Source organism: Scaptodrosophila lebanonensis, unplaced genomic scaffold, assembly GCF_003285725.1.
Source record: "Scaptodrosophila lebanonensis strain 11010-0011.00,11010-0021.00 unplaced genomic scaffold, SlebRS2 tig00000098-arrow-pilon, whole genome shotgun sequence".
Taxonomy (NCBI): domain Eukaryota; kingdom Metazoa; phylum Arthropoda; class Insecta; order Diptera; family Drosophilidae; genus Scaptodrosophila; species Scaptodrosophila lebanonensis.
Genome location: NW_022060568.1, coordinates 483,171 through 741,888, shown reverse-complemented (window position 1 = coordinate 741,888; position 258,718 = coordinate 483,171). Strand labels below are relative to the sequence as shown.

The window sequence follows — 258,718 nt, the reverse complement described above, 5'->3', positions numbered from 1 at the left end:
AATCACAGCAAAAAGAGAAACACACGAACTGTCGATGCTGGGATGCTCAGTTGAGAGGAACACAACACAAGAGAGGCAGAGAGAGAGTTGCATAAACAAATGAGAGCGAGAACATTCGAAGGCTTTTTTCAAGTTATTAAGTAAATTACAAATTTCAACAATTAACTTGATGATAAATCAAACAATGAATGAATACGTGTGAGCGCACACACACACACACACATGCACAGGCAAAGAGAGCGCACAGCATGTAAACAATAAAAATCACCTGCCTCATGCAATTGCGTCTCACTGTGTGTGTGTGTGTGTGCATGTGTGCTTGCATTGTTGCCTACTTAGCGCATTTTGGTCAGTGTATTGTTGGCCAATGTCAAATGCCACTAACTCTGTGGCATGGTCATGAAAATGGAGATAAAAAGAAACTCAAAGTGGACCTTAACGTGGCAGCTGCGAAAGGTTAGCGTGCACCGTGGTATGAATAAAGAACTAGGATATTTTCAGATAGCTCTAGTTTATTGTTAGAAAGAATAGAAACTGTTTTTTTTATGGTTTTAAAAGAACGTGCCATTTAAATAATACAGCAGTAGAATTAAACATGTTACTTCAGATCGGTTAAGTTTATAAATTCAACCTCAGAATTAAGAAGCACTCATAGCTAAGCTTAAAATTGAACTCCTTTTAAGCTTACATATGTTCAGTTAAGTAATATACATACATTGTTGTGCCCAAAATAATAATAAAAGAATATGATTTAGGATATTGTTTGGTAGTCGGATAAAGAACCTACAACCATAAGTTTTTGTTTTGCTTAACGTTGCTATGAATAAACAAAAATTCCACAGCAACTATAAATAGGTTCGAGTTTTAAATCATTAGTGTTTGAATGAAGGCTTGCGGTTTTAGTGAGTTGGCTTGTTTTGTTGTTTTGTTGCTGCTTGCGCATCTATCTATCTGTAGCTTTTTCACACATAATGCGAGCTCTACAGGTACTACAAATACAAAACACCGTTACAAATGCTTGGGAATTTCAAGCCGCACAACCAGTTGACAGCAGCTGAGGAGCAGAAGCGACCGCGACAGCAAGAACTAATGCTGACAAATCAGAAATCAGAATCACAAAACACAAAAACCAGAACAGAACTTAACTGAATAGAACCGAGGCAGGCACAAACGGCGAATCAAAGCCGCTTGCTAATGCCGTTCAATAAAATCATCTAACAGCATGGCAAAAAGCGGGCCAACAGGCGACGCCGACCGATCCGAGACCTGCATACTATATTGACGACATAAACTCGCATAATTCAAAATGAAGTTGAAGTGAAAAAGGCAGAAGCACAGTGGTGCATTAAATAGGTTTTCGTTGATAACTCCCACAATATGTTAAGCAGAGAATTTACTATAGAATACTTTAAGTTTCTCTCACAATTAATAGTATAAACCATTTCCTTGGTCAGGTTAATTTTTTAACCAATTTTTTCTAAGCTTGATAAAAGTATGTATTGGAGTTCAAAGAAGTTGGCTGAAGTGAAAACAAGGCATTAAAACTAGTACTATATAACTTAAATTCACGCAAACGCTTTTCAAACCCAATAGTTCAATAGTTTTTCGGAATACAAAGCATTTACCAATTTTCGGTTCTGCATAATTTGATCGAACTCGGAACCAAAATATTTTTTGGGGGGATTTTTTAAATAGGGTTCTAAAAATAAAACTCGTTTTTCGACCGATTGTTTTTTTTTATCTCCACGAGGGAGCCGCAACAAAACGTTTCTAACTGGAAAAATGCGCATTAATGCTAATGAGATAATTTTGTTGCTGGTTTGTTACCAACGTTGTTTCTATTGTTGTTGTTGTTTCTAGGGTTGACTTGAAGTTAGAGCTCTGCACTGGTTAGTGAAATATGCGACACATGGGCAGACATTTGATAAAGACGGAAGTGAGCAAGTTGCAACGACAAAGACAAAGGAAAACGCAACAGAAAAACAGTAACACAATACACAAAACCCACAACAACAAAAGTATATGTGTGTGTATATATTTAGGTGTGTGCGAGTGTGTGTGTGTGTGTGTGTGTGTGAGAGAGGGCCACTTGGGAAAAACTTGACTTGCTTTGCCTGCCAAGTGGGCAGTGTCGTTGCCGTCTCTACTGGAAAAACGGTGGTTGTGGCTGCTGCTGCTGTGGCAGCGATTTTCACACGCTTTTTTACCTTCTACAAAAAGGAAAATTAAGAATGACAACAACACAAACCTAGCCGGCGGCCAGAAGCCGCATAGTTGTGATTTATGGCAGCTGCAGACAAAACAAAATATTCCGCACATTAGCAATCAAGCCCGCCTCAACGTGCCCGTCATTTTCTCCCTTCCACAGCCTGTCTCTCGCTCCCGCTCGCTCTTTGTTCACTCTCTGAAAACTTAAAGACAGCGACGACCAAAGCTGCCGCGATTCAAAATTAACTGACTTTTTGGCGTGCGACATGTGCGCTTGCATATATGTATGTATGCGTGAGTGTGGGTTACAGGCTACCCAGTCGAGTAGAGTGTGGTAGAGTGTGTTCGCCAAAAATAAATTCTCAGCCAAATCGCACTCTCCACAGTCATACAAATAAGCGATTAAAGAATACCCACCCAGCGAGAGTGGATTTGTTTAACGCTTTAACGCCGAGCGAATACATTTACCAAAAAGAAAAATATATATATAATAATATTTTAACTGAAATGCAAAAATATTTTTTTAATCATGAGACATTGAATGTTATCTTATTACAAATTTTTTATTTTGTAAAATATACTTTTTTAAAACAACTAAGAATCAACCTCGCAAGAATCTAAAAAAAATAATTTATAATAGGAATTTTTTTTCTAACTATAATTGGTATATTGTTTATTATAATAGTCTTTAAATAAGGAAGGACGCTCATGTGATTGCAAGCGAAGGAACATCTCATCATTTCAGTCTAATTTCAAAATATTGAACAGCAACTTTTGTTGCAGTGCATGAAACTCCGACTGAGTGTGTGCAATTTGATTAAAACGGCAACACTGTGTCAAAATGTGTGTGCGCGCTCACTCACACCAATAAACAAGCATCGTTTCAATTGCAGCTGCTCCTGTTGCTCCTCCTATTGTTGTTGTAGTAGTAAGCGAATTAAATTACTTATGACATGTGTTCAGCAAAAATTGTTTTAAAACTTGAGCATTTGCAACGCTAAAAAATGTCGACGCAGCGTCGTTGAGCAGGCCCGGTTAATGACTCACTCAAACCACTTTAAGTCGCTGACGCTCTTAAGCACACACACACTTGCACACACATAGAGCACACCGGTATTTCAACATTGCGTTACACACTCATTTCGTTTGTTCATTCTTACTTGCTTTCTTTCATCCACTTCGTTTTTATTGCTGCATGATCACTCCAGGCAAGCAAAATAATATAAAAAAAGCAAACTGAAGAGAATTGGGCAGAAAAAAAACTCACCTGCAATTTTCAATTGTTACCGGCGCAAAAATATATTTTGCTTGGAAATTGTTGCACCACAAATAACAACAAAAACAATTTCGCGACGCTGCTTGCTTTTGTTGTTTTAGCCTTCCAACTAGCTACCAACAAAGTTCCACACAAAAGAATTAAAAAAAAATTATTTATGCTGTTCAACGTCGCGGCGAAAGCACAAAAAATTACTTCGTTGTGTCGTCGTCGTTGAGGCACACGAACACGAATAAAAAAATACCACAGCAACGGCCGGCAACAGCGAGAAACGGCTACGCTTGTGTTGGAGCGTGTGCGTGTATGAGTGGCGGCTTGTTGCGCTTTTTTGACTTTGCACTTTATATGCAACGGAATTCAAACTTACAACTTGATGATTGCTCCGATGCTTATTTTATATTTATATATTTTATTTGTTGGTGCCAAAAAACGTTATAGTTCTTTGTTGCTAACAAATGAAAAAACGCATAAAAAATAAACGAAACAAAACTAGAATGGGGATGTAAAAGAGCAACCAACAATGATGGCATCGATAATTTTTGTGGGATGCCGGCCTATATCGATACACAAAGCCAGCTGCTGCCGTGCACCCAGTCCACGTATAGCGGGCGCTGCCACCTATTAGTGTTCGTAAATATGAAAATTGCAAAGGGCTGATAAGCTTTTGCTAATAAGAACCGTTGCGGACTTGTATTTTTAAAAGATGGTGTTGAAGTACTGGAATTAGTTACCAACTTGTTCGTCGTTTTTATTTTAGATTGCTTATGGGGAATTCTATGTATAAATGTAAATATGTACATATCTTATATTTATTACAGCGATTTTTATATTTATGCTGTGACTTATATGGCTAAAAATATAAACTCTTATTAGGCAAAACACCACTTTATTTTTTTGAATAATGTAGCTTAAGTTTTTAAGAGCAATATGTGACTTCGATTTATATGTTTACTTGTATATTTAAGTTGGGCATTAAATAATTCCATAATGAAGGAAAGGTGCATGTGTGGTAGTCATTGGATGATGTTCTGGTCGAAAGTATATTGTAATTTTAAAAAGTGGCATACAAATAAATTCATTCCTTAATACAACAAAAAGTGATAAGATATATCTAAATATACATATGAATGTATACATCAAATTCAAATTACGTGGCAAACCAACAAATGCCTTGTTGCTATTTTGACGAAGGTTTCAATACATACAGCTGTTTCAAATGGTATTTTCTAGAAAGTCTTATCGATAGCGATAATTAAATTTTCGATAAGCGACATCTACCGGCCACTGTCAAATCAACACGTCAACGATTTCTTCTTCTTTCCTTAAACATCTGAACGGCGGCTATTCCCAATTGTAAAGAAATATTTTTTTATATTTCATACAATTATTGAAATAAAACGTTTGAGACTACGCCGCACATTTGACCGCATCATCAAAAAGCAGCGCTTAAACAAAGCGATTAATATTAATCGACACGTAAGTACATAACTAATAATTAACGGCACTTGCTCGCGCTCGCCCACCAGCTGCTTGCGTTGCAAAAAAAACGGCGTTTAATAAAAAAGAAACAGCGAACCTGAACTGTATTTAGCAAAGCGTGGTAATATAATTTTCGTCTCGTAGCGCAGACAACAAACAAAATGTTGGCAAATCAATGCCGCTGGCGGTCCTTCAATGCCGGCTGCCTGGGCCTGAGTCTGACGTTGTATTTCATCTTTGTGGTCGGTTTCATGAACATGCAGAGCGCGAATGCCGCTGCAGTCATGTCCGTGGACTTGGGCACTGAATGGATGAAAGTCGGGGTTGTGTCGCCTGGCGTTCCTATGGAGATTGCCTTAAATCGCGAATCGAAACGCAAGACACCGGCGATTCTCGCCTTTCGAGATGGAATGCGGACTTTTGGAGAGGATGCGCAGACTATTGGCATACGTGAGCCATCGGCGGCCTACGGCTATCTGCTTGATCTGCTGGGCAAGACAATTGATAATCCAATTGTCGACTTATACAGGTGATTGATTTAAACCAATTTGAACATATTTATTGCGCATGTGTGTGTTGTATATTTGTTTGTTGTTGCTGATAATGTTGTTGCTGCTGTGAAAGCTGGTCAAAGCGAAGCGTGTTCTTGGCCACGTCACGCTTAGCCTGGCCAAGTTGTAATTGTTGTTTACATTAAACTGAATTGCTTTATTTGCTAATACACTTTCTAATTTCTATATAGAAAACGTTTTCCGTACTACGACATTGTTGGAGATCTAAAACGAAATACGGTGGTCTTTAAACGTGGCGATGACGAAACGTTTTCGGTGGAGGAGCTCATTGCTCAAATGCTTGTAAAGGCCAAAGAGTTCGCTCAGGAATCCACCCAGCAGCCGATTGCGGAGTGTGTGTTGACCGTTCCCGGCTATTTCGGGCAGGCGGAGCGTGAAGCTCTGTTAGCTGCAGCCCAATTGGCTAATCTGAAGGTGCTCCAGCTGATCAACGACTATGCAGCCGTTGCTCTCAACTATGGTGTATTCCACCGTGGCGAGATCAATGAGACTGCCCAATACTTTTTGTTCTACGATATGGGCGCTTACAAGACCTCGGCGGCTGTGGTCAGCTATCAGTTGGTGAAGGACAAGCAAACGAAAGAAACAAATCCGGTGGTGCAGGTCTTAGGCGTGGGCTTCGATCGCACTTTAGGTGGCTTGGAGATTCAATTGCGTTTGCGCGATTATCTGGCCGATGAGTTCAATGCACTGAAAAAGACAAAGACTGATGTGAAGAGCAGTCCACGAGCGCTTGCCAAATTATTTAAGGAGGCCGGACGTCTGAAGAATGTGCTGTCAGCCAATAACGATCACTATGCCCAAATCGAGAACCTCATTGAGGATAACGACTTCAAGCTGCAGGTGACGCGCGAAAAGCTCGAAGAATTGTGCGCCGATCTGTGGCCACGCGCCACCAAACCACTAGAGCAGGCACTCGCTTCTTCCAATCTCTCACTGGATGTGATCAATCAGGTGATACTGTTTGGCGGTGGCACACGTGTTCCCCGTGTCCAGGAGACTATCAAGGCACTCATCAAGCAGGAGCTGGGCAAGAATCTGAATGCCGATGAGTCGGCCACAATGGGTGCTGTGTATAAGGCAGCTGATTTGTCCGCCGGCTTCAAAGTAAAGAAGTTTGTAGTTAAGGATGCCGTTCTTTATCCCTTGCAAGTGGCCTTCGAGCGTGATCCTGGCGATGGTGCCGCTGTGAAGCATGTAAAGCGCTCGCTCTTCGCCCTAATGAATCCCTATCCTCAGAAGAAAGTCATCACATTCAATAAGCACACTGACGACTTTGAATTCTTTGTCAACTATGGCGACTTGGAGCGTTACACGCCCGAGGAAGTGGCGGCTATTGGCAGTCTGAACATCACACGAGTCGAACTGAAGCAGGTCAAGGAATTGCTGGAGAAATCCAAGAAGGAGTCTGTAGACAACAAGGGCATCAAAGCTTACTTCTATCTCGACGATTCTGGAATCTTCCGCTGCACGGGCGTAGAATATGTCTACGATAAGCAAAAGCTGGTAGAGGAAGGCGACGAGGACAGCACTCTAGCTAAGCTGGGCAGCACCATCAGCAAGCTCTTCACCAAAGATGGAGAGAAGGCTAGCGACAATGCGGATGCATCCAAAAAGGATCAAGATCAGGAACAGGAAGAGCAGGCCACTGGTGACGATGGCAGCAAGTCAGAGAGCAGCAAACGCCAGGCGTCTGATGCTGAGGAGCAAGCACAGAACAAACCTGACGAGTCCAAACCGGAAACTGAAAAGAATAAGGAGAAGGAGAAGAATGAGACCATCAAGCTTGTGACTATAAAAACGCCTGTGGTGCACAGCACTCACCTGCAATTTGCTCCCCCGCTCTCCGGTGCCGCTTACGACAGTTCGCAGGTCAAACTGCAGGCCATCAACAAGGCAGAGGAGCATCGCGTTCGTCTGGAGTCCGCCTTCAATGCCCTTGAGTCGCACATCATTGAAGTGCAGCAGAAATTGGATGAGGAGCAATATGGCAGCTGTGCCACTGACGCTGAGAAGGAGAAACTACTGAGCGAGTGCAGCACCCTATCCGAATGGCTCTACGAGGACCATGAGAATCCCGTGCCCGAACTATATGAGGATAAGTTGACGCAACTAAAGAAATTGTCGAATGTATTTCTCGCTCGTCACTGGGAGCACGAGGAGCGTCCCGAGGCCATTAAGGCGCTCAAGGGTATGATCGATGGAGCTGACAAGTTCCTGCTTACTGCACGCAATCTTACCAAGGACATCAACCCGGACAAGGATGTCTTCACTCAAGTCGAAATCGATACGCTGATCAAAGTCATAAGCGAGACAAATGAGTGGGTCGAGACGGAGAAAGCTGCCCAAAACAAACTGAAGCGTAATGCCGAGGTTCGTCTAACCGTCAAGGATATAACGGAGAAGATGGCGCTGCTTGATCGCGAAGTTAAATATCTGGTCAACAAGATCAAGATCTGGAAACCGAAGGCGAAGCCCGCCGACAAGGAGAAGACCAAAGAGACTGAAAAGGACGGCAGTGGAGACCAGCACGGTTCCGCGGACAAGGAGGAGCCTGCCCAGGCAGAGCCTCCTAGCACCGACCAGGAACATTCCGAAGAGGCCACAGAAACGCCCTCACCAGATGTCGATGACAAGACACCCCATGGTGAACTCTAAACTGATCTGATCATCATGACATAGACATCAGTGCCTGGAAGCTTTCTACCGAGTTTCTAGCAAAGTAACGATGATGGGGAGCTGGAGAAGAAGGTGAAGCAGGAGCAGTTGTTGCGAACGCAGTGCGTGGAAAGCTATATAGGATAGGAAAAAGGAGGTCAGGTTTTTTGTAGTATTTTTTGGGGCGGGGCTGCGACGTCACTGCAATTTATGTTGATGATATTTGATGAGGAACAAGTTTTTGAAGCGTGATAATCAATGGATGATAATACCGGGGGGCGTTCGCTTGTTATGAATAGAGGGGGGAATATGGGGTAGGGGGCTCTGATCTGTATTTCTTGAAGCCCTCCGCGCACACGCATCACGTTAAAACCTTTTCTTCTAATTAGCTAAAAGCGGGGTTAATTATACTATGTTAATTTAAATAAATTACAAACAACATAAAGAAATTTAATGAAGTAAATTCAATTTCCATTCCGTCGGCCCTTTTAATTATTTTTTTATTCATTCGAGATACAGAATGTATGCCTATGATATATTATCTGCATTACACTTAGAACTTACTCTATAAATTAAGACTTGAAACTACCACATACCCCAACCCCGTAATATGAATATCTAACTCTACATGTATACATACTATATTTCTGTAAACATATTTATGTATGTATGTACCCAAAAAACGTACCGCGCATTTACAGGAAAGACAAGCTCAAAAAATAAAAACTATTCACGGAAAATAACTCGTTGTTTATATACATATGAATGTACATACTATATGTATAGTATATTCATATTAAAATGTTTTTTATTATTAAAGTTGTGGGGAATAATATCGGAACCCATATATTGAGTTAAAATAATAACCGAAATTGTTTATCTATAAAAAGGGTAAGACAAAAATCATACTATGTTGTCATCTTAAAGGCAGTTTTTTAAAGTGGCATACAATTTTAAGTGATTCGAAGTCGTTGATATCGATATTACAAAATTGCACTTGCAATATCGAATAGGTGTAACAGTATTTATTAAGCTATGCTCCTCTTGACATAATTTCTATGGAAATCTAAAATACATATAATTGCGTTTATATACATATTAAAAAACGGAAATATATATTTACTGTCACCTGTCAATAAATACACTTGCCCATGCAGTATGCATATCGATACCATCGATATGCAGTGTGACATTTTAATGCTTATAGTTTACGGGCACACTTGTTTTAGAAGAAGCAGAAATCTCGTCCGACTATCTGTAGAATAAAAAAATTATTCGTGCATTAATTAATAATATTATACCGTTACGGCAACGATAATTTATTCGCGCGTGTTTATAAAATATCGAAAAACTATATTAAATTCCCAACAGAGGAACAATAACAAAAAAAACTTAAAAAATAAAACCATAAAAAAGTTACACGGCTGCTGCAACAAGAAAATATGGCGAATTGCTGCATATTTGCATGCGCTTAATATATTTGTCAATCATAGGTAAATGTAAAGGCACTGCACTCATTTTTACTTTTGCATTATTTGTAAGTGTGAGTTTGGTTTGTTCGAGTCGTAATGGGAGAAAAAAAGTAATAGAAAACATTGAGCAATTGATTTTGCTAGACGGTCGGAAAATGAACACCAACAATGCAATGGCAGTGTGTGCGTGTGTGTTTATTTATATGTATGTATATGTGAGCTTCACGCATTAACCAGCCATTGGAAGTTTACAATAACGGCAAACTGTAAAAAAAATTAGTACTCATATCTCTGGCCTGCATGCGAATAATATTTTTTCGTATGTTTTCTGTCGATAGGACCATCACCGATATGCGATAACTCTCATATTTCGATTGCACAATTTTTGTCGATGATATATATATATGTACTTGTCCGAGTTGCTCCGTTTTTTTTTCTTCAGTAAAATTTCGCAGCTTCAAGTCGACGGATGATGACGCGTTTAGTGAAGGTGCCACAAAGCGGGCGTGCGTGTGTTACTCCGTTTCTTTTTTCGTGTGTGAGTGTTTGCTGTTTCTGTTGTTGTTTTTTTCCTTTTTTTTGCACAATTTTCTTCGCACTTTTTTCTGCTTTTTGGCTACATTTAGAACTTTGAAAGTGCCATCAAGTATGCGAACGAGTTCAGGCCTGTGTGTGTTTGTGTTTATATGTACATACATATGTGTGTTCATGTGTGTCTCTGTTTTGTGTGCACGTATATGCCTGTTAAAATGCAAACAAAGGAGTTCTTCATCTCATTGGAATAGGATGGTTGAAAGAATTTAAATAAACTAAAGCCCAATTGAGCGTGTCAGGATAGAATCTCAGCTTTCATCTTCTTTCCAAACACGTAGCCGCTCCAATTCTATGAATCACGGCCATAAGATGAAAAAAATATTTTATCGGACAATAATATTCAGAGTCTGGGTCTGCGACAAAACAGTAGCGCACACTCGCAAAATTGTATAAGCCGAGTGCCATATGTATGAATGTGTGTGTAAGTGAACGCGGCTGTCTACGTGCCAGTGTAACCGTATGTATATATAAATATATATGTGTATGCAATGCTGAAAACGAAAAGAAAAAGGTTATGCCATGATATGGACGTTTTCCGCTGCGTTGCCATCCGATGCCAGACCGTCCAGCAGCTGGTAGACAAAATTTTGGCTCACAGCTGCCATACTCATGAGTCTCCACTCCACTGCCGCTACCACGGCAACTACCCGTGGGCTCCACATTGGAGCTGCACATTGAGTTGAAGCTCTTGTAAACCTTTCATTTGTCCATTGCTTTCTATCTTCAACTTGATGTGAAGATGTGCCATACATAGAAGGACAAGTTCAAATGTATTTATACAAACCATACTATATAGCGCTTTATCTACATATTTATATATGCATACATAGGCAATTCGTTTTAACTTTGTTGCTGGCTGTTGCTTATTAATCAGTTAATTGTCAGCTGTAGCTTTATGGGCACATATAGGAAAGCTATTTGAACAGACCTTTTGATTCTATTTTGTTACATATAATTGTATATGAGTTGTGCGAGATTAGTTTACAAAAAGTGCATTGTTTTCGTTTCCATAGCAAATAAATGCATCTTTTTTTTTTATTAAAGCGAACTTTACTGGCATGGCACAGTGCAAGCGCTCCATTCCTAATCAGAGGCATACAAATTCCAAAGATAACTCGCAAAATATGATCGTACCATTTGTAATCAACCCGATAGTTGATTTACAATTTATTATTTGGCTGGTCACCTTATTCATTTTATTCCATTTAACAATCAAAGTATTCAAGTTTCAACATGTGACCCTTTCGTTTCATTTGTACACATATTTTAAATATTCGTTCCGTCCACTGATTTCGACGATATGTGATAGATTAGACTATTAAATCAAAAATCACCGCATTTTGACCACTGTGTGTTGCTTTTGGGCTTGGGTTGGTCCGCTTGACCAGCAAGCAAGCGAGCAGCACCTCTCCAGGCTTACAGGCTTCTTCTTCTTTGATTTCTTTGTGCAATGCATACACACACATACATACAAAGGTTTGTCTGCGTTTACGTATGTGTGTATTACCGAGCTGTTTCAATTCCTCTTTGGCATTTTCTTCAGCCATAATTTGTCGTTTTTTTTTTTTTAAATTGTCAGCAGCCGCCCGTCAACCTTTGAATTTTCTGTCAACAAAATGCATATATTATATATAGATTGCGCTTCAGTTAAGTACTTTCAATTCTAATAGTATTTCACACGACATTATTCAAATTTATGTTTATTTTTTTTTAAATAAACTTGTGTATTAGTATACAAAACATTAGGCTTTACTTTGTATCAAAACGTGAAAAGTATAATAAAAAATGTAAAGTCTACAAGTTAGAGTTGCAATTATTCGTGGAAATTGATTAGCAAAAAAAATAAATTCGTGAAGTTCGTTCGAGTTGGCTAAACAAAAACAGTTAACGAATTTGTGAAAACGGATACACGACGGAAACAAGAGAGAGTTCCACTTTAATAAAGAGACAGGCGGCCGGCGGAGAGGAGAGGAATTTCAGTTTATTTTCTCAATTTTCGATGAGCTCAAACAAATTTGTTTTCTATTTATTTAATCTTAGCAAGTAATATCAGTATTTTTTTTTCGAATTGATAGCGTGCGTGGGTGAATGAGTGAAAACTGAAACCATTTGTGATTGTGTGACTCAAGCTTAAAAACATATACAAACATACATACATATGTATGTAAATGCGTGTGAGATGCTGTTTGTTGTTGGTTTTCATTATACCCTAAACCCGAAGGCTGAAAGAATGCATACTAGAAAGTCTAGACGTCAAATGAAAAACAGGCAAGAGTCGTAGCAGACAGCTCCATGTTATACGTACATATGTATATGATCAGCTGAGACGAATCGATATATACAGCATGTACATACATATGTAAAAACATAAAAACACCGAGAACTTCTGAACCATAAAACACAGCAAGGACACCAGAATGGTTTTACACTTGTGCAGACTCAGTTTATTACAAACCATACTATTTGTTAATAAAAATTTATATTATATAACTCCCATAGAGCCGATCGGTACAAGCCAAAGGGTGTTAGTGTTTTACGATATCTTAGCCGAAATTGGTTATATTGAGGAGTACAGGGTAGTCGTTTTTGTTTCGGTTTTGTGATTTGCGCATAAAATGTATTTCGATAATTTATTTTGCCATTTACTTCTTTTTCGGATCTAGCATTTTAAGTGATACGTATATGAGGAAAAGGACATCGTTAAAAAACAGACAAAACAACTAAAGTTGCGATATTGTATTAGAAAAACAATCAACAACAAAAAAGGAAAAAAAGAAAAACACCGTTGACACGGAGAGCCAAGAAACCCTTCACGCCGAAGAGAAAGAAGGGAGGCGTAGGCGTGCATGCTGCTGCCTCTGGAGGAGAGTGCGAGAGTGAGTGCATGAGGTGTGTTTGTGTGTGTGGCTCAATAGTGTTGTGTAGTGCAGTGAAGCGACCGAGAACGGTTCGTGCAGAGAGGAGAAAAGAAAAGCCAGAAACAAATAACACAACACACACAACTAAATTCTGGCAGTGCTGCCATTTATAATCTACCTCCATAAACAACAACAATAATAATAATACACACATAAGCAAATCGTATATAAGAGCAATAACTACAACAAAAAACAAAAACAACTCGCCAAGTGAAAAGTGTGGGAAAACGCCATCAATCGTCGATAAACAGACAGCGGACTTGCGCGCACTAAGAGGAAGAAATATAAAAACGAATAAAGACGTCGCAAAAAAAAATCAGAACTGCAATAACAAACAAAGAGGACAGCCGCCACTGAAGTGTGCGTGCGTGAGTACGTGATAGTGCGTGTCTGTCTGGGTCTGGTATCGTCGTCGTAAGCTGCCGTACTCATCGGTAGCTGCGCAAGCCTCACCATTCTGGGTGCGGTGACGTTTGTGCCAACGGCAACGAGATCGAGCTATAGCTCGACATTGTTGCTGCATCAACAACAACAAGGAGAACAGAGGAGACATCACAAACAATAACGACTACAACGACTACATCATCTCTACATACATCGTATATCATCAATATCATTTGATGCATTAATCTTCACCAACACTACAAACAGTAACAATATTAGCAACAGTGACAACGATATATAAAAAACGCCAAAAGCGTTTGATAACCAACCATTGCCTTGCCCGCCAATATGGCGTGCCTTAACACCTTAAAGCTAGAAATCAAAACTCTGGAGAAAATCTTTCCGAAAAATCATGATCGCTTTCAGATACTCAATTCCAGCGTGGATGAGCTACTCTGCAGATTTATCGATAAGAATGGCAAACGTTATGATATTCATGCAAACATAACGGTAAGTCGGAGTAAAATATTTAATTTATATTTTTAAAATTCAACCACCATTATTTACGGAAAAGTACATTTATTCTGCACTCGAAATCCTAGTTAAAGTATTGATATTCACCTTTTTTGTTATGGTGCTCTTCTTCGTAGCTGTAGAGTAAAAGATGTGATCACCCAAAATAAATTGGTTCGTGAAAAAATACATCGTCATACTATCATCAGCCACATTTCAAAACAACCTACCTAACTATACAAGTATATTAGGAACAATCTGCTCGTTTTTCATTTATATACAAAAAATATGTATCATATGCATATGTAAGTAGTCAGGTATGCCGGAGCTCAGCATTTTTTATTTGTTTCCACCCCCCTCTATGCATTTGGCTTTAACAAAAGAATTACTTCTGCGCATTTACTTTTGAACAACCATGTTGCAATAGATGACCTAAAAGTGCTTTGTGTCGGTTTTCAAGCCTCAATAACAGCAGACACAACAGATTTTCTGCTTCTTGTCGCATCCTTTACAGAGCTAATCTGCTCACATGAAATAATTTGAGACCTTTTGGGATCACTTGATATCACTCTTTTCACCCATATTCTTTAAATGGAAAGTGTGCTTTTGTCTTTCGATCTTCATTATTCTTTGATTTGCTAGCTGGTTGGTGCAGTAAATGATGACAGAGTTTTATTATCTTATAAAACAAATTCGCGTCCACGAAAAAGAATAATTCTTCTGTATATGTTGAATATTTGAAACTTTTTGTACTCTGACATTTTTCTGATAATTTTTACCAATCGTTTCAACTTATTTCTGATACTAAACTCTATTTTTTTTAAAGCAACAATTCAATATATTTGCTGGATTGTCTTTTTCAGTTCATCATTCATTTACCTTTCGGCTTGCCTTGAGTTTGTCTCTTTTGTTGTAGTTAAGTTCTCTGTTGAATGCACATGTTCTGATGCTCTTTATATGGATTTTATTGTTGCTTAAATTATATTTATTTACAGCGTGGTTCAATAATTTATAATTCATTGCACTCCGCCAGCTGGCAAGTGGCCGCCAACTTGCTCTGCCACCTTGTGAGCTGTTTCCTCCTCTCTTTCTTTCGCTACCCCCGACTTTATCATTCCCGGGCTATGTACGGTTTGGTTCAATGATCTAATTAAAGGTTACAATTTCGTTGTCATCGTCGTCGCCACTACGTCATACTATATATCCATACGTATGCAAAATGATAATAAGAATAAAAAAAAGAATAGCATTTTGAGTTGAGAATGCGTATAAGAAACCCTTGGGGTACAAATAGAAATCCAGTTTTTGGACCAGACATAACTTCTTTGATTGTATTAATTCTTCAGGGATGGCTATGAATATATATATGAAAATAGGAACAGGTTTAAAAAAAATAACTGAATAATCCACTTGCTTTACTGATTATTGTTTGTTGAATAGATCTAAACCCCATGAAAATGTTAAGATAATATATATCAATGTATTATAACATTAAAAAATATGTGTAGTTCTAACTCCCGTAATCTGCACTATTTTAGGAAACTTATCCATCATCTCCGCCAGTTTGGTTTGCTGAAAGCGAGGAGACGAGCGTTACAAATGCCGTGCAAATACTTAGTAATACAAATGGGCGCGATAATCACGTGATTAATCAGGTAAGCATTCATTTTATCAGCATATGTGTATGTGCATACTTATTGATGAAATATAATTATTCTATTGACGCGCTAGGTTGGCATATTGCTACGCGAACTATGCCGTTTGCACAATGTACCACTGCCACCCGATCTAGATAATTTGACCCTGCCGCTGCATACGCCGCCACCCTCTGCGTCGCCACTGCGTTGCGAACGGACTGGGGGACCGCATGGCAACGAGGAAACCGATTCGGATCAAGAAGAAATCGAAGATCCGATTGGAGAGAGCGAACAGGAGAGCGAAGGCGATGAGGATTTGCCATTGGAAATGGACGATGTTCGGAGTACAAATAAAGTAATTATTGAATACTCGTAAAATTTCTCCTCTCATTATTCCGAAATTTAATTTTTGTTAATTTATAGAAAGATGATATGGAAGTGGAACATTTAGCGACTTTAGAAAGACTGCGTCAAAGTCAAAGACAAGACTATTTAAAAGTAAGCATTGAAATACAATTTTTACAGTATTCCACCATCATGATCATTTATTATTATTTTCCTTGAAATTTTAGGGTTCCGTTTCTGGTTCCGTACAGGCAACCGACCGCCTGATGAAAGAACTACGTGATATTTATCGTTCAGACGCATTCAAAAAGAATATGTATTCGATTGAACTCGTCAATGACTCTATCTATGAATGGAACATACGCCTCAAGTCTGTGGATCCCGACAGTCCACTTCATAGTGATTTGTTAATGCTCAAAGAGAAGGAGGGCAAGGATAGTATATTATTGAACATATTGTTCAAAGAGACTTATCCGTTTGAGCCACCATTTGTGCGTGTCGTGCATCCAATCATCTCAGGTATGCTAAGAAATATATACACCTAATTCTGTTTTTACACGGTAGATTGGTTCCAGAAACAACCGTGTAAAAAAAATACTTGATCATATGCAAAAATAGGTGATTGGTTCCTTATCTCTAAAGAAAAATATATAATATTTTTAATTTTCAAACCGTGTTATATCAAAATCGCGTAAAAACAGAATTAGGTGTATACATATAATATTAAAGATATTAATTAATTTAAAAAAAAGAGCGGAATGCTTTATACTTAACGTGGAAATAGTAGAAACCTTCCTATTTGCGACAATGTGGAATTAAATAACACTCATTGGCTCTCTCCTACACAAAAGTAGATGTAAGCTAGAAATATTACAATTGAGTAAAGGTCGTAATTGCTAAAAATCAAGATCTATTGTATGATGAATGAATCGGCATATTGTTTTCCTTAAAAGTGGGAGCAAAATAAAATAGAAAGAGTAGAAATTCAGAGATCTTTAGAGATTAACGATAGGCAACACATTGTACAATAGAGGGGTTTAGTTGAATGATAAAAAATGATTGAACTGCAGGGGTCTATCGCCACATTTCTCTTTAGTAATTATAACTAATTATATTTTGTTCTTTTTCAGGTGGCTACGTGCTCATTGGTGGCGCCATTTGCATGGAGCTGTTGACCAAGCAGGGCTGGAGTTCCGCCTATACCGTTGAGGCCGTGATTATGCAAATTGCTGCGACACTAGTCAAAGGCAAAGCGCGCATACAGTTTGGTGCTACCAAGGTGGGTGCTGTGCGTATTTCCAAAGCTCGTCTCACTTCCTTAGACTATTTGTTAATCGCTACATTTTTTCTTCATAGGCATTGGCACAGAGTCAGTATAGCTTAGCAAGGGCCCAGCAGAGCTTCAAATCTTTGGTGCAAATTCACGAGAAGAATGGTAAGTACAAATAATCTATTCAGAAAGATCAAAAGATTTAATTTTTTCATATTCATTTGAACAGGCTGGTTTACACCGCCCAAGGAAGACGGTTAAGTTCAGGGTTGGCCATGGATGACAGCAGTAGTAGAAACAACAACAGCAACAGCACTACTAATCCACACACACTATATATACATACACACACACACACACCCATGGAGAAGAGGATCGACGGTGGCATTATTGAGGCGATTATAACTCGATCTTATATCAAATGCAATTTTCCAATGGGCTCTCGCAACTTTTCAACATCAGCAGGAAAAATGTCAACAGGACGCAACGGCAGATCGTTAATGTTCCTCGACACATGCACACATAGAAATATATATATACATATATATATATATATATATATATATATATATATATATATATATATATATATATATATATATATATATATATATATATATATATATATACATATGTTCAGAAGTTTTATGTTTCATTACACACCATGTTTCGGAAAGTGCACGACAAGTGATGAAATTGTAAATTTTTGTGGGGCTCATTTTACGATTGTATGCCGTGTGAAATTATGTAATGAGGTATTACATATGTATGTATAGACATATATATATGTATATCTATACATATATAGAAATCTATAGGTATATGTATGCTCTGCAGTTATTATTTAAAAATGTAAAAAGCAAAAGCCGAATGCTTTCTTGTGCTATTGTGTTGTCTCTCTTATACCCACTTACTTACATATGTATGTTTCAGTTGTACATTAAGCTAAAGAGTAACTGTGTCCGGATGTGTGTTTGTGCGCGTGTGTGCGTGTTTGTCGTGCCAAATGGAGAGAGCGACGGAATGCGGCAGCCCTCTTACATATCTTCTTTCGCTGCTGTCTTTGCACATTACATATGTACATATGTGTTTGTGTATATATTATAGCGTTGCGTGCTTATGTTTGTTTTTAAACGAGTCCTCCCCTCCCCTGCTGTTATTCAATTTAATTTTGTACAGTTCAATTATATGCCGGGGCAACTTTTTTGTGGGACCGCCATTGAGATGACAAGGATTGTGGAGATTGTGCGAAAAATGATGATGATGTTGCCAATGGCAGCGATAATGTCAAGTTACCAGAGTGTAAAGGCAATATATAAATATATATAAAGTGTATGTAAATGTTTGTATGGTAATTGTAAATGTAATGCAGGCGAAATTTTCCTCAAGAAAAAGGCATCTAATCTGCTACACCCACACATACCCATACAACAACGCCCACACCACACACAACCTCCTAAAAAACAATAACAGAATATAAATAAAGAAAACCCCAAGAATACAAAAGCCTAATTGTAATTATTTAAGTCCACCTAATCATAAACATACATATTTTTAAGTTTACATTTGTAATTTTATTTTTCTTTTAAGCCTAAGTATATTATATATATATAAATATATTAATACATGAAAAGAAAGATTTAAAATAAATCAAGAATATAGCGTTAGCCTAAAAGCAACACGATATGAGCGATCGTCAACATATAAGCCGTGAACCGAATACGCGCAAGCGTCAGCAGAGAGAGAAAATCTAATGTAAATTCGTCTTTCCAAATAATCGTAATCATAATAAATAATGATAATAATAGTAAACAGAAAACGAAACGAAAATTAGCAAAACGCATATACAGAAATAAAAACAGCAACAATCTTATTGTTACTATTACATAGTTCAGTTTTTTTTATTATTATTTTTATTGAAGCGAGAAAAATTTATTGTACATTTACATTGGCAAATTCTCATTTTAAGAGTATGTATTTAAGTAATATATACACATATAAATTATGAGAATATATTATTAAAAATTTAATAATAAATATAAACAGCATTGTGGTAACTGAAGATTGCAATTTCATTTAACCAGACATCGCTTTTATAATCTTTAAAGCAACTGTGGACACTTGGTGTGTGGCTTTTTGGTTGTTTTAAGCTATGATTGGTGTTATAGTAATTATTTGAACCATCCTATCTCCTATTCAATCTTGACGTTGCTTGAGGTCGATAATTGAAGTTGATTTCGGAAATTCATCTATTATTTGTCTTCAATCTTTTTTAAAACATTTACTTTGGATATAAGCTGAGATGCCCAAATTGGATCTATCTATGTATATACGTTGTGATTGAAACCGAGAATGCTTGATATTAAATCTTGACGTGATTTTTTCATCGTTTTATTTTGAACTATGTATTTACATTTATTGGGACTAACTTTATACTTAAAGAAATAATTTAAAACCGCAATTATAAGTGACCGTCGTTTGGATTACAGATGAACCAATTATTTGCAGTTGTATACAAAGCTTATATCCTTATCATTCCACCAAGACGACATATTTTTCCGCTGCCTTTGAGGGTTGTATGCGAGGCGGCTTTGCCTCTACAAAGGACGATCGATGAGCCTTTTCGCCACTGTCAAGGGAGGCCCCAATGAACATATCCAAAACGCCTTTCAGCTCAAGCAGTTGTTTCGTCAGTTTTATTTCATTCTCCATAAAACCGGACAAGCGTTCAAAGGCTTTCTTTAGTTTTTTGCTATGCGTCAACACATTGTGTTCATAGACGTCCAGCATAATGGAGGCGGCATTAAGGAGCGTCCGCATAAAGCGTATATCACCGATGTTGTAGCCTACGAATTTAATGAATCGTATTAGTTTCGCTTCCGGCTGATCCGTAAGTGCCTGAGCCAAGCCATCGCGATGAAGAAGCTCATTTATGACCGCCACAACAACCTCCGGATTATATCTGACTTTTAGCGAATCGAAAGCTGAGTCCAGCGCTTTTTTATACGCATATACCCGCAGATGTACATCGAAACTCTTTAATTGGGGTCCCGTTTCTCTTTCCCTGATGAAATGGTCGACGGACAGATCGGAACCCGGTTTAATCCGGGTTTTCTGCTTCTGTTTTCTATGTTCTCTATAGGTTGACCTAATTTTCCTGAGATGGCTGGGATGGCTGTGCACAATCATTCTTTTGATGGATACAAGACCATCTACCATGCCAACTACCACAGCCTGATCCTTTTCGGCCACACCTAAGCTGACTACAGCATTTGAATATGTCAGTGTGTGTACGGTCTTGTAGGTACTGACATCGTAGATCTTCACATGACGATCCAAGCCGCCGGAGAGCAGACGGCGACCATCCGATCCTAGGCGGAGACACGTTACGGTTTTATGATGCTGGGACATTTGTGTCAACAGGCGGCAGCCGTTGAGCATATCCCACACCTTCACCTGTGTGCCACCAGCGGTGATGATGATGGAACCATTTGGTAGAAAGAGCATCGATTCCACCGGACTGCCATGATCCAAAGTTTGTACAACATCCGATTCGGATCGGGTGTCGTAAATATTGATTTTGCCATCATAGCCACCAGAGGCGAACATATTTGCCGCCTGGGGATGCATGACACCGGCGCGGACATAATCATTATGTGCATCCTCATAGGTGCGCACACACTTCTCATTGGCCACATCCCAGAGACGTACAGATCTGTCGTCTGCAAAGCTCGCTATTTGTAGCTTGTCGGCGTTAAATAAAGTTCTATGGACTGGCGCCGTGTGACCCTTGAAGAGACGCAAGATGTTGCGAGTGTTTATGTCGAAGAGCTTCACGTGTCCCTCCTCGTCCCCAGCGACCACTAAACGTCCATCTTGACGAAATGTTGCGCCATAGGCGGTCTTTTGAAATCGGGACAGATTCTTCACCACCAGCTTGGTTACCAGATTATACACCTGTACGCGCACTGAACATGTCAGCACAAAGTTATCCGGATCGGCGGGACTGAAGTCTACATAGTCTATACTGCTGTGCTCCTTAAGCAGCTCCGGTTTCTATATACAAAGTACACAGTATGTTATGAATTGTGTTGGAATACGGCTTAGTAGTTGTACTTACTGCCAAACGATTCCAGTATACTGTGTCGGGTGTGACCGCCTGAGCCTTTCGTTTGTACTTTTGTATATCAATTGGTTCGAAGGCCGTCATCTTGGCTCAGTTTTACCCTCCTTATTATTGCGCACGTGGGAATCTCGCCATAGAGCTGCAAAATGAATCGATGCAGAATCGATTTAATCGATGTTTAGCATTTTTGTTAAGCATCGATTTTATTTGTTGAGAATCGATTAATCGTGTAAATTTAAATGAACACATTTGTTTCAAGGTGACGCTGAGTGGCTAAGCGGTAAAAGTAAGTAAAATTAATAATTGCCAAATAAATCAAAACATTACATTTTCTTTTATATTTTTGATTATATTGGTGTGTTGGTGGCTTGGAGAAGAGGAGGGAAACGGATAAATGGATAAATTTTTGAAATCAGGTAAGAATTTATGCCTCATTTAGTTAAGCAGTGAGGGGCACTCCGACATGTGACATATGTATGTATGTATGCATGATTTTTGTTTTCTGTGCACATAAACGCAGCTTAGTTTTAATTAATTATTGCATTATTGTATGTGTACTATTTACATTGATATATTTTTGTATGTAAACCCTTTAGCGGCACAACTATTTACATTTTTTATTTAATTTTGGTTTTTAGGTAATATCAAGGAAGTTGACGAGTCCGTGGAGCACAGTGGCAAGCGTAAGGGAAGGCAAAAGTCCGACATTTGGAATTTTTTTACAAGGCTGCCAGGGGGAAACTCTGCAAAATGCAAAACTTGTGGTTTGGATTATAGAACAGGTGGAAACACAACAATCTTGTTTAATCATCTATTGCGGGCTCATACGACTTTGTCCCATGAGTCGAAGCCTGTGGTGACCATAAAAACTTTCTTCAGTTCAAACAATTATTATGAAAACAATTCCGCGCATAAAAAGGAGCTTGACAAAGCATTAACCCGCATGATTGCCATCGATATGCAACCATTTCGCATTGTTGAAGATCGTGGATTTCGTGATTTCGTTTATTACCTTAATCCAAGGTATATATTGCCCAGTAGGACAACTTTGAGAAACGTGCATCTACAAAATATGTACAACGAAATGAAAGAAAAACTTGTTCTGATTCTCAATAACGTAGAATACTGTGCCGTGACAACGGATAGTTGGACATCGCGGGCGAATGAATTTTATGTCACAGTTACTTGCCATTTCATAGACAAGAACTTTGTATTAAGAGAAGCTGTTTTATCAACGAACAAACTTGATATTGATACCGATCACACAAGTAATAACATAGCTGACTCTTTGCGTGCAGTACTGTTGGATTGGAATATTTTATATAAAACTTCTACTATTGTTACGGACAATGCAGCAAATATGATAAAAGCTTGTGAAATTCTGAAGAAAAGGCATTTGCCATGCTTAACCCAAACCTTGTAATTCAGGATGTATTGGCAAGCGGATTGTCACCTTTTTTAAAAGCAGTTCTATTGCATATGCAAAATTAAAAGCCGCTCAAAATGATGAAAACCCCCTTAGCCTAATACAGGAAGTACCCACGAGATGGAACAGCTCATTCAAGATGATGGAAAGAATTATAAAATTAAACAGTAACATTTCTTCTGTGCTTCTTAGTACTTTAAAAGCACCTCATCCATTGACTGCGGATGACATAAATATAATGAAGGACTTAGTTTGCTTGTTTATGCCGTTTGACAGTGCAACCACCCGGATCTCTTCGAGCAGCACAGTTACAATTTCCGAAATAATTCCGACTACAGTTGATCTATACCATCGCTTACACAATGCAAAACTGGCACTTAAGACAGCGGAAGGAATAAAAACCTACAACTCTTTGATAGATGGAGTTAATCGTCGCCTTGCACCTTTTGAAAATCGAAGCGTAGCTCAACTTGCAACGATTTTTGAACCAAGATTTAAAAAAGAAGGGTTCGGTTGTTCTTCCACCGCCGACGCAGCAGGTTTTTTGTTGCAAAATGAAATTGCAGCTTGTAGTTCATACGGAAATCCGACTCCCGACATCGAAGAGCCACCAACACATCCTGATTATCCAAGCACTAAAACATCGCAAATTTATGCATTTGTGCAGGACAAAATAGCACAAAAACAATCAAGAACCCCGCAAGCAGATGGTATAATATTAGTGAGACAATACTTAGAAAAACCTCACGAGTTGCAGGGCACACCACCATTGGAATACTGGAAGGTAATACTTGTGGCATCTAAAAAACTTAACTGCTAATTATATTTTTGCAAATTTCAGACACATGTGCATGAAATGCAACACTTTCAAAATTGCATCTTTAAGTATTTGTGCATTCCAGCATGCTCCACTGCGTCTGAACGCATGTTCAGTAAGGCGGGATGCATCCTCTCTGACAGACGCGCCGCTTTAAAACCGTTTATTGTAGACCAGTTGCTGTTTACAAACAAAAACCAATGGCTAAATGAATAAAATTGATCTTATTAAAAATAAAATTTAATTTTTCTTCCTTAACGATTAATCGATTTTATTTTTGAAAAAATCGCGATTAATCGTAAAAGATCGATGCTGCCAACATCGATTATTTTGCAGCTCTATCTCGCCAAGCCAAACGGTGCTATGCCATGTTGTTAGAGATGTAACAATAGTGATAGTGTTAGCTGCAATGGTGGTATCGAATCCACCGATACCGCAGACCCAATGCTCTGGCAACGCCGCTGCTGCTCAGAACACATGTTAGAGCAATAACAAGAGCACAAAAACAACAGAAGCAACGGCAACAACAACAGCAGCTCATATGCTTTAAACAATTTTATAAACCATTTGAATTCGTGCAACTCTTTGCAAATTTGTGCTCCACACGCATTAATAAATTTAGAACAATTGAAGTCGCGTGTGTGCGTGGGTTTGTTGGCTATAGCTACGGCGTCTGCATCCCAACAAAAACAGTTCTAGTTCTGCAGCTTCCATTGTCAACATCAACATCATCATCAACATCTGGGCAATCTACATAGAACATCATCATTATCGTCTGTTTCGCTTTTAATTGAAATTTATTTATTTATTGTCGTTGTGCTTGGCATTTGCTGCTCTCGCATTTCACTGGTAGATCCGCGCCTAGCTTTTCGAATGAGGCTGCGTCCGGCGGCGACTGCTACAACAAAAATAATAACAGCAGCAACAACAACAACAACGCTTCCCTGTACCCCTGTACCGCAAATATTTTAATTAAGCCTATGTAGCTGGTTGGTTGGTTTGGTGTCTGCCTCTGGCTCGATGAAAACGCACAAAACATGGCGCACCGCTTCGAAAAAGAAAATGTTAATTGAAAGCAATAAATGTGCGCTACGAACTATAATTTATTCCTAATATAGCCAAATAAAACGCAAACAATCAATTGGTGGCGCGCAAATTGAATGCCGAGCACTACTGAGCATCTGGTCAGTCCAAAGAAACAGCAAGCAAGCGAACAACAACCCAATATGGAGGCCCTCGATATAAACGTGGACTTCAACAATGAGAAGAATGTGCTATGCGAGAAAATCATACGAGACATAAACGCAGTGTTTCTCAAGGATGCAGACCTGTAAGTTATAACAAATGAGAATCAGCAATTCCCATCTCCTAATTATTTATTGTTCTGCCTGCAGATCTTCTTTCGAGATCATACAGAAAGAGACGAACTGCAATAAGTCGCCGGTGGTGCATGTTGAGCACAATTTGGGGCTGGAGTCGTGGTGTGCCCAACATGTTTACGATCATGCGCATCGCACCCTCATATCGCATCGCCGACAGTCTTTGCAGCAACAAATGCGCACACTCCAACAACAACAACAGAGCGATGCACTCGCCAAGTACCTGAACGTCGCGCTACTGATAAATCCTGATGTGACTACCTTCTGGCACATACGACGTCAGTTGGTCCAAAAGAATCGGCTGAGCATTAACAAAGAGCTGCAATTCTCCGCACTGGTGCTCTCCATAAAGCCAAAGTCCAATGAGGCATTCGCCTATCGTCGTTGGCTCTATTCCTTTCAAAGTAAGTCAAGAATCTTTCGTTAGAGATGGTTACAATTATTTTGTAATTGATATTTCTTTTAATAGGCGCTGATGCCATTGATTGGCCCAACGAGATCAGCATTTGCGAACGTTCCGCCGATCGTTGCGCCTGCAACTATCATGCCTGGTCGCATCGTCAATGGGTGCTGCAGAATGCCCCCTGTCTGCTGCAATCGGAGCTAATGCGCACCGAGAAGTTCATTCGAAAGCACATCAGTGACTATAGCAGCTATCATTATCGTCAGGTGGTGTTGTCGCGCGCTTACGAGCTCTGCTTCTATATGCCCAGCAGCGGTCAGACAGATGATCAAACACAATTGGATGATTTGCGGGAACTCTTCGCCCACTACGATCTGCGCTGGTCGGAGCTGAGCGATGAGGAGGCTATGGTGCAACTCCTGTTGCCCGATTTAAACCGTAGCAGCATAAGCGCCCAGCGTTTGCGCTCCTTTCTCTATTGCTGCAACATTGCCGCCCACGACATGCGGCTGTGCGTCGAGCAGCGAGCCCTTTACGGACCGAGAGATTGCTTTGAACTGCATCGCCGTGCCTCGCTCAAGTTTATTGTGGAGCAGTGTGTGCGTCTAATGACAGGTCTAGCCAATGGCGTCTATCTGCCACAAGCAAGCGCAACGCAATCCCTTGAGTTTCAATCCCAGCTGCGCAAATTTGATTACGCATCTCATCCGTTTCTGTCGGCCGTACGACGAGTCGAATCCGAGCTGGGGGACAAGCATCAGCGCTGGTGTAATCTCCACCTGCACTTTGGCTATGAGGAGCGCCGCGTGTAGATGAACGTCTAATGTATTCATGAAATGAAGACAATGTTTAAAAACGCTTCAATGGGCAATCCTAATTAATCAGTTAATAGGTTTTTCCCAAAGAATGTATTTTTATTCAATCAAATCATCCCTTATCTACCTTGTCTCTTTAGTTGGTTATGTTAACAAGAAATCGGAAACAAACACAAGCCTGTGTCTGGGCTTTAAGTTGAAAGCCAAGTTCAAAGCTCATTCTATAATTTTAAACTGGACAACTAAGTAACTAAATCTATATGTTTAATTTTTCCTTATGCATTTTTTTATGAAAAAACAAATTCCGTGATTTTTATAAAAATATCTTTTGGAAGTTTCCGTATGAACGTATTTTCTACTATCTGCATTTAAAATGCCGCCTCAGGCACTTGTCAAATGACGATTTTGAAATTAATAAATATTTTAGTTATATGCTTACACAGAGCTATGTTTGTATTGTTCTCTACAATGCAATATTGCATACTACTTATATACATACATATATACGCAATCTCTGTACCTACACTCACCAACACACACTCATACATATACATGCATGTAATTACAATTATGTAAGCATATATGTACAAAGATCCTTCGACAGTATAGCTAATACATACTATGACACAGTCAATGCTCTAAAAATTTGGTCTTGCTGAGAGCAAAAATAAACAGAATCGCAGTAAAAGTTGGTTAACCAAAACACAATCACTTTGAATTAAAAGTTTAAAAAACAAAACCTGTACAAATGGCATTGCTTTTGTTTAAGAAACCCCCCAATGAACTCTCATTAAAGTTTGTTACAAATTAGTGGCTTGCATTTTTATTTCCACAGTCTATGGTTCCTTAAATATTTACAGTGAAAACTCCCTTGGCCGGACACTTACGGTCGGCCAATTTTTGTCCGCCCAAGGGGAGTGTTCGCTTAAGGGGATACTTAATGTTTAAGGAAAAATGTTCGCCGAAGAGAGTGTCCGGATAAAAGAGGTGTCCATTAAGGGTGTTTCCACTGTATTAACTTTTTTTGGGACTTTCAATCTCTATGGATAATATTATCGTCTCCCACAAATAGAGAGTTGCGAGTCTCTTCTATTGCTGTTGATTTCAAAAAACAATATTTATAGTACATACTTCAATTATTGTAGGCCTTATTAACTCTTTAATTGTTGATTATTATCTGATTATTATTCGAATTTCAAAATAACATGTTTTTCAATTATCTTGCATTGAAATATTTGTGCCGGCGCGCTACGAAAACTACAAATATGTATAACCTAGGGTTCTAGAAAACTTGAAACGCAACTGGGTTGAAATTCAAGTTGATATGGAAAAAAGGTCAATAGAGTTGATAGAGTTATCGGTACAAGCGATTCTTTGATTTTGAAATAGGGTGATTAGAAAAACTGGAGTATCTAAGGCAATGGTTTGCGGGTCTACAATGTGTTAAAAGAATGCCTTTCGATATAATAATATGAAAATAAAAATTGATATTGTTTGAATTGATCTTAGCCCTTTTTATGGATGAAAACAAAGAAGAGAACTATGTAAGTTATTAAAATAATGAGAGTAATACTAGTATACTGGTTCTGCGTATGAATAAACAAGCCTACAAGTATAATACGTTTGGTGACCTTGGCTGTTACGGTAAAAAGCTCTCGATGTTTATACGGATGGACGAACATACCCCTATATCGATTCGATCATATACATGTACATATATATGTATAAATCTGTCTGTTACATACATACGGCGTTCAGCTTTCTTGTATACCCTTTCACCTTATAGGTAAGGCATAGGGGGTACAAATTGGAGATATACTGTATACAAAATTATAAAATACTATATTTCGCCTTAAATGAATACAAACATATTTATTATAATTTGAAAAATAGTTTGAGTCTTATTGTACATTTTAAAGGTACTCCCTGGATGGTCATTTTGGATGCTCTGCTAGCGGTTTGCTTGTAACTGCTGATTGTTGCTGCTGCCTTTGTTGGAGGTGATGGTGGTGGTTGTGGTGGGCAGGATGTTGGTGGTTGTGATTGTGGTGTGGCTGCTGGCAACAATATCAACCACTGCGCATGTGTCAGCTGACAGCAGCAGCAATAGCAGTAGCAGTGGCAGTGGCAGCGGCAGCAGCCTCAGCTGGGCAAGAGAGTGGGAGGCGGCAGAGACGCGTTGGGCGCAACGAGATGACAACAGGCCGTAAAGTGCGTGAAAAGTGGCAGCGACGGAAGCAGAGGAAGCTGTGCCAGCAGTAGCAACAGCAACAGCAGAAGCAGCAGAAGCGAGCTGAGCAGCCTTTGCTGTTCAGTGTGTTTTTGGAGCAGCTTGTGAGAGGCTGGGCGCGCTTTGACGGAATCAACGAAGACGCAGAAGCAGTAAAAGAAAATAAATGACGACGACGACAACAACGACAACGGCGCTACATGGGAATGAATGGCCATCAAATTAGCTGCACAATTTGACCAACTGTGCAAAGTTTTCTAATAGTCTATTATAAACAATTGCGCTGATTTTCTGCAAAAGTCAACGAAAAGCGTACGTACTTATCTATAAGTGAGTGCGTAAATCTCTTCTTGTGTACATGTTTTGTGTATGTGTGTGTGTGTGTGTGTGTGTTTTTGTGAGTTAATAATGCATATAAAGTGAAGAAAGCAGCTCGAAGCTAAAAAATAACTGCGCATACAGACAACAACAACAACAACAACTCGACAAGGTTGATACAAACATATATACATATATATGTATATATCTGCATATATATATATATATATATATATATATATATTTGTGTGTGTGGGTGTGTTGTGCGTTTCAAGCATTGTTTGGTTTTTAAAATATTCATTTTCCGTTTGTGTTCCCTCATTTCATTTAAGCCATTGTTTGTTGCCTTGGCTCGTTATATACGCACAGTTATGCATAAATGTTTACGTGCATGTGTGTGTGTCTACGCCTTAATGTGCCTCTGTGTGTGTGTGTGTGAATTTTGTCTGTCTACTAAATGCTGGCTGGCTGGCATAAATTGAATATCATAGCATACTTTTCAGCGCTGGGCGTGGAAATCGTGCAATTACGCCTCGAATGCTTTCAGCCTTGCCTTCTTGTTTTTGTTGTTGCTGTTGCTGCTGCTACTGCTGCTGCTTATGATGTTTATGTGATATGTGTATGAGTGTGTATATGTTTGCCTAAGCACGCGGCCCGCTGTTGCAGGCTACGAAGGTCGCAAACATTTTCTTTTTCTATATATATTTGTGTTTGAGATTTGTAAATCCATCGATATATATGTAAATATATGTATATATGTGGGACAGGAAATTGTCGTTCTGCATCTGTGTGAGAATTTAAAACAGACGGGCAAGTCGGACAGTAAAATAAATGGCAACACTTTTTATATAACCTGGCCAGCGAAATTTTTATGACAGGTGAATTGCCATACAAATAAACATGCATAATTCATACATACATACAAGTATGTACATACATACACATATATCATCTGTATATATGTATGCACACACATACATGTATATGCACATAAATGTATTAGCACAAACACAAAAACGCCTTCAACTTTGGGTCACGCGCATCACACACGCATTGGTAAGCATAGAAAATAGGAATGCTTTGCAATGCTTGAGCAGGCGCTCGATGTGTCTGTGTGTGTGTGTGTGTGTGTGTGTGTGTGTAGTTTCAAATGGACACACCTGATGATATTATACACATTACATACACAGTTAATGTATCCACAAGTACATACAGTCGAACCTCCTAAGCTTAAAATCTTAAGAAGAGATTATACAAAGCGCTTTCTTAAAACAAAATGTGTTTAATTGAAAAAATGATTTCAGTTGCTTTTATCAAATTTATATAAATGGAAACGTAAATGTTACTTTATTGAAAGTCTTAAGTTTCTGAAAAATCTGCAACGTCTGCTTCATTGCAATTTTAACAGAACATGCACTATTTTTAGTGGGAAGGTTGATTGCAGATGTAGTCCTGGCTCCAAAGTAATGGCAAAATGAAATCGATTCGAACGTGACAAAATATGACTTTTCTGTGGAAATGCTCGTATATATAGTACTATATACCTTCTTCTTTTCAAAAACAATCTGTTGAATGTTAAAATATATTAAATATATCGGATTTTTTGGAAAGCAACTTCTGACTCTCATAGACGATTTAATCATTTAAATGATTTAATCAAAACTGAACCTAATTTAATCGTATTAATTTGTACGATTAAGTAGAAAACACAGCCCTCCTCCTCAAACTTTATGCAATGCACTAACTCAAAGCTAAAGAATCAATTTTGTTCAATATAAAAATTAGTGTCTAGGTCATCGCTAACGAATTTGTGGTGGAAAATCACAATACGAGTAATATAATATATAATATAATATAAAATATAAGTAGTAATATTATTTCCTCCCCCCACCAATATAGCAGTTCCTCACGCAAATGAAATGTTTGTCCTTTTTCTCTGGGAAAGTTACAATTATGTAATTGGTTTGAATTCGAAGAAGTCTCTTCATTTCATTTATAGCTAACCTAGAGTTAAAACTATGAACTAACATAGTGTATTTACAAATATTTTGCAAGAGTATTTTGTACATTTTTATTTATTATATATTTCGTGCATTTTTTGTGGAGTATATGGTTAGTTTTTAAGTTGTCTATTGTTAGGTTTGAGACGATTTCTATAAGGTTACATTTGGGAAGCTAAGTGAAACAATGGACATATAATGTTGGCTTTAAAATTTTATGCATGCCAGACTAAGGTTTGGTTCAGTCTTGATAGTTATTCCTATATTTTGAATATTGTTTTTATACCAATTAGAACAATGGTTGTAGTTTTGAAAAGCTATATTATTATTATAATTATTATAATGACTGTTGTTTGTAATGATAAGAGGGGACTTGTAGCCTATTCGGCATTTTTATAGGAAAGCTCATTGCCTTTTTATGCGTATGTGGCTTGATATCCATATAGATCAGCCTTAAATAGATTATAGTTGAGATAAATCGGCTTAAACTATTTCAGCATTTCTATAAAAATGTATTCTTTACATAGATTTCAATATTTTTAAAATTAATTGTTCAAATTGCGACTGAGAAACAAATTGACGCCCAATTATAGATGATTGTGAAAATGAAGAAAGTTGCAGCTATTGAGGCTAAGCTGTACTTATATCTACAGCATTTATTTGTGTGACCCATGTGGACAACAAATGGCAAAGTTGCCGTGTGCACGGCTCCATGATTGGGACATGTGAGGTGGGCGTGGTAGGAGGAGGCGGTGGTGGAGGAGAGTCTATTTGGGGTTGGGGCTGGAGCGGTGGCTAGGGATGTGGGGGTTTGGTAATTTGGCATGCGAGCTGACGCGTGACTGTGCAGCCATTTGAGCATGCGAGGCCCACACACACACACACACACAGAGATGTATTTATCTATATATGTATGTGGGAACATGAATGAAATGATGTGAAATATGAGTTTATTGTGGGTGCGTTTGTACGTGTGTGTGCTCATGCATAAACTCGAAGGATCTTGGCTACGCCTCGAGCAGTTTCCATGTAGGTAAATAGCTTGAAAGCAGAAAGAACAAAGGACACACACATACACACGCTTATGTGTATATATGTATAGTATATACATATGTATAAATCTGTATACAAACGTTGATTGCATTTATTCATGACTCAGCGCAAAAATAGCTAAAAGTTTAAATGTGCTGCGTCAGTGATTTTTTGCAGTTCATTACGATAATGCCGTCAAGAAATTAATACTAATAATAAGCATAAAAATGCAATAGTGTGGAAATCAATGCCAGGTAGTTATCCTTCTCTATATCACGCCACATAGATTCTATTTATAATGTTATAAATAGTAAAATGAAATCGGTAAGAATATAAAAAGAATACAATTCCATATTCACACTCGTATTCACTATGCACTTAATTCATGAGATATATATCATATATCATTACGATAATGCTCGCAAGAAATTAATACTAATAATCGAAGGTAGGTAGTTTTCCTTCTCTTAATACATACATCGCATACAATATATTTATAATGTTATAAATAATAAAGCAAAGCCAGAAAGAATATAAAAAGGCAATCGAATCAAGAATACAGTTCCATATTCACGCTCGTATTCACTACGCACTTAACGCTTAAGATATATACATAAATACATACATACGTATGTACATATGTACATTTTTCCAATTAGATTGGGTTAATCCGGTGGCAGCCACGTACAGACGAAAGTTCGTGTTGCCGGGTTTTGGAAATCAGTTTGGAAAGCGCTTTATTGATCCATCAGCATCCTGCTGTGGCTAGAAAACAGCAGCAGTGTCCTGGCAGGCGATTTTGCCACCTCCTTCAGTGAGGCAAGCCTATATGTGTTGAGGTATTTCGCCTTGATGGCTGTGAGTGCTGGACAGTGGCAAAGGAAGTGTTCGCTCCTTGCATTTCCTCCATCTGTGGTCTGTTGTGATGTCAAGCTACTTGGCATGGGCGGCTGTGTGTCCGCATTACTTTCTTTGGAGTTGGTTGTTTAGCGTTATGTAGAGCGCTTCTAAAGAGATTAGTATATATTTTGTGTTTGCATGGACTAGGTCTGCTACTTCTCCTGCCAAAGTCGCTGCCATTTCGTTGCCGTAAATTTCCTGCTGCTGGCTGGTAATCAAATAGATATGCACCGCTTTTCAGCAAATTATGGACGCCGGCAATGAGTTTATACTTGTCACTGTCTGGCTGCCCACAAAAATATGAATACGCTCTTTTGTAGCAGGTAGTTTCAGAGCCACTTCCTGTCTCTTCTTTATGGTGAATACTTACTTCCGCTTGAAAGATATGGCAGTAGTCAGGCAACTTATAAGAGTATATATGATTCAGGATTTGCGCAGTTGCCAATCAAATAAAAGTCTTAAGGGAAATGTTAAATGAAGTATTAATTTTCAAATGAGAAAAGACTAATACATTCAATCATATATTTACGATATTCACGCCCTTTAAGAAACAGGTAGATAGCTTCAACCAACTGATTAAACGACACCCAGATCCAGACAGCTTATTACAAAGTCTCATTATTTTATATATGTATGTAACTGTCATAGGCTTCAAACGGTTTTAATATCTCTGTGAGTATTTCTGCTTAGAAGATATCTTTACAGAAATAAGCATTGTGCCATTTAAAATTCTGAAGTATTTATGAATTCAAAATCGATCATCTTTATGATATACGAGAATGTAGCTGCTATGTACTTGCATATTGCTGGCAAAGAGTTTACATATTTTAGTTGAAAGTGTTATAGCGGGACACTTGATTTATTTCTATATCGTCATCGTTTCCACACTTTACTTAATTGGCAACTGTTGCCCTTATTTTTGAGCTCTAATTGAAAACTATACGGACTCGTAATGGAAAAGGGATTTGGAATCGGGTCATGACCTGCTTATGCATTGAAGCTCACTTGACAATTGTTTTATTCTATTTTCAGATACATTGGCAGCCAGAGAGAAGAACTAAGTGAATCATTAACCAACTGGAAAGTCCCACTTGAAAATGCGTGCATTGACTGGGCTGGCTCTGTCGCTGCCCCAGCCTCAGCCTCAGGCGGTGCTGGCGCTGCCAACAATTGGTGACGGGCATTGAACCCGTTAAGTCGCACATATAAGGATTAGCATGCATATGCAAGGATGCAGACGATGGCGGTAACCATGGCGACGGCAACAGCAACACCAGCAACAACAGCAACAGCAACAACAGCAACAGCAACAACAACAACAACGACCACAATGACTAAAGCATTATCAATATAAATGACGCTGGATTCGCAGAATCGCTGCAGCAAGTTTTATTTTGAGAGAGATGACGGCCGCACTTCCATTTCCGGAGTGCCTTGAACTCTCAACCGTTATTTGTCGCGGCAAAAGCAACAACTACAACAGCAAAAACTGCACTTTAAGTGCACATATGTGTGTGTGTGTGCAGTGGAAACAGCGCCAATAAAAAAAGAGAGCAGCAACATACCAACACACACACAAGCACCATTACTATTCGGGACGAAGGTTTCCAGTGGAGCGTGCAATTGGCTGTGGCAATTGAGATAAGCAGCAAGCAGCTGCTGCTACCAACTAATACAAATAGACAACACTAACACGCCCGCACGCACTCACATACATACATACATACTAAAGCACCAGAGGCGTATATATCAAGTATTTAATATGGGCAGCCTTCCTAATCTGCACGAGCTGGAGGAGGCGGAACGCAAACGCGAGAAGAGGCGGGAGTACGAGCTGCTGTTGGAGCAGCGTGCGCGCGATACAAGTCGGGAGCGGGAACGGCTGTCTATGTTTGCGCAGCAGCGCAAGGTGAGTGCAATTTAAAAAAAAATGATCAATATTGCTATCAGTGAAAGAAATACGGATCGAGTTGTATTTTGGTAGTTTCATAAATATCAGAGCGATACATTTCTTTCTAACACTTGATTGTTTTTGTGTTTAATAAAATTAATAATATGTTAACTGACAAGTATGTATTGATAAAGTCAATAACGACTCTATAGAAGGCAGATCATCAGTTAGCTTTTAAAAACGACTTTTATGCAATAGCATCGATATACAAGCGATATACGATGCTAAGCATATGCCTACATTTGATTGGAGCCGTTAGATATATCGATGCATCTGACAATGTGCATATCGATAGCACAGTTCTGAATAAATGAACAAGAAAAGGAGAATAGTCACGTTATAAATAGGACGCAAGTGAAAATGCTAATATGTATGTATATTCAATGTTGATTTTAGTTGGTCCTTTGAAAAAACATAATTAGCATAATAATCAGTTACGGCAATCCCCCATTACCAACTTATCAATATATTTTTCGGTTACAGACAACGTATTTATCCATCTTACATCGCCGTTCTTTATGTTTGTATAAAGGTCATTTGTCGTTTTATATATGTATTTATGTATGTATGTATGTACATGCATACTTGGCAGATACTGAATTAATTTCGATATATTTGCTTAATGTTCGGCAACTTTATTGGCAAGATTTTAAATTAACGATACAGCCTGTTAAACTACGCCTCTTCTAATCCGATTTCTTAACTACTCTCTTGCAGCAATCCTCCTACAATGCATATATCATGGCGGGCTTGGGCATCGGTGGCGGCTCCTTGAGTCTTACTGCCACAGCTTCGACTGGCACAAATTCCGCAGCAGGAAATGGAAATGGCACTACCGACACTGGCAACAGCAATGGAACTGCCGCTGCTATCAGTGTCTTCTCCAAGGTCGCACCACCAATAGGCAACACGGCTACCACAACGCTCAGCGGGTTCGCAATGTTGGGCCTGGCAGCCAAGAAGCATTCACACACGCATCCATTTCATCAGCATTCGCATCAACACCAACATCATCAGCATCATCGTCACTCGCTGACAACGCGGCACCGTGTATTGCGCACCCGTAGCTCCACTGGTGCCCAGAACGTTTGGGATGAGCAGATGATGGAGGTAAGTTGGGGGAGTGGTTGGGCTGGGGCTGGAGCTAGGGCTGGGAATTGGTGAGTGGGCGGCATTCAGAGCTCATCATTTAAACAGCAGCAGAGAGTGTTGCGCGTCGTTTATTATGCAAGCATAAAAGGGGTCCCCTGATGCCCCAGAAGGACAGGATAGCTGGACCAAGTTAAGTATTTATTTATAGAAATTGTTTTGCTCGCAATGCAAATTGTCATTGCCATTGCGACTGCCGTTGGCCGGCATCCATTCAATGTGTCGACGCTTAACTGGAAATATCTGAGTAACAAGAGGCTTACGAGTTCCTTTTATACTTGAACATAAAGCCAAGATTAATTGGATGGGCGTGTGCGCGCTGCGATAGTTACCTCAAAGAAAACTTGGCCTTCAGCAGGAGGGCAGTTGACATTTATAAATTTCTTATGAACATTGCAAAAGTTGCCAATGAAACCATACCAGTAGCTATATACATACAAATATACATACATATTATATATCATAGCAACGTAAATGAGAATTTCCGTAACTGTGTAATGCGCAGTTTTTATTGATGGCTTTTAAAATATGAATACAAAACGGCTGAGTTAAGACCGCTTCATTGAACTTGAATAAGAGATAAAAGATATGTACATTAAGTTAAAGAGCCAAGATATTTGCTTAAGCCGATACACCACTGTGACACACGCTTAGAATTTCCTTTATCACCATTAGTGGGTATAAATGGAACATATATTCTTTGATTATATCCTAAATTTCGCATTAGCCACCTACATCTAAATTTTCTATAACTAACAAAAACTAAAAGCACCTTAAAGCTGTTGAGCTCTGCAGTATGGTTGAAACATTTGATATAGTGTAAAAGACAAATCTACAAGTGAGCATTCTAGTCAATTTTTTTCTCTATATCAGATTTAAGATTGACTCATACTTGTATAGTACTACTACACAAGGTAGATTTCAGAAAACGGAAGCGCGAACATTATTTAACGAAATTTAACTTTACTATAAAAATCCTGAAAGCAAGCGTAAATGGTCTATAATTGTTCGTTCTATTCTATTCCCTGAATGTATGATTTGATAGCTAATCTTTGAACATAAATTTTTCTATCAATGTATAATATGGTAGCCAAGATACCTAAATCTAGTACTTATTAGCATTCTATAGGTTTTCTAAAGTTTGTCGGATTATCAATGGTTTGGTATTATAAGGGGAACACATAATCTTTTTCTGCTTAACAATTTGTATTATAATTTTGGTTTTATTCCTTTATGATTTCAGCACTTGAGCGCCTATTCTCCTATATCGACGCGTTCGCATCGCATAAATCCTGTCTCCTCGTACCAGGTACAGGCCGCTCTGGCCGCATCACGTCGTCGGGAGTCTATCAATAGTTCGATCGGTGCTACCTCAATACGGCGTCTGATTTCGTTGAACAGCCGAAATTGCCGTCATAAGGTCCCCGCCCATGTGCGGCAGAAGGCCTGGAGGCACTTCAGCTGTCTGACCATTGCCCATGGGCTGATGAGTGCGGTGCTGTTGCCAGTACTGGCCCTACAGGGATCTAATTCTGTGTGGCATCATAGGGAGCAGTGGCTACCCGTTGGCCCGAGCATTGGATCGTTGCTGTTGAGCGTCCTCTTTTTGCTGGCTGCCGGAACCAGTCTTGTGGTGGTGCGACTTATTCGCCGGTATGACTATACATCGCTGCTGGCCGCCAGCTATTTAGCAATAAGCTTCTTCCTGGTCTCGCATTTCTACACCTCAATTTTTACCCTACTGCCCGCATATATGCTGCTGGGCCTCTCGCTGGGCATCGCAACCAGCTGCAAAGTGGCGCTTATTGTACACTTTGGCGGCAAGCTGAGCTGTTCCCAGCACGAGTGCACGATGAGCGCTGCCCAGCCGGTAGATGGAGTGCTGTACGATGAGCACAAGATGTTCTGCAATCGGGATCAGAAGGTGCGACGTTTGGCGCGCTGGTTTCGTGTCTCGCAAGATTTGGGATTAATATTGGGGGCCCTGGTGGCATCCTTAGTTCTCGTTTGTACCGCCCGGGACTGGAACTGCTTCGAGAGTGGTGGCCTAACGGCTTATGCGACGAATAATGAAACTGCGGCACAGATATGGCCGCGCCTGGAGGATTACTATAACCGAAATGAGCATGGGGAGCGCATCTGCGGTGCAGACATGTGCCCACTCCGACGTTCCCAAATGCCCAGCAGCGTTGCTATTGTTAGCAGCTTCAATGGCAGCATTTCCAATAGCAGCTCTAGTGTCATCTATAGTCCATCTAGCAGATCAATTTACGCGTCCTTCATCGAAAGCAGCGGACGCACGGGAGCCAACTCCCTAATCGGCATCTACTTGTTCCTCTCATTGGGCTCCCTAGTGCTCACCTTGGCTATTGGAAAGATTCAGGCTACGTTTCGACAGGAGCGCGTCAAGGATGTGGCGGACACTTTGTTATATGCCGGACCTCTTGCCTACTTTGTGGGAACCGAACAGGCCTATATGCTGGGCGACTTTTTGCGGGTAAGTGTCTCTGGGTTAGTGTTTAGTTAAGAAATTTAACAATTCTATCAATCAATGCGTATTGCCGTTATATTACACGCATTCTAATTATTTACCAAATCAAGTATTACGAAATGGGGAATGAGATTTTTAAAATAGAACCTTTGCGCTTGAATTCCACAAAACTTAAGCCTTTATGATATTTAATTTGAACTCCTGTTCACAAAATACGGCACAGAATTTGTATAAAAGTGAGTGAAAATGTTAATACTGAGATGGTCGGTTTCTTTGCAGAAACCACCCTGGTGAGTTTTTATGTGTTGATTTTTTTGGTCGATACTTTAAAGTTTAAACTGTTCGGCTAGCCAAGGGGTTTTATTCAATATGGATGACATTATTTGTATTCATTTATCAAATGGTCGCAAGGCTACCACAACTATTTAATGTCCTAAGATTAAATTGCATATATCCGTTAAAAAATCGATTAAGGTACACAGCTAAATTCGTGCGAGTAGCCATGCACAACAACCGTTTTTTTTTTAAATACCACATGACTGTGGGGAGCCAGTTTCACGCAAACATTTGACAGCACTAGAACACCGAATCGATTTTGTCGTTAACCAACACTGTAGTTAATCTAATGTTTCTGACGAACAATCACAATATTTAACTAGAAAAGCTGATTTCAATCGCATTTATATAAATCCCTATTATATGGACAACTGTTGTGGCGGTCAGGTGCAAAGTGAAAGCATCTACAACATGCTGCAGGCTCTAGTCGACTCCAAAGTGATCAACGTGCAGTTGTTTACGATTGCTGTGGGAATTTTCTTTATGGTGCTGCTATGGAGGCGCTCAAGGAAATACTCGCCCCTCGTTTAGTGTTTAATTAGCCTATATTTAAATGTAATGTACGCAGTTTAGTTTAGCAATAATAACCCCTTTATGGAAATGTGCTGGCTAATGTTTTATTTGTTCTTAGAGTGTAGCACTGTGACGTCATCGAAAATACTGACCAAATGTGTGAAGGTTGATTTAGGCACGAACTGGTTTCGCCTTTGTTTCGATTCAGTTTAGTAACGGATTTATATAATTTGTACAAAAGCCCAAGAAATTCTTGCTTTATTTTGAACAATTATTATGTTACAAAATTTGAGGTCTATGATTTTATGGGATGTCGATTATGGGTAATGGCAGTGCGCATTTTTATGTATAATCTTGTATGTATGTATGAATTGGAAAATTTGTTCCGATTTCGATTGCTTAGTAATATTTTTACTTTCGCAGGCCTTTGTCTCTTGCTCGCTGGGCATTAGCATGGTTGCTGGCGCTCTTATAGGAATGGGCCTCATGCAACTTATCGTGTCCTGCACCCTTAGCATGCTCCTTCGCCATACCAAACGGATTGTGGTAATATGTGAGTATCTGTATACTAACCCAATGTTTCTTCTTTTTACCAGATACACTGTTACCCTACTCTTTATAGTGGCCGGCTTCTTCTTTCATTCCTGCTTGTTGCTGGCTCTGTCCAGTTGGAAACCCTCAAGCGATGATAGCGCCCTCTTCTATGTTATAGCCGCCTCGTGGGGAGCATGCAATGGCATGTGGGAGACACTGCTACTCGCTCTGGTCACCCTGAACCATGTGAACCAAGTGACCGAGGTGACGGCATCCTTGCAGGCTCTTCGTTTTCTTGGCCTGGGCGTCACGTTTGCCGCCCACGGATTTCTATGCGAGTCGGCCAAGATTATAGCACTGGTCATACTACTTGTCATCAGTGTACCGCCATATGCGATGCTAGAAATACGTCTGGAGGCTCAGCGCAAGGCGACGCTCATCAGTTTATGACGCAACTTCTTCAGTTAGTCACGAAGAAGGGGCACTGTGGCACGCACACACACCATGTGAGTGTTTCGTCACAGGGCTCTCAACTTTGATCTATCAATGGACTAAAGCATTGTTCGGACAAACTGGACATTACGGCATGCAGCCCGTCATTATTCCCGAAGAAGGAGAAAGCTAAAATGCTACTGCTGGATTTCTGGTGTCCAGCTTGGGGGCTCCGGAGCTCGCCCAACTGCAAAACTTTTTAAGCCATGGCCATTTACATATTTTATACTGTCTGGAGACTTTTGTTGAAATGAAATCTAAATTTTTAGAGCTTAAAAATTGGCACAGAAATATGTCGTGGTAAAATCATTACTAGACCTAAGCCTAGAACTGTTCTTAGGATTAAACGATATATGTCTATGTATATATTGTCTAAATAGTCACCTACATACATAAATATATATACACATATATACATATAGATATTTAGCATTTGCCAGTGCCAGTAATGTTGTTCCAAAGAAAGAGACAAAGACATGTGTCTCCCTTTTAGCCTATCCCAAATGCTCTCGGGCCGATACGTGGTCTAAATAGTGTGCATACAGTCTAAAACATATGCGTTTCTATTAAAAAAATCGGACCAAAACACAAAGCCAATAAGGGTCGTAAATAAGAATTTAGCTCTGAAAGATCATATCGTGAAATTTGTGGACAGTAGACGCGCGCCCATTTAGACCATGTAGTAGCCACAGCTATTAATAAATGCGAACAGTTCCCCTCCCAATTAGCATATTTTATAATAATTTAGAAGTGCATAAAAATAATTTGTATTATGTATGTACGATGATATAAATATATGCATACATATTATAATTATATACATACATATATATACATACATGATGGAACGGTCCCATGCTGTGCCACAAGGCCTTAGCTTATACACTTCGATTTTGTGCCAAAATATGTCTGTTTATACGTGTATCGAGAATCACAGCACTACTCTCTGAACTGATGTGAGCATAAGTATTCAGTTACAATATATATATCTTCTAAGTACATACTTAACATCATGTGTTAAGTACCTTAGTGTTAAATGTCTAGGCGCATTTACTATTAGAGGTAAAGAACTAACAACTTGTCTAATTTCTAAAGCAAAATAATCCGATTGGTCAATTTTAACTCGTATACATATGTACTATATATATCGTATACAAGTCATGCAAAATCGTTTAGCCTAATGGGTAGTTAAATGGAATTTAAAACACATGCACATATATGTATATTTAATAACAAATTTCGTTTGCCATCCATTAAGTTTACTGCATAATCTAATATGTATTGTGAAACAAAAACATAAACAAATAGTCTACGTATAGCCATGTACTACGTATTGTCTTTGTAGAAGCTACAGGTTCAGAGATAAAAAAAAATAAAATGAAAATGGTGTCTTAAGCTAACTAAACCTTTGATTGTTTAGCAAATAATCCTAATTGTGCGCTAAAGCCACTTTGTATAGTTGTTTCTGTGAAAGTTCCAGTTCAACTCCAGTTATTGCCAAAGCGATAAATTCACACAAATAATATTTAAATAAAAAGAATTGTTGATGACGAGGTGAAATCCTAAAATCTAAGAACGATGTTAACATTTTATGCAGTTATGAACAACATTTTTAACATTTTGTAACTTTACAATGGACACAACAAGTAAACAAACTAACAATACATTTTCAATCTTCGGCTATGCCGAAGCATTTGATGAACGGAATTTCGAACTCAAGAGTTTTGAAAACCAAAAATTTTTTTTTTTTTTGTGTGGAGATAATGAAACTACTGATGAAAATTAAAGAGAATTTTGTTAAAAACAAAGTGATACAACTAAGAATAAATGTAAAACAGAAGAAATAAATCAAATTATAGAAAGTTAAATATATACATACATATACATACTATAAAAGACCTACAACAATGCGAGGGCGAAGGCGGCATGTAGGCACAAAATAAAATTATGAATGTATTAAGTGTACAAGATCAATAAAGAAACAATAAATATATCGCGGAAGAACGGACGTGAGGATATAAATGATTTGATTGGCTGCCATACTCATTTCAAATATCGAAGGAAACGGGCTCTTGCTATCTCAAAACAGTTGTAATGTCTAAGGAATCAATGTTATTTGAAGAGCAACAGTCGGCCGGAAATCGAACTTTCACATGCTCCTTTATTGATGAGATCGCAATCTTCTGCTTCCGGGCAAATAATTTAATATCGACTTGCAAATTGCGGGTGCTGTTCTATAGTATATAATTATGGTTCAATCGGTGGACTTGTTGCAGCTCATTAAACACATGCCATTAGCTGTGTAGGTGCAAAAATGACAATCTTATCGGACTGATAATAATTTCTTAATAATATGTACAAATATATGTAACAGACGAGGAAGTGTTAGTTAGGAGTTGACAAACAGGATGGGAAAATGGTACCATATCGATTACATAGGAGCATAAAGTTATTAGATATCCATTATACTGAAGCCAAAACGTACCATTTTACATAACTGCCAAAGTATATATGTCGAACTTGTGGGATTTTCTTTTCCTAAATGGTTTAGTGTACCGGCGGCTATTACTTTCTCTAAAGTTATCCTATCATGATAAACATAGCACCAGAACATGGAAAAGTCAGTAAAACACAAACTTAACCTGCCTAGGGCTTAGAAGTATCTGAATACCAAGTTTGGTTATTCTAGCTCTTATAGTTTTCGTGATCCTTGCGTTCATACAGACGGACTTGGCTCGATTAAATAAATGGCTTAGAACGACTCACTATTTCTAGTTTTGAGAAAATATAAGCTGACTAACTAGCTTGCTAGCTGGCAGGGCTAGAGCTTTTTCAAAAGCTCATATTGTAAGCAGACTATGGAACCGCAGTCGTAACCGCAACGCTTCTGGGGCCGAAGTATTTTCAACTCGTATGAGCGCATAGCCCGTGATCAGAGCGTATTGTCGTCTTTCTCTCTAATAACAGTTCTAATCAAGCATGTTCGGCACGCCTCAGCGCCCCCCCAATCTAAAGATAAAAGCGACTGAGCGTTATTTCAATTATCCGTAGCGTTCAAGTGTAAAACTATGCTCTACGTATACCTCTCCGTGTGGCTGAGCGTGGACAAGCTTTGGCATTATCACTTCGTAGGTAGTGAGGTCTAGAACGTGGGACGTGCGTAGCGGACGTTGTAGTGTGGCCTTTTCGGGGTTTCTATTCTGTGGCCACAACAAATATACATAAATAAAGAGAAATCGCAGTCAACCGACACGAGTATACTATAAGCATATAGTTTATTTGCTAAGAAAGCGTCGCAGTTATTTTGCCAATCAACAAATATGGCCAAAACAAATAGTGACGACGCTGATATAAGCCAAAAGTTGCAGGAATTGCAGAGCTGGTTCGAAACAAATCCAAATCTTCCGGAAAATATCGGTAAGGCGACTGTATACTATATAGACTCTATATTTCCGTGCTAATCCGAACAATTGACTGAAGCCCATTATCACGCAATTGGCGCGAAACGCGATAGTTGTTAATTAAGTATTATTAACCGTAATTGGCCTTGTTCTAGGCCAGAAGATAACAATCGTCTTCAAGTGACAGCTTTAATTCATAAAGTTGGATAGATGATCAGCACTATTTATGACATGATTCACGTTCAATGCGAATAAGCCGCCCAACTGATAACCCTATCTATCTATCGCACATGCATTGTACATATGTATTCTTAGCTCATATAAGTATAGAAAATGTACTTAAAATTTTCTATCCTAGATAAATGTATTTAGTGCTACGGGGCACAAACTATCAACTTATCTTTCAAGCTATCAGTTTCGAAACCCTGCTTTGTGTAGGAAAAATAAGCAACAAAAGCAGCATAGATTAGTTTGCTCATCAATCAAATAAGTAGTTTCCACATTGTTGTGCAGAATCGATTATAGGGAGAAACCAGTTAATGTATTTATTTATAATTTTGTACTCTGTACCCGGGAGGGGTAAAAATTGTATATTTGATTTGTGCAAATACGTGCAACAGGCAAACAGAGGCGAGAGGACCGTCTGTCCGACTGTATGAACGCCTGTTTTTCGCAAGCGACTGATTCCACATTGACCAAACTTGGTATATAGACTCTTTTAGTACCCGGACAAAATAAGTTTATTTTACTTTTCTAATTATTCATACACACACAACATTTTTCGAGTTATTTGCCAGATCCAATCAAATCAGATACCATTACTAGATGTACTTCAACCTTCTATGTATTTATGTGTGAATGCATGCGAACTCTTTTCAGAGCCCATAGTTTTAAAGCGGTTTCTAAAGTGCATGTTTTACGATGTTGAACAGACCAAAGGCATTATAGAACTTAACTATAGTATGCGCAACGGGAATCCAAAATTATTTCTAGAGCGCAACATGGAGGACGAAATGACTGCCAAAGCCCTGCGGGCATCGTAAGTTGACAGAGAACTATTTAAGTTCTACCAAACAATACAAATATTCAGCGGCATTATCGTTTCAGAGACCTACTGATTATGCCTGGCGTAACACCGGAACGCCACAAACTAATTCTCTTTCGCATGACCGATCTAGATCCCAGTTCGGTTTGTAATGAAACCTCACAAGCGGATGCCAATAATTATTTAGAGTTATGTCTCATAATTTTAGAGAAACTCTGTGGAGGAAAGCAAAATTTTTTTTATGATGGCTGATGCTCGTTTCACCATGCCCGACACATTGCAAGGGAAAGAGTCCGAATCCAGTGAGGGGAACACCTTCGATGATGCAGAAATTGCCGATGGGGACGTACAAATAGTCGATATTAATGGCTATACGATGAGGCACATGGCACGTGTCTCCGTTTTCATAATGCGGGTATACATGAAGTTCTTACAGGAGGCCTACCCATCTAGACTTCGCGCCATGCATATGATCAATTGCCCTCCGTTCTTAGATCGCATGGTGACCATTATGAAGCCTTTCATTCGGGAAGAAGTCTATGAAATGGTGCAGTGCGAACATAAAGTTCTCTATAGCAATAGCAATAACTTATAGTTGTATATACCCACTAGATTCATTTCCATTACGAAGGTCTGGACAGCCTGTATGAGTGCGTTCCTCGTGAAATGTTACCCGAAGAGTACGGCGGAAATGCTGGTACCATAGCTGAAATCAAAGAGCATTGGCTACAGACTTTAAGGGAGAAGAGGTGAGCTACAACATCTCGTAAATCGTATCAATATTTCAGGCCCATTCTTTGGCTAACTCTATTTGAATGCGGTTTCAAATTTTCACAGCATACGCGTACATCCTAATATTTATTTTGGGAAATCTTTGTTGTGAAAATCTTTTAGAGCTGACTATAATTCGAATTTTGATAGTCCCTCGATGCTATATACTCATAAATTGTCAGCATGAGGAGACGAATAGATAGAGTCATGTCCGTCCGTATGAACAACGGGAACTGTTGAACTATAACATCAAGGGACACCAAACTTTGTATAGAGACTTGTCTTATCAATATGGAGGACAAGTTTGTAATAACAAACCATATATTATTTTATTAGTGTTAACAACGTTTCTATCATAAGCAAAGTTTACAATTATGATTTTTCTATCGCACTTGTTTAAAGTCGGTCAACAAAATATATCATAAAACTGCCATAGTAATGAATTAAAAATGCTTAGCCTTACATTACGTGTAGGTTGGGGATGAGTTCTTGGATAGTATTCGCTTATGATAACTCAAGAATCTTTTAAACTGAAGTTGTATTTGGAAGGACTACAGTCATTGAATAAAATTTATTATTTTTATATACTTACCCCTACATCTCTTGTGTATTATAGTGGATATCTAAGCGATGAGAAATACTGGAAAGTCGTTAGTCAAAACAAAAGTCGTTGGTCGTGGTTTTGAATTCTGAAACAGGAACGAAATGATCTATGGGAGCTCCATGTACAAAAAAGATGCCGGAAATGTAGCTACATACATACCTATATACAAGGATACACTGATAATTCGGGATGTTAAATAAAAGACCCAAAATATATGAATTTATCTAGCAATATTTTACAATTTCTTTGTTAAGCGTATATTCGAGAGTTGTATGTTTTTTTTTTTTAATTATAAAGTACGGTTTACTATTTGTAAGCTTTATATTTATTTGTGTATTTAATACATGCATATGTATGTTTGCACTCGTATGTGTATGTGATGGAAATCGATCTACAATTTACTTTGGCATCCAGCAATAAAAATGTTTATAAATCAAAAAGTTTGCTGTACTTTTTATTTCAACGCCGGACATACTCGAATACACGTGTGTATATTTCATTTAAAAACTTGCATTGCTCAGTAATCTAGAAAAATAAATGAGAAACATTTTTCGAGGTACGAGTACACGTGAAGAGTTGTGTCCAAATTTAGCGTCATAGAAGATTCCAAGATGTGGCACTTACTGGGACAACTCTCGGACTTCTTAGCCCCACACAGCGATCTCTTGAAGCATATTGCCGTTATCCTTACTTGCATACAACTCGCCGCCGGACTTCGTGCTGTCTACGAAGTGAAGATCAATCAGAGCAGCGATATATACGAGCCTGAAGGCTTTCTGGGTGCCCTCATATTGACGGCTCTAGGTCTGCGGATGGCCACACTAAACGGGGATGTGACGATGGTACGGATTAATAGTACAGGACTGGTATTGAATGTGACATTTATGGCGCTCTTCTATTGGTACGCCTCGCCGGCGAAAAAGATGCTCATACGTCGCAAATTATATATAGTGGCCTTCCTGATAGCCGCCTTTGTGGGATACTCCTTGTTTGAGGATCCAGAGGCCATTAGGTTTCGTCTGACCATCATTATGACGACCACACTACTGACTGTTGTTCTGCTGCCGCTGCTGAAAATCGGAGAGGATTGGGAGAGACAGAATGTGCGATTCTCGAATCTTTTGTGCGGCACACTTGTCACTGTGGCCTGGACCCTCTATTCATTGGCTATTAGGAACCTCTCGCTGATTTATCAAAACCTTTTGCTGCTAATACTGGATCTACTCGAAATCCTACTCTTCTTTGTCTATCGTCGCAGGAACATGTTTCCCGCCTCTGCCTCCGCCTCCGTTTCCGCCTCCGCTTCCTCTACCGATGTGGTGGCCGTCCGGAGTGTTTCCACAAATGTCTCCTTGGCCATCTGCGCCCGCTGTCGCTCATCGACCCATTAACCCTAAATGGTTGTTCTTATTTAACATACACTAAGGTTGTTCTTTAAAACTGTCTCTGTTTGATCCCCAAGTACAAAATTCTCAGCTTATACCTTTTTTTTAATCTTGTTTAGTTTGTTTATTATAAAATAAAATTATGTTTCAATTCTTTGGGCTAACATTATACAAATAAATAAAATATAACAACGTAACATATGTTGACGAAGTTTCAAAATAGTCTTCTCTGTAATCACAAAATTTGGTAACTTAAATCTGACTTCAGTCCAATTTTTTGATTTAATGAAAAAAAAAAAACAACACATTAAAAAATGTTCGTCGTCGATTCGACGAAGGACAACCATCTAGGGTTAAATATATAATTAGGCGTCACATCAGAACAATAATGGGCTAATGTTGACCATTTAGTGTAAGATTAGTCTAGTGCCTGCCCATAACAGGTAACTGCGCAGCAAGCAGCGTACAATGGGATACTCAGTGTATATTTTTTGAATAATCAATCAATAGATATTGCTGTCTCCATAAAACTAGTATTTTGACTGCGTCTTTAGAGATATAGCTCAAAGAAATTGAGACTAAAAGTGGAGCCGAAAGCGAATATCTCAATAGTATTTCGAAATTAAAGCAATATTGATATATCCTTTTTGCATCAATGTTCGAATGCGGAAATGGAAATAATAAGCTTAGTTTAATGAGAAAATTGGCTTCTGTTTCCACTCAAGCAAAAGCGTTAGAATTGAAACCGAATAGTTCAATCGCTTTTCGGAAACTAGAAAAGCTAGCAATTTGAATTAGTTACATCGAATTCGGAAACAGAAATATGTATGTATTTGAAATGTAAAGTAATTTTATAATTTAATCAATTGCAAAAAGGAATTTTAAATACCGAAATCTCCAGTTTAAAACACTGTTCAGTTTTTAAGAGCTGTTCTATTAGCACAAATGATAGGCACGCTTTTTGTTTAAAATATGCGAATTCTGCACACGATCGGGCGATTAGGATGTTTGTAGAAACACAGTAATTGTACGAGAATTCCGCCTATATATACGTACATATACAACCTTTGAGCGGACAATACGAAACGTCAACCAAAAATGAAAAAAATAGCAATTATAAAATTATTAATGCCGTGCCCAAAAACTGTTGTTCACAATGGCAATAAATAATTTGAATAAAATAGCCAAAGCGCCAATCAGTTGGCTACCAGGCTTCAAGCACAACAGTTGCGAGAATCAGAAACTGCTGTGCTCCTCAGTCTATCTATCAGTTTAGTGTTTTTATTGGGTTTAAGCTTAAAAATGTCGAGCGAAGCCGAAATTCAAATGAGACTCGATGAACTGAACGCGTGGTTTCGACAGAACGAGAAACTGCCACAGGAAATTGGTAAGGGAATACGGAAAGGCAAGAAACTTACATTTAAATCCTAGCCTAATGATGCACTAGCAATGAAATAACAACTGTTTGCCCGCTCCCGCCGCCTCGTTGCCTGACCTATCACACATGAAAGAGGCGCTTAATGAGGTCGTTAGTAAGCAAGCGCGTCGCTTTGCCAATTTTGTTGGTTATAGCCATGCGGCTATGCCCGTTACGTCATAGACGTCATAGTCAGCTCCCACGTCACGTAAACAAAACGCGCTGGCAACAACGCATTACGAGTAATTCGCATACAAAATTCTAAATCCACAGACCGTCTGCTCTTGCGTCGCTTCTATCAGTGCATGTTCGGGAATGTGGAGGACACCAAGAAGCTCATTGAGGTAAATTATACGCTGCGCAATAAACATCCACATCTGTTCATCAAGCGTGATCCATTGGACGAGGACAGCCGCCGGACATTTGAATATGCGTAAGAAGCTGTGGCGTGCAAAGATATATACAAACATGGAAAGTATAATCCAATTAATGTTTATCTATATGTTTAGAGATATATTGCCGTTGCCGGGTCTGACACCGGATAAGTGCAAGGTGTCGCTTTATCGCTTTAGGGACACTCAGCCCTCTAAGGTACGCAGACAGAGGAATCACCCTGAAATGGAGCTATAAACGCTTGTTAATTGTATTTTCATTTAGATGCATCATACGGAGGATACACGCGCCTTTTTCATGGTTACCGATTGTCGCTTCATTACGGCCGACGATAGCGCCAGGCCCGATGTGCTTTCTGAGGGTGAGATACAGATTTTCGACATGATGGGTACAACAATGGGCCACATAGGACGGCTGACCATTTCTACGCTGCGTGCCTATGTTAAGTTCCTGCAGTTGGCGTTTCCGGTTCGCCTCAAGGCGATTCACATGGTCAACTGTCCCAGTGTTCTGGACACCATAATAAGAATGGTGAAGCCCTTTATCAGCGATGAAGTTTACAGATTGGTACGAAGCAGGGTTATAATTTTAAATATGTATGCATTATGGGCTTACTTTTCCTTATCTTCCAGATACGTTTTCACACTGGCCCTATAGACACGCTCTACGAGTTTGTGCCACGGGAGATGTTGCCCGAGGAGTACGGCGGCAACAATGGAGCCCTAGCAGATCTTCGAACACAGACACATAAAGTTTTGGTTGAGCATCGGTAGGACTGAGTCCTGTTTTGACAAAAATTATAAATAAAATTCTAACGATTTGCATGTATTTCAGCGATTATCTAATGGGTCAACAAAATTGGCATGTCGAGAAGGCTCAAAAGCGCAGTATGCTGTCATGGAAGCCCCTCAGATAGGATTAAGGCAATTGTTGCATTTTGATTTACTCGCTTTTTGTTTTGTTTGTTTATATCGCTTACATACAAACTTAATTTAAATATATGCATTTCAGTGCAAATAAAAATTATGTTAAATTGGCAAAAATCGGGTTGTAGTTTCATATGCTTTTTTATTAAAAGCCACATTTAGCACAATTTAATAAATAACACTAATAATAGCATTTATATAAATGAATTCTATGAATTGGGTCCAAGTCCAGCTTGGTAAACAAATCTTGTTAACGGCTTTTTGATGCTCATGCAGTGCTATCGGATATATTTTTATCGATAAGAGCTTGTGGACCAACAGGCATGTGGCAAAATTGTATCGATTACTCAGTTGTTTGAGTACACTATACCGGTGCTATTTGACGCATCGCTAATTGCGGCTGTTTATTATTAAGTAGTGCTAGGTTTTTGTTTTATTTGTATTAATACGAGTTAAAAGCAGAGCAGACACAAATTAACTCACCATGGACAGACCACAGAAAATGCCCAAGGTGGCGAAGGTATGTGAAAATGCAACCGGTCTACAAGTTTTTAAAACTGTAAACGTTTCATTTCCAGGTGAAGAATAAAGCACCGGCTGAGGTGCAAATTACGGCGGAACAATTGCTGCGTGAAGCTAAGGAGCGCGATCTTGAGATATTGCCACCGCCACCCAAACAAAAAATCTCCGATCCAGCCGAGTTAGCGGACTATCAGCAACGCAAGCGTAAGACGTTTGAGGACAACTTGCGAAAGAATCGCATGGTCGTTAGTCATTGGATAAAGTACGCACAATGGGAGGAGCAGCAGCAGGAGATTCAGCGAGCGCGATCCATATGGGAACGCGCATTGGACAACGAGCATCGCAACATTACCATCTGGCTGAAGTATGCCGAAATGGAGATGAAGAACAAGCAGGTAAATCATGCGCGTAATCTCTGGGATCGGGCTGTCACCATTATGCCGCGTGTCAATCAATTTTGGTACAAATACACCTATATGGAGGAGATGCTAGAGAATGTGGCCGGTGCTAGGCAAGTCTTCGAACGCTGGATGGAGTGGCAGCCCGAGGAGCAAGCCTGGCAAACATACGTTAACTTTGAGCTGCGCTACAAAGAAATCGATCGTGCACGAGAGGTATACGAAAGATTTGTGTACGTACATCCCGATGTCAAGAACTGGATTAAGTTTGCACGCTTCGAGGAGACGCACGGCTTCATACATGGATCACGTCGTGTCTACGAACGTGCCGTTGAGTTTTTTGGTGACGACTATATCGAGGCGCGTCTGTTCATTGCCTTTGCCCGTTTCGAAGAAGGTCAAAAGGAGCACGATCGAGCGCGCACCATATACAAATATGCGCTGGACCATCTGCCCAAGGAGTGCACACAGGAACTCTTTAAAGCATACACCATACACGAGAAGAAATATGGCGATCGTGCTGGTATCGAAGATGTAATTGTGTCCAAGCGGAAGTATCAGTATGAGCAGGAGGTGGCCGCCAATCCGACCAATTATGATGCCTGGTTCGATTACCTGCGTCTTATCGAAGCCGAGGGCGATAAAGATGTAATTCGTGAGACCTACGAACGCGCCATAGCAAATATGCCACCGGCCAACGAAAAGAACTATTGGCGTCGCTACATCTATCTGTGGATCAACTATGCCCTCTATGAAGAACTCGAAGCTGAGGATCTTGAGCGCACCAGACAAGTGTACAAGACCTGCCTGGAACTAATGCCCCACAAACAATTTACGTTCAGCAAGATCTGGTTGCTGTATGCGCAGTTCGAGATACGCTGCAAGGATCTGCAACGTGCACGCAAAACTCTCGGCTTGGCCATCGGTACATGTCCCCGCGACAAGATTTTCCGTGGATACATTGACCTAGAGATCCAACTGCGCGAGTTCGAACGCTGCCGCCTACTCTACGAGAAGTTTCTTGAATTTGGTCCCGAGAATTGCGTCACGTGGATGAAGTTTGCTGAGCTGGAGAACCTACTCGGCGACACAGAGCGTGCCAGAGCTATTTTCGAGCTGGCAGTGCAGCAGCCACGTTTGGACATGCCCGAGCTGCTGTGGAAGGCGTACATAGACTTTGAGGTGTCGCTGGGAGAGATGGAGCTGGCCCGTCAGCTCTATGAGCGTCTGCTCGAGCGTACGCATCATGTAAAGGTGTGGATGTCTTTTGCCAAGTTTGAAATGGGTCTCAATCATGGCGAGGAAGATGCCGAGCTGAGCATGCGCTTGGCTCGTCGCGTCTATGAGCGCGCCAACGACAGGCTGCGTCAGTTGGGCGACAAGGAATCGCGTGTGCTTCTGCTTGAGGCCTGGCGTGACTTTGAGCGTGAGGCGAACGATGCGGAAGCGCTCCAAAAGGTGCTGGACAAGATGCCGCGACGCATTAAGAAACGCCAGAAGATCGTCTCCGATGATGGCGTTGAGGAAGGCTGGGAGGAGGTCTTCGATTACATATTCCCCGAGGATGAGATGGCGCGTCCAAACCTGAAATTGTTGGCTGCGGCCAAGATGTGGAAAAAGCAAAAGGACACCACCGACGAAGAAACGCCAGTGGCAGAAGCTCCAACGGAATGAAACTCCATGATACCCTACCGACCAGTTCTGATTATAACAATTAAATGTGTAAAATAAATTTCAGCTTTGCATTAGTTTTTTTCAAATGGATATTATGGACTATTTTTGGGTTCTCCTCTCCGATTCTCATAGGTAGTGACTAATCAGAGCCATTGTAGAAAATGTGCATTTAATAGTAACATTTTTTAATAAAGAAATTATTGATTATTTGTGAGCTCTCCTCCGCGCTTCTCATAGGTAGCAGCGCATTTAATTGTATATTTTTGTTTAAATTTCGGACACTTTTCCATCGCTTCAACGAAAAATATGATTTCAAATAAATTTTACAATACATAAAAACAAATAGGCCTATTTCTGGGTCATTTATTAATTTAAATTAGGCCTTGTTTTATTTTAGCTAAAATCTGTAGATTAATTTTTGGATTTTTTATTTAGATTCAACGTGTACGTAACAGCAAAGTGAAAGCTGAATAAGTAATCCTTAAGACCTGAGATTGTTAAAGTGCTTTAGCTAGGATTTGCAAATATGAATGGAATTACCTGAACAAAGGTTTCCAGCGTGAGCGATATGTAGTTCCCGGCAAAGATCACAGTTGGCCGTTGGGCGCGAATAAGCGTTATTAATAGATTGCTCTTGAACTGTGGCAATTGCTCCAACCAGTTGCAGCCATAGAAAGAGTCCAGGAGCGCCTCGCTTTGTGTTCGCAAGCGTTCACCAAAGAGGCATATAATGAATACCTCTAGGGTGACGGACAAAAAGAAAACGAGCGAAAGCATCATGGCTGACAGGTCATTAGAGTCGGCGACATATAGAAAATGCATTGCCACGGTGCATTGTACGGTGCCGGAACAAATGAATTGTGCCATGCAAGCAGTGGACAGTATTTTCTGGATGATCTCGTGCAGCTTGAGGACACAATTGAAATCATCGATGCAGTTGCGCAAATCATTGTAGACGGAGATGCGCCAGCTCTCATAGTTAACGGCCGTGGGGCGCACTGCCGGATAGCCAATGCGTCGTACGCGCAGCTCCAAGGCGCGCATGTGACCGGTCAGTATGCCGAGATAGGCCGGTGGATAGGAGTCGTTGGCACAATCCTGCGCAGCCTGGACAATAAGGCCAATCAGCTGGTACACATAGATGGCCACGTAGGCGACATCCGATCGATGCCAGTCAATGCCAAACCAGGCTGGATACAAAAGCTCTCGCTGCTTGGCAAAGGCCACCCGCAAACAGCTCAGAATGGTGCCTATGATGAAGATGCCGGCAAAGATGCGAAAGCCAGTGCGTGAGGTTGCAACGGCCCGCCGAAGCACCTCCAATTCCTTGGGATTGTTTACCTGAATAGCTCGCCTATCTAAACGTTGCAGAAGTCTCTTAATCTGCTTCAACTCTTGGCGTACAAGGAACACATTGATGAACTTCAGATTTGCCGCAATGTCCGTTATGGTGATGGTAAGATTCTCGAATAAGGCCTGCAGATTGTGGGCGAAGAAGAGCTGAATTACCAGCGTGAGGGGAAAGAGCAATGTGACCAGGGTATTAATGACAATCGAATAGATGATAAAGAGTCCACTTGAGAAGCTCTTCGGCCGGAGCAAGCCTGTCAATTGCCACACGCGCCAGTGATAAGCCACCGCACTATGCGTGTCCAGCGATTGGTAATCCAATACCGTCTTGTCCATAATGTCGATTCACATTTTGCGTTACACCCAGAAGGCTGCGCCTTTTATGGCAATTCGCTTGAGAATTGCATTGGAGAGCACTTAACTTCTGACCATTATGCATTATTAGACAATCGTTTGTTATTTTGTATTTACCAAAAGTTTTTAATCGTTTCCCCCGTCCTTGAACACTTACATATGGTGTCGGTGTTGCCTGAAATTGTCCCAATTTGAGGAATAACAAGAAAACAACACAAGTTTCTAATTCGCAATATATATTATATATATATATATATATATGTATATATATTTGTCTTTATTTTGGAAAACATTTAATTTAATTAAGGTTCCAAGCAAGCGAAAAATGTGATGGTAACTAGAATACTAGAATGTGATATTGTGAAGGAACTTGTGTGTGGTATGCGTATGTGATATGAAAGCGATTCATTGTTGCGGGGCCGTAAAAACTGAAAAGTCAGAGTCATCGAGGAAATCAATAGTCCTTTCCATATTTTCCTAATAAAAATTAAAAACAAATAACAAGATCAAGCCTGGCCCAAAACTTGCCCAAAAAAAAAACAGATTTAACTTAAACTTAAGGAAGAGGCATATAACGAAATAAAATCGGCCGGAATTTGAATCGTTTTTTTTTTTTTCAATTGTTATACAAACCTTAAGCACAGGACTCAAAGGCGGTCTAAAACTATCCGCCGCCTCTGCGTAGGCATACGTATTGATCATCTTAGCAGTGACTTTCCGTTGTGATCCTATTTTTTTGTCCCCAAATATTATAATTAAATTTACCAATTTCTTTAAGAAAACACCACAGCCTTAATGGTATTGGCACACACACAATATTATTATTATTATTAGATAGACTGGAAGAGTCGTCCACTTATCTGAAGTTCCTTTTTAAAAAAAGAAGTTGCCCGCGCTTCGGACCATCTGTTTGGTATAAAAGCGACATAGGAACAATCGGTCGAAAATATTAGTGTTTTTAAGACATCCTCTAAGTAGCAAATATAAGATAGTTAACCCATTTGATCATTGTAGGAAACATCTTCGCTACAAAAATCTGATTTGAGACAAATAGTGGCAATTAATAGTATTTGCTTCAAATTGTTTTTGTTTGTTTTTCTAAAAAGTTGATCTGAAAATATAAGCTGAAGGCTCAAAGTTAGCTATGTGTGTAAAATATATGTATGTATATAAAGTACGGTGGTGATAGCTGGGCCGTAGTGCCGTAGTTCAAAATATATGTGTTCAAGCAGATATATTTCGGCATGTTGCACATTAAACGCTCTGAAATTTAATTAATGAACCATTCTGGATTCTTTTTAATAATTGCATATAAGTATTGTATTTGCATTAGTTGATTGATTGATATATATATAAATATAAATAGGTTTATATATATTTATATATATATATATATATACTCGTATTGAATTATGATGCGTATGTATGTACATAGGGTTATTTGATATACCTTTTAAAGCAACTTGTAAAGCTCTGTTTCCACTGACCTGGAAATGTCAGGCTAGATCGGTTAGTGCCTTTTTCTTTAATTTTTAATTCTCGTTTCCAGTGCAGTGGAAATAGAGCTTAGGTAGGTATGGTGTGGGGAAAAACTCAAAATCAAATCGTTGATGCACACAAGTGACAAAGAAATTTAAGGGCTAGACATTACCTTAATTCGTAATTTTTAAGAATTAATTTAAAAATACAATTAAGAAAAGGATCTCCTTTACTTGTTGACTCTTTACAAAGTGTAATTTTAGAATTGGGAAAATATTGTTAAATCATTTACAAAGGATTTCAAATTCACTAAATTAGGTTTGTTTTCTTGTTTGTTGTTTTTTGTTTTTACTTTAAATTAAAACGGTTGGCAAAAAGCACAGAGAAATCAAATATTTCTAGTTACAAGCTATTGTTCTTTTGTAATTGTAGTAGCAAAGCACATGAAATTCAAACAAACAATGGATACAAAAGTAGTACGCACGTAACATTACAATCAATTTACTTTGGCGTTACGTAACGTTCAGTTATTTTACTGTAAATTAGATTGCTGCTTTAACTGAGAATTAACATTAACGTTGCTGAGCCTTCAATTGAACAAAGAGATAAACATTTTATAGTACATTTAACACCAATAGGTTCCAGTTCTGGTCACTCATTGATGAAATTGAAATGTTACAATTGCATTAGCTTTACATTTTAATTAAATTTAAGCTCAGATCTCTCAGTCACAAAAGTTGTAACAAATGTATGATGTTATTTTCATTATTCATTTTCAATAGTTCTGAGAGAGATAAAGAGAGAGAGAGAGAGATAGAGTTGAATATGTTCTGCCTGTGCTCAAAAGTTGTATTTAACTATAGTTCTGTTCATCCTTGTTTTTATTTCTGAGTTGAGATGATTTGATTTGATTACTTCTTGATTAAGCTGCTTATGAATTATACAGCCAGCGATTGTATATAAATTCTATATGGAGTTTGAATGCCCTCCTAATTTTCAGCCTTGTTCTGTTGCTGCTGCTTGGCTTTTGTATTTAAATCGGTTTTAATTGTTTTTGGAATTGTTGCATCTTTTGTATTTCCGACCTTTGCGGCGGCGTTCTGATTTGAATTTGCATTTTTGTCTTTGTCTTTGGCATCCTGGAAAAGAAAAGTTGCCAACGATTTTACAAATACGATTTCATTAGATAGATTCTATTAAATTTCAGATTAAATAATTTGAATTGTTGTTGTTGTTGTTGCTGCTATTGTAACTATTGCTGCTATAGTTTTTGTCGAAATTATGAATCATTTGTTCGTTATATTTATCAATTTATTGCAGCACACAAAATAACATTTCCCATCGCACATTCATAATTATATGTACATACATACATAAATATACATACATATGTATATATTTTTCTATGTATATCGAATGAAATATATGTATATAATATACAGCTGAGCATATGAATAGACTGATTGATAGATAGGGGTGGTGGGGGAAAATGAGATTTTATGTGCAGCATTTAATTGCAAATTCAAAACAATATTCTCGACTTATCTGACTTGGGACAAATATTCTCAATTTGTATGGAGATTGGACACAAATCGAGGGCATACATACATACATACATAATCGTATATGTGCACCTAACCATTATGCGAAAACGGAGAGGCAAACAAAAGTAAAAAAAAAAAAAACAAAAAAAAAAATCATAAATAAGGTAAACAAAAACTAAAAACTATTACTGAAATGGCAGAAGTCAAACGTACTAGCTGAAAATATTGAGTGGGTGGGTGCATATATGTGTGGAATTTGAAGGTCATGAGCGGAGTGTGTGAGGCCCGATTGGTATGATATTTGTTATGAAATTTGTATGGTAATTATAATACAAAGAGGAGCCGTCCACCATATAGCATAAGCAGCGCCCCTCCACTCCCCTTTGATTGATTAGTAGCGAAAGCATGCATGTTAGCTCCATATAAATAAAGAAATGTTGAGAAAATATAACTTACCTTGGCCATAACGGAAGCGGCTTCCTGCTTCAAATACTCCTCACGGGCCGCCTCATACAAGGACACAAACTTGTCGCGCTGCACCTTGAACTGAGCGAAAAGCTCATCATCTTTGTGACCTTGCAAGCGTTTTTCTATATCGGTTTTTATCGCATGCTCGGCACGGATTTCATCAGTTACCCATGGCTTGTCAATGGGATACTGATTGACCAAGTTTTTAAGCGTTTTGATGGTGCTTTTGCCTTTGACGGCCTGCTTTACCAGTTTGGCATTGGGTTTCTTGATTTTTCCGCCATTTGTGTTGCCATTCATGTGCATAACGCCCATATTGCCGGGCCCGCCCATATTGAATGGTGGTGGTCCATTCAGAGGCATGCCGCGCGGCGGCATTCGCGGCCCAATTCCCATCCCAATGTGTGGTCCCATCATCGGTGGCATTGGACCGGGACCAGGACCGGCACCGCGTCCGTTACGCCGCATGAAGTGCGGCATTGGACCGCCACCGCCCATCGGTGGCATGGGTCCTCGCATGGACGGCATCTGTGGTTGAAAGGGCATCGGTGGAAATGGTGGCATTGGGCCACCACCGTGTGGTCCCATCGGACCCATGCCCATAGGAGACATCATGTTGCGTCCGCCGCGATTCGGTGGTCCTCCCATTTGTACTCTATTAAAGCCGCCGCCGCCACCACTTCCGCCTCCATTAAAACGATTGGGTGGCTGGAAACGCTGTTTTGGTTGCCAATTATTACCGACACCGCCATTCATGTTCATGGAGCCGCCTTTGTTGCCTCCATTTCCGCCTCCATACTGAGCATTGAAGTGCTGCTGCAGCTGTTTTCCCTTCGGCGACTTTCCTTTCAGTTGCTTCTTCTTGTTTTGCAAACCATCGCCTGCAGATGTGTTCTGTGTTGACTGTTGTTGCTGTTGCACGTTTGTCGGTGGTGTGGGTTTGTTGAAATCTATGTATAATGGATCACTCGGCATCTGGCTGGAAGAATACATCATTTGATTGCCTCCTCTCATTTGATTGCCTCCGCCAAGTTGATTGCCCACCATTCCCATTCCCATCTGGGGTCGAAATGGTTTTTTGTATGGCGCTATTGCAGCACGCACGCTTTGGGAGCGTTGTTGTTGCATTGCCCGGTTTTGTTGAAAATTGTTTCTCGAGACCATTTTGTTGAAACGGCTTGTCCGCTGTCTTACTTTTAGTATTGAGAGAACTAGCAGTTACTATCACCCTTAACAATTACGTTTGTACACTTGTATAACGAGAAAACATTGAAATTCTATATAATACACATATTTTTGTTACGATATCTAGGCCGTAAGTTAGCAAAGGTGCGAACTAGAAGAGCGGGAAGAAGAAAATAGCAAGCCCACACGTCAGGCTTTAAATGAACACCAAAAATATATTTAAATCTGCACTTACTTTCTATCTTATACGTAGATGATATCCAAGGTACCCAATTTTGGGTTTTACCATAGACACATTAACAAAAATGGATTAAAAAGGAATAAACTGCAAATTTTGACGAACGAAACTACGTTTACTTCTTCTCTCTGGAGTTGCCAGCCTGCAAAAGGGGGGATATCGATGCTCCAGCATCGATATACTGTATGCAGCTTATCGATATTATGATTTCATTCGATTTCCGCATTCACTTTTTGTTGCACGTGCGAAAGCATTTAAACCTTATTCTTGAGAGGTAAACATACAAATTTGTTTACCGAAACATGGGCAAGAAAGTGTACAATGCGAAGGCGCGGCAAAATCCGCAAACTATTGTGGACAATTCAGCCATAAAAAATGTAGGTAACACAAGCTCCTGAATGGGCTTACAATTAATATACGATTCCATGTTTCCAGATCCAGATTGAAGTGGACGTTGTGGCTGGCGGGAGTGGAATTGGTGGGGGCTATGATGAAGCCAACGCCTTGGTTTTACCTTCACAAAAGCGAGCGACCAAAATCAAGGTTGAGAAAAGGCAGAATGTAAAGATCTTGACGAAAAAGCAACGTAAACATCTTCAGGGTATTGTTGATAAGAAAAAGAAGAAAGAGGGTGTAAGTATATTATATCATTGATTTAATTCCATAGAACTATGTATAAGGAACCGTTTAAATTTTTAATAGCGTGCCAAACTATTGGATGACTTGGCTGCCGTGCAAATTCCCGAAGCGGAGCTCCAACAATACACATCAATCAGCACAGTGCAAACAGTTGGTCTGAAGCGACTACAAACGTTGGATGAATACTTGTCCAGGAAAAAGGAGAAGCAGTTGCAAGTGCAGCAGCTGTCGACCAGTGGCAGACGTGTGAATGCCATCAAAGGTGCAGCCAAGCGGAAGCTGCTTACGGAAGAGCAAGACGAATTTGACTCTAAGCGTAAAAATCCGAATGTTGTTGGCATAGATGACGATGAGGACGATGATGATGATGATGACGACACGAGTGAGAGTAGCGATGCTGAAAGCGGAAGCAATAAAGCAGAAACAGAAGCGAAAGCAGACGTTGTTGCACATACCTCGACAGATGCTGGAAAGGAAACAATCGCCCCACAGCCACCCCAAGTGAAAAAATTGAAGCCGAAGACAGCGGCTAAGCAAGGGATTCTGGCACCTGCCCATAAAACAATCTATGTGCCCGTACATCGTACCGACGAGGTGCAAGCAGCACGCCACAAACTTCCCATTCTCGCCGAGGAGCAACAAGTAATGGAGGCCATAAACGAGAATCCTATTGTGATTGTGGCTGGAGAGACGGGCTCAGGCAAGACAACACAAATCCCCCAATTTCTCTATGAAGCTGGCTATGCGAGCAACAAGATGATTGGCATAACAGAGCCACGACGAGTGGCCGCTATTGCCATGTCAAAACGTGTGGCATACGAAATGAATCTCTCCGCCAATGAGGTGTCTTATCTCATTCGCTTCGAGGGGAATGTGACGCCAGCGACACGCATCAAATTCATGACTGATGGTGTCCTGCTCAAGGAGATCGAGAGTGACTTTATGCTGAACAAATATTCGGTCATCATACTGGATGAGGCGCATGAGCGTAGTGTCTACACAGACATATTGGTCGGCCTCTTGTCCCGAATAGTTCCGTTGCGTCACAAGCGCGGCAGTCCGCTAAAGTTGATTGTCATGTCTGCCACCTTGCGTGTCAGTGACTTCACCGAGAATGCACGTCTCTTCAAGGTGCCGCCACCTGTGCTGAAGGTTGAGGCTCGACAATTTCCCGTGACCATACATTTCCAAAAGCACACGCCTGACGATTACCTGGCCGAGGCGTATCGCAAGACTGCCAAGATTCATTCACAACTGCCCGAAGGTGGCATTCTAATATTTGTCACCGGTCAGTTAGAAGTGAACCAGTTGGTGCGTAAGCTGCGACGCTCGTTCCCCTATAATGCGGAGACTGCAAAACAAACGGCAAAAACGCCACTGGCTAAGGAAGTCCCCGAAACATCAACCGCCAGCAATGCGGACAATACGGAGGATGCTTTGGAACAGGAGTTCGACATGAAGCGTGTGATAAGAAACATTCGAAAGACGAAGAAGAAGTTCCTTTCTCAAATCTCCCTGCCCAAAATAAATCTGGACGATTATAAGTTGCCAGGTGATGACACGGAAGCAGACATGTATGAGCAAGCGCTTGGGTCAGAGCGCGACTCGCAGGCTGGATCAGATCTAGACGATGCGAGCGATGCGGATGACGCCGATGGTCTGGGCTCTGCTCTCGATGAAGCAGTTTCTAGCGCATCGAGGCAACCTATGTGGGTGCTTCCACTCTACTCGCTGCTCTCGTCAGAGAAGCAAAATCGCATCTTCCAGCCAGTACCAGAGGGCTGTCGACTGTGTGTGGTCAGCACGAATGTGGCCGAAACGTCGCTTACAATACCGCACATCAAATATGTCGTTGACAGTGGTCGTCAAAAGACACGTCTCTATGACAAGATCACAGGTGTGAGCGCTTTTGTAGTTACCTACACGTCCAAGGCATCGGCCGATCAGCGAGCAGGTCGTGCCGGTCGCGTCAGTGCCGGCCATTGCTATCGTCTCTACTCCAGTGCCGTGTACAATGATCTCTTCGAGGACTTTGCGATGCCCGATATACAGCAGAAGCCAGTGGATGATCTAATGTTGCAAATGCGTTGCATGGGTATTGATAGGGTTGTGCATTTTCCTTTCCCATCACCACCGGATCAAGTACAGCTGCAGGCTGCCGAACATCGTCTTACAGTGCTAGGCGCCCTGGAGGCGAGGAGCGCAACTGAAGAAGCACAAAGCAGCAGTAGTGGCGACGGCAAAGATTTGCCTCCAGCAATCACACAACTTGGTCGCGTAATCTCGCGATTTCCCGTTGCTCCACGCTTTGGCAAAATGCTGGCACTGTCGCATCAGCAGCAACTCCTGCCCTACACCATCTGTCTGGTGGCCGCGCTTTCGGTGCAGGAGGTGCTGATTGAGATTGGTGTGCAGCGCGACGAGGATGTGGCCCCTACAGCCAACAAGTTTCACGAGAAACGCCGGAGCTGGGCGGCCAGTGGAAACTATCAACTATTAGGTGATCCCATGGTGCTGCTCCGAGCGGTGGGCGCTGCCGAATACGCCGGCTCTCAAGGCAAACTGGCCAGCTTTTGTGAGACCAATGGTCTGCGTCAGAAGGCCATCAGTGAGGTGCGTAAGCTGCGAGTGCAGCTCACCAACGAGATCAACTTAAACGTCAGCGGTGCAAACGTGTGTGTGGATCCTGAACTAAAGCCGCCTACGGATGCGCAGGCACGCTTCTTGCGACAGATTCTGCTCGCTGGTATGGGCGATCATGTGGCACGAAAGGTCCCGCTTAACGAAATCGCCGATAAAGACGAGCGTCGACGTCTTAAGTATGCCTATAACTGTGCCGATATGGTGGAGCCGGCCTTTCTGCATGCCTCGTCGGTGCTGAAGCAAAAGGTGCCCGAATGGATTATCTATCAGGACGCCTACGAACTGCAGAACGGGGACTCCAGCAAGATGTTCATACGTGGCATCACAGCCATCGAGCCTGAGTGGCTGCTTCTTTATGTGCCCCTGCTCTGCAATATACGCGATGTGCGTGAGGATCCCGCGCCACGTTACAAACCATCGGAGGGCAAAATCTATTGCTATGTGGACGCCACTTTTGGCAAGGCTGCCTGGGATCTCCCATTATCAGAGGTGGAGATTCCGCCCAGTGAGAAGGCTTGCTGGTAAGTGAACTGATCATCACTCTTCATTTAGTTTCAACTTAAAAAGCTTATTTATTCTCTTCTAGTTACTTTGCCATGTTTCTGCTGGAGGGTAGTGTTTGCCCCAAACTGGCCGAATTCAAGCCCAAGCTGAAGTCCACACCCGGCTCCATGATCAAGAGCTGGTCGAACATGAATGACAAGGTGTTGCGTTTCAAACGGGCACTGATCAGTAAAAAGATTCAAACGCGCCAAGCCCTGCAGGCTGCATGGGAAAGAGACTCCAACTGTACGTGTGAAAATAATCCTAAAAAAAAACGAAAAACCCTATAATGAGACCTTTCTTATTTGCAGTTCTGCTAGAAGAGTACCAAAATTTACTGTACGATGTGGCGCTAAGCGAGTTAACGCCCATTTGGCCACCAGCTGTAGCCGAAGCTGCGACGTGAGTTGATCGAGAAAACTTCTCTTCCACTGGAGACTCAATTTGTGTACATAAAATTATAGTTTTTAAATTGTGTTATATGTTTATTAGCTTGGAATAAATTTGATGATGTAAGAAGATAGAATCAAAGCTCTCCTCTGTAATCACTTACTGCACAAGGCATGTCTTTCAAACTACTATAGCCAGCCATTTATTTGAAAGGGTTATTTTGTATTTGTCGATGGTCGTGTGCAAGAAAATTGTTGGCCATACTCGTTTTTTGTGCCGTCACAAGATTTCTTAGCAAATTCAATGGATGATATCTATTGTGTTGCAGATAGATGTTAAGAATTTTGCATAGCTATGTAAGGTATTTGATTCAAAAAGGGTCCTTGGCTTTTGTCGAGTTCGTATCTGTGTCCGATTCTGTGCCTTTTTGTGAGGTCGTCAATTGCCATCTTGGTACAAATTTCACAATTAAGTTTAAGAAATTTTAGTTTGTCAATTCACTGTCTAGTTTGCACGCACATTTTTAAAAATTAAACGCGCTATATTTAATTTGTATAACAAGTTTCGTTTTATTTTGTTTTATTGTAATTGTTATATTTCATAAATATTACATATTTGTTTAATTAAAATGAAACGAAATACAAAAAATTTGGAGTGGGGAATAAAATTGTTGTTAACAGCTAATTTTCGATAGTTGTTCCGTTTGAAATTTTTCCTTTAAACATATAACTACTCATGTTTTACAATTATTTAAAGTTTCGTTAGTTGTTGCTGCTTGTCTTTGCTATATTATTGTTAATATAATTACTTTTTTACAGGTGTATTTGTGTGTGGGTGTGTGTGTTTGAGATTGGCTAGGTGTGTTTCAAACAGCATACAGCGCAGATCGGATATAATGTACTAGTAGTTAGTTATAGTTATATTACTTATATACACAAAATGCCATGCCCTGCAACAGTGGTGGCAGAAATTGTGAGCTTTGTACACGCAGCAAAAATATGTACCTATATTGTATGCATAACATGAATTATTATATGTACTTATTAATTGTTTGCTATTATCAATTGCGGGCCGGGCCGTTAGCAAACTTTGTTCGTCTGATAAATGTGAATATATATATATATTTGCATATAACTATATGTATATGCCATTTCATTATATGGTAAATATGTATTTATGTGTGTATTTATATATTTGCAGTGTGTTTGTCTTGTAGTATATGGTTTGATTTCTTTCTTTGCTGATTGCTATATACAATTCTTTGTTGGTTTGTTTTTACAATTAGTTTTGAATTTGTTTAAAGTGCATGCCTATGTGTGTATGTATATACTATATTTCATTATTATACACTCTATTATAACATGATGATTTTTGTGTTTTTCGTTTTTGTTTTCAAATTCTCTGATTTGTTGTTGTTTGACACTTGCAGTTAGTTTGTAATTTGCTGTTCATTTGTTTTATTCTCGTTCTATTATGTGTATACTATAGTTAATTTATAGAGTACAATTGTACGCTAGATGGCCATATATGTATTTATGTATGAGCAGTTGTGTGTGACACACACACACACACACACATCTGCACATACATTAGTGTACATATATGTACATTTCGATTTTTACATATAAACGTGTGTAGAAAAAATCAGTCTAATTTATTAAGGCAACGCGAGAGCTTTACATTCCATCATCATCTTTATCATCGATGATCATCGTCTTCGTCAGCATCATCGTCTTTATAATTGTAATTATCATCGTTGATCAGCAACTTTACTTAACTTTCAATTGTTTGTTTGTTTGTCTCTTATCATTTAAATTCATTTAAATTTTATAATGTTAGTTGTACGGTTACATACATAGTTACATAATTTATTGATAGTATTTTTAAACATTAACAATAGTTTTGGTATGCTTTGTGTTTCGTTTTTGTTTGTTTGTTTGTTTGTTTTGCTTTGTTAGTTTAAATTAATTTTTATAAATTCCTTGTTAAATTGTGAATGAATCTATTGGCTAGGGAAGAAGTATAAAGGACAAATATTTTGTTTTCTCTCTTTTCATTTTCCTTTTTTAAATTAATAATTTAAATTACATATTTTGGATGTACATTCCTTGTTTCAGCTTCTTTGTCTGTTACTAGTTTTAATTTTACATTTATTTATACACTACACATATACATACATATAAATATATATTTATATATATAATATGTGTTATATATTTGCGCTCTTTTTCTCCTTTGTTATACATGAGTACAAGCCATAAATTTGTTAAATACTAAAAAAAATTGAATCTGTATTGTATTTTCGATAGCTTTCCATTTCTCCTCTTGTATATTTGTTGTATTTTATGCATATTAGCTAAATATATTTTTCTTGTATATATTTTTTTTATACATATATATCAATCAATAATTTTTATCTACATTTACATACAGATGTCTAATTATATTTTGTTGTTAGTGAAAAAGCTAATCAAACCGTTATACATTATATTCAAGTATGTATGTATGTTCGAATATGTTTGAGTTTTTTTTTTTTAAAGCGCGCCTATATAACAGAATTTATGTATATACAAACATTTATAAAACATGCGCAGTGGGTTTTAACTTTTAACTTATACAGAAAAAAAAAACATATTAATGATTTAATTTAAAAAAAATAGTAAGCTTGTGGGCAAGGTAGGAAGATGTTGTTTGGATTTATATGTCTATATATATGCATCTGTTGGGTTAGTAGAGTGGGGAATTATTAATTGGAATTACGTTATAGACACACACAGCCCGGAAATTGGAAATATTTGTGGGCTATCTTACCTTCAAAAGCGAAAGCATGGAAAAAGTCGTGAATCTTAAATATGATATTCAAGCTTAGATGTGTGTATGTATGTGTGTGTGTTTGTTGGTGTGGCTGGCAAACAAATGCAGTTGCTAGTTTTTTTCTCTTTGCCTAGATATGGGACCAATCATTACTAAACTGTAGTTCCATTTTCATGATCATGCTCTTCAGTTCGGGACTCGTTCGTTGTTTGTTCATCGCTTGGCGGCACGGCAGTGGAAGCTGATGTGGATCCCGAATCCTGTGACTCAGTTGGCTCTGACAATGTTTGCTCGTCAGGTTGTTTCACTTCCTGCTCCTCGACGGGCTCCAACTCGATGGCATCAGAAATGACAACGCCGGGAATGGCCACCGCCACGGACAGCGACTCCGTCTCGGAGGTGCCAGCCAGTTCAACCTCCTTTATGGACATGGCATCTACATCAGATTTTTCTTCCTCCACTTCTGTCTTAACTTCTGACGTGGTCACAGCTTCCAATTCAATCGTCCTAATTTGCTCATCTGGCTGCTGCTGTGTCGCTATCGCCTCCTCGGTCGCTGCGTCCGGGTCTGTCTGTAGCGCAGCTTCAATTTCCGCTTCGAACAGCATGCCATTGGCCTCCTGCAGGCGTCTGCTCTCATCGAGCTGCGACAGCAGTTCCGGCGGTATCTCGCCCGTGAAGTCGAAACCCTCGAAGGCATCCGCTGAAGCTGTACCCGCTGCCTGCTTCTTTTTGTCTGCAATCAATTTCCACATGTTGAGCAGCGTATTGAAGGATGGGCACAATCCACGTGAAGTTGTCGCCACCGTTGCCGCCGCCGCCGCATCCTCCTCCTCATCTTCAGAGCTGCTGCTACTCACTGCCTGTATTTTGGGTTTGTGCAGTTTGCTGGACTTGCTACTGCTGCCAATTATGGGCGTAAGGCCTGCGAGCTTCAGTTGCATGTTGTACTCATGGAAGTCACGCTGGATGGAGCTGCGCCTGGAAATGACCATCTCCTCGCAGCTGCCCATGATTTGATTGTATTCGCGAAGTCCCAGCTCTTCGACAGGCACATAGTGCTCGCCGATCTCGACAAGGTAGACACAACGATTAATGTGCGAGCGAAAACGGGCATCGGTGTGGTTAGGAACCCAGCAGTGCACCACGTGTCCGACCATGCCGGCACTGGGCTCCCAGTCCTTCCAGGAGAGGCGACCGCCATTGGAACGCATGCGTTCGCTCGGCCATACAACGGCGTCAATGATGTCTAGACAATCGTAGATCTGCAGGAAAGGACAAAAACATTAGCTTGAAAGAAACTGTGGTAGGTTTGTGGTTCACTTACGCCTGTGTCATCAACAATAATGACCTTTTTGAAAATTTCAATGCGCGGCTTGCGCGGCACACTCGTGGACAACACCGTGCTGTCGCTGACCAGAGCGGCAGCTGTCAAACAAATGGGTCCCTTAGTCTTGCGCGGATAGTCGCCCGGTGTGGTGATGATATTACCGATGCCTAGGCTGCCGGAGGAGGAAGAGAGTTTCGTGAATCGTGGACTGCTTGTGTAGCTTAGCTCGCCAACGGGCTCGTTCTCAGTGAGCTCCGCTCCGAGTACCTCTTTAGTTAACACTTCTGAGCCGGCACCCGAACTAGCACCACCACCAACAGCAACACCACCACTGGCAATGGGCAATGTGGCGCGTCGTTCATGATCTCGTCCTCGTGTTGTTGTTGCCTGCAGCTGATTGTTTCGACCACGTGGTCCGCTGCTGCTGGCACGCACCGAGCCCGAGGCCACATCTCTCAGAGCTTCGCCGCGTTCCTGATCCCTCTCGCGGTTCAGCAGACCAGCTATTAGGGTGGTGGAGGTGGGCTTGACGGGCATGACGGCTAAGCCTCCGCGCACGACCGCCAAACTGTCACTCACATAGCTACCACCTAAATTTCCGGCTATGCCCGCCACATTCCCGGACCGCACGCCATAATAGCTGTTGACGGTGAGCGTATTGTAGAGTGGCGCCGAAATGAACACAGGAGCCAGATCCCCAGATTCGCCACCAGCACTGCTACCCGTTCCTGCTACTGCAACACAACCACCGCCAGCACCCCCCATACTGCCTGTGCCGGTGCCGACACCACTGCCGCCGCTGCCGAAATTGCAGGCCCCCAGCTGCATGGAGGCCTCCATGGCCGATCCTGAGCTGCAGCCCTGACGACAGCGTTCGCGGATTCGATGCCACCAGTCCAGCACTGTTTGTCTGATCGTCTCCAGCGTTATGGCGCCACCAATCACCTGGCACAGTTGGGTGTTTGTGTCTGCATACGAGGTAGTCAGCGGGGACACATAGATGGGATAGCCAATGGGTTGGTCACAGCTGGAATTGATGATGTTACGCAGCGCCTGCTTGGCATTCTGAATGCTGCCCCTTTCCGGATTTCGGTTTCGCAGATAGATGAGCTCCTGCTGCTGGCCCGCCCACAGACCACGCACGCACTCCCTATTCAGCTTGATGACCCGAAAGCTTAGGAAGCGCTTGGTCAAACGTATGATACGATACTCATCGGAGCCATCCTCCATGACATGGCGCAGCGCCAACAGATTGGGGGCGCCTCGCAACACCGCACTGCGCCACACGGGATCTGCCTCATGCGAGATTACCAGCTCCTTGGAGCTGGAATCAATGGCATCGTACAGTGCATGAGGATCGAGAAACTCATCCGGATTGGTGATGTGATCCTGCTGAAGTTTGAGGGCCATTTTCACGGCAGGTGCAACCACTGCATGCAACAATTCCATGTCAGCAAAAACCCATTCATCCCGTGGCGAGGTGATACGGAAATCCCCCTTAAATAGAGCATGCAGTCCATGCAGAAAGAATTCCACACCCGTCAGCGAACTATGGGATGCGGTGGCCAAAGAGCGGCGGGCCAACAGACCGAGCGCTAGGCAGAGGGAGACCAATGGCGCATCCTTTGCCACACTGGCCGCCTTTACCTTCTGTGCGGGCTTTTCGCGTCCAGCTGGCGGTTGTGCTGTTACCGTCGCCGTCGCTGCTGCCAAGGCGGCTTCGTTCGCAGCCAACGATGCTGCCGCCGCTGCTGCTGCTGCGCAGGAAGATGTCGTCGTTAGCCGCCCATCGGCACGTGGGGAGTCCTCCTTAAGCAGTTGCTTGACCGTCGTCTTGGACAGTTTAACAAACACGTTTTGCTCCATGTAAGTCACATAACCACCGAGTCCGGGCGCACTCTCTGATGTCTGCCGCGAGATGTTGGCAAAGGATTGGGAGCTGCTCATGTGCTCGGCAGAGGAATCATTTGCCACACCATTCACTGTGCTGCTGCCGCTCATGGTGGCGCTTTTTTGTGGCCGTGCCGATCGTAGTTGTTGCTGAGACTGCGACTTGGCGTGGGGTGTGCTGCTGGCCCCGTGGGTGGACAGATTGGGAGTGCTCTTCGAATCGTTATAGGCACCACCAGTGGCTCCTGCGCTGCTAGCCGCTGGCACATTGTTGCTTGCCATGCCGGATGCTGTGAAATTCCCTGCCTGAGCACTCGTTGTTGTCGTCGTCGCAGCGGCTGTTGTTGTTGATGTTGCTGCTGTTGTTGTTGCTGTGGCAGCTGCTGTTGTTGTTGCTGTTGCCCCGGCAACGCCTACTCCTGATCCCGCAGCTGGTGTAGCTGGCGCTGTCTCTTTGGCGTTCTGACTCTCCTTACGCTTGTCCACACAATAATTAATCCACTTGAGGTACACATAACAGAAGCTGGAGCGCGTTATTCCCACAGCCCGAAAGTCAAAATCCTCATCCAGATTGAAATTGAAAATGGGATCCAGATCTACAAATTGACGGCTCAATGTGTGCTGCAAGGCGTCCTGGATGGGACCCGGTGCCAACCATTGCTCCAGCTTCGGGTTCTTCACAACATAATAGATGATGCTCTGCATCGGAAAAGAGAAACGTTCTAAATTAAAATGTTCGGGAAATGATTCTTGCAAGAAAAGTTTCTTTATAAATTGATTGCCTATTTATTATTTAAGAATGTTGTTGATACAAGAAGTTGTAAATTATTGGAACTAATTTGGGTTTCAAGTTCAAGTGAAAAACCGCCATGAGGCTCTATTCATTGATATATGTATTTTGATTTGAACAGACTAGTAAGACACGAAGGATACGGATCTATTTGGATGTTGTATACATTATGCGCGTTAGCTAATGATGTGTAATATTGTGGTAGTATTACACCACTATTGTGAGTGTTTTCCTCACAATACTATATATGTATGTCCAAAACTCACCTTTATGTAGTATGTAATGAGCACCTTTCGATACTCAAATACCTGCAGTGTAGCACTGGCCAGATTATCTGATATGGAGTAGCCCTCGATCACATACTGAGCAGCGACCACCTGCCAGGCGAGCCAGCGTGTGGAGAACATAGCATTGGCACTAAGCATACGCGGCAAATGTCCTGGATCGCAGCAACAACAACCATCATTGTCCTCCACGTCCTCGGTGATGGCTTCGACCTCGCGCTGTTGGCAGTAAGTGCCCCTAAACTCCAGACCGCGCATCTGAAATGTGCAAAGTCCATTGCCCAGCTCTATGATGTGTACCAGACAGTTCAAAGCGTCCGAAGCGAGCACTAAAATAGAGAAATTCATAAAACTAGAGACGGGAAAGAGAAGAATAGTTTTCAATAGTTACCAAAACAATCGCCCTGATTCACGTTGCCCCAACGGCCCATTAGGAGATCGCCGCACAGGGAATGCTGCAATGAGCGCGTGAGGTGCTCATAGAAAATACTATTCAGGTTATTATCATCGGCGCCTAAATCGCGTTCCAATTGAGAGCTTAGACGTGTATTGGAGTGATCGATACGACGTGTGTTGTAGTCACGCTCCCAGAACTTAATGGGACGCACATATGAGGTGAGGAAAATGGCACTCCCCAGAAAGGGATTCAAAGGTGTGGAGAGCACAGCTGAAATGGCTGCCTGCAGAAAAAGCATGGCGGAGTGAGGGACACTGAAGGGCTGCGCAAAGGCATGAAAAGCTGAACCCCAAGTGATCTGCCAGGGCGCAATGTATGTGACGATAAATTGTAGCTACAAATGAAGATGAATTGTATAATTTAAATATATATACATATACAAATAACGGGACTTACTTTCAAGAGAAAATCGCAGCATTTGCGAAAGGCGAGCGATACGAAGAAATAATCTATGATGAATGTTTCCGTCGCCGTCGAAAAGTCGCGACGAAAAAGCAGAACAGTGAATATGACGATCAAGTATTGGTTCGTTGGATCCGAATAGGCATTGCGCACAACTAAAAGCGAGACAGAATGAAAGAGAGAAATGAGAAAGAGAGACAGAGTTATAAACAAGGAAGATGGAAATATTGGGAAGCTCATCAGGCTCTTCACAGTGTTTTCAAATGATAATGATTCAGTTCTTGGATAAATTTACCCAATATAGAATACAATACTGTAGATCACATCTTAGAGGATTGAAGAGCCCAGTGCTTGACTACTTACATTTCAGCGCGCAGACAGCCACGATGAGTGTTCCCCAAGGCACGCCAAATTTGTCCGCAATCGCCTGCGAGTCAGCGGTCAGTGATGATATTGCCAGGAGTGGGAAGAGGACGTTCCGCTCCAGAACACACAGATATATGTACACCTTCTCGAACCACATGATTTGGGGTGCATTCAGTACCTCGAACTGCCCAAACTCCTTTTGACGTAGTAGCGGTCGTGCGAAGCACAGCCAAGGCATGTGTTTTCGCATCTGAGGCACGGCATAGTGCAACAGGACTCCCAGGACGCCAATAAATGCGTACAGCACAACATTCAGATCGGGCTGAAGCACTGTGAAGACCGTGCTACAGTGGAGACCTAGAACGCAGACGGCCAGCAGCGTCATCACCACAAAATCGTTCTTGAGGCGTGTATTAATCGTCGCTTGAAGTTTCCGGGGCAAGGGATCGGGCAGTTCGCTGCTCTCATTGGCATTGGGATCACCATCACCGTCGGCCGTCGTATGCTCGACACTGAGGACGCCTGCAGGCGTGGCATCTGTGGCTGTGCCACCGCCCGCTGTTAGGGTGGACATGTCACCAGGATTGGTGGTGGATGAGCTGGAGATTTTGTCGTCGGTGTCGTGGGAAAGCAGCTCATTGGCAGTTTTCGTTTCTGTGCCGGTAATGATGGCGCCTGCAACGGCAGTCGTTGTAGCTGTAGTCGCAGCCGCATCATTTCCAGCATCGGTAGCGGCAGTGTTCTCATGACTGGGCGTTTCCACTGACTTGGCATCTTGCTCCTGGGCTGCAACTCTGCGTCCCAATGCTCCCGCTTCTGCTTCTTCTTGTTGCTCATCCCCTTGCAGAAAATCGGAGGTTTCGTTGTTCGCTTGGGTTTCGGCCGCTCCAATCGAAGCAAAGGAACTAGAAGCGGTAATAGCGCGCTTGCTGCTCGATATTGTCTTTGCTAGAGTTTGGCTGCTGCCCAATGAGGAGGCCTTCGACTTGCAGTGCTTGTGCTCCAGCTGCGTTTGGGGGTCGTCCTCCTGTATGGCCAGTTTCTCGAGCGAGCTAAGCTCAATGTGCTCATTACTGTTCGCTGTCGAGCTTATCACATGCTCCTGCCTCTCCTTTCCGCTGGCATGTGTCTGCTGCTCCATTGACTCGCTCTGCTGCTGTTGCTTGGAGCCAGCCTTGAGTGTGCTCGTGGCCAGTTGTTGCCCATTTTGACTAGCCGAATTGGCGCTCAGCTCCTCGTCATCGTCCCGATATGTGCTGACAATGCAAGTCTTGATCAGCCGCCATATATGACTGAAATCGCTGGCCGATCTTGACAAATGATAGCCCAATGGTATGAGCATGGCACAGAAGATCGAGAAGAGTATGTATTGTGTTCCACGATGCTCATCTAGCGCTGCATAGAGAGGACCATAGAGCAGCATAACAGCCAACAGCGATCGCAACAGGCATAGAAAGGAGCCTGCAAAGGTAGCAAAAGGATGTTGAACACCCACAACATATCGCATACATTTCATCATTCGATAGGTAAGTATATTACATATGCTTTTCAAATGGTGCACCATCTAGTTCTATATATAAATATGGTATTTCTATAATCAGTTTTGCTTTAGATTCATACTAATTTCATAAAAAATCGGCTTTCTCTCAAGTGTACGCTCTTTCTTTAAAGGTTTATTTTGAAGACCTCTATACGAAGGAATTGTCACCATGAAATATACATAATTAACTGGCTTTAAACAATATAATCCTTTACAATTCTATTTTGTATCTGCCATGTGAATACGACTTGTGGACTTACCCAGAAGACTGCTGGCGGCATTGCCGCCAAAGACATGCATATCCAGCTGCTCCAGCAGGTACATCAGAAACGTATTGATCTGCGGGCACAGGCCCACGGAGAAGATGAGAGGGAAGCAGAGTAATATATGGTAGGTGGCTTGCAGCAGCAGACTGACAACATCAGCGGGCGCGTACCGCAGACCGAAGAAGACAAAGTCCTTGGGCGGATCCTGCGCATATTCGCTGTCGAGACGCTTGAGTAACAGCAGCAGGCCAGCGCACAAACTAAAGTAGATGGCGCGCGAATAAGCGACCGTCTTATTGAAACCATGAACCGGCGAAGCGGCGTCCGGCTGCACGCTCTTCACCAGCGAATATTGCGCGCCCGCGATCACAGCACAGAAGAGGAACGCGCACAGATCCTTGTAGTAATTGTGCTGCAGGATGGCTGAGCCCAGGAACGCGACCAGTGTACAGAGTGCGCAGGCGAGCAGCACATGCAGCCAGTGTAAGTCGCGATCGAAAAGGGCCAGCAGCTCGAGTCGGTCCATAGCAATCTTGAATTCGTGCTCGTGACCGCACCACTTGAAGCGATATTTGTAGAAGCTCTTGGGCACAGCCGGCTTCTCAGCCGACAGCAGGCAAGCGGGTCGCCAGTAGTCGCAGTAGGGTCCGAAATGTCCGTCAACATTCAGCATTGGTACTCCGGCATTGCTGCCCGGCTGACTGGCCTGATTGCTTGCATTAGTGCCAGGCCCATCGCCAGCACCTGTCAGGCTGCTGCTGGCAGCCTCAATGTGTTGCTGTTGTTGTTGCTGATGGTGCTGGTGCAGTGCCTCCAGTGTGCTAGACATGCTGCGCCCGGCATTACGCTCGTTGCATATCACTTTGATCAGGCCCTGCACAGAGAGGTTCCCACCGCCACTACCAGCAGCACTACCGCCCCCGCCGGTGGCACGCGAATTGAGTGCCGAGTTGGAAGACATAAGCATGCCCAGCGTTGGCGCTTGCGAGGCGGCACTGGCGCTGGCGGACACCGTGCTCGTCGTCATCTGCGATGCACTGTGTACGCTGCTGTCCGCTGTTGGCTCCGATAACTGCTTGGCATCTAGTCGGAGTTTGTCCCGCGACAGAGCGCGCTCGATGTGCACCAAATTCTCCACAGCCGGACAGGTGCCTTGGAGCGCCTGTATAGCGTCCTGATAGAACTGGAAGTGCGCATTGGACATATTTGGGGGCACAATGTTCGGATTGGCTGGTATGGGCGTCCCATCTGTGGAAATTCCCGCAATGGGACGACCGCGGTCATCAACCGCCCCTCCATGCATCAGCCACAGCATTTTGTGAATGTCAGCGGTAAGGCTTTCAGTGAGGCTGATGCTGTGCGTCGAATTCGATGAGGAAGAGGTGCGCGACGCACTGGGCATCATCTTGGATGGCTTGGTGCTTACCAACGCAAACTCATTGGACGCATCCTGTTGTTGTACTGTCCAGCGGCTTGTCGCGTAATCCTGAGCTAGTCGTGAAGCACCTCCAGATCCGGAGCCACCGCGTCTACGATGCAGCTGACTGCCTGAACTGCTGCCATTGCCTAGCTCATCCACTTCGCGGTACTTCACCACTTTAGGTATGGCGCCAAGACTCTTGGTGGCCGTTTTTGAGGTGCTGGGCTGCTCCTCGTCGGGACCGACTACCACGACCTGTTGACCCTGAGGCTCGATGCCGGCCAATAGTTGATCTTTGGAGCTGGCACTGACCTGTTCGCAATCGCTGGACGGACAACCAGAGTCCGCTTCGCTGCGTATGAGTTGACTGCGTCCGCCAGCTGCTGCCGGCGTTGGCTGCATACCTTTGCCTACGCCCTGTGTGCCTTGGATCTCCTCTCGCAGCAACTTATCGGCGGCCACTTCACGTGCCGTCTGCTGCTGACGATTGCGTTCGCTCAGCAGCGGTGAACGCGATCCGGTATTGTTGTCCGTCTCTTCGTCATCGTCATCCACCAGAAATGTGGCGTTCCGTTGCTCTGATACGGTGGCGTTACCAACCTTGCTGGATATGTCGCAGCTCTTAAGCACGTCGTGCAACTGATGGTTCGTATGCTGTATCGCGTTGAGCATGTGCTCCAGGTTGCCGTCAAAGTCTTTGAATACATCGTCATCGTCGTCGGCCAGTATGCCACCCACATCCGATTCGGCACTGTGGTGCGTCCGACTGCAGCCGAGGGCTCGGGTGCGTCGCCGCATTGGTACATCGTCCAACTCATCGTCGTCATCGTCGGCGACATGTACTTCGCATGGCGACATTTTGGGGCCTTCACCAATAGTAGCGCTTGGCTTCTCATCACCTGCTGCTCTGTCCAGCTCGTCGTGCGTCATGTCCAGCGATGTTTTCTCATCTGAGTGCTCTACAATAGGATACACGGGTGGCTCGATGAGCGCCGTTGTAGAGCCGCAGGCGCTGGATGTTCCAAAAATCAGACTACTGCATGTACTGCCCGCCTCCGTATAGCTCTGATCTGACAGACGCGGATAAAGATTCAAATGCTGATTCCGCACTAGGCTTTTGCTGGGCGGAGGCAACGGATTGCGTAGCTGCTGCTGCCCGCTAATGGCCTCGACGCTGTTCGGATGTGGACTCAGATTCGAGACACTAGGTTGCGGGCAAAGCACTTCGAGGGCGGCGCTTTTGATGCGACGCACACCACCTGCCTGATGACCACCCGCAAGCAGGGCAGACTTAAAAGCCTGCGAGCTGTGCTTGTGGTAGCTGGTGGCATTGGAATGTCGACGTCTCTTCATGCCGCCGCCACCGCTGCCACCGCCTACACCACTGGCGGCGCTACTTGCATTGTTGTTATTGGAGGTGGTACCAGACTCGGCTTGTGAGTTTCCTGCTTCCAGCCTGCCGCTGCCAGAGCTTGGCGCTGTTACAGACAGCTGCAGAGCCGACATTGTGCTGGTGGGATCCTTGCGTATGATGGTGCCACTGAGATGGTGATGCAGGTGGTGGTGGTGCGGCACACGAAATTGCTGTTGATGTGGATATTGTTGCTTCTGGTTTTCCAGTTGCTCAATGCCCAGATCTGATTTGGTATAGCTATCATCTTCCAGGTACACATCAGAAGATGAATCTAAAGGAGAACATAAATCATTCATCTATCTGGGCTTCGTAGGTGTTTCGTAGGCTTACCCAATATCCAGGATTGAAGCGCTCGAGAACAAGCGTCTTCATCAACGCCTGAGTTGCGACCCAAACCCAGTTCCATATCCTCTACAGTTCCATATGCGCCAATGCTGAACACACCTCTGGGACTTGGGCGCATCTGATCGCGGTAGGTATGATGATGATGCATTGGCTGAAAGAGCCCACGATTCTGGTGCTTTAGGCGCTCATCGTGCGTTTCAGAGCTGCGATGTCGCTGTAGGCGGGACACACGTGAGCCTGAACCGGACCCTGATATGGGCGCCACTACCACAATGGAGGAGGAATTAGAGCCGGGACCGGGCTCGACGGCATTTGCAGATGGTGGTGTATTTGATGTCGTGGCGATGAAATGTTGCGGTGCATTTGACGTGCGATTTTGCGAGCTGCTGTTCGTACCACTCTTTGCTGGCGGCACATTGTGCACTTGGGAGTGCAGAAACGTCTCGTTACGTACCTGAGCTCCTCCACTCAAAGCCATGGCGATCGTATCCGATTGATTTCGCATCAATTTAGACGCATCCGTCGATGCTGCGGCAGCGGCAGCAGCAGAAGCTGCGTCTAGGCTGCTCTGTCGCTCCAGACGTTGGCGGTGACGTCGACTAATTACTTCGGAGTACTTGCGTGACAGGTGTCCGGTTCGTCCATGAGTGGTCGAAGTCGTTGGCACTACAATGTTGCTATCGCCTCCGCTGCTGCCACCATCTGCGCTGCCCGCACTACTTCCACCGCCTTCGACCAGCTCCGGATAGACAGACAAATATCTGCTAAACATGTCGGCGGATATATTGCTGCTGTTTGCTGCTCCGCTGGTTCCTGCGCTGGCCGAGCGAATAGACTTGCTGACACTTGCCGAGCCTGCTAGCGATTGCTGATCCTGCTGGCTTCCACCGGAGAACACGGAGGGCGCATAGAACATAAGCTCTATGGACTCGGAGCTGTTTTTGCGATGCACGTCTACTTTGAGATCTGCAAGGAATTATCTTGAATTGTCTGGTGGAAAGAAAGCTCTAAGGAAGGAAACTTACCAATGATGCTGTTCCCATTGTCAATAGACATGATACTGTTTTCTTCGCTGGCCTCATTGATGGCCTGTTCAACGGACATACGTGAGCCGCCGGCACCCATAACTTTCATCTCAATTCCGCCTTCGTCATCGCTACAATATGGTACAGACATGTTCGTGACTTTTATTGCCTTTATCTTTTTGTTCTTACCGTGGTTCCGTCTCCTTAGTAACCTTAAAGAATTGACTCTTCAGATTCACTTCGGACATGGTCTGTGCGCGATCGTAGAGGCGATGCAGGGCTAGATTGATCAGTTTCACTAGCAATATGGTGCAGCTGGTCAGCACGCAATAAACGCACCATGTTAGCCACGTGCTCGGAAAGTACTTTAAGCGAAAAATGAAAAAATGTTTGTTACATCTTAATATATTATAATAATTAAATGGGAAGTGAAATGCCGATGCCAATGCCTTACCAAGTACGCGACAAATGGTGAGCAGAGCAAGTAGAGCCATAGATAGAGATGCACCACATTGCAGAAGACACCCTGATGCGGATCATAAAAATAGCCGCCGGTCAGTGAGGCCCACACGCCTTGGCGCAGTATCTCCAAGGTCTGTGAACCCATGGTGGCCTATCCAGCATTGCTATTGCACCCCCGTCCAACAACGAGAGGAAGCAGCAGCGATGGCGAACAGCAGTAGCAGTTGTAGGGGTGCAGCTAATGCTGCAACCTAATCCAATGGCTGAGTGATTGAAATGACGGCGCCGAAGTCGATGCTAGCTGTAATGTTGCTGCTGGTCCGACCGTCGCCGTGGACTTTGTTTATTAGCTGTAATTATAACGCTAGCTTCAAATTTACCCTGAGCTACTTGGAATTTCGTTTATTTATGTTTCGGTGAATAAGTTGGAGTGTGGGTGAGCAAAACAAACGACGAGGGCCATATGCGGTGGGCGGACGTTTGTTCGGTCGAGGCGCAGGGCAGGAAAGTGCAATTGTGTGATTGTGTTGTTGCCTTGGAGAAAGCGAATGCGAATCGAAATTTAAAAACGGCGAGTGCGACAGGCGGGCAGGAGGAGCGTAGCGGACGAAAGGCAGACAGCCTGGTAGGCCGAATAGTCAACCACGAAGCGTTGCTAGCGGAATAGGTGCTGGAATTTGCAAGTGTAATGCAAATTTCATGCACTTCGCGTTTGCGTTTTAAATTCACATCGATTGTTGCCCCCGTCGTCGTTGTTGTCGTGGATGCGCCGCAATTTAAACGATTTCTCTGTGTTTTGGCAATTGGTTGCGTTTGCAAAATTAACACCACTATATGCTGCCCGGTTTGTCATTATCATATCAGGACATGATCGGCCAATGAAACTTTTCTTTATTATACTTTTTCTTATTATTAATTCTTTTTGCAAAGTATCGCACACTCACTCCCTTTGCTCGTTCATATGTCTTTTCTTTTATTTTGCCTTCTGCTTCTTCTTCCGCATTGCCAACGAGTAATTCATCGTCGCTATGCGAAGTTATCGCACAGGCTACCTCGACCAATGTTATCGATTGCGCGGAGTCAACAACTAATTAATTTCAAATGGAAATTCAAAATAGACCGTTCAGGTGGGATACTTTGTTAGATATCACTTTAAAGACCTGTTTATACCTATAAAATATATTTTCACCAGTGTAAATTCCAGATATCTTACTTATAACAATAGAATTACAATTATTAAAAAAAAGTAATAAAAAAAATATTACCACCAAGCTACATACTCGTATATCTGAAGAAAAAACCCACTTATAGCTACAAAATCACAAAGTCAAAAGCAGATTTAACCACAGAGCTCTCGGCCAGGTTTTTGGTTTAAGGTAGATCAGTCTAAGTCAGCGTCGTTGGCGCCACACTCAGTGCATGCCTGGCATAGTCAGCGCTCCTCGCTGCCACTCCCATCGCCATGGCCGCCGATGAAGTCATCCTTGTGCTCATAATTGTGATGGTGATGAATGTGCTCCTCCTCCTGCTCGATCTCCTGTACGGGATGGTGGTGCTCGTGCTTGTCGTGATGATGTATGTGCTCCTTTGTGGTCTGAATTTGTATGGGACGATGCTCCTCGTGAATGATTTTCTTCTCCTCCTTCAGGACAATCGGCTTGTGGTGGTGATGTATATGCTTGATCACAGTGTGAATGTGTTTCTCGATCTTTTTGTGTACAGGCACGTGTATGACGATCTTCTTTTTCTTCTGGTGACTACTGCTGTAATTATTGATAGTGAATATATAGTTTTTTATTATAACAATTCAAAACGTACCCGGCATTTGTCTCCTGCACACATACGAAGAGAAACACTAACACGATGGCGATCGAGAGCCTGAGCAACTGCGTGTGGAAAAAAGATATTGTCAGCAACAATTTGTTTTAAGAGAATATCGAAAAAGTTTTTTAATATTTTCACAATTTTCGCAATGATCAAAGCATTATTACACTGAACATACTTATAATATAATAGTCGTACACTAGATATAATTTATTATTTTCTGTCATCTCACCACACTTCGATTGTCCATATTGATAATTGGACGAGGCGATGAAAATTGAAAAAAAAAGACTTGGCTAGTGGGCCTGCTAGGTTGATGGCTCGAGCTGAAATGATTGCTGGCACAGTGCAGCCAAATATTTTTATATGACGAAGCCCATAATCACAACACACTAGGCTGGAATGTACAATTTTCTTTCTTGTTTCGCTTTTTGAGGTATGCGAATGCGACGGCGCGTTTCGCGTTTGCTCGCCCGATTTGCTTCCGTACGAGTCGGGAGCGCACGCGCCGCTCCAAAACCTACAATTTGTAATGCATGTGTATATTGTACATACATCTAAATACTTGTATTTGTATGTGTGGGTATTTTATAATGCCTCCTAAAATAAGGAGTCGCAGCAGAAATCAAATCAATTCGGTATCATCTTTGTCTGCTTGTGGGTGTTTTGTTGCGTTCCCAGGTTTCTTTCGTTAACTGTATTATCACGATCGTGTAGCACCCTACATACTATATAAGCTGTTTTGGTTCATCCATCATGTCAATAAATTTGCCTACTGATGCTAGAATATATAGGCTGTGCCTCGAAAAATGAACGTTTTAATAACGTTTTTCTGTTGCTGATTTTAACTTTAATTTAAATCATATTTTGTAGTTTGCGGGGCCATAGTTTTAAAATGTAATTCTATTTTTTTAAAACCCACATTTTAATCATAAAAGATACATATACATACATATGTATCTATGGGATCGTTGAGTTTGCAGTCTGGATGTGTAGTAGACATTGACGAACAGAAGAAGCGCAGTGCATTCAGTTTTCATGGCGCTTATTAAAAAATATACAAAAATTTTTGTTTTGTTTCCGTTGTATTTTTCTTTTTGTTACATAGTATGAACTTCTTTTTCGCACAGACGGAAGACACGGGAGCTTGCACAACACTCAGTCAATGGAAATAAGCTAAGGTGTGTGAGGTATGTATTTAATATATTGAAATGCCTTCAGTATGAGTTGGTATAGGCATAATATAGTCTTCAATATTGGTATTGTATGTGTATAAGGCACGTAACAGTATGTAACTTGTTAAAACATAGCCAGGCATACAAAACCATGCAATTCACAAATGCACTTTCAGGTTTGTATGTGGAATTGTATTTTATGTTGCTTTCGAGTGTTATGAATGTGCATTTATTTAGTATTATCGCACATAAATTTCATAATGACACACAATGGCCAATTATTTGGTAATGGCTCTTGCTTAACACAACTTACAGCAGCCATTCATTGATGTATGAAAATCGATCAAAATGTATACATACATACATTCTAGAGATACATATGTATGACATACATACATATACTGATCATGAGCTTTGACGAAGGAGCCGTTACGAATTATTTTTGTAAAGGGCATCCATACACAAATAACATTTGAGTGAATAACGCGTCAAAAACACAGCAATGAAAAAACAACAACAAGAACAGAACAATACTCTCATGCTACCCTGTAGTACTAAAAGGGTCAGCTGGCGCTTAGAGTCTGCGGTTTCCTTGGTTACTGGTCGACTCAAAAGTTATAGCAATTTTATAGCAGTTCGATTCCGAAAAGTGGTCTCAAAAAGGTTCCGATTTGCTAATAAAAGCTTTAATTCGAACAGACAAAAAATAAACGTACAAATGCAAAATTAAAACGCAGCCAATGTAATAATAATAATTTCGTTCATATATGTGACACTGGTGATCGGACGACCCTTTGGTATCTACCGTCGACCGGCTAAACCAAAAACAATCCTAAATAAAATAAAATATATTTGATAGGGTTTTTGGACGGTAGCCTACTCCCAAAAAGAGATTGATAAAAGTTCTGACGAGAGACTGACGCCCGTTACTACAGGGGCAGAACAATATACTCACATTTAAGCACACACACACTCATGAACATACATATATGTATTTGCTGATTGGGGGAACAAGAGAACAACAAACGAACGGCTGCCAGCACGTTGGAGTTGAGCGCCACAGAAGTGATGGAGAGCATGTAGAAGAAGAAGAATAAGATAGGCACGTAGCGTACAGTGTTGTCGGTCGGCAAGGTAGATTGTGCCCCCCAATCTTTTATTTGTTAGTATTTAAAGAACAGTCGGGCAAGCAAGTTGGGCGCTTTTGAACGTTAAAAAGCGGACGGCAAGAGGAAAGCGTATTATAAAGTAAATAACGGCAGTATTATTTTATATTCAATTTGTTTTTTTTTTTAATTTTTTCTTCCGTCTACCACATATACATATACTACATATGTATATGCACATACATTTGTATATATTGTTGATTTAAATTGTTTGAACTGCCTAATAACTCATTAATGTTTTACTACAAAAAGCAAGCAACAAATTATGCATTTGTTAGACAGCTGTGTTTGTGTTGCGGCTGATATTCGTATCTGTGAGCCAATTGTTGCTGCTGTTGAACAAATCTGTGTACGTGTGTACGTTTGTGCGTGTGGGTTGGCTGATTGGCTCTGTTGCTGTGGCTGTGATTAATGCGTATGAAGAAATGGCAAAAGCTAAAACCCAATGCCGATAAAAGCAAAGTTCATATACATACATACAAATGTACCTACATATGTATCTATGTATATACATACATATGCCTGTGTAAACAAGAAATATGCAACAATAACAATTATTGAAGCATGTGAACATCACTAAAGAACAAATTTAATACAAAGTAAACTCAAATGAGCATTGTACGAGAGAAGCGCGAAGACGTCTAAAATTTGCTGTGCCGTCTGCCCTAAATGTGTACACACCGACTACATATACATACATACATATGTATACATATGTCTGTAAAGCTATGTTTGTATTTCTGTGCACACAGCAGCTAAGAAATTTGGTACTTTCGAAGTTTTTCTTAATTTTTTTGTGTAATGTATTTTATGATCAGCGGGCTTGAAGCGCGTGCGCCACCGCATGTGAGAAAGAGAGAGTTGTGAATGTGTGTGCATGCATTTGGTTGTGTGTGTATGAGTGATGCGTTGGCGTACAAGTGTGTTTGTGTTTGTGTGTGTGTGTGTATTTTGTTGTGTATTTAGATATGTGCATATATACATACATATGTATTTGCATGAATGAGGGAGCCAGGCAAAGGGTGCTTACGTTCTATATATGTATGTATTGTATGAATATTGTCAGATCTCGCCCATTTGTGCCTCAAATTGCGCCCCATTTGTGGCACTTTGGTGCACGCGGCACCGTTAATTCTGATGCAGAACTTTTAACTAATAAATTTATGCACATATGTATGTATGTCTGTACATACATATGCATGTGTGTGTCAGGCACATGTGCGTGTGGGTTGGCTGCCGTTTTTATTTCATGATTTCATTTTCCTCTTTATACTCTGTACATGAAATGTACAAGAGTATATTAGGTTTGCGGGAGCTGAAAAATGTAACAGGCAGAAGGAGGCGTGGCAGACCCCACAAAGTATATATATTCTTGATCAGCATGACGAGACGAGTCGATCTAGCCCTGTCTGTCTGTCTGTCTGTCCGTCTGTCCGTCTGTCCGTCCGTATGAACACCTGGATCTCAGAGACTATAAGAGATAGAGACACCAAATTTTGCACGAAGATGCGTTATGTGTGTATTCTATACGAGTTTGTTTTATTTTTTTGATTTTCCCCCCCACTTCCCCCCTATGGGGGTTTTCCCGATTTTCCATTCGTATAATCGCCTATATCTCGGAGACTATAAGACCTAGGAACACCAAATTTTAGTCCCAGATGCCTTATGTGAATACGCAGAAAATGTATATTTTGGAATTCCCCTCCCTCCCCCCTCTACCCCGCAAATCGTAACTCCCGTAATTCTTGGAATTTCGAACTAAAATTTTGGAAATACCCCCAGTTAGTTATTATGTGTCCGTATGCCAAATTTCATTATTATAGACCGATTTAACAAGAAGTTATAGCCATAAATATATTTGCTGATGCAGCGCTGCCCGCGGCTGTTGTTGATGTTGCTGTTTGGTTGACTGACGAATTGATGCGCATAGGCATACATACACTCACACAGACGCAATTGCTATGTAAATGTGCAATTATACACCCTTTACGTGAGTTCGAATACCGAGAGAGGTAAAATCGATCAAATTTTTTTTTTATTTTCTTAATTTTTTTTATTTTCTATAATTATTGTAAACATATGTACAGAGTATTTAAAAGTCGGGACACCCGACTTTAGCTTTTTTACTTGTTTATGTTTTTTATTGTTTGTTTGCTATGCATTCAACGCAATCAATTAGCAAATGATTGACTGCTTCACTGATCGATGCTGCTGTAGAATTCATATAACTGGCGCATTCCTTTTTATTTGTGGTGTTGTGGTGGGGAGTCGGACAGTGAAATATAAGGGATTGTTATTATTATTTATTTTATTGGGTGAGACACTCTTTCAAAACCGCAATTTGTAATCTCATTCCTTGTTGAGTCAATTGTGTGTGTTATTTAATTTGCTTTAACCCACCATCGAGTGTGTGTGTGAATGCGTCATCATTGCATTTTTGGAGCTTCGCGCTTTCTTATTATTTATTTACTTCCAAGCAACTGCTTTTACTTAACGACGAAGTTGTTCCACGAACTGCACTATTTAGTACAGAGTTATTCACCAAGTTTAGGTAATTGTTTACTTAATCTGGCTATAAGCTTTAAATATTTGAAGAACTTTAGTGTGAAAAATGATGTTCGTAGTCTTATAAAAGATAAGAATATGAAAGAATTTAGGGCATTATAAGGAATTATAGCTATTGTCTAACAGGTTCTAAAAATACCTCAAGTTTTGTACAATATACATTTACATATTGTTATTTATTCTTTGCAGTAGTTACTAATTATTTAAATTCTGATGGAGAACACTATTTATTTATTTGGTGATAAATGCAACGAATGTTCCTTTCACCGTGCTGTCAAATCCCGAAATTTGGGACAATTTATGGTTTCTATTTATGAAACTGCCATTTTAAATTGTGCGTAGTAGAGCTTGCTTATAGGACAGTCTTTGTATTAGCTAATGTAGCACTATTAAATTGAAATTTGAGCCATTATCGACCCTTTAACCTTAATATTATATTGAAAAATATGAATTAGGCAAAAAAACTTTTAAATTATACATCCTTGATAAAAAGTTGCGACAAATTTGTGTTTAAAGTATCAGCATTGTGTCCAGTCCTTTAATTTCAGCAACAACCCTAAAAATTTCGGAAAATTTTATTTTGTTGATTGTATATTTACTAAATAATAATACATTTTCTAACGCATATCATTTTTTAAATAATACCAAATATCCAATTCTACACAATACAACTTGTTTAGAGGTAACTGCAGGTCTTCTCCAACTCGTATGGAAATGTGGATTGATGTTCTCACATATTCTTCTATCAACAGCATCATCATCATTGTCATCATCAATGTCGTTATCATTATTGTGTTTGTCAACTTTCATGGAAGAATTTCTGTCATTCCAACCTGTTTTTGTGTTTGTTTGTATATCAATTTTTGTGTGTATATGCATGTGTATATTCGTCTATTAGTTGCAACAGCTTTTGTAACCATAAATGGCGCACAAAATAGTCAGCAGTCAATAAACTTCAACCCACACGAAGCCTTGCAGTATATATTTTTATATACTATAGTTATACATATACACATTTTTTTTTGTTAATAATTTTTGTTTCTGTCAGAGAGTATCGGGTATATCATTCCATAGCAAGCTAATACCATAAGTGGCATTCCATTCAAAGCAAACGCATTCACAATTATTTGCACAGACATGCAGGCATTTATTAATTATTTTCTACAGATGTCGATAAAAGTATTTCTGCCATATACCATATATATGTATGTATGTTGGTCTTATAATGCTGAAAGAGTTTTTTTTATTGATCTAAAATGGTTGATGAGCAAAGTATTTAAATGGCACAAAAGAATTTAATTAAATTCAAGTAGAACTTTGAAATTTTGCAGAGAATATAATTTTTAGCTCTAATATATTTTATAGGTAGTTATGATTTATAATTGGTAATGTATCAAGGTTTGGTTACATTTAAGCGTTCGATCGGAAAGACTACTGGTAAAGATTGTGTTGTTGACGGTAATGTTGGAATTTGTTCAAATTGATGATTCAGCTAAGCCAGAAAAGCATGAGTATTGAGTGCTAATGTGCCACATTCAAGGAAATCGGAATGGGAATTTCGTCATTTTAAAGCAGCCCTCGCAACAAGCAATCCAATTACTTACTATATATAGCCTAATGTTAAACGCTTTTACGCTGATTACCACCTTGCTTTATGGTATTGAAAGGTATTGAAAGACTGGTGCATGTGCACGTGTTTTTAGCACATCTTCCGGCATTCGAGTCCCTCCCTACCTATTAACTAACTGACCTCCACCCACAAACACATTTTAAAAATAGTTGCCCCACTAGGGGTGTCCAATGTCTTTTAGTTTGGATTTTGTTTTCCACTTTCAAATGAAAAATCATTGTCCATTATTTAAGCCTTGTTTTTCCTTTCTATTTATTGGTGTCGTTATTGTTTTTGTGTCGCGCCCGGGCCGACACGGAAGGGTGCGGAAATGTCTACCGTTGTCGTATCAATAGTGTGCCAGTTTTGTTGTGTCTGGCCATACCCATTAAGTGAGTAAGATACTGAGCGTGTATGTTTGTCTCTGGGTTTGTGCCCAGCTATGACCTCACAATATGCGTCATCGTTAATAAAGCGAATTGCCAACAAGAGAACATATGAAATTGATTATAAAGGCGACACGAATTGGCGGCAACAATCGAGCGGTTTAGTTGTTGGCGACAGATTCGAACAAATTCGTTGCTCTATCCTCCCAAGAGTTGTTTCTTTCACCTCATACTGTGCGAGATGTCTTACTACCACGAGCCGTCGAGATAGATATACTATAGTCACATCAAGTTTACTGAGATATGATATAAATGCGTTATCTGGCCCATGAACAATCCCTGTTATCACGCAACTCCACCTCTTGAGCACGTAACTGGAACAAAAAGATAACAAGAAACCTTCAACTGAGAGATTTCGAAAATAAAACTTAAGTCAAAGATCTTTGCTCTTTCCCGAAACTGAACACTAAAGTAAAAATTTCTTTCTTCTATCTTACAGATTACCACTTAATTGGCTAAGCAGAAAAGGAAACGGAACTACGTTTGGGAACAGTCGACACCACCAGCTAAAAAAATGCCCGTCTTTCACACAAAAACCATTGAGAGCATATTAGATCCTGTCGCACAGCAGGTAAGATGAGGCCAGGGGTCTAGCATCCTTCTTGCGAGCCTATTCAGTGTATTTACTATACATACATACATCTGTACTATATGTCTCTCATAGCTTTAACCATTAACCAAATTGGCGCCGAAAAAGGTAAAGTGAAGTTGCATCATCTCCATAGTTTAGAGAACTTGTCTGATTGGAAGTTAGATTTGAATATTAGATTAGAGCTATAGAATGATTTTAGCATTGCAATGTATGTATATTTGTATTTGTGTACGGAGATTTAGAAATAAAGAAAAAAGTTGAAAAAGCTAAACTTAAAGCCTATGAAAGTTTTTAGGTACGGGTTTGTTTCGTTTTAGCTTGATTTTCTGGTAGATTTACTTGATTTAAACTTAAGAAATATATATGTATATGTATATCTTATTATTTACGCATATTCTCTTGAGATAATTCAATCTTCAATTCTCGAAACCGTAATGATGCTGTAAATGTGATCGCGCTATTCCCAGTTCTTTATAAGACTTAATATGTATTTAGGCTTCCATTTCAGATATTTCATAACGATATAGTAAGATATTTTTGCACCTGACCGAACTACAGCCAAACTACAAACATATGTATGTATATAGATTTGTGTAACACATGTGTATGTATGTACATATGTATTTGGATATAATATATGTACGACATACATATGTATGTACATACAAGTATATGTATCTATTTAGGTGTATTTCCATCACAGGCAAATATAATTCTAGAGATTTGTTGTAGTTAGTGCTGTTTTTGTTGTTGTTTTTATTTCTGTTGTTTTTGTTGCTCCTGGTGTTACTTAACTTGTCTTCTGGGTCTAAAAATAAATGAGGTAGAATAAATGTTCATCTGCCAACCTGAGGACAAACAAAAAAAATTTAAATTTAATAACGCAACAAATAAAAATGAAAAGAAAATGTGTGTATATACAAAGAAGAAAAACAAACGCAGCCGAAAACAAAACAGAATATATAGTTAAATTGAGAGAGTGACAGAGAGAGCGAGTGAGAGGGTTATTGAGTGAGTGAGAGAGAGAGAGAGAGGTAACAGAAAGGTATGGGAGAGTCAACGCGAGAGAGTGACTTTTGGCAGTGATTCAAAAATAGCAACATAAATTAAAAACAAAAACAACAAAAAACATTTAAAGCATGAAATCATAGAAGAAGCGAAACGGAAAATTGAAGCTGTGAGTATGTGTGTGTGTGTGTGTTTTGGGTGGTTGCATGGCCACATGTGGAACACGTAAAGCTGCGACGATCAACGACCACATGTAGATAGCAGAAACACACACACACACATATATACACGTTTATAGCATAAAATATGTACATACATGTACATATGTATGTATGTATATATACACATATAAGAGGCAGGGAGCCGAGAAAAGTGTAGGTGGTGGTGGTGATGCGGATGAGTGAAGATTTGAAAATTGTGCCAAATTGAAAAGCCAACGTATTAGTCATCCGCCGGCGTGCTCATCAACAGACAAATCTTTGGGGGGACTACGTTGGATGGGTAGGGTAGAAGGGTAGAAGGGGTTGCGAACAAGAGGCAAACAAATGAATTAAAAATGATCATTCAACACATCAATCAACACATTGATACGAACATATATGCACATACTTGTACGTCTATACCTTTGTACATAGTATGTATGTATGTTTGTACGGATGGTTGGGTATAGCTCCATAGGTAAATATAGACTGTGGGTCATTAAATTGGTCTCAAAACGAAATTGCGATGGAAATGGAAATGTCTGTGTCAGCCATAGGGGGCTGTGTCTGTGCCGTTGTGCTGTGCTGATGACGTTGAGCGTCAAATTAATTACATAATTAATCCATTCAGAATAGCAAATAGCAAATAGCCCCCATGAAAAGGCGCACACTTGTCCAAAGCAAATCAAACAAATCCAACACTATTTGTTGTGACCGGCATGACAATAAGCCGTCAATGTCAACAATGAATGAATGAATAAATCAAGTAATAAAGCAATTGATCGCCGGTAGTAGCAATAAAGTGAAAGGCAGTTGCATTTATAGTAGACACAGTAGACATCGTAGTAGAATAAAATGTTGGAATGATGCCATTAATAGTTAAACTATAAATATCTTCCATAGGAAGCTAATGTCTTAATGATCGATTTGACTGGTTTTATAAACATTTCAAAAAATTATTTTTAGAAAATCGTTTGAAAACTTAGCTCGATTTATTCAAATACGATGAATCTTTTTTGTTTAATAGATTTTCAATCCGATTCATTTTTAGATTTGTTTTCTTATTGTACACGAGGAAAAATTCAATATCTCTTGGTCATTTACTTGGCCATTTATATAAAATATGTCAGTACATATGTATGTTTCGAATTTCGAACTATTAGGGTCAACAATATAATAATTTGGTTTGTTATCTAAAAAATGTTTCAGTTCCCCTTCGTAATTCTCACACATTACACTTAAATAATATTCAATATTTATTTATATTTATTCAACAATTGTCCGAATATTGTCATCAATGCAGAAAGAACTGGGTTCGAAATCGTGAGTTTTTTGGCTTGACTTGGACTATTTTCTTGATTGGTTGAGGCTGCACAGACACAGACTCTGTGCTCTTCGCCCTGCTGCCTCTGTTCATGTTTAAAAATAGCGCCAAATACAAGCAACTTGCCAACTAATCCGGCTATGGACCAGATGTGGCCGCCAATGCCGACCATGGTTTGTTTATTCAAGTCCAAGTGCCATGTGGCCGAGCCCACGCTTAGTGAGGTGGTCGACGACGTCAACATCTATACTTATATCAATAGATATGTCCAATTGTGTCTTGATGTGTGGGTGGGTGCGAGTGTTTGTTAGAGAGGTAGAGAAGTGCGAATTTGGTGTATGATGCCAGGTGCCGTTTGAGACGCTTTTGATGATAAATAACGTACTAATGCTCTGGTTTGATTGCCGCAGGTATCTCGCTTGGTTATACTACATGAGGAGGCGGAGGATGGCAACGCCATGCCCGACCTCAGTCGGCCGGTCCAGGTGGTATCGGCCGCGGTGGCCAATTTGATAAAAGTGGGCCGTGAAACTATCAACAGCTCGGACGACAAGATCCTCAAGCAGGATATGCCCTCAGCATTGCATCGCGTCGAGACTGCCTCGCAGTTGCTCGAGGAGGCTTCCGATATGTTGCGAGCCGATCCCTATTCGGGACCTGCGCGCAAGAAGCTGATTGAGGGAAGCCGCGGCATACTGCAAGGCACCTCGTCGCTGTTGCTCTGCTTTGATGAGAGCGAGGTGCGCAAGATCATACAGGAGTGCAAGCGTGTGCTGGACTATCTGGCCGTGGCAGAGGTCATCAATACCATGGAGGAATTGGTGCAATTTCTCAAGGATCTATCACCTTGCCTGAGCAAAGTCTCCCGCGAAGTGAGCGCTCGAGAGAAGGAGTTGACGCATCAGGTGCATAGCGAGATTTTGGTACGCTGTCTGGAGCAGGTGAAGACCCTGGCACCCATACTTATTTGCAGCATGAAGGTCTACATACACATTGTGGAGCAGCAGGGCAAGGGCGCTGAGGAGGCGGCCGAGAATCGTAACTACCTTGCTGCTCGCATGAGCGATGAGATCCAGGAGATCATACGCGTCCTACAGCTGACAACCTACGATGAAGACACTAGCGAGCTGGACAACCTGACGGTGCTGAAGAAGCTCAGCAATGCTATCAACAACAAAATGGAGCTGGCCAATGAATGGCTTAGCAATCCCTATGCCCTGCGTGGTGGAGTTGGTGAGAAGGCTCTGCGGCAGGTCATTGATAATGCCAACGAGATTTCGGAGCGCTGTCTACCCCAGGACTCCTATCCCATACGGAAACTGGCCGACGAGATTACCGCATTGACCAACGGGCTCTGTGAGCTACGCCAGGAAGGTAAGGGCAACTCCCCGCAAGCGGAGTCGCTGGCTCGCGGCATTCGCGAACGTCTTGGCGAGTTGCAGGGACTCGTCCGCAAGGCTGTCGTTGGTGTGGACAAGGCGGGTGTCCAGCAGACCGCGCACACTATCCAAGGACGACTCGAACAAGCAGTCAAGTGGTTGCAGCATCCGGAGATCAACGACGGTGGTCTGGGTGAGCGGGCAATCAATCTGATCGTAGAGGAGGGACGCAAGGTGGCCGAAGGCTGTCCGGGTCATCAGAAGGCTGAGATCATGCAGTTGTGCGATGAGGTGGAGCGTCTAAAGCGTCAGGCAGCAGGCACAGGACCCGCCGCCAAGGAAGCAGCTAAGCAGCTGACGCAGAAGCTTTACGAGCTCAAGGCTGCCATTCAAAATGCTTTGGTCAATCGCATCGTGCAGGACTTCATGGACGTGAGCACACCCCTGAAGCAGTTCACCGAGGCGGTCATGCTGCCTGAGGGCACACCCGGCCGTGAACAGAACTTCAATCAAAAGTCTGCCAACCTACAGGCGTTCAGTGATCGTGCATCCAAGACATCCCGCATGGTGGCCGCTGGTGGTGCATGCGGCAACAAGAAGATTGCCGAGATTCTGCTCTCCTCGGCCGCCCAGGTGGATTCTCTGACGCCACAGCTAATAAATGCGGGTCGCATTCGCATGAACTATCCAGCCAGTAAGGCGGCCGATGAGCATTTGCAGAACCTCAAGCAACAATACGCCGACACAGTGTTGCGCATGCGCACCCTTTGCGATCAGGCCACAGATCCCGCTGACTTCATTAAGACCTCTGAGGAGCACATGCAGGTGTATGCCAAGCTCTGTGAGGATGCAATCCATGCTCGTCAGCCCCAGAAGATGGTGGACAATACCTCGAATATTGCGCGTCTAATTAATCGTGTCTTATTGGTGGCCAAACAGGAGGCAGATAACTCCGAGGATCCTGTATTTACGGAACGTCTGAATGCGGCAGCCAATCGCTTGGAGCGCTCGTTGCCTGCCATGGTAGGCGATGCTAAGCTGGTGGCCACCAATATTGCGGATCCCGCGGCCGCTGCGGCCTGGAAGAGCTCATTCCAGCGTCTGCTGGGTGATGTGCGTGAGGTGCGCGATGCAATTGCACCACCGGCACCACCACCACTGCCCACATCACTGCCACCACCAATACCCGAGCTTAGCGCTCTCCATCTATCCAACCAGAATGGTAAGGCCAATATTTAATCTTTAGTCTTTTTTCGATATTTAACGAAAAAAAGGATTAGTTCTTATTGAAATATTTTCTTAATTTCTTTTTAGCTGAGCGAGCGCCGCCTAGACCGCCACTACCACGTGAGGGTCTTGCACCCGTTCGTCCCCCGCCACCAGAAACAGATGATGAGGATGAGGGCGTTTTCCGAACCATGCCGCATGCCAATCAACCCATCTTGGTAAGCCCTCATATATTAGCTAATTAATAAGTGAGGTATTAAGTGCCACTCTCAATTACCTACAGATCGCTGCCCGAGGTCTACACCAGGAGGTGCGTCAATGGTCCTCCAAGGACAACGAAATCATTGCCGCTGCCAAGCGTATGGCCATTCTGATGGCACGTCTCAGCGAGTTAGTGCTCTCAGACTCTCGCGGCAGCAAGCGTGAGCTGATCGCCACGGCCAAGAAGATCGCAGAGGCCTCTGAGGATGTGACGCGTTTGGCCAAGGAATTGGCACGCCAGTGCACCGATCGTCGCATACGCACCAACCTGCTGCAGGTATGCGAGCGTATACCCACCATTGGAACACAGCTGAAGATCCTGTCCACGGTCAAGGCCACCATGTTGGGTGCACAGGGCTCCGACGAGGATCGCGAGGCCACCGAAATGCTGGTGGGAAATGCCCAGAACCTTATGCAAAGTGTAAGTTGAACGAATACGTAATATAAAAACGTAAAAGAGGGTGTAACATTCTCCTATGAACTATAAGTGTATAAGTGACTTACAAGCTACGGTCAGACATGCAAAAAGTTTGCACACAAATGTGTTTTTATTGAAGATGGGCTTCAAAAAGATAATCCCAAAATATTATTCGTATTGGATTTTAAAAAGGCTAACATTCTCATCATGACATGACGGTGCAATTTAACAAAGCTGTGTGCAAATTATTTGCCAATCTGACCAACCGCTTAGTGTCTTCCATTCAAGTAGAATAAATACAGATTCGGGGTTCTTTATTCTGTTCTTCTGCATCGTAAAAGAGATTTCTAATTGCATTCTACGTTTTATCTTTCGTAGGTGAAGGAAACTGTGCGTGCTGCCGAGGGTGCCAGCATCAAGATTCGATCGGATCAGACAAGCAATCGCCTGCAATGGGTGCGCCGCCAGCCCTGGTACCAGTACTAAGCCGATGCTATGATGTACCACTATTTTCGTGTAACATAAACTATCTAATATTAAACGCGATGGACGTCGAAGGTGCTTGCCGGGGCGTCCATGTTAAAGTTATCTTAATATTAATAATTCTTCGATGTTTTCCACCTAAATAAGTGCCTTGGATTATTTATTATGTGCCTCGAAACAAATCGCCTATTGTCTTCTCGTCTGCTCTTCCTGTCTATGTGTTTCTTCCTTTTTGTAACTACAACGAATTATTTTTTTTACATTTTATTTTATAAAAGTAATGTTAAGCGTGCAATAAATATCTGTACATACAAGTGAATCAAAACAAAACGAAAGCATTGAGGGTAGAGAAATGCGGCAATTAAGTTTTCTGAAATTTAATGATGTTTTTCTTTAAATATTGTAAATAAATCCAGAGAAAATATGTATAAAAATCATTTCTTTGGCAACGACAACGGAAACTGAATGTTCGATTGTTTAAGTAAAGGAAAAAGTTATATAAATACACTTTATGTACACTAACAAAAGCATTTACGATTGTTGCACGCAGCCTTCGCTGCTGCCTGCTCCCCCATACCCCGCACCAAGCACCCGCGCCATGCCTCGAGTGCCCTGCCCACAGCCAACGCTTGACTGGAAATTGTTAATTGATATTTAATGAGATGCGAATATATTTTCTGCCTTTTTACTATTGTACCAATGTACGATTATTATGTAGTAGTATTTACTAACTAAGCATAAAGCAATGTGTGTCATGTTCAAATAACTGAAATAAAATAATAAATTTGAAATGTTATAATTACATGAATCTGATTTAGAGCAATTACTATTTGACATCATTTCTAGACCCATCATTCGACAGGTTAAGGGGTATGCTAGAAAGTTGAAAATATAAGCAACAAACAGATATCTATATAATCAGCATGACAAGACGAATGACATGGTCGTTCATTTGTCCGTTCGTCCATAATAATGCAAAGATTCAAGAGAATCGGCTCATTATAGTAATATTATATGGGTCCCATCAAACGATCAGTTCTGAAATGAATCTTAGTAACTTAGCAGATATTAGTGACTTAGCAGATATTAGTAACTAAATTTGTTAGTAACTAAATTTGGTATTTATGAGCTTACTAGCAGGTCTTCCCCGTCTTTGATGGGCTCAGTATTTTTGCTTATAACTTTATTTACAATATGCCATTTCCCTTCCGACACTCTCTAAAGTTTTTAAAGGAACTGCCAGTAACAAATTACTTTGGTACGTTCCGAAAGCTAGGGCATATAATACAATATGTATGTACATACTATGACCGTACACCTACGATGTACATGCATACATATGTATGTATATTGTACGTACATTTCTGAAAAATAAAAATTCTAATATTTTCAAATTAAATTCTGAAATTTCTGATAAACTAAATAAAAATATTGTGGGCGCCTTCCTCTGCGATTCTCATACCAAGTACCTGGGCGCTGGTAAATCGAGAATTAAATTGTGAAATTTCTAAAATATTAAATAATAAATTTATGTGTATGTATGTACATTATTATATAATGAAAATTTATAAAAACATTACGCAGTTTGTTTTGTATTCTTTCTTAGAGTAAATAACACTGTAACAGGAAACTTGTGTCCAAATTTCAGCTTCTTAACGCTTACCATTTGGGATTTGCTTTGATTGCACATACTAACATACATACATATGTACATATATACATTCCTACATATGTACAAACAATAGTTTTCGTATTCCAAATTTCAACAACAATCCATGCCCCAATGAAAACATAATAAAGTCCCAATGAAAAAGAGGGTTTAAAAATGCAGCTCCATCATACAAACTATTTTATATATATATTTGTAGAGATAATCTGGGGTTTTATTCGGAATAATTGGAACAACGAAGTTTATTTTAGTTGAATGGCTAGAGTGGGGAACTTTTCCCACTTATAGAGGATATTCAATAGCGCGCTGGCACGACTTAAAATTTTACTCGCTTTTCGTGGCTATTGTTGAATTGAGTTCCCCAACGTATAAGGGTTTGGAACGCGTATGTTTAAAAATCCAGCCTGGAAGACACAAAATATGTCAAAAAAATTTCTCCCGGTAAGAAATAATTTAAAATTGATACACTAAATATTTCATAAATCAATTCTCGATAGCTTGTGTAAATGGAGTTTTTTAATGGCTGGGTACATTAAATAAAATAAACTGCTGAGAATATTCGAATCTGTGATAAAAGTACTTTAACCATATAAAAATGTAATATGAATCCATTTATGTAAAGCCAAAAGGGGAATAAAAGTAAGGTACGAATAAAAAGCCTTAGAAGTGTACTTAAACCGCAATGGCATCGAACAAACTTCTCAAGGGCAGTTTTATAAATGTCGGCCCTTTATTAATTCACCGTTCACAGACGAAGGCATGCAATTTAAAATTGATTCACCATATTTGTTTTGTGACGAAAGAATTTGATAAAGTTTCTTACCAAAACTGCCTTTTCAAATAAAATATTCAACAAACAAACAAAAAATAGTACTAAAAGCAAAAAGGTTACATTGAAATGTCAAGAAAACTAGTGTGTGGGAATCGCTTTGGAAAATAAATAAATAAAATAATGTAATTAATATAGGTTAGCATAGTAAATGCTTTGTGTATATACAATAAATAAGACTTAAATTGTGCAAATCTTAAAACAAGCACTCCACTCATGAGGAAACACATTTTAAAGGAAATGATTAAAAAACCGTAGCATGCTTTTGGGCTGCGCTGAAATTCAAACTGGCAGTTGATTCGGAAATCCTAAGCGAAAGTATCTTTGGTATTGTGAATAAATGATTGCCTTTTTCTTCTTTTCTTCTTTATTGTAAGTCGATCAACTTCCATAATCTGTAGAATTAGTGTTCAGTCAAAAGTTACCGAAGAATGAATGTATTTCGTTTCGTTTAATTTCTTGTTCGTTGTAAAATAATAATTTTTAAAACGCCCCCGGCACACATCTGTTTAATTATGCATAATTTATGTGTTTGAAGCAGTAATAGTAGATTGCAACAGTTTAGCAAACAAGACGGAAAGTTCCCGAAATAAACTGAATTGAATGCCGGAATTGACGCGCTGTTCGATTTATCAAGTGAGACTGCATTAAGATAAGTTCTTTGAATAGGCTTCTTTTTATGTTGCGTTGGTTGAAAATAGGGGCTATTAAATGTATAGATATATGTATATTAAAATGTATTTTGATGTTTAATAGTTTGGTTTGCGGCAACGTATCAAAGGCCGATTAAAAGCTGCGGCTCCAGCAGCTGGCACTGCCAAGAAAATAGGCAAACGGCTAAAATTAGATACCCCACACTCCATGCGGTAGATACGAGTATATCAAAACAAACGAAAAAATGATTCGCAGCAGAGCGAGAAAGGTGTAGAAGAGGTGTGTGGATAAAAATTCGTACATATGTAAGAATGTAGAGCGGAGATACAGATGCAGCAGCCATAGATACGATACTGAAAGTGGTCGCATGCCCCACACCCTGCTGGCCAATGAGCAATGGCCGCGCTTCCGTGCCTGATGGTGTGAAAATATCGAATGGTGAGCGCGCCCCAGTTGCGTTTCGATTATCAGCGCCGCCGGCGGCCGAGTAGAGCGAACAGAGTGGCAAAAGAAGAAGCAGAAGAATCAACAGCACCTCCAACACCACCACTACCAACTGAGTTAACGTATCCAACAACCATTACGCAAAGGCCTCACTCCACAGAAAGACAACCACTATCCAAGCGCCATGTCGCAGGGAGTGCAGCAAATGTCCATTTCGGCGTCCACGCAGGAGCTGGCCGAGCTCATCGATGTGCATTTGGGTGAGCTGCGTCCAGAGTCGCCAGCCTGGCGTGTGTCCGATTCGCCCATTTCGGGCCGCGGAATCTTCGCGGTGCGCGACATCGTCAAGGGGGAGGAGTTGTTTCGGGAGCACACATTGCTTGTGGGCCCGACAGCGCATCGGTCCACAAATCTGCGCACCTGCACGCTCTGCTATCGTCTAGTACCAGGCGAAGACGATACGGATGCCATGTGTCCTGCTGGCTGCGGCCTGCCCGTCTGTCCGGAGTGCGCCGTCTCCGAGCGACATGCCAATGAGTGCAAGCTCTTTCGCAAGTGGGAGCCCAAGGAGTTGGGCCATATTGAGCCACGGGCTCTTCGCATCCTCAGTGTCGTTCGCTGCTTTTTCCTCAATGAAGCGCAACGTCGCCTCCTCTATGCCATGCAGGCCAATGCAGACAAGTACTATATGAAGGAGGTGGAGCGCGCCGCTGGCTGTTTCGAGCACTTTCCGCACGAACAAGATATGCTGGACTACTTCTACCGCACGATATGCGCATTCAACACAAACGCTTTCGAGAGTCGCAGTCGGGTTGAAGGACACGAGGTGCTGGTGCGTGCGCTCTTCCCGCTGGCCGGTCTCCTGAATCATCAGTGCACACCCAATGCCAGTCATCACTTCGAGGACGCAGAAACCATTGTGGTAACAGCAGCAGAGCGGATACCGCAAGGCGCCGAGATCACCATGTCCTACACCAAGGTCCTGTGGTCGACGCTGGCTCGCAAAATGTTCCTTGGCATGACCAAGCACTTCATGTGCCACTGTCCGCGCTGCGAGGATCCCACAGTGAGTATCCAACACACCCCACACATCCCTCAGCCCCAACATCCAATCTCTGAATCGGTCCATGCGATCGCTCGGCCATATCGCTTGCATCGATCGATGAGGCCGATGAGGGCGCGTGCCATATAAATAGATCGGCATCGGGCCACTGAGCCAACAACAAAATCAACGCAATGTATATATTTGTGCTTATAAAACGGGCTAAATGCAGTTGCCCGATGTGGCGAGCCCACTGATATACCTAAATATGCTTTAGAGTACAGTCAAGCTTTTGAAATTGTAATCAAAACACCAATTTTTATAAACAGACCGCATGGTGTGTCCTTCCAACATTCTCTAACATCCTACACTAATCATAAATGAGTTGTTTGTACGTCAACAAAAACTTTTAAAAGAATTACAGCTAAAAGAATACTTAGTAGAATTGAAAAGAACGCAAATAATTAAATTGGATTGCTTGAAGTAAATTATTTTTCAACGGTAAGTAATTTAAGAAGAGATTTCAAGACTCTTGTTTAAAACACGTCTATTGTTTTTTTTTTTTTTTGCCTATTCTAGTCCTGAATAAAATATATTCGAAATATTCCCTTAAAATCACTTGATTTACACACAAAAGTTTCAATTGATTACCTTCCCAACTAATTTTTGAGTCTGTTCTGTTCTCAGTAACTATATAAGCATGAGCTACGAAAAGGTTTCTCATCCATCGTAAAAGAACTTATTAGATTTAAGCAACAAATTTGTGTTTATTTTGTTATCATAATTATTGATAGTGAAGAACATTTGGCATATTCTTCCAGTCCTCAGGGACCACTTTCTGTTAGATGATGAATATTTCAATGTAGTCGAAATCATAATAAGTGAATAGCAAGAGGAGCTGCGAACGGCATTACTTATTGTTTGACAGACAAACATACTGAATAATTGCAAAGAGCGTTTAACCTAGGGAGGTTCTATTGTGCTACAATCGACCCACGCGCTTGTTAATATGCGAATATCCACTCAGAAGTTAAGTGAGTGTCTCTGTTCTTTCCGCTGCGAACGTCGAATGCACAATTCATTTCTCGTTCCCTCCATTTCTGAATGAATGTGAGTGTGGGCGATGAATGAGGAAATCTAGACACATATAGTACATACATACTATGTACATATGTATGAGCGAATGCTCTTCGCTGCAGATATTTAATCTGCTTTTTCGAATTGCGCGGGCTAGCTTTAAAGTACATGAAAAGTATTAATGCTTATGAGTAAATATGTTGAATGGAATAAAGCTGTCAAATATAATTTAAAAAATCGCATATTTCCTGAATGTTTTAATAGCATTATTATAAGTAGTATTTAAATATAAACACGTACCGCAGTTACCGTAGTTATTTCTAATGTTTATCTCTATTTAAAGGGCCTTTTGAATTTGTTTTCTTAGCTGCTTTGTTGTCGAAATAATTGGAAATTAAACTCTCGTTAAATTCTAGGCCAAATCGGTCGATTTATTGAAGAGTATGCAACAGAAGAAGGGGCGTATCATGCTATAGGTGTGTACATATACAAGTATAATCAGCTTGACGAAACGAATTGATATGGACTTGTCCATTCGACCATTCACTGTGGTATTTTTGGCAGAAATTCAAAAAAAATGTTTTCAAAGCATCGCTCCATTAACCATCGCTACTTAAACGTTTTAATTGTTTTTTATAAACTCTTCCAATCTATCAGTACTACAGTTTTTAACTCTAAATAGGTGTACCACTACTTTAATAAAGGCAATGCTGATTAAAGGACATTTTTAGTTAAACAGTTTTACTTTTATTAAATTGTTGATTATAATTTGAAAGTGAAAGTAAAACAAACAAGTTAAAAACAAAACGTTTGTAAATAAAGCGGTCGGAATTTGTTTAGCTCTGTTATCTTGTTTGAAAAATAAATATGCACGATGCTCCATAACTGAAGCTTAAATGGGTATATATACGAGAATTCTGTTATTTCATTTGAAAAAAGCAAACAAAAGGCAAATGAAATAAATGAAAACGCTGCGAGTTAATAAACCCAAGGGTTCGTCTGTTTGTTCGGATAAGCACTGTGCCCTTTGCAAATACTTAGTTCTTATTTATAGACGTGGTTAAAAGCGAACACAGCCTTACAACAGTCTCAGCCTCTTGGCAAAGAGTTGGAGCACAAAGGAACAGTCGCTAGCTGCCAATTTTCATTTAATTAATTACCTAGTTAATTAGTGACTATATAAACCACGTCTTCTGTGCAATTATGCATAATAAATATTGTAGGAGAACAGCATAAAGCATTGTCAGCACTTGAACATTCTATTCAACTGGCTTTTATTGGTCTCTTACGTTTTGTGTTTGAATTGAAATGAAACTGCACGCAAATACTTTTCCCAAGAGTGTATACTAATGCATATATAGTATATAGTATATAGTATATAGTATATAGTATATGCATTGAATATTATTCTCCTTTTCCATTTGAAATCGATGCAATCTACACACCTATTATGCCATTCAGAGAACAACAAGCAATGTTCCGCATACTGATTGCGGTTCTGTTTCTGATTGTGCGGCTCATAAATTTTCTACAGTTTCTATAGGATTCATATTTTGGCACTTAGGTGGGTCTGCCTAATGGATCTCAGATCTCTGCAGCAGTGCATTGCACAGTGGGCCAAGAGCTGGTGAAATTTCGCGAAATGCCGGCAATTGCAGCCACAATTATAAATCCGTTTTGGGCAATATGCCAAATAGTGGCTAATGGAGGCCTAAATTGGTTCAAGTACAGCGAAGTCGCACATTTGCAACGCTAGAGGGCGTTTTCCTGAATAATATTGAAACTATTTAGGCAGTCAGAAAATAAATTCCATGTCCAAAGCATACAAATACTTATGCATGTATGTGTTTATTCGCATACATGCGAATATATACATATATAAATACATACATACATATGTATGTATACAAGTTTTGAGAATTAAATCTGAAATAGAAATGCCAGCAACCACAATATCAACATAACAACAACAACAGCAATAAAAACGCAACAACAATAAAAGAAATGAAAATAAAATGAAAAATATGAGCGTTAGCATGAGCGATATAGATTTTGAAAATTTAGACGTGTTTTTAATTCAAAATATATAGTATAGACGCAGCATTTACGAGTATAGTACTTATTTATTTTCAAATATAATTTGATTGGCCATTTGGCCGATGCCGAGGAGTGGCAAAATAGTTTTGGCCAACGGATTTTTAATGCACACATGTCGCGTGGGTTACGGGTTAGCCAATTTATATTGGCATGACAACGGCTGTACACGCGTCGTATACGCAATGTGCGTGCCTAACAAAGGGCGGCAAGGCAACAAACAAAGCCCATGGGCGTGGCCGTGACCGCTTAAGCCTGCGAGTGTGGCTCATGCAATGGGACAAGGCAATGACAATGACATTGTCTCCACAGCCACAGCCATCGTCATCGCCTTCGCCATCGCCATCGCCAACGCTGTCATCGCGTGCCAGTCACGTGGCAGACAGAAAGCAAAGCTGCACATACGAGTATATTGCGCATACGCCCCATGTGCGTTCAACGTTGCTGCAGTAATAGACAATGATTGTTGTTGCTGCCGTTAGCTCCCATTTCTATTCCCACTCCTGATGATGCCATGCCATTTCGTTGACACGCAAGTTGATGGCTTAATTTACGAGAAAGGAACACGCATTTGCGAGTAAAACAAAAAACAGAATAAACAACAAGAAATCGGTAACGAACTCATATGGGATCCCAAACATTATATGCGTTCAAATTAATATTCGGTTATATATATGAGCGTACAGTGAAAGCCACACTTTAAGCGACGCCCATTATCAGGGGTGTTTAATTAAGACTACTTACTGTTCTTAACATATTGAACTTTAAAGAACAATTTAATGAACAGAAAAGATTTTCAGCAACTTTGAAGTTTTAGGAGTTTCCGATTCTCATTTACGACTGGAGCTTCAATAATTGAATATCCGGACAGCCATCTCTTGCAACTACCACGAATGCCTCTCTACAACATTTTTAACGCTGTTTTCTAAAGCAAGCTTCAATGTTTATACACTGTACTCAAAGGGAAAAAGGGTATACTAGCTTTGTGCGAATGTAAAAGCTATTGTAAAAAGCTATTGCCGTCTGTCTGTCCGTATGAACGAAAGGATCTCGGAAAGTATAGAAGCTAGAATTACAAAAGTTGGGGCCTAAATTTTCCTAAGGACCAATTTGTTTTTGCTTTTTCTGATGCAACCCCCAACTCCCCCGCTATTAGTGATTTTTCATAGCTCCCGTAATTCTTGGAATTTCGAACTCAAATTTGGCAATTACATCCAGTTTGTGATTATATATTCGTATGTAATGTTTCATTACGATCGGTCAATTCTGAAACCATTTTTTCTTATTTAATTTAATTGAAATAATTTATTGAATTAATTTAATTTTTCATAATCAATTATTAAACATTTTTATTTTATTGTTTTCTTTTTTTGTGTTGAGCCCGCTCGACTCTAGCATTCCCTCTTGTTTCATTTTTGTGAAATGTCTGTCTTTATGTTGTTGTCTTCAGAGACTTCACTGTACTTGTGCACATGCATGTATGCATGAGTTGAGCTCACATTGCAGCCACAAAAGTCCGACAGACAAGCGCAGGCCTCTGCGGTTGGTTGTCATACGAAACGCTGAAATGCTGTCGAGTGCTCGTTGCCAGGTCTTAGGTTGAGGGGCTTGGATCGGCTCGGAGTGTCGGAGGTGGGGGTCGGTCGGTCCAGCAACCGCATCGTTATGTGAGGGTGGAGCGCGGGGGGTGGGGTGGGAGATGGGGGGCACTGAGGGAGAGGACATCGGTATCGAGTGAAGCCGCACAACGACGGCCTTTGGCTTGGACTGTGATTCTTGGCAGCTAGTATTTATAAGCAGCGCTGCTCATAATTGTAGCTGTTTGGCGTAGAACTGTTGTTGTTGTTGCTGCTGTTGCTGCTGTTGTTACTGTTGTGGCGCTCTTTTGGGTGCGGCGCGCAAATTGAAATGACAAATCGAAAATGAGCAGGAAACGGAAAATAGAGGAGGTGGCGATGTCAAAACATGCCATGCTGGCGCTTGCCTGAGTCGTCAACACGCCATGGCCATGTTTCTCATGCGTAACGGTCGCTATGTTGTTGTTGTTGTAGTGGTTGCCATTGTTGCTGTTGTTGCCGTTGTTGCTGTGTGGCTGTTATGTCTTCAGCGAGACGTATCGAATCCAATTGAATGCAACAGAAAATTGAATAAGTCAAAAGCAAAAGCGGCTTTTGTGATGGCTGAGTGTATATGTGCGTGCTTTTGTGCTTTAGTCTGTGTATGTGGGTGTGTGGTAGAGTGTGGTGTGTGTGTGTGTGTGTGGGCGTTGTTGTCAACCAACCAACTAACCAACCAAGCAACCATGCAATAAACGAACATAACAACAACAATAACAAACAAAAAGCAACAAGGCAGCAAACACAGCAGCTGACTGCCCTCATCGTCTCTGTTGCGGCAGTTCTGTTCTGGCAGTTCTGGCCAGCCCAGTAACACCTACAAGCATTGTCGACACAGTGGAACCACGTCTATTCAATACTGTAGGCGTTTTTTAAATGTTCATTTCTGAGCCAACGGCCTTGTTTATTTAAATATTCGCAGGTACTTTTAATATTATCAGAAGACCAAATTCGTGAATCATTTGCAATCTACGAATATTAATAATGTTCAGTTTATTTTCCAGAGTTGCGTAGATTTTTTTTATTTATGGTAACCTAAAACAATAGCTATTTAATGCCAGATATCAATCAATAAAATATCAATAAATGAACAGAAAATAGAGCCTAGTTTAGTCAATTGAAAGAAATCTAAAATTTGTTGGAACTAACATGAACATTTTTGTTGTAATTTTGGAGCTTCAATGAACAAAAAAAGTTAACAGTAATTTGTAGTCCATAATCTCTTCGAATAGTACAATGATGTAAGTTTCATTTTTTCAAAAATCTAAGCATAATAAGAATAACTTTTCTGATTCATTTGTACAGGTAAGCTTTTCTATAATAAGGATACATTTATAATATATCGACTATAGACGTACAGAAAGGGGTTACTTAATAGGTTTGAAGGAAAATTCGAGTCACCGCAGCTTAAGAGAACTTGAACACATAATATATAATAATATTGATATTTGATAATATTCCAAATGCAGGCGTTAAGTTATTTGATAAGAGACTATACACATCGGATAGAGGATATACATTTCGCTTCAAAATGTCTCGAAACGCAACCGTATGTGGATCGTTATAGTTATTTTTAATTATTGTTAATTTTTAGTATTTTTTATTATTATTCGAACTATTATTACTATCAATATTATAATTATTAATATTATTAGTAATATTACTTGTATTATTATCTTACTAATGCACTCAAATATCAATTGAATATAAACAGTTACCCAATTATTTTGTGAATATTCGAACCTGTTCGCTTCCACTGTGCCTTATCGTCGTGCAAACCGATTTGTAACTGTGTATGAGTGACGCCCGAGGACGACAACGTCGACAACGACGGCGGCAGCGTTGGCAGTGACGGCGGTGATGGCAGCAGCAGAAACGACGGCGCTAGTGGCGGGCGCGTTAAACCTGCTGCCAACGTCAACGCTTCGCGCCCCTTGGAAAATCATATTTCTTGTCTCTAATTTGTGTGTTCTATTCTGTGTACGTGTGTGTGTGTGTGTGTGTTTTTTTTTTTTTTTGCTTTGCTACTCGACGCGCCCGCCGCATACGATTCTCGCCGTATGAGGGCGCCAGCATCGTCGCACGCAGGCCACTCACTTGACTAGCTGGCTGGCTGGTTGGCTGGTTGGCTGGCTGGCTGGTTGGCACTCAGAAAACACAAATGTGCGCCGTGTCGTGTTGGTTGGTCGCCTGTCTCGAGTACCTTAGCCTAGCTCGCCCGTCGTCGGTGCCGTCGCTCGTTTAGAGATCCTGTGGGACTGCACGCTTAATAGCCCTAAATGGCCAGCACGGCCAATATGTTGGCCCACATGGCTCCGAACAATACCACGCCCGAAGAACTGGCGCGCCTCATAGACGTCCATTTAGGCGATCTGCGCGAGCCGTCACCCAATTGGACGCTGGCCGTCTCCCCGGTGTCCGGACGCGGGGTCTTTGCCACACGGCACATTGCTGCCGGCGAGCTGATCTTTAGGGAGCGTGCGCTCGTTGTTGGACCGACGGCCCGCAAAGGTTCCCCGATGAACACCTGCGTCTGCTGCCATCGTCTGCTGCCGGTGCAACAGTTTCTATGCCCCCATCGCTGCACACTGCCAGTGTGTCCGGGCTGCGCGGAGTCTCCGGCTCATCGCGATGAGTGCGCACACTTTCAACGGTGGCAGCCAAAGGATCTGGATGTCACAGAAGAGCAGCCCCAGCCCCAGCCCCAACAGCCTACGGAGTCTGTGAATCCGCTCTCCCTGCGCATTTTGACAGCAGTACGAGTATTCTATTTAAGCCCGGAACAGCGTGCTCTGGTGGACGCCATGCAGGCGAATGCGGAACGTGGCTATCGCCAGGAGATCATTAAGGCCGCACAGTGCTTTCGCAAATTTCCCACCACGGATCGTGCCTTCATGGATCAGCTGTTTCGTATTGTAGGCGTACTCAATACGAACGCCTTCGAGGCACCTTGTCGAGTGGGCGAGCACGAGACTCTGCTCCGTGGTCTCTTCCCCTTGACCGCCATCATGAATCACGAGTGCACACCCAATGCCAGCCACTATTTCGATAACGGGCGACTGGCGGTGGTGCGGGCGGCTCGCGATATTCCCGAGGGTGCCGAGATCACCACCACCTACACAAAAATTCTGTGGAGCAATCTCACCCGTGGCATTTTCCTTAAGATGACCAAGCACTTTATGTGCGACTGTGCGCGCTGCAACGACAATACTGTGAGTAGGAACCCTGGAATGCACCCCCTCTGCCCTGACCCCACCACCCCCTACCTACTACCAGAAGTCGTAGTTGGCCCCGTTCCGGCCTCCGGCAACAAATCGTCTGTTGAACATAATTGTGCCGTTTCTGCCCTCATCGGGCTGCGTGTCTGTGCTGCGCCGGAACGGACCGCAGCGCGCCGGCAATTTGCATAAATTTTTAATAAGCAGGAGTCGCTCCCTATAGTGAACTCAGTTGGAGTATACCAACAGTTGGAGAAAGCGATGATTTAGAAATGTTTAAAACGCAAAAGTGTTGCGAAGCTATTACGATCCATTCTCAAAAAGCTAATGCGTTAGCTTTCACTTGGCGCTAAAAAATCTATCTACCTTGAAAAGATTTTCAAGCTAGGTTTTTCGATTAGATAATCGAATTATGTGTCTCCTAAACCATAATATAATAACCGTATCTTTGCATACTTCTTATAAATTCAAAACAATATTTTAGAACTATGCTCGAAGTTGAATAGAAACTTAGGTTCAGGAGATGAAATGAGATCAGGCCTGAATGTTACCTTTCGCTTTTTCCAAAAATAGTTCAAAATGTTTTAATACTAACGACCCGTTGGTTTTGGAAACATAACTTGAGTGGAATAGGAACCATTCGTGTTTTTTCTAGATAAGACTAAGAAGTATACAAATTTGGAAATGAAACAAAAGAAGATTATAATCAATGACATGCAGTTTTTCAAAAACGATCTGATCCACGATAATATTTCAAAATTAGTTTTGGGCGAGAGAAAAGGTAGCTGCACTTAATTTGGAAGGGGCTTAGATTCCATTTCATAACCTTGCCTATGATTGTTTGTGTTGTTTGTGGTTTATTATTATATTGAATTATCAACGAAAAGTCAAGAAATATAATTTTTTCGTTTTTTGATTGAAGCAGAACTTAAGTTTAAGTGTTTGTTTTTAAAAATTCTGACCATATAAACAGGCAGAAAAAAACTTAACAGATCCCATGCTTAACTATAACATATTCGTATATGATGCCAGGACTGTCCCTCTGTCCGTATGATAACAGCAATAACTTTTGTGAGAAAATATTCCATTTATGAGTTCTAGGGCCTCAACAAAGTCAATATCATATATCATTCATAGGAATGAATTACAGTTATAATGATAATTAAATATCTAATAATTTGTTAAATTAAAGCCGACTGGCATTTGATTTGCTGTTGCTATTTCTAACAGGATTTTGATTTTAAATTTTTTTTGCCAATTTTGATTTTGGATTTGGAACATTCTTGTGATGTTTTTTCACATGAGGATGTCAATTTTAGATTTGCGAGTTACATTTCTGGAATAAATGGAAAATGGTGTATGTTATATCGAGTGCTCGCTGTATTGAATAGTTGTACTGTTCCAAGCCAAACTGTCTTGCTGGTGTTGCTGCTGTATGGGTTTAAAAATATATATTCTGTTCGGACCCACTTTCGGGGTAAAGTTCAGGTCAGCCCTGGCGACCTTCATAGCCTTTGACGGCATTTCAAGTGCAATCCCCAGAACTTTACATGCATCGTGGTGCTTTGGGGTTCGATCGATGCCGGACACATGGCCGGGTCGCGTACTCAATGCTCTGCAGAGATGGAGAGACAACTGGAGGGACATACAGTATAATGTGGTGGAGGGGAGAGAAAGGGGCAGAGAGCGGTAGAGTGTCGCGGTCGTGGTTCTGGTTGTGGCCCTGGTATGCCTAGACATAAAGCAACTATTGGAATTTCTAAAATGTATTTCAAGAATTGTCTTTGACAGGCCGCAAGTGTGTGTAGTGTTGTGTGAGAGTATGTGTGTGTGTGTGTGTGTGTGTGTGTGTGTGTGTGTGTGCGTGTGTGAGTTTGTATCTATAGCTCATATGCTTATAGCTGGCTGGCTGCTCAGTTGCCGTTCTATCTCGAGGATTAGATGAATAATGGGTATTTTTCATGCCAGCGTCAGAAGAGCAACATTGACGCTAACGCCGGCAACCGGCGAGACAGTCGCGTCCAAGTCGACACACGCGTTTGTGGCATTTGGCAGCAGAACAAGGCAGAGAAAGAGCAAGAGAGACAGGGACAGAGACAGAGAAAGAGACAGCGAGAGAGAAAGAAATTCACTTAATTAGATTAGTTGTATGATTTTTGCATGAACTTGCCATGCGAGCTCATTAGGGTGACATCGCGGGCGGAATATTGTGGGCCAAGAGGGCGGCAGCGGCAGCGGCAGTGACGGAGTCGACTGGCCTGAATATGAGATGCCGAGGCAAAAGGTGTTCGACGTCAGGCAAAAGCAAAAGTGAAAGCAAATTACAGAGTAATTACATTGAGAAAATATTTATAAAGCCGCCAGTCTGGTATGTAGTACATCATGAAAATGTTTATTCTAGTTGCCAACTAACCATGCAACAGGTTTTGTGAAATGACTAGAAAATTTAGAAGACGTGCCGTCGTAGACGTCATCGACAATGTGTAGGCTAGGGTCATTATACCTATTCTAGTCTTTGGGATTCTAGTTCCCAATACTGCAGGTTACAATTATTTATCGTAGCAATTGTTTTGGTTTTTCAAATATTTCCCAAGTACATATGAATATTTTAATTTGTGCAGATATTTAAGTGGCTTCGAATTAATAGGTTTGGCTTTTATTTTGTATTTCCTTGTAAATTCCTATTTTTTTTGCAAAAATTGCCCCTAGAACTTGACAAGGATTTGTCGACTTAATGCATAAGTAGCACTGCAATCCGACAAATTGCTTTGCCATATCTCGCTCTCTACTTTACTTTAATTTTTGCTATAATTGCATTCTTGTGAAACTCTCCAATTCTTTCTTTATACAAAACAGTGCTTTTTTGATGGGAAATATTAACACTTTCCCAATTCAAATGGCAATAATAAAAACATCAATTATAATATTCTTATTTACTGTACATACAAATGTGAGAAATATATGCTCCTATATACTACTATATAGAGAAATTAACCAGTAGTACATAGCTTGTGCAGCAACATATTTATTACTTTTAAGACAATCCAAGTAATAAAAAGAACTCTAGTGCATCATAGAAAAATTCGAATGACGTCATAAGATTTAAGGCATCACTTGGCAAGAATTGTCAAGAAATTAACAAACGAAAATTAGAGTCTTGCCTCACTGACGATCAGTGGGATCAGGCAACTGCATTGCCTTCAACTTTATGGTATCTGATATTATAGTCCCCATAATTAAATTCTTTATTCTTACTTTTCGCTTCCCATTTTCACAGGAGAACGGTACATATCTGTCGGCGCTGTTTTGTCGCGAACAGGGCTGCAAGGGTATCGTTATTCCTGTGCAGACGAAGACGCTGCAGCCAGACTGGCGTTGCCTGAGCTGCGAGAATGTGTTTCCGCACGCGAAGATGGCGCGGTATCAGGACTTTGCACTCAACACCATCAACAATCGGATAAACTCGAGTAGCGTCCCGGATATGATCCATTTCATCAACGAGCTCTGTCCGCGCTTCTGTCCACCATCCAACTATGTACTGATCGAGGCCAAGTTGAATGTCATCTGGCGGATGACGAGATTTGGGGCTCCTGAATATACAGAAGAGGAGTTGGTGCACAGGGATCGCTATCGTGAAGATATATTGGCCATATTGCATAAGTTGGGTGCGGGGGAGTGTACGTTAAAGAAGCTCATAACCGAGGAAATACAGTGAGAGATGGCCAGCCTAGTCTATATTTGTCTGCTCGTACTCGTATGTCTAACTACCTGTCTATCTACCTGTTTCTGTGTATGTGATCTACGTCTCTAAGAAGCTAAAAACCTAGGTTTGGACTAACACCTAAAACTTCATAAAGATAAATGGATAATTAAAATTTCTATTCATAGCGACTAATTGAATTTTTTCTAATGTTTCTAATTTATGTTTTTGTATGCTTTATATAGCGATTGTGCGTGAGAGTACATGCGTGTTCTAACTTTTGGGCAGTTTTCCCAGTTCTATTGTTGTAGCTAGGAAAAAGTGCAGATGTATTTGTTTTTTTTTTGTATGTACCTAAGAAATATTATAGAAATAAAAGAACACAAGAACCATGTAACAAATTTGTCGTTGTTTTTTTTTTTTTGGCTTATATTCAGCCCAGGAACTTGCATTGTTGCCCATTAAGCTGACATGTGCCTGGCAGAGCTGTCATGGAAAGCAGCGGAAGCGACGGCTATGCCAAGTCTCATGCCTTGGCAACTAATGGACTATATATGTATGTATGTGGTATACATATATCCATCTGAATGAGTGTCTGCTAACGTGACTGACCAACATACACTTCTCTCGTTTGCAGAAATCATTCATTTGAAACGAGAGAAGATAATTTATAAACTTGTTAAAAACTTGTAAAATTAATAATGCGCCTACTTACAATAGAAGAATAGACGAATGAATTCAATTAAGCAGGCGGCACTTAAATGAGGCAAGCAGTCCATTTTAACGCAAAATTTAACAATGTCTTGTTACAGTGAAATACATTGTAAGAAAAAAAGTAAATAAATAAACTCGTGTTGTGTAGGGACTAGAAGAGTCTACCTTACGAGTTTGGTTTATGTAGCCTCAGCCGTTTCCCAAATCCAGGCGGTCATACAGACGGACGGACGGACGGACGGACGGAGAGACTTGTTCAGATGGCCAGGCTGATTAAAAAAATATATGCTCTATAGAGTCGAAAATGCTTCCTTCACACTTAGTAAATTCGCTAAGCACTGTATTCCATACTTTAAGAGATTCCTTGTGCGAAAGTTCTTCATATCGCAGCATCTACACTGGAGTGTGGGAGTATAGGTTTCGGAAATTTCAAGATTAGAATTTGAATAAATTAAAGATAATGTGAAAAATTGAAAAAAAAAAATTCACATTATCTTTAATTTATTCAAATTCTAATCTCTATCTAAAAAAAAAAACACACACACATTCTATAAAAATGGTTTCAATTCGTTTTATCACAATTGTTCGTTTTATCGCAATTGTCATCATTTACATGATCAGAAAAGACCAGAAAGCTGATCACAATTATTTTCGCTAGTGAAAATGTCAAATATTTTAGGGCTATATTTTTCTAATGCAAGCCACTGTGCGACGCGTCGGTCATCGTCGTGTGTGTCTCATCAACTAAAAGCACAATAATATCTCGGCGTCCAAGTTGATGATGGCCCATTTGCCGATCAACAAGTTGAAAACTGCCGCCTCACTCCAACCCGGTGGCAGAGAGCGGAAGATCTGTCCATCAACTGCGCACGCCAGCCAAAGCTCATCTAGAGCGTATGACGCCATCAACTTACTAAACGGTAGCTACTGGGCAAATTGTTTGGCCCGATAAGCTTGTAAACCATGTTTGCCCGCAGATTATGCGATTAGGAACTGTTCGGCTTGCGTTTCGCGTTTAATGTAGCCGCCGTTAAATGGTCGCGGGTCTTTCTTTCTTTCTTTCCACTTTCCGGCTTACACAGCACACATATGTATGTATGTATGTGTATGTACAGTGTGTACTTGTATAAATATATATGTACGTATATATTTTAATTCATATGGTGATAAAAGCTTGTTGCCTATCGCCGGCATTGAAATTACGAGTATTACGTAGTCGCCGACTGAACTTTGGACACGCACTTAAATTGTTGCTGTTTTCTTTTCTTTTCTGTTTCTATTTTCATTTTCTCACTCACTACCCACTCGGTCAGTGTAATGTCCGGTCGACTTGCCCGCTCCTCGGTCTCGGCAGGGTAAGTGGGGCAGGTGGGGTAAGTGGGACAAAGTTGAAGCTACGCTGAGTGCAACTGAAGCGGAACAGAGCTGTGGGGAGGCATTGGGTTGGGACTGTAGAGAGAAGCTCTAATTAAGCCTGCATTTAAAATTGGGTATTTTCATGTAAAAAGAAATAATAAAATGTAACATTTGTATACACACGTCTAGGCTAGTGACGACAGCACACCTCAGGTCATTTACATACATATGTACTACAAGTATATATACTTACTTATATATGTACGCGTATAGAGCTGTTTGTGAGCATTACTCGGCCGGCTTTGAAAACATTTTCATTGAGTCCATCCACTCTACACTCAACAAATTTTCGTGGGCTGTACTTTACCCTTATATTTAATCTATTAGTTAACCCATCAAATAGTCGACTTTATTAATCAATCACAAATCTAAATAAATGATAATGACGTTATGAGTTTCAAAAATAATTACTAGTGGTTTGAATTAAATCCAAGTCAGGCACATTTTTTCTTAATCACCTAAAAACTGAAACTTATTTGTGAAATTTTATAGCTTAACTTTTTTGTGCAATTTTATAGCCTTTATTAATGTCCCAAGCTTAAAAGTATGTTATTTTGGAGTCTAAAACACTTGATTGTATTTTAAGCCGACTTTCTAATTATATTTTAATATAATATTAAAACAGCACATCTTTCGTCTCGGCACAGTTTGTAGAATGAATTAGACTTGTTGGTGATTGGACAGTCGTGGTTTCCTCATGCAGGCTTCAGTTAAAGATTAAATTGATCAAATGGCTGATTATACATACATATGTATCTATGGTCTCTGCAACCCCATCTAAGAATTGGTTCGAAAATGCAGCCATCCCTTGCGCCTGAAGCAAATGAAAGCCTCTCTTGCTTAATCCCTATTAGACTTTTAAAGATTATCCGGATTTATTTTGAAATTGGTTGGGTTAGATTCGGATTCTCATCTCTACAATTGAAGAAATCATTAGATGAGATGCAAGCCTGGCGGCCTGTAAATAGCCCCACCACCATTAATTCTTAGATAGCTTATAAGAAAAGAACATCTTAATGAGAGTCTGAGTCTTAATGAGTCTGAAATATTAATTAAATAACAAGCAATCCAAGATCTCAGAAAATACAAAGACAAGAGTTTAGAAATATGTATTAAATACATACATATGTGTGTAGTATCTAGGGGGCTGTATATTTTTCAGGTAATTTCTTGAAAATCCCCATTGTCAACATATTATTCATGTACGAACATATCTTGTTTATTTATTGCATATATTGAAGCCTTTTCACTTAAGCCCCTTCATTGCATAACTAACTGTGTGGAGTGATAAGTGTATGTACTATATCTATATATATATACTATATATGTACTATATCTATACATATGTATGTACATATATGTAGAAATTGTGTCATAATCCTCAACTCCCTCCCTAGTTTTATTTATTGTCCTCAGCTCTCTCAGGCACCCTTGATTTCTTGCTCTCTTCTGTTTTTTCCAATAAAGGGCAATTATTGGAACTGGTAGAGCGCGCTTCGAGCAAGTTATTTGAAAGTGCATACATATGCATATAAATGGGTATTACACCTGTACTGGCGTTGGTAAAGACAAAGCGAAGACAACAACAACAATAGGAATAACGACAACGGACTCTGGACACACGAGCTGCGCTGCTGATGACTGGACGGGCGGACGACTCGAAAAACAATTGAAAATTCCGCAAACGCAGCAAACGGCAGCTTTGTGCTTTTTGTTGTTCTTATTTTCGTTGGCTGGCTTATCGCACTAACAGTTGCTAAACGCACTCATACATAGTACATAGATATGTATGTATGTATGCACATTACATATACATACACGTATATTGATAGTGCAGGGAGTACAAGTATATAAATAAATAAGTATTGTCATGTATAGAAAGACCGGCGATAAGATAGAGTGAGCAATGGAATTTCGTATGCTTCGAAATTTAGGCAGTCTTACGGTTTTTCGTTTTATGCCCTAGTGTGGTTCGATGTGTGGAGCTGCAGCTTGGGCCAGCCACCTGGGTGTGCATCATTCACACCTCCACCGCTGACTGGCATTTGACGACGAAACTACTGCAATCTTTGTACTTTGCACGCATCGAGGCTGCAATGCGATACTTACGTCTCAGCCGACCATTAATGATGTCACACCGATTAGGCAGAGGTACGATGGGACCAATTGCTAGAAAAAATAAGTGTTAAAAAGAGACTGTGTGTGTATACATTAAAAAATAAACAATTTATATAAATATTTTTTTTTACAAAAATAATTAATTCACTAAAAACGATATTTGAAAATTAGATGTTTTAATTCTAAGAACTTCGTTTGGCATTTTCAAAACTAATAAACCTAGCATTAATTTCCCCTTATCTGTTAATGTATGGTTTGTTTATGGATTTGTTTTTTAAAAACAGATACCCATTTCGAATGGACAACATTAATTGCTTTCGGAAATTAATTGCTTTCTGAAACTTGCCTATTTTTTAATCAAAATCAAATGTTCTTTCCCTTTCCTTCCCTTACTTTTAGATAGTAATTTTTATCGCCAAGTAACTTTCTTACTATGGCTTTTAATACAAAGCCGTATTATGCTGATATTAATGAATTAAAATATAATTTTTTGGGTTTGTTCATGAGAGCTATTTCCACCGTTCTTGTTTAAAATGGTATGCATTTGTTTAGTCAATTATATATTAATAGTTTTACAGCATTCAAGTTTTTCCAATATTTTTTAAATATTTATTTATTTATTCTTTGACATTCCAGTGCTATAATTTCAGAATTTACAACTATATGCCCCGATAGTTATTTAGGTGGAAATAAATTAATCGAAATAGTGCAAAATAATGCAAAAATGCTTGCGTATTGCAATTTTAAAACATGTTTAGTTCGTTAAATTTTAACATTCAAAATTTTAAAACGAAGTCGACCAGCTTTTATCTAGTCAACTGATTAAGTAGACGTTATGGCCCACTGTGCGCTAAAATTTGCCGCTCAGCTGCTCGCTGCTGTTCGTGGGTTTAACTGAAGCGACCGTTGCCTCTGCTCATTCACTCCTTGTAAGTCGCGTTGGACGGTCACGGGCGGCATAACGGCACATCAGAGAAAGAGCAGCGATTCGCACACTTACACACACACACACACAGACACTCAGAGGCCGCCATGAACAAATATGCATTTTCGATCGTCTGCCTGTTGGCCGCACTCGGAGCGGTATTCTTGGAGACTCAGGCAAGTCCAGCCGGTGGTTCGGTCAACATGAGCCAGTTGGATGGTCTCAAGTCACAGTTCCTGCCTCCGGAATATCGCAACACAAACATCAGTATAGGTGAGTGCCGATGACATAACCAAGTAACCAAGCAACTTTATTCCACACTCCTCACTCCACGAACCTTTCAGAGGACATCAAACGCATCTATAGGGAGAAGTGCAAGAAGGTGAGCGGCGTCGAAAACTCCACACTGTATCGGGAGATCGAGAAGGGTGCTGAAAAGCTGAGCGTGTGTCTCTCATCGCTGGCCAATCTGACGGCGCTGCAGGCTGAGATGGATGCGGCACGTCCCATTGGCGAGCTGGACACCGTGTTCAGCAAGTATTGCAAGAAGGCGCCGGAGGCGGAGGCGTGTGTGCGAGAGTTCAGCGCCCTCCTACAGCCATGCCTTACCAAGGAGGAGCAACAGCAGCAGACGGTGATGATGCGCATTGGTGCCACACTGCTCGGCTTCGCCTGCACCCGTGGTGGGGATCAGTTGGCGTTGTTTGTGGCCGAGCAGGGTCCCGAGTGCCTGGAGGCGAACAAGGAGGCTATTAGCCACTGTCTGAACAGATCGTTCCATCAGTATCTGCCCAAGGATGGCAGCGTGCCCGATCTGCTCAGCCGCCCAGAATTGCTCTTCTCCCCCACCCATTGTGTGGATCTGCAGAGCTTTGAGGGCTGTGTGGTGCACCATCTGGAGCAGTGCACGGAAATAACGCCCGCCAACATTGTGCAGTCGGTGTTCCGGGTCGTGAAGAATGAAACCAATTGCCAGGCCTGGATAAATGCCCGCGCCAACGAGCGTCCAGTCCTGCTGGCAGCCTCTGGGAACAGCACTGGCGGTGGTGCCGCAAGCCTGGCCAGCACGCTGCTCGGCACAGTAGCCCTGGCGCTGGGCGCGATTATATTGCGAGTGTAGACAGTGGTCAACGGTCATAAATGATGAAGCAGCTATCGTAGGTTCGATAAAATGTTTATAGTATTTCGTTCATATATAGTATGTATAGTTGTTTTTTTTTTTTTTGTTTTTTCTTGAGATAAGACCAAGGTCCCTTGCCTTAGTGATATGCATAGAGCGGCGGCATTTCTGTGTGTTTTTTTTTTGTTTGTTTTATTATTGTAGCTAATGAACAAATTGAATATTGTGCTGTACACCTGTAGTTACAACTCGTCAATTTATTACTGCGAATACGAAAATAAAGAAAGATAACCCAACTCAGGAACAGAGCTTTTCCAACCCTGCCTTATCAGCTACAGTCAAATTTAGCAGCACGTCATGCCCCACTTAAAAGTTGAGAGCCACTTTCGATACTCCATTTCGATATTCTATATCACACATTAAAGTAAAAATTCACAAAAAACTTTATAGCTTCTGAAGATACTTATTCTGTTATATGATGGTTAAACATATTGACTTCATTAATCAATCAGTATTGCAAGATACTGAGGGAAACTTTCTGAAGATATAGTATGTATTTTTCAATTACTGATAATTGCTTAAATTGAATTTTCCAAGCTTCATCCAATCCAAACAATCAATCAACCCTTATTCTTTCGGGCATGAGAACCACACTCTGAAGCTAAAGCTCATCAATATACATACATATATATTATATTTACTGTTAGTTTTGGACTCAATTAATCAACTGAATCAATCAATAAATAAAATGATTTTTTGTTTTATTTATAAATAATTTGTGCTTCTAATACTTCGTAGATGTACAGAGAAATTATTCAACAGACGTGCTGGCTTTCCTACTATCTACTATCTACTATCAGGCATTGCGAGTTTTCTATTCTTGGAGCATTGCAAAATGGATTGGCTTCCGATTCTCTTGGATCGTGCACTTTCTTAGAAATTTCTCTGACTATATGTGTACCTATACGAAGTACATGTAAGTATGTTTTGGGGCTGATAGTGCCCGGCCAGTTGCTCATTATCTGAAAGCTGTGACGAAAGCTCTATTGAATGCGTCAGAGACGATGAATGACTCGACAAATAGCGGCGTGCTCAGCATTGAGTCAGTCGAGCCCCATAGATAATTCCGTTCTTGACAGTTGTGGATGTCGACAGGGAATCGCAGATGTGTTCAACGAATATCAAAAGAGCCGTCTGCTAACAACTAGAGTCAATAATCGCACCCACCCAAGCAGCCTTAACTATCACTATATGGATTGAACAATCGTGTTGCATACTTTTGCTCCGATCTGTCGCGGCACAGTGGGGCATGCGCGTAGTTCCGCGTGCAAGAAAGAAAACTAAAGAAACAATACGATTCATTTTTCCTCCAATCCTTCTCTTATATTTCGCAACATATTTTCTGAAATGTGAAAACGTTGTTTTCCTGTTTGTGGGAGAGAGCGATTATGAATTTATTCAATCGCTCAATCAATCGATTTGGTGCGAGATTTATTCGTTACGATATAATTTCGGTACAATATTTTAGTTTTTGGGATCCCATTTCCATTTCCATGAAACATTTCAAAACAAATTTTGAATCTGCATGGATTTTCTCTCTGTGTATATTTAAGTAGAAACAATTGAAACCTTTACTTAGCTGATATGACATTTGAGCGCGATTAAGAATTGATTGCGCGAGCTTGCAGTATTTGGTAATCTGAAATGCTTATAACGTAAGTTCAGTGAAATATTTTAGTATACGAAAATGCAGTATCAGCGGCGTATCCGTCATAAGTGGGCAAAATATGTTCAATTCAATATCGTTTCGTAGTGGATTTGAAATAAACAACCTCAAAACCACAAACTATTTTATAATAAACGTGATATCTAGAAAGAAGGGCAATAATTTAATATTGCTTAACAATTATCTGTTAGTTCCAATTAGTTCGATAAAAACAATATATTTATTTTGAACCGCTAATACTATAGATAAGATAGGTATGTTAAGTGCGTTTAATACATGTACATGTTTAGTAACTTTATAATATAATATTTGTAATGAAGAAGAATATTAAAAACTTTTTGAAGTATTATCATGCCTGCTACAGTTAGATCACACTTTAGCACTTGGAGAGCACAACTCAAATACCCATTAGGTGATTCAACACATTATATTATATCATCATCTCATCATAATGAAATCTACTATGCTTTTTTATGACAAATGCTGTTATAGTTACATCAGATTTTAACATTTGGAGAGCAAAGCTCAAAACACCCATATCATCTCAAATCATCTCAAATCATCTCATATCATCTTATATCATCTCATATCATCTCATGTCAACCTCTTATCACACCTACATGTATTCATGTATTCCCTTTCTAGACTATAGGCAATTGAATTGAATATTAACCGATTTTGTATTTTTGAGAATTACTCATTAATAAAACTGAACAGCAAAAATGGTATCAGTGCTATAATCGTGTATGTAAACAAAAGCATAAAAGCGATTTGAACTAAATGGTAGGCGATAAGATTATACCAGTCGATTTGTTTTTTAGCTTATTTCTCTGAAATCAAGCTAATGGCCATTGGATAGTGGCAGGACAATATATTGTATTGTGGTGCGATGAACAATGCGATTTATAAAATAGTAACAAGTAATTCTTTAAATGATAATTCATCGAGTACCTTAAGCTTAGTTATGCATTAACTTACCGGTTAATTTAAGGAACTGATTAGGAAATGTGTATAAATAATAATATTATTATATAATAAAAAAAAATAATAATAAATAGCTTTGGGACTTTGGACCTTTCTCAGCTCTGCGCGATTTGGGACTCCTCTTCCACTTCCTCCTCCATTTTCTCCTGCTCCGCTTCCTCCTCCACCAGTTCGTGCAAAGCCTTCTGCTCTTCCAGCTCCATTTGCTCGTTCGCATCTTCCATATGCAGCCACACATACTCGACTTGCTGCCGTAGCTTCGTGGCATATTTCCAGACACTGCGATCTTCGACCAGGTTGTCCATCGTGTAATTATTGTCCGGCTCCCGATAATGCTGCATATGTGCCAGCTCTGTTTCCATTAGCCGCGTCCGACACACCGGTGGCAGCCACTTGAGGGTGTAGTGATTGTGCAGCGCCACTGAGTAGCGCGTGTTGTGAAAACACTTCGTGGCCCGGCCCGGCAGCGAGTAGTTGGCCAGTCGCATGGTGTGCTGGAGCACGTACAGCTCATCATCGGCTTCCAGTTGCTCGTGATTGTGCGGTTCGGGTACGACATTCGTGAAGTAGGCGTTGAAGAAGCACATCTCGGCATAGCCGTCGGCGCATTTGGCGCTCGGCGGATTCAGTGCACCCGTGACCACATCGTGCCAGTCTCGCTGCTTACCCAGTGGCACGATCACCTCATCCACATCGACGTTGAGTATGTAATCGTGACGGTACATGTTACGATAGAAGCAGTCGTTGTAGGGTATCAGCTCGTTCAGACGCTTCACCTTAACCCGCTCTTGCAGCAGCATGTGCTGATAGTGGCGCAGTCGGGGCATTCCATTGGCCATCGTGATGGGGCGTAGCTGGAGGTAGCCCGTGCGCTGGTAGTAGTCTAGGACGCGTTGCACCTTCGGATGTACATCGTACATGTAGGCGTAGATGCGTGAGGCGCCGAACAGGCGTTGCAACTCGAACCACTCGATGAGACGCTCGGATAGATCGATGTAGGGAAAGTCGAAGCCCTTGACGCAGACCCCAAATCTGAGCTTGTCGCCAGAAGGGGGAGGAGTGGCCGTTGTACTCGCTGGCTGCTCGTAATGCACTCGCAGGGAGTTCACGGCCTGATCGCAGGGTTGCCTAACCAATGACACCGTTCGAGGTATGGCAGCCGTTTTCTCGGGCAGCGGGCAGCTTATCAGATGCGGATAGTTAAGGTGTGGTGTATGGTCCCAGCTGTAGTGCCACACGCTCACAAACTCACTCACCTCGACAATCGTTGGGCGACGATTATTATCGTACCAGAGTTGGCAATAGGTACGCGGAAAAGCATCGCCGATTTGATCCGCCGTGCCCAGCACACGGACCACAGCTTCTTTGACCGCCACCCGATTGTCGAGGTAGGCGGCGAAGAGCCGAAAGGTGACATTGGCATTGAGAAAGGTCTGCCAGTATATGTTGTGGAGCTGCAGCTCCAGCGGATCGGGATAGCGTGCACAGGTGCCGTTCAGCCTTAAGTGATTTGGCTTGGCCTGTAGATACCAAAAGGAATAGTCCACCTCGGGCAGCTCCTGCTCCAGCTGTTGCACCAGCTCCTTATCCATAGGCTCTTGCGGTGGCGTCGTTGTATGCGGGGGTTGCCGCAACCTTGTCCTTGTGGCATGCGAGACGTCAGTCAGTTGCGTCTGCAAGGACTGTCCATCCCGTTGCACTGTCCCCAGCACGAGCAGCACAACAAACAACGCTCCAAGCACCAACAACGTCAGTCGGACAAAGCCACCTCGCATCGACATGTTTCGGCGTCGTACTGAGCACTCTGCGTGCCAAATTAATTTGATCGGCCACCTTCTCACGTAATCGCACCGTTACCCCAAAGCTCTGAAGGTGGAGACGAGAAGTGATTTTGTTCCTCCGCTTTTCATTCTGGGTGCGTCTGCTTATCGCGCATTAATTGAAGCATAAATCACAGGGATGTTGGATTTTTTTGACTACAGGATATTTCTGACCTGCACTTGCTCCTCTCTAAGTGGCTTCTCTCTTTTTTTTTTTTATATTAATAAAAGCCCAGTCTGGATACTTCTACAAACGAGGGGATGCGGTTTAACCCATAATAGTAAAGAGAAATTATAAGAAATTTCAACCCAATCAGATACATAAAATTAATTGAAAAATTATGAAAAAAATCACCCAAATATGATAAGCTCCACGATGCGATAAAATTAGTTACTAGTAGCTACTGGTTAGTTATATTGGGTAAGCAATTACCCATTCAAGCTGCTGAGCCGGGTGGTTTCCAATAAGTTTGAAGAAGATGCTAGGTTTGTGTAGATTGAGGCTTTTAGATTATAAGCCAAATTGTTATTAAATATATAAATAGAGTTTAAATAGAGTCTTGGGTAAGCAACCAGTAACCACTCCCTAGTTCGGTGCTTGTTCGTCGGAACGTTGGGTGTTTTCTGATAACTAACGACCGTCGTTTTATCTACGTTTGGTGTTTTTATTTTTTATGGAAATGGTCGGCATGGGGCATACCTTATCAGTATGTGTTGCTCATTACCAACTTGAGAGCGAGCAGTGTCAAGTGTCCATTACCAGACTCACTTCTTACATTACTGATTATACAATAACAACAACAACGACTGCCTAACAGCAGCAACAGCTGAACATTCCCATATACAAATACATTTCACTTAATTTAAATGTAATTAATGTATACATAAACTTCGCTCATAAAACTGTCTAGCCTTATCCCAATTTTGTGCGTTTCCAAAATGATAAAAGTAATAATAGAACAGATATAACTTATGCCGTGAAGAGCAGCGCAATAGTATCCAATGATAACATTTATGGCTAACGTCGACGAGGCGGCTTATTGAGGGATTTTAAACTTTATAGCCTGCCAGATAGTTCCTAAAGAGAGCTGATTGTACCTTGCACTTCATTCCATTATATTATAACCAATCCCATGTAAGCTTAGCTGTGCTTTTTGTGGTTACGGGAACGCCTTTAAGTATGCAGCAAAAGCGCTGAACACACGCTGTGTTTGCAGATGTGCAGATGGAAAGCTATGATCGTAACTATGATCGTACATACTATATGTATGCTCTGATCGCTATGGAAGTTGGCTTGTCAGCTAATCCCGTTCGGGATAATTGACGGACAGGCAATCGAGTTGCATTTCGAGCAGTGGACCGATCGAAGAAGGCATGAATAATGACAATAACTGAACAGATTGGCATTTGTGTAACATATCAGACACTACACACAATACGAAACATTTCTCAATTAATATTATTTTCAATAACAACAACACACAAACAAACAGACCCGGCGGTCCTCCCAAAAAAATAAAAAAAAATAAAACATGGCTCGACTCTCAGCGCTCGGCATGGCCATCACTGTGCACTCGGTTTTGGGCATTTCGTACTACTTCTTGCTCGGAAAGTGCTCGCCGGCGCCTCTGCTGGGCAGTTGGCTGTTCGTCGCCTGCATTGTGGCCATCCTGCAGGCCGTTCACATCGTTCCCCAATGGAGCCCCAACTCATCCATCCTGTTCGAGCTGCTCATCGAGACGACGATCTGCTGCCTGACACTGGACTTAATGCTCACCAAGCTCTGGTGCCGCATAGAGAGCTTATGCCATTGCGCCATTGTGGGCGTGCTTCAGGCCTACGTCACCGAGGAGCAGACCTTTGCCGCCTGCGAGTACTGGCTGTTGGGTACGACGACCACCGTCATTGCCAGCTGCCTGCTGTGGTTCACCTTGTGGGCCACCGCACTACCCACCAAAATGCGCGTCACCTACGACGAATGGCGGGAGCGAATCTCGCGCTCCTTCCAGCGAAATCTGACATATCTGGTATTTGGACCGGTTGAGGGCGGCATGCCACGTGTTGAGCAAAACGATGCAAGTGCCATAAGCTTCGCGGAATGAGGTGGACTTCTGGAAACTGAAAATCTAAAATTCAAGTAGCTGAAAGGAAATAAAAATTTATTAATTAACTCATCGATGTGTCTATCAATTGCACAAACACTTGTGGGCAGTTAGTGGGATCGATCTGGCTCAGTAAATCAAAACACAACTGAGACTCGCATGCTGAGAGACAATTTGAATTTAGTCCGCATTCTTTGATCACAGCACTTAATGATCGATCAAATATGACCACTTATATCGGAATATAATCTATATAGTATACATAGAGTTCTCACCAATGCCGTTACAGCTTACGATTACATTCTATACAGCTGGAGTTTTTAATAATAGCCGCTAATAGTCTCAAATTTTATCCATTTACTAGTACCTTGCACCCTTTGGCATCACTATTCAATTATAATTCGTTCGCTTAGAGATATACACATGGGAGTAGCGAAGCATAGGGCAGCTGCCCCTCCCTAAGTTATATGTTTACACCTTAAGCATTCTTGTCTCTCAATAATCTCTTAATTATTAATTACCAATTATTGCTTGAGGCGACTTTTCTGAATACTCCTAGAACTGCTCCTAGATCGGGAAATATTTGAGCAATTAAATTTCTATTCAATATTAAACTATAATCATGGCTAATGAACGGTGGTGTGGGACCATCTGAAACTATCATTAAAACATCTGCTTCTTATTAAGTAGCTACCGTTGCTTGGCGATGACTTATCCAAGTAAACACACATATTTCCAGCACGTTTTAAAATAAATCCTGAGTCTGATCTGCCCGCCTTTAAATAGCCCGTAAAGCCTGCATCACTGCAACATTCCAGAACTCCCTTATCCTTGGGACTGTTGTAAATGGCTCTTTTTATGGTTCCACAGATATATGGAAGAACTTTTTTAAGCTCTATGGTGTTGGACTCTCTAGACTCCTTGAAAAAAATCGTATGGTGTAGATCTTGTCCGTACACCTCCCTTTAAATCAAGCCAATTAGGGTTTCCAAAAACAACATAAGCAATATATTATTTTCTCTTTCACTCTTTCCATCTTAATTTGAAGCATAAAGTTCCAAAAAGGGCGTTATGATAATATTAATAGACCAAGTCATAGCAGCCGGAATCTATACCAAAAAATACTTACTTTAATCGGCGATAGTTCGTGATGTAGCAATAGTATCTCCTTAATATAACTAACCCTGTTTCTGACTATAGCTTCCGTACATAAGGCACTTATATTTGTTTATTTATTTCATTATGGAGCTGTGTACTTTGAAGCTGCTAGTTTTCTTTTTTAACATAAATATAAATAAATGAGAACACTTCCATTTACAACCAAGTTCGTTTCGCGATCCCTATAGAACATTGGTTATCCAAATTGTTCTGTTATTTCTGAAAGTGATGTGGATATATATATATTTCAGATTAATTGACATCAATTAGGAATCAGTGGTGTGCATCTATATCTTAAAACTAAATCACTTGCAGAAAATACAACATAGATTAATTTAACCGAACTTCTAGTCCCTCAAGCGGACTGGAAAGTCTAGAACTCAGGTGGGCAGGCTCGAAGATGTTATAATTTCCGATTTTGACTGGGACTAGGAGCACAGGGAACGAGATTTTCCGAACTCGATTCGGATCTTGACTTTCAAGAGATAATTGTATGCGACTGGGAACTGTGAAGGTCTCAATTTTATTCGAATTGCTGCCATTGTACCAATCGCCGATGATTACAATTAAATGCGAGCTGGAAAAACATTTTGCAAAGCGTTAGCCTGAAACCCGTTCGCTCGCCGTCCGTACCAACGACAATGCGGAAAACTGTGAGGCTGTGGCGGCTAATTATAGACCGCCCCTCGGCGCGCTCGGAAGACGGAACCAAACGAAAATAAAAGCAAACAAACAACAACATGAGCAGCAACAAGAAATGCATTGCAAAAAAGGAGTTCGTTTTAAACTTGAACTTGAAACATGGCCAAAACAGTGCACATGCAACACATTGGTTGTGTACGTGTCTCTCTCTCTGTGTGTGTGTGTGTGTGTGTGTGTGTGTGTATGTGTGTGTGTGTAACAAATGTGTACATATTACTTGCTAAAGAATTGGCTAAATTGTTTTGGTTTCCACGCCAACGCCGACGACACGCAAAGCGGTTTGGCTTTTTTGTTGCATTTGTTGCAAAGCATTTTCTTGCTCTTTATTTTGTACATTTTCTGCATTTTACTTTTAATGGCAATTGAGGAAAATTGCCAGCTGCCTGCCTGTCTGCCTGTCTGCCTCCCCACCTGCCCGCCTAGCTGTTTAGCTGTTTAGCCGCCTGGCTAACTGCCTGGTTGGCCATCTTGTATAAAAGCCACTCTGCAAATGTTTGTGGCGTTAATCACACCGCGTCGCTTGTCAAGCGCAAAAGTGCAAGTGAATTTCAAAATAAAGCGCAACGGGCGCTCACAGTCTTTATAAGCAAATATACAAGTAAAAAATCGACCAGCAACACCAGCAGCGATCACAACAATATTTGCAACAGCAACAACATCACCATCACCAACAATAAGCAATAAGCAAACGTTTGCAAAGGTGTTGTACATCTTTATTATTTTGTTTACATTTTTTTTCCTGTCTTCTGTTATTGTTTTTGCCCCAAAAATTTGCATTTACTTTGACGCCTCAAATGCTTAAAATGCAAACAAAAAGTTAAAGTTTACACAGAAATCAAAACCCAAGAAGTGAAAGTGAACTCCAACTGTCAGCTGCCATTATTTAAATAACACTTACATGTATTAGATGGTAACTCGACTGTGCCGTGTCTGACGCAGGAGGGAGAGATGTTTGCAAAAAATTAATAGATCGACATTTCAATTTCCAATTTGAAACCATTAAATGAACATAAAATGGAGAATTTATGATTATTTCGCAGATCTCTTTTTTTTGGAAATTCCTGCAACGTTCAATTTATAAATGTGTTTGTAGTGATTAAAATTACGGAATTTCCTCCAATGTCCGACCTATGCACGTCTATTATTTGATGCTAGAGTACAACACATTCCAGATATTATTAACATTATTTGTGAGCACTGCTTTGTGATTCTCTAATCAAGAGCTTCATCAGATATTTTCGACTTACGTTTTAGTTTCAATATACATTATAATATTTATGTCGCAGCGTTCAAACCAGAATAAACAAAATGTAGATCCTATTTAGTTCATAATCTTCTAAGCTTTTCTCCAACTTAGATGCTTGAAGCAGCTTTTATTTATTAGAATTTCAATGACTATTTCATATCTGCACTGATTTTGCCATTCAGTTGGCAGTCTTTTTCGGTTTCAACTTAAAAGCTATGCTAATCCTATAGATTAATTTAAGGATTCTTAAGGAAAACAGATTTCTTTCCATAAAGTATTATATCATAAATATGTTTTCAGTTTTCCGTCCATCCAAACTTGGGTTAGATTAGTTTAATAGATGGGCGCTAGATGGCGTCCAATTGGTGAATTGATGAAGTAATGACTAAGAAGACCTCGAAACCACTTTTCTTCTGCTTCTCTAAGCAACCTCTAAAGATATACTTTAAAACGATGCGGCCTCATCGTTTACTTTTGTTACTCTAAATATTTCGCCATAGGAAGCAGCTTTGCTTTAATTTCGGCGTCCATTCGGACAGACCCTCCTCCTACCGCTGCCATTACTAAACACGAATTTTAAACTAGCACCCATTCATTTATATCAATTGCAATGCCAAATAAACATCAATAACCTGTCGCCTGCATCTGCAACACTCTGCTTCGTCCACAGATGCTGTCCGTAAGCCGTCTTGGAGCGAAGACCCACCATCGGCAGCAACGGTTGTTGCAACAACTGCTTGCGGAGCTACTTTTACTGTCGCTGCTCGGCGCCGTAGCGCACGCCACGCCCGTGTCTAGTCCCGAGATCGCCAACAAAGCCGCACAATCGCCCAATAGTTTGCAACAGCAACAGCAGCAGCAACAACAGCAGCAGCAACTACAACAACAACTGCAACAACAACAATTGCAGCAGGCGAAGCAAACTGCGCAGGCACAGGACGCTCATCTGAACTCGCTCAGCGTCTATGCGACCAACTACGAGAGCCTGGCATCGGCTCAGGCCCAGGTGCAGCCAACACCCCAGGAGCCCGGCTTCAAGCCCTCCTACAAGTTACCAGAAATGGAGACAAACTTCACGCCCATGCAGAGCAGCTCGCTAGCAGCGGCAGCTGCGAATGCCGCCAACCTGCCCAGCACTCCGATGCTGATGCAGTATCTGCCCTCGCAGCCCTTGCATGATGGCAGTGGCACTATCCAGTATCTGCAGCTGATTCCCACACGCCCCATCATCGTGCCCATCAGTCCCTATCTGTCCGCGCATACTCAGACGCCGGCACTTAACCCGAACGTGGCTAGCTCCACGGACTTTGCAAGCCGTCCGTCCGCGATGCTGACGGCTCTGCCGGCCAATACTGGGGTTACGGGCTTACACTATGCCACGGCTGGGGGTCTGCACGGCTATGCCGCTGCTATGGCGCCCGCCTATCGAAGCAGCTACCGCATTAATCGGGAGACCAAGGACAAACACTATCCAGCGACCTTCACCCTCAATCTGAACGAGTATTTGCCAATAGCGGGACATCATGATTCGACGATCGCGGCCTCGCATCCACAGCCACAGGTGTATTTGAGGAGCAGGTCGTGAGAACCGAACAGTGAGAGAGAGAGAGAGATGGAGAGAGAGAGAGAGAGGCGTACAGATAGCAGCGCAGCAAACCAAAGCCATGCAAATAAGTCAAGTTCGTTGCCTAAGTCTTCCGTTTTTGCAGGCCTATTTGTTAAGCTCTGTATGTTGTTGTACTCGTAACCATGTTTGTTTATTTCTATTGTTGTTTTTGTCACTTTAATAAATCCATGCCACATATTATTTAACACACACACACGAAACACATACTTATTTTTTGGTATACCCGTATGCCTATGGAAAGAAATTCGCAATGCAACTGTTATGGCCTCCACATAACAAAACTTGACGCTAATTGCTTCAACAAAAACAGGGGACCAAGCAGACAGACAGATAGATAGACTGTCAACAAGGTCGTTCGTACGCAGAATGCATTTCCATTGTCTGAGACACTCCGACAGCACTTTGTGTGAAAGTGAAAATTGTATGCCCAGCCCAGAGCAGACCAGAAACGAAAAACAGAAACGAAATGAAACAAAAAAAAAAAAAAAAAAGATTACACATTGAAGCGGAGGCTCAACCTTGAAGTTGGAGCTTGCTCGCTCCATTCATCAGTCTAATTGTCACATTTTGACAAATATATTAGACACTGGACGCTTTCGTTATTCGGTATTCGTTATTACTCAATCACGAGCAGAGCCAAAGCTCATTTCACTTTGGCCGCAACGCACGCCACATTAAGTAGAGCAAATACGAAAAATTGATCGGCATTACATCCATTGGCAACGGCATTAATATCCACAGCCACATCGCCACATCGCCACATCTCCCCATCGACTACACATTTCTTGCCACAATTTACTTTCAACCTTTTAACGTTGCCGGCATACACGATGACGATGGCGATGGCGATGACGACGACATGTGGTCACTGCCTCGCGAGTCGCGACGCCCTGCGGCGCTCTTTTGAGCAAGTGATGCCGCAGTCCCAGATGCAGACGCAGGCCCTGGGATAGCTGCCAGTAAGTCCCTTGTAATGCTGTCGAAACAGTTTGGATGTTTGTGGCGGGCAGACGATTAGCCGCAATTGGCCTAAGTGCGGCGCACATATCGGTCCACTTTTTTTTACCTCTCGTTTGATTTGTTTGTAGGTTGGTCGGCATGTTGCTCGTATTTATGCTTTTTGGGGCGGAAGTGAGAGGTTATCGATGCGCGTTCAAAACGTTTTCAATTAATTTCAATGCATGGGAGCTCTACAAAGATGATCTTGCTGGTCACCGTAAGGCAGGTGCACTTAAATATACATCTAAAGGAAGCGGGATAACTGAGCATTGCCCAGAATTTTCAAATCCTGTACAAGAATATTTTAGCAGTAATAGTTAATAGCTTTTAAATCAAAACTGACTAATTATTTCACAAATTCAAGAAAAGTACTACTAATTTTACTATCTGCTAAATAATAAATCATTTTTTGAAAACTAAGTATCTTTATGTCTCTGTATCCCATATTTTTTATAAATATTAGACTTTAATAATGATAAAACCTTTTGAATGATGTTATATTTTATTTTTGTCAAGAGTTTCTTCTTTTGAATACTAGTCTTATATTTCAGAAAATTAACTGTTTTTTTTACCAATTATATATAATTGCCAAAGTGGACCTGTTTTTAAATGACGAATAAATAAATGAACAATCTGTAAGTCGTTTATTCAATGGTTTGAATAATTCTTTAGAATAGTTGGTAGCTCCTAATCATATAGTAAGATAAAATTGACAAATCTGCTTCTGCGACCAAGAAAGTAAAATTGTTGCAAATGCTGGATCTTAAATTGTTTAGAGAATGTTGAAGTTAAAGCTGCCAAAGAAATAAGTTTGTAATATAATTCGATTATCGTAAGTACAAGTATAACAAAAAAGTATTCTAAAAAAGATTCCCAAACTAAAAATAAGACATGCATTATGCATTGTTTCTTCATTAAAATGTCGTGAAATTGGCACAGAAGTAGTTCATTTATCGCTTAGTCAGGCCTTTCTAATTCAGCATTTATTCTCCAGTTCTTCTTCTTCTTCTTTTTATCCGCTACCGTAAGTGTAATCGATTAATATATTAGTATTTCGTTACTAGATGTTCATCATTTAGAATATTCCAAAATATTGAGCATTTGTTTTTTGATTTATGAAGAACAAAACGTGTTAGTTTCAATTCAAACATTTGTGAAGATGATTTTTTCAAATAACCTTCAAGTATTTTTAATATAGTATACTATAGAAATATTTAGTATTTAAAGCGCAGTTTCAGAATACCCACGAATTGCATTTCATTCACAAATACTTAAGAAAATCACAATTAAATATAAAATTTAAATTATACCTTTAAATGAAGTATTTTAATATAAAAGTTCATCTTTGCGAATGAAATTTGTTAATGGAAAATAAATTTATGTTTTTAAGTTAAGGCATCATCAGAAGCAATTAAGTTCCTCGTAATATTCATGTAGATATTTGCACGAACGCTTAGAAGTTTCGTGCCGAGTTATTTTACTTTGAATTTCCAACAGTTGCGTTTTTTTTCCGTTTAAGTATACCCTGCAGTCCTTATAGAAGCTATTTCCAATTGCCCAGTTGGTTCTGCCCCGCCAGTCTAATAGGCAGATTGAATTCTACAAAAAAATCCACAATTCTCGCTTGCTTAATGAGATTCCTATCTGCTATCCCCAACATAATGCTTAGCAAGAATAATAAAGTCCATGATTGAATTTGTAGGGCATGCAAATAGTGGACTGTCTGCTTTCCCAAATTTTGCGAATACACTTCACTTGTTACTGTAATTTTATTCGAACAAGACAGAAGAAGAAAGGAGAAGAAGAGACGAGACTTGTTAGTACTTAGGGCGTAAATTAGCTTTTTGGCTCGATTGGATTTGCTGTTAATTCGCAGTTGTCTCACTGAAGTGATTTAAACGGTTGGATCTCTTTCTTGTTTTTGAAAAGGGTGTTGGCATTTACTTTCATTTTCGCTTAATTACACAAAGTCTGGGCTGCTTTTGTTTTGTCTCCACCCTGGCCAAGTGCCCCAGTGAGGCACGCGACACCCCAGCTGGCAACAGCAACATCAACAGCAACATCAGCAACAATAACAACAACTGTGGCGCTCATCTGCAGCAAGCTTAGCTGGCCAGCGAGCATTCCCATTCAATGGATCGTCCACTTTTGTTCACTTTGAGAACTGCTTGGCGGCTTTGGAGCACGCTTGGTAGGTCGCCGGCGCCAGAGTCGACGTCGCGTCGCGTCGCGTTGCGTCGCTGCCCCCATGGAGCCCACTTGGTATAAAATGCTGGTCCATGCTTTGGACTGTCGCAGTCGTTTCGCTCGCTGATCGGCATACGTTCGGGTCTTATTTTTTAAATTTTTAATTTTTTTTCTTTCCGCTTCGACATCATTTTGTTTACTGTGACTTGCGGTGTAGTTGTTGTAGTTGTTTTTAGTGCTTTAAGCGCTCTTCAAGTGCCGGTGAATGTTGTTTGTGCTGAGCCTAAGCTGCGAAAGGAAGTATTTGTGCATACCACTCGTATTTACTCAGCATCCCAAAGACCGAAAGACCGAAAAACGAAGCAATAAAGTGTGCATTTAAAGTTGCAAGTGAAGAGCACCATAAGTGCGTTGCGAAACCCAGATCCCCATAAAAATGGTGCGTATTATCCTGTTGCACAATTAAAACTTAATTGTCATGCAGAAACCCACAAAAAGCGATTGCACTTCCAGCTGCAGCTTGAAGAGCAGAAGCGGAGGCGACAGCGATTGGTGGGCGATAGCTGTTGAATAAATTGCGCATAATAACCATAATCTTATGCTGTGCAAGAAATAAATTATAATGGAACAACGAAAAGTGATTGTCGTACAAAAGGTGGTTAACGAATGGCACCAATTGTTGTCTCTGGAAGTGTTTTGAAGCACTCTATAGTAAATGGCCCTTTCAATGTTCTTAAATGGCCAGTCTACAAATAACTTCATAGCTCCACCTTAAAATGTCTTCTGAGCAATTGTGATTATTTTTCTTAACTGTTCCCCCATCCCAGGTTAAGCTTTTCGCAAGGGATAATTTTTTTTTTTTTTTATTGTCCATTTAAAAACAATTTTGTGGAATGTGTTTCGCGTAAAAATATCATTACAACAAACGATTAAAACAAGCAAGTGTTTCGCTTTAGTTGCATTTCGTAGCCACCTTGTTATATATATTTTTTGGCCTTTTACTTCTGGCTGTTCTCCAAAAATTTCTCAGTATATCAGATATATAAGCAAGACAGTTGCGTTCACTTAACAAATACAAATTTCTTTTAAATTGCTTTGAAAGTAAAATTTTGAAGACACCCGAAATGTATGATGGGAATAGCTGTATTCAGAGTCACGCCCCATTCAGATTTAAATAACGATTAAGGATTACTAAATACCTCAACTAATTCAATAGGCCTACATTCAAGTTATTAATTGTAAAGTTTTAAAGCTGGAATTTAGCTCGAAAATATTGTTAGAATTTTACATCCTGGCTCTAGAAGCTGAAGCTTGCATTTTAAATTTTTAAGCAATAAAGCTTAAAATTAAAAACAAAATCTAATGATACCTATGTTTTTTTGTTAAGATATCATTTCTTCTTTGAGTTACCTTTAAAAAGCCATTGATGTGGAATTCAATTATTAACATTAATTTTGGACATAAATTAAGCTAAATAGATTTATGATATGTCTGATCGGCTTTATTCTGGAATATTTTATGTAATGATATAAAGAGAATACAAAAAATAGGCATCGGTAGTACACAACTGATACATAAAAAATCAGTCCATTTAATTAAATTTTTTTTTTACAAGTAAAGGATTTATAAGTTTTTTATAAAGCTTTAACTTGAGGTGAACACATTTTCGATCAACTCCAAGTTTGATTTATTGTTATGAAGTTATAGGAATTCTTAGAGAATTGGCTGAGCAATATTTCCAGCCTACACGCGAATGGTCAAATCAATTGTTACCTTTTAATGTGAAGCGTTTCCATTCACATTCCTTTTTGTTTGGTAAATAAACAAATTGTTGGACTTTTGCAAAGTCCGTTAATTGTTCAGCTCACTTATTTCCATTGCAATTCCGTTATTTATTTGAAATATTGAACAATCTCTTGTGGCAAAGAGTTCTCTTAGTGGGTATACGCGCTCAATTCTCTAGGCCTTTCAATCGCCACAATGACACTCGAAGCGCACAGAAGCTGCTCGCTGCTCAGCATAATGGTGGTCCGACAATGTCCGATGACAGCTTATGCATATTTATTGATTGATTGACATCGACAAGTGCATGCAACTGTACGTGGGGCTTGTTGAAGAAGTGTTGCTGTCAAGTTCGTGCCTTGAGTCTTTTGTGTGAGCACACAAAAGAGTCGCACAATTTTCGGTCACTCGAGGGCTGAGGGCAGGGTTGACTGAGACTGCAATTTTCCTTGTCGTTGTCATTGGCATCATTAGCTCGACTGACCCAGCTAATCGTTGACGGCATTAATTAGAGGCTAAGGCGCCTACCTAACGATGGCCAATGTTGACGACCGACGGACGACGCACTGCTTCAGTTTGTGCCAAAATTGCAACTCGTTTTTAGTGGTTGTGGCATCATCAGTGGCGCTTGCTAGCGATGTGTGTTTATGTGTGTATGTGTTGCATAAAACGCAGTTTGACCGAAATAAGATGATGAAGAAGAAGAAGCAGAAGCCGAGTAAAAAATGCTGCCGCTGTTGCGTACGAATCTAAACCGACTGCAGTTTTCGTTACGAATTTTTAGTTTTATTTCGTTATTTTTTCACTCATTTTTTATTTTTCTTGCGCTCATGCGAATATTTTTCGGCTGCAATGATGTTGCAATTGCAACTGTGCTGGTGATGTTGGTTTTTGGTGGCGTGACAAATGGCCGTTAGCTTATTGGCTTTTTAGAAAGGCTTATCAGAGTCCAAGTCTAAGTCTGAGCTTGGCCTTGTGCTCTTTGTGGAGAGCCATTCAGCCACCCACTGGCACACACACTCCCACACACAATTGTGCATAACGAAGCCATCTGAATGGGTTTTCTATTAGCATTTCAATGTTGCAAATTTTACGCTCATTTACCGCTTTCCAATCAAATAGCGAACGAAGCATGAAACCAACAACAAATAAGTATTACCTGCTCGCATTAGGCCAGATGAATGACTTCGTTTTGAGCAGTCGCCAGCATTCGACTTGCTCTTTATTTGTTTTTATTTTCCGCAAATTCACTTGCCAGCAATTTCACAGAAAATTTGTCTCGCCAAGCATTTAATTGTGGCGAGCGGCGGCGAACAAATGGCAAACAAATCCAAATCCAAATGCCATGCCGCGGCGTGCCAAGCCATGCCATGAAAATTATACAAATTTTGGTTTAATGAAAACTCAATTAAACGCATCGCTCGTTCCGACCACAGTCAGAGTCAGAGTCACTGTCGCATTCGCATTTGCAGAGTTCCAAGCTTGGCCCAAAGGGGCGTGCCAGGCGAAAGGCAGCTGCGCAAAAATAATAAAATGGCAAAATAAAATTAAACGACAAACCTTTCACCATCAGCATGACCATAGCCGTAACATAACAGTAAACTAGTTTGCATCACTTGTTCGGCCAATGGCGGTATCGGTGTCGGTGGCAGTGGCAGCCGCACCTGTAGCCGGGCACACATTTTTTGGCTGCATCATTCATCGTCCCAGCTAGCTGGCTGATTGCAGGTGTCGTTTCACATTGCGCATACGCCATGTGTTGCGCATTCTTGTTCAATCCCATGAGCCTAGCATAAGACATGTCTGTCTCTGCCTCTTTTAATTACTAATCCAGCTGGTTACTTTTTGGCAAACGATCGAATCGGTCCACAACAGCTTATCGGATAAACAGCATTTATTCAGGGTATCCTTGATTGGTGGGATGGACATATTTGTACTAGTATTACCACGTTCTATTAATATAAGCCACACTATATTTTGTTATTTTACGATTAGAATTGTTTATCGTACTACTTATATTCGCACTGTTCAGGTAAAATAGCTGCCTAGTTGGAAAGAAAATGTAATGGATCGATTTATTGAAATCGTAATATGAGATTAAAGATCCGCAACTGGTCTAGGAAGTAGTGGAAGTTAACGCAACTAAATAAATCAAATCACTGACAAGTATATGTATATTTGTATAATTCAACTTTTATGGTTGCCATAAATTATAGATGGCTGATTAATTGCGGTGCAAGATTTACTTCTTGCCTTACATTTTTTGTATACTTCGTTTTGGGTATACTATATGTATACAATATTTCAGAAATATATAGTACGTATGTATGCGAGATAGTGCCATCTGTTAGCGACACGGGTAATATTAATAAACTGATATTCCTACCAGGTGTCCTATCGTTCAAAAAGTTAAATTTACATCGAACCTTGTATATCAATCGAACTGCTACCCCATTGCTCCTATTAGGGCTATGATATAAAGTATTTCTATTTACACAAAAAATATGCCAAATATCCGCCAGAAACGCTATCTTTGAACCGGATTAATGTTTCACAGGCACTTTCAGGAAGCTGTGTAGCTAGCATAATCATTTTTTGTTCTCTCTTCAGCAGCCATCGCTCTCGCAGCTGCTGCTCTTTGCTCTGCTGTTAATGTTGCCCGCGGCCAGGCCGGCGCTGCGGGTAACGACGCAATACGATGATGACAGCACTCCGAATCAGCTGCGACTGGAGGATCTGGAGCGCGAGCAGGAAGCTCATGCGACGCAACTGGATTTGAACCGCCCGCCCACACTGCCCACACACTACGAATGGCGGCCGAGTGCCGCGCCCAGTGTGCCACCCAGCTATGTGCAGGATGCGGCGCGGCTGGAGCGTGTGCGGCAACTGCAGTTGCAGCACCAACAGCTGAGTGGCGGCTATCAGTTACAGCTGTCGGACGCGTATTTGTTGTTATCGCCGTTTGGCGCTACAAGTGGCATGTAAGTCTTTCAGGTAGCTTTAAGAGCTTAAGAAGCTTGCCAAAGCTTTGGTGAGTTTTTGAAAGCGACGAAAGCTTGGTACGTCAAATAAATCCGTTGGCTTGCGAAGCTGCGCCTTAAGTTGAGCTTTGAAAGCTTACGGCCTCACCAGTGCCTTAAATTGCGATTGCAAAAAAAGCTTCAAGTGTCTTTCTTCTACTGATGTTTCTGGTGAACCCAGAACAGATGTACTACAAGTATACTTGTTTGTATACATACAAAAAGATTGTAACCATGATTTAAAAAGATATAAACATAGGTGACCAAGGATTTTACAAATAAGAAAAGAGTATTCTGTTATATTGGACAATCAGTGTACCGTGTACCGGTTATCAGCCTGTCTTTGATATATGCTTCATCACTGAAATCTATCCTATATGTACGTAGACTGCACACATTCGGATCGTATTTTCTTGGTAAAACATAATTTCCATCTACGATCCCATACTTAAATGGCCCGCCGTTTTATTCTGTTGACACTTTGCGACATGCCGGACCGTCAGGGTCATATTCAGGACGTGGCTGGCCGATTGTCCCAATTCTTGAACGTTGATTTGGACGAGGATATTATCAGCTTTGTGCGCTCTGTCCTAGACGGTTGTGTGCAGGACAACATTGCCATTAACTTAGAGGGAGGAGTCTACAAAGCCAATATAACTCCGAGCGATCTGGAGCGACTGCTCAAAGAACCAAATGAATCAAATGGGTCTGCGAACAATGAGGGCACTGAGCCGACCCAATAGGCGTTCGATCGGGTCCCTCATAAATAGCAATGCGAGTTTTATTAAATTTGTTGTTAAGCGTTCAAATAAAAAAAGTAAAGCCGGCAGAGTATTGATTTCATTTTGCCATTTGCAAACTAGTGGCGAAGCTACATCTCAGTTTTGTGCTAACTCTTCCTATGAATCTTTCCCCACCTAAGTTGTTCATTGTACTTTATTACCATCGCAAATAAGTGTTGTATTGGCTTAATTGATTTTTAAATGGACTGCGGTACAGGTGCGATTATTCCCATTTGATCGGCTCTGCTAGGTGGGTTTCCAGACTTTGGAAGTGTTCGAATAATTATAATTGGACAAAAAAGAGACCGCAGTTAAATTGACAGACGAAATTGCAGCTCGTTCTCCCGCTGGTGCAATGGGAGATCGGTGGGTGGCTAGACGACTAGTTGGTTGGGTGGTTGGGCGGTGCTTAACCCACTGAGAGTTTGGCTCTAATTTGTCAATTGAATTGCCTGAAAATGAGCTCAAATTGCTCATCGCTCTTTGCCCTTAACGGTGTTTACGCTAATTCCGTATAATTTTGGTCGCTTGTGAACCGCCGGGTGCTTGTCTGATTGGGTGCTTGGGTGGGTGTTTTGGGTGGCTGGGTGTTGAAATGCTGCGCTCAACATGCGGGCGGCCTGCTAAAAGCAAAAAAACCTCCCGGGCGAACTCAAATTACACCCAAGAGCCGCCAAGTTGCTCACGATCGTCCGTTGATGCTGATCGCCTGGAGCCGTTGGCTTCCGACAAATGACAACGACGCGTCGGTGCCTGGTAAACGAAATTGCCATAATAAATAACGACAACAACAGCAATAGAAACACAAGAGTTAGCGATTAGATAAGAGCAGTTCGTTAAACGCTATTCTCTCTTACCATCTTTTGCAGCACACGACCCGCGCCCACACCGCCCACCTCCACTACGCTGCTGAAGCCCATTGTGCCCTATGAGGTTACTGGCGCCCATTACCTGGGCAACAATGGACTGGAAGAGCATCCTACAGCACCTTCGGCAGCACCGCCACCGCCACCACCACCACCTTCGCCATCAGCATTGCCGCTGCATCCGCCTCTACATCTGCGCCTGCCCTATTCGACGGCAACGACACTGCTGCGCCGTCCAATACCACCCAGCTCTGTGGCGCCACCGCGCCAACTGTTTGTGCAGTCCAAACAGTTCGCCTATGCGCCACCACACCAACGCAATTATGCGTCCGGTCCGCGCATCCCACTGCCCTACCCGCCATCTTTTATTAGCATCACCACCCGCAGACCCAACGCACATGCGTCTATTTATGCTAAGCCGTTCCGCCCCTCACAGCCGGATCCCACGCCGGATTTGTTTGCTGAACGTGCGTCGAAGTCGCTGCTCGACTCCTACATACCCAGTTGGGAGGTGGTGCGTCTTCTACAGCAGCACAGACTGGCCCGCATCCCAGGTGTTCCAGGAGGCACCCAACAGCACACGCTCGCCTACCCGCTACGTCTCTTCAAACGCGACTCCCTGCAGCCACGACACATCGTAAAGAAATCACTAGCAGGGGCACAGTAAGTGAGATGACGAGCATCTAATGGAAGGACGATGGTAAAGAGGTGATGCGGAGTTAATAGCGAAAGTGACGATTAGCTTTTAGTCTATGGCATTTACTTTTTAATTGTTTTTTTTTGTATTTAAAGTTTTGTTTAAATATATATGTACGTTTTATTTATTGTAACTTAAATTAAAGTAAAATACTCTCTTTCGACCAAATCTACGGGACACCGAAAGTTGGCACTAGTCTACAATATTGGCCAAGAGAACGAGACAGAAAAGGAATTCTGAAAAAATAATACTATCGCCTAGAGACAAGCTCGACATCCCTTTCTCTTAATAATATTAACTGACTAGATGACCCAAAATCGTACTTGTAAAACTACAAAAGAGGTGATAAAACTTTAACTTTACCGAACTTCAAACAACCTGCATGGAAAGTTTGGTAATTATACCTATTATACTTTGCGAGATGTTTCCGATCATACAGACAGACAAAGAGACAAGTGATGCGACAGACATGTGCAGATCGACATAGCTTCAAGATTTTATAGAAGTATTTTCCCAATGGATGTAGCCAGATATTTATATTATTTTAATATACTCGTATATTTAATTTTTAAATTTGTTTTTATTTGATTCGTCAGCAACAGTAATAATTGCTAGTACCCTTCCTTGCTTCCCCACCGTTCATATTTTGTATATCAGCTGAAGCAGTAATCACATTACCGAGCTTAGTATTAGTGTTCATAGCGCCTCCATGTGCTGCAGTTCTTTGTTCCTGGCACATATAATAGTTATGGTATATTCGGTTGTGGATGAACATGCAAATAAACTTACTGTTTCTTTTTCCAGTAATTCAATATATCACAAATTTCGTATTGAATACTTTGGTGTAGTTTGTTTCCAGATGGCTTTTGGCACGTTTTTCTGTGTAAGTCTGTAAGACTATCGCATACATAAGCTTGTTTTTAGTACGAGGATGGACTCTTTCAAAAAACGTACCAAAAATTATTTTGTTGGCATTTGAAGACCTGAGGCCAATTGGTGTAATCGGTGTATTATTTACTTGTTTATGGGCACCAAAAGCTATCATCTGTGTCATTTGATTTCTATTCCTTCGTCGTTTTAAAGATATCATTTTCGCGAAAATGTCGGCGTAATGCCCGCGACTGGCAACGAATAATGCCTACGACCATTTCCCCAAAATCTTTCCGGGGCTTTTTTAAAACGAACGGGGCTGCAGGCGGCTCTGCATCCCAATCTTCACACACAACTTCTGGAAAGTTTGGGGGATGCTCTGGGGCCTTTGCTTCCTTTACTGGCTGTGGTTGTGGCTCTGGCGACTTGCTGGCAGGCGGAATATTTTCTGCTACCACCTCCGATGGGGTTGCAGAATTTAGGGCAACCTGGATATATCCCAGCAACAGTTCGATCTTAAACATGCGACAGTTTATTATTCCATGTATAACTCACCCAGTTCGGGTTTGCAGGACACTTTTGAATGTGATGCCACAGTCGATAGCGGATAACCTGATGTATGTCAATAAAAGGACACGTGACAAATAAGCTTTTCCTTTGAGAATTCTTGTTTTCCATTTTCACCGTTAATATTAAAAATTTTTTTTAACTAATCACAGCCCTATTTTTTAGAGACAATCAGATTCTAGCTGTCAGGCAATAATGATTTTTGACAGTTAGAACAGACCAGCAAAAGAAATCATTAAACTGCCTGGTGCAACCGAGATAGCAATAGCGTTACACAATCAAGCAGAGTTGCAGCCAACTTTGGTTATTCTAGCTTTTATAGTTTCTCAGATCCTTGCGTTCATCCAGACGGACGGACGGACAGACGGACAGACGGACGGACGGACGGACATGTCTAGATCGATTTCTCTCGCCATGCTGATTCAGAATATATATACTTTATGGGGTCGGAGATGCTTCCTTCTGCATGTTACATTCTTTGCACAAACCTAATATACCCTTTTTACCCTGCGGGTACAGGGTATACTTGTAAAAGAGCATCGGCACAAGCCTCATAAGTAATCGTGTTTATTAAATGTGCTTCTGCGAGCTGCCAGCAAATATTTAACAACCAATATCGTTATAAAAAAAATTGCGCTAATATGTAGTACTTGAAATTTCAATAAACCTTGAGAATAAAATCAGTTATTATTACCATGACCAGCACGCCCATCGGCAAACATCAATCACAAATTGAAATTACCAGCTGAATGGGCCAATTTTTAGGAACTTACTATAAGCTTGAAAGTTTGATAACCAACCAAGTGTTTTTAGGTCTAGAAAAAGTATGGATTGATTTCGCCATTGCGTAAAAAAATACTGTGAAGCGCATTATTGATATATTTTTAGTTCGTTTCGAACTTGATTTTTTTTAAATTTACAACTAAAACTATATTAAGACTTTCACTCATATCGTACAAAATAAACTTTAAAATGTTATAAAATGTGCTTAATCTGTTTGTGAGCCGTGCGACCAATTTGTGTGAAATCTCTCACCAATTATGTATGCCAATACCTTTGTTTATTTTGTTATTGTCTTAGATTCGTTTTTTTTACAAAACTGTAGATTGAAGTACGCTATCTGAACGCTACTACATTTCTTTAGCTTTATTTTTCGCTTTTTCTTTTCCAATCGAACAATTTGTCGCCATGATGATTTTAAATACTATACTCGTATCTGTATGTATGTATGTATGTATTTTCGGATATGTACATATTGACTGATAAATAATGCCTCTATGTGCTGAAATACAAAGCACTTTTTCCTGAAGACGAGCCATTTGCTCACATAATCAGCCGCCCCATAGTGGTGGCACATGTGGAAACAAGGCAAAGCCGGCAGCAGAAAAACTGATGCTGTGGATTTTTGTCAATGAGGAGCTACAACGCTGATGTAATCGTGGCCATAAACCAAACAGCCAAACAGCCAAACAGCCAAACAGTCAGCCAGCCGGCAATAACAAACAATTACGTTCAAATGGACGGCGGACTAAACCATAAAACCAAAAACCCACAGAGGCAACAATGCCTGCAAATGCAACAGCGGCGCTTGCAGAAGAAGAGGCTTGCAATCAAAGTTGCATCTTCGTTGCCACTCATGGCGATCGCTTGGCTCCCGACTCTACCTGAAATTATGATTTGTGTTGCATTGGCGTGGCGTGCTCTCCAGTTTGTGTGTGTGTGTGTGTGTGTCAGTTTTGCCCGTCCCCGTGCCACAAAAGCAACACTATCGCGTACATATTTTGCAAAATTTATGCAAGTAGGAAGCGTTTGTGCCTTGAAGATGCTGCTACCCAGTGAAGCCAGTCGTTTGTTTTGGCCCAGACTTGACTCAACGACTTTTTAGCCCGCTCATGTCTGTTAATGAAGTTGCCACCAGCAAGCTGGCAGCAGGCAGCAGGCAGCACTGAAGGCCTAGTTGTTGCATTGTCTAGCGGTTTGTTTGTCATCAATTAAATATACAGCAAGTCGGACCAACAGCCAACAGCATCATCATCTCCATCTTCATCATCATCCTCATCATTGCCATTATCATATGCAGTTGGCACCTAAGAGCGCGTATGTGAAGGTGACTCTGTCTTGCCTTTGGGTTAAAGGGTGTAATTACGTCGTGGTTTCTTGCACGCCGTTCCGGTAAACAGCGAACACATGCCAGACTGACTGAATGAATGCATACAAAGGGATAAGGATAGGTGAAGGGGCTGTGCCTCTACAATTCGCCGCATTATTGTTCCCCAAAAACACACTACCTTCTCTTTACCGTGCGCTAATGATGGGTAGGAAGTCGTTAACTCTGTTTAATTGCTCCCAATACGATTGCCAACAAGGCCATAACAAATGTGAAATACTTAATACTTACTTCCAAAAAAGAAAAGTTCTTTGCAGCTCATTTCGTTTCCCGTAAAATATATTTTTGGACGCTAATAAAGACTTTCTCAGGCGTGTTTTCGATTCCGATTTCGAAAAAATTCAAAATTATAGGTCAGGGCCAAGCTTTTCAAAATTAGGTCCATTTTGTACGTCCATAAGTTTATTTCATGTATGTATATGTCTTTCGCAATTAATCAAATATAAATGGAGTTGGCAAATGTCCGAATTGTTCGGATTTAAGAATTAAGTAACTAGGCCTTAGCACCATAATTCCATTCTAATGGCTTGTATTATTTTCATTCCGATAGATTAGTTTCTCAATTAAGTTACGCCTGTAATGCTTGTTGTTTTAAAGTTTGTGAATAATTTGTGGAGCTTATTCAAGAAATATGTTCTAATGGATGGTAGTTTCTCTATTAGTGAGAAGTTGTAACTTAAATTATTTGCCACCATAAGATGTCTGAATTCCAATAGATGAGTTTCCACTGCGGCTTTCCTAATTAAATTACTTTCATAATGTTCGTTGTCTTCAAGACCTTGAGCATTCGTCAAGCGATTTCAGGTAACCTTAAACCTACTTTAAAACAACAACTGAGCATAATCGTTTTCGTTTTAGTTTCAGCTTTTTTTGTTTCCTTCTGCATCAGAAAGGGAAATTGTAGTTTTTTATGCGCTTTTGCCGCTCAACTCTTTTGTCACTTAATGCCATGCTTTTGTTTTAAGGCTTCTCTGCAACAATTGTTGTTGCGCATTTTCACGCACGATTTGCGCATTTAAACAACTTTTTTGTTATTTTTTTTTTTTTTGTTTTTTGTTGTTTATTTTTGAGACATTATGGGCTTGTACAAATTTCTGACGAAGTGAACCGGACTGGACATTGGTCGCTAATCGTGACACATTATGGAGCAGCAGGCGTCTATTGCTATTGATGGAAGGCATGAGAAATAGAGAAGAGGCATATCAAAACGCTCACAAGAGCTCCTTGTGTTTAGCGAGTCGATTGAGCATTGTGTGAGGGTTTTAATGGCTATTAAAAAGCCATAGTTATTTGTGTTGGAGTTGGACTCGTATTTGAAGTTCCTTGTTTTATAAAAACTGATTAAATCTGAGGCGAAGCCGTAGACTCAGCATTCGGCGAGGGCAGGTGAACGTCTCAGGGTCAGCATCAAGCAGGTTGTGTCGTCAAAGAAGAAGGCCGTTGTGCTGACCAGCACATGAAGTTCCTCTCCAATTGCGACAGATTCGTAAGTCGTTGAGCAACAGTCTCCGAGTCTGACAAACTAAGAGGTTTCCTTTCCTTGATCTGTACTTTCATCGCATTCCCCGACATACGAGTATACGGCCACATCTTCTGGTAGCCACTGTGTGTTTAAAATGAACTTCCAAACTATTTGGTGGATATCAAAATTTTATGACTACCACTTAGCCAAGAGCTAAGCATTGGCAGTTGGTTCGGTGCTATCAATATCTGATCAAATGTGTAGCAATGCTTTCAATTCCATGCAAATGCCGGCCCTGTCGCAAAGCAAAAGTCATTTCAATGCATTGGCTATTCGGCTATTTGGACCCAGAGCTGACCTTCCATAGAACATTGGTCAAAGCATTGTGGGATGGCGGCCACTTGTTGTTGCTTCATCGACATCGACATCGGCAACTGCAACGCCGCGGCCATATGAGTGTTAATCATACATACTCGTATATATTGTACTACTCGTATGCTGCATAATGGCAAAAAGTCACCTTCGAGCCGAAGCTGCGACGGCAAGTCGAATAAATTCAAATATGCGTCAAATCGATTGTTTTCATTGCTGGTCGCGCGATTTGTCTACAATGCAACCGTAGACAAATATTATTATTATTATTATTTTTCTATTATTTTGCGTCTCCGCCGCGGGCTAAAAGGCCCACGTTAACGCTAATGTTAACCTTCTGCCTGTCCATCGACACATTGAATCGTTGCCAATGATTGACAGGCATTATTATTATTAGCAGTATTAATACATATACATACATACATATATTTTCATTATTATTGTTTGTATACCAAAGTGTTGCTGCCGTTTCATTCGGCCCATCGGGCCATCTGCCGATCTTCATTTATGTCTGTCTGCCTACCCTTTTGGCTTTGATATGACACAGCAATCAATGCAATTATTATAATAAATAATAAACATGCAGCCAGACATCCCACAGTGGTCTCAATCTGATCCAATTCAATGAAAGTCGCCTAGAAAAGTTCCAAATCATATTTCTGATCGTGTTGTTAATATACATATATATCTGAGTCAGTCCACACGGCCATTCGACTGCTCTCTTAATTGTAATGCTGTAGCTTATGCAGAATAACTTAAATATACTTCGCCTTTTTCCGCCTTACTCTCTCGTTTTATCCTCTAATTTTTTCTACTTGATGCCGTCTTCGTGCCATACAGGAAGTGTAGTCTAAGCTGAACCACTTGTGTGCACTATTTGGCTGATTAATTCAACCTGTCCTATGTACTATTTATCTAGTTATCGCAGTCTAGTTAAGCAAATTGGACCTTGGCCTATCATTTCCAAATTAAAGGCGGTCCAAGGCACGAGTGCCGGCGCGCTTCCTCAAGATATGCGTTCGTTTGGACCCAATTAAATTAATTTTCTGGTCAATAAACTGTTTACGTAGTTCGTTACTATAAATACAGCAGACGAAGTATTGCGTAGGTACGAGCATTAATGAAAAATCAAAGGCATACATTTAAAAAGCCAAACGAACAACAGATACGTGGATTGCAGATTAGACTTACCACAGGGATTCCAGATAAGTAAATATTTTCATTTGGTTGGTCAGCAAAATAATTAAATTGAAACATGTAACGCATACTCGATCAATAAGAGATATGAATATAGTTGGTAATTAACTTATAATTATGAGTACATATGTAAATATTAACACTATATTACTTGAAGTAACTCTATATAACTATTTATTAAACATGAACAATATCAGTTAATTTGTAATTTATATATGTATATAGTATAATAACTCATAACTGTCTGGCATATCGCGATCGAAAGTTATTGTAAGGAATTATTTTTAATTCAGCTTTAACGTAATTTTAACCTTTTTTGCACAATTTTCAACTTTATTTGATTCTTAGTAACAAAAACACATGAATATTTTTAAGCTTTTAATTCTATTATATTTCCAAAATCATATTTTAAAGTAGGTTTTTTTGGCGAAATATTTGTATACCTTTTTTTAGCTTGATTGAAGTTTCGGACCACTGTAATTTATGCATGTGAGTAATATTGTTTTATTATTGAGGCCTGACCCAGTGTCCGTCTGCTGGATGATCAGCTGCCTGACAAGTGAGCGGGGGCTGCACTATATCGAATTTCGAGCAATACTTGATATTGGTCTGCCTCGTTTTTGTCGTCTTCGTTGCATGCAAACAAAAGGCTTAAGGCACGAACTTGTCTTGCCTTTCGACTGCCGTCCAAACCATTGAATGCAGAGTTGGGTTGATTCCAAGGGCGTAGGCAGCTTTTACCAAAGTAGGGGCGCCAAAAAATTAAAATTTTGATTAAATAATGCACGATGCATTTAAAAAATAATTTATGCATATGATCAATAAAAAAACTTCAACAAATCCTACTCAGTTCCATTCTAAGGCGAAATAGTGCGTTCTAATAATGAACGTGTGGTCGACTTTGTATGGAACAATTTTTATAGGGGGACAATGCCCCCCTTTCCCCCCTGCCTACGCCCTTGATTGATTCGGTTCCAGCTTGTTACAATGATCGGATCTTCAAAAGGAACTATGTATGTAAGTAGGTTTCTCTAATAGATATATCCTTTAAAATATTCTTAATTGTAAATGAATTCATTGGTCGGTGATTAGAAGATGTCGCGAAAACAGAAAATCTATGTATGTACATACATATGTGTGTTTAAGTTTAAATGAAGTTTAAGAATGCAAACTAAAAAGCAATAAAAGAAAGAATGCACCATGGAGCAACTGAAAATTATTAAATGCGATTAGTTCGTTGCACGCAAAAGAAACCAAATTCGCAAAGTGAATTTAATTTCCAAACTATAATTGGCGAACCATCATACATACTTACACACATACATACACACATTACATGCTGACAAGTTTTCAGCAATGCTGCGTGCAGCGATGACGGCGATTGTCGCTTTGCGATTGCGATTGCGTTTGCACATTTATTTTTTTCTATTAACTTTATCGTTATCGCGCCCTATAATGATCGCTGTTGGGGTTGTTGTTGTTGTTGTAACTGGCACTTTATTTTGACAAACTAGATTACACAAACCAAGGCGGCAACAAAAAGCGAATAGCTGTCAGAGCTCGTTGCTGTTGTTGTTGTTATTATTATTTCTGTATCTGCAGCTGCTACTGTCGCTGCTGCTGCCGGCGTTGTGTTATGCCATTTCTCTTCTCTTTTGCTTTTGTGTTGTTTTCCAACCAGCGGCATCAGCAAGTGTGCGGTAGGAAGGAAGGGCGCAGTCATGTGACCTGCCGACGCATCGTCTCAGGCCATAGCGACAACTTAATGCGCCAATTAAAGTTCCACTATTTTGACTAGGTACCGACAAGACTCACGGCTCTCCCCCTCCCCAATCTCTATAGGGCGTTGCCAACTCCATACGGCGAGCCAGCAGCCGCTGACTGCAATTGTTTGTATGTAAATTTTATATTTTGTCTTCGTCGATTGGCTTGTCACATTTGTTTGTGACAGGCGTGCGGCATCTGCGGTCGCCTTTGTGCAAGCGACAAGAAAGACAGTGAAATAATAACAATAATAATCGTAAAATGTATTCACATAAAATGAAAGGGTCGACGAAGTTGGCAAAAGTTGCATCACTTTTATGACTTTGAACTTGAACTGAAAATAGAAACGGTGCGTTTTCAAAAGGAATTCAATAATGGAAATTGTCATTCGATATCACCAATGGAGGGGGTGCATAAATTGGAAAGGCAACCAGTTAAATACATAGACTGATGGATTTTACTTAGATATGCGGAGAATGCCTGCCTGGGAATGAGACTGATGTGAAAATGCTGATGCCATATGATGATTGCCGCCCATTTGCTGAACAACAATACTTCCATAAATTCCGCTTTTATTGATGGTACATATGTATTTGAAGATTATTTGGCCTCTTCTGGAAGAATATAAAAACTAAGCTCCTACACAACATCAGAATTTAAGACCATGAATGATTTTATAATGTTTAAATATGATCCTTTGAAAAACAAACAATGCTATATAAAATACTTTGTATATCATTCTATGCCAAAACATAAATTAAGTCATTTAATTCTCACAATATTATTATTTATTGTTCAATATCTATTGTATTGCTTTCCTCTCTTAGCTTTTAGAGCGCGTAATAAACATTTTAAGCAGCTTATAAATCCAGAAACGACGAAATATCATGTTTGGTTTTTATTATAGTAGAAGACAATTGAAAATCAAAATTCAGACAATTTTTAAGTTCTGTTGTGAGTTGACTTCCCCTGTGCCTCTCAAACTTTATACATCATCTTGACAACTTAGGCATAACTTTTTGAATAGATTTAAGAATTTAACTCATATCGTACCGATTAAAAACATCAGAATTTGTAAAATTATTTATTAAACTACATACTTTTTACCATTCCAATTATTTCTTCAGATTTCAAGTAATTATATTTATTTAGTTCCTTTAATAACGCTTAACTGCATTTAACTTTTTCACTTACCTCCGACAATATGTAAATATATACCCGTGTGTACAGCTATTTAAAACTATCCAGATAAAGACCAAAACTGTTGGAACGACTTGAGGTAAGGAAAAGGGCCCACAAGGAAAATGCGCATGCTAAATTAGTTGTGGTTGTGGTTGTTGCTCTTATCTTAATAAAAAACAAATCTGGCGATTTGTTTATTATTGCAACAATGCTGATGCTGGCAACCTACACCTTCAGCCAGACACAGTCACCAACACACACTCACTGTCTGGCTTTGTCATTGCGAGCTTGGGAGCTCGTCTCCTTCAGCCCTGTGCCCTCCCGTCTCTCGTCTCGTCTCCACTCTCGTCTCAACTCGACTCGACTCGACTTGAAGCTCGTTTCGCACGCTCGTGCGCTTGACTGACTGACTGGCCAAGTAACTTGCTGCAACATGAAGACAGCGAAGACAACGAAGACAGTTCCAGCCATAGCCATAGTGTAAGCGCCCCAACCTCTGTCGCAGCTTCAAATTCAGCTCGACAGAGCTCCGGAGCTGGGCCATAAAAACCAAGCGCGGCGCCAGCGCCATCCACAGTTAAGCGCGCGACTTTTGAACGTTCGCATCGTGGCTTTTCGCATTTAACTTACTCCGATATTTTTTTCCATACTTGTATGCAGGCATACATACATATATAGTATACTTTTTTTTCAATAACTAATAAGTGTAACTGTGCATTCAATCGCTAAGCGATCTACAAGTATATAGTGAGAAAATACAAACCCTCGCCCTCAAGTTCTATTTGCCGCTATATACACGAGTATATCATATATATGTGTGAAAATCGATCTCAATGAGCATTGTCTGAGTGCAAACGGAAATCGGCGAACGGAGACTATAAGCAACGAAAGCAAGAAAATGAGATTAGCATTGATTTTGGTATGTAACAACACTCGTAATATTCTCGGGAATCATTTAAAAGCACTTTATTAATTTCAAAAATGTGCGATAATAACTTCTCGGACTCATTATTAAAACTCAATAACAGTTATCTTTATCATTAAAAAAAATATATTATAAAAACATCTCTTGATCATTATAAATGGATAGACCCTTTCATTTATGTTTGCACCTTTTTTTCACATTTGTGTAATTTTTAATTAAAAATGTATGTGCTTTAAAGATAATGAAATAAATGAGCGACAAGGTTTTTAAGTAGACTTGAAACTTCAGAGGTGATTTCAATCTTTAAAATCTATCAAATGAACACTCTAGGAAGCCTCTGATGCTTATGTTCTGTCTTTTTAATGTTTTTAACTTTAGATGACAGCTTTAGATGATTACCAAGCTGTGTTTGGGTGTTTATTTAAGGTGATCACTTAGAAGTCGAGTTGAGATGATAACGATAGACGACTCTTTTAGATGATGGCATTATACGATAAGACTAGATGATGTCCTTAGTTGAGCATTTCAAATATTACCCCCCTTCTATATCGATGATGATGACGCAAAAGTAGATTTTGAGATACCACCTTACAAAATTTATTTGAATGCAATAGGCGAACTAGCATCAAAAACAGTCAACAACAAACTGTTGACGTTCCACTTTTCCACTTTAAACTCGGTCCTGCCACGCTCGCTGGTGTCGATGCAATCTTAGTCTAGGGCCTTTGCCTCTTTAGCTCAGCTGGGCTCAGTTGAGTTGAGTTGAGTTGAGTTAGGTTGGGTTGATCAGTAGGATCAGTTGTCGGTACGGACCTTGTACGCTCCATTTGGCAACAGTTCGACAAAACCGTCCCGCACACCCATGACCAGAACATCCTCGACAAACTTTAAGTAGCGCTCGTCGCAGGCAATTTGCAAACGGCGTGTCATCTCGTCGGCAATGTCCTTGATGGTCGCCTCCATGCCGGGCATCTCGACCAGCACCAGACGTACAAACCAGGCAACGCGGCTCGACATGTTAGCGGATAGTTTTGATATTTGGAATTTAGGAATATTTGTCTGGGAAATAATCGTTGAAAATTTACTAATCTCAATATCGAAAGCAAAACAATAAATGAAGTTTGTTGCTGGCCGCCTACGCTCTGTACAAATGGCGTCTATTTCAAGCACCCAACTCCCACCACCCACCAACCACACAGCCACCTTGCCGTCCGCCACCCAGCCACGCCTTCAGCCACCGCGCTGCGTTTCCTTTTTCCTCGTCAGACTTCGACTTCGAATCCAAGTCCGCGACCGTCATCGTCAATGGCTGGCAAATTAATTTGCATCTTACTCGCCCAGCCGGCCCGGTGAGATGAATATATTTGAAGATTGTTGTTGCTGTTATTGGTGCTTTTTTCTTTTCTTTCCCCAAGTCGGTTTTCCAAGCGGGCTGGCAGGCAGGCACGTAATAGTTGGAGCTTAGAAAGCGCATACAGTGGGAGTGTTGGCTCTCGGCTGTTGCCATAACATGTTAACCAACAAATGGCAACAACAACAGCAACAAACACTTCGGAGCCGGTCCCAACTTAGTTCAGTGCTCCTTCAGCTGATGGCACCCGCTCGACTTGTGTACTTGTATGTGTGGTGGCTGTGACTGTGGCTATGGCTTTGCCTGTGGTTGTGGTTGCGGCTGCTGCGGTTTCTTTTTTCTTCATCATTTAAAATTTGTTGTGTATTTTCGGGCACATAAAAGCCAACCAGGCATAGTGTGTGTATGTGTTGGCCATTTGCTTGCATTTTCTTTCTGCCAAATAATAAGAAGAAAAAGAAAAAAAAACAGCCGAATGGCAGCTGAGAGAAAAACTTCCTGTAAAAGTCGCTGGCACTTTATTTTATTGCAATGTGCAAGAATTTGTCGAAACTGTCAATTGTTGCGAGATGATGTGATGTAAGTGATAAAATGTTTGTGGCATTAGGCAGCAAAAATAGCATTTATGCCCGACAACTCTTATATGGGACCCACAAGAATTCCCAATTGTGCCGCCAGTACTCGTTTATCGTATAAGTCTCAATCAAAAGAATGAAGAATAATCGCATAAGCTGCATAGTACAAATGTAAAATAATTTAATTCTCTATATCGATTTTAATGTCAATTCGTTGCAGAAGAATTGTTCTCTACTTAAATTAAGGGTAAAGTTTTAATTTCGAAAAGTTTCAAAAAGAAATTTGAACACTTTGCTTAGAATGCTTCCTAATAACAATGCTCTAACCAATTCGAGTTAACACGTTTTGGGCACCACTGACAAAGGGGCGCTAAAATGTCTAAAATATTAGCTGAAGCACCGGGATGAATAGTTTATTTGATAAGCATTCGAAAGTCCAATTATTAAACTTATAGGGGAAGGATAAAAATGTTGATATACACATATTCTGCGTATTCATAAAAGACATCTTCGGCTAAAATGTACGATTTACGAATATTTCAGAAATAGGCGTATTTGGAGCTATTTAAAGTGTCTCTCTGATATCTCTAATTGAATTATTATTATTTATTACTAGTATCCGACTAATTGGTATTAAGTTATGTATTATTATTTCATCTAATTTGATAATTGATAACTGTAAGCTGATATTAGAAATCATCGATAAAACCTGAAAAATCTTGTCTCAGCTTCCTTGATATTTGAGTCCTTATCTTAATTGATGTCTTAAGAGCATTATAAGCGCTCAGCCACAACACACGACAATGCAATGCGCAACGCTAATCGCCTGTCCTGACGGCACTTGCCAGCGTACTAATAACTTTATATAACGATCGAGCTGCACATAAAACCACAAGCAGACAGCTGGTCATACAATCACACAATCAGACAAACAGACAAACAGGCGGACAGACAGTCATTCAGTGGCCAGCCATCCGCATTGCTGCGAAACGAGTTCTCATTGGAAGGATGGTGGGTGGACGGGGTGGCGGGGTGGCGGGGTTAGGCATTTGCGTAAATAAATGTGCAGTGTGCCGGGACTGGTGGGGGATCGGGTGCGTCTTGGCAAGCCATAACTAGCTGTTAACTAGCTAATAACTACGATCTATGCATTTTCTAACTGCCAGCCAATTAGCGAGCGAAGAAAAATGATTTTGGTGCAACGTTTGATGTTGGTCTGCGATATGTTCGGAATTATAATCTTGCATTCAGTTTTGAAGACGTTGAAGAGATCGGGCTTTTGATGGCTTGCGTTGGCGTTGGACATTACTCGTATTATGAGCATGTAGTTGAAACATTTTTATTTGCTTTCTGACTCACTGATTTCCTTCATATTCAAGCTATAACTCAAATTCATGTTCATTTTCAAGCTTAGGCTAGTAAGCTGAACAAAAATGTTTTATATTTTATTTTGGATAAAGTGAGTAACAGTAGGAGCTCCATAGAAACTAGAGAACTACTAGAAAGAAATACTTAGTAAGATATAACATGGAGCATTTGTTTAGTTATTTATAGCATGACATTAGCGACCCAAAGCTTTCGAGGCTCTCCAGTGAAAGTACTTTTTAAATTATCCTGAAAAATCAATACGATTAGTTGAAAAAAAAATCAATAAAAATAAATAATAAAGTGCTTCATAAGACATCTTTTTCAAGCGATTGTTGAAAATCTAAAACAATCCTGAACTTGTGCTCTCTATATTTAACGCAAACAAGACAGAAAGCAGACTATATTGGCGTTCTAATATGATCTTCAAACTTTAACTTAAAAATGCTTCATTGGGCATATTTTTGAAGCGACTATTACAATAAATTATAGAAAGTATATCGACAATCTAAAATAAACTTAGAAGAATACCCTTTCACTGTCTTCAGTCGTCAGCTTTAGCTGAAGACGTTCATATCAAAGGACAGACGGGCAGATTATACTGGTTCGGCTCATTAATAAATTAATTAATAGATAATATTTAATTTTAGTAAGTCTTACAACTTAAGATAAAGCGCACACAATTGCTAAGACATTAGTCAGACTGTAAGTATTCTACACTAAAATAATAGCTATTATGCGAATGTGCTAATCATCTGCATACCTGACCATAAATTTAGTTTTTACAAATTTGAAACGGTTTCAAAAATTAAGTATTCGCCTAACCATCTAGATGGGTTATGCACATTTAATAATTTAAGTCAGATTACGCTTATTTTGTTTATGTTCGGTAATATTTTAAAAATAGCATTTGCAAATGCTATTAAAAATTAACGTTGCAAGAAAAAGAGAAAGAATATTAATGGGAATTTAAAAAAAATGGCAACCTATAAATGCCGCCTATTTATATTAAACTGCCGTTGCTCTTAAGGTAAACATGCAACATTTCAATGTGGGTTAAACATGCTGTTGTTTTTTGTTTTTTTATATATTGTTGTTGTGGTTGTGATTGCTGTTTGTTATTCATAACAATTGGCAACTACAGAAGAGTGTGTATTTAATTTTAATTTTAATTTGATTGTTATGTTTTTTAGTGTTGCATCATTCGATGATTATCTGCGCACAGACAGCGGCAGCAGCAGCAGCAGTAACGGTAAACCTATAGCTACAACTTACAACAACAGCAGCAAAACAAAATGTGCCAGCTGACTCCAATTTTCACGCGTGGCGCGCGATGAGCGCCACCGGCAAATATTTTCTTGTTGTTATTGTTGTTGTTGCTGCTGCTGCTGATATTGTCTCTGACAAAAAAAAAAGCAAACCCATGTCTGCTAATGAACGCGAGAAAGTCAATTAGGGGCTACTGGAGAGTGAATAGTGCTGCCAATTTGGCTTTACTTTTTACCGCCAGATCTGGCTGGCTTTAAACGATGTTACATTTGTACAAGTAATGATTTAACACCAGTCCAAAAAACAGGGAAAATATGATGTCTTTAGTGAAACTAAATTAATTTTAAATATTGCTACATTTAGACATTTTGATTATTCTACATGTTGGTATGTATTCATTCCATTTTTCATTAATTCACAAAATTTAGTTAACAACAAAGACTACAGGTTATAAAACCTTATCAACTGAAATATATATAAAGTGTGTTTTAACAGTTTATGAGTGAATCATGAACATCTTTTTAATAATCCACATTTGTCTAAAGTCTGTAAACATGTTTGTTCACTAGAAAAAGGATTTTATTTTATTATTTTAATTATCAGTCTTTATTTTATTCGCTCGACTGTAACAAGCCCGCTTGTTTTAGCTTGTTTTTGTCCTTTTCCAGCTATTTCGAATACGCTAGAGTTGGAGCAAGTTGAAGGCAATAGGTGGACGGTGTTGAGGGGGACGGGCTCAGTTAATAATGTTCTGCCTGAAGTGCGTGTAATTTTTCTTTGCGAGCACTTGGCTTTCCATAACTTCATATTTCTATATTTGTCGGCTATTCTGCGAAGTGAAAGGCGAAAGCAAGCGCTGAAACAATTTCAGGCAGTTTAATGAAATTATAACATGAAATTGTTGCTGCTTGCCACAGATAAATCAATTTGAACACAGACACACACACACACACACACACACACATGGATATAGTGGCCAACAAAAAGCTAACATCGCAATATAACAAGTGCAGACAATATTATATAATCCAGCAACAACAACCACAACAGCAGCAGCAAAGATCACATTAAAAAAATTCGCATGCAAGCGAAGCCAAGCGCGGCACTATTGAGTCCCCTCCCCTGACTCCCCCTCCCTCCACAATCCTACCAACAACTCCACAACATAGTTACGCACAACAACACATTTGACAGCAAAAATTATTTTCGTAAGTTTTTTTGTTGTTGTTTGGTTTTCTTATTGTCAACGCACGTTGGGTTGAGAGGCCGAATCCAGTCAGATAATATTCTCTTTTAAAATTAATTCCATCCATAAATTGAATCTGACTTCAATTATTAATTTGTACTTTCTAGTTTAATAAGAGGATTTTTATGAATTAATGCATTTATTAATAACTTGACAACAAATCTTTTCGTAGGAAATTTCGACTTAACTTTTTTTCTATTAATACTAAAGCTACACACACTTAGTCTCTGTTGCAATTTCGTTTCATAACAAGAAAGCTTCAAGATAACGGAAGAACCTGTTTCGGAAACTGTGATCATTATAAACTAGATATGGAAATGTTAGCTCATAGTATCCAATTTGTAATTGCACGTCTTTCCTATTTAAATCCTGTTATCTTCTTTCTCTCTCTCTCTCTCTCTCTCTCTTTCTGTGGAAGCACTGATGGCAATAAATATGCTGATAATGAATTAGATATGAATATCCTTTCCTATTTAAACCCTTCTCTCTCTCTTTCCCCACTTGTCACAGCTTCCTTCTTGGCTTACATATATTTCAAATATATTGAAAATATATCCAAAATATTTCGATTTCTTCCATAAACACACACTTCCCATAAAAGTGCTTATGGTATTCAGAAATGTTTCCACTGTGCAGCGGCACAGCTGTGGACAAGATATTGTTTTTATTAATTTAATTTGAAGGAGTCCGTGCAGCACGTTGACGCAAGTTCGCAGCAAACTCTTCCTGCTTGCAACAGCAGCGTGCTGCGCCCGACACGACAGACAAACGGACAGACACAGAGAGACACTAACAACAACGGCGACGACGACAACGCACATTTCTTGCCGCCATTAAAATGTCTTGACACACTGTGCCAGTTTCGTGGCACAGTCCACGATGCGGTAATTGAGTGACAAAATGCAATTAAAAGTTAACTATCTGCTAGATAGTTTGTGGTGTTGGCAGCGGATACTTACTCGTATATATAGTATGTATGTGCACGTACATACAAGCACATACATATGTTCGCGTTGTCATTTATGCAAAATAGGTTGGGAGGTGTTGAAATTGTCTCTCCAGCAAGTTGTGGTCAACCACACGTTGGTCAACAAACAAGGTACGGTTACGGGACATTTCTGAAATTATTTATTTACAGTAAATAGAAACTGAACCATATGTGAAAACTATTCAGTTAGCAGTGCTGATAAGCTATGAATATGTTTGACTGTATGAACGCCTCGATCTTGGATACTATACGAGCTATAGTCAACAAATTTGTGAGCTGCTTTCTGCCAACATTTATGTATGCAAATTGATTTTATTTTATATACAACCTATTATTTTGCTAGTATAGAAGCCTATTACTTTTTTATTACTTACCTCTTAGATAAATTCAATTTTATTTAAATTGTTTGCACACATTCCAATTTATTATTGCAAAATAAGCAAATTGCCTTCAAAGTTATGCCAATTTATAATAATTGTACGTAATTTTTATTTCTAAATAAAGGCACGCAAATAAAAAACTTTAAACTATTTATCTAACAGATAATCAATACAAGTTGTTTTTTAGAAAGAATGGATATAAAATATAAAATGGACATTATGAATACCGCTCATTAAATAATTAACGAATGAAATAGTGTTAATTTGTCATATACATAGTATCGTTATTTAATTAATTTGTTTTATGGTTACGTTTCAACACATCTATCTCTTTTATCGGGCTATTGCGGCAAGAAGTGTCGCACTGTCATTGTATCTGTTTTCAATACCAATACCAACACCAATACTATTACCATTACTATTACCATTACAATAAATCCTCCTTCACACGCGGCTCAAACTTCAAACTCATTCATGCCGCCAACTCGCAGAGACATCGACTTGGACTTCGACATATGCATGATAATGGCAAATGTACATAAAGCCTTTTTTGAATGCCCCCTGCTTCGAAAGTGCATTATTAGTGGGACTGTTAGTGGTTGTTTGCAATTCAAAGCGTTGGCCTTTTTATTGATATTTTATGGTCGTAGTTTATGTGGATCGTCGCCTTTCAGCGCCACAAGCACAACAAAAACCAAAACTAAAACCATAAGCAAAAGCAAAAGCAGCGCGCAAACAAAAAGCTTTGGCGCAACCAATTTTCGATTGTCTAGTCACCTTGAGTTCAAAGCCAACGAGCCAGAGGAAAGAAGGCACAACAAAAGTGCCTGCAACCCAAAATTCACAGATAAGATATGCAAAGGTAAATGCCACAAACCACCTTAACCTCTCCCTCCCAATCTATTCCATTTGCAGTGCACACTGAGCGCAGCGCTTTGCTTAGCCACTGGGCTGTCCGACGGCTCCAATACGAAGACAGCTGGCGGCTATCCGAAGAAGGTGACGACACTGAAGAAACGACCAACGAAGACGCCCAGCACCCCCCCGGCCTTGGCCACCACAGCCAGCGCTAACAAGCCGAGCAAGCCACGCGTCAAGATTGCCACACGTGCCCCCTCCACAGCGACAGCGACAGCGACAAACCCCACAACAACGCCATCGGCAACCACCAAAGGCGGCAAAAAGTTGCCCCCAAAGTTGACAAACGGTCCCCCTCAGCTTGCAGAGACTTTTAAGAATCTACCAGCCGACGATCTGGAGTTCATCAAGGAGCTGGACAAGCAGTTCAAGCTCCACGGCGATAAGATCAAGATCAAGGTCGAGCGCGAGAATGTGACGAGCAGCAAGAACAGCAAACGCACCATCGATGGCGAACTTGGGTGAGTATCTAGTATCTAGGTTCTAGTAAGTATTGCAATGTTGGAAAAGATTTTCTTCAGCATCTGTTACTCTCAAGCAAAATAAAAAAATAAAAAACAATGTCGAAAGAATTATACTTAGAATTTGCTTACCAAAATATCAACTTTAATTCATCATTATCAGGAGTCGCGAACTACATATTATGTTTCTCTAAAATTTATTTTAAATAGACTCCTCTTTTTTCATCCTTTTTTCAACATTTTTATAAACCAATAAGTAGTTCATACAAAAGCTTTTTCCAAACCATATAGGTTTCTATTGATTGACAAGCTTTCAAAATTAATTATCTTTTAATAGCACCAAGTGCATATAACTTTTCATATGCATTAGATACTAAGTATAAAGAACTGTAATTGTGCATAAAGGGGGAGTTACTCCTATCTATTATAAGGTTTATATCTTCCTTATTATATCTTACTATATTATTTGCTTTAAAGCTACGGACAGACATGCAAATAATTTGAACACACATTGTTTTCTAATTTAAAACAAACGCTTTCAAAAGTAAATGCAAGCTAAGTTTGTTGTAGCAGAAAAGTATATATACTATATATCTGGTTTCATTTGAAAAAATTATATGCACGAATTACTTGAGGAATTCGTAAAATTTGCTGGCAAACTATCTGCCTGTCTGAACAGCAAAGATGTGCGTTTTGTACTCGTAGATAGTTTCGTACATTGCCATTAAAATGCATACAAGTATCCAAACAGAATCGAACTAATCATTGCTTTCTTACAGCTATGGCTATGCGCATCCCGGCTATGATTATCCGGCGCCCAAATTTATGTTCTACCCGTACTCTCAACACGATATACCCGCCACAGAAGCACCCGCTCCATATGCCTCCTACGCACCCGCCGGCTTCGAGCACACGCAAGTTACGAGTGTAACGATTGAACCCTCTTACTCCTACGAGCTAAAGCCACAGACCAGCTACGAAACGCAGCCGGCACAACAGCAACAGCACCACCACCAGCACCACCACCAACAGCAGCAGCTGGAAGAGCAGCCGGAGCAGCCACAAATCGATCTGCCGCATACTCATGATGGCAGCGCTGATAGTGCTGGCTACCAGGAGCCTGTCATTGTCCTTCGCATCCCGGGACCGGCAAAATATGCGGCACATTTGCAAACGCTGCTGCAGCAATATCTGGAAATCCGAGCTGCTCAGTATCTGCGTCTGCTTCAGGAAGCCGATCTGCGCAAACAGCAGCTACATCAACAGCATCAACAACATCAGCAACACCAACAACAGCCGGTGGAAACCTATGGTCCACCAGAAACGCACGAGCAGGCTCACTATAATCCGGAAGTTAGCTATGCCCACCAGTTGGCGCCCACACCAGCACCCGTACAATATGCGGCCATCGATGAGGTCTATCAGAGCTACAAGGGACGGCATCACCAGCAACAGCAACAGCAGCAGCAGCAGCAGCAGCAGCAGCAACAAGCACAATACGAGCAGCCGGAGGCCTACTATAGTCCACCTACGGCCTATCAACACCAGACGCAATTCTACTACGCACAGCCGGCGGTGCAGCAATCCGGCTATGAGAATGCCTATCAGCCGCAACTCTATCTGATTGCCATGGCTCCACAGCCACAGACACAGTATGGTGAGCCACAGGAAGCGTCACAGCAGCAACCACCCATCTATGTGCCCGAGGCGGAGCATGCAGAGGCCCCGGCACCGGAACAAGTTGCTGTCGAGAATCCGCATGCCCAACACGAATTGCCCATTACAGAGAACAATCCCCGACCCACCCACACTAAGGTCATCTTTGCGACACAGGGTGGTGGTGGCGCGGGCGTTGGTGGCGCAGACTATGCAGCTAATATGTATACCCTCCCCTCCATTAGACCTTACGAACGACATGCGCCCACCTCAGCGGCTGACCATCAACAGCATTATCCACAACAACAGGGCGCGGAAAGCACAGATGTGGCAGCGACAAGCGCAGCTGGACACGATTACCAGGCACCTAGTGCACCGGCAGCCAATACAGATGAAGCCAGTGGTGAGACCGATGCAGATGCCGTAGCCATCACGCCGCCCCCCTACAACTATCATGCACATAGCTTGAAGATGGCCCGCATGCACCAGGGCCAGCCGGCCAAGCGTGATGCAGTGGGGCCCGCGGAAACGGAGACTGGTGCAGAGCAGCGATTGCAACAGATACGGGAGTTTGTGCGCGAAAAACTTGGCGCCGAAATGGGATCCGCGGTGGAGTACAAGACGACGCAGCTGCTCGAGGGATAACCGATTGCTCGAGCTTATACATTTTAGTTATAAGAGTTGCCTCTCGTTTTGTGTTTTGTGTGCTGTTGTTGTTGTTGTTGTTTTTGGCTGAAATTGTTACTGCCTCCCATTGTTATTTATTTGTTTATAAATTTTCGTTTTGTATTTTTGCGTCTAATCATCATTCCATATCAAATTTCTTCTCCTTATTCATCTCATAATATGCAAATCAAAATGAATGTCTTTCCTCTGTGTGTGCTATTTTTCAATTATTATTATTTTAATAATGCACCAACAGCAACAAAGTGTGTTAAATATGTGCAATAATTAGCTTATAATGATGTGCTTCTGAATTTACATATTTTAATAAAGAAGAAAAAACAAAAATATATACAGAAAACAAAAAATTGAAGAGTAAATTGCGTTTAAAATCGATGCCTAAAAGTATGCAACACCTTTCATCCACCTCATTCGTTCACACATACGACAACTCAACGCGCAAGCAACATAGCCAGACAGTCTGCACCGGCAGGACTAAGCAGCAAGCGAGGCTTCATTTAATGCAGAATAGCAAAGCTTCAGTTTGTCCTTAGTTGAAACTTGAACCGGAATGAGTTAATAAAACAAGCCAAGGCCTTGTCGCGTCTATTCTGCCTCAAGTTTTTAGTTCGAACATTTCACACATTATACATTACACAAATATACATACGTATGTATATATACATATATACTCTTTTGTGTATATGAAAAGTAAAAATTGCAATGCTTACACAATTGCCAACTTGCGTAATCGCCACAAACATTATCATATTTATTCGCCTTGCGGAAATCACGCATTAAAACCAAACCAACAACACTAAAAACAATACGCATGAGATTAGAGAAACACAAAAAATACATATAAATATATATCATTGGCGGCCAGCTATTCACAAGCATATTTAATTTGAATTTTTTAGGTGTTAAACGCCAAAAATCCATAAATATAAGCACATATACACACACATATATAAAATGCAATATATAGTACATATACGAGCTAACAACAAAGTAACACGCGCAGCTAGGCCAGCCACAATAACAAAAACAAATACTTGTACATATAGACGATTGCAGTAAAAGAAATGAAAAGTTAACTAACAAATCGCCGTTGAACATGAGGCGTATCTTTGTTTTGTTGTTGCCTTTGCAACTACTTTTGGAGATTGAAAGTCAATGGCTTTAATGAGTTGCCAATAAATTTAACTTGTATATTTTATGCACCCTCATAAAATACCATTAAACGATCGCCATAAAATGAAGCCACAAATCTGCTAAGTGCAAGCAGATAATTTTATTTAAATTTGAAAGCATTTACCCGCACTTTGGCATGCCCTACAGCCTAAATTGGGGAAAGCATAATAGTCAGTTAAAGCTGATTGCCAACTAGTATGTATATTGACTTTTACAAGTACTCTCCCAGATAAATGCAGAGAAACAATATACAAAACACGTTTTTTACAAGATATAATTTAAAGGAATTCCCCACGATTCTGTTGGGAAGAAGAACACCACACAAGTTTTCCATTAAAAGCAAACAAATAACAAACAGGCGGAAAAAACGAATTAACCAAATGAACACGTACAAGGATCTTGTTTAACGTTTTATCCCGGTATTTTAAAGATCACTTTTCAACGGCAAATTTTATTTCAGAAATAGTTAGAGAAATTTCGATGGAATGGATGAAAACCAGTATCATTTCTAAAAGCTTGCTGGCTTTTTGTAAGCAGCTATAAAAACTGTTCAAGGAACTGAAGACTTTGGAATAATTTTCCATAATTTGACAAACTGAAAAGCGTTTCCCTCTTTTTTTCGTCTACATTTTCTTTTGCGGGTAATGCATTATTTTGCATTATTCAGAAAAATTTACGTAATTCTATGCAAATAATTAACATAATCAGCTGCTGTTCGCAATTTACGGCAAATTGTGCCAATTTTTTGTGTTTTTTTTTGTTTTTTTTGTTTCTATAACTTTGTTGGATATGTGTGGCGAGTGCTGCGTCTGCCGGCAACTTGCAGCCCGGCAATGCAACTTTCAATTGAAATTAAACATAAAGTATGCAACAGCGGCGGCCACAACAACATCAGCAACAGCGTTGACAACTTCCGCACACTCTTTTATAATGAGTTGGATTGCTCGATATGCATCTGTAAGATATATTTGCCGTGCCTCGTTTTCATGTCAAGTTGGGGTTTTTGCAGCTTTTATTTTTTGTACGTTTCCACCAGCGTGTGTTTTGTTTTTATTGCTCGTATTATTGGTCGACAGTCGGGGCTTTGTCTTAGCAGTTCCCTGCGCTTTTGGACAACCGTTTACATACCAACACGCTCGCTCGTCTTTCGGTTTGGCGGCTTGGCGGCTTGGCGGACGAGGCGCTGACATTTCCAAGAGCCGCAGGTTTTTCTGCAACGCTTTCTGGGCCGCTCCCAAAGTCAATTAGACAGCAGCTTAGTGCTCGAAAACGAAAGTCTTTTTATGTGTGTGTGTGTGTGTGTATGTAAATGACAAATTACTGTCAGCCATAGCGTCATCGGTGATGTTGCATTTGTTGCAATCGCCGCACCGGTGGCCACCTGAACGCATAAAACACGAAAATGACGGCCACAAATGACAATTGTTTATTGTTGTCACGCGGCCAGCCAAGGGTTGTGGGCTGCAGAAAAGGGGATTAGGATGGGGGATATGCCAATGGAGTGTGGGTGACAATGGGTGTGACCGCATATGTGGAATCAATGCCAAGTTTTTAATCCGCCAAAGCAACCGAAGCAGAAGCAGAGACAGAAGACAAAGACAAAGTCGAAGCCAACATACTCTGCAAACTTGTTCTAACAATTGGTTTCATTGAGAAAAAAGATACCTTAAATTCTCTCACAATATGAAATATAAATATCATCTATTTATGTAATCTGAATAGGTATTTCAATCCGTATTCTGATTTAATAAAAACAAAGCCCCCCTCCGTTGCCAAAAAAAAAGAAAACTATAGAATACCTCTAATTTGTTTTATTTCAATTTTTGATTACCAATTTTTATTTATTTTTATTTACATATTTAAACAACTTTCCAAATACAGGAAATGCTTTTAATGCAGATGTCAGATTTAATTATAGTACAGACAAGGAATGTTAGCAATCAAATTTCCATGTAACATCTATCTCACTATATAATTTTTGTAAAGCTTTTCAAATGATAGTGCCCTTCTAGTAAACTACCTATATAGCACAGACTAAATCTGATAAATAAATATATATAAATTCAAATGAAAGCTACAGATTAACTTTTCATCTTAGAAATTACATTAGTCGCATACCGTTCTAAAGGCTTAAGTATTTATTTAAAACGAAGCCCGAAAATTGGGAAAATATTTCTTCAAATTGGAAAAAAGGATTTCCGAGTTCGTTTTTTACATATATAGAAGGAGCCTTAATCGTCTGGTTTTGTAAGGATAACTAGTTATGCGGCCAACTACTAGTACAAGCGCTAACTCACAAAAAAGTTCAAGCTTCCCCACAATTAGAAGATAACTTGCCATAAAAAACTACTCAGTATACTTACTTAATTTGATATTATAATAAAGTTAGTTATTTTACAATAATCTGTATCTCGGTTTTAGTTTATCATATTTTTATACGATATTATTAGAGAGCCTATGTCTATGCCTATGTTATCATCACGATAATCAAGCGTCATAACGTCAATAAAACACAATTAATTTCTGAAAATATCGCACTGTCGACTTCTTGGCTATAGAAAAACGATGGAAAACGCTTTAAAATGTTGGCATCGAGTACGATATGTTTGGGGTCTTTGATCACATTGGCCATTAACAATTGCAACAATTACACATGTGATCGTTTGTCGAGTCGCCAACTCGTTTCCCCCAACCCCTCAATACAACAACTGCCATTATAAAGAAGATGAACAACTTTCAACGTCCGAAATGTTGCAACAAGCCAAACAATGAAAAAAGTCAAATGTGCGAGCGGCTGAATCGGGGGAACAGTGGACATTGGATGGGTGAGGAGAGTGAGGAGATATGAGAAAGAGAGTTCAAAGCACTGTCTTTGTAATGTCAACATAAATGGGATTATATATTGTGGCATCATACACGCAGTTCCGGACGCCCTCACATCCTCAGAGATCGGAGCACTTAGGCAGCATCCAAAAGAAAATAATCACCATTATGGACTAAATGTTGCAACAATGCATCCATAAAACACAAAAACACACTCGCAAAAACAAATTAAAATCTTCGGTCGTGAAGGGGAGCGGTAACCAACGTAACAATTTCCAACTAAACGCCTCAATTGGAACGTTGCCGCAGCCGTTGCAGGTTGCAGCTGCACAATGGATGTTTTTGGAGGAGCAAACGATCAGAAATATTATCTATTTAAATAACTTTGTAACCACTTCACGTCTCTGAAAGTATCATTTTAAAATGTATATTTGAATTATGTTATGCCTAATGCCGGAGTTGTAATCATCAGATAAAGATCGCACCGAAATCTGAATTTAAAATCTAGTTCTTATAGAATGCAATCGAACTAAACTAATTTTGTGGGAAAAGGCTTAATTATGGCCCATTTAAAACGATTTTATTTACTGGTCCAATACTCTCTCTCCCTCGAATAAAGGTGAAACAATCGATTCAGAATATTTTATATTTTAAAAAGAATTGATTAACTGACAAGGCTTCTTTACTCTGATCAAAATTTTGGTATAATTTGCTGAGAAAATGACAAGTCGTTTCAGGACATTTTCTGGACTGTGGCATTAAATGCCTTTGATTGCTGTCTGTTGTAGCTGTTTTCCATTAATATGTTTAATTTGTTTTATAATAGGTGGATAAATGTGGAGCGAAGAAAGTGTTGAAAAGCCATTACCTCACATTTATTGTATATACTTTGTATAATAAACAAATTCAACGAAATTCAAATTCGATTACATCTTAATAATCGAATTTCACGAAACAGTTGCATGCAACTATTCCCTCGTGGAAATACAACACAAATTACATAACAACTTCAGGAGGGAACTTGGGAGCCCCTTCGTGCAATCCGGACTTGCTACTTGTATCTCAAATATTTCTGTTCTGCCCACTGTCTGCCGTCCGCATGCTGTTAACCGTTTTTAGCAGCTGCTTGTAGTTGCTATTGTTGTTGTAGTCGCTGCTGGCTGCTTGCTGCTTTTGGCCATATAACGCGAATGCGGCGCAAGGTTGTTGATCTTCACATTGTGTGACGGCTGGCTCAGCCTTGCTAGCTTATTTAGTTTATAATGTTGAGAAATGCCTTGCAGCATGGCTGATTATTTCATAAATACACACATATGTACATAATAGTCCTTAGAATAACAAGTTTGAGAAGCGAACTAACCTGTCAGTCTTCCATTACTAGTGAGATGAGACTAGGATCTGCAAAGGTTGCTGCTGTTCCTGCCTCCACTCTCAGCGAAATGCTTCTTTAGTTGAAACACAATTAATTAGCTAGACAATTTATATAGCCATCATAAGGCTCATTAATCAAAATCAGCAAAAGCAATTTTCAAAGCACGCCTCCTGCGCTAGACTCGTAAAATCGAAATTGAAATCGGGCAGCTGTAACTTTTACTGCGCAATTCCATTTGTTGTGGCCACAACTGTAGCGCACAAAATCGTATCGTAGACATACTTACGAGTATATGCACATTATAGCCAGACTCCAGCACGAGCTTGGCAGAGAGCTGAGAAAGGCTGAAAAAAGCTGCGACGCGTCCACTGCGTCCGATAAAAATCATAATAAATTTTCTGCATTTTTTTGTTGCTACTTGGTTTCGGACTTGCCAGTTGTTAATTAATATGCACTTAATCAGTGACCATGAAGTGACTTAAGGCTTTGTGCGCTTCTCTGGCCAATATGTTTGCCTGCTGATGCGTTAGCCAAGCCATTGTTGCTGTTGCGGTGGCGGTGTCGGTTGGGATTGGGGTTTTGCGGCTGCAACGGTCATACATTAATGCTTGGCTAATTGGCATAAGCACATACACATCGCCACAGTCCTAGCCCAAACGGATGAACTGTGCCGGGCACCAAAGACATATCCAATTTCGATTTCTGGGCCAATCTAAACCTTTTCCTTGTGATATCAGCAAACGAACCATTTAGAATGCTACAACATTAATTTATGTATAATAAGATCTGGCTTATAATTTTCCAAGTAAAATATTTATTGAACCCCTTATGAGACTGAGTATAATAAATTAAAAATAGTTGAAACAAAAATATTTATACATATGAACAAAATAAATATTTTTAATAAAAACAATATGTTTAATACTATAATACAAAAGCCATATGGACAAATTTAATATATGATATGGAGAGATCAGCTGCTATAGTTTGCTTTAAAATAGGACTACTCAAGTGTGCCTGAGGGATATGTACGTTGTGTAATTAATAAAATGGCGTCATTCTTTTCCGTGAAAACTGTAAAAAATTGAGCCAATAATCTATATTCCTTTTTAAGTTTTCATATAAAATACAACACAAAACTGGCACTTAACTTTGATCCTGTTTCTATGCAATTGAAGTCGATTAGTTTAAATAACGATCCTTGCGTATACGCCATACTTTTTCCTATTAATCGCCTTAAAAACCAATCCCAAACAACGTGTGCTCAAATTATAATAATTATATGATAATATGACAATGAAGCCGTTCCAGGCCGACATTCATTGAACTGCATCTTTCTCTCGATTACATTTAGTTTATGGCTTAATTGACCACCCCAAATGGTGGTCGTCAACCGATGCCGAAAAAAAAATGAAATCGAAAACCAAAAAACCCGTTGTCGTTGCCGTTTTCATTTGGCGATTTAATTTGTTTAGATTATTGTCATCTCTTGTAGCGCCTCCAAATGGCTGCAACATGTCGCATCATACATACATACATGAATGTATGTACATATGTAAGAGCATCGTTAAAAAATGAATGACAAATAAAAAGCCATCTTACAATTGCAAAATTAAATGAACAGCTGTTGGCACCAGCTGTAGCTGTCCTTCACTCAGTGTGTCACACATGGCGCATATGTCATCGTTGACCAGCCCACGATGAAAAATGTCAGGCAATGCGTGAAATGGACGACAGTGCACCGATTGTCAAGCACTGCAAATAACTGTCCATCAGCTGGTGTCGCCGACCAAGAAAATCGTCCGGACAATTGCCAACATCTCTCTATCTCTCTCCCTCTCTCTCTCTCTTTCGTTCTCCCACTTTCCTTCTCGCTTTCACAGATGGAGCATTTTTAATATATTTGTATGAGTGTGTGTGGTGTGTGTGTAGATGTGTGATAATTCGCGCGTTTTCTTTGGCCGGCACATTCGCATAAATTTTCCGCTGCTGCCGTAAACAGCGCAGGCGCAAGCGTTTTATTATAAAAGCCACATGCCACACACTCTTCGCACACAATTCAAATCCAGACACAGACGCGAAATGATGTGCATAATACGGCAACAGCCCCCCGGGCTCACCCTGAGCCGTTGCCTCCACCTCTGCCTCTCGGCCTTGCTACTTGTAAGTAATCGAAAGCAGGCAAAGGACATGGAGCATAGTGTTATATTTTTTTTGTTACTTTTTTGTTATGTGAATGTGAAATCAAAAGTGCTATGCAGTTGTGATTTAAAGAACAATGAGTCAGCAAAATGTGTAATTACAGTGAAGAATATAAACGGCTATGATTAGCCGCCAGCCAATGGTGTTGATAAACTTTATTCAAAAGAAACTTTACAATAAATTGAATACATTTTTCAAAAATATGAAATACTACATTCATACAACGTGCAAAAAGAATCAGGCTTATAGCCCCTCTAGTTTGAATCACATTTTTCTGTTCGAAATTTACTTTCACTTTCTTACAATATATTTCAATACGCATCGGTATCATTCAATTTCTATTTAACGTGAAATAGCAAAACTATAGATATAATTGTTTAAAACAAAAAAGAAAGCCAATGTGTCTGTTCAGTCTTGTCGATGGGTAGGATAATCCTGATTAGTGCTTTATCATTCGAATTTTATTTCTGAGTACCTCTTTTGGAATAAGGGGTTTCATATTGAATACTTTATTTGAAACTTTCTCGAAATTTGTGAGCTTCATATAGTATTTGAAGAACTGAATTGATTTTGCAGAGCCGGACCTATATAGTATGTATGTGTATTTTATACAAAACTGCATGACAGCATTTTAAAATATAGTTATCAAGAAAATTAAAACAATGAAAAAAGATATAAGCAAGATAGTCCTTCTTATCCAAACCAAGGCAAAATTCTAAATCGTAAATAAATATTTCTAAAAATTACAATGCTAACTGCATAATTATCATGATCTATATTATTATTATGATCTATAGGTCATATAGTACTTCTTGGCCAATGTGTATCTCACATACTTACTTATATTTCTGATATGATATAGGCACTAATATATGTAGGTTCGGAATATGGGCTCCGCATAAATTTCTTTAATTTGTTAAGTTCTATATTCAATTCTCTGTTCAGCGTGCTCCATACGAGCATCGATAGAAATACTTCATAAAGGTTTTGAAAGTTCAGTGTCGTGGCATTGGCATCCAAAGCGTTAAGCAGATGCAGATGATATGCCAAAAATGGGAATGGGCGACCCTTTAGCTTGTGGGCTTGCATGCAACTGAGTGACAAGTTAATGTTGCAGTTGCAACTTTAAATTCAGCTGCTCAATAATTACGCTGCCAGCTGTCAAGTGATCTGCACATTTGATGCAATGCATCGGCTTTTCAAAGCCAAGTTGCGTGCCACAAACATTTCATGTTTATGTTTTATAACGGGCGAAAATGTTGCAAAGCACATTGTGTGAATGAACTTGCAACGGACGCGCGGCTTGGCGCAAGGGGCGCTGGGGGGCGGTGTGGGGCGTCGCCTGCGCCAACTCAATCATAAGAAATTACACAAAACGCCGGCAGCGACGGAGACCGAGACGGCAATTGTGGCTACAGTGGCGTCTATTGGCAAGTTGCCCGCGCTCTAAAAGCGAAAGTGAATTTGTTAACTTTAATTAGTTTAATTACAACAACAACAACAATCTTAACTAAAGAAAATTGCCAACTAAACGTATGCTTTACAAGTACATTTATTTATGTTGAATGCATAAGCTTCAATTATCGGGCAGTGCGAGAGCCACACTGAGGGAGACATCGAGTAATTGCCTCTTAATTGCATAATATTGCAGGCAGCTCGTCCTGATTGACTAATTAAGTGACTGACTCCCCTTGACCCACCTTTCCTTTCCTTCCAGTGCACGCTACTCTCCGCCAGCTCGGCTCAGTCGCTACCACGTTCTGGCGGCAGTCGCCGAAGACCAGGGCAAGCAGGCACTTCGGCCATCGAGGAGGTCAGCGAGAAGGCCAGTGTGCCGGACCAGTTGGCAATGGCAGCCGGCCGAGCAGAGGGACGCAACTACCAGAGACGGGGACTGGGCTCCAGGCCAAAGGATGTGACCACTGGTAAGTGTGGTAGCGCTGAAATGAATGAGCAATGGTTGCATAAATACTATATAGTAGTTGTATGCTTGAAAGTGCTTAACTTTGTTATGATTTAACGTTATTTAAATTTAAATCAGTTGAACGCGAACGATCATTAATGTTATTCCGCAGCTGATTTTGAGTTTTAATAGAACGACCATTTTAAAAAGCGGACCAATTCATTATAATGCTGATAAAGCATTTCAATATACCGAAGTAAGATCTTAGACCTTATCTTAGTTTGAAATTTAAATCAGCCCCTGTGTTTGTTTGGCTTAAAGGTTTAACAACCTTTTGAATCAACAGCCGCTCGGTTCTACAGCTCTTCGGAATAGCAGAGCCGAATAAAGAAGAATGCGTAAATGTTTTATTAGGTTACCGAAAAAAAGGGAAACAATTGGACCTATCCTATATACGAGTATTTGCTTTAGACCGTGCAATATTTAAGAGCTTGGTACTTCTACAAAATATTTAAATACTTTTGTGTCTATACCAATTGAATTGTTGCAGAATAATGAGTCGACTCTAACAATTGGGGAGTATTATACCGTCCAGTTACTCTACAAACTATTTAAGGCCGCTTATATTGATTTTCTCTATTCCATTTATGCAATGACTTTCTAGTTGTTGTTATTCTATTACTTAAAGATCTGTAACAATGCTCCCTATTGTACAATTTGAAGGAAAGTTAGAGAGTTGTGGGGCTACAGCTGCAGCGCATAGTTAGCTTTATCCGAGAATAAGTCAGTCATATATACATACATATAGTATACATATATTGTAATTTCTCTTCTCGCCCTCTCAAACGCCAAACACCAGACTACAGTTATGGCCAGCTGGAGATGAATCTGATACGGCCCGATAGTGAGACCCCGAGGCAGCATGCAAAAATCAGCGCCCACTACAGCAGTAGTCTGAGCACAAACACCGGCTCAACTACAACCATGAGCGGAGAAACGACGGCACTAGAGGATTCACAGTCGGCGGCTGAGTACGTGGCCAATGCCATGAAGATGGCTTATGGTGCACGACTTAAGGAGCCCATACGAATAGCACCCATAACTGAGCGCGCCTACATCGAGGAACAGCAGCAGCATCAACAACAGCAACAGCAGCAGCAGCAACAGCAGCAGCAGCAGCAGCAGCAAGAACAGCAACAGCAGCAAGAACAGCAACAGCAACAAGAACTTCAGCAACGAGAAGCAGCAGCGGCGGCAGCAATCACGGAGGAGGAGCAAGTCAAACAGCGGGAGGCGCAGCTTGAGGCACAAATTCAGGCTGAATTGCAAGCCCAGCTCGCTCAACAAGCGCTCATGTTGGCCCAAGAACAGCAGCAAACTATGGAGTCAGCCAGTACTCCCTCCCAGCCATCGCCAGCACCCGTATATGAGAAGGACCGTTCCTACGATATCTACGGTGGCTCCCAAAACGCCGCAAGTGGATCGGACGTTGAGCGACTATATCGCACCAAGTATTTCTATCCACAACAGCAGCCGCAACTCTATCGCAATCTCGAGCACGAGGCCGAGGAGAAGGTGCGTGTGTCGGCCTCCACTGAAATACCCAAGTCGGAGATAATGAAACAGATCGAGAAATCGGTCATTAAGTACATGCAGGAGCTGCAGGCAGAGGGCAAGATCATCACGACGCAGCAGGAAACGCAGCCACAAACCAAGACTTACTACAAACTGCTACCTTTACCCCTGGCCAGTGGCGGCAGCGGCAGCAGTGGGAGCAGCAATAATGGTGGTGGTAGTGGCAGCAGTTCGAGCGAGGAGAAGCGCTATTCCAGCACCACGGTACGGCCAAAATACAGCAATGTGGGCGTCAGCTATCATGGAAACTCTGCTGGGACTGTTGGTGGTGGTGGTGGCGGCTCCGGTGGCTTACGATATCAGCCACCACCCGCACACTCACACTCACATCATCTGCAGCAGTCGAAGCAGTCGAACCATCAGTCGGCAAAGCAACAGCGCTATCAGTCGGAGACAGAGACCGCCTACCAGGCACCCGAACTAACGGCCGATGCACTGGCGCCCAATGTGGAGTTCATCTACAAAATCAAGACGCGAGCACCACTGCAAACTGCCACGGTGAAGACCGTCTCCAAGCCATACACACTGCCACTGAAGAGCAGCGCCCATGCGGAGCACTTCGATCACAATGCGGCACTGAAGAACATCGAGGAGTTCGATCTATCGCATGTGGTCACAACACCGGAACAAGATGAACGCCTGCTGGGACCCGCGACGAACAAGCCACACAAACTTTATTTCAATTCAGAGATTTATCACGACATCAACTCGCTGCCCTACAAGCCGGAGAAGCTGCGTGGCGGTGGTGGTGCTGGTGGACCCGAATACAGGCACAAGCTGAAGGCAGCCGCTGAACTGCATCCGGACTACAAGGGCTATACGGGTTACTTTGCTGAGCCAGCACCCAACCCGAGCTCAATGGAATCGGACAAGCAGCTGCCAAGTGCTGTGGGCGGCGAAATGGGCGGCACCGGTGGCCCCGACGATGGCTACCCACTCCACAATCCGTACCAGTATGTGCTTAAAAAGGAACCGCTGCCGAACAAGTACGACGATCCACATGTCGAAAATTGGGGCGAACAGCCGCTGCGTCTAGTGGTGCCCAAGCCAGGCGGTGTCTATAAGAATGGCGGTGGTTCTGTGGGCTCCAGCAGCATGGAGTACGACAGCTATAGCCCAAAGTTTAACCACAATCCGGAGGGATATGGCTACCAGCACACCTACAAGACGCAGCTTATACGTGGTGTCGGTACTCCATCCAATAAACGTGGCAAGCGGGGCGGTGGCGCCCATCCTGCTGCTACAACAGGCGGGAACGTGACTGGCAAAAAGACCGTACGTGGCGGCAAAGGCAAGCTAGCCAAGGATCTGGAGGCCAGTCTTTCGTTGCGACCGCCCCCAAAGAAATAGTCTCTCATAGTTTATTATATGCAAAATTTTGTTGTTGTTTTTTTTCGTTCACCTACCTTTAGAGTGTGTATTATGTGTAATTATTTATTTTATGGCCAGTTGCTACCCGGGGGCAGTCGTTAGGTTAGTCAATTGGCAACTGCGGTGCGCGAGCTATTTGTTACCCAATGCTAGCAAAGTTGTATGTAAGTCTACAAAGTAATCAACCGATGTAAATGAGTTAACAAATTAATAAAGTCAAGATATCAATGAGCCCGTCTCGTATTCCTTATCTGGTACCCATTGGCACCCCCCTGAGCCCGAGCAGTAACTAGTGTGGGCTAAGTTTGGTTTCTCTAGGCTTGATCCAATCCGAGCTAACTAGAAATGCACGGATAACTTGAAATGTGTCTCACATCATTAACAATTCTAGCCGCTTCAATATTTAAGTGAACAATTGATATGTAAGCAATTCGTTCTAAGCAACAAAAATGAATATGTAACAAAACTATTATGTCAAGCATTTAAAACCGTAAGGTGTATTTGCGCTCTCTAAACGAATTTAAATTCAAAAGAACTGTTCAGGAATTGTGAATAGCAAGGGCGTAGGCAGCTTTTACCAAAGGGGGGCCCAAACAATTAAAATTTTGATTAAATAATGCACGATGCATTTAAAAAATAACTTATGCATATGATCAATGAAAAAACCTCAACAAATCCACTCAAACTCCATTTTAAGGCGAAATAGTGCGCCATAATAATGAACGTGTGGTCGACTTTATATGGCAAAAATTTTTGTAGGGGGGCAAAGGCCTCCCTGCCCCCCTGGCTACACCCTTGGTGAATAGGTAGCTCTGATACTGAAAGAGTTATCATTCAGAGGCTTAGGCGATTCAAAACGATGTCAGAGTTAACCTTTAATAGTTAGGTTCATATTAAATACTTCCTCTAAAGTTCATCCATAAATGTTTGTTGGAAATACATGTATGTAGCTCACTTAACATCCGTCGAGGGATATCGATTCCACTGAATATTACCTAAAGTCTTTCAATTTGAATAATGTGGAAAATTGCCATTCAAGCCGAGACATTTAAAATGAATTTGTAATGAATTTGTATATAATAAGTAGTTAAACTGAAAATTCCAGCATGGAAATCAACCAACACATCTTTCAAATGAATGTAAAAAACATTTGGTGTGAAAGCACCCACAGTTTAGAAGCAACTTAGGCTGGGATTCCAACCTCGCTTTCCAGGCTTTTACTTTTAAATCTTTCATCATTAGCAATCTGTAGGACTGTACTAGGTGTAGTTTTTCTTAACATGCTGCTTATTGGCAATGTGGACTCCTCTGCCCACTTAAATCGTCGTGGCTTTTCTGTTCCTTGTAGAACAACAATAAATTAGCATATTCATTTTTGGATTTTTAAAAGCAGTTCTTCATAACCAACACTCCGAAAATCTCTGACCACTTACGGCTATTAGTCGGGGCCTAGCTTGCCGGACTGACAATAAAATTTTCCCTCCACCGGGCATGAGATTTGTCCATTGTTTTTGACCTAATAATAATACAAAATAAAGCTACAACACTTGAAAGAAAAGCAACTTCATTGATCTACTTGTTATGATTAGCGGTAGTATTTTCATCTTAATGTACAGTACGAACTTGAACAAACATGCTGACAACCATTTTAAAGAACCAGTACGGTATTTCAGGTCTGGGGTTTTTGCTTCAACGAAAACGTTACAAATGATTCGTCCTAATCGATTAGACTTGAATTATATTAAAAAAAATTATTTCAATTCGTAATCAAATGCGTGTTTTCGAATACATTTTTGAGAAATATTTCCAATAATTATACTTATGAATTTATCTTAAGCTAATCACATAGCAATCAAAAATGATCAAATTTTCTATAAAAAAAAATAATAAAAGTTGTCAATCCTTGGGGAAGGCAATATTATACTAAGTATTCGGCACATAATGTTACTGTTGCCAAGAACTTAATGGAAGCTTTTATAAGATCCTCAAAAAGTCACAATTAATTGTAGAAATATTCTATGCAAAATGTTTTTATTTAACAACGAAAATGCAACAAAAAAAAAAGAAGAAACTTAAGCGACACTACAGACTCGGATGGAGAGTCTCACTCGAGACAAATGAAAAACCATTACAAGTAATTTGGCAGTTGGGAGACAAAAGCCCCACACACCACTTAGACCTATTCATGGTGCGCATAGTGCTCGTAATGCTCTGCATGATGCACCGGCTCCTCATAGTGGCCGTGCTCGTGCAGATGCGACTCGCTATGTTGCTCCAGAACGAGTCCATGGTTGTGGTTGTGTTCCGTCTTGGGGTGGAGAACCTTTAGCTTTTGCTTTGTGCCTCCAATTTCAATGGGCTTCTTTACCAGATGCTGATCCTCTTTCTTGATGTAGACGGGCACGGCATGGTAGTGGTGGAACTTGACACTCTGATGTGAAGTGGCGTGCTTGTGATCGACCTCGTGATGCAGTTCGGTCTCCTCGTGTTCCGGCTCGTATTTAGCGTGCTCCTCATGCTCGTATTCCTGATGGTCGTACTCGTGAATTTTAAGAGCGTTGCTCATCGCCAACAAGGCCAGGCAGGGCAGCTGTAAAGTAAAAAGCATAGTTTTTTAAATTCGCTGCAACACAAAAATGTAAATAAATGGCGTGACTTTGAATAATAGGATTCATCGAATCCATAAACAAGTTATATGCAGGATTTGTATAAATGTATTTATTATGTATCCTATATCATCATCCTTATGCCTGCTTCAAATCCACAATATTTCCTTTATACTTTTGTTATACTTGTATATTGGCCTGCACATTTCGATCTTTATGATATATTTTTTGTTGATTTTTACGTATAATTTGTTTTCTCTTTTAATTCAGCTATAGTTGTCTTTTATACTTTATATATCATTATTTTTGTTTATTTTAAATTAATCAAATATTTTTAATTTCTTTTTATTCATTATTTTATTTTCCCCAACGATTGATTTATTTATTTTGCTTTTTTTCATTTCTAATGCTTACAACAAACTTCAGCATATTTTGGCTTTGGCAATAATTCACAGGTCGGTATTTAGGAAAACAAAAAATAAAGAATAGCTTTTTTAGATGCGTTTGGAAACCGTTACACGTATTTAAGCACAGAAGCCAAAATGTTATTTGTTTTGTGCGCTTCGCGGTTTGGAACGTTGTTGCAGCTTGGCGATTGGGAGCTGAATGTGGCCAATCGTTTGGGACCAGATTCGATTTATACCCGAAAAGCCCGAAAACTGAATGCCTCACGAGATGTGTGGCGAGTGCAAAGAAAGGCTGAAAAAGAAACAAAAAACATGTGATGGGACGCGGGATAGGGGGCTGGAAATGTGAAATGTGCAAAGGCGCACGGCAACTACTACAACCTCATACGTGTGTGACGATAAAGCGGCAACGAACTTCAAAACGGCAACTAGCCAGTCAACAAGCCCACTAGTGTGGCATATATGAGAAGTTGTCGTGGCGGTTATTTATGACGTTGTTACAATTGTTTGGAAAATGGCAGCGCACACATTCACAGTCACTCACACATAGGCACATATACACGCATGTTGCGTGCTGCACTCGTACAATTAAAAATTATTACGTATACGCAAGGCTTGTGGCAGCGCTTTTCCTCAGCTTAAACCCGTTGTCAATCAATGTGGCAGTTGGCAGGCGGCCTCAAACAACAAAGGGGGGAGGGGCAATGCCACAGCCCACTACACAACTGCACAACCGGTCGGACAGAGAGGTAGAGATAGCAAATATGTGAAGCAAGTGCAAGGTAATTGAACATGAACATGCATAACGGCACTTTCAAGTAACAGCCAAAAACCAAACAAATCACATTTATACAGATAGCACTCTACTATCTGATTAGCTTAAAATTGAACAGTTTATGCGCATTAAATGCGCGATATACCGATTGACAAGATCCCGCAGAGCTTTTCTGGTTTTCCGGTTCGGCAATCCACTTTATAGTTGCCCGAAAAGATCTTCCGGTTTCTTCAATGTTGGCAACAAGTTTGGCGTCATCAGCATCTTTAAACCTAATCCCCCCTCCACTCCTCTCCCCTATCCATCACTTTCCAATTAGTTACATATGTATATGTATATATTTTTCTTTTTTCTTTATTTTCTATGATGATAACGTCAACTGATAAGCTGGTGTGATATTGGCCAACGCCTTCTTTTTTTTTGGCAATATGCCCGCAATAATTGGCATAAAATAGGTGATGCTTCCGCATTTCGTCTGTCAAAGTGACGCCGCCGACAACGTCGCGCCTATCAAAATAGTATGGCATGGAGAAATAAAAGAAAATATACATATAAAGAAAATTATGAGTTGGCAGCCGAAAATCTATAACGGGTTGCGTGTGCTGCACGCAAATGCTGCAAGTTTGTTGCTCAAGTCATTGCTGATGGATTGCCAGCTAGACAAGCGCTCTAATTACGTCTAGTGAAGGGCCTCCCCGATTTATGTAAGCACTTGCAATATGCTGCTGCATTATAGAGGTGCTGTGGTGGGGGGGCCGTACAGGGCAGTTCAGTGAAAGGTTAACCAAATATCTTGCATTCCTCTATCTCTACACTTACATGTATGTATGTATGTATTTGCGAATATATGATTTGCTAATTGTTTATGAGCTTTTAAACGGCATGCGATTAAATTAGTTTCCTCGTGCTCCAATTTATATTCAAAATGGGCAAAAATTAAAACGTTATACGATTAGATAATCGCCAGTTGGTGTAAGTGAACGGCAAAGTTGGTCAGGAAGCCGAAATTGCCATGCATGCAAAGGAAAATATGCAAATTACGACATTTTTACCAAAAATATATATCAATGGCATCAAAAACGAATTCGTCGGCAGCCACAAACAGAGCTTGGTAGCTCCTTAAACATTGCAAATGTCGTCGAAATCAAAGGCATTTTATTGGGTTAGTAGTATAGTCTGGCCTGATTGCAAAAGCAATAGCAACAGCAATCCACACACATAATCAAATTCAACGTAAAAGTAAAAGTAAGCCACTTTCTCACAGAGCGCGAAATTTGCATAACGTGCAACTGACATGTGCGCGCCAACGACTTTTATCTGTCATGTTTGCATTACTCTTTGTGCAGACCAATTTGAATTATTAATTTGTTATAATAAAAATGTGTTAGTATAAATCGGCTTGTATAATACGGCTTATGTACAGGCAGGAAGTAATGTGTAGATTTAAAACACAAACTTAAAATGTAAAAATACAACCCTATATTTTAATTGGCTGCAATAACATTCGATGTATCGATAAATATTGGGATCGTTGGCACGTAGGTGATGAACGTATATTTGACAAGTACAAGAAGAAGCAGATGAAGATGGTTGCCGGCAGCTATGTATGTGCAATATACGTCAAAAGACTTAAGAAGGTAATTGTGCATTACAATATCGTATTTTGGGAAATAATAATACTAAATTCTAAGCAAACACTGCCTGCACAGCAGACGTATTCTAAAGTATTTTAGTCGATGCCAACTAAACAGCTGTACGCAAACACATAGTCCCGTTATAATACGCTTTGTCAAAAAAGCCCTGCGTTTACCAGAATCTTCCGTAACCACAAGAGCAACGAAAAAGAAACATGCACTGGCTTACATTAAAGGTGTTGGAACCGCCGCTTCAAGATGACACCGAATACAATATTATACAGAAATTGCTGTGCCCTCAAAATATAATGTAAGAGCTAGAATTGATACATGCATATGTATATTTACATACATATGTATATGTATGTGCATGCATACATACATATGTAAATACATACATACATATGTGCGCATATGGATTTTGTGGATTTTAATCGTCATTCATTATTATTTCAGAGAGACTGAATTAATTTTACTCATGTTTGAAAAAGAAACTACATCTTTTTTTGAAAAACGGAAAGGGATTTCAAAAGATTTACTGATCTCTGCGAACAAACCTCAAAACGGTACAAACTCTTTTGGGGTATGAAATGCATAAATTACGATACGCATGTACACAAGTTAACTATTGTTTATTTAGGTATTGCAATACCTTAATAAAATCATATACCGTGCCCCATTTGATACTAATTGGCTTGCGGAGGCGATTTTGGCACGCAGCATCCATAACATACGCCAGAAGAATGTTAATGTAAGTAGGATGAAAGTTGTCAAATTATTCTCTGATTTTCTAATATCTTCACATTGTTCTCTTAGTTTAGCCATAGCGATTTATTATATTACAAAACGCTTTATCCTAACGGCGTGACTGCCCAAGAAAAAGTATTGGTTCAGACGCTTTTATGCTTGACTTTTTACGCAAAGAAAGACATGAATGGGGCGCGGGTTAACTTACAAGAACTATCAGATTTATTGAGTAAGTAATATTTCAATATTCCAAAAGTTGAATTTTTGACACAGTTATTACAGCGCGTCTGCCCAAGACTATGTGGGATATAAATCCTGGTAAGCGATTTCCATGCTTATCATATGATTCACCCGCAATGATTTTTTTACAAATTGTAGAGATGCAGAAATATTTCGATCAATTGGACAAAATTAAGAAAGAAGTAAATCAAAACACAAATACTGTAACTTTGAAAATCAAACCAAAAAATAATATCGAAGTGCCGTTCAATGGTTTTAAACTGTCCAAGGAAATTCCATGGGCCTCAAATGCGTGCGATTATGTGTAGGTGCTATTTCAAACACATTTTAATAAAATGTATGTAAATGTTGTTATATTTATTCTACAGCTCAGCGAGTACTGAACAGCGCACTGGAGTGTATGCCCGAGTTCCGATACCAAAAAATGAAGCTGTCGTATCGGAAGATCCAGCTTTTTTCCAATACAGCGTACCCTTCACTAATTGTGAACTTTGCGGGATTCATCAGGCGTTGTTATATACATGCCCTGGTTGCCGATATAAAACATATTGCTCCGAAAACTGCATTTCAGCCGATAAAGAAGAACACCGAAATGAATGCTACCTATACAAAATTGGCATTATACCTGTTCTAGAAGCAACTCAATTATATCGTTTCTTTGTGCAGGCCGCAAAACTGTTGTTTAATACAACATTCAAAAAAAAGGGACATCTAAGGTAAATGTTTTTAGTAGAATGATTGGGTAAAACATCACTTACTAAATGCTTTTTATCACAAATAGAAAATTTATAAATTCGCAGTCTGCGTGGAACTTTATTGTTAAAAATGCAAAGACCGATGAAAACTCTATAATAGTCGAGTTCTTGGTAACCAAGCCAAATTACAATCTACTTACGCCAGCAAAGTGGTGGGAAATAATCTCAACCGCTTTTCGTCTTGCGGTTTTCATGCATAAAAGTTCATTTGCAAATATATTTGACTTTGGAGAAATTGGACTTGGAAAACTGGACTGCATACATCTTATAGCAGCGATCCTACTCCGTTTGAATGGCCACATTACCCTCAATTCCATTCGAACCGAATTGCGTTATAATATATCGCAAACCCTGGAATGTGAGACTGACTCACCTGAAGTCGTACATAACACCAATTCAAAGGCAGGTGTTGAACGCATAACTACCGATGCTTTTGAATATTATAAAATTATTCCGCAATTCGAATTTGTACAAATTTATAAAGAGCACGAGAAACTTGTCATGGAGGGTAAACTTTTTCCCGCTGAGCGCACTTTCAATATCAATGAGAGCAAACCGATTTACAGATGGCAGGATAGCCCGCTAGCCGAATACACGCTGAAGATAATGCAATTATGTTTGAATTCAAATGAAATTAAATCGGCTAATGATATAATAAATGTTAGTAATACATCTGTGGAATCATGCAAGGAAGTTCTATATCTGAACACCTCGAAGCGTTGCGAGCTGATTGCCAAGTTTGTTAACACATTCCAAACATTTCTTGATGAGTACTTTATAAAATTGGCCGGTCTTGAGGGCGGATATTTACGTCAAGAACGGACTGCGCTATGTTCTACGCTGAAGAAGTTTAACCATTCATGCGCAGCTAACGTTCAAGTCCGGTTAGCTATTTTTAACCTAATACGATTCAAAATTGTAATAATATTTTTTTTCAGCGCACTGACTAATGGACAATACATTGCAACTACCAACCAAAAAATAAACGTCGGTGACGAACTCACTTTGAGCCATGATGTAAACATTTGGCAACATAATCGTAGTCAGCGTCGGTCCTATTTTGAAAACTTGGGAACTACGTGTAGATGCACCGCATGCGCGCTTCCAGAATGCCTAGAGCCAACGGTAAGCGATTCTGAGCGAAACACAACAATTCACTCATCCATTCGCTTTAGAACATTCGTGCCAGTTTGTATTGTAATTGCTCAAATCAACGTGATAAAATAACTCCATTAATGGGCGAGTGTCCGAAATGCCACACAAAATATGCTGAACTTTTGCAGGAAAAAACGAATTTCATCGACCACATTCAAGATGAAATACGCGAGAGAGAGTCTGGTCATGAAAGTAAGTATTTAATTGGTTCCAATCGGTAAATGTTAAAAGTAACCTAAGAATGTGAATATTTCAATAACGTAACCCTTTCCCATCCATTTAACAGCAACTGTTCGCCAATTGGTAGTTTTGTATGGAACTTACAACTTCTATGTCAACGATTTCTTTGCTGAGTTCCACGAAGCGCGTATACGCAGTGCTCTAAAGCTATCAAAATTCCTAGCATCTCAAGGTATGCATTATACGTAGTTTTCAAACCTTCTCTTTAAAAAAAATTAATTTCTTTATACTACAGGATTCTTGCAACATGCCTCTGATACGATTCTAATGATAGACTACGAGTATAGTTTTTTAGTAGATGCTACACTTGCCAATAGTTTCTTCTTCGAGATTTTTGAAGTAATTAAAGCCATTCTGGAAGGTTTCATTCGCGATGTGTAAGTAACAGACAAAAGGTAAATCCTCGACTTTTTAATGTCTATTTAACATTTAAGCCCAAACCTAATGGAGATAGATGTGTCCCACCTACATATGCTAATGGCAATGGCATCTAAATTACTAAAAGACAAACACATGCATTTGGATGCGTACTTGAACAAAGACAAACGTTTTAACATTTTGCAAGGATATTTTACCGACTACCAAAAATGGCTGAGTGCTATCAATTTACATTTTTTTATGCCAAATAATATGCGTGCTTTGCTATCAAAATAGATGCACCCATGTTATAAAAAGTCTTTTTGGGGTTTGTTTTACATATAAAATATGTAATAGAAATGGTTTCTGTGTTAGAGAATTTAAGGAACTCCCAGAAACCAAATTTTTACCATTTGACTGATACATTTTTTGTAATGCTAATACATGTTGAAATTTTTAATAAACTTCAAATATTGCATTTTGTTTCCTTATATAAAAATGTAACACACTTGTAAACACATTTAATGTTCATCTGACAAAGAATGGTAATGCGTCCACGAATTGAAATTTTACAAAGGGCGGGGATGCAATTTGTTGTGCTGGTCTCATCTCTAGTTGTCAGTAATCGATTACACACTAGCCAATTTCACCAGCTCTAGAAGTAGCGAATTAAAGAATCGATTGCAACAACTCTTTTCGTAAACAAATGAAAATATTCGTGTGAGGTATTTAACCAGTTACTCGAACAGCAGGTAGATGATGAACAGCAACAACCCGGCTGTTGCCTCACGGTTCGCAGTGATGTGTCGTGCTTGCATGCGCTGCGATTCGCCTACAGAGCCCTTACAATTGCACTCCATCCACGCCTACGTAAGAGTAAACAATGTAACGGACACATATACTGTAGTGCAGTTAATTGAGAGCTTGGCGCCCACACTGCAAGTCAAGTCGGATGATGGGCTACCACAGCGAATTTGCCCCGATTGCCTGACCAGGCTGCTGGACCTGCGACAGTTCCGACAAATGTGTCTTAAATCCGACAGACGAATGCGTACGCTTGAAAGCGAGACTGTGATGATGCCCACGAATCTTATCGAGGCTATCGCTCAGAAGACTGAAGATGTGCTTCAAACGGAACTGGTGGAAGATCTTGGTGCATTAATAGAATACGACGACGAATTGCGTGTTAAAGCAGAGTATGGGACTATCATCAATACTGTGGCAAGAGAAGAGCCCGACACTGATGTGGATGTAGAAGGAACCGAAATGTTGGAGTTCAGTGCCAATGATTTGTTTGTTTACGAACCAAAGAACGAAGAGCAGTGTTTTGATCACAGTTATATAGAAGTGGAGGCACAGGTGACTCTTTACAAAGATTACAGCGATATTGAGAATTCCGACGAATTGGAAGTTTACGAACTAAATACGGCCGAATGCAATCAAAAAAAGTAAATATGCAGCACAGTCCACAGATCAATGGTAATATTTAAGCTTGTATATTTTTTTTATTTATCAGACAGACGCCAAATAGGATTCCAAACAAGAAGTTCATTGACATAACTCGCCAATACCAGTTGCATGACGAAAGTCGTCCCTTTCAGTGTTCCCAATGCAACTACCGGTTCGCCTCTTTGGTTAGTTTGAAAAGGCACGAGACGAAATGTCTTTGCGGCCACTTTATAAGTAATTCCCGTGAAAAGTGTGACCTGCTGTTGCCAAACGCGGAGGCGTTGTTTACTCATAAGCCGGTCTATCATAGTAAACAGGACCTTGAATGCAACCCTATCAAGTTTAGCTGTGATGATTGCGAAAAGACATTCGAAAACCCTGCTTTACTAACCTCACATCGTCGCTTCCATGGAACAAAGAAACTAATAATGCCGGCGGTGGCCACGTCGGATAAAACTCAACTATATGAGTGTCAGTTTTGCAAACAAAGTAAGTTATTGCTGCATGCCATCGACTAGTTTATCTTTCACTAGCTTCGTTCACTAGCATATCTTACTCTGTCCTCACTGAAGGATCACATACGCACACATATGCGCGAGCAGTCAATTCTCTGTCCTGAGTGCGGAAAGGCGTTCAGCACTACCAGCAATATGAAACAGCATTTAAAACGACACTCGGGTGTCATGCGCTATGAGTGTCCAAAATGTCCGCGTCGCTTTCCCTGCCGCAGCGATTTGTGTTCGCACAAATCACAGGTCCACGATGAGCCCAGATACGAATGCAATTTATGTAATGGCCGTTTTACCAAACCCTATCAACTAAAGAAACACATGATGTATCACACGGGGGAACGCCCGCACAAGTGTGACTTCTGCGAAAAGCGGTAAGTAGAGAGCAGCTTTCCCAATTATTGAATTAAAAAAATGCCCTTCCGCTCTGCAGCTTTGTTTGTTTAAATCACATGCATCGCCATCGGCGGACTCACACCGGCGAAAAGCCATATAAGTGCAAATATTGCGAGCGCGCCTTTGCCCAAAGTAATGACCTGATCAAACATTTGCGTTTCCATGTGGGCGAAAATGTCTATAACTGCGAGCTATGCCCGCGCTCGTTTCGCTTGGCCAGCGAGTTGCGCCTTCACTTTGCCGGCCATAAGAATGAATGAGACTATGAAGCGGGTTAGTTTGAAAAGCGTGTTCCTATTAAATTAAAGCAATCAAAGAAGAAGATGGCTGAATGTGACCAACAAAGATACATATGTATGTATGTATGTACATATATATTTATGTTTATACATAAACATAACATAAACATAAACAAATCAAATTGTCATCTAATTAGAACATTTTGATAATTTATTCCTAAAGCCACATGACAAATAAATTATATAATAAAATTATTTAAAAGAAATAAAGGTATTAAACGTATTTTATAATTCGAGGGGAAGCATCGATACTAAAATCACCTATCTATTATGACATATATACATACGTACATTGTAACGGCAAAATGCCTATCGACCAGCTATCGATAAATAAGCACGGGCACTGGCGCGTATATATGAAATGTAACTGTAAATGGTGTCTCCATATTGGCTGTGAGTTATAATTTGGCACATCATGAATTTAGGCGACGAAAACCTTAAATGCATTCGCGTACTGGGTCAAGGATCATTTGGCCGTGCCTTCCTATGCATTTTACGGGAAGGACGGCATGAGCGCAAGGTTTGTGTGAAGCGTATCATTGTGCGTAATCCCAAAGTTGAGATGGCGCTTATCAAAGAAGAGGTAAGTCTATTGTCACACAAATCTCGTATCTCAAATAAAGCCGTGGACAGATTTATATCATTTCACAGCTACGGCATCCGCACATTGTGCAATTCATACGCTCCTTCATGCACGCTGGCACTGTAAACATTGTAATGGAATATGTGCCGAACGGCACAATTCGCGACGTTATACAAAGTGCGCCTGGAAACGTAGACAAAAAACGCCTATTAAAATACTTTTGTGACATGATCATAGGCCTGGAATATCTGCATATACGTCATGTAATTCATCGCGACATAAAGCCAGAAAATATGCTGCTCGATGAAAACGATCGTGTGAAGTTCGCCGATTTTGGCATATCAGCTGTCCATGTACCGTCCAAGAAGCATCAGCCATTGGGCACGCCGCTCTACATGGCGCCCGAGATCATGTGTGGCGGCAAAATTGATTTTAAATCGGACATCTGGTCACTGGGGTTGGTGTTGTATGAATTATGTGTGGGTCGCAATCCATTTGTGACGTTGCTCTCGGACGGCGCCAAATCCTTTGAGCATGTGCACAAAGTTGTGCGTCTGCTGACGAAGCCCAATCTTAACTGTCAGCTAATGCTTCAACGTTACGATCCCGTTTGGGCTCGCATCTGTCAGCTAATGGTGGTGTACGAGCAGGAGCGCCGCATTTGTCTGCCGGATTTGCTGTGCCAGGATCCATGCATTACTCTAGCCGTTTACGAGCAGTATTTCAATTATAAGTAAGATTTCAACGGCTGGTCCTTGACATTAGCGACATAAAATTTACCAACTGTTTGTGTTCTTTATGTGGATGGACTATAGTGCATCCAAGAGTCAATGTGAAAAATTTGTAGCATGTGATTACGTAAAAATGTATGTTCGTGGTGCTTGTGTGCTCCAAGATAATCTTAAGTTAATCAAACATTTTTATGTACCTTTTTTTTTATTGTATACTAATGTAATCCGTATCAAGAATAAAAATAAAAAAAAAACAAATTTATATACTCCTTCCGGCTGTTGCTCTACAGCTTCTGTTGCTGCTTGATCTTGCGCTTCAAACTATTCACCAGCAAATTGTTTTCCAATTGCTGCTTGGACCGCTTTGGTAGCTGCGCCGTCGATACTTCGTCACATTCCAATTGCTTTTGACGTCGCTTCAACTTCTCGCCTATGATCTGTTGCATACCCTTGGTGCCCTTGAAGTGGGAGTCTGTGGGATCGATGTTGTATTCGTGTGATTTATAGACAGCCGTAAAACGTGAGTCGTCCAGATTAAGACGGAAATTATCGTCCAGCTCCTTGCTGGCCACACCACCTCCCTTGGCCTTCTTCAGCTGCTTGCGTCGTTTGCGTTTTGTGTTGCTCTCGTTCTCGGTTTTCAGGATTTTAGTCAAACTGAAGTGCTGCTTCTTTGCGCCGGCCACTGATTCGTGATCATCGCTATCGTCGAGTAGTAGTGCTAACTCCTGCTGCTGTCGCCTTTCCTCGTCCCCTTCGGCTTCATTCAATTGACTATGCTTGTTCTTCTTGTTCTTTAATTTCTTTGCCGCCTTCGGTGGCTCATAGTCACCATTGGCGAATTCATCAGCAAAGTACGCATCATTCATGTCAATGCCGTCGGGTATTGAGTCGTCGTCGCTATCATTGGCCGCAGCGAGATCAACACCACGTGCTTCGAGCTGCTTGCGTCTACGCTGCTCTTTACGCAGCTTATTCTTCTCACTGCGTTTCTGCATCACCTTTTCGATGGGCGTTAGCTGTGATTTACTGCTTGCTTCTGCCTCATTTTCATCTTCAGATCCCTGCTGGCTGTTTTCGGGTGCATCGATGTTCCACGACATTTCCATCTCGTATTTTTGTTCCTTGGATTTAGCCTCCTGTTCATTGATTTCGGCCAGCAAACCTTTATACATTTCAATGCGCTCCTTCTGCTTAGCATGCTTTAGCGGTTGCGTTTTGGACTGTGCCGCTGGCTTTGCATCTGGCCCCTCCTCCTCAGACTCTTCCTCTGTGCTGTAAGCAACAATCTGGCGTAGTTCCTTGTCGTTAAGCTGGTCAACCTTGCCACTGGATAGCTTGTCACCCAGCTCCCGCCGATCCATTGCAGTTTCGTCCCAGGTCAGATCGACTTTGGCCTGCTGGAGGGCTGTCGTAGTGAACTGTCTAGGTTTGTAGCTATTCGCGTCGGGCAGCTCCGTGCATATGTCTCGTGGCGTATCATTATCGAATGTTGTATCGTCGGGTATGAAGCGCAAATCGACACGCGTAGCCGAGCTCTCGTACTCAATGCCATCGCACTCCTTGTACACTTTATCAGCGGTCGCCACACTGTCACATTCCACAACGGCATAATAGTAACGCAATCGGTTTAGCTGATACTGACGAAGCTTCTCCATGTGGTAATCGTCGCCCTCCTCGGCATCACTGTCCTGCTCCTGCACAAGCTCCTCGTCCGAATCCTCACCGATGTTTTCCTGTTTTAAATTGGGTTATTAAAGGGAAAGGTCTAGATCTGAGTTCCTGTTTTGCTTACCTGTGCTTTGGTTGAGGTATCCTTCCCCAGGCCCACCAGCTCTGTTGGGCCGTGTACTTCTTCCTCGGCCATACGAGCCTTGCCGTACTCCGAGGGATATATTTTAACACTTCGAATTGTGCCACCAGGCGGAAGAAAAGAACTAAATAAAACTAGCAAATCCTGTGCGCGTATGCGATCCCAGTCCATGTTGCAAACGGCCAATCGTCGCGTTGACTCTTCAGTGGTTTCCGCATCATTGTCCAATTCGCCCCACACATGATCGATTTGCAGCTCGGGTCCATCGGCATCTTCTTCGTCGCTACTCTCCTCACCAGTCGATGAGTCTGTCACTAGGCAACCCTCGCCGCGTGCATAGTCAATGTCAGGGTTGGTTAAACGTTCCCGCAGTGTCGTCGGTTCATCATCATCAACGTCTTCTATATCGCTTTTGTGTATGTCATTCTCATCGCGTGCAATGGCCAACTCTTCCTGGCGGCGCTCCTGCTGCTCTTCGTCCTCGCTGCTGCTTTCTTTTACATCAGTCTTTCCAGCTTGAGAATTATCATCGCCGTCAGATTCGCTGCTGCCATCAAGCTCATAGAATTTTCGCAAATCTTCCGCGTTGCTTTTATTGACAGGTCTACCATATTTGTCCACTGTGTACTTCACTTTGAACTTCTCATCATTAAACATGCCTTGGAAGCGTTTATCAATCTTGACTTTGCGCTGCACCTTAGGGACGCCTCTAAAGCGCGGATCCGCCAACAAGTGTTGAAAACGCTCATCTTTCCAAATACCATTGTCGGCGGTCTTCTCTATAGTTTGTGCTTGCTGTGATGTCGACGGATGCTCGACCCCCTCGACCTGTGCCGGCTTTTTGGCCATTTTGATATCACAATAACAAGTTAAACAAATCCAACTCAAAAAACTTGAACACGTGCGATTAAATAGTCAGATCAGAAGTAGTGTTGCCACATGAGCGGTATGGAAGGTGCAGTCCACTGAATGTGTTAAAAAAGCTGCAGGCTGACAGAAAGTCTAATAGTTCTTCATATTCACATACTTTAATGCAAATGTATCCATAATTTTGTATACAAAAATAATTGCAAATTCTTTAAATATGCACAAGTATGGCACCCCTGACATGCTGTTATGGTTATCGGCAATTTGTGATCGACTCGACAAGAAGTCGTGAGAACCACAACATAGGTATCGATGACAACCAGCGCGGATTTTATATATGAAAATTGCGTTTATTTAACATAACGCGTATTTGCCAAGTGCATTTTCATTCTCGACTATCATTAAAAGTCTATAATGACGCATGCAGCTGCGTTAATGAGCCGTATGTGAACTAAAGTGCTTCTGCTGAACTCCTGCTGTTGTTGTTTTGGTTGTTTGCTTGCGTGGTATTGGATAAACAAGTGTACAAAAAATTATAATAATACAAAACCAACAACAACAACAAAAACGAATCAGTCTACGCCGTGATTAGCAATCACCTGTGAGTCGTCACCTGTGCGCGGTATCAAACAATAGATCAGCAAAAGCCGATGAACAACCACTGACGTTGAAAACGACGACATTTACGACGGCGGTGGTGCGACGGTGACGGACGGTGGGCAACACCAACGCAGCGAAGAGAAAGACGGAGGCGAAGAGTATGAGTAATAGCGTTGAAAGCAACGGCGGCGCAAGACGCACCGTCGATTGGCAGCGCTTTGGACTTGGTGGCGATGACGAGGGTGAGGTCACTGTGGCAAACTTTCGCCAGCGCAACAACAACAATACAGGCGGCTTTGTCGATCTGGGTAATGAATACACCTACGCGGCTGGCGGTCATCATGCATCCGGAGCCAATGAGATCTTTGCTGGCGAACAGGGCGACAAGCCATGGTACGTGTACAGCAGCAGCTATTGATAGTAAAATAACGATTTTGATAACTCTCTGATGACGCACTTGCCAACTGAACTCCGTTTTTCCAACTCTGTCAACAGGTGGCGCTCCAACTTTTTCATATCTCAGCCGGTGCTTTTTGGCACCTGGGATGGTGTGTTCACATCCTGCCTTATCAATGTATTCGGCGTTATTGTGTTTCTCCGCTCTGGGTGGATTGTGGCCCAGGCAGGTATCATTAATGCCGTACTCATAATCTTCTGCACGGTTGTAATTGCGCTGGTCAGCGTGCTCTCGGCCATCGGGATCTGTGAGCGATGCCGCGTGGAGAGTGGCGGTGTTTATTTCCTTATAGCACACACGCTGGGCTCCCGTTTTGGGGGTGCCCTAGGTCTGCTTTATTGCTTTGGTCAGGCTGTCGGGTGTGCGCTAAATGTTATGGGTTTTGGGGAATCCATGGCAGGCCTTGTCGGACTTGCGGGCAACAAGTGGGCCATTCGAGGATTTGCAACGGCTGCTGTGCTGCTTCTGGGCTGCATTAATGTCGCCGGAGTTAAGTGGGTCATTAAGTTACAATTCATTTTGCTAATGATTCTGCTGATATCCGCGTTGGATTTCATGGTTGGGAGCTTTGTGGGCGAAGATCCGGGTAAGTGAGGGCGTGCAGGACCGTTCAACTATGCTTTGGGTAATGTCTACTTTTTTGTTTATTACAGATAATGGCTTTACAGGCTGGGTCAGCAGCAATTTTCTGGATAATCTTTGGCCCAACTATGAAAATGGGTATTCTTGGTTTCGCGTCTTTGGCGTCTTCTTCCCCACCGTCACTGGCGTCTTGTCGGGTATTAATATGAGCGGCGACTTGCGTGCGCCATCTACAGATATTCCGAATGGCACATTGGCCGCCTTTGGAACCTCGTAAGCAATCAATCGCGTAATCAGATGAACAAATTTAACTAAATAGATACCACTTTCAGCACCTTTTTGTATTTGGTATTCGTGCTATTTTTAGGCGCCACGTGCCAACGTGGAGTGCTTCTTAATGACTTCCTAATCTCGGTGAAGGTCTCGGCTATTCACTTTCTGCTGCTCGCTGGCATATACGTGTCTAGCATGTCCTCGTGCCTGGGTGCCATGTACGGCACACCACGTGTTCTGCAAAGCATAGCCAAAGAGAGTGTTATACCGGGCATCGATGCTCTGGGCAAGGGTGTAAGTAGCAAAAGAATAACACTAATTTCCTATAATTATCCTCTCTCTTGCTTGCTTGCAGCGTGGACCCAACAAGGTGCCATTGTATGCAATGGCTGTTGTGGCTATAGTTACGGTATCATTCATCATTGTGGGTGACATAAATTTTTTGGCGCCTATTGTGACAATGCCTTTCCTGATGACCTATGCTTGCATAGACTACTCCTATTTTGCTTTGGCCCAAACTTTTGATATACAGGAGCAGCGCGAGGAACGTTTCCGCATACAGGCCTCAAGTCCAAGCTATGAGACCCGTCGCTATGGCAGCGTTTCGGATGCAGGCAATGACTTGGACCTGCTGTTCCCGGATCGCGTGCGCCACAAAAATCTCCAGAGTCCACAGAATTCACCACTACATCAAACGGCACCCTTGCCGACAGTCACACGTGTGCCTTCCGAACCGTTGGAGCATAATGCTGAGGCGCCAACAACATCTGCACAAGGCCAAGGGCTACCAGATTCCACCGCCCTGGCTATAGATGGCACCAATACGCAAACACCACCAGCCCACGACAGCGGCGAAGTGGAAGATGAGAACGAACCCATTGCGCCCATTCGTCCGCCCATTCATTCCAAAACGAAAAACTGGTATTCTGGTTTCTGCAATCGTTGGGCATCGCTATTAGGTGTAAGTGTATAATGATAATATAATAATTCAAACTGTTCACAGAATTTGTTTTTTAGGCGCTGACTAAGTTGTTAGTGATGTTGCTGGTCAATTGGTATTATGCATTGACCTGCTTCCTGGTGGTCTTCATTGTCTGGTTCTATGTAGGAACAGCCAATCCCGCTGTCAAGCCTGGACTAACGGCAGAGTTCAACTTTTTCGCTTGGCTCAAAAGTGTCATTTTCAGATGTTTCGGGTAAGCATTATTATTGGCTTCACGGAGAGTATTTCTTAATGTGTTTTCTATAGGAAGCGGATGCATGAGTACGAGCAAATTGTAGTGACACCTTCCTGTCCGGGCGTGGATCTGTCGCCCACCCAGCTCAATGATGAGAATGAAGATTTTCATCCGCGTCCCAACTATCATCATTCGTCGGTGATCGAAGGTCGCCTGATTGATGATATATAGGGCGGAAATCTGGGTAAATGCCGAGTGTGCGGCTGTGGAAAGCAATATTTTTCAGTGCATTTTCTAAATATTAAATTATATATATATATATTATAACTATAGTATATATATATATATAAATATATAAGTGTATGTAAGCATATCCTACATAGGTGCTTGTGTGTGGAAGCCTAGGCATTGTAGGCACATAATGTTTAGTCCACAATAGACACATGCTAACAATTCTGCGTTTTGGGGCACGCACAGACACCAAAGCACACTACCTTTATAACCCATCTTCCCCTCGTCCTCTGCATTATCAACCTCCCATACTCACTTTAGCCCGCGCACAGTGCAGTTTTAGCTAAAAGCGTTAAAAGCTAAACTAAAAAAAAAAAAAAAAAAATTAATTTTATAAACTAATTTATTAGATTTTAATTTAAAAATTGCTTTTAATGTGTTCCTTTTTGTCGGTTAATTTTTTTTCCTAATTAAGTGTGTAATTTTTTAATGTAATTGAGAGCCTGTAAATTTGTTGCTAATAGGTATGTTTCCGTAAGTTTTGTATCGTCTCAAAGCACACACAGCATATTTGAGGAAACATATGTGATACTGAGATAATAAGTAAACAACCAAAACACAAAACAAATTTGAAATTGGCGCGTTTGCGTTTAACACACACACACTTTCATACAATGTTGAAAAAACAAAAGAACATGTGAGTTTAATTTATATAACACATTGTTTACTTTGAATATAAAGAATACAATAGATACACATACAAATTTACTTAATAATTATTAACAATGAAAATATGAATATGTTTGATTAACAAGACGGCAAAAAACAACAAAAAAAACCACGGCAACTAAATACGCAGAAGGAGCCAGCCCGCCCTTTTTATAAGAAATATGTATTGAACTGCAACTACACATAATTATTAAACAAAAGCTACATCTACTAATTGTACCAAATATCAACAATATTCGCAAATATACAAATATCCCATATTGTTTAATTAAATAGATACACACATATACACAAAATACTTGGCAATGCGCGTAATATTTTGAAAATATACAAAGCGTTTTACTTTTGTATGTAGCATAAATTAATCATAGTTATACAAAAACAAAGTCTAACATGTAAACAAATTAAACTAAATGAAATTTATATATATACTATATATGTGTACGTACATCATAACAAAAGAATAAAATCTGTATTTAAACAAACCAATTGTTTGACTTTGGGAATGAACTAACGGCTAATTACCGGGACAATCGATAGCTCGATAATAGAGAATTTAACCATTTGTAATTTTCATGGCTAAGCTTTCATTCAGCTAAAATAAATCATTTGGTAAATAAGACTGGGCATCAATTAAAATACTAAACAAAATGCAAATAAATAAAACTGTTATTAAGCCAAATTTCATTGTGTACAATTATCAAACTGAGAAGTGTACAACAATCGATCACAATGGATGTGTGTTTCTATAATATTGTGGGCACATTGATATTGTTCATAAATCTTCAGTTCCCTTTTTTGTATTTATGTACATCCAACATAAAATTCTTTACGCACGTTGCTAAAATAAAACTTAGCTTTATTTATTTACACAACTTCGGCAGCCCTGGCATCAGCTGTAGAGCTCTGGCCGAACAGCTGTGTGCTCTAACCTCAAACACACCGACTTACCAACTGGTGGAGGCGGCCTGCGTGCAAAGCAATACACAATTGTACCAATTTGCTACAAAAACACTGCATTTACAGCTACATGAGGATATTCTAGTCGAACGGAACATTCATTTATGACATGAACAACCTAATGCGTAGAGCACAGCAAGTACAATATTGGCGTAAATATTGCATAAAACAATGCGCAACGAAAACAGCGACTGGATCCGAATTTGGGGCTATTCCAGCATCCAACAGTAACACATACTGCAATCTTTGAAACAGCCTATATGAGCTTTGTCTGTTCATTTCAGCCAGGCCCAACTATGACGATTTCATTGGCAAGCGCCAGCAGCAGGCACAGCGCAGCATTCTCGTTCAAGTGAGCTCTGAGAAATCTTACCCAGAATTGTATAACTACTGCAGCAGTTTCGGGAGCATCATCAACGCCCAACATTACTGCGTACGACATGACGATGACCTACACTATATTCTGCTGGAGTATGCGAGTGCCGGAGAGGCTTCAGCTGCCATCGATGCAGGCGCCTACAGTGCCGAGCTGAGCGGCGTGCCAGTGCGTTCTCCATTTTTGTGGTTCAGAGCTGCAGCAGCAGGAGGGAAACGAAGCGCTAAGTTGGCTGCAGCTTCGGCCACGTCGCAGCCACTACTTCCACTGGACGGCACTAGGCAGCTGGATAGTGGGCTTTTGCATTCATTGCTGCGTGGCGCTGGAAATATTGAGGAGCAGGTCTTGTTGTTGCATAAGCACACCCAGCTGAACGATCTGGGCGTGCGTATGCGTTTTCTGGCCGCACTGCAGGTACAACAGGCCGTCTCCGGCATGTTTCCCGAAGCGCAGGCGCAACCCTTTGGGTCTTCAGTGAATGGCTTTGGGAAAATGGGCTGTGATTTGGATTTAATTTTGCGTTTCGACCGCGAGCCCATCCCGAGTAATGCGCCTGCGGGAGAACCCTCGCGTCTTATTTACCACACCAAGGAAAATCTAAGCAATGGTCGCTCGCAGACGCAACGCCAAATGGAGTGCATTGGAGACATGTTGCATTTGTTTTTGCCTGGCGTCTGCCATGTGCGTCGCATCCTGCAAGCCCGTGTCCCTATCATCAAGTATCATCATGACCATTTGGATCTGGAGGTAGATCTCTCGATGAGTAATCTGTGAGTATGACATAACTCATTTCTCATTTAGGAAACAAAAATTACCGATAAGTTTTTTATTTGTTACGTTCTCTTGCGAAACGTCGCAGTTTTTAATAGTATTTTATTTTATTGTACTTATTGTTCGAAATGGAAACTTAATCAAATATTAAGGATATGGAAAAAGGCAACGCGTCGCCGTCATTGCCGTCGTCGTTCATACTGCTACTTGTCCTGTTAACTTAGCTTACTAAATGGCTCCAAAATGCTCCGTCCGCTCAATGCCTATAATTACTGGCTTCCTCCTCCTCCTTCTTAACGGCCTGAACCAGTATAAAACTCATGACAGCGCAAATGACATTGAGTAGAGCCAGCGACATGGCCAGCGCCACAATCCAAGAAGTCTTGGTTTCAAAGAACCAAGTCAGCTCATCCACACATCCATTGAAAAAGGCATTGCCACTAACAGTGTCGCGACATGAACTGGGCAACGGCTGCCGCAGGTCCAAATAGTCCCACGGCCCAGTAGCGCCACAACAGCCAATGTTTTCCTGTATCATGGTCAGAACATAGTTTGAATATGTGTACTCCGATGAGGCCACAAAGCGGTACAGCGAATCCTTCAACAGCGGCTGCAAGCTCGAGTGCATTGTGCTGAATTCTAGCAAAACAGCCGATCCAACTGTTCCAACAATGAACCCAAACACTTGTGTTCCAATAAAAACGAACAATGCCAGAGTATTCTCCATCAGCGCACTGAGACAGCCCAGAAAGCTGACTGCCATCATAATGATGCTGATGCCAATGAGCACGTAGACGCCAATGTAGAAAGACTGGGCCTCCAGGATACGCAACCAGTCATTGAAACCAGGCTCGGCGCGCAGCCAGACGGTCAAGGCGAAAAGGGCTGTGGCCAGCATCCAAGCGACAATGTTGAAGCAGAACAGCGTGTACTTGACACAGCCGATTTGCTTCTCTAGTTTCTCATCGGAGGCAGCGTAACCGATTCCCATTTTCAAAGACTGTTGGGAAGAAATTTATTGGAACGAAAAAAAAGAGAGTTCTATTTGAATTAGATTGCCTTTATTCTACGGTTCCGTGATATACTCTTATACTCTCAGCCCCTCTGCGTACTCTTAACCCCAACTACGTTCTGTCTTGCAATTAGGAAATATCACGTATTATTTAATTGTTTCATTCCACGAAACCAGTCGTTGTCTCGTTTTTTTTTTAAATATCTATTACGATCCTTCTTCATTCTTTCCGCCCATTTGAGTCACCTGTAAAGCTTTTTTCTCGCCAACACATTTATTAATCACGACCCTCAATGCTTTGGCTTTTATAATTTACTCATAAGGCCTCCACCCAAACAACCCACCGACCGACCCACCAACTTGTTCTTATCAGCGTTGTGTTTAGCAAATAGTGTTATCAAGTGTAGGCTTCTTACTACTACATGATTAATACAACTTCCATTGCAACACCCATTGAAAAATTATCCATGTGGTTTCCTTTCCGAAGACACCTGCAAACCATTTATGGACCTCGCACCCACGTCTGTGGTATTCTCTGGCTCTACACAAAAATATAAATATGTTTTTGTATTTAGGAATACTAATAATAAAAATATTACATCCACTTATATTTTTCCATAACACACACCTTTTTAAACTAATTCTGGCCTTCTGACGCTCTCCAATGACATTCTTATCTTCCACACAACTTAACTTGAATTGTAAAAATAATACGTGTAATATTTCAATAACTAAACATTTTTACTTTATACAATTTAAAGCCGTTAAAGTTTTTAAATGTTTTCTTAAGCCACGCCCCGTAATTTCCGTCTTCCTTTTTGTTTCTTCACTTATATAAGTAAATTTTTTACATGTAGGCTTGACATTTTACTTAATTGCTTTAATTTTTCATTATTTAAAATTCAATCACCTTTTAATGAATCGCAAAACAAACAAAAAAAAATAATTTTTTAACCGTTATATTGTCGTTTTGGACAACGTAGCTCCGTTGGGTTCGTTCGTTCAAATCGTTTTGTCTAGTTTGGAAAACCTCGAGAGCTAGCAAACTGAACGATCGCTGGAAACAACAAAACTTTTACTATATGTGTTAGTGGCTATGATGACAACATTAAAGGCGTACAGTTTAACGGGTCGTAAATGGTACAGAGAGCCGCAGATAAGATATGAAAAGCTCTTCCAGAGCATTGGCTCAGATAAGATAAGTTGGGAACGACAAAAAGCGAAAAACTGTAGCAGGTAGTATGACAGGTGCGATTGCTAAATTACATGTAAATACGCGTATGTGGTTGAAATCGCTTTTCCATTCTCTCTCTCTCTCTCTCTCTCGCTATCTCTCCGTTTCGTGGGCCCCATTATCTTTCGATTGGGGCATTGCGCAGGTGAATCAGTTTTAAAGCTGGCATGCCAATGCTTATGATTCACAGGTCGAGTTATTCATGGAAGGCACTGATAAGACAAGATGTTGCACTTATATCCGGTGTGGTGTGGTCAGTTCCCTAAATGGGCCACCCCCTTGCCCTATAATCGGCGACTTGACAAACCCAAGGGTGCTTCTATCTTTCCTAATCCAACGCAATGGGAAACTGTAGACTTTAAGCGTTTACGCATTTCTCTCACTTGTTGGAGCATTTCAATATAATTATTTTCTTTCATTACAGCACCGGCTTCTACATGTCCGAGCTGCTTTACATGTTTGGGGAGCTGGATCCCCGTGTCCGTCCCCTCACCTTCAGTATACGTAGATGGGCGCAGGCCAGTGGCCTCACAAATCCATCTCCAGGTCGTTGGATCAGCAACTTTTCGCTCACATGCTTGGTCATGTATTTTCTGCAGCAGCTTCGCCAGCCCATACTGCCCGGAATCAACGCGCTGGTGAAGTGCGCCAGCGCCGAGGACGTGCGCATAACAGAAGATGGCATTAACTGCACCTTCGGACGGAACTTTGAACAGATTGGCTTCCGGAGTCGCAATACGAGCAACCTCAGTGAACTGCTGTTGCAGTTCTTCGAGTTCTACTCGCAATTTGACTTCCACAATCGTGCCATCTCCCTAAACGAGGCACGGGCGCTGGCCAAGCCCGATCACTCGGCGATGTACATTGTGAATCCGTTGGAACAGGTTCTGAATGTTAGCAAGAACGTGAGTCTGGAGGAGTGCGAGCGGCTTCGCATCGAGGTACGCAATGCTGCCTGGTTGCTCGAGTCGGAGGTAGAGAATACCACGTTGTCCGAGAGTGAACGCCAAGAGACGGCCTGGGGTCTGCTCAATCTGTTCAAGAATCCCGAGAAGGCCATTATACGGCCGAACATGTTCTTCAAGCCGCGCATGGTCGAGGTGAGCGACCTCTTCGACAAATCCCAGACGATTGACCCACCCATCACCTACAAAAACACGACGGTCCGACAGCAGATCCAAAGCATCAAGACGGCCACTCGCAACGAGCTGAAGCAGCTACGATCTTCCACTTCCACCACCACTTCGACGGCGACGACAGCTGCGGCAGTAACAGCAGCGTCAACGTCCAGCAACAAGGGAAAACGGAGCAGATGAGGGCCATTGGAGGTCCTTGCTGCCTGTGTGTCTGTATGTAAATAAATTGTAGAGGTGGTTCCGGATCTAGGAACTTATTTTTGACTAGCGCCAGCACATCAATTTAGTTATTCCTAATTGTTGTTCATAATTGTTAAGCGTTGCACATCCGATTGCAACTTACTTATGTAGTCTATATTTTTATAATAGTTATGTTTAGGTTTGTCACGGCTCTGCAATATGTTAGGGAGTTTCTCTATTTCAAGTATTGTAAGCTGTATTTTTCAAAAAAAAAAAGAAATTAAACCAAAAAATGCATTAATTAATTAGTTGCTTAATATGCACATGGAAGATTAAGTGAAATGGAAAGAATCGCCTTCTACTCATTCGTTTTATAGAAAAGCGACACAGCTATTAAAAGCTACTTCTAAAACAAATGGAGCTCAACATTCTCTTCAAAGCAGTTTTAGAAATACTTTATAATGAGGGAACCTTGAGAAAAAAATGTTTTTAATTTGAGATCAATTGAGGTGACAAGTTTGAGTTTTATAATTTAAAAAACATCCATATTTTCGTTGAGTGCGAAAAATTAACTTGAGAAACCACACATTTTTTAAAAATCCCAGAGAAAGCTGCAGAAACTGGGAAATAAAATTTGAATTATGTAATCCCTCTTTATTGTTTTTTGTTTTGAAAATTTCTTTGGAAACACTAGAGGCTGACTTACATAAATAATATCAATTACATCAGAGTTTATTTTCTTCATCTAATAGGACAGAAAATCGCCTGCAATAAAAACAATTACCAGGGAATTTGATTATTCTATTCAATTTCGAGATATCCTTTGCAATCGGACTCAATTCACAATTCAATTTATTTCAGTTGACATATAATTATATTTGTGTTTTTTGTTTTAAATATATTTGCCGCAAAGTCTTCTCTCTAACAATGCGCCTTTGTTGCGTGAGATGCGGACCTTATGATAAGAAAAGGCGCATTCGAAATTTAAATATACATAGACAATAGAAAAAGAGAACAGGTTGTACAATAATTGCGTTACATTTTTAACTAGTTTCGTTTTTCGTCTTCTCCTCCCTCTCTTTTCCCTCTTTTCATTTTAAATGTGGTTGATCAGCACGCAATTTTATTTAACATACATTATTAATATACATTTATGTATATATTTATAACGCTATATAAATGTCTCAGTATTTGTTTTCTTTTCTTATCCATCTTTCCGTTTGTTCCAATTTATTTGATATACATTGACATACTGTGTTTATGCATGTAATTATAAATGTTGATTCTTCCGCTTGAGTTCTTTTAGTTTACAAAATGTTGTACAATTACATAATCGGTATGTCGCATTTCTGATGTATCAGTTAGTGGTTGCTTGTTTCTCTATACATGTTGTGGACTTTTTAATGTACATAACTAATTACTGGCTTATGCATTTAGGTATTTATGTATTATGTATGTAAATCACGTATTGCATACAAAATTGCATATGTATCATTTGTTTGTGTCTGTCTTCTTTCTTTTTCCCTTTCGCTTAATTGTTATTGTTGCTTTTTGTGTATGTGTGTGTGTGTTTGTCGCAATGCGTTTGCTTGAAGGAAAGCATAAAATAAAAATAGCAATAATAAAAAGTTGGATTACATTACTAATTAACATTTAGGGAATAGTGCCCTAGATGGTAGGTACAAAAAAGTTTGCCATTTGCCAAAGGTTGACAATTTTCAGAGGACAAAGAACAGAAAATAGTTGGTACACAGTGCAGTTTTAAATCTTAAATATTTATAAATAAAAAATAATAATAAAAAAAACACATATTGGGGTTCTTTTGTATGTATCAACTTATTAATTGGCAGAGACAGTGGCGACGGCACACAACAACTCAGGCTACAACTCCAGCGGCGGCAATTCCTAAACAACAATTTCAACAGCAGGCGGTCGGACTCATCTGAACCACAGTTTAAGGCGTAGGGCGTCCACGCCATTGAGATAGTAACGAAATAGTCGCTTATCACGCACAAAGCCCAAATTTTCGTACAAACGCAGCGCCGGCTCATTGCGCATTTCCGTTTCTAGCACCACTTCGTCAGCATTGTCCGCCAGCATGGCCTGCAAAAATAAAGGGCTCAATATTCTTAACAATAAAGTAATCAATTAGTATACACACTGAATATTTCTCAAGCAATATAATATATAAGTAATTTACACTTTTGACCAATTAGAACTGAATTTCATTAAACTTCTTTAGCAAGACGAAATTATTAACAAATATGCGCATTATTCAGAGCTTTTAGAAAACTTTTTACAACGCCCGCGCGCATATTAGAAATGTAATTTTGGTAGAAGCATGTGTCATGTAATCGGGCCGATTTCACTCCAACTTCAATACTAACCTCGATGGCCTTCGTGACGAGCGTGGTGCCGATTTTGAGCTTACGATACTCCTTTCGCACCGCCAACATGGCTATATAGCCGCGACGCACATTCATATGCATGTCCAGCTTGCATACAATAGCGCCGACATACTGATTCTCGTGCGCAGCTAGGAAACATAAATTTGGCCAATTGTATATAAAGTAGCGATAAGTGTATATTGAATATGGTTCGGAAAGCTCGGCCTGTATTAGGCGCATGATGTCCTGCAGAAGATGTTGTTTGAGAGTATTATAAATTAAATAATATTTATGGTTAATTGTCTTAGTCTTACATGCATCTGATGTTCAGCTTCGAATTCCTTGTAGACAATTTCGTCAGCTGCAATAGCAAGCGGGGACGATTCCATAGCAGTCGATGGCGTCTCAGTGGCCTGGCTTGTGGGTGGTGATGGTGTTGTAGTGAGTGGCTCCTGTTTGGCTCTGGCAGCTGCTGCCGCTGCTGATGTGGTGGGCGTGTCATCCGATGTGATGCTCCCCGTCGCTGTTGTCGCCTTCGCTGTTGTCTTTGTGGTTGTTGCTGTGGTTGTTTGTGTATTGGCAGTGCTCTTACTTGTGGCTGTAGTCGCTGTGCTTCTTACTGGTGTGGCAGCGGCAGTTGCTGATGCTTCCGATTCTACTTCTGATGACCCTGATACGGCTGGTGTTGCTGTTGTTCGGTTATGGCAGTTTTGCTCGTGGCTTGACTTGGCGGCTTGTTTGTTATTGTTTTTCGCCTTGCCGTGGCTGCTTTTGCTATTGTTGTTGTTTTTGCTGATTTTACTTAAATCATTGTTGTTGTGATTGTTTCGGTTGCTGCTACTGCAAATGTTGTTGTTATTATTGTTGTTGTTAATGTGATTGTTATTGCTGGAAGCACTTTTATTGCCATGCCCATTCATTTGCACAGTCGCTGTTGTGGCAGGAGCTGAAACGGATGCAGGCTTGGATGCAGCAGTTGCAGTTACAACAGAAGCCTCAGCACTGTTCCCATGTCCGTTGCATAGGTGCAATTGCTGCATTGCGCCATCCAGGGCTACAATCTTTGCCGCATCGCTGTCATGGCCATTGGGCTGCTCATCTTCATCTCCTCGGCCATCTTCAACGATAGATTTACGTTGTTGTTGTTGCTGCTGCTGTTGGTGTTGCTGTTTCTTCTTGTTTCTGTACTTCTTTTTGGAGGACGATGAGGATGTGCCACTCGCTGCTACTGCCACCGTATCCGTATCTGCCATGGCTGTGCAAGTTGCTTCCTTTACAAGAGAGTAGGAACAATGATTATTAGCTTCAACACTTTTAATACACCCACAATCAGATGCACGTGTGTGTGTACTGAAGAGAGGGTCACGGCATCCTTACCTGCACCTCCTATAGCCACTGCTGGTGCTTCTGCCAAGATATGCGTCTTTCCCTTTTATATTTCGATCAACCCTATTGTAAATGTCTTTGATTAAACTGTAGAACCAGCAACTTAAGAAAAAATTCACTTTTATTTCTGATTATATTTCACACACTCGCGGTGTCAGCAAGCAGCGCACACACCAGCAGACACACACACACATGCACACAACAGCCGTCTTCCGCACTTTTGTTCCGTATACGGTGTGGTTTTTCTTTGCTTTATTCGCATGCGTTCGAACCTACGCAAGACACACAAATTTATATATAAATGTATGTATGTATATGTATGCTCGTATACATATACATATGTACCTACATACACATGTAGGTATGTGCAAGCTATATATGCATGCTAAATTATGTAAAAAAAATTGTATTTTAAACCCGCAGATTGTGAATATATCTGGGGCTTGGAGTGATATTGCGTGCTAGCTTTTCTTTTCTTGGTTTTTCTGTTTTTCGTTTTTAGGTCGCACAGCGAGCAAATTCAGTTTCTTCTACTGCTATGAATAAAATCACACACACACGGACCCACCAACACAAGCACGCAAATCAGCTGTCAACCACGGCCAGTGTGCCTGTTAGTGAGCAGATGGCATTTACCAGCACTGCGCAAAAGTGAATGTCAATTACCAGCACGTCTTCTGCATTAAATCATCGCTACCTGAATTTCTGGCAACGCCAAGACGAGAAAGAATAGCTTTTTAACTGGAGGGCTTTGAATGGTATTTTTAACTTTCAATAGACATTTTAAATCTGGGATTTTGGTAAGGATGTGATAAAGCTTTGATCTAAAATATGTATAAATAACGTGTAGTTGCTATATGCAGAATAAATGAGAAGCTAGTTTTGCTGAAATCATTTAAAGCAAACCATTAAAAAAAGCCTGCCTACGATTACCTGCTATCAACAGTTTTTTTGTTGCTATCGAGCATGAAAATGCACAAAAAGAAGCTCAAAATGGGAAGCGCATAAAAACCATAGCATACACGTTTGATCTTCGAGTTCGTAGGTAGCCCTGAATATTGTTACTATCGTCTGTTTAGATATACATAATGCAAAACTAAAAAAAAAAAAAACAAAAACAATAGGTTTCAAAACATGTTTTATTTATTTTATTACGATGATCGACCTGTGGGATCGACAAATTTTGAAAAATATGTGGGTATATGCGAAGAAATACAATTTATTGGAAGCTTAAGCAATTTCTCAGACAATAGAAAATTTGTTGAGAGTAGCGAGTAGAGAATAAATTCTCTTCAAAACTCTGCAGGTCCTAAAGACTCTAATAAGAAGGTTTTCCCAAATTAGGGGCAACATTTCCCGAAATAATATATATATTTTTTTATTTTGAACGCAATCAATATTTTATTGAAATTTTCGTTAAATTCAACTCAAATCATTTTTGAGTGTATTTTAAAGCGTTTATATTGTAACAACAATTCTTAGAATGATCCACATTTTTTCTCGATGCACAACGCTCGGTGAGAGATGAAAAGAAATTCAAAGGCGGTCAAGTTTTATTATTTATTTTAGTTGCGTTTGGTTTGAATTAAGTGCTGAGCTTAAGTTGCTGCTCCGCGCTGAGCGCGTTGTGTTTGGTTGCTTCCTGCTTGAGCTGCTCTCGAGCCAATTGACGACTGTTCGAATGCTCGAATATTTGGCTAGTGGTTGCTAGCTCCTTTGAGCCGAGTTGCGTGCGGTTGTGTTTCAAATTATCTCAACCTGTTGTTGTAGTAGCTGGATTATGTAATCGACGCACGAGCTGCCGCTGAAGCTGCGTCTTAAGCGATTTTCATGCCATTTCAATATTGATGCCAAAACGAAACAAAGTTATAAAAAAAATAAATTAAGGCAAAATAGTAGTTGGCCTTTCACTTGGTCGACAGTAACAGGCTGAGCAGCGAGCCATGCCTATGCACTTGACGGCTTCGCTTCTGCATACTCTGCATTAACACTGAGCAGCGGTTAAGGTTACACGCCAGATCAGTAGTACAACAGCACATCAGTAGCTCCACCCGCTCCTCTTTGCGCTACCAAAACCACTTAATAACAATTAACAATTCGCTACGGCATTGATTGGCTTTAATGCGCCCACAAATTAGTTGACAGTCCAACAAATCAAAAAATCATAAAAACTCGCACATCACATGCAATAAAATGCTTTATGCTCTGCCTCCGTCTCTTTGGCATCGCTTTTCTTTGGTTTTCTTTGCTTTGACATCATTTCATTGTCACCTCATACAAAAGACTTGGGCAACGAACTTGGCATTGTAAAACGCTTGAAGTTACAGTTGCGGCATTAGGCGCGCTTATTGTCGGAAATAGAGCAATGCAACCCACACACACACATACATACTGTATAGGTTTGGCATAAGAAATGATGCAAGAAGTAAAGCGCAACAAATTGTAGCAGTTGAGAATTCAAATTAGACTAATTGCCCCGCCTTCCCAATTACGTGCTAAATTAGTCAACTTTTGATTGCTGTTACCACACACATACAGTTTTGTCGATTGAATAATTTGGTTTCTGGAATTTGCATACATATGTTACAACAGCAACATGAGCAACAACAACAACAACAAGAAGCTATACTCGAATTTTGTTTGTTGTCTGTTTCACTTTTATGACAAATAACCAACCAAACCAAAAACAACAAAATTAGCAAAGCAAACAGCAAATAAAGCCATGTGGAGAAAGTGAATGGCCGCGCCACAAAAAGGCACATACACATGCATACATACATACATACATTCATACGTAGTATATGAATATGTCCATGCAGATCGCTTGAACAAGCAGAAAGAAGAAGCGTCTCTGAGGCTGCAACCCGCTTATCACCACCGCTTAAGCGACCCTCCAGCACAATTTTTGCAAATATCCGTACATGAATACGTAAATATATACATATACGAGTACATAGTATGTTTGTTTGCTTGTACGTATGTGTTACTCTCCATGTCCATGCTAGGGACGAAACTCAATACATACACACACTTACAGTCGACACAAACAATTAAGATCCGGACTGTTTAGTAATTATTTGGATGGAAAGTATTGGCCATCAAGAATTTGTAGACAAAAGTTGACAATTGATTCAATGTTGAAAATGAATTCTAAATTATAACATTTACGTAATTTGCTATTATAATGTACAAGTATCTTATTTCCATCATTGGGGCTTGTTCTGTTTAGAGCAACAGATTTCTTCGATCATTCAAAATTTTTAAAAAGACATCCGCCACAAATTGTAAGAATAGAAATATCTTAAATATAATGTTTGCTTTACTTGATACTTTGATCTTTATTTTGCATTTTGTGAGTCCAAAGAGTCAAAAATCTTGAACTACAGTGCAGGATTGTAGCAGGAAAGGCATCCTTCTATCTTCCAATACTATTCCATGTCACGTGAACAAAACAGCTCGAATTTGAGGGATTATACGTATACTCGTATGCATTATTTGGAGTGATTGTAGGGAACTCATTTTTAAAAATTGAATGCAAATACGTACATATATATGAAAAGTTTACTGAAAATATCTTTGTAGCAATAATTTAATGATACTTATTTAAAATTAACACCAACTGTTGGCAAATTGAAAACAGCATGATGAAGAATAATAGCTTTTTTATAGTTCCGCAGGAGGTAGGAGCTTAGATTTCTTTGCGATTTATGACCCAATAGGCATTTAATGCACAGCTGAATGACTTGGTAGACGTGAACTTAATTGCTGGTTTTCCGACACATGATTTTCATTAGTTTTCGACCTCGCTCGTTGACATGGCTCATTGGCTTAGACTGTGCCAAAGCAATTTGCATTTTGGTGCGCACATTTATGGCACGATGTGTACGAGTATGTATGAATTATGTTTGTGCTAAATTTACCAACATAGGTGTGCTGTACTATTGACTGGCCAGTCATGTAGTCGTTGCTCCTCAATCGTCACTCGCCGGCGCCTTTGTCATTTAAACGCCAAGTGTTGCAATTCATGTGCAAAGTCAAAGCGCAAGCGCAACAAGCATTTCGGAAAAACCAGGCAAGCAAACAGGCACATAGACAGACAGACAGACAGTCTCAGCTGCACGCACTCAGCACACGGCACACAGAGAGACATTTAAGCATTTAACACGGCTGAGAAGCGCGTTTTAAATTTGCCGCGTCAGCATCAAATTGTGTCACATGCTGTCTCGCAAAAGGCCAACAGCGACACAGTCACTGGCTCGTTGGCTAAAAGGCAACTAAGCCAAAGACAAACAATTACTATTGCTATTGCCATTGCCTTTGTTGCTGCTCTAGCTATCATCGTTGTTAAGGTAATGTGCAACGTTTTTCTGTAACAAATTGTTGCCAAAATTATTTGAATTATTTCGAGCACAATAAACAAAACAACATGTGAAATTCAAATTGGCATTGCGCAGAACGTCACTTCATCAACATTATGGCTAGAATGGAAACTACTCAGCGCAGAGTTCATAAATTCAAATACGAATTAGAGAGTAATCTAAACATTATATAAACTCGTATTGGCATGGGTTTAGGGACGAGAATGTAAAACGCTGTTAACAAATTTCAGTTATGAATGGCGATCAACTAAGCTTATAATTGAAATCATTTAACAATTGAATTTGGAAGGAAAAACTGACAACAGCCGCCCTTAAGTCCCAAGACAAGTTGAAGATGTTGGTGGAAATACTATATATATTTTATCAATCAAAGAAGAAAGAGTTAATTTTTTTATAACCCGGCCGGTGCATAAATAATTGGACTCTTGTCTAGAAGCAAACGATTGAGGCAAGCTGCTGCAATCAACACATTCAATCCACCAATTAATCAATCAATCAAAGTGCGTTGAAAAATCAAATTAAAGCGCCTCAGAAAAACTCAACGCATTGATGTCTTGATGGATAGATCGTTTTTATAGCGACGCGGCGGTCCAGTGCAATGCAATGGAATGCCTCCAGAAACAAACAAACATGCATCAAATGTAGAGCGTGTAATGGTAATGTGAGTGGCGTTTATATATGTTCGTATGCATATCGGACGACTCATTATGCAACAAAAGCGAAGCAACAACGTAACAAAAAAATCAAAATGAAAATCAATTCAGATTTCAGTCGATGGTTTTGATTGAGGCGCTCACAACAAATCAAATGCGTCCCAAGATGCGTTTCATAAAATATGAAGAAGTGGCCCAGACAGTGAGAGATAAAGGCAGACAGCGAAAAAGAGGAAGAGGTGGGGAGAGAGAGAGAAAGAGGGAGAGAGCGGGAACCGCGAAAGCTTCACTTGATTAACTGTTAGGCGAAAGAAGAGGCTACAAGAAAGTAGAAAAGCAAACACATCAAGGCAACAATAATGCATTTGATTGACAATCTCCGATAGATAAACCTGCTGGCTTGTTCACAAATCTTTAGAATGTAGCCACGATCTGAGCTGATGGGGGAGCGGCAAGAGGACGGCTTAGACAGCGATAGAGCAGACGCTCATGGCTCGCAGGTGCAGTTGGTCAAGGCAAGCGACCCAGTGCCATAATAATCATAAACACTATAATACCAAAAACAAAGGCAGATTGTGATAGAAACAATAACAATTACAACAACGACCAGAGAAAAACTATGTATCTTGAGGTCCAACGAATCTGTAACACTCTTCATATTGTGAAAACGTTTGATTCTTTGCTCTGATGGCTATTAAGGCAACGAAGTTCGATTCTTTTGGATGTAAATGATATTTCCATTCAAACGATGAAATACTTGTACCATCGAAAGAATCGTATCTAGTCTGAGACTTTGTTTTGTAAATGAGATGTAAATGATATTTCCATTCAAGCGATTAAATACCTCCGAAAAAACTCAAACATTCCCCCTAAACATAAAGTTATGCTGCGGTTGTTCATTTTGTCTTAAAGATTACAAAACTGATTCTATTACTAATTCTGTTTGTACCCTGCGTTGCTCTAAAAATTATTAAAATTTTATCATAATTGCTTAAATTTATGTTTATCTTAAAACCCAAAATAATAAACATTTCCTTCAAACACTATTCTTATACATATGTCTAGGAGATCATTAGATGCATGATGGATTCAACGAACGGAATGACAGGCCTTAGTAAAGAATTTTTTGATCAGTTGTTTTCAAACAATTATTGGGAGCAGTTCTTTATGTCGATGTGAAAGTCTTGGAGCTCCTTTATGTTGGGTCTTTTTATTGAATATACTTGTATATACATACGTACAGGCCACACAAAATGGTGATCCCTTCTTGAATTTATAGAAAACTTGATATTTGCTTGATTTATTAAACCCATTATTTTTGAAGTTTCTCTTAAGTTTTTTATTGTTGTAAGCTAGGATAGTGCTAAACCAATAAATAATCAGCTATAATACCATATTCAAGAGCGTAGTGATCACATACAAGTATGTATAGTAGCCGTCCATATCGTGTGTGATGCAAACTTTTGCGACAAAGGCAAAATACACGCTTGTAAAGGGTAGACCCGATGCCGACAACAGCCTTAGTTTGTCTGAACTTAGGACAGCGCCAATTAATTTGCTACGCATATGATAAATGCCTTAAGTTCAGAATCTGCTTTAACTCTCCCCTCCCTCCCCCTCGCACACCCCACCAAGCTGCGCTTGCAGACGTTGCGTTCGATGCCGCTTTTGGAGCGCTTTGCCCGAACCGCTCTCTTTCGAAATGCGCGCACGCGCACGCGCACTCAACGCATTACAGTTAAGCGACTGCGACGGCAACGGTGGCGGCAACAGCGACAGCGACTGAGGCGACAACAGGCTGGAACGTTCAGTACAATTCGAACGCTCATTGAAAATGGTCTGAAAGTCGCGCATGCGCCAAGTCTCGTTGTCGTAAAGCAGCCCCAATAACAACAACACCACCAGACGGCAGTTGAAAAGTCGAAAAATATCAATTTTGAATACTTGCCCGTTTCCAGTCGCTTGTGCCAATAATATACACACACACATATATATATTGTTGTTGTTATCGCTTGGTTCGGTTCGGTTCGGATCGATATTGTGTTGTGTTTTGGTTTAGTTTAATTTTTTTGTCTGTGTTTTTTTTTTTTGCCACCGAAAGTTAAACGCCTTCAAAGTTGTGAAAAAGATTGCGGCTGTGCTGTAAAATTCGACCATCGAACGTGCCGAGCCAGCGGCCAGCGAGCCGAGCTTGAAAATGTAATTGGAAATCGTTTGTCTATTTATTAAATCATGAAAGGCAACAATTGGTTTCACAATTCTCCAAGATCTAGTTAAGGCTACAAATTTTAAAATAAAGATCAAAATAACAAATAACTAAGAGCACGAACTTCGCATTTTATTGCAGGCATTATACTAAGATGACCTTGAAAGGTGTTGTTTGCAAGGTTATTAAGGAAGACTATTTTAGCAGGTGATTGTAGCAAAGTATTGGAGGTGAAGGAAAGTTTTATAGTTGACTAAAAACAATCAAAGTTGATGTTGAACTGAGAAAGATTGGATATGATGATTCAGAAGGATGATGCTGCTGACCTTGCAGAATTGAAAAAATGATTGAGGTGGTGAAAGAAGAAAGTGCATGAAAAACGTCGATCCAAGATGACAGAATAAATAAGCTTAATATAGGAAAAGAAAAGCTTAGTTGACCTTGCAATTTGTCAATTGCAAGTTAAGTGAGGAAGATGATTGCAAAAGATGATAGAAGAAAATGATTGAGAATTAATAAAGGCCAAACAAATGCAAAGTAGATAAGGATATGATTGTAGGTAATTGAAGCAGATATTTGAGGGTAATTGAATCAATTAATATATATCAATATATCAACGTGGGTTGCAAAGATTCAAAAGCATTATTGAAGAAATTGCCAGAAAAAGGTATTGTCAGAACTATTAGAGGCATTGCTGAATACTTTTATTATCATTGTTAAAAACGAAAGACATAACAATTTCTTCAACTATTATATTGGACACCTTACTGAGAGCAGAACTTCATCATTTCTTAACAACTGTTAAGGCAAACAAATACAAATATAATACATTTCACGAATCAGGTCTTAAAATACACCAAACCTACGAGTATATAGGTCCCAAGAAAAGTTTTGAATTTGCGTAATTCTTTAGAAGAATGTTTTACGGGCTTTGTGCGCATTAAATAAATGAAACTTATATTCGACAATTTTAATTCTCAAGGCACGGACATAACTAAATAATAAAATATAAATGATTTTGGAAAAAAGGGAAATTAACGATTAATTCAAAAAGCTTAGTAGATGAAGCAAGAAAAACACATGCATCAAAAGATTGTCAACAAGTGTACAACTTAAATATACTCTACTAAAATAAAGAAACTAAATGCAAATCAAACAATTAATTGTTGCAAAGCAATACTGGCGTCATTAAATGAAATTGCAGAATAAAAAACAACTTTGTCGTTAAATAGAAACAATACGATGAAACGCAAATTTGTGCAAGGAAAAACCACACCCAGTGCTTGTATGGTCATAAAAAAAAAGTATGGACAGATAAAACCCCATAAAAATGTTGCTTGACACTAAACAGTTGTTTAATAAAAAATACAAAAAACTTAAGTCCAACAACAGTAAATGACAATGCAAATGTGTTATTTGTGACTGAAAAACAACGACAATAAAACAATAACAAAACATGTCGCAATTTCTGCATAAAACATAAATTTATTATGAAAATCACAAAGTGTTCAAGAAGCAGTAGAGGAAGAACAACAAAAACAAGCATTTAAGTAAACAAGAGTGCGGCAAGATAAGTTGTTAAGCGCATGTGAAATGGTTTGCTTAACTTGTTTGTTGTTTTTGTTGCTGTCGTTGTTGTTGTTGTTGTAGTTGTTTTTTTTTTTTTGGGTGGCACAGGTGAAAGTGTTAATAAAAACAAAATTAAGAGAGAAAAAAAGATCAAGCAAAAAGAAATGAACGATACAGCAGTCGGCCAAAACTTTAAATGTAATGCAATAACAATAATTAAGTGTTATGAGTATTTTTGCAAAACAAAACCAAACAAAATAAAACAAAACAAAGGTCTGCACGCTGAAGCGGTAAAAGTTGTGCGGAGCTGAACAAAATAATGACAACAAATCAATAAACGACAAAAACAACAACAACAAAATGAGGCAGCCGGTAAAGACAATTTACCAAAAGCAGCAGTTGGCCAAGTTTGCTGCTCGATTGTCGAGCTCGGTTCGGGCTCTCGGTCTCCTTTCCTGTCCGCCCAAAAACAACATTCACATTCACTGCTTGTCATATGCAGACGGCGCTGATGGCTGCTGCAGCCGCAGTGGCAGTGGCAGCGGCAGCCACTTGGCTTAAATAGAATTTAGGTGCAACAGCAAGCAGTTGCGAATTCGCCATTAGTCGAAAGCCTGTTGGCCGTCGCAACGTCGCAACCTGACTTTTGATTAAAGACCCGGCCCAAAGCTAGGCGACAGACCGCAAACAGCAGACATCAGACAACAGACAACAGGCAGCTCGGCAATTGGCAATTTGTGGCTGGAATTGCAGTCTGGTAGATCAGGAAAATCAAAAATAGCAACAACAACAAAAAACTGCACACACTGTGAAAAGCAAAGTGAAACATACAAAAACAGTTGAAACAAAAAACAACTACAAAATTTGTAACAAGTTGCAGTAAAAGTGGTGCGTACAGCAACCACTCTCTCTCTCTCTCTCTCTCTCTCTCCCTCTTCCTCAACTACACTCTCTCTCTTTCCTTCTCTCTGATGGTGGTTTTTGCGGCTACTTTTAGCAAATTTTTAGCCGCAACTAATGAAGTGTGGCAGATGATTTTTACCTGTCGCTGACTAATTGACAAAGTGAGAGCCGCTCACGGCGCTTTCTCATCGAGACGGTTTCGTGGACGTGCCGGAAATGACCGACAATGGCTGCTATTGACAGTTCGAATGCACGTGACCTTCGGCAGGCTGCCAACCATACATATATACTTGCATACATATAGAAAAATATATATATATAGTATATATGTACATATATTTATACCTGCCTCTAATATGCCCAACATTCGTGGCTAGTTCGTGCCTTAAGTCTTTTGTATGCAGCTCCACAATTTGTATGAACGCAGCAATGAGACCTTTTTTGTAAAGCTGCTTCAAATGAAAATATTTTTGTGGTCTTTATTTCTTTATAGCCACATTTGGAGCTGAAAGTTTCAATATACACACATACTCGTATGTACACTTTTTTTTATTTTTCTCATACGATATATTTAGTGCGAAAGGACTAACAGTTTTTTCGTTATAAACTCTCAATTTCCATTCACAGCTGAAGCAGTTTTTTTTTTAGAATTTCTTATCCATCTTGCAAGTCTAATTAGCTGTTAAATTTTACTCCGAAGTACAAGTATGTTAGCTATTTAGTGTGAAAGGACTTACCTGAGTCTGCAGTGCCTTCTTTATTATCTGCGCTCGCATTTCATTATGGATTCTCAATTCTTAATCATCATTGCTGGTCATTTATTCTGCGGTTTTTCTTTAATTTAAACAAGCTCTTCTAATCTTAAGCTGCTCAAATGAATTTCTAGTCGTAGGCTGTTTCAACTATACCATTTCTGTTCCCTAAGTTGCAGCCATTAAACATCTATGTATTAAGCAGGAAATCCTTATTGGCACCAATAAATAATTCTATGAAATAAGATGCTGAAGGTTGGAGTGCATTTTCCACCTCAACCAACTGACTGTAAGTTCTGTGTAGCAGAAGCCAACAAAGAGCAAAGTCAAGTTCAAGTCTGTTTTAGCGGGGTTTCTTTCGAAAATAGGCCTTTCTTTTCCAAATTGGGGATACCTCTATTATTGGTAAATTTCTAAATTGTTCAAAAAAACTCACTGCCCAGAAATGTAAAAGTTGTAAGCAAAAATTCCAAATAACGCGTAAGTAATTTTTTGATAAAAGAGCGATTCAGAGGAGTTTCAAGAAAAACAAACCTTTTGCTAAGCAAAAAACCTTCAGAGTTTCTTGCTGTGTTCCAATATGGGTATTATAATCGCATAATTGTATAGTAATATTGCTAAGAGACAAAGCCATTTCATTTTTATTAAATGTAGTTAACAAATTAAACTCTCAAATCAACGTTTTCTTATGGCTCGAACAAACAAGATATATTGATTTAGTGAGCAGAGATTCAGCAGTTCCTTAAGAGTTCTTTGTAACCATAAGTTGAATTTAAAATAAAAACTATTTGGTATATTTCTGTCTTTCCTACATTTCTAGTGAAAATGAGTTCTCTCTGTAACAAATATCTCGTTGTCATCGCCACGATATCGCGTAGACTCGGCTTTGATCTTCTATATTTGCATTTAATAACCCTAAACCTTTGTCTATTTCCATATAGCGCTCACTTGCATATTCCAAATTAATTTCGATTTCAACTCAACCTTCAAAACGTTTTCGTTCAGCCCTTTCTGTCGGTCCATCCACCGTTATGGCTGTCATACCATAAATTGTGTTTAGTTAACGATTCTGGCAACTGTGTCGGCCACTTTCTTTCCACAGAAACCAAACAAGCAATGTGGCCATAACTTGCCAGCTTTTATGATCCGTTCAAAATCCCAAAAAGTGAACTACGACAAAGTTTTAGTTTTGCTCGTTCATTTGGTATTAAGCTTTGTTTAATAAAAAAAAACAGCCCCCGTTTTGAAGGTCAGGCACATTACAGAGTCTTTTGGCCAAAGTACTTGACGCTTTCGATTAACTAAACTAATGGAGCGCCTGCTCGCCGGGTTCACAGTTTTTCACGAGCTGTCAGATGGAAAAAGCAACGGCCACTTTAGACAATGGACACAAAATAAACATAAACAAAAACAAAGGCAACAAAAAAAATAAACAATGCCCCAAGTCAATTGTCTACGTAATGAGACGAAATTGGGCGACGTTTTTGTTGCTTGTTACCCGCTGGTTGTTGTTTTTATTGCGATTGCTTTTATTTTTGTTAGCAAGAGGTCAAGTCACTTGGCTCGCTACCACACAAAGGTTCAGGGTTAACATCATTGCAGTGAATGGATTTGAATTGAGTTTGTGGCATAATGTCAGACAGCTACATAATTAGAATACTTATGTTGATTTGCTTTGGAATGTTTGGACTTGCCTTGAATTCCGGCAAATTGTCGATCATAACTACCTTTTTTGATCAAGCCAATTGACCAGAATATGGCAAATCTCTTGCTTTGGTTGATGGGTAGACAGATCACAAGCATAATAATAATTTAATTATCAACTAGAGTATTCTATACTAAAGAAAATAATAATAGTTATTGATCTTTTGGATTGACAGAAGCGTATTCTTTTGGATAGTTTATATATATTTTGTTATTTAAATTGTAATGCAAACATGGCGTCTTCTAATGAAGGGCCTGTAATTAAAACTACAAGTTAGTCTACACTACGGGTTCTCTGAATACTGGCTGAATAGATTATCTTGATTATAAAAAGGGCTAAGTAGGTTTATGAGTGCCTGTATAGAGAGTTGAGATGAATGAAGCATTCTGCCCTCTTAAAAAAAAAAAAACAATAGAATAATAGAGACAATGTCAGCAGTTAATTGACAAATAACATTGGAGCGTGATCAAATATTCATTAAACAAGTATAGTTCATATAAATATATAGTCAATACGTATGACTGACAAATAATTTCTCTGTAGTACTCCTTTTTTTGGTAGAGGGCTATACTCATTCCTTGTTATTAGCTTCCCAGCAAGCCCTCATAAACTCTGTACTCTTGAAGAGTTTTCAACTTCTCGAAATCTTTGTATTGCCAAATATTTTCATGTCTACAACAATTAATTATTCTTTTAGACTATCTGCACAACTGATTCCCCAAATATGCCATCATAAAACATTTTTGACCTTTGGTGAACTTATTCGCGACCTATATAGTCCACATTCTTTCTATTGTGGTATTTGAACTAAATTATCACTTTTATTGATTTTTGCAATTGACTATAAATGGCTTAATATTATAAACCGATGTGACATTCTAAGGTTTGTCGATGCAAGCACAAAAAACAATTATATTTGAATTGCAATTTTTGTGTTTGAACTCTGCATTTGTATAATTTTTCTAAATGTAAGGCACAGCTAAGAAGTCTTTCCAGGCATTTACAATTGTGTGTTTGAACCCAAGAATCTTAACAAATATACCGACCATTGCCGCTAAACTTGTTATGCAGGTTCTTTCAAACTCACAAACTCAAGACAAGCCAGTCTGTAATTTCTCATTCGATGCATGTGTAAATGTTTTGCTTCAATTAACTAAACATTAATTTACAGATCAAATGGAGCTTTATCTACTCATTTAAAATAATATTACAAAAAGATTAAGCAATCTTACATTATTGGTTGGCCTCCAAGTAATTTAGATTTGTAAAAGACTTTGTGGACCTTCTGTTCGCAAAACGATTTTAGCTGCAAGTTCTATTAGTTCGTTATTAATCTGATTAATGTGGCCGCCTCTTTGGTTAGATTAACTAAGCAGACTGTTTTCGAGAATATTATTAACACTGTTAGCGCCTTCTTTTCGTGTTCTGTTTTAAATTTAAATTTCATTGGGATGGAATACCGGAGTTTTATCTTTGCTGCTTTTTATCATTTCACTGACAAACAAATGAGCTATTTAGAAGCTTTCATTGTTTAGAAATTGTGGAAAATTTTAACGCTCTAAAGATGTGGAGAAACTGAAATAAATTTGATTAATAAAGGAGTGTGATTTAAGAAAGTTCGTTTGTCGACTCTAACTCGTAACTGGAATTCTGGCTGTCTTATCGAATTAGTTTTATTAGCTTCCTCATCGCGACAAAATGTCAACCTTAATGACAAGCTTGACAATTACAAAACGCATTTCAATCAACACACAACACTAATAGCAAATGAAAATGAAAAGTTGAAAAAAAAAAACGTAAATAAATGAAAATCTCATGCCACGCAAATCGTTTCAATTAGGCGATCGTAACGTCATCGACTCGAAAGCAAAGACTTGGTCGTATTGTTAATAGCTAATCATAACAAACTACAAAAAATTACTTAACAAAAGCATAATTGTTGCCACACACTCACACACACATGCGGCAGGCAGCGCAGTCACCGTTGACGTCAGCGCCAGAGCTTAATGCGCTTCAGCGAAGCCGGCGTGCATTGGAAATGCACTCACCTTAGATTGGCTTACTTAATTTATTAGTTGTTGTTGTTACAACTCAACATTCATACATATACATACGTACATACGTTCATATGTATGTATGTATGTATGGATGTGAGTGGAATATGGGAAATGTAACACAAACAAACACACACACATACACGGCGACATTAAGTTAGTAGTGCATGGCTATGATTATGAAATTAAAACGCATTTGACGTCTGAAGTTTAAAGACAGATTACAAATGTGGATACTCGTATGTACATACATATGTACATATGTATTTTAAAAGTAGTAGCAACGTAACTTGTCGGACATAAATGCGCAATTTCTTAGAAATAACAAAATCTTTTAAGAGATTAGAGCAACTGGAATTTCTGCGTTACATGCGGTATTTCGGTATTCCAGGTCTAAACCAACAAATACCGTACATTTTCAAGTTTTAACTATATTTATAATTATAAATTTAGAAATTTCTTTCTTCACTCAATATTTAACCGAATTTCTCTGTTGAATAATTTGAAACATTGAAAAAAATCTAAGCAAAAAGTTCCTATCGATTTAAATTCAAATTTCCGGTTCCTTTAGTACTTAGTATGTTTAGGAAATGTCTTCATTCCTTATGTCTTAAAGACATTTACTCGAGATGTTGGAAATTTTTGAATTATCGGAGGTGGCAGGTGTCTGGTAGATAAGATAAGATACTTTGACTACCAATGGTGGATTAGGGATCCTTACTACTGTTCGACAAAGCCACACGCATGCTTAGGGCATTCAGGGACTTTGAAGAAGTCGCAGTTTATGTTGGTTATGTAAGGCTCGGCTGATGTGGCAGGAATTGCGGCCATCTGTGGCATTTGTATGACGTATCCATCATGTCCATATGTTATAGACATAGATTTTGCCAATATTGTTCATTTCGATTTTGAAACCTCATCCCATAGATTTTCAGATGACTTTTGTTTCGGCACTGCACATGGGATTCTCCAAGCCATTCAATTAAAGCTGTCATGAAAAGGATATGCTTGAACGATATGGTTGAATCGCTTGTGGGACGCGAAAGTCAATGAAAAATACATACGATAGTACGGCCACAAGAGTGTACCATTATAGAGTATTGTATCTTTGTCGTAAGTTCCAGTGCAGTAAGTCCCGATTGTGAGCTTATTTTGTAATCAAATTTTTTAAATATGTGATTTTTAAACCACACAATAGCGTTTTGGTTTTTTTTATGACCAAAGCAGTCAGTTATATTGTTCGCTATAACTCAATTTGTTTACATAAATCTGCAGAGCTTCATCACAAAAATATAGCTTATACGTAGTTACTACTTGTATAATGAAATCGAACCAATCGCGATCCGCCAATGCTCGTACATATTGTATATGCCACAAGCTCCGGTATGAATTGGCCATGCTTTGGTTTAAATCGCTCTGAAAATCAAAGCTAATTGTGACAACTTCATAAAAAATAAACACATGTTTGTATGTACATACTACAGACATACTTATAGACGAAGCCTTCAATCAAGTGGCGTACAATTTTCTCAACTACCAGCTAACAAATTTCCGCTTTAGTGCAGAGAAGAAAACAAGCAAAAAAAGAGAGAAAAATGAAGTGAAATGAAATGAAATGCATGACAAATTTTTGTCAAAAGTGACAGCAGCAACAATAACTACAACAGCAGCAACAACAAAGTGTAAAAATTCATTTAAGCATATAACTAAAAAGCATGAAAAAAGTTACGACGAAGATACTTTTCATTTTTTGTGACGGCAAACATTTTTTTTTTTTTTTTTGTCAGTGGCGTTGTTGTTGTTGTTGTAGTTGCTGGTCGTTTGTTGGCCGCGCCAAAAGCAATTATGCTTACACACACACTCCATTTGCAAATAGGATTTGTAGTTTATGATTTTTGCAGAGCGAGTATGTTATGCAAGGAGATTTGCCTTCCTTCCTTCATCTTTCCTTCCAGACTAGCCGAGCGCAAGTTCCACTTGTCCGATCTAACGATCTTATAATGATAATGGAGATGACGATTATGCAATGATGTGGTCGATGATGGCCATCTGCAGTGGTTGCGATTTGACGGAACACATTCCGACACTTCACAGTCCATTGCTGCGTACTCGAGCCTTTTCCGTCGATCTATCGAAGCGTTTAATTTTCACTTAATTGCCGCACTTAAATCATAAATTTAATGAGTTGGCTGCGCGAGCGAAGAAAGCGACGCGTCCAGTGTCGTTCGGCGTTATAGCAGCGCCGTTAGCAAAAAATAAACTGTTAGATAATCTTGTAAAACGAATTGCAGCCACAACCAACCAACCAACCACAGTCGTAGTTCAAGCCTAAAGTGCCGCCAGTTATGGCCGAGCTATGTGGTCAGCCATTTGGGGACGTGCCTCGCATTCTAAATGGACCGTCGTTCACGTGCTGGCATGTCGCGATTCGTCCGGAATGGTCGTTGCAGTCAGTCATTGACTCAAAGTGGAGCAATTTATGGAGCTGGTGGTCGTAGAATTGCAAACCACAGCTTGCATTGCCCAAGTCCTCGGTTGCCAAATGAAGTCTTGCTTAAAACTCTACCTCTGGGGATTTATCCATGACTGAGCGACTGATGCTGTAGCGATTGGCTCGCTGATCTCATGTGCAGTCAACTGAGTGACTTATTCAGATCGGATTATGGCAGCGAACGATTTCAAATGCTCTTCAATTTCCATCTGCATTAGGGTACTCGATTTTATACTTATACGATTCGGAATTTGTTAAAATAAACGATCACTCGACCACAGTCCTTCAACTTGGCTGCACGAATCGTTTCTATGACAGCTATATTATAATATAGTCAACCGATCTTAACCAATTTCATACGAAATAAATACGAAATTTTCTCAAGATACTAGTTGAGAGATATTTCCACTGACCAGTTATATGGCAGCTATATAAAATAATGAGGCAGATGTCGTTTGTAGTAAACTTGCTCTGCATATGGACAGCACAAGTCTACACAACAAGTTTGGAGTACCTAGCGCTAATGGTTCCAAAGTTATGGGTGTTCATACGTACAGACAGGCGGACATGTTCGAATAACATGGGATGGACCTGTTGCATCATTCCTTTGACGCGTGGTTTTTCTTGTGTGCACTTTCGCCCTCTCACCATTGGGCAAAAGTTTCCAATTTCCATGTATAAATATTACATATAACAAATGAAAACTTTTTAATTAATGACTTAATATCACAATTTACATTATTAAAAAAGAAAATTATGATGCCTATTATTTCATCAACAAACTAAAAACAGAAAAAGGAGAAGAATTTCGAATATGTCTATTCAATAATATATGACTAAATATCAAATTTTGATTACTATTAATCAATATAAAAACTGATCCATTTTTTCTTTTTTTAATTCTAACTGATGTCTGTGGGTTACAACCATCTGCATCAATAGTAGCAAGAATAACTCTTTCCAACTACTTATATATACAATAATACAAATAATTTCTAACTGGCAAAGTGTGTACCCTTTAGGATAGTCTGACGAAATAAATTCCAGTTTTTCTACTCTGTCATAACTCCAACATATGTATTTTTGAAGTTTTATTAAATGCTGTTTGTTTCCGTTTTTCGAAATTCATAAACCTATGACTAACAAGTTGAAGAGAAAATACTATGACTTGGCTCTTTTGTGATAGTTAACTTTTAGCTTCATTGAGGCACTACTTAAAAATTTTTAGGAGTCTTTTCTTCCACGTACATTTTTAGTTCAGTCGTTTAAAGTACAAAGTACTCAAAAGATAAAATATACAGCTTACAATATTTTGATTACGTCTTGTGTTGGCGAATATTTAAGATATGGTCAGACTGACAAATGTGATTTGAAATTCGAATTTCAAAAGTATATCAAGCATTTAAGGTTAATTCTAAAAACCAATAAGAATTCCATACTGAAACGCATATTTTCTGTTAGAACGAACGGATTAATTGTTTAAAGACTACTTGTATTAATAAAATAATCGAAATTTGTGAGCAAATCATTTGCATGTCTGACCGTAGCTTAGCTGACTACTCTTCATTCCACTTATTCTCCGTCTTTATAAATTTGTCCCTTTACAGCGTTTCACAATGAGCCGCTCCGCCCCGCATGGAAAGCTAAGGCAGTGGATGCTGGTCCTGCTCCTACATCTAACTCTGATAACGGCATTGCCGACGATCAAGCAACAGGGCAGTGGAAACTATGTGCAGCAGCTGGACAAGAGTTTCTTTCAGCCGCCCGAGGTAGAGCAGACGATAGATGAAGTGCAGAAGATATTGGCCAATGATCCAGCGCTGCCGAGGCTGACGCGGTGAGTAGCAAGGCATCACACAAAAACTTGTTTAATCTGTGACCCTTTCCTTCTATGCAGTGGCGAGATAGAGGAGCTCTACGAGAAGGTCACACGTGAGGAGTACGAGAAGAGCATTGAGGCGGGAGATATGAGCCGTGCTGACAGCATGAGGGCCTTGATGCTGGTTCTGCCCTACAATACGGACAACAACACCGAGGAGAACCTCCAGGAGCTGTACACACGACCGCCCGTAACACGGGTAATTGATGCGTACACGCCACCAGATCCGATCAAATTTCTAACTCCCGATCCGAGCGCAGTGCCGCGCAGCACGGTACCCGGAGGCAATCCTGCCGTTGCAGCCACCACCTACAAGCCGGCGTATAATCCTAAGCTGCAGCTTCGGCCGATTCCCACTGCAACCACCTATCATCCACCAGCCCCGGCCATGTACCCGATGTCGCCATCGTTGGGCAAGCCCAGTATGGACTTCCAGCCTGTGACTAAGCTGCCCTATGCCTACGACTATGCCAAAGTGCCACCGCTACGACCACTAGCGGCACCTGCACCACCATCGCCATCGACTTCTCAGCGATTTAGCTCTCACTACAGTGCGAAGAATGCGCAATTTTTGCGCAGGCCGAGGCCCGGTGGTCCAGTCGCGACTAGCACCACCAGCACCACCACAGTAAAGCCAGTCGCTGACATACTGGAGAGTCTAGGAATCGTAAGTGGCGGGCAAACGCACAAGCGGTACGCCGTGGATGATTACTACACAGCCGAGAGTGCACCACAGCCGGTGGTGGCTAGCGTGGCGGACCTGCGTGGACTGCAGGGGGCGCGCATTAAGCCTGATGCTTATACAAACTTCAAGCCGCTGAACATTGGCGAGGAGCTACGCGTCAAGCCCGAGGTAGAGGGCTATTTAACTCGCTTTGGCATTGTGAAGAAGTCAAGCAAGGCGCTAAAAAAGTCACAGACACAGACACAGACACAGGCACAGGATTCGGCGGCTGGGACAGTAGAGCCGATTAGCTCACAAACGCAGCTCTCAACGACTACAGCTAAATTGCCACCACAAAGCAACGCGGAGTTAGCCAAGCTGCTGGAGAATCTGCAAGAGCTGGAAAGGTTGCAAAACAAGACGCCCAAACGTCAGGCTAGCACAACCAGCACCACAACAACGTCAACAAGCACAACAACAACAACAACAACAACGACTAGTACAACTACTGCCGCGCCACCAACAGCTTCGCCCACAGTGCAACTCATTACTCACGGCGAACCACTGCTGATAGAGCCTAAGAAGCCGAGACGTCGCATAGACCCCAATATCGATATTAATTTTGCGTCCGCGGGTAATCAGCAGACGCCACACAGCCAAACAGACGAGCTCTCCAAACTACTGGAGAATCTACAGGAGCTGGAGAAGTTGAAGATCAATCCCGAAAATGTGCTGAAGGCGGCCAAGCCGGGGACACAGACACTCAGCAATCGATTCAGCGCCGCTGCCGTTGCCACAACCACCCCACGACCCACAAACGATGAGCGAGAGCTACAGCTGATACTCAAGCAGTTGCAGCAACTGGAGCAGGCCAATGCGGCCAGAAAAGTAGCATCTACAACAACAACCACCCGCAAACCACCCACTAGTCTAGACAACTTTGGCGCACTGGGCCCCAAGGATCTGGTGCAGCTGCAGCGACTGCTCAGCGATGATCGTGAGCTGGAGAGATTGTACGAGCAGGCGCGCAACACCAAGAAGCTGGCCAAGACCAGCACCACTAGCACCACAACTACCACCAGCACAACGCCTCGTCCCCAGGCCAATACCGACCTAGCAGAGCTTCAGGCTTACTTTCAACAGTTGGAGCGAGCCACTCGTCCTGCGGCCACTACGACAACAACAACAAGCACTACTCATCGTCCCGCCAAGGGTAGAACGCCCGTTGACCATGCCCAGTTCCAGGAACTTATCACTCGTGTGCAGCAACTGGAACGTCTCAATTTGGCAAGCCCTGTCCCAACCACACCCACCGCCGATGTGGCTGCAGCCAACTCTCTGGGCTTCACCACTCGTAATGTGCTAGCAGCCCCCTCGGCTCCGGTCTTGGGTCTGCCCAGCAATGACTTCGCACAACTGCAGCAATTGGCGCAGCATAAGACGCCGCCTTCAGCCGTTGGTGTGGAAATTTCCACCGCTGCCACAGCGCCCAAGCCCCGTCGACCAGTATCGAACAGTTTTGAGCTGACCAATGAGACGGGAGCTGGCGCAAATCTGCTGTCAGATGTAAAACCACAGGACTATGTACAGCTACAGAAGCTACTGAGCAAGGTGCAGGAGCTGGAGCGCGTGCAGATACCCAAGACCAAGGGAGTGACGGTCGCTCCCCAGTTGGTCACCGCTGCCTCTATACGAACACAGGACGTAAAAAGCTTGAGTGGCATGCAAATTATTTACGCCCAACCTGCCAAAGATGAGGAAGAACCGCAACTTAAGCTGGATTTGCCCGTTTATGAGCAGCCAACGCGCTCCAAGACTCCCAAGCCGACGCCAGAGGTCACTTCGAGTGAGGAACTGCGCGAGCTGGCCATGTCTCAGCCGGCGCATCCACAGCGTGGCACAGGCGGCATCGATGACAAGGAGTTCGAGCAGTATCAGCAGTTCTTCAGCAGCTTGGAGGATCAGGGCGAGCGTCAGAGCTATCAGAATATGCAGCCCATCTACAAAACGGTGATTGGTGGACAAACGACAACACCAGCTGTTCCACCACCACCACCAGCACCTCGCTTTGTGCCCGCCAGACGGCCCACTATGCCACCCAACTCTGCGACAGCAGAGCAAGCCGATCTGAACGAGTTACAGAAGCTGCTCTACAATGCCCAAGAGCTTAAGAAACTGGGCGTTGCATTGCCAAACGAACTCTCCCAGCAACTGGAGACCAAGCTACAGTCAAGTAGCACCACACCACTCATACAAACAACGCCCAGAATCACGACCACAACGTCAGCGGCGACGGCCTTTACTGCCAGCAGCGGATCGCCCGTGCAAACTCATGACTCGTCCTCGCCAGCGGTGTTTTCTCTGACTACCACGAAGCCGGTGGCACCGCGCGAGCCACGTCCTACCACCGAAAGTAATGTGGAGCTACCCATCTTCAGCGCTACAAAAATCATTGAAGCGGCCATTAAGCGTGCGGCCAATCGCATCGGAGTCTCTACGGAACAGCCAGTGGTTCAGGGTCAGGGCTTCAGACGTCGCAGCGACGATGACTTGGATACTGAAGATGCAGATGCCCACACGGGTGTCCTGGACGGCGACCTAATGGCCGAATTCAGCGAACTAAACTATCAGCTGGCAATGCCACCACCGTCGGAAGAAGCGGTCGCACCAGAGCCCAGACAGGCACAGGAAATTGGCGATAACTTGGGCGAGTTGCAGCGTCTGATCAGCAATCTGCAAGAACTTCAAAAGCTAAATGTCAGTCTGGGACAGCAGCATTTATATACAGGTCTGGGACAGAACCAATCAGATGCACAATATTTACAGGGACTGCAGGCACAGCAGCTTGGTGGTGATGAGACGTCCAAGGCACGGAGGCAAAGCGAGGCAACCACATCAACGACGACAACCACCACCACTACCACCACAACTACAGAAGCGCCAGAGTCCGTAAGCAGCACGACCCAAGCGCCCACAAAAATTAGTCTTAGCCTGGGTCTTGGCGACGCGGACATGGACAGCCAACTATCAGCTGCCAAAGACGGTGCAAGCAGCAGCACGACCAGCACCACCACAGAGTCGTCTAGCGCCACCGATGAGTCGCGCAATGGCTCTCTGGATGATCTGGCCGACTCTTTCGGACCAGATCCCATAACGCTGGAGCCGCCGCCGGCAAAGAAAAAGAATGGTTTCTATTTCCTGGCCGATTGGAATTCATTCCTCGAGGTCGGCGATGGCGACGACCAGGTGGTTGTGCGTCTCAGTCCCAAAATCGGCGATCCACGCCTCTTCCTACCAGTCAAGATTCCGTAGGCCACCGACAGTGTCGTCTCTAAAGTGTATATAGCCGTTAATAAAATCGTGTGTATTGTATTTATTTTAGTCACTGTCTACATACTATACTATATATTTTTTCCTTGCTTAATTTGTGGAATCTTCATGTGCCAACTGCGCGCGTGCGCCAGTTGGTGGGCACCACCCGCCGCCTAAACGGGTCCTAACTGGGGGCGTAGTCATAAGCTGGGCCTAAGCTGTAAGAGTCAAACATAAGAAGTTGTGGTTCAAATATCGTTTATACTTAGAAATGAAAAAACAAAACAAAAAATTGTAGTGTTCTACTCTCATATAATAAATAAAATATTTCAAATATTGGTTGTGTCTTGGTCTTCATTTTTCTTTTTATATAAACTTGAAATATGTATCTATATATAGAATGGTGATCATGGGTAAACTTTAAACATCTTGTACTGCCATGTTCATACTCCCCACTACTTATAAACCTTTATCCACGACTCGACCTGAATTATCCCTCGTCAGCTGGCCATTAATCTTATAAGTATTAAAACATTCTGCGAAAGTTCTTTAATCTGTATTACGAGTAGTATACGACCCATCTCACATTGTAGACCCATAAAAATAAAACTCAAATATTTCAAGAAAACACTCAAAAGGAATTCCGATAAACACATCGTTGCAGAAAAAACAGCGCTTTCGATTAAATCACTTAACATTTATTTGGTTTAGTTCTCGAATTAATTGTTATTCGCTTGCCTAAAAAACTATAATATTATTTTGTATGTTACAATAAACAATTAACATATTTTTAATTGCATTTATCATCATGCAACATTAAACGTTTTCCAAAGACACATTTTTGAAGGAATAGACGGTAGTAAATCATACTATACTATAATTAAGAAATTAAACTTAACAATGTGTAGATACATAACAAGAAAATAACAAAAAGATTAACAGTAAAAACAAAACGCTACGGCTATGTGCATTGCATCCAGGGCTCGAGGAGGCCCATAATTACCAATTCGTAGAATACGATTTGGCGGGGATGTGCCACGGCCAGCGCATACATCGCGCCCGGGGGTCTCCTTAGAGGTAGCCGCATGGTCAGCAGCTCCACAATCGGCTGTTCGACAGTAAAGTCAGCAAAGGATACAAAGCCCTGGACACCGCGGTAAATGAAGACCCGGACACGGCAGCAGTTCTCGGCAAAGGCCAGGAGCGTTTGATCGCGCACCCGTAGGGCTGTCAGTTGACGGGCTGTATGGGCTGCGGCCAAAGACTGGAACAGGGTTCCATTGGCGTAGTGCAGTTGTATGTGCGCCGGTGGTGCAGTAGATGGTACCACCGGTGGTTTTGTGGCAATTGTGAGGCGTGCATATAGTAGCCGTGGTCGCCTGGCATCCCCCACAACGAGACGGATCGTTTGTAAGGGAGCTGCTGTAATCATCACGGACATAGTCTCGTCCTGATTGCTTGCAGCTGCCATCATTTCCTCCCCCTCCTCCTGCTCTTCCTTTTCCGGCTGCATCAGTTGCTGTAGATGCTGCTGAAGTTGCCGTAGACGAGCTATTACGGCATGCAGCTGTGGCGTGTAATCCTCTGACACTGGCTTGGTGTCCCCTTTCTTTCTGTTGGCAATAAGCAGCACATCGCGAACACTGAGTCCGAGGCTGCGTTTCAGCTGCACGCACAAGTCATGCGCATGCGTGGCATTGGTCGGCAGTTTGCCGTGCAGTGCCTCCAACTCGACAATTACTGGCCATATAAGCTGTACGCTGCGTGCGGCAAGAACACGTGCTGGATTGTCGGGCAGCTGCAGTGTCTCCGGGGCGACCGATAGAAAACTTTTGGGATCGTAGAGCTGCTGCGTCTGCAGCGACTGCATCACTGCAAGGAAATCTTCTACCAGATGCTCATCGAAGAGATCACTCTCGGGTATGCTTAGCTGGGTGATGTTCACTTCAGTGTGCAGTCGAAAGCTGAGATCCTCCAGCAGGTGGCTGAGCAATGAGTGATAATCCTCATAGCTTAGTGCTGACGGAGCCTGTAAATGTGGCCGCAACACAGAGTCCGTGTTCGGTCGGCTCAAATACTTTAAGGCTCGCGGATAGCTGACGGGCATTAGACGTTGTTGGGCCTGCCGCTGTTGTTGTAGATTTTTGAGCAGACTTGCTGGCAGATTCATTAACTCTACGCTTTCAGCGGTTGTGCGCCAGGAGTTTAGGTTGGTTGGGGAGCTGCAGTTAAGTAATTGCTGTGTCTCGTCTCCATCGAACTCAAAGCTGGTCATAAAGTGCCACTGCCCGTTTGTGGAGCTCGCATTATTCTCCACCTCGAGCGCATATACATCGTCTACCGGCCCACTTTCAAAACTACCGGCTGGAATATAAAGTGTGCCATTCCAACGATAGACCCGCGTCCAGCAGCCCCGTTCATTGATGAGCAAATAGCTTGAGCCCTCCTTTACGGGCGCTTTCATTTCAAAGATGCGTCTTATGTCCTTCTGTTCCGGTTTCAGTGACAGTACAAAGCGTCGTTCCAATCGTTGCACATGGTAGGGGAAACGTAGCCACTGGAAAATGTTCTTAAAGCGCTCGCACAATGCCTGAAACTCATCCATGGCCGTGCGTCTTCGATAGAGACTATGTTCAGGAATCTGACCCGACGGCACTGCTGGTGGCTGACGCACTAGCAGTTCCCCCACGCTCCAGTTACCGGTAATGTACTGCATGGGTCGCCCACGAGCCCATAGGCTGTTTTGGTGCCAGTGTTTGAAATCGATACCCGAAATGTGATGAGAAGTTTGCAGATGGGGAGTATGGATTCTGGCAAAGTAGAGCGGCGTTCGCAATCGCAGCTTTGGCTCCGACAAACTGGCCACATCGCTCAAATTGAGATTGGGATCCCCATTGACAGGCACGGGCACGTGCAGAGCACCAGTCACGTGAAGCGACTGCATGAGCAGTGGCGTACTCACTGTTTGAGCATGAGTTGGATTTTTCTACAACGATCAAAATTAATCAGTATTATTAATTTATAATAATGTCAACTAATAGAGCACGGAAAGGCAAAATAATTTAAAAAGCACAACTGATTCAAGTGGTGTGGATGCTAATCATACATACCATCAATGTATTGGCATATTCCTCGGACAAGTTCAACTCGTTAACCAGTCCCCGTACGTTTATGTGGCCATCCACATACAGTTCCTCCAGGAGAAGCAGCGGCACATTGAGTTTCTGTTCCGTGTGCAGTGTGACAACACAAGCCAGATCCAAGCCGTTTACACGACGCACGTTCAACGCATTGTTATCCAACGATCCGGGTGCAAATAAAAGTGGTTCTGCAATATGAAGCACCATGTGGAATGCCGGTAAGACTTCATTTGTTCATAGCACGCTACTTACGTTCCGTTTGCCAGTCACGATCTACGCGCAATGTGTCACGCAGCCAGTCACTCATATTGCAGCCATTCAGCAGGGATTGTCCCAACACCAAGCGATCCTTGATGAGCAGTTCTTCCATCACCACGGGCGCCTTAAAGTAGACTGGAGTATGCACAGTTATCATCCGTCCTTCGTAAGCACCCTCATTTATGAATATCAGCTGATGCAGCAGATCGTCCAGTTTTAAGCCATTGAGCTCACCAATTTGAGCGCCCCCTCTTATGCTCACACGCCCCGTAAAGTTCTTTTCCCCCTCCAGAAGCAATACAGGCTGGTTTTTGTACAACAGCTCCTCGAAGAACTGCATCAGTGGGGCATCATTGCGATGCCCCCAATGACCATATACTGTGATGTCGTTTAGGGAATGCTGTGGGGCTATGCGGACAACGCCGCGGTGTACATAGGCCTTCATATGGGGATCCCAGCGCAGCAGTTTCTCCAGTTTGTTCACATCATAGCCATTAAGAGTGCCTTCCACCTCAAGTTGTCCGACATAGAGGCGGCCAGGAATGCGCAACGTACCGGAAAACTCTATGGGCTGCACTTTATTTGCTAAATATTTACAAGGTACGCCATTAAGAGCCTCCAGTTGAAGCTGATCGAGAACGCGGAGTGGTTGCACAAAGCTCTTTGTGCCCTCAATAACGATGGAGTCATTTGAACGAAATACAATATCCGCCACTAGCTCGGGAAAAAGCCGTTCATTGAAGGTACCAAGCACTTGCAAATTTTTAGCAAAGATTGGAGGCTGCCCAAACGTCCAGCGCGTACGCAAATCGTTGGGCCGATTCAGCCAAACCACATCACCCAGTAGCTGCTCAAAATTCTGGCCATTGAGTGCACCGCTCACCTGCACATCACCACTGACGATAATACGATCTACCTGCAACTGACCGGAGAGTATGAGCAGCGGAAGCTCGTCCAGCTGCTGTAGCAAGCCGAGCAGGCGAGTGGAGTTAATGCCGTGTAGTTTCTCGGCTCGCACACCCTGCGGCAGGATGAGATCTTGCACATGAAGATTGCCTGTCCAGTTACTATTGGTATCGTGTGTGTGGTCGCTAATATTGCGACCATTGAGCATACCCTTTCCCTGCACTCCGCCGGCCACATCTAAGACATCAGTCGAGAGATTTTCAAACTGCGCCTCCTCCATGTAGATGGTCTCATGCAACATTTGATAGCCCGTCGCCAGAGGTACGTCGTTGAGGGTATGCGTCACTCGAAGTTTGACATCGACTGGTGGTGCCAACCACAGTTCTCCACCATTCACGAAATGTAATTGTGTGTCGGGCGCATCCTGTGGTTCATCAATACGTAAAGCCTGTTGTAATAGCTGGCCCAGATCGACACCATCATAGAATCCACTTAGCTTCAGACTATGGAAATAAATGTAGCCCGCCAGATGCGTTAGATTGTGCAGGGTCTGTGGCGTGTGTTTGGTCACAAATTGTTCAATTGGTATGCAACTGATAGCGCCATCCTGGACATGTGTATCCACTGGCAACACCAGTTGCGAGAACCGTTTGACTGAAGGTATGACTAATTCCGCTGCTGGATCCCTTGGCCGTTGGGCAATGTCGCCAATTAGGGAGTCGAAGCTATCGTTGTCGAATCTACCCTGCAATATGAGGTTTCCATTGACAACGAGTTGTGAAAAGTGGCAGGCCGCTTGGATGAGATGCGTCTCGGCCAGTGTGGGATTCGTTGGCGCCTGTTCGATTTGACGTCCCTGTGCACTGCCATGAAGCTAAGAATATTATAACAATATATTTATCTTGCTAATTTATTTGCCCATCATTTCGTCGGTACTTACATCGAGCTCCCTAGACACTTCCAGCTGTGTGAATGTGACTACGCCCGGCCAGTCTTGCGCATCCCTCAAGGTGATGGCATCGAGTGGATTTACGCCGTTAATTAAACCATCAGTGTCCACAGCATTAACAGCTGTTTGTAAGGGTTTTAAAATACGGATTAGTTTAGAATTTAATAGTTAATAGACGAACTTACATAGTGTCTGAGTGAATGTCTTGGGTGCCGCCACAATCGAAGTGATGTTCGCATTGGACCAGAGATAATCACCCGGAAAGCTCAGTTTATTGAGCGTGCTTACCTCCAAGGATTGCTCGAATACAACTGCCTGCGTAGGAAACCCATTAAGGAAGGTATTATATATAAAAAACTTGAGGACTTGAGTCTCTAATATAAGATAAAGATTCTATCTAATTTTGTTAAACTAGCTTTATCGGTACCATACTCATGGTAAAGGTTAAAAACCCATGTACTTACGCCATGCACATTCAGTTGAGGAAGCTCTAGTGCCTTGTTACGCCACACGAGCTGTTTGACGAACTCTGACCAAGGTATATCATTGATGTATTCACAGATGATGTCACCATTTATTTGTAGATGTTCCATCGTAGAATTGAGAGTTGTGGTAGTATTTGTTTCATCTACAGTACGTGGTATTATGTCATCCTTTGGTTCCAAGACTTCCAGCTGCTGGACGTTGAGGGTGCCCTCAAATTGGAGCGAGGAATCCTGTACATAAAAAAGTTCATTATTGAACTGTTCCACGTGCAGCTCCTGAGCTTCAACAAAGTCAAATTCCAGACTTTCATAGTTAAAGGGAAAGAGTTGAGGTTGGCGTTTGAAACGATATCCAGAGCGAGATTCTGGTTCTGTTGCGCCCTCCCCCAAAAGGTCGTGATCGAGTAGACGCAGTTGCTGCAGCAGCCAATGCACATTCATTCGTACATCCGCCTCTGTCCAGGGTACATCATTAATGTGCAGCGCCTGCACTTCGGCGCCCACAACAATCAGAAGTGGCGTGTTCACCTCGTCAAAGTTCAGGTGTTTTTGTGGCTGGGACGCCTCCAATAACTGCTGGGCGGCCAAAACCAACTCATCCTGCTCGCTCACCCAATGACGCATGAATTCATAGATTTCCTGTAAATCATGCAGTTCTGAGTTGCGAGGCAAAAGCTCGGTGTACAAACGAAACAGGCCCGACTCCGCATCATGACGCGGCACCAGCAGAAGGGGTATATCGCCCTGACGGAGAAGGGCAGCCCCTTTCAGACCAGCATCCCGTTGTATGTCCAGCATGCAACCGACGCCAATGTGCACCACTTGGCTGCCCAGCTCACAAGGCGCTGGCACACTCGCCTCAAAGGTATCACCATTCCACACCAGTGTCTCCAGCACAACCAGATGGTGGGTATCAAATTGGACCCGATGCTGCACCAGGAGCAGTAGATCATCTCGATATGTGCGCACAGGCACTGGCAAAAACAACTCTACAACCCCGAAATTCTGGCCGAGAATGGTGCGCGGGTGAAGCTGGCCCTGCGAATAAAGCATTATTTGCGGTCGTTGTCCGCCCAATGCTAGATAGCTGCGACCGCCCATTTGGAAGGCAGCAATGTGTCCAATTTGGGGGCTCTCTAGGCTGTGACGCAGACGGAAACGTAGTCCTGCATCGCTGCTGAACACACGCGAATTGTAAGCATATATCAACGTCTTGTTCTCTCGCCCCACCGCCAGCAACAGGTCCCGACCCGTGTCAAGCACAGCAAGCGCTGTGCAAGTGCCTCCAAGCTGCAATCTCTGCTCTATCCAGAACTCGCCGGCGGCCAAGTCATAGCCATAGATGCTGATGCTCTGATTATTAGTTAAGGCCAGATACTCTCGATTCTCCACCATAAAAGCCACAAGGCTTGTGACGTTAGTCCCCAGCTGCCAGGTCCAGTGCAGCGAATAGCCAGTGACTGCATCATACCGATACCAAAAGAGCTGCCTCTCCAAGGCCATCAGAATTACGCCCTCCTGCAGGTGAGCTTTCGAATCCCAGCGCTCAAAGGTCATCATTGCGGTCACGGGCCCCGACAACGGCAGTGTCTGAAGCTGCTGGTACCCACTGCTATTGGTGCTGCTGAGCAAGACCAAATCCTGCCGGCGTCGACCCACAAAGTACCCGCTGCCATTGTGCTGCACATGCGCCCACTGTTCCACATCTGCACCCAGCGTGAACGAGAAATCCTCGACAATCCGTTTCAAGACAAGCATTTCACGTGTGCGCCGCTTAGACAGCTCTAAGCGCTGCAATTGTGCCAAATCGATTTCCGCTTCCCCACCAATGATTTCGGCGGCATTAGAGTCAACCACATTGGGCTGATTTGTTGATGTTCTTTCGTCTGTTTGCTGGCTCCCACCTAATAGCTCCATTTTGTCGTGTGCCTTTCCTAAGTTAGGCACTTGCTGTGTGCTGCCCTTGCCCGACAGCGCTGCCTCCAGCGCACGGACCTCCGCCGCATTTCCAGGATCGGCACGAGCATATGAATTGGAGGCCACTGCGCTATTTATTTCGCTACGCAATGCAGATGTCTCGCTAAGTGATGTCTTGTCCACGACCACTTTGCTGTCGACTACCGCTGCCGTTTTGGATCCAGTATTTGTCCATGTGGGCTGAACAATGACGCCATGCTGAGAAAAAATGTTAATAGAATAAATATATTGTTACTGATTTTTCACTAACCAGGTCAGGCTGCTCTTCCTCTAGAGCGGCGCTCAGCTCGGTTCGCAATTTTGCAATTTCGGCGCGCTGTGCAGATTTGTTGGCGCCGCCGTTTTGCCAACAGATGCTCAGACAAATGCACAGCAGCCAAATCCTGTGATTACCCATTGTCTCCATTCGTACTTTACAAGTTCTGTGGAATATATCCACTATACACCATACTTAAACACTGTTAACACTTTAAACACAATTTAATATTAAACAAAAACGGAGACATACAGCACGTTGTTCAGCTTTTTTATTTCATTTGCGCATTTACCGTTGTTAATAGAGTTAACAGAGCGCGCTTTTTATAACAGAGCAGAGTCATAATGATCTGGCAGCATCGAAAGAGCTTTTACTGCTAGCCGATCGCCTAACAGCAGTTGCGCAGTTGAGATGTGAAAATATATACATATATACATACATATGTATTAAATAGATAACAGAGCTTGTAATAATACAAAACACCAAGCAACATGATACCAAATATAAGTACATACGTGTATGTACATAGTATTTTTTTTATTGTTTGTTTTGTTTGACATTTATGTTGATTGTCCGTTGACAAACAGCAGTAATGAGTTCGATAATTCGATCAAACTATCAACCGAGCTGAACGTTAACAATTGAATTAAATCTTAAACTTTTAAAATTATGTTTGTAATAGAAAAAACGACTTCGCCGTTTTCTAATAATATATAAATACTATTGTTTAAATATAAATCAAAATATTTCTCATCTATACTAATATTATCTATAATATATTATATTATTATTATGATTGTTTGTTTGTATGGTTGTTTGTTTGTATGTTTGTTTGTTTGAATTGAAAAGGCTCCGAATCTACTGGACCGATTTAATGGATTCTTTCACTGTTGGGAAGCTACACTATCGACGGTGAACATGGTGCAAAAAAAAGAAGGGTGTATGTGTGTTAAGTGTGTGTGTGTTATAAAATGTATAATTTTTAAAATTTGTGTAAAAATACCCGTGCGAAGCAGAGGCAGGACGCTAGTAGATTATAAATATATTCCGAATATGGACATGTTGCCAGCTTCCGATGTTATTCATAAAGATATAGTAGCCTTAGCAAAAGCTTGTATCTATACTGTCAACATTTAATTGGATTTTTTTTTGTTTTTAAGGAGTAAAATTTATTTTTTGATAATTTTTGACAAAAAATGAAGCCTCAACGGGAAAGTATGTTTGCAACATGTCCTTTCTCTAGCGAGCATCGAACTCTCCGCTATCTACTGTGGAGGCATATGCAGTATTGTCCTGAAAATCCTGACAATAAGAAGTTGGAGAATGAGAAGCCATCGCATACTAAAGAACTCCAGCTACGGGACAGCCTGGCTGCCCAAAATTCTCTTGCCTCATCAAAGTCGGCAGAAGAGAACATTCCGACGGCAAGGAACACCATAGAACAGTCATCGGCACCACAAGAGAGTGAAGGGGAGGGCTGGGATGCAGAGCCACCTGCAGCACAAGAGAGTGAAGAGGAGAGCTGGGATGCAGAGCCACCTGCAGCACAAGAGAGTGAAGAGGAGGGCTGGGATGCAGAGCCACCTGCACCACAAGATAGTGAAGAGGAGGGCTGGGATGCAGAGCCACCTGCACCCCCAAATGTGTATCGTTCGAATCTTAAGGCAGACATAGTCGTAGGTGCTAAATCGGTGGAATTCTTTGAGCCACGACATAGTCCAAAATCTGCAGAACATCTGCAGAAGGGAGCACAAGCGGAGTCGACATCATGCCCTGAGCCGCGGCAGCGTCATCCGTCTCCATACCCGCCCCTGAGAGAGAGTGAAGAGAACTGGGATGCAGACCCACCTGCACCCCCATATGTGTATCGTTCGAGTCGTAAGGCAGACGTAGTCGTAGGTGCACTTAGTTTCAATTCTAGGGCATTACGCCGCCACTTTACAGTAGGTCATCAGCTATACCCCAAGAAAATACTTGAAATTGATGAGCGTTTTAATGCTTCAAATGAAGACGCATCTGAACTCTAGGTAACTACGACTACTCTATAAGATAAGTATTTTTATGGCTTATATTTTTAAATGATCTGTGTTGCAGAAACCATACGTTCTATACCCAAATCAAGCAATCCAGAACACACAACTATGGTTAAAACAGAAGACACTGATATTTCCAGGAATCAATAAATTAATCATTTAACAAAAGTAAGCATAAATGCACCTTTTTTAATCCGTATATTAATACGTTGCTTTCCAGATTACGATCATGAAAGTTCGTATATACTTTACGCACTATTTATCTGTATTCCGTGCCGAGACCTGAGATCTGTTGTCTCTAAACACCTTTCAACAATCAATTAGAACACTAGAGAACTATGAAGAGTGTTTGAAATGCATACCTATATAAAAGACTCACACAAGATCTTGACTTAGCACAGGTAAGTGTACGAGTACAGTTTCGGTCTTACAATTTCACATTTTTTATATGCCCAAAAAACCGAATAGGTATTTCAAATTTATCCGACCTTTACAAGTAAAACTATTTCCAACAGTTGTTTTCCAGATTACTATCGTAGCCAAGTATGGTCCAAATGTATCCGAACTATATATCTGTGATTCGTTCCGAGACCTGAGACCACATCAAGAACCGAAAACTCAATATCACCAATAATGTTATGACACAAAAGCAGAAAACGGAAATAACTCACAATTTCAACGAATATTGAGGCTTATGAGACTAATTCTTCAATAAACAAATAACGGCAGGTGTTTAAAAAACACTTTATACACACATACATACATACATACATAATGGAGAAGCTTTCAACACAGCACATCAAGAACCAAAAACTCAATAACACCAATAATGCTATGAAACAACAGCAGAAAACTGAAATAACTCACAATTTCAACGGATATTGAGACGGTTTTTATATAATTCTTCAATAAACAAATAACGGCTGGTGTTTAAAAAACACTCTATACACACATACATACATATATCAACTATTTTCGGGTTTTATTTTAATATCCAGTGTATCCTTTCATTTAATTTCTTCTTCTTTTCTAATTTTAATTTTAATCTATAGCTATTTATCCGTCCTTATCGCTTAGTCCACGAAATCACATTTCGTCAATAGAGGGCAGTACTTAGAAAGATTTTCTGCAATCTACTCATCCTGCAAATGGTTGATTTAACCTCACTGATAAAAGATGTATGTATGTATATGAGAAAATAGAAAAACCGGGTTCGTAATTCTTAATTACAGGAATGAATTAAGATTTTACGAGTATTTAGATTGATTAGCCTTGTCATGCTGATCAAGAACAAAAACGGAATGGTACATGGTATAAAATCGGACTGCATATTTACAAATAATTACATACATACATATACATACATATATGTATACATAGGTAAAATACATACATAGGTAAAATTATTAGTGCAAGATGTGTAGCAGAACGTTTAACAGCGCTATGCCAAAATGTTAAATGCTTAACAGTGGCGCATGTACTGGGAATAAAATCGTGCATTAACAGCGCACGAGGCTCAGTCTGTTCAGCGACTTTGCAACGTGTGCGTCGCGGAAGTTCGACGGTTGTTGTTATAATTTTTTTTCTGATGTGAGCGCGCGTAGTGCGCCCGCTCCAACGTGTGTGTTGTGTGTGTGCTGTATACGACAACAACAGGAACGTGAATACAACATTATTGTTGCTTTGCGTATCCTAGCCGCGGGCGTTCGTTTGTTTGTTACCGTTATTTATTAATTGTTTAATAAAACTGCAATAACCACTTGCTTTTCAATTGGTAATACAATTACTACAGCTAAAAATAATAAGTGTATCCCTCAATATAGTGTGTGTGTGAATTTTTTTCGGTGCGCCAAAAGGGTGTGTACTAAAATATTGAAAACCATAAAGCAGCTGTAGAGGGACAACAGAAGAAATATCATCAGCGAGACGAGAGTGCGGAGTAAAAAGTTTTAAGTGCAGTAAGTTATTTCTGCTAAATTTGGGACGCTGCAGCAGCGCAGCCGGCGTGGTTGACAAAGACAACGGTGGGGGTTGGTCGCAGCACCGCCAGAAAGGCAGCGGCAGATACAGTATAACAATGCATTTGCTCTTAATTTTTTTTATATTTTTTTCTATTGCCTTTTGTTATCTAGCCGCAGTGGCTGCCTCCGCCATCGTCGCTGCTGGCTGCGCTGCTCCTTTTCAGCGTGCATGTGTGTGTGTGAAAAATCAATAAAATTCCCGTGTGTTCGCTGCGAACCGGGTGTTTCTCCCAAATATGTTTGTGTTTTTTGTTGTTGTTGTTACTGTTGCCTTAAAGGCGTCGACATTGCCAGCTATGCATGACTTCAGTAACAACAGTAAATTAAATTATTTAATAACTCCAAATTTGCTTCTTTGTGTATATGTTTGTGTATGTGGAGGTGTGTGTTGAGTGTGTCGGCAATAAAACACAGTGTGATAAGCTTTGTTTATTTCTCTTGTGGGCCCACTAAGCTTTGCGTGTGTTTAATTAACTTAGAGTAAATGCTAATTAAACAAATTTACTGCCAGTTGTTCTTGCCTTTCTGTATTTCATGCAATTTTTCCATGTTATTCCATTTTAAAATTATTCTTCGTTATATTTTTGCAACCACCACCAACAATGCGACACCACCAACGAAACCCAGCACCCGCGCCCTCTCAGCTGTTAACTGTGCAGAGCAGAGCACGGAATGGGCCGCTAACATATATATATACATACATACATATGTAAACAATACATGTGCACACAATACTTTCAATAGATAAGAGGGAATCTCCATGTCTGCGACAAATGCTAATAACATTAGGCAAACTTTCAAACCATTTCGAAATTATTGGCTGCTGTTATTCTTTACATTAATTGATTTGCATGTTAATCTGCCCACAAATGAGCTTACCTGATATTTGTTTACATTCTGCGAATTGCTATTAATGTAAATAACAATTGTAAGCCACCTATTTACGAGTATGTACGTAGATATATAGCCCTAAGGTAACGTTATATGCAATGAATTACTTATGTATGTACTTTTTTTGTAGTTAAAATATAATTCGTGCATTTCTAAGCTAAAAAATTATCCATTGCTTTCCTCTGTTTTTATAAATCTGTATGTACATATATGCCTATGTATTTCTACTCACAATTTAGAAGTGCAGCTCAATGCACTTTTAGCCGAACTCACACTTTTATATTGCATATAGTTACATACATATGTATGTATATGACCCTAACTTTCGTGTCATATTTGGGTGTTCCGCTCGAATGACTTCCTTTGACGCCCTATTTCCAAATATTAGCGATGAGTCACATTGCGAGCACGAGTGCCGCCTGTTTTTATGACTCACACACACTCAATTATGGAGGAGGAATTCGGGTTGTGTGTGTCCTTGACACTGGCTTTGTGGCAGCGCCTTCGAAGAGCCTCTAAAGTGCCGCACATCGCGAGCGAGATAAAAATCTTTAATACCACTTAACTTTGCGACAAACATACATAATTATATACATACATACATAGTATATGCGAATATTTCAAATGTTGTGTGGTCAGGCGCCACAGAGTCGAATATTATTTGACACAGTTTCTGCAACTCCTTGTCGTGGTGTGGCCTGGCGCCAATGTCTGGAGTTGTGCGGTGTGGCGTCATTGAAGGCGTCAGCAAGAGTGGCTCTCTCATAAATCGGGCCCATGAATCTCGCCCATGTGACCGACCGATGAGCTCACACAAAGCATATGCACCGCTCAACGCTCACGAACTTGACATTGAACTCGGCTGATCATTACGTATACATCGTACGTTTTGGGGCCGTGCAGCAGTAGCTACTGGAGTTGGTCTTGCACTTGGACATGGAACAAACGATCGTTCGAATTGTGGCTGTGGCTGTGGCTGTGACTGGCTATGGCTATGACTGTGTGTGAGTGGTTGTGGTTAGCAGTTAAACGGGTTGGCGTTGCGGTACTAGAGCAGACGCTTGCGGCCGTGTAGGCCGCAGTTCGAGGCCAGGCTGGGAACATCGGACATTATAGAAGATGCTACAGATAACTTCTTAGCTCGAAGCGAAGTATTCAAATCTGTCCTTGAGCTATGTACTGAAGTTCGTTGTAACCGTATATCATAGTGTACGAATAAGACTACGAAACATCTTATGTTGTTCTATAAAAGGAAACAGTTGCAACTGTATGATAGCCTTATAGGTAGTCTTATATTGTCTTCAATTCCCTGCCCAGTTAAAACAATTCTTTCCTTTCTTATCATCATCGTCGTCATTAATAACGAACAAATAATAGTGTTAGATTCTTTATTTTCGAAGTCAAATGCGAATCGCCTGAAGATGCTCAAGTTCTGTTCATGGTTCGAATTTCACTTCTTTACTTGTAGCGGTTGGAAAAGTCCGGCTAACCAATCAAACAGTTTATTTCGTGCTGCGCATTCGTTCTGCCTGAATTTTGCACGTCCGAGAACGTGCTCATCGGACGGTGGGAACGAGCGCAGGTCCGATACCCGTCGTGCGCCTACCCAAAACTCAGAAGTCGCTGCCCTTTTTGGGCTGTTGTTGTTAATGTTGCTGCTGCTGCTGCTGTTGATGTTGCGCCTGCGCAAAATTCCACAGCGTCTGAGTGTGTGTAGCACTTAGCTGGACGCGCGTGCGGCATGTTATGCTTCAGCGAAGATGACGACGGCACTCTCCGAGGTTTCCCAAAACGAGAACAGCTCGCTCGTATCAGCCTTCCTTTGTCTGGCTGGCTGGCTGGCTGGCTCCCCGTCCATCCAGGCTGCTTTATAAGAATTTATTGGTTTGCGGCGTGAAGCTTCTTCTTAATTTCATGAAGTGTTTGACTTGCTTCGATGTACACACACGACTATATAGATATCTGTGTGTATAAAAGTAGCTGATATAGGTTTGAAATTCCAAAGCAAATTTGTTTACCCCAAGCTCCAGAAAAAGTTTGTTTCTGGCCAGCTGTGCTCACTCACTCAACAAATAACAACAACATTATAGAATTAAACTGATTGTGACTTCCCAGTCGCAATTCCATTCCACTCCTTTTTCTCTAATCTTGTTTGCTGGCTCAGCACTACATTTTTCGTTCAGCTGCGCAAAAATTTGAAACCAAGGCGCCGATTGATAAATGACAGCACCAAAACGAAACGAAGCACCAAAGCCATAATTACGCATCCAGAAATGCGGTATGCAAACCATTTCACACAAATTAAGAGACCAGAACCGTTGACCAGTTCTCTTTTTATGTCAATATTTAGTGTGACAATTTGTGCGACATACAGTGGTTCAGCGCTACAATACTATATAGGGTATCGAGTAAAGAAGAAGACAGAAGCTACAAAAAACTGTAAACCAATACTTTAAAATCTACTTTTGGGACGGAGCTAAGTTTTTAAAACTGCACAAACAAATAGCATGTACTATTTATGAAATAAATAACACAACATTTATTGACTTTTTTTCTTTTCTTTTCTTGTTTTTGATTTACAGATTTCTGGGCTTGTGCCCCTAAAAAATAATTCTCACGTTATTTTCCTTACATACATTTAGTCTTCTTTCAATGGATTTTTGTTGTGTTTTATGAATATTTGACTGTTGTTTAGACAGATCCAGTGATTCTTTGATATGTAAAGCTCGTTCGCCGGTATATTAGAGATTATAAGAGAAGAGCTGATGCTATTACAGATCTAGTTTGTTATAACTCATTAATTTGTTTACTACATAACTAGTAGATTGCTGTTTAGATATTTTAACTGAACTACTTTTCTCATGTTTAAAGTCAAGTTGCAATAAATATAATGGCATCGATTTGTAACGAAACATCATTTTGACCGATGAAAACCCAGTCTGCGCCACTATGCAGCGGTCTCTCAATGGGCTCCAAACGCAATTAACATAAATACACGACAGACGTTGTCCAGCGATGCTGGACAACATGATGGAGACGGATGGTAGAAATTAAACGATCAGCTCAACTCCAAAAGTCGCACAAAGCGCACCCGCTAGCTTCAGTTCAAGCGTCTAACTGTTTAGCCCTAGAAGCTTGCGAGCCACTTGCTGAGCGACTGAACCGGCGAGCAAGCGAGTTTTACTGCCTATTCATAAAGTTTATTGCTCCACATATATGGGCAAAAAAAGAAAAAATCAAATAGAAATCTGCGATAAAATAACTTTTGTTTGTCACAAAAGGGCAGCAAACATAAATTACGGCAAAGAGGCGATTGGACAGCAATAACTAACTATGTATAGTATACATTTTTGTGCACTCAGAGCTCAGCTTGCTCTCAATGGTAGTTCTTGTTGTTGTTAGGGGTTCAACCCTGTACATATGTGCCTTTCAGCGGCTCTATAAAAATGTCAGCAACTCAGCTCAATGCTTGGGGGGACACTTAAGCACCAGCGCCAACGTTCGTCAAGCCAAACAAAATGCAGGGAGACAGACTATCCGACTTATAGACAGACAGACCGAACCACCCACACCCATCAGGCGCTCAAGTGCAAATTTAATTAACTTAATGTGAAACGAGCGTAAATGAAATGCCATCATCATCATTATTATTGCATGCACCAGGAACGACGCTGACATGCGGGAGATATAGTAGGAGCGTATAGTATGTTTGTGTGTACACACTATATGTATATATAGTCAAACAATTCTCGGGCTATCGGGTTAAATGAAATTGAAAAGTAGGCATCAAGTTTTATGAGCACACTCTACAATACTCCATATTTGTTATAAAGATAATTTAGTTGACATAATTTAATTAGTTTCCTGTTCTCCCAACATTTTTTAAAGATTGCAAAGTAATATGATCTTTTCTGACAATAGCTCTACAAAGGAATTATCCCTAAGATCGCCAACATTTTTATCGATATAAACAGATCAGTCAAATATATGCTTAAAAGCAATAATTTTCCCTTAAAACTTATTCACTAATATAAGAAAAGACTTTTTTAGCCCAAAAAGAAAAATGAACTCAACAACATGTACAAGCTTTATCTAAAAGATACATCCTATTAGAATTGCTTCATAACATCGCTAACATTTTTAACGATATAAACAGATCAGTCAAATACAAAGTTTCTCCACATTAACTTCGTTTAAAAGCAATAATTTTAAAACTTATTCACTAATATAAGAAAAGACTTTTTTTGCCCAAAAAGAAAAATGAACTCAACAACATGTACAAGCTTTATCTAAAAGATACATCTAATTAGAGTCGAGATTGTTTAAGGATTTCTAAATATTGAACATTTCTGCGAGTTTGCAGTTCGAACAACGATCCTCGCCCACTTAGGTGCTTATCCAGACTACATCCATGCACATGTGTTTGCTTTTTGTGGATACGCTGGGCTCGTCTCTGGCAAGATTAAAGTAAGACAATGCACTAAGAAGCAATAAATTTAGCAGATCGTGCACCTACATGTGTGCGGAAGTCTGCGTCTTTTGTTTTTGATGGATGGATGGATGGATTGAAGAAGATTCTTCTGTCTATTTGACCGAGTGACTGAGTACCGTCTCGTTGCACTTTCCTTTGTAGATATACATACATACATATATGTATACTTTATATCTTGGCTGCTCCACTGGCCCAACCGGGCAGACTTTAATTTGTTGTTGTTGTTGTTGTCTCTATTAATTTTGCATTTAAATTGGCCATGTGGATGACTGGTTGTTGATGCTGTTGTTGTTGTCGCCGTCTCTGTTGTCTTCAATTGAAATTTGTTCAAGTGATTTGATTAATTGTCCAGTCATCGCCCGTAGACCCACACATAAATCTCCATTGATAAACATTGTCTGTGTGTATTTGTAAAAACTTTTACAAGCTACCTGAAGAGCGACTGTATTCGCAGCTGCTTTCAAAGACAAAGCCCGAAAACAGCTGTTACGCATAGTCTTGGCCACAAACTTTCCCACCATGGAGAGTATTTCAAAGTTCGAGTGATTCACAAAGCCACTACAGGCAACTACAAATTGCTTCTAAAAAAGTGCAACTAAAACGTAACCCTAATTCGCTTAATGCCTGACTTAACTGCACAGAGTTGGACTAACCCCACAACAAAACAACAACAAGAACAAGAACAGCAGCAGCGACAACAACTCTGGCTAACCATTTGCTAATCGGCCACAATTTCATGCTACATTTACTTTTGATTCAATTAGTCTGTCGACGCCGCACCACAGGGCCCACAAGGAATTCCATCATGTGTTGGAATTTCGAATGAACGGAGCAGAACAAATTGCCATTAAAATGTCACTGACAAGACTGCTCATACGATGATTCTCTAATATGCATACTATACTATATAATTAGTTGGATTCAAAATCTTTAATTCCCAGATCTACTTGCTACTTAAAGGCAGAAATCGTACTTTACTTAGCTCAGTTCCTTGGCATTTCTTAAGATATTCCCAGACTAGCTTCTTTAAACTCAAGCTCCTTCTTCCTACTATAGTTGCTGGCTATTCAATTTCATTTAGTTCCATCCAAATGTGTGATTTTTGACAGTCCATTTGCCGCTTTCAGTTTAGTTAAGATTGTCCCTAGTCTGCGTCCCTAAAACATCTTTGCGCAATAGCTTCCACAGAACACCCCATGGTCTGCCTAAAAGGCATAAAGCAAAAGTAAAAACCAGCCAAGCTAAACATAAAACTCCATTTGCCACAATTTTAGACAAAATTATCAACATTTTCTTATTTAAAAATTTTATTTTTTTACAATAAAAATAGATTGATGAACTATATATTTTCTTCCCAAATGCGTAGACATATATAGCACTGCGATTAGGAAAATAAATTTATTTGGAAAGCAATGGTCGCATATTTCATAACAGCTTTCCATATCGAAATGACAAAATGTATCAAGCTGAAATAAAGCTCGAGGTTTTGGGTTGGCCTCAATCCCATTAGCGTGTTTTTAAAAATAGTGCTGGCCTTATATTTTCGTTATTTATTTATAAATACTACTTCGATCTGTGCTGCTGCGCTCTTTCCCTCCACATCAATTAATTATGACTTTATAATTAAGCGCACACGTGCCTTGTCGACTCTCTGACTTACTAACTGAATGTACGTTTTAGAGGAATGGGCAGAGTGTCTTTGACTAATTTTAGTTTCGCCTTCCCAGAAGCATCTGTTGAGTTCGGAAAATGATGTATCGAACACAAAATTATGATTTGACTTGACAGCCAGCCCAGGCGCACTTCCATTTCCTTTTCCAGAAGCGTTTCGAAGCATTTCGACAGTTCGGTAGTTCGGTAGCTCGGCAGATGAGATGGGAGGGGGATATGTTTTTGAAATGTGCTGATGGCTGTCAAAATACTATACAGTATGATGGGCTCGAGAAAATTGAAAACTTTGTTACATTTAACTAAAAGGAATTTTACGATATTCTTTCAAATGGGAAATGCCAATGCACGCTAAACATACTTGTACATAGGAAGAGCGTTTAAATAGACATAAATCAAAAAATGAAATGAAAGAGCAGTTCGCTCGGCCAGCAAGAAATTAAAGTGCAATCGATACAATTTCCAATTTCGTCGTCATCTTCATCGTCATCATCATCATCGTCCCTCGTTTCTCGTTCCTCGTTCCTCGCCCGATGCCGCCTGCATTACCATTTCAAGTGCCAAGAGCAGGAAGCATACTAAATATAAATGCAAGATGTGGGCATGAACGTCGTCTTTGCCAGCCAAAGCAAATCGCACCATATGTGGGGGAAATGGGAATACGGTCTGACGGTCTGACGTAGCTAAACGAACGATCTAGCCTATATGGCAAGCTGTAGCTGTATCTGTAAGCTACAAAAATACAGCACATGGAGGAACGAGCTGCTCGCCTCGCCTGCCTAAAAGGCATAAAGAAAATCGTCAACATGCGCCGCACTGGGCGTCCATTAAATTATTGCCACGATCTATTAGCAGGCAGGGCAGGGTAGGGCAGAGCAAGAGGCTGTGGCTGCAACTGCAACTGCAACGGAGGCTGCGGCTGCGACTGCGGCTACAGCTGTAGAGGCAAAGGCAAAGGTAAAGATAGAGAACGCTAAAAATAGGCGCCACAATTGCCATTGGTCGCCCAGTCGTTTGCTGACAGGAGTAACCATCAGACCGAGACTCAGAGTCAGAGTCACAGTCACAGCCAGAGCCACAGTTCTGTGTTTGAGTCCCAACCGAGCGAGCAGCGTCGGGGGACCCGTCCGTCCGTCCGTCCATCCATCCATCCGTCCGTTTGTCCAGTCAATTGCATGAACATTCAAATTGCAGCGAATTGAATTGGACTTGAAATTGATTGTTCGACATGGCATGAGCTGCGCCCCGAGCCACACCGATACTCTGTGGGCAAATCGTCAATGTTTATTGAAGTTCGTGTAGAGCAATTTTTCAATATTAATAATTATTGTTTATTTTTTGTTGTGGCCTATAAGACAATGCCATTACCGGCACTGATGATACAATGATTGCTTGTCAAATACTCTTTAATGTATTAACATATAGTAACTCTGTTCAGTTGGATTTGCGATCGATTCTACTTGTAAATTATATTTTTAGAATAGCTCCATTTTAAATCTATTTGTTAAACCTTGGGATTTGTATTTGTGCTATACATTTATGATTTTTTATTGCAAATACCTGTTCAACCTGTGCATGAGTTCTATAGCCTGTTTCTCCTCCAGTCATACACAGCTTATAAAGTTATTCTGGATCAGTTGTGTATTACTATAATTTAAGAACCTTTATTGAGACTTTTTTTATGCCCTGTACCCAAAGGGTATATTAGGTTTGTGCAAAGTATGTAACATGCAGAACGAATCATCTCCGACCCCATAAAGTATACATATTCTGAATCAGCATGACGAGAGAAGTCGATCTAGACATGTCCTTCCGTCCGTCCGTCCGTCCGTCCGTCCGTCTGGATGAACGCAAGGATCTCAGAAGCTATAAAAGCTAGAATAACCAAAGTTGGTATCCAGATTCTCCTAGGTCCGAGAAAGGACCCCCTTCCCCCGCTACAGAATTTCGTCAATAGCGTTCACATTTCCAATGCTACCTAAACCAAACTTTGCACACATAATTTCTATATAATTATCTACTGTTGTTTTATTAAATTCGGTCAATTCTAAGAAAAGTTATTAGCGAAACAAATTCTCGCCAGTGCAACCCCCCCCCCCCCCCCCCCAAACTGCAGCAACAAGTTCGCTCTTCTTCTTCCTCTTTTTGCTGCTGCTTTGGGCGCATAAAACTCAGTGACGGAAGTTAGCCTGGGTACAGGGTATTTCTTTGTCGGGCTTCGTCGACTATAGCGTTCTCTCTTGTCAATTCAACATTTTTGTGAACAAATAAAAGGAGCTGTGTCTTAAGATCATTTAGGTATCTACAAGTATGTAAATAGTATCTACAGGGTGTGCCATCTTTTATGTCGGTATGCAAACATTGAATATCCTTGAAAGTAAACAACCGATTTTCAAGTATGAGATATTTTTATTTAATTTGGTTCTGTACAATTTCTTGAACTGAGGCTTTCAACACTGGTCTACTCAAGTCAATCGGTTCACTAATGACAAAGTTATTCAATATCTACATACCGACATAAAAGATGGCGCACCCTGTACTACTGTAAATAACTCGCTTAAAATGTTTACCGAATTACCGAGGTTTATATTGTTAGTAGTAATAAATAATAATGCGCTGTAATTCAAAATCATATCATTGTCTGATGTGAACTTTCTAGCAGTCATATAATTGTAAGTACAGGATCCAATACTTAGCATGGACTTAAAGACATCCGCTACCATTTGGTCGGTGTGTGTACGAATGCAGAATGTATGTGTGCGTGTGTGCATGTGTATGTGTGTACTTGTGCACAATCACATGCCTTGTAATTCAGCACGCAAATATTTGCCAACGCTCACTGGGCGGAGGCTGATCATGAAGACGCAGACGCAGTCTTTTGCGCAATCTTATCGCGAGCAAATGTTTAAAGTAAAATGGCAACGTGCAAAGGAAGCTTTGCATATGTACGTAGATACTACTATACATACATATATACAAATCTACATACATATAGCCACATGCAGATGTTTGTGTTTAGCTTTGGCGTTAAAGTTACGCTAATGAAGGGGCACCAACACCATCACCGCCGCCATAGCCACCAACACCAGCGCGCGACATTGATACTGGCATTGACACAGCCATACAGTGGGGCAAATCATACAGTTTTTGTGCATTAATTACAAAGGGGAAACTGCACATTTCCCTGCTGACTTTAGTTGCAATTAAAGGAAGTGAGTTGCTCTCTTTTATTACAAATGTTCAACGCCCAAATGAAGTTTTCATTTTACCACATTTTGGAGCTGAGCTTAAAACTGAACTGAACTCTGAAGATACTGATTGCCTACACATAGAAGGAGCTGTCTCCTCTATGTTATGTTTTGTGTGTGTGTGCTGTGTATTTGTGCGTTTATTAGCCTTTTTATGCAGACACACGTGGGCGTCTCGAGAGCGCCAAGTTCAGGCCAATTTAAGGATCGTGGGTGTTTGCTCTATGGCTTAATAGTGTAATAGAAAAAAAATGACTAGTTGGCTTTTGTTGTCAAGCTTAGGCTTAATGAACAACGCACGCTTATTGTGATAAATGGAGGTTTAAGCTAAAACTCTGATAGTTTTGTACAAAACGCGTTAAAACTTAACTACTTGCAAATTTTCAAAATGAAATCAAAAGGTTCATCAAATTAAGAAACTGTTGAAGGACATACAAAAGTTTATACAGATTATATAAAAGTTTTGAGATGATAATTCACTTTGCCCGCTAAATGTGCTGACAATCGGTGGATAGTTGGATATTTAGTAGTACGTAATATTTAATAGTTGTATTACAGGTTAATGGTAGAGGCAAGTTTTAACACAACCACATTTTGGAGCTGAGCTTAAAACTTAGCTCTGAAGATACTGATTGCCTATACATACCTTAGTGGTTTTAAAAGTTCGCTGCGAATATTCAAAATGTAATCTAATAGAATTGAAAGCGTTTGTTGTTTATTATAAACGTATCGTTCGTTTATGTATGTATATAAAGAATTTTACATTTGCTTAAAAGAGTTACAAGTTTTTGAATTATTTCTTTTTTATTTTATTCATAATATCAACAATACTACGGTCGATTATATTATAAAACTTAATATAACAAATTAAACTAAACAAAATAAAAGATAAAAAGGCCTAACACAAAGCTGTACAATGACGTCTATTAATGCCTCCGACACGTTGGGGGAATTTGATTTGCCAATTGGCCAGCTATGCCCCGATTCACAGCCCACATGTTAAACATTTTATACTTTTAGAGCAGTGTATGGCTCCGCCAAAGATTAAAACAGCGACAAGCTGACTACTATTCCCTTTTTGTGTGCCTGTTTGTTTGTCTGTCCGACGACTATCGGTCTGTCCAACTGTCTGAACGTCTGTTGGTCTGTCACATGTGCTAACAATTTGCTGCCACCATTGTGCCGGCTGCTGTCATTGACATTGTGCCTAGCGGGCGTGCCAAAGGATGCGAATGTCGCTGACGCTGGAACGTTGCTTATCAGGCTTCACCTACACGCCTGCAAGCTGTCTACCGGGATGCTAGTGTGTGTGCCCAAGCAATGACCTTTCTATGAGCCAACCCCTAGTGCTTGCCATACAGACACACACACACACACACACACGCACACAGTTGCAATTGCAACTGCAACGCGCATCTGTCTCTGATTTAAGCAATTAAAGGGCAGCGGCTGCAAATGCGGGTCGGAGCAACCCTCTCCGGAGTGAGGTCAACGGCGTCAGGGTTACGAGTATGCAAATATTTGGACAGCCAGCATGCACACAAATGTTAATAATGTTGACAAGTCGCTGTTGTTGTTCATGTTGTTGGTATTGTGATTGTTGTTGTTGTTGTTGTTGCTGTTGCACTTACTGCTCCACATTTACAATATTTTCAACATTTTCGACGACTTAACTTAATTACCCATCGAGTGTGTCCGAATCGAATCAATTTAGAATTTCTATTGCTTAAACTACGACGTACGATAGCGAAACTACAATTTCGATATGAGGCTGACAAACGGCATTCTTCTTTCTGAGTATATACATACATATGTACGTATATATTTATATATACATGCTCGTACTTACATATTGTTTGTATGATCAACACTTTCACTCGCCCGCGCTTTTCGAACAATGTCAAAAAGCATTTTGCCACTTAATGCGCTTACAACGCACATACATATGTACGTATGTGTGAGTGAGTTTTGAGCTGTGCGTGCGTGCGTGCGTTCGTGATTATTCCGAGGATTCCAGAAAGAGCTGTGAACATGCACGGAAACTCACGACATCGTAATAATAGACGACTTCACGCAAATACACGACTCTACGAAAATCCACAAAATAACAAGCAAAGAACGAATTATAAAAAATTTTCACAGAAAAGAACGAATCGCCCTTTGATTTAGGTTTGGGATATATTCCACAACATCTACCTATGTATATTGAGTCAATCAAGTTGAGAAGCACTACAGATACAAGGACTGCTTATTTAAATCAAGATCTCTTTCTCTCTAGACAAAAGGGTGTCTTTCTATCCGAAATAGTTTCTACAAAATATTTACAATTTCGAAATGCCAAAAAACTTCTTAAATGTGACAAACCATTGATTGCGTGACGGCGCGTGATCGCGACACATATTCTGTTTTTTTTTTGTCACGCACACAACGCTATTGTGTGTGTATATGTGTGCACTCCACTTAAAAACAACAGCCGTGCCTACATACATAAACTAATAAATGTTTTTCACATCGTTTTCAAATGCTCTTCACTCATCTATGGGGTGACGGTGGCAACCCTGGAACTGCGTTAAGTGCCACGGCACTGGGGACGGAGATGCTGAGTGCCTGCCACCGCCTCCGCCTCCACTTCTACCTTTCCCTCTACCTCAACCTCTACCTCAACCTCTGCCGCCGCTCGGGCGGTTGAAACCCAAGACTCAAGCAGATAGATAAGATGAGGAAGTGCATGTGCATGTGCCTGACAGAGCCCCCAAGATGGGGTGGAACTGGAACGAGTTAGACTTGTGTGGATGCCATACATGTTTTTGCGGTCAGGCGGTGAGGAAAACGTTGAAAATGTGGCTAACGAATGCACATAGATATGTATGCATACATAGTATGTATGTATGTATGTCGGTTTTGTCTGCCTAAGGTACACAACTTAATAATTTGCGACTTGTGCCCAAATAGAATCATAAACAAAAACCAGTGAAGTAAAACAATGCTGATCTAGTTATATCCTTTTTTTTTTTGCTCGTATGGATGTCTTGTTGTCCAACAAGGGTGAACTAAACGGTACTCTCTTCTGGTATTAAGCTGTTTTTACTTTATATCATCTATAGTATACATATATATTATCATTCGTAAAAGGTATTTCTAATGTATATCGATAGTTATACTCAGATAGTAATAGCTTTGTTGCATCTAGCAATCCGACTTAAGCAATCTGCAACGCTAATTCTATTTTCCAATTCGAAGCATTTTCGAATTCTTATTTAAACATACAGAATAAACTATTAGAGAGAGAGAATAACTCAGGAGCTAAGTCTGTTCACCCCACACCGTTGTACCTCTTAAAATTGTATATTAATTTATATTTAACGTTACCTATTCATACCAGGCTCTTCTATACTCATCTTCTACAGCTACAACAGTTCGCAGTCAACCAAAAAATTAAAATTTTAATTAAATAATTTCACGATGCATTTAAAAAATAATTTATGCATATGATCAATGAAAAAACTTCAACAAATCCAGCCCAGTTCCATTTTAAGGCGAAATAGTGCGTCATTATAATCAACGTGTAGTCGATTTTATATGGAAAAATTTTTTGTAGCGTACGCCCTTGTATATATCTGATAAACTTGTGAATGTTATTTGTCTGTCCATAGCTGGACCTTTAGAAATATGACAAAGTCGGGCTATATCGGGCTCTAAAATGCTCTTGTAGCACCAAAGGCCTTTGGCTAGACATAATGTCGCGCCACTTAAATGCTAGTTCGAAAATATTATGATAAAACATCGCGTGACGGGGCACACTTTACAGTCGAAAAAAAAAGAACGAAATGAGAACATGCATGCGGGCAACAGGGGGCACACCCTCTGGTCATGCAGGGTGGAAGCACCTGTGCGAAGTGAAAGTTCTTTGACTAATGAGCTAATCACATTGACACTAACTATACAGTAACATGCATACAATACGAGTATACGAGTATATGTGGCTCGTTGCACTGTCCATCGCCCATTGATGTCTATAATTATGTTTTGATGTTTTTTGTGAAAGTGCTAATGACATTGTCAGGTCAGGTCGACCACTGCAAGCTGACACTGATGGGACAACACATGCCCACCACATGCATGTTGATGACCTTGTGTTTGGTTTTGTTTTTACATTTTTAATAACGAAAGTGCTCATTAGGTCCACATTAAGTGATGGGACCACACCTTAGCACTTGTTACGGTCGCTTAAGCTAAGCTAAAATTATGAGTGTGATTTCGTTCTTGTTGTTGTGGTTTTGTTTACTGTAAGTCGACGCCTAAAAGTAGGCAATCAAATATTACAACGCACGCAATTTGTTCTGTTGTTCTGTTCTGGCGTGCATATTTCATGTTTAATCTAAAATATAGAAGTGCCATCCAAAGGATCTCCCCACGAGATCCCTTGTGTAAAATATATAAAAAATATATAATATCATAAAATATGTTTCATATTTAATCTAAAATATTGTAAATATTCCATTGTATGTATATACACATAGATGTAAGTGCGTCCTATAGATGCATTCTATGGACAACTCTTTTATTCCCCATTAATTTTCAACTAGCTTAAGCTGCCTTATTGGTAGCAGAACACTAGTTTAATAAATTGTATATAATTTAAAAAAAAACGAGAGAATGAAGGAAATAAAAACTTCTTTGGTAATGAAAAACATACATGCTCGTACATATATATTATACTAAATGTCTAATTCTACTCACAATTTCTTTTTGCAGTTCACAAGTATTTTTGTCGAAATGTATGCAACGAAACTTTGACTTCTCGGTGCTTCTCATGCCAAACTTAAAGTAAATAAATAAATAACTGCCAGTTGGAACGCAAGAAAACCAAAAGGTAAGTTAATACTCAAGGGCAATACTTGGGAATCGATGAAGAGCAACACAAGAAAAAAAAAGGATAGACAAGACAAGAAAGGAAATGCTCGGACTGCAGACTGCAGACGGATGATGGGTGTGTGGGCGGGTGGCAAGTGTTGGCATTGACAATGGCGCCCTTTGGCGACAATTTTTAGACCCATGCTTAAGCGAGTGTGTGCGTCTTTGTATGTGTGTAGGGTGTTAACTTGGGGCCCATGCTGGGGTTGTTAACGTTTGCGGTTATTTTGATTTCAGCTTATTCCACACACATGTGAAGTTCTTTTGTTGCTGTAATTTTTACGAGTTGCAGTTATTTGGCTGCTCCCACCCACTTACAAGGCAAATGTATGTGTGTGTGGGTGCCTGTTTGTGCAACCCTTTTGCGCTTAAATATTGCTGTCTACTTGACTTTCAATGCTCGCCACTCGACTTGGTACGCATGTCTATGGGTTTTCATTCATTTACTGCTTGTCAAGCAAATCCTTTTGGTTCACGTATACATACTTATATACAAATACGTACATACATATGTATAGTATCTGTTGTATATGCTTATATATAAATACATTTGTATATAAGTATTAAAGCTGCCTGCATAGACAGAATGCAAAAAAAGAGGAAAATAACTGACATTCGCACAAAATTTGAGGTAAAATGAACAATTTCTTCAGTAATATTCCACCGCGTAATGCGACATTCAGACAACAGCCTAATAGTATGCTACAAAATATTTAAATCAGCTCTTGTATTAGATTTGCAAGGGTAGCCTAAAAGCAGGCCATTTGATTTGTCAGCTTATAAACATTGATTTGCTTGACCAGCGATTTCTTTTCATTTAAAATTTCCCACCGATTGACAATGGATGTGCCATCTTCAAAGACGCATATGTAGATGTAAACAAAGATATTTAGCTAGTTTTCTAAAATATATAAATAAAGTAAGTCCTGTTCTTTTTGGAAGGACAGAATAAACAAACTTGTGTAAAGACAAAGTTACAAAGTTATTGGCAGAATAGTTTGAACTTCAAATCCAAAATTTTCCAGGTTTACGTTCACAGGAGCATCTTGACAATAATATATGCAATATTTTTAAAAGCTTCAAAGGCGAATCCCTACACTCTAAACTTTAAATAATTACTAGTTGTGGGAGGAAGTGTAGTGCGTCTTTCCTAATTTGATCCATTAGACCGATATTTGTATCTCAATAGAGTAATGTTGTAATTTTCATTTACTCTTTCTCTGATTATGGCCATTCTATTTGCTTTACCAAAAGCATAAAAAATATTTAGCTAAAGAAACAATATTTCTCCCACTATAAAGCAAATTTAAGAAAACGTTAAGCCATCCTTGGTTATAGTTACGATATAAAATAACACTACTGCCATAAGCTGCGATCAAAAAATTATACAAATTAAATGTTTTTTATTTTGGATGCATGTCCCTGCATGGGGATTTGTATGTTTTGCAAAAGTTTTATAACAAATTTGGCTACTGTGGTTACAGTGGCTCATCAAATCTTACTGTATCGATAGACTTTATCATGCTAGCCAACACCCAACAAAAAAATTAATACAGAGTGTCATGCTTTCTTTTAAATCAAGCTTTAAAAAATAAAATGAATGAAGTATTTACTTAAAAAACTTGTAAGATGTCTCCCCACTTTATAATTAGTAAGTCGGTGGCATAGTCGGTTGAACTGTCCATTACAATATATTTGTCACCCAATGATCTCTGGATAGTCGTCGCCTAGAAATATTGTTCAGGTTTCTTCAGCAAGCATTAATTACATTATATGGGACTCTTAACTAGCGGGCTTAGATGCCAGCAGCTCTTCCGCCGCATCTGCCTCTGCCTTGCAGCGAACGTCCCTGCCTGCTCCCTGTTTCGAAGTGCTTTGCTTCTGGCACGCATCTTGCAACTCGCAAAGTTCATTTATGTTGTGGCTTCTTTCAGGTGTTGTTTTTGTTGCTATTGCAATGTGTGTAAATGTTTTTTTTGCGTAACCCGTTTCCACACTTGTTTGGCCCCAAAAACAAGTTCTTGCTCCCGTGTCGTCGTCGTAATCGTCAGCGTCAACATCATCATGTTGTTGTTGCTGTTGCTGCTGGTTACCAAAAATAACAACAAAATGTGAGACAAAAATGTTGTGCGCAGCCAAAGATGCAACTTGCAAATGTGCAGTTAACACAAAAAACAACGGCTTTAAACTGCCGTTGCTTGGCCATTTGGCCAGAAATGTGTCAGCGGTCGATTGGTCGGTGGATCTCTTGCTCTATCTGTCTGCCTAACGTAATCCTCTAATTGCAACACAAATGTTGCAAGTGGCAAGTTTTTGTTGCTGCTGTTGTTTTGGAACAGTTTTTGTCTGTACCTTTTTATTTTGTCACTGTCAACTACAGAAACGCTGAAAAAACAAACAACAAACCCACGTTGGCAACTTAGCGACAAATCGTATTCATAAATATTTTAAGCAAATATTTTTCTACTTGATTTCTGGCCATTGTCTTCTAGCTGTCTCCTCTATGTTCACAGATTTTAATTATGTTTTGTGTGTGTGTGCTGTATATTTGTGCGTTTATTAGCCTTTTTTTATGCAGACACACGTGGGCGTCTCGAGAGCGCCAAGTTCAGGCCAATTTAAGGATCGTGGGTGTTTGCTCTATGGCTTAATAGTTTATGAAAAAAAATGTTTTCGTTGGCTTTTGTTGTCGAGCTTAGGCTTAATTAACAACGCACGCTTTACAGCCGAGTTCGACAAATATGGTCGATCATTAGCAGCACTCGACGGCCGTTTAGATAAACGAATCGCATTCTGGCCAAAAGGAAATGCCGTCACGCATTAAAAATCATCGCAAATCGTTTATTTTGAAGTAAAAATAATGGGCCAATTGGTTTTTTTTTATAAAAAGTACATTATGTTATGTTATATCGGCTATGAAATCAAGCATGGCGTTGGCAAAAGAGAACAGAATATGTAAAAATAAGACAAGATTAAAAATGTCAAGCTTATAGTAACAAAGATATCCTCCTTTTTGAATGTATGTACCTAAATTCAACATCTAGTCTAGCTAGTTTTCTTAGTTTTAAGTGATTCTAAAAAAACCAACTTTCTAAATAGGTAAATTAATAAACAAATCAAAAGATTTAGTGTGTTTTTCTACTAAAAAATGTATCCTTATTTTGAATCCAGTGCTGTTAATTTACATTCGTCATACGATCAAGCTTTAGAAAGTTCCACCCATCACTATTAAAAACGTTCCTCGAGCTCGTAACATATAATTTGCCATTTGCGATGAAGAATATTGGTGCCAGTGCTGGTAATATATAGAATCCATCGAAATAGAAAAACATGAAACGAGAGCAATGAATCCATTGTAATGCACAATTAAAAGAAAACGTTAAATAAAATCGGAACAAGCCACATCAATCAAATAAAAATATATAGAAAATTGTAGTAGTTTTAAATGATTGTAAAAAGTTTCAGATATTCTACACCTGTTTAAGTTGAGTTCTTGGTTTCTCGTATAGATAAATAAATAAATAAATTAATAGATAGCCATGGCTATTAAATAAGTTCGTCGACTATTATATCCGCATCAATCAAATACAAAAAATATAGAAAACAGTTAAAATAATGTTTCAAAAAAGAATTGCAGTTAAGAAATGAAATAAAAAAATTTGACGGTTAAATAAACAGTTCTGCGATTACTTCAACCTAGGCACCCATCAATTGTGGCTTTAACTGGTGGAGAATTTTAAGGCACGTAAGGCGAAAAAATCCTGACATACGCGCAGGCCATTCGAATTTGTTGCCGTACTTGCTGTACTCGATCTGGCAACACTCGCAGTGTGTATGTCAGCATAGAGGAGAAGACGACTGACAGCTGAGAGCTTGAGACCGCGCCAAATTAAAATCAAAAGACGGAAATAAGGCATTGTACTCCGTGAAGCGAAATGGATTGTTTTATATTGGGATAAAGGAGGTTTAAGCTAAAACTCGGATAGTTTTGTACAATATGCCTTAAAACTTAACTATTTACATACATACATATGTACCCGTATGTACACACTGTGGTGCAACAACGATGGAAAATAAGAGTATTTCAAGATTTAGCTTGCGTTGAAATCAAAAGGTTCAACAAATTATGAAACTGTTGAAGAACATATGTATTTTGTTAAATATTTTTAAATTTTGTAATTATTTCCTTGCCTTTGCTTTATGGTTGAAGTACAGGTACTGTTTATACAAAAGTTTCGATATGTTAATCCACTTTGCCCGCTAAATGTGCTGAGAATCGTTGGATGATTCGATATTTCTTAGAAATAGATACCTGCGTAGTACGTAACATTTTATAGATGCAAATTTTTTGCATTTGTCTGAGCTCGTGTGTGAACATAGATCTGGACTTGGGCTTGGGCCTCGGCACAGGTATGTGCGTGCATTTGGGGCCGTAGAAAGCATGCCCACGGGTGCCCACATAAGTAGCAAAACAGTAGACAGCAAACAGACGTGTAAGTAGGTTTCAACAAATGCTTGCGCCTAATGGATTTTTCCAAGACGATCGCGATGACGACAAAGCCTATGTTGACGACGGCGACAGTGGTGTTGGCGGCGGCGGTGGCTTCAAAACCAGTGCTGTAGGTCAAGGCTGGGCGCGGCGGGCGTCGCGCGTACGTGACGCCAACTGCTGACATTTGGAGAGTTACATCGGTATGCCAGCCGGCTCTGTCGTCTGGTCTGATAGTCGGTCTGTCTGTCTGTCTGTCTGTCTGTCTGTTTGCCCGTCTGTCGGTCGGTGAAAGCCGTCGGTTGCATTGCTACTGACACTGCCACCGCCACCGCCACTGCCACTGCCAAAATCTACTAAAGGCAGCAGCTGGCGCTGACAAATGGCGACGACATGCGATGGTTGCACAGAAGAACCAACCGAGAGTTAAAGATCTGCGACGTTTTGATTTGTGGCGCGTCAGTGCTGGTCGTAACACAAAAGCGCCGCGAAATAAAGAGTAGATCTTATTCTTTTATTTTCTGTGTTTGGTGTGTTCTGCGCTGCTTAGAAAGCTTCCAAGACTATGGGAAAATTGAAAGCGTCAAGTCGGCCGGCCACTGGGCGCACTAAACACGTAGCACGGTAGATCACCGGAATTATGCCCGGACCAGTATAATGCATGTGCGCATGCGTGTGACAATTGCAAGAAAATCGGGTTGTACTATTTAGAGCGTGGGTAATAGGAACGCTGCTTTAGAAGAAAAGTCTTTAGAAAATATAAAGAGATTTGTGTAAAACGGTTGGTAATAATGATTTCGATGAAGTTCTGTTCTTAAAACAACAATAACTAAAAAAAAAACCAAGTAGTTGTTATGAACCCGCCATTGAAAATTTCTTGCAATTTTATTGCTGAAGATTTTTCAGCTTTAAGCGATAATTATGCATTTAAATACAACATGGAATATCGTATTCAAATTGGATATAGTATACTATATGGCTATTAGCATTTAACATTCTATACAAAATGATATTCTTTTTTAAAGAATATTGCTGAATATTGAGCTGAATCTTGAGTTATTTTTTCCCAACAATGCTCCAATTTGGCACAAATATAAAGTTTTAAGATCAAAGGTAGTTAATGCTGTAAATAGAAACCTGAAATGCAAAAACAGAACAATAATGTTTGATAATATTTACTGGAATGATTGATTTCTGATTTCAGAAACATTTCCTTTTGGGCTACAGATAACTTTATACAATATTGCTTTCCATTTTCGTATGTTAGAAGACTTGTCTACTCACGATCTAAGAACTGTGATCAGGCATCTATAATTGTTTAATCCTTTTTATTTAAAATAAAATACAATACAATAATAAACATAACCAATTAAATACCATTTGGTGGATTTTGCGGTGATCCCTTCGAAGCAGCACAGCACAATTCATTACAACCACACATCATCACAACAACAGCCACAATCTGTTTAGCTGTAAAGCTCCACCTTTGATCCGCGGGGAAGCAATTACTATATTCATTGCACGATCTGCAGCCATCGCTTCAGCCGGCGCTCAATCTCTGAATACGATTTGTTGCCGACTTTGTCGTGCAATTAGACTCGCCACTTGCCACAGTTTTTAGTGCACAGAGTTTTATGGCAGACAGCTGTTGAGTGCCTGTCTAGTCACTAGGTTGAGCGGCCTATAACCAATTACTAATTGTTACGCTTTTTAAATGTTAATCAAAACACAACCGATCCCCGCTACAAACACTGGGCATAAAATTATTACAAATTAACACACATACTACTACTACTACTATGTATATAGTATGTGTGATTGTTTATACTATATATAGTAGATACTCGTATGCAAATGTTTATGATACATTTTGGAACATTAAACGAAATACCTTTTGGGCTTCGTTCGGTTTCGGTAACGGCGCAAACGCTTCGACGCCTTTGAACATAATTTATGATCAATTTAATTTTATTTTAATTCAAATTTTATTTCACTTCGAGTCGTTCGGCTTTTTGTGCAAAAATTGTTGTATAGAAATTTACACTCAAAACTAAAACAGCAACAACACGATAAGACAAGACCAAGACCATAAGACCAAGGCTTCCTATGACTATGATGTTGATGCTGCGGTTGCTATTGGAAGTAGAAAGAAGGCAAGGGAAGAAAATTAATTGATGGGAATTTCTTTTTAGTTTGTTGGCTTTTTGGCTGCCGGTCTTTGGGACTTCACGCACTCCGCACCCAGCACCCTGCCCCCTGCACTTCTCTATCACCATCGATGTGGCACGTTTACATATTCGAATATAGAAATCGAAAGCGTTTGATTTTTGATTTTGCTTTCGTTGGCTTGCTTCGCTTCTAATTTGGGGGCAGAAGAAACAATAGACGTGTGGATTACGTAAAACGAGAAAAGAAAGAAAAACAAAACTAACGTTTAAATTTGTATGCTTAATTTTTGTCGATTTTCTTTTTAGCGAAATTAAGTAATAGACTTAAGCTTGACTTATACTCGTATGCATACATAGATGCATTTTTTTCTTTCGTTTTTGTTCATCTTGTTTCGTTTCTCAGCCCGGCGGAAAGGGCGTACGGCTTTGTTAACGGTGCACCTGATTGATTTATGCTTTTGAAGCTTTAATCAGAAAGTCGCACAAAGATGGTATGTCATTACTACATACAAGTATCTGGGGGGGATTTCTTCAAATACTCGGCTTATTTGTGATTTGATGGAATAAGCAACCATTTCCATGGTATAACATTTATAAATTGAAAATTAATGAGACAAGAGGTTAGACTCTGGGTGTTTAAAAATGAAGCTATAATTGATTCTTGATCTGTCAGCTCTTTTTTATACCCAGTACCCGACGAGTTATTATGAAATCGTAACGAAAACTGTTACACCCACAGCTCACAAGGTATATAATTGCTTGATCTACCAAGACGAGTTGTTGCAGAGATGTCCATCCGCATGTCCGCCCATCTGTCTGTAAGAACGCAAAGAGATAAAGCATACTGTCACCAAACTTTCATGTTCTGCTAAGGCGAAAAGAAGTTTATGTTTTTTTTTT

General features: G+C 40.7%; 38 protein-coding genes across 47 annotated transcripts; 26 read left to right on the top strand and 12 right to left on the bottom strand.

The window, feature by feature from the left end:
• The first annotated feature begins 4,818 nt into the window (after positions 1-4,818).
• On the top strand, positions 4,819-8,492 carry LOC115627798 (hypoxia up-regulated protein 1). Of its 2 annotated transcripts, none has more exons than XM_030523625.1 (3): positions 4,819-4,960; positions 5,108-5,492; positions 5,706-8,492. In XM_030523625.1, exons 2-3 carry the CDS (start codon positions 5,125-5,127, stop codon positions 8,191-8,193), a joined length of 2,856 nt encoding a protein of 951 aa, XP_030379485.1. In that variant the 5' UTR covers positions 4,819-4,960; positions 5,108-5,124; the 3' UTR covers positions 8,194-8,492. The 2 variants fall into 2 exon arrangements, with proteins under 2 accessions (XP_030379485.1, XP_030379486.1); XM_030523626.1 differs by having other exon boundaries at positions 4,836-4,960; positions 5,113-5,492.
• A 937-nt stretch (positions 8,493-9,429) lies between these two features.
• On the top strand, positions 9,430-17,844 carry LOC115627730 (ubiquitin-conjugating enzyme E2 Q2). Of its 3 annotated transcripts, none has more exons than XM_030523490.1 (9): positions 9,430-9,686; positions 12,923-14,071; positions 15,613-15,729; positions 15,806-16,066; positions 16,135-16,209; positions 16,284-16,575; positions 17,187-17,344; positions 17,413-17,491; positions 17,556-17,844. In XM_030523490.1, exons 2-9 carry the CDS (start codon positions 13,910-13,912, stop codon positions 17,585-17,587), a joined length of 1,176 nt encoding a protein of 391 aa, XP_030379350.1. In that variant the 5' UTR covers positions 9,430-9,686; positions 12,923-13,909; the 3' UTR covers positions 17,588-17,844. The 3 variants fall into 3 exon arrangements, with proteins under 3 accessions (XP_030379350.1, XP_030379352.1, XP_030379351.1); XM_030523492.1 differs by having other exon boundaries at positions 9,432-9,686; positions 17,187-17,335; XM_030523491.1 differs by lacking the exon at positions 9,430-9,686 and adding an exon at positions 10,139-10,201.
• Positions 17,845-19,688: 1,844 nt separating this feature from the next.
• LOC115627807 (U3 small nucleolar RNA-associated protein 15 homolog) lies at positions 19,689-21,577 on the bottom strand. Its single transcript, XM_030523636.1, has 2 exons — positions 21,447-21,577; positions 19,689-21,382 (listed from the first exon to the last, which is right to left on the bottom strand). The coding sequence occupies exons 1-2, from the start codon at positions 21,534-21,536 to the stop codon at positions 19,859-19,861; spliced, it is 1,614 nt and encodes a 537-aa protein (XP_030379496.1). The 5' UTR covers positions 21,537-21,577; the 3' UTR covers positions 19,689-19,858.
• A 2,609-nt stretch (positions 21,578-24,186) lies between these two features.
• Positions 24,187-26,736, top strand: LOC115627809 (protein prenyltransferase alpha subunit repeat-containing protein 1-B). Its single transcript, XM_030523638.1, has 3 exons — positions 24,187-25,025; positions 25,090-25,478; positions 25,544-26,736. The coding sequence occupies exons 1-3, from the start codon at positions 24,856-24,858 to the stop codon at positions 26,287-26,289; spliced, it is 1,305 nt and encodes a 434-aa protein (XP_030379498.1). The 5' UTR covers positions 24,187-24,855; the 3' UTR covers positions 26,290-26,736.
• Positions 26,737-33,983: 7,247 nt separating this feature from the next.
• Positions 33,984-42,263, top strand: LOC115627743 (UNC93-like protein). Its single transcript, XM_030523518.1, has 5 exons — positions 33,984-34,681; positions 35,441-35,833; positions 37,116-38,369; positions 39,636-39,765; positions 39,835-42,263. The coding sequence occupies exons 1-5, from the start codon at positions 34,535-34,537 to the stop codon at positions 40,194-40,196; spliced, it is 2,286 nt and encodes a 761-aa protein (XP_030379378.1). The 5' UTR covers positions 33,984-34,534; the 3' UTR covers positions 40,197-42,263.
• On the top strand, positions 38,987-39,765 carry LOC115627744. 2 transcript variants are annotated; one of them, XR_003995722.1, is made up of 3 exons: positions 38,987-39,259; positions 39,331-39,572; positions 39,636-39,765. XR_003995722.1 is itself a non-coding variant. In XM_030523519.1 (1 exon), exon 1 carries the CDS (start codon positions 39,063-39,065, stop codon positions 39,228-39,230), a length of 168 nt encoding a protein of 55 aa, XP_030379379.1. In that variant the 5' UTR covers positions 38,987-39,062; the 3' UTR covers positions 39,231-39,304. The 2 variants fall into 2 exon arrangements, 1 of the variants encoding a protein (XP_030379379.1); XM_030523519.1 differs by lacking the exons at positions 39,331-39,572; positions 39,636-39,765 and having other exon boundaries at positions 38,987-39,304.
• A 1,127-nt stretch (positions 42,264-43,390) lies between the features above and the next one.
• On the top strand, positions 43,391-46,292 carry LOC115627875 (alpha-tocopherol transfer protein-like). The gene is made up of 6 exons (XM_030523759.1): positions 43,391-43,655; positions 44,519-44,678; positions 44,747-44,828; positions 44,893-45,231; positions 45,297-45,433; positions 46,072-46,292. The coding sequence occupies exons 1-6, from the start codon at positions 43,559-43,561 to the stop codon at positions 46,139-46,141; spliced, it is 885 nt and encodes a 294-aa protein (XP_030379619.1). The 5' UTR covers positions 43,391-43,558; the 3' UTR covers positions 46,142-46,292.
• Positions 46,293-46,586: 294 nt separating this feature from the next.
• LOC115627912 (bidirectional sugar transporter SWEET11-like) lies at positions 46,587-47,539 on the top strand. Its single transcript, XM_030523807.1, has one exon. It carries the CDS (start codon positions 46,671-46,673, stop codon positions 47,448-47,450), a length of 780 nt encoding a protein of 259 aa, XP_030379667.1. The 5' UTR covers positions 46,587-46,670; the 3' UTR covers positions 47,451-47,539.
• Positions 47,540-48,759: 1,220 nt separating this feature from the next.
• Positions 48,760-50,297, top strand: LOC115627919 (alpha-tocopherol transfer protein-like). Its single transcript, XM_030523814.1, has 6 exons — positions 48,760-48,831; positions 49,135-49,294; positions 49,371-49,452; positions 49,519-49,821; positions 49,887-50,023; positions 50,089-50,297. The coding sequence occupies exons 1-6, from the start codon at positions 48,771-48,773 to the stop codon at positions 50,168-50,170; spliced, it is 825 nt and encodes a 274-aa protein (XP_030379674.1). The 5' UTR covers positions 48,760-48,770; the 3' UTR covers positions 50,171-50,297.
• Positions 50,298-50,573: 276 nt separating this feature from the next.
• LOC115627902 (protein crooked neck) lies at positions 50,574-52,864 on the top strand. Its single transcript, XM_030523796.1, has 2 exons — positions 50,574-50,700; positions 50,759-52,864. The coding sequence occupies exons 1-2, from the start codon at positions 50,665-50,667 to the stop codon at positions 52,772-52,774; spliced, it is 2,052 nt and encodes a 683-aa protein (XP_030379656.1). The 5' UTR covers positions 50,574-50,664; the 3' UTR covers positions 52,775-52,864.
• A 259-nt stretch (positions 52,865-53,123) lies between these two features.
• Positions 53,124-54,703, bottom strand: LOC115627904 (odorant receptor 2a). Its single transcript, XM_030523799.1, has 2 exons — positions 53,315-54,703; positions 53,124-53,262 (listed from the first exon to the last, which is right to left on the bottom strand). Exons 1-2 carry the CDS (start codon positions 54,458-54,460, stop codon positions 53,212-53,214), a joined length of 1,197 nt encoding a protein of 398 aa, XP_030379659.1. The 5' UTR covers positions 54,461-54,703; the 3' UTR covers positions 53,124-53,211.
• Positions 54,704-56,638: 1,935 nt separating this feature from the next.
• On the bottom strand, positions 56,639-59,519 carry LOC115627903 (DNA-binding protein K10). The gene is made up of 3 exons (XM_030523798.1): positions 59,390-59,519; positions 57,958-59,305; positions 56,639-57,096 (listed from the first exon to the last, which is right to left on the bottom strand). The coding sequence occupies exons 2-3, from the start codon at positions 59,131-59,133 to the stop codon at positions 56,947-56,949; spliced, it is 1,326 nt and encodes a 441-aa protein (XP_030379658.1). The 5' UTR covers positions 59,134-59,305; positions 59,390-59,519; the 3' UTR covers positions 56,639-56,946.
• Positions 59,520-59,641: 122 nt separating this feature from the next.
• On the top strand, positions 59,642-63,748 carry LOC115627901 (probable ATP-dependent RNA helicase kurz). The gene is made up of 5 exons (XM_030523795.1): positions 59,642-59,769; positions 59,828-60,025; positions 60,095-63,195; positions 63,261-63,463; positions 63,529-63,748. Exons 1-5 carry the CDS (start codon positions 59,695-59,697, stop codon positions 63,621-63,623), a joined length of 3,672 nt encoding a protein of 1,223 aa, XP_030379655.1. The 5' UTR covers positions 59,642-59,694; the 3' UTR covers positions 63,624-63,748.
• Positions 63,749-66,139: 2,391 nt separating this feature from the next.
• LOC115628058 (protein pecanex) lies at positions 66,140-79,315 on the bottom strand. Its single transcript, XM_030524019.1, has 12 exons — positions 78,405-79,315; positions 78,140-78,315; positions 77,951-78,081; positions 76,911-77,891; positions 73,741-76,851; positions 71,938-73,401; positions 71,569-71,729; positions 71,107-71,506; positions 70,698-71,044; positions 69,548-70,340; positions 67,749-69,436; positions 66,140-67,686 (listed from the first exon to the last, which is right to left on the bottom strand). The coding sequence occupies exons 1-12, from the start codon at positions 78,555-78,557 to the stop codon at positions 66,574-66,576; spliced, it is 10,518 nt and encodes a 3,505-aa protein (XP_030379879.1). The 5' UTR covers positions 78,558-79,315; the 3' UTR covers positions 66,140-66,573.
• A 529-nt stretch (positions 79,316-79,844) lies between these two features.
• Positions 79,845-80,486, bottom strand: LOC115628008 (histidine-rich glycoprotein). 2 transcript variants are annotated; one of them, XM_030523931.1, is made up of 3 exons: positions 80,469-80,486; positions 80,231-80,298; positions 79,845-80,172 (listed from the first exon to the last, which is right to left on the bottom strand). In XM_030523931.1, the coding sequence occupies exons 1-3, from the start codon at positions 80,484-80,486 to the stop codon at positions 79,845-79,847; spliced, it is 414 nt and encodes a 137-aa protein (XP_030379791.1). The 2 variants fall into 2 exon arrangements, 1 of the variants encoding a protein (XP_030379791.1); XR_003995728.1 differs by lacking the exon at positions 80,469-80,486 and having other exon boundaries at positions 80,068-80,175; positions 80,231-80,273.
• A 2,065-nt stretch (positions 80,487-82,551) lies between these two features.
• On the top strand, positions 82,552-94,513 carry LOC115627846 (vinculin). Of its 2 annotated transcripts, none has more exons than XM_030523703.1 (6): positions 82,552-82,659; positions 87,637-87,768; positions 90,732-92,922; positions 93,015-93,145; positions 93,211-93,609; positions 93,985-94,513. In XM_030523703.1, the coding sequence occupies exons 2-6, from the start codon at positions 87,712-87,714 to the stop codon at positions 94,090-94,092; spliced, it is 2,886 nt and encodes a 961-aa protein (XP_030379563.1). In that variant the 5' UTR covers positions 82,552-82,659; positions 87,637-87,711; the 3' UTR covers positions 94,093-94,513. The 2 variants fall into 2 exon arrangements, with proteins under 2 accessions (XP_030379563.1, XP_030379565.1); XM_030523705.1 differs by lacking the exon at positions 82,552-82,659 and adding an exon at positions 87,862-87,894.
• A 3,117-nt stretch (positions 94,514-97,630) lies between these two features.
• Positions 97,631-102,351, top strand: LOC115627938 (SET domain-containing protein SmydA-8-like). The gene is made up of 3 exons (XM_030523830.1): positions 97,631-97,679; positions 97,832-98,751; positions 102,211-102,351. Exons 1-3 carry the CDS (start codon positions 97,631-97,633, stop codon positions 102,349-102,351), a joined length of 1,110 nt encoding a protein of 369 aa, XP_030379690.1.
• A 3,285-nt stretch (positions 102,352-105,636) lies between these two features.
• Positions 105,637-110,827, top strand: LOC115627821 (SET domain-containing protein SmydA-8-like). Its single transcript, XM_030523655.1, has 2 exons — positions 105,637-106,726; positions 110,010-110,827. The coding sequence occupies exons 1-2, from the start codon at positions 105,794-105,796 to the stop codon at positions 110,445-110,447; spliced, it is 1,371 nt and encodes a 456-aa protein (XP_030379515.1). The 5' UTR covers positions 105,637-105,793; the 3' UTR covers positions 110,448-110,827.
• Positions 110,828-115,619: 4,792 nt separating this feature from the next.
• On the top strand, positions 115,620-117,029 carry LOC115627788 (27 kDa hemolymph protein). Its single transcript, XM_030523609.1, has 2 exons — positions 115,620-115,878; positions 115,950-117,029. Exons 1-2 carry the CDS (start codon positions 115,713-115,715, stop codon positions 116,723-116,725), a joined length of 942 nt encoding a protein of 313 aa, XP_030379469.1. The 5' UTR covers positions 115,620-115,712; the 3' UTR covers positions 116,726-117,029.
• Positions 117,030-119,436: 2,407 nt separating this feature from the next.
• LOC115627908 lies at positions 119,437-121,216 on the bottom strand. The gene has a single exon (XM_030523803.1). The coding sequence runs from the start codon at positions 121,214-121,216 to the stop codon at positions 119,531-119,533; it is 1,686 nt and encodes a 561-aa protein (XP_030379663.1). The 3' UTR covers positions 119,437-119,530.
• Positions 121,217-122,735: 1,519 nt separating this feature from the next.
• On the top strand, positions 122,736-123,429 carry LOC115627945. The gene has a single exon (XM_030523838.1). It carries the CDS (start codon positions 122,788-122,790, stop codon positions 123,355-123,357), a length of 570 nt encoding a protein of 189 aa, XP_030379698.1. The 5' UTR covers positions 122,736-122,787; the 3' UTR covers positions 123,358-123,429.
• A 1,887-nt stretch (positions 123,430-125,316) lies between these two features.
• LOC115627937 (ETV5-related protein Ets96B) lies at positions 125,317-128,048 on the top strand. Its single transcript, XM_030523829.1, has 2 exons — positions 125,317-125,352; positions 127,134-128,048. Exons 1-2 carry the CDS (start codon positions 125,317-125,319, stop codon positions 128,046-128,048), a joined length of 951 nt encoding a protein of 316 aa, XP_030379689.1.
• A 7,662-nt stretch (positions 128,049-135,710) lies between these two features.
• On the top strand, positions 135,711-138,393 carry LOC115627935. The gene is made up of 3 exons (XM_030523828.1): positions 135,711-136,039; positions 137,730-137,867; positions 137,976-138,393. Exons 1-3 carry the CDS (start codon positions 135,711-135,713, stop codon positions 138,391-138,393), a joined length of 885 nt encoding a protein of 294 aa, XP_030379688.1.
• Positions 138,394-139,396: 1,003 nt separating this feature from the next.
• Positions 139,397-139,971, bottom strand: LOC115627934. Its single transcript, XM_030523827.1, has 2 exons — positions 139,849-139,971; positions 139,397-139,781 (listed from the first exon to the last, which is right to left on the bottom strand). Exons 1-2 carry the CDS (start codon positions 139,969-139,971, stop codon positions 139,485-139,487), a joined length of 420 nt encoding a protein of 139 aa, XP_030379687.1. The 3' UTR covers positions 139,397-139,484.
• An 8,904-nt stretch (positions 139,972-148,875) lies between these two features.
• On the top strand, positions 148,876-159,783 carry LOC115627933 (RNA polymerase II degradation factor 1). The gene is made up of 5 exons (XM_030523826.1): positions 148,876-148,923; positions 157,019-157,264; positions 157,322-157,482; positions 158,262-158,472; positions 158,521-159,783. Exons 1-5 carry the CDS (start codon positions 148,903-148,905, stop codon positions 159,781-159,783), a joined length of 1,902 nt encoding a protein of 633 aa, XP_030379686.1. The 5' UTR covers positions 148,876-148,902.
• An 8,888-nt stretch (positions 159,784-168,671) lies between these two features.
• On the top strand, positions 168,672-172,280 carry LOC115627932 (RNA polymerase II degradation factor 1). Its single transcript, XM_030523825.1, has 6 exons — positions 168,672-168,809; positions 169,110-169,317; positions 170,155-170,405; positions 170,469-170,526; positions 170,608-171,155; positions 171,234-172,280. Exons 1-6 carry the CDS (start codon positions 168,672-168,674, stop codon positions 172,278-172,280), a joined length of 2,250 nt encoding a protein of 749 aa, XP_030379685.1.
• Positions 172,281-174,480: 2,200 nt separating this feature from the next.
• Positions 174,481-175,399, bottom strand: LOC115628009 (histidine-rich glycoprotein). Its single transcript, XM_030523932.1, has 2 exons — positions 175,322-175,399; positions 174,481-174,891 (listed from the first exon to the last, which is right to left on the bottom strand). The coding sequence occupies exons 1-2, from the start codon at positions 175,334-175,336 to the stop codon at positions 174,481-174,483; spliced, it is 426 nt and encodes a 141-aa protein (XP_030379792.1). The 5' UTR covers positions 175,337-175,399.
• A 2,277-nt stretch (positions 175,400-177,676) lies between these two features.
• LOC115627931 lies at positions 177,677-181,514 on the top strand. The gene is made up of 14 exons (XM_030523824.1): positions 177,677-177,726; positions 177,799-178,033; positions 178,180-178,306; positions 178,364-178,474; positions 178,540-178,699; positions 178,753-178,788; positions 178,849-179,014; positions 179,079-179,426; positions 179,492-180,349; positions 180,404-180,590; positions 180,641-180,812; positions 180,907-181,032; positions 181,096-181,237; positions 181,295-181,514. Exons 2-14 carry the CDS (start codon positions 177,939-177,941, stop codon positions 181,512-181,514), a joined length of 2,748 nt encoding a protein of 915 aa, XP_030379684.1. The 5' UTR covers positions 177,677-177,726; positions 177,799-177,938.
• Positions 181,515-181,775: 261 nt separating this feature from the next.
• LOC115627866 (zinc finger protein 571-like) lies at positions 181,776-184,011 on the top strand. 3 transcript variants are annotated; one of them, XM_030523747.1, is made up of 4 exons: positions 181,776-182,665; positions 182,734-183,155; positions 183,213-183,549; positions 183,609-183,994. In XM_030523747.1, exons 1-4 carry the CDS (start codon positions 181,974-181,976, stop codon positions 183,829-183,831), a joined length of 1,674 nt encoding a protein of 557 aa, XP_030379607.1. In that variant the 5' UTR covers positions 181,776-181,973; the 3' UTR covers positions 183,832-183,994. The 3 variants fall into 3 exon arrangements, with proteins under 3 accessions (XP_030379607.1, XP_030379608.1, XP_030379609.1); XM_030523748.1 differs by lacking the exon at positions 183,609-183,994 and having other exon boundaries at positions 183,239-183,415; XM_030523749.1 differs by lacking the exon at positions 181,776-182,665 and having other exon boundaries at positions 182,999-183,155; positions 183,239-183,549; positions 183,609-184,011.
• A 246-nt stretch (positions 184,012-184,257) lies between these two features.
• LOC115627890 (CBL-interacting protein kinase 25) lies at positions 184,258-185,392 on the top strand. Its single transcript, XM_030523777.1, has 2 exons — positions 184,258-184,453; positions 184,504-185,392. The coding sequence occupies exons 1-2, from the start codon at positions 184,286-184,288 to the stop codon at positions 185,188-185,190; spliced, it is 855 nt and encodes a 284-aa protein (XP_030379637.1). The 5' UTR covers positions 184,258-184,285; the 3' UTR covers positions 185,191-185,392.
• LOC115627889 (ESF1 homolog) lies at positions 185,371-187,944 on the bottom strand. The gene is made up of 2 exons (XM_030523775.1): positions 186,980-187,944; positions 185,371-186,920 (listed from the first exon to the last, which is right to left on the bottom strand). The coding sequence occupies exons 1-2, from the start codon at positions 187,844-187,846 to the stop codon at positions 185,469-185,471; spliced, it is 2,319 nt and encodes a 772-aa protein (XP_030379635.1). The 5' UTR covers positions 187,847-187,944; the 3' UTR covers positions 185,371-185,468.
• Positions 187,945-188,157: 213 nt separating this feature from the next.
• LOC115627758 (solute carrier family 12 member 8) lies at positions 188,158-191,898 on the top strand. Its single transcript, XM_030523543.1, has 7 exons — positions 188,158-188,857; positions 188,960-189,507; positions 189,575-189,776; positions 189,836-190,070; positions 190,132-190,737; positions 190,794-190,972; positions 191,026-191,898. The coding sequence occupies exons 1-7, from the start codon at positions 188,625-188,627 to the stop codon at positions 191,183-191,185; spliced, it is 2,163 nt and encodes a 720-aa protein (XP_030379403.1). The 5' UTR covers positions 188,158-188,624; the 3' UTR covers positions 191,186-191,898.
• Positions 191,899-192,845: 947 nt separating this feature from the next.
• Positions 192,846-198,185, top strand: LOC115627770 (poly(A) RNA polymerase, mitochondrial). Its single transcript, XM_030523568.1, has 3 exons — positions 192,846-193,101; positions 193,159-194,020; positions 196,692-198,185. Exons 1-3 carry the CDS (start codon positions 192,984-192,986, stop codon positions 197,581-197,583), a joined length of 1,872 nt encoding a protein of 623 aa, XP_030379428.1. The 5' UTR covers positions 192,846-192,983; the 3' UTR covers positions 197,584-198,185.
• Positions 194,073-196,080, bottom strand: LOC115627772 (tetraspanin-2A). Of its 2 annotated transcripts, none has more exons than XM_030523570.1 (2): positions 195,944-196,080; positions 194,073-195,021 (listed from the first exon to the last, which is right to left on the bottom strand). In XM_030523570.1, the coding sequence occupies exon 2, from the start codon at positions 195,010-195,012 to the stop codon at positions 194,278-194,280; it is 735 nt and encodes a 244-aa protein (XP_030379430.1). In that variant the 5' UTR covers positions 195,013-195,021; positions 195,944-196,080; the 3' UTR covers positions 194,073-194,277. The 2 variants fall into 2 exon arrangements, with proteins under 2 accessions (XP_030379430.1, XP_030379431.1); XM_030523571.1 differs by lacking the exon at positions 195,944-196,080 and adding an exon at positions 195,662-195,839.
• A 170-nt stretch (positions 198,186-198,355) lies between the features above and the next one.
• On the bottom strand, positions 198,356-201,938 carry LOC115627771 (N-alpha-acetyltransferase 30A). The gene is made up of 4 exons (XM_030523569.1): positions 201,348-201,938; positions 200,285-201,241; positions 199,971-200,216; positions 198,356-199,686 (listed from the first exon to the last, which is right to left on the bottom strand). The coding sequence occupies exons 2-4, from the start codon at positions 201,221-201,223 to the stop codon at positions 199,522-199,524; spliced, it is 1,350 nt and encodes a 449-aa protein (XP_030379429.1). The 5' UTR covers positions 201,224-201,241; positions 201,348-201,938; the 3' UTR covers positions 198,356-199,521.
• A 6,559-nt stretch (positions 201,939-208,497) lies between these two features.
• On the top strand, positions 208,498-223,968 carry LOC115628002 (mucin-5AC). Its single transcript, XM_030523908.1, has 4 exons — positions 208,498-208,587; positions 219,676-219,905; positions 219,966-221,699; positions 221,802-223,968. The coding sequence occupies exons 2-4, from the start codon at positions 219,685-219,687 to the stop codon at positions 223,921-223,923; spliced, it is 4,077 nt and encodes a 1,358-aa protein (XP_030379768.1). The 5' UTR covers positions 208,498-208,587; positions 219,676-219,684; the 3' UTR covers positions 223,924-223,968.
• A 793-nt stretch (positions 223,969-224,761) lies between these two features.
• LOC115627819 lies at positions 224,762-232,154 on the bottom strand. Its single transcript, XM_030523652.1, has 7 exons — positions 231,889-232,154; positions 229,641-231,836; positions 229,362-229,491; positions 229,168-229,298; positions 227,316-229,101; positions 227,034-227,251; positions 224,762-226,909 (listed from the first exon to the last, which is right to left on the bottom strand). The coding sequence occupies exons 1-7, from the start codon at positions 232,042-232,044 to the stop codon at positions 224,885-224,887; spliced, it is 6,642 nt and encodes a 2,213-aa protein (XP_030379512.1). The 5' UTR covers positions 232,045-232,154; the 3' UTR covers positions 224,762-224,884.
• Positions 232,155-233,065: 911 nt separating this feature from the next.
• Positions 233,066-234,896, top strand: LOC115627910 (eukaryotic translation initiation factor 5B-like). The gene is made up of 4 exons (XM_030523805.1): positions 233,066-233,921; positions 233,989-234,095; positions 234,148-234,328; positions 234,443-234,896. Exon 1 carries the CDS (start codon positions 233,091-233,093, stop codon positions 233,919-233,921), a length of 831 nt encoding a protein of 276 aa, XP_030379665.1. The 5' UTR covers positions 233,066-233,090; the 3' UTR covers positions 233,989-234,095; positions 234,148-234,328; positions 234,443-234,896.
• Positions 234,897-258,718: the final 23,822 nt, after the last annotated feature.

Coding starts and splice junctions, on each gene's coding strand:
- LOC115627798 (XM_030523625.1), top strand. CDS start 5,125: ATGTTGGCAAATCAATGCCGCTGGCGGTCCTTCAATGCCGGCTGCCTG. Junction 5,493..5,705: donor CCAATTGTCGACTTATACAG/GTGATTGATTTA, acceptor ATTTCTATATAG/AAAACGTTTTCCGTACTACG.
- LOC115627730 (XM_030523490.1), top strand. CDS start 13,910: ATGGCGTGCCTTAACACCTTAAAGCTAGAAATCAAAACTCTGGAGAAA. Junction 15,730..15,805: donor ATAATCACGTGATTAATCAG/GTAAGCATTCAT, acceptor TTGACGCGCTAG/GTTGGCATATTGCTACGCGA. Junction 16,576..17,186: donor CGTGCATCCAATCATCTCAG/GTATGCTAAGAA, acceptor GTTCTTTTTCAG/GTGGCTACGTGCTCATTGGT.
- LOC115627807 (XM_030523636.1), bottom strand. CDS start 21,536: ATGACGGCCTTCGAACCAATTGATATACAAAAGTACAAACGAAAGGCT. Junction 21,383..21,446: donor TATACTGGAATCGTTTGGCA/GTAAGTACAACT, acceptor CTTTGTATATAG/AAACCGGAGCTGCTTAAGGA.
- LOC115627809 (XM_030523638.1), top strand. CDS start 24,856: ATGCCGAGCACTACTGAGCATCTGGTCAGTCCAAAGAAACAGCAAGCA. Junction 25,026..25,089: donor TTTCTCAAGGATGCAGACCT/GTAAGTTATAAC, acceptor TTCTGCCTGCAG/ATCTTCTTTCGAGATCATAC. Junction 25,479..25,543: donor TTGGCTCTATTCCTTTCAAA/GTAAGTCAAGAA, acceptor TTCTTTTAATAG/GCGCTGATGCCATTGATTGG.
- LOC115627743 (XM_030523518.1), top strand. CDS start 34,535: ATGGGCAGCCTTCCTAATCTGCACGAGCTGGAGGAGGCGGAACGCAAA. Junction 34,682..35,440: donor TGTTTGCGCAGCAGCGCAAG/GTGAGTGCAATT, acceptor ACTCTCTTGCAG/CAATCCTCCTACAATGCATA. Junction 35,834..37,115: donor GGGATGAGCAGATGATGGAG/GTAAGTTGGGGG, acceptor TTATGATTTCAG/CACTTGAGCGCCTATTCTCC.
- LOC115627744 (XM_030523519.1), top strand. CDS start 39,063: ATGGACAACTGTTGTGGCGGTCAGGTGCAAAGTGAAAGCATCTACAAC.
- LOC115627875 (XM_030523759.1), top strand. CDS start 43,559: ATGGCCAAAACAAATAGTGACGACGCTGATATAAGCCAAAAGTTGCAG. Junction 43,656..44,518: donor AAATCTTCCGGAAAATATCG/GTAAGGCGACTG, acceptor AACTCTTTTCAG/AGCCCATAGTTTTAAAGCGG. Junction 45,232..45,296: donor GGGAAGAAGTCTATGAAATG/GTGCAGTGCGAA, acceptor TATACCCACTAG/ATTCATTTCCATTACGAAGG.
- LOC115627912 (XM_030523807.1), top strand. CDS start 46,671: ATGTGGCACTTACTGGGACAACTCTCGGACTTCTTAGCCCCACACAGC.
- LOC115627919 (XM_030523814.1), top strand. CDS start 48,771: ATGAGACTCGATGAACTGAACGCGTGGTTTCGACAGAACGAGAAACTG. Junction 48,832..49,134: donor GAAACTGCCACAGGAAATTG/GTAAGGGAATAC, acceptor CTAAATCCACAG/ACCGTCTGCTCTTGCGTCGC. Junction 49,295..49,370: donor CGCCGGACATTTGAATATGC/GTAAGAAGCTGT, acceptor CTATATGTTTAG/AGATATATTGCCGTTGCCGG.
- LOC115627902 (XM_030523796.1), top strand. CDS start 50,665: ATGGACAGACCACAGAAAATGCCCAAGGTGGCGAAG. Junction 50,701..50,758: donor AAATGCCCAAGGTGGCGAAG/GTATGTGAAAAT, acceptor TTTCATTTCCAG/GTGAAGAATAAAGCACCGGC.
- LOC115627904 (XM_030523799.1), bottom strand. CDS start 54,460: ATGGACAAGACGGTATTGGATTACCAATCGCTGGACACGCATAGTGCG. Junction 53,263..53,314: donor CGCTGGAAACCTTTGTTCAG/GTAATTCCATTC, acceptor TAACAATCTCAG/GTCTTAAGGATTACTTATTC.
- LOC115627903 (XM_030523798.1), bottom strand. CDS start 59,133: ATGGTCTCGAGAAACAATTTTCAACAAAACCGGGCAATGCAACAACAA. Junction 57,097..57,957: donor CCGCTTCCGTTATGGCCAAG/GTAAGTTATATT, acceptor TTTCTTTTCCAG/GATGCCAAAGACAAAGACAA.
- LOC115627901 (XM_030523795.1), top strand. CDS start 59,695: ATGGGCAAGAAAGTGTACAATGCGAAGGCGCGGCAAAATCCGCAAACT. Junction 59,770..59,827: donor ACAATTCAGCCATAAAAAAT/GTAGGTAACACA, acceptor CCATGTTTCCAG/ATCCAGATTGAAGTGGACGT. Junction 63,464..63,528: donor ATGGGAAAGAGACTCCAACT/GTACGTGTGAAA, acceptor TCTTATTTGCAG/TTCTGCTAGAAGAGTACCAA.
- LOC115628058 (XM_030524019.1), bottom strand. CDS start 78,557: ATGGGTTCACAGACCTTGGAGATACTGCGCCAAGGCGTGTGGGCCTCA. Junction 73,402..73,740: donor TGCCGCCAGCAGTCTTCTGG/GTAAGTCCACAA, acceptor CTACCTTTGCAG/GCTCCTTTCTATGCCTGTTG. Junction 71,045..71,106: donor GAATCAGGGCGATTGTTTTG/GTAACTATTGAA, acceptor TCTCTATTTTAG/TGCTCGCTTCGGACGCTTTG.
- LOC115628008 (XM_030523931.1), bottom strand. Junction 80,173..80,230: donor GTGCAGGAGACAAATGCCGG/GTACGTTTTGAA, acceptor TAATTACAGCAG/TAGTCACCAGAAGAAAAAGA.
- LOC115627846 (XM_030523703.1), top strand. CDS start 87,712: ATGCCCGTCTTTCACACAAAAACCATTGAGAGCATATTAGATCCTGTC. Junction 87,769..90,731: donor TAGATCCTGTCGCACAGCAG/GTAAGATGAGGC, acceptor TGATTGCCGCAG/GTATCTCGCTTGGTTATACT. Junction 92,923..93,014: donor CCATCTATCCAACCAGAATG/GTAAGGCCAATA, acceptor ATTTCTTTTTAG/CTGAGCGAGCGCCGCCTAGA.
- LOC115627938 (XM_030523830.1), top strand. CDS start 97,631: ATGAGCAATGGCCGCGCTTCCGTGCCTGATGGTGTGAAAATATCGAAT. Junction 97,680..97,831: donor TGGTGTGAAAATATCGAATG/GTGAGCGCGCCC, acceptor CATTACGCAAAG/GCCTCACTCCACAGAAAGAC. Junction 98,752..102,210: donor CGCGCTGCGAGGATCCCACA/GTGAGTATCCAA, acceptor TTGTCTCCACAG/CCACAGCCATCGTCATCGCC.
- LOC115627821 (XM_030523655.1), top strand. CDS start 105,794: ATGGCCAGCACGGCCAATATGTTGGCCCACATGGCTCCGAACAATACC. Junction 106,727..110,009: donor CGCGCTGCAACGACAATACT/GTGAGTAGGAAC, acceptor CCATTTTCACAG/GAGAACGGTACATATCTGTC.
- LOC115627788 (XM_030523609.1), top strand. CDS start 115,713: ATGAACAAATATGCATTTTCGATCGTCTGCCTGTTGGCCGCACTCGGA. Junction 115,879..115,949: donor CAACACAAACATCAGTATAG/GTGAGTGCCGAT, acceptor CGAACCTTTCAG/AGGACATCAAACGCATCTAT.
- LOC115627908 (XM_030523803.1), bottom strand. CDS start 121,216: ATGTCGATGCGAGGTGGCTTTGTCCGACTGACGTTGTTGGTGCTTGGA.
- LOC115627945 (XM_030523838.1), top strand. CDS start 122,788: ATGGCTCGACTCTCAGCGCTCGGCATGGCCATCACTGTGCACTCGGTT.
- LOC115627937 (XM_030523829.1), top strand. CDS start 125,317: ATGGCCAAAACAGTGCACATGCAACACATTGGTTGT. Junction 125,353..127,133: donor ACATGCAACACATTGGTTGT/GTACGTGTCTCT, acceptor CTTCGTCCACAG/ATGCTGTCCGTAAGCCGTCT.
- LOC115627935 (XM_030523828.1), top strand. CDS start 135,711: ATGTTGCCCGCGGCCAGGCCGGCGCTGCGGGTAACGACGCAATACGAT. Junction 136,040..137,729: donor TTTGGCGCTACAAGTGGCAT/GTAAGTCTTTCA, acceptor CATCTTTTGCAG/CACACGACCCGCGCCCACAC. Junction 137,868..137,975: donor CCTTCGGCAGCACCGCCACC/GCCACCACCACC, acceptor AATACCACCCAG/CTCTGTGGCGCCACCGCGCC.
- LOC115627934 (XM_030523827.1), bottom strand. CDS start 139,971: ATGGAAAACAAGAATTCTCAAAGGAAAAGCTTATTTGTCACGTGTCCT. Junction 139,782..139,848: donor GTCCTGCAAACCCGAACTGG/GTGAGTTATACA, acceptor GGATATATCCAG/GTTGCCCTAAATTCTGCAAC.
- LOC115627933 (XM_030523826.1), top strand. CDS start 148,903: ATGAGATTAGCATTGATTTTG. Junction 148,924..157,018: donor TGAGATTAGCATTGATTTTG/GTATGTAACAAC, acceptor TTCCATTTGCAG/TGCACACTGAGCGCAGCGCT. Junction 157,265..157,321: donor ACCCCACAACAACGCCATCG/GCAACCACCAAA, acceptor GGTCCCCCTCAG/CTTGCAGAGACTTTTAAGAA.
- LOC115627932 (XM_030523825.1), top strand. CDS start 168,672: ATGAACTTGCAACGGACGCGCGGCTTGGCGCAAGGGGCGCTGGGGGGC. Junction 168,810..169,109: donor AGACGGCAATTGTGGCTACA/GTGGCGTCTATT, acceptor CTTTCCTTCCAG/TGCACGCTACTCTCCGCCAG. Junction 171,156..171,233: donor TACGGCCAAAATACAGCAAT/GTGGGCGTCAGC, acceptor TTACGATATCAG/CCACCACCCGCACACTCACA.
- LOC115627931 (XM_030523824.1), top strand. CDS start 177,939: ATGCACTGGCTTACATTAAAGGTGTTGGAACCGCCGCTTCAAGATGAC. Junction 179,015..179,078: donor TCAAATGCGTGCGATTATGT/GTAGGTGCTATT, acceptor TTTATTCTACAG/CTCAGCGAGTACTGAACAGC. Junction 180,591..180,640: donor CAGAATGCCTAGAGCCAACG/GTAAGCGATTCT, acceptor CATTCGCTTTAG/AACATTCGTGCCAGTTTGTA.
- LOC115627866 (XM_030523747.1), top strand. CDS start 181,974: ATGATGAACAGCAACAACCCGGCTGTTGCCTCACGGTTCGCAGTGATG. Junction 182,666..182,733: donor GCCGAATGCAATCAAAAAAA/GTAAATATGCAG, acceptor TTTATTTATCAG/ACAGACGCCAAATAGGATTC. Junction 183,550..183,608: donor TGTGACTTCTGCGAAAAGCG/GTAAGTAGAGAG, acceptor TCCGCTCTGCAG/CTTTGTTTGTTTAAATCACA.
- LOC115627890 (XM_030523777.1), top strand. CDS start 184,286: ATGAATTTAGGCGACGAAAACCTTAAATGCATTCGCGTACTGGGTCAA. Junction 184,454..184,503: donor TGGCGCTTATCAAAGAAGAG/GTAAGTCTATTG, acceptor AGCCGTGGACAG/ATTTATATCATTTCACAGCT.
- LOC115627889 (XM_030523775.1), bottom strand. CDS start 187,846: ATGGCCAAAAAGCCGGCACAGGTCGAGGGGGTCGAGCATCCGTCGACA. Junction 186,921..186,979: donor ATACCTCAACCAAAGCACAG/GTAAGCAAAACA, acceptor AATTTAAAACAG/GAAAACATCGGTGAGGATTC.
- LOC115627758 (XM_030523543.1), top strand. CDS start 188,625: ATGAGTAATAGCGTTGAAAGCAACGGCGGCGCAAGACGCACCGTCGAT. Junction 190,071..190,131: donor TCGATGCTCTGGGCAAGGGT/GTAAGTAGCAAA, acceptor GCTTGCTTGCAG/CGTGGACCCAACAAGGTGCC. Junction 190,738..190,793: donor GTTGGGCATCGCTATTAGGT/GTAAGTGTATAA, acceptor TTTGTTTTTTAG/GCGCTGACTAAGTTGTTAGT.
- LOC115627770 (XM_030523568.1), top strand. CDS start 192,984: ATGAACAACCTAATGCGTAGAGCACAGCAAGTACAATATTGGCGTAAA. Junction 193,102..193,158: donor GGCTATTCCAGCATCCAACA/GTAACACATACT, acceptor TGTTCATTTCAG/CCAGGCCCAACTATGACGAT. Junction 194,021..196,691: donor GATCTCTCGATGAGTAATCT/GTGAGTATGACA, acceptor CTTTCATTACAG/CACCGGCTTCTACATGTCCG.
- LOC115627772 (XM_030523570.1), bottom strand. CDS start 195,012: ATGGGAATCGGTTACGCTGCCTCCGATGAGAAACTAGAGAAGCAAATC.
- LOC115627771 (XM_030523569.1), bottom strand. CDS start 201,223: ATGGCAGATACGGATACGGTGGCAGTAGCAGCGAGTGGCACATCCTCA. Junction 200,217..200,284: donor AAGCTGAACATCAGATGCAT/GTAAGACTAAGA, acceptor CATCTTCTGCAG/GACATCATGCGCCTAATACA. Junction 199,687..199,970: donor TCGTCACGAAGGCCATCGAG/GTTAGTATTGAA, acceptor TTATTTTTGCAG/GCCATGCTGGCGGACAATGC.
- LOC115628002 (XM_030523908.1), top strand. CDS start 219,685: ATGAGCCGCTCCGCCCCGCATGGAAAGCTAAGGCAGTGGATGCTGGTC. Junction 219,906..219,965: donor GCGCTGCCGAGGCTGACGCG/GTGAGTAGCAAG, acceptor CCTTCTATGCAG/TGGCGAGATAGAGGAGCTCT. Junction 221,700..221,801: donor ACAACTACCACCAGCACAAC/GCCTCGTCCCCA, acceptor AACAACAACAAG/CACTACTCATCGTCCCGCCA.
- LOC115627819 (XM_030523652.1), bottom strand. CDS start 232,044: ATGGAGACAATGGGTAATCACAGGATTTGGCTGCTGTGCATTTGTCTG. Junction 231,837..231,888: donor AGGAAGAGCAGCCTGACCTG/GTTAGTGAAAAA, acceptor ATTTTTTCTCAG/CATGGCGTCATTGTTCAGCC. Junction 227,252..227,315: donor TCGTGACTGGCAAACGGAAC/GTAAGTAGCGTG, acceptor TTCATATTGCAG/AACCACTTTTATTTGCACCC.
- LOC115627910 (XM_030523805.1), top strand. CDS start 233,091: ATGAAGCCTCAACGGGAAAGTATGTTTGCAACATGTCCTTTCTCTAGC.